The 288,358-nt window shown below is 38.2% G+C and overlaps 1 protein-coding gene and 1 long non-coding RNA gene across 7 annotated transcripts; both read left to right on the top strand.

Moving 5' to 3' along the window:
* The first annotated feature begins 80,490 nt into the window (after positions 1-80,490).
* Positions 80,491-127,762, top strand: LOC122453654. Its single transcript, XR_006273133.1, has 5 exons — positions 80,491-80,838; positions 81,574-81,717; positions 93,716-93,777; positions 122,304-122,426; positions 127,713-127,762. It is a non-coding gene; the product is annotated as an uncharacterized LOC122453654 (long non-coding RNA).
* A 13,753-nt stretch (positions 127,763-141,515) lies between these two features.
* Positions 141,516-277,640, top strand: SESTD1 (SEC14 and spectrin domain containing 1). 6 transcript variants are annotated; one of them, XM_043487737.1, is made up of 18 exons: positions 141,516-141,571; positions 189,736-189,827; positions 193,857-193,965; positions 205,754-205,844; positions 209,702-209,815; positions 227,421-227,534; positions 228,673-228,770; positions 233,256-233,311; positions 236,231-236,442; positions 250,147-250,269; positions 255,119-255,313; positions 255,834-255,948; positions 257,413-257,572; positions 262,382-262,463; positions 263,168-263,290; positions 264,085-264,276; positions 266,923-267,044; positions 269,696-277,640. In XM_043487737.1, exons 2-18 carry the CDS (start codon positions 189,773-189,775, stop codon positions 269,823-269,825), a joined length of 2,091 nt encoding a protein of 696 aa, XP_043343672.1. In that variant the 5' UTR covers positions 141,516-141,571; positions 189,736-189,772; the 3' UTR covers positions 269,826-277,640. The 6 variants fall into 6 exon arrangements, with proteins under 6 accessions (XP_043343672.1, XP_043343671.1, XP_043343674.1 ...); XM_043487736.1 differs by lacking the exon at positions 141,516-141,571 and adding an exon at positions 144,322-144,618; XM_043487739.1 differs by lacking the exon at positions 141,516-141,571 and adding an exon at positions 144,805-144,964.
* The last annotated feature ends 10,718 nt before the right edge of the window (positions 277,641-288,358 follow it).

Genomic DNA, 288,358 nt, shown 5'->3' with positions numbered 1-288,358 from the left:
TGGCCTCTCTGAGAAAATGCCAGTTTCTGGTGCCTTGGTGGGTTGAGGAGAAAATGTATATTGCAAGAGAAAAGTCCACAGGGGATGCTCATCTTTGCCTCCTTCCTTCCTCCAGGTAATTAGCTCCACAGGAGAATTCATCAGGGATATGATGCACGTTTTCAGCAGCTATGAAAAGGGACTGTCGGGAACTGCCCTGATTTCTTTGGCTAAAATTTCTAAAGCCAAAATGACAATATAATGTGTTCTTCTTCTCCTCACTAAATGCTCAGACTATATCAAACCTCAGGTTGTCAGATCAATCCCTTCTGTGGATGCAATGAAAATATCTTTATGTCACATTATTCATTTTAGAGAAGTCACTTATCTACAGATGATTGGACAAGCTTGTCATTAAGCATCTGTTTTTCATTTTTATTATAGTAGAAAAGTAAAATTAGACTAGAGGAGAATTAAAAAGAATAATACATATTCTGCACTCAAAAGACCTGAACTGAAGCTCTGGTCATTTCGTATACTCATTAGTTCTATGACCTTATGTCAGAAAATGATCTTATGTAATTTCTCAATGCTTCAGTGTTTCACATACATAAAACAGACATAATGATACCCAACTCACAGGGTAATTCTGAGAAGCAAATAAAATTAACATGTAAAAATGTTTCTGTAAATTACAGTTTCCTAAACAAGGTTTCATAGTAAGTAGATAAATTAATTTTTTCATTTTTAATTTCTAAATTTTAATTAAGATTTTCTCAAATTAGCCAATTTTTGAGTTTTTGGTGTTAACCTAGACTAAAGAGCCTCTTGATGAAAGTGAAAGAGGAGAGTGAAAAAGTTGACTTAAAGCTCAACATTCAGAAAACTAAGATTGTGGCATCCGGTCCTATCACTTCATGGCATATAGATGGGGAAACAGTGGAAACAGTGGCTGACTTTATTTTTCTGGGCTCCAAAATCACTGCAGATGGTGATTGCAACCATGAAATTAAAAGATGCTTAGTCCTTGGAAGGAAAGTTATGACCAACCTAGACAGCATATTAAAAAGCATGGCCGTTACTTTGCCAACAAAGGTCCCATCTAGTCAAGGCTATGGTTTTTCCAGTGGTCATGTATGGATGTGAGAGTTGGACTATAAAGAAAGCTGAGTGCCAAAGAATTGATGCTTTTGAACTGTGGTGTTGGAGAAGACTCTTGAGAGTCCCTTGGACTGCAAGGAGATCCAACCAGTCCATTCTAAGAGAGATCAGTCCTGGGTGTTCATTGGAAGGACTGATGTTGAAGCTGAAACTCCAATACTTTGGCCACCTGATGCGAAGAGCTGACTCATTTGAAAAGACCCTGATGCTGGGAAAGATTGAGGGCAGGAGGAGAAGGGGACGACAGAGGATGAGATGGTTGGATGGCATCATCGACTTGATGGACATGGGTTTGGGTGGACTCTGGGAGTTGGTGATGGACAGGAGGCCTGGCGTGCTGCAGTTCATGGGGTCGCAGAGTCGGGCCAGTCCAACTGAGTGACTGAACTAAACTGAACTGAAGACTCAAAAACACATCTGTAATGGAGAATAGCAAATCCATTCATTGTAAGTTGATGTTTTTATTCACAAGAGTATAATGCAAATAGAAATAGTACTAAAATAATAGAGCCAAAATAAATGCAAAGTGTTTATATATCACAGAGTTGTTTGAAGTTTATAAATCTTGTATTCTGTATAACAAAAACAGAATTTCAGATTGTAGAAAATCAAAATCTTTGTATTATTAAAAAATTATTACTGTTACAAAAATAAACTTCTTTCTGATATAGAAAATTAAAAGACACTATAAGGAGGATTTAAACATGCAAGACAAATTAAGAAAATATTAAATGTGACATATAATTTCATATCTTTATTATACAGAGAAGTCATAAAATGAAGTGAGGGAACTCTCTCAGAGAAGAAAGATGAGAAGTTCAATAGCAAACAGGCAAAGAGGTAGCCCAGAAAAGGCAAAATATATACCAATGCTTATTAAATATGAAGAGATATTTATCATCATTAAGAAATACAAATTAAATCAACATTTTTTTGATCTAGCATATTGACAAATTATAAATTCTCTAAACCTTATGTCAGTGAGAGTGGGGAAACAGATACATTCATGCAGTTTGTATTAATAAAAATTGCTTTGACTTTCCTAGAATTATATGTATCATTATGTCAATTACCCATAATCTTGGACCCAGGAATTCCATGTCCAAAGCTTTATTTTAGGACATTAACACTGTAAATTTAAGATTTGTTTTTAGTGTCTACAGTATTTCTTAATCGTTTGTTTATCAAGAGAAATTATTCCTTAGCCCAGATATTTATAGTTTCATAGTTCAGGAAAATGGGTAAGTTACAAACTTCAGTGAAACTCAACTCAAAGAATTTCTTTACATTCCAAAATCACTTTGCGCTCTGAAAGATACCAGCCTTCTTCATCTCCTCAAAATATCTGCCTCAATAATTTCACTCAGATGAAAAATAATGGGATAATGACAGTTTAAGTCTGGTTCAACACAAATTTACAAGTTTATTTATCAAGGCTGAAAATAGAAGGCTATTAAAAATAGCTGAAGAGATAGAATGTGTCATAATGCTTAATGTTACTGTAACTTGGTTAATGCTTACGTCTAAATCTGATGTAGAGTTTTTTGTGTTTTTTTTGTATAGGCATTTCCATTTACTCTGCCTTTTTTGTAACAGCCTTTCTGAGACTCAGTTTACTAATCTGATGCAGAGTTCTTAATAGCATTGAAATTCTTTTTTCAGCTACCTGATATATATAGAGTGGTACTATGAGTCTGGAAGTACGTTTCAAAATAGCAGGGGAAAAGTTCATTTATAGGGATGAGTAAATAAATTATGGAACTTACACAGTGGGAAATAGCACAATGACATAATTCTGTAATTATGAAAAGATGTTGATGATATGTGTCCTAGTGGGGGAAATAAAAGGTTAGAACAGCATGTTGAGTTTGATCACATTTGCATTAAAGTTTAAAACTATCTGTTTGTTTGTATGTATACTTGGAGAAGTGTCTGATAAAAGAGTTATCCAGACTGATAGACGTTACCCCTGAGTTGTAGATTTTCATGTGAATTTATATTTTATTCATAATTTTTGGTAAATTTTTGCATTTTTTTTTTACAAAGAACACATGTTGCTATTTCAGGACCATGTAAATATAATCAGTTACCCTGTTAAAACCAAAATAGATGACCTCCACTATATAATGACAGAGGGACAATTTTAAAAGACCCCAAGAAATTATAATTGGAAAATAAATGCCTAATAAATATCAAATAAAAACAATGATAAAAAGCAAAAAAGGAGTTTTACTGTTACTTCAGATTTCTCTTCTGCCTTGAGAAAGACTGTTTTGCTGACATATTGAGAAATTGTAATAAGATTACTTTAAAAAAGGAAACGCCCAATAATTTAAATAATGTAAATAGCCTCTTCAGATCTATGATTCTCCATGCCTCTTATATAGATTCTTCTCATCTGTCTCATGTTCTAAGTTCTGTTGTTCAACCAGTTCTGTGTCTTTTATTACTAAACACCAATCCTATGGCAATTGCATAACCAATGCCTAGATTCATACAACTCCATGACATTATTATAAGATCAAAATGAATTCACCTTTCACTGTTGACTGGAAGTGCATTTTTATTATAAAATACATAATCTGGTCACTAGGCCACCAACTGAAAGAAAAAGCAGTCTCCTTGTTCCTTCTCTGAGATGACAGCCATTTTAGGCATATCATCTGATGTTTCATCCTCTGTAATTTAGGCAGAGGGGAAGAATCAAATGCATAAAAAGCGCAAACTATGTAAGAACTAAGAGTGAAGAGCTAGTAAAATTTCTTTGAAGAGCAGCTGACAGCATTTAACCTACAGAACCCAGAAGTTTCAAATGATAAAAGGATAATGTAAAACACAAACTCTCCTTTCTATCAGGCAGTTGGAATCCCATGCTGGCACTTCCCTTAAGAGAATTCATTATTTGGATGCCAAAACCATTTCACTTTCCACTGCATATAAACTCATGGCACGTATGGGACTAAACGTTAAAATCAAAGCTTGCATGATAAATAGGAAAGCCATATAGTGAAGGAACACGTTGCACTTTGATTTCTGTCTTTCTAAGATAAAGATCAGTATGCTTCTCTGTGTAGCTCCAGGTAACAGGAGGCTCTCCTGAGAGGCGTTGTCATTACAGATAGCTCGTAGTCAAGTTCACACCTTTCAAACAGAAGGCTGGCTTTATTTCTCACTCACAATTCACAACATGGCTGAGGCCATTTTAAATCAATATACTGAGCAGTTAAGCGCTGAAATTGGCTTGAAGACAGAACACCAGGCAAGAGCAGAAAAGCAGCACAGGTCTCAAGCCAGAAAGCAGTGCTTTTGTAATAGGGTGGTTGCTTTGCTTTTGTTGTTGTTCAATCGCTCAGTCGTGTCCGACTCTGCAACTCCATGAACTGCAGCACGCCAGGCTTCCTGTCTTTCACCATCTCCCGGCGTTTGCTCACATCCATGTCCATTGAGTCGGTGATGTCATCCAACCATCTCATTCTCTGTCGTCCCCTTCTCCTCCTGCCTTCAATCTTTCCCAGCATCAGGGTCTTTTCCAGTGAGTCAGCTCTTTGCATCAGGTGGCCAAAGTATTGGAGCTTCAGCATCAGTTTTTCCAATGAATATTCAGGGTTGACTTCCTTTAGGACTGACTTGTTTGATCTCCTTGCAGTCCAAGGGACTCAAGAGTCTTCTCCAACACCACAGTTCAAAAGCATCAATTCGTCAGTGCTCAGTTTTCTTCATGGTCCAACTCTCACATCTGTACATGACTACTGGAAAGACTATAGCTTTGAATAGATGGACCTTTGCCAGCAAAGTGATGTCTCTGCTTTTTAATACACTGTCTAGGTTTGTCAAAGCTTTTCTACCAAAAAGCAAGTGTCTTTTAATATCATGGCCGCTTAGCTTTGTCTGTAGGAAAAAAATTTGAACTGACTGCTGAGTCTTTACTGAGGTGCAAAGGACCACCTGGATCATGGATCCTCAAATGGCAATATTAGAAGGATCATCTGGAAAGTTTGTTAAAATGCATATTCCTGGGCACCACACCCCTCCCACTAGAGATTATTATTCCAGAGGGCAGGAGTGATGCCCAATAATCTGCATCTTAACAGGTACCCACTCCCACCCTGCCCCCCACACCCAGTGTAAGATGGAGAAGATAGAAGAGAGACAGGTTCATAACACTGAAAAAAGCATTATTGGCCTCAGGATACATATGTGACTCATGGATCTAGGCAGTGTTGCATATCAAGTCCAGAAAAGTGAGTGTTATTAACTCGGTCTTGTCTGACTTTTTGCGACTCCTTGGACTTCAGCCCACCAGCCTCCTCTGTCCATGGAATTTCCCAGGCAGGAATACTGGAGTGGGTTGCTGTTTCCTTCTCCAGGGGATCTTCCTAACCCAGAGTTTGAACCTGGGTCTCCTGCATCACAGGTGAGTCTTTACCATCTGAGCCAGATGAAAGCAGTAAATATTTCCAAAGCTCACACTGAGCAGACCAGACCTGTGGCTTCCCTGGAGGCTCAGACAGTAAAGAATCTGCCTGCAATACAGGAGACCTGGATTCGATCCCTAGGTTGGAAGATAGCCTAGAGAAGGGAACAGCTACCCACTCCAGTATTGCCTGGAGAATCCCCTGGACCAGAGGAGCCTGGTGGGCTACAGCCCGTAGGGTTACAAAGAGCTGAACATGACTGAGTGACTAACACTTCCATGTCTTTTCAGACCAGACTTCAGATTAAGACTCCAAGAGGTCCATCTTCAAACAATCAAAGACTTTTAGTGAAACAAAGATTTTAAATGCCCTAGGAATCAATTCACCTGTTTTTCTCCTTGCAAACAAAAAAGCAGAACAAAACAGAAGTCATCTGCAATATGGAAGAGGACCTAGTGATTCAAGACAAATAAAGGAAACAAGTTACTTCTGATTTCAGAAGAGAAATAAGAGAAAAAAGGTTTTAGGTGTTTATGGAAGATTGTTCCTAGTTCTTCAGTAGCAATTCTAGAAAAGTAAGAGGATATTTTAAGGTGGCTTTTAAAGCAATATCTCTAAAATTTATCCATTATTGTCACGGACTGGGAAAATCATGGCTTTAAGCAAACATAGAGGAATACTCTAGGATACATCTCAAGGAAACTCTATCCTTTGATACTAAAATTTAGCTAATATAATGCCTGACTTATAAACCCGGGAATATGATGCCCAAATAAGTTTATTTTTCACATATGCAAATCTTAGTTCCTTTAGAACCACATTTTCTTGATTTTATTTGAACTTTTAGATAGAACCTTTTCTAAAAGTTATAATTTATTGTCCTGCCTTCTTAAACATGATATATTATCTGTAATATTTACTTGATGATTCAAGTTCATCATTAAAGCCATCATTTGTGGCACATATGCAGAAGATGTCATGTGGTTATGGAAAGAAAAATGGACAAAAATCAGAATCTCCAAATTCCAATCCCCAGAGCCTAACCTTGCTGGCACTTTATCTTAAGCAACTTTGAGACTCAGTAGCCTCATCTATAAAATGAGAATGACACTACTTGTCCTGCAAATATCAAAATGTATTGTGAAGACCTGATAAAAACGATACATAATAAATGCTCAATGAATTTTTAGCTAATATATTATTGGCATGATAAGCACTGCACACACCCAGGAAACAGATGAGGAAACAAAGCTCCAGAGATGAGGTAACTCACACATTCATCCCAGACAGCCTCCAAGACTGCTCACTACTTTCAGAGCTTTACTCTTCATCTAAATCCTGGGAACCATTTGTAGCAATGCTGGGCTTGTGAACTACTTACAGAAGTTCCTGCTGAGACGTGACATCTGAGTAATAAAAATGGGAAAATGGATGGGAAAGAGGTTTCAGTTTAATCTCCTGTAGCAGTCATTTATTGTTGATGTCAGACTCTGGAAAGACAGTGAAATTTTAAGAACAGTTCCTGATTTCAGGTTACTTAAAATGCTGGGAAGCCAGGGGATGGTAACGGGAGGAGTTGGTTTTGAAGACAACAGTCCTGAACATGATTTCAGTGCATAATAAAAGCACATGCAAGACATTGGTCCCAGTGGGTGGGGGTGGCACATATGTAGAGTGAGTAGATGTCAAGGAAGACTTTCTGGAGAACAGGATAGCTAAAGTGGGAAAAAGAAAAAGCTTTCCGAAAAGAAGGAACAGCATGAGCAAAGAGACAGAAGTATGAAATACAGCATATAGAGGAAAGTGTGAGCAGTTCATAGAACCTGAACATGGGAAACAGTATGGGTAATAGCTGGGAGACAGTTGTGGATCAGTCATGAAGAACTTCATGTAGAAGTCGTGTGGCCTGTGGTATCATCTTGACAAGTCGCTCAGTCGTGTCCGACTCTTTGCTACCATATGGACTGTAGCCTACCAGACTCCTCTGTTCATGGGATTTTCCAGGCAAGAGTACTGGAGTGGGTTGCCATTTCCTTCTCCAGGGGATCTTTCTGACCCAGGGGTTGAACCCAGGTCTTCCGCATTGTAGGCAGATGCTTTACAGTCTGAGCCACAGGATTTTAATTGGGAGTCATATGATCAGATTTACATTTAAAGAGATCTTTTTGGTAGAAATATAAAGTAGGGGTTAGAGAAGGCTACGTAGACCAGAGAGACAGTTACGTGGCCACAGAATGACCTGAACTATGGCCTGGTTTTGCTCTGGACAGCAAAAAATGCTATGTGAAAACTAAGCAGCAGCAGCTTGACACTACTGTATTTTAAGCAACTCAAGAGCAAGAATAATGAAACTGGAGCCAAGGTAAATACTCACTCCTACTCAATGAAAGGGTTCACCTATGTCGTCCCCATACACCCAGAATGGTACCTTGTACTCATGAATCCCAGTAAATAAATGAATGAGGGGCACAAGTCAGGGCTGCTGGAAATGTACAACTATTCGCCTTCACCTAAATAGTCCCCCAACTATCATATTCTCTGAATTTCACTGTTTCCTTTTGTGATGTGTCACTTTCCTTTGTCACTCCTCCAAGTTTCTGTGAATGGAAAACCAGAGAAGCAAGACCAGTAGAACTGTGTGTAAAGTAAGAACAGAGCTCCCCGAGCAGCCTGAAGGATGCTCCCAGGAATAAAGTGTATTAGAACCATGTTTGGTTTTTTGACATATGTTTTAACTGCTCAACTGAAGCATTTTTTTTCTTTTTTCCTTCTTTTTTTTACTTTCAGATGTTCCATAGTGTTTATAAGTTGAGGTTGTCAAGAAATGACTTCTGAAACATATAAATCACTATTGCACAATAGGAATAAATAACCATCTTCATTCTACAAGCCATGAGGTGCCAGACACTAGGGCTAAGAATACTAAAATAAAGAGACTCTCACCTGGCCCTAAAGGATTTTATTAAGAGCTTCAGGGAAAGTAAAAATTGGTTAGTAGATTCCTTTTCATGTGTGTCTATTTTTTTTAACTTGATTTATTCTGTTTCTGATAATACTGAAATGAATCAGGCTGAGGATCACCTGAGGAGCTTTCAAAAAATAGCAAAGCCATGATCTCAACATTACATCAACTGAAGCAGAATGTAGGTGATAAGCCCTGGGCACTGAGAGGAAGACAAACTGTCTAGGTGACCTGAATGAGAAGCCAGGTGTAGATACATTATTATTAATTACTTATTATTAGATACATTAATTGATTATCAATTATTTAAAGCTAAAGAGGGACCACACCTAAGACCGTGAGAGGAATTTAGTGTCCTGATCACTACTGAAGGCAAATATATTTTGTAAGTCTGAGGAACAACAACCAAAAAAACCAGCTTTCTAAGTGGGGGACGGAAGAATATTTGGTTAGGTGATGTATTTTTTTTTTCTCAGTCAAACCATCATCTAACCCACTTAGGTATGGACCTACGGAGCATTTGAGCTGTCATCTGGCACTATGCTCACGGAGATTTGGGGAGAAAAATGTCATCATTTACTGCTAAACTTCTGATGAAAAAGAATTAAGCTCTGGAAGTAAACTTCCTAAAATTACTTATCTAAATTAGAAATTCCTCAAGTGACACAGAATAATCTGTTAGACCGTTGATGCTAGAGTAAATAATATTAATTACTTAATTGCCCACAATCTACACAAATTCCTCTATGGTTAACTCCAAAATCCCATGTAGGATATTGGGCTATATCATGATGATAATGAGGGTGGGGAAAGATGATCCCACATACTTAATAAATAATAACAATAAATGATAGCTAGAGACATGAATGCTATGAAAAGTCAAGGATGCTTCTGAACCATGGCATATGTTGAACAGTGTTAAGAAGGTTATAAATGATCTTTATCTGCTATGAGCTTGAATTTTGCTGGCTTCTGTCTGCTGCTGTTAAATCGCTTCAGTAGTGTCCGACTCTGTGCGACCCCATAGACGGCAGCCCACCAGGCTCTTCCATGTGCTAATGTCATCTAATTTCCCCTCCAAGATCTCATATGTCATTATGATCAGAATCTGTAAACTGAGCCAGAGGGGGATCCTCACAGAGTCAAATGCTCCTGCTATAGCTGAAGACAGCAACAGAACCAGGATCATATTTTCCATGACAGAGAGAAAAGAAGGGAGGTGCTCCTGAATTTCTCTTTCCTCCTTTTGAATTTTGCCCCACTTTGCTAGCCAAGTACAAGTGGTGTGGCAAAGGGCTTTCTTATTTAGGGCTGCCATTGATGAATATTAGCATGTGCTCCAATCATGAACATCTCAGAGAAAAAAAAAAAAGGTGACTCCCTTTTCTGCATCTTTTACAACACTTAGCAGAGCAAAGCTGGAAAACTTCCATCACAGGCAGAAAAGCAATCGTGTTCACCAAATTTCCCATTGCGTAGCTCTGCCTCAATTAGCCCTTGAAGAGAGAAACTAGCAGGTAATGGAAGGCGTCCTGCACATGTTTTCACTGCTGCACACCTGGAAGCTAAGCCCTGCCATCTGTGATTGTGGAGGAGGGGAACCGGGTTTGCACAATAAGGTCAGTGGGTGTGACTAGCTGGGTGGAGCTGCAGCTCTGGGACTGACTTCCTGAGGCCTGAAGTAGTGGCCCATAGCCCTCGGCGCTTGGACTTTGATTCTCATGGCCTGCTTACCCGTTCTCAGCATCTCAGAAAGTAGGTAAAATGCTGCTTGTTACAAGCAAACAGAGTGAATGCAGCCAAGCTCTTAGGCAATGCGGAAACTTGACAGTTTAGAATGAGTCAAAACCCTTAAGGACATGAGCAATCTGGCATTTAGGGGGGCCAGAAGTGAAGTCTTGAGGAGCAAATGCTGCTTCAGCTGCAAGGGCTCCGAGGCCGGGACGCCTGCCCAGTCCACACAGCCCCATCTTCAGGACAGTTCTGTCAAGAAGGGAGCAGTCTGGAGTGACTGCAGACGTGCTCAGCTCCATTCACAAGTGCAGTGGAAAACCATGGCCCACCAAGAGCCCAGTGCAGTGCAGTTTTTAATTTCCTTCTCTGGGGAGCAGAGGGGAACCATGACAACAAACTGATGCAAAGGAAGAAGAAAGTCTGCAGTTTTGCTGCTCCCACAAGTAAGTGGGGAGCAGTTTCCTGCTATCCCCAAAGACACTTAGAAGAAGATGGAATGTTCTAGGACAGATATACAGGCCACTTGTTAATTAATTGAACCACTTTGGAGCAAAAAGAAAAAAAAAAAAGGAAAAGTATGGAATAAAGCATGAATCAACACAAGTTAAAGAAGTATGAGGCTCCCTTGGAGATAAAACCTCCTCCCAAATGTCCTACTGGCTACCCTGGTCCCTTCCCGCCACCATGCTTAAGCTGAGGGTACCCTCTCCTAGGTGAGGGCCATACCCTTGCTTTAAGCCAGTGCCCACAATCCCACTTGAGCTCAGTTTTAGGAGACCCAAGGTGCCTCTGAATGCTGGGACCTCCCCATCTCATTTGTATTCTTTGAACTGTGCCTTCCACAGCAGCTTCTGCAGTTTAGTAAATTCCCCCTGAATTTGACTGCAGGGATCATGAAAATGAAATGTTGCCATTTTATTTGGTTATTTTACCTGTTCCTGAGCAATACAGATAGGCGGTAAAATTAATTAAATTAACACTCTCCGTTACCACTCCTAGTATTTTCCCAGAATAAGTTGTCACTCTCTTTAAGAGGTTTTTTCACCCCCAAGGCTGTTTTAAAATGGTAATACAACCTCTACTACAAATGCAGGAGGACTGGCAATAAGATGCGCAAACTTACCTTTTCTAAATTTAATTAAACTCATGTAGCAAGGATGTCTTTCAGAACCATAGTCTTGAACATAGTCATATTTGAGCATGTTTAGAGAGTTTTGCAGGGGGTGAGGCGTGAGAAAAGTCTATTTGCAGAGCAGAGCAAACAGACTTCGCTCCCAGCAGCCTGCCTCAAGTGGAGGGGTCTGAAGGGTCCCCTGGGAGGCTCTATGACAATCTAGAAGGGTGGGATGGGGAGGGAGATGGGAGGAAAGTTCGGGAGGGAGGGGACATGGGTGTACCTATGGCTGATTCTTGTTGATGTATGACAGAAAACCACAAAATTCTGTAAAGCAATTATCCTTCAGTTAAAAAATTAAGAAAAAAAAAAAGAAAAGTCCTCTGGGAAAGAGGACAGAGCAATGGGGTAAGGAGTATAACCTCATAACAAAGTTTGGAGGAGGGAGATAGTTCTTAGTCTTTCAGCTTCTGGACCCCTTTGAGGATCTGCTGAAAGTATTGGACCCTCTCCATAGAAAAATTTCCATTTGCCCCTACAACACTCAATTTCTTACACAATTCCAGAGGCATTCTCAGAGTCCTGAAAACCTATCTATGATTTCACGGACTCAGGGAGGCATTCCTTAAACTTCCTGCTTCTCAAGAATTGACCAAGAATGGCACTGCACCCAATACCCTATGCACTGGATGCAGGCCTGCGCTTGAGCAGAGGAGGCTGCAGCTGCTGCTGCTAAGTCACTTCAGTCATGTTCGACTCTGTGCGACCCCATAGACGGCAGCCCACCAGGCTCCCCCGCCCCTGGGATTCTCCAGGCAAGAACACTGGAGTGGGTTGCCATTTCCTTCTCCAATGCGAGAAAGTGAAAAGTGAAAGTGAAGCCGTTCAGTCGTGTCCGACTCTTAGCGACCCCATGGACCGCAGCCTACCAGGCTCCTCCGTCCATGGGATTTTCCAGGCAAGAGTACTGGAGTGGGGTGCCATTGCCTTGCAGAGGAGGCTAACCATCCTCAATTCTATAACATGCTGGCCACCAAGTGACCCTGCTTTGACTTCCTGTGTCTGTATTTCATTCCAAGGGGAAGTGTTTCACCCACTTCACCCTAGGCACTTGAGGGACAGCCACGAGCACTGGACTCTGTGACCAGCAGAGCACAGATGCCATGTAAGTGCCACCCATGAGAGTGCCTACCAAAGTGTTATTGGCCCTCCCGAGTCCAGCCCTAACAGGGGTCCTCCTCCTCAGTGTCAGTGTCACTTGCATCAATAAAGTGAGATGCAGTTTGGTTCAGAAGCAAAGGACAGATTTACTCATCAATCAAAGAATAGAAAGGTATGATCACACGCTTTCTTGACAGGACATGGATAGGGCTGCTTTACAGGAATCTGGGCGGGAAGTGGGAAGAGTTCTCGCGGGGCTAGCAGAGTTCTCGCGAGGCTAGCAGAGTTCTCGTGAGGTGGCGGAGTTCTGGAGAGACAGGCACTGCTGTGCAATTGCCTCCAGGTCTCAGCCCAGGCCTGGCCACCGCCATCTTGACTTGAGGTGTAGTGGGTGTCTTTTTCACACTGGGAACTTTAGCCCAAAGTTCTTGGGGCAAGGCCTCTGCATGCAGCACCTCGTGAGCAACTGAAACTAAATTAAGCACAAAGGAAAAAAAGGTTAGTCTCTTATTTTATTACCCAGATTCTATTTTTATTCCCTGGGAATTGTTAATGCCGCTTTACTGGTTATCTCGTCCTGCTCCTGATTCTTGAGGGGCGCTGAGGGGCACATGTTCTTCTTCAGTAACTACTCCCTGCTGATTTGGGGGTAATAATAACCCCCGGGTAGAGGAGCAGAACTTCTCCCCAGCTTCTTTTAGATTTGTTTGATTGTCATCAGGCCTCAGCCCTAACTGTCCACATCTCTGAGCAGCCACCACTTGGAGTTTTATGGATTTTAAGCTTTTGGAGACCATTTAGCATGCATGGCCCAAATATTAGCAAGAGAATAATGGTCATTAAGGGGCCCAGGAAGAGTAAAGTGACACTAGGGAGGGCCTGTTTTGCCTCACTCCAGATTTATCCAGCCAGATTAGGCTGCTGGATTTCTGCTAGACAAGTGGCTTTTTCCAGTAGTCTGTCTGCACTTTATTTAATTAGGCCATGTAGGAAAGAGCAAATTAGCCAAGATGACAGTGGTCAGGCTCTCTGGGTCCCTGTCCTCTCAGCTCTTGACCCATGTTTTGTAAATAATGATTATGTAACAGCTGAGATCATTTGTAGCACTGCGCATAACCTATATAAGCACCACCTGAAAAGCTCTTGTAATCAAGTTTAGGCAAGTTGCCTTGAGTCCAGTTGCCTAATTGTTGTTTCTGCTCTGTCAGCCATTAGAGAGTAAAGCATGTCTGCCTTGCTGCTGTGAATAAAGAATATCTGCAGTTTCTATGTCTCCTCACATCTTCTTCCAGCTTCCACACTTTTGCCTTGCCTATCCTGGGTTCTGCCAACAGTGAGATACAGCAAAACAGGCCAGCTTCATCAAAGTACAAACAGCACTTCGTATTCGCTAATGTATAGACCCTTACCTGGTCAGCTAATCGAGGGCAATTTTGTTTTCTGGGACAATTCTGAACAGTGAGTCAACAGACTTTTATAACGGATTGAAATCAAGACCGGTCTAATCGGCCATTGTCTCTGTGGAGGCTGTTACCTTTTTATGGTGACAAGTGTTATATTTGTTTTCCTGGGCCAAAGTCACTGGCATGCCTGTGAGTATGATGATTCCTGAGAGCAGTGGTACTGCAGCTCTTTTGGAACGTTGTGGCTTCCCCTTTTTGTTAATGGTCTGATTGTAAACTTGAATCAGCCTCGGATCCGGCCCCACAGTTCCAGTGGTGATATAGCCCCTTTCCTTGGTATTGTCCAAGCATTGGGATACCCAGCCTCCTGTTGAGTTTGGGTGCTTACCTAAGAACATGTAACCTCCTTATAAACCCACCAACCCTGTGCCATTAACTTGAGTTCCTGAAGGACTGGTACCCTGGTATTCTAACTACATAGGTATATCTGTGGTCTTATTGGGACATCTAGATATCCTACTTAGCTGTGTTTTTCTCTTTTGGACTGTCTAAGTGTCATAGCTGGGACCAGTTTTGACATCAGTCTATTTACAGTTTGGAACTTAGACATGGTTTCCATTGCAGGTTGCAAGTTGTACTGTCCAGTTTGTAAGGGTAACATTGCCTATCAGGTAGGATTGACACCAGGGTATGCAACAATTGTTGAGTGGCTTTAAATAGGATTGACACCAGGGTATGCAACAATTGTTGAGTGGCTTTAAAGACCTGCAAATTTTTCCTAAAAATGGAGGTATCTAGGTCTTTTGCCTAATAGGCGAAAGCGTGCCCTGATGCTGAGTCTCACTGCCATGGTTCGGTTTATATTGGGATTGCCTGCTAGGAGGAGAGTGGTATTTAGTGCTTTATCTTCAGCTTTTGAGGTTCCTCTTAAATACAGTTCGACTAATGGTCCTTTCCTGTTTCAGGTTGGAAGTGATAGATCCAATAATCAGTGAAGTTCCATCCTTAAATATCCCTGGGCACACTTTTATTGGTTTTCTGCTTGGGACATGAGTCTACCATACATAAGTTTATATACACTTAACTTTTGATATTTTTTTTTTTTAGGAATCAAAACTTTATGCAAATTATTACTTGCATTCCCACATTGAGCAAGGCAGTATTTTACATGATTTTTAGAAGCTCAAATATGGGCCTAATGCATCTGTGTTACCCCCTACACTTTTAGCTTTTATAGTTTTTTCTTAATTTATTTATTTTTAATTGAAGGATAATTAGAATATTGTGTTGGTTTCTGCCATACATCAACATGGATGAGCCATAGGTATACATATGTCCCCCCTCTCTCGAGCCTCCCTCCCATCTCCTAGCTCATCCCACCACACTTAACTTTAACTTATCTCTTGGAGCTAACTACATGCAGAGTAGGGCAAATTGAGGGTAACTTAATTCAATTTTCTTGAGTCTCCTGGCATAGCCTGGCTAAGGTTCATTTTAAGGTCTGATCATATCTCTCTATTTTCCCTGAGGTTTGGGGTCGCTAGGCTAAGTGCAAGGTCCATTTTATGCCTAGGGCACTTGTTATCTCCTTGGTCAGTTGGGACACAATGCTGGGCCATTATCACTTTGTAGAGCTCCTAGGAGCCCACAGTTGGGATATGATCTCTTTTAGTAATGGCCTTAGCCACTTCGGCTGCAATTTCATTTCTAGGGGGAGTGTTTCTGCTCAATCTGTAAACATATGCATGGGCAGCATCTTTCTACCTGAAGCTGCCTGATGATCCAGGCATGACAGTGAAATCAGCCTATCTTCCCCAGTATATGTCCCTCTGGTACGATTGGGCCTTATCTGGGGGCTTCTGGGGGCCTGGTGTTAGGGTTATTCATTGTGTAGATGGGGACTGTCTCAACTTTCTGACTGATGATACTTTTCATGCCAGGAGTTACCATGACATCAACTAACCAATTATGTAGGGCTTCACTCCCTTAGTGAGTTCCTTGATGGGTTTTCCTGATGGCTTGATAAGCCACAGTTTGGGGAAAGAAACATGGCTCATGTTCACTAACTAGCCACACATGGCCTCCTAGATCTCTACTGCAGCCCCATTTGGGGACTTTGAACAACTGGATAGATCTAGCCTTCAAGGTATGAGGGGTAGTTGCCAGGTTAGTCATTCTAGGGCTTCCTTTTTGGCAGTTGTTTCCCTGTATTAACTCTGCCACCCCCCTTTTGGTGATGCCTACAATTAAACACTGCCACCTTTTTTGGAAGCTGTGCTGCTTCTAAGAACTTCAGTATGTTCAAGCCATTTTTCACCTGTTTATTTTCATAGTAAGCATACCTCTGTCCTTTCAAATAGTCCTGTGTATTTGTAGAATGGCATACCAGGAGTCTTTGTAAACATTTAAGATCTTCCCTGCAACCAGCTACAAGGCTTGGGTGAGGGCCATCAGCTTGGCCTTTTGAACAGAAGTCCCTGGGATTAGGTTGTGTGCTTCAATGACTTGGGTCTGGAAGGTGACTGTATATCTTGCCGGCCTTTTTTGCTCTCACAAAATTGCTCCCATCTGTGAATCATTCCTCTTCAGCATTTAGGAGAGGCTCATTTCTTAGGCTGGGGCAATTGGAATAGATCACGTCAATGGTTTCTATACAATCACACTCTTGGGGCCGCCATTTCTGTGGGCAGTGGGGTGGCAAGATTTATCTTGTGACAGGTGTTTATAGTAGCCTCTGGGTTGTCTAAAAGCATAACCTGAACTTGAATCAACCTCATGGAAAATAGCCATCCTACTCCTTTAGAACTCACTAAAGCCTGAACCTGGTGGGGAGTCCATATAGTGACTGGCTAACCAGATGTTAACTTTTCAGCCTCTTTTATCAGGGCTATAGTAGCAGCTACTTCCCATAGGCAAGGAGGCCATCCTTTAGCAGTTTGACCTAAGTGTTTAAAGAAATAAGCACCACTCAAGTAAGCCACCCCAATTTTTGAGCTGATACCTCAAGGGTGATTACCCTTCTCTCTCGAATATAAAGGTCAAAGGGTTTAGCTAAATCTGGGGAAACCAGGTCAGGGACCTGAAGTAATTGCTTTTTCAATTCTTAAAAGACTCCTCTGCATTCTGAATTCTATTCAAAAGGATCATCATCTTTCCTTTCAACTTTTCCTATAGAGGCCTAACTATTAGATCACAGCTACAGATCCAGATGCAGAAAAACCCGGCCACCCCCAGGGAACCCCTAAACTCTACACACAGTATGCCACCGCCATCTTGAATTGGTGCAGCCCTTCTGCACACGGTCCACTCAGCTCAAGTGTCAGACACAATCATTTCCCACTAAGAACTCTGGTCTGAAGTGTGCAGTGTGCATGGCCTCTGCACACAGCACCCAAGGAGCAAGTGAAACTAGACTAAGCAGAAAGGAAAAAAAGGTTAGAGTTTCTTCCTTGAATATTGTTAATAGACTTTTCTGGTGGCAAAAGCCTTAGGACCTGGGACTCAAGCACCACACCAGTGAAAAGTGGGTATAAACACTTCAGTGATCTCATTTGTTCCCACAGGCTGGTGAGGTTAGGAACATTCAAGTTATACCTAATAATTACATTCCTTAAATTATTATTTGGGGTTTGTTACTGGAAAATGTGAGTCTAAAAGACAGGAACATTTCTGGAGTAAAGAAGGGAAGCTCTCAAAACCCCACTTTATTGAACTAATTTATTTTTAGCACTTGCATATTTAATACTGTCAATATTATTAAAATAAGTATTGAAGGCAATCTTTGAAAGAGACATCTTTGAACGCAACTCTCAGGAAGGAGATCTGTGGTGAGATAGGTGAATGTTTTCAACTCCAGAATTCTGTGTGGGACTGGGCACATAGGTGAGTAAGTGGTGAAAGTTGAAAAAGGCAATCACTTACTATGCAGATGTTCATTCAAGTGTCAGGAAGTCATGGGGACTTGCTGAATCTTAGGAATCTGCCCCTAAAATAGCCTCAGTAATTGAGATGTTATTGTCTTTTTGCTATTATTTTAATTTATTTAACTCCCTACTCCAGTTTGCCATCATTTTCTTTTCTTTCAATGCACTGAGCTATCTTAAGATAGCATTGGCAAAAGCCAGAATTGCAACACAATTATTAGAATCCACACTGTCAGTGTAATGGAGGGGAGGGTGATGCAGGGTGCTGACTGTATTGATGTCTGAAATAGAGCAAATTTAGCTTCTGCTTGAGTTCACCTGTGAACTCGAACAGAGTAGTTAACCTGTCCTGTTCCCTAAAATGCAAGAGGAAGGGTTCTGGTAGATTATCTTAAATGAATCTTCTAACCATAGTCTTGACTATAATACTTTGAATTTTATATGGATCTTTGGTAATCACTTTCTCTCATTTAATGTAGCCTGCTCAATAAGAGCACAGGGGCTCTGGAATCAGACTGCCTTCTTGGGTTCAACTTTTGGCTGTACCTTTTACCAGCTGTGTGACCTAGGGCAAAGTAGTAACCTCTCTGTGCATCTTTCCTCATCTGTAAAATGGAAATGATAATTCTTCATATGATTGCTATGATGATTAAATGAGTTGTCACATATAATAACCTTAAAACCATATTTGTTTGGTATAGCATAACTGCTTAATGCATATAGTGTTAATTGTATTTATTTTAAAATTTAATCCATAACTGGGTCAGTGCCTCCTTTTAATTTTTCATTTTATTTCTTTCCTTTACTGTTTTATTATCCATCTCTTGAGGGCTCTATTTTATCACTTGTGTAATTATTTAATATGGCTAATAAATTTGAGTTTGTAATAGCCAGCTTAATTGCATCTTTAGCTAAGGGCTGAGAGATAATTTGAAGCTGATACTTATTGTGATATCATTTGCAACTGTTCTTTTATCCCATTTATACCACTCAAATGTCCATAATATCTTAAGTAGTTTATTTTGCTCATAAATAGAATCCAGCCAATAGATCAGCATATACATGGAACAAAGTCACTCTTCCATGAAAATGAAATTGCTGAGCACCTATAAAGTGACATTTGAGAGGTACTGAGTCCTACCTGAACATAACTAACCACCTATAACCTCTCACTACCTCATCCTCTCGCCACGGTTAGTGTTTCCTTCTGCATGGTCTGAAATACCTATTGTGGCTGTTTTGATGAACAAGGTATAAGTCACTCTTCGGAGCCATAAGAAGAGAACTGCTTCTAGAAGTTACAAATATCTCACACACACTGTTAAGTTTACTTTTCAAGGCATTTTAATATAAATGTTCTTATGTGTATCTCCTAATAAGCTTGAAGAACATGGTAGTATTATCACAGTGTTACAAAGGTGGAAACAGAGAGAGAAGCTAAAAAAGTTTGCCATCAATTTGCTGAGCAACCTATAAGTACCCAGGATGATCTCCAGAGGGACTTAAAATAGAAGACCTAAATTTAAAAGAGCTAACAACTCAGCTTTGCTTTCTTGGACGTTAGGAATTGCATTTAGAATTTCAAGATGTGTTACGTTAGTTACCTTGAAAAGTACAGAGAATCAACTATGGAGATCAGGAAACCAAAGCCAGGTGAGTTTCAGAGGGGAGCTCAGATGAAGGAGGGTATCAATACATAATTCTGATGGTGAAGATAGTCCACGGTGAAGGTCTTCAGTAACCCAGAGCTATGACAGAAGACGAGTCGAGGGAGGGTGGACCCTGACTTCAGGGTCAGATCCCCAGTGCATTCAAGATCGCAAAGCCAACAGCAGACAGTGTGTCTGGGCACCTGCCCTGTATCTCACATAGCCCATGAGGTTATGAAAGCAGGTTCTAGGTACGGATTTATACAGAAAATGAAATCTCTGCCCCCTTCTGACTAGAGGATCAGATATGGCTTATTAATCATCAGAAAAACTTCCCTGATACTGTCTGGTTGTCATTATTAGTCTTACATGTGGACTTGGCTAGATCACAGTACCCAGATACTTGATCAAACCTTCTGGATGTTTCGGTGAATGTGTTTTTTTGGACAACAGCAACATTTAAATTGGTGGATTTTGTTAAAGCAGATTACTCTCCCTAAAGTAGGTCAACCTCATCCGGTGAGTTGAAGGCCTTAATAGAACAAAGACTGACCTCTCTCACCAAGAAGGAATTCTGCCAAAACACTGCCTTTGGACTCAGATTGCAGCTTTTTCCTGGTCTCCAGCCTGCCAGATTAAAGATACGGGACTTAACAAAGACCAAAAGCCTCCACAATCATGTAAGCCAATTTCCTTAAAACCAATCTCTTTATATATATTTTTAATTTTGTATTAATATTTATAGATTTATAGTCATGCACATCCTGTTGGTTCTGTTTCTCTGCAGAACATCAGTTAATACACTGATACACAGCTTCATATATTTCAGAGCAAAGTGGTTGCTTTCTCTGAAACCACTAAGCTTTAATATGTTTAAAACACAAGACCTTCTGTTATGTTGATAGGCAATGTCATGCAAGGACATAGCACATGGGCTCTGGCTGGTTTGAATCCTGGTTCCATCATTTACTATAAATTGACAGCAATGACAACCTCTCTAGTCCTCAATAACATCTTCCACCTCATAGAATTTGTAAGGTGACGCATACATTCAAACTGATACATACAAAGCATTTAGTACAGAGTTGAGAACTTAAACTCTCAATAGTATTAGCTATGATGTTTCTTGCTCTCCATCTCTGGGGAATTCTTATTAAGTCAGGAATGAACAGGCCAAAGACTCAGAATCTGAAGAATTCCCTATTAAGCTGCTGTACAACATATTGTGTGATTTCCATGATGCCTCTGTTTCTCTGCTATAAAATGAAGTAAAACAGATGGGTTGTGAGTTAATGAGTATATAAAGCCCTGTGAAGTCCTTAGATAAAAGGTACCCCTGAGCATTGCTATCACATGGTAGGCAATTGAGTGTTATTATAGGGCAGGTTTTATATTTTTAATATATTTTAAATGGTTTTTTGGTCAACAGGAGTGAGGTAAACAAAGTGGTGTTAGAACAGAAACTCATAAACAGTGGTATAATCACTTCTTGGCTTGCCCTACCTCTTTATATGCAATTCACTGTCCAAAGAGTTTGAAAGATAAAAAATCTGATTTTTCTGGCATCTGACTCTGATAAACAAGGCCATGCCAAGTCTTCTTCTGTGACTTGGATAAGCTCAAGCATTTGTAAGTAAATCATAGAGTATCTATTCACAGCTATTCACTTTTTAATAAGCATCAAGCTAGAATCAGCATCTTTTTTCAACTGAGCCATTTTTAGAGTATTTCAGAATTCCATGGGCTTCCCTGGTGGCTCAGACAATAAAGAAACTGCCTGCAGTGCAGGAGACCTGAGTTCAGTCCCTGGGTTGTGAAGGTCCTTTGGAGAAAGGAGTGTCTAGTCACTCCAGTATTCTTGCCTAGAAAATCCCGTGGACAGATGAGCCTGGCAGGCTATAGTCTGTGGGGTCTCAAAGAGTCGGACACGACTGAGCAACTAACACTTTTACTTTCACTTTCCAGAATTCCATAATACTTCCAAGGATACCAAACCTAATCTGTGAATTGCAAAGATAACCTATCTGTAGTCACTAAAGGAAATAAAAATAACCATATTATGCCCAATGTGTAATAGATATTTCCAGAGGTAGCATGGTTTAGAACTATACCTGGATTTTAGTTCTGTTTCTAGCACTTATTAGGTATGTGACCTTTGCAAATCACTAACCTGTTTTTTGGTTTTTGTTTGTTTCTTGTAAAATATAGTAATATACAATTTATAAGCTACTATGTGAAAAGAATCTAACCCGATGCCTAGCACATATTAAATATTCTTCTCCTATGGCCCTGTGATGAAAATTCAGATAACTTTGATGTGATCCAAGAGTCCTCAGTTTTTCATATCATTTTCTTGAGGGTTAAACTGAGTTCACATAATATAAGGGAGTTATAATTTTGGTTGCTGCCCCCAAACATCCTAGCAGAATTAACAGGATTCTCTGAAACTGTTTTTTAACTCAAATTCCCCAGTTTGGAATTTTATGTAGTAATGAGAATCAATGGGACTGAAAGAGGAACCCAGATAGCCACTGAACCCACGGCCAAGGATTGCAGACCAGGGCCTGAGCCAAGCAAACCCACAGCCTTCTGGTGTTCCCTGGAGGCCGCCAGTAGCATACCTCTTCATGCGAGGACGTTTCATCTCTGAAGGGCTACAAAGGGAAACTCAGAGCCTTGCTCTTACTTCTGTTAGAGATATATATATATATGTCAAGTGTTCACTATCAGACACCAACATCCATTTTGCTTTTCTCATATAGAGGCATTATCTTTCTATGCTCATTAACTTTTTCTGTCTTGAGATGTCTGACTCCTTTAAAAGAATAATGATAAAAAGAAGGTCATAAAAGCCAACTACCAGGGAAATGCAAATCAGAATCACAAGATAACACTTCAGATTTTTAAGATGGCATGTGTGCATACTTAGTTACTCAGGCATGTCCAAGTCTTTGCAACTCTATGGGCTGTAGCCCACCAGGCTCCTCAGTCCATGAAATTATCCAGGCAGGAATACGGGAATTGGTTGCCATGCCCTCCTCCAGGGAATCCTCTCAACCTAGGGATCGAACCCAGGTCTCCCACATTACAGGCAGATTCTTTACCATTTGAGCCACCAGGGAAGCCCAAGAATTCTGGATTGGGTAGTCTACCCCTTCTCCAGGCGATCTTGCTGACCCAGGAATTGAACTGGGGTCTCCTGCATTGCAGGCAGATTCTTTACCAGCTGAGTTACCAGGGAGGCCCTTTAGGATGGCTACTATATTTAAAAAAAAATAAAAAAAGAATAACTAGTGTGGTAAGGATATGGAGAAAATGGAATCCTAGTGCATTGCTTGTAAGAATGTAAAAGGGTGCAGCCACTATGGAAAATGGTTTTTCTTTAAAAAAAAAAAAATGGCACATGTGATCCAGCAATTATACCTCTGGGTGTATACCCAGAGATCTTAAAGCAAGAACTTGAACAAATATCTGCACACCCATGTTTATATAGCAGCATTATTAACAATAGCCAAAAGGTCGAAACAACCCAAGTGTCCATCAATGAGTAAATTAGTAAACAAAATGTGGTATATAATATAATGGGTCATGGTGGAGAGGTCTGACAGAATGTGGTCCACTGGAGAAGGGAATGGCAAACCACTTCAGTATTCTTGCCTTGAGAACCCCATGAATAGTATGAAAAAGCAAAAAGATAAATACTGAAAGAAGAACTTCCCAGGTCAGTAGGTGCCCAATATGCTACTGGAGATCAGTGGAGAAACAACTCCAGAAAGAATGAAGGGATGGAGGCAAAGCAAAAACAATACCCAGTTGTGGATGTGACTGGTGATAGAAGCAAGGTCTGATGCTGTAAAGAGCAATATTGCAGAGGAACCTGGAATGGTAGGTGCATGAATCAAGGCAAATTGAAGGGGTCAAACAGGAGATGGCAAGAGTGAATGTCGACATTCTAGGAATCAGTGAACTAAAATGGACTGAAATGGGTGAATTTAACTCAGATGACCATTATATCTACTACTGTGGGCAGGAATCCCTTAGAAGAAATGGAGTAGCTATCATGGTCAACAAAAGAGTGCGAAATGCAGTACATGGATGCAATCTCAAAAACGACAGAATGATCTCTGTTCGTTTCCAAGGCAAACCATTCAACATCACGGTAATCCAAGCCTATGCCCCAACCAGTAATGCTGAAGAAGCTGAAGTTGAATGGCTCTGTGAAGACCTACAAGACCTTTTAGAACTAGCACCCAAAAAAGATGTCCTTTTCATTATAGGGGACTGGAATACAAAAGTAGGAAGTCAAGAAACACCTGGAGTAACAAGCAAATTTGGCCTTGGAGTACAGAATGAAGCAAGGCAAAGGCTAATAGAGTTCTGCCAAGAGAACGCACTGGTCATAGCAAACACCCCCTTCCAACAACACAAGAGAAGATTCTACACATGGACATCACCAGATGGTCAACACTGAAATCAGATTGATTATATTCTTTGCAGCCAAAGATGGAGAAGCTCTATACAGTCAGCAAAAACAAGACCGGGAGCTGACTGTGGCTCAGATCATGAACTCCTTATTGCCAAATTCAGACTTAAATTGAAGAAAGTAGGAAAAACCACTAGACCATTCAGGTATGACCTAAAGCAAATCCGTTATGATTATACAGTGGAAGTGAGAAATAGATTTAAGGGGCTAGATCTGATAGACAAAAGTGCCTCATGAACTATGGACGGAGGTTCATGACACTGTACAGGAGACAGGGATCAAGACCACCCCATGGAAAAGAAATGCAAAAAAGCAAAATGGCTGTCTGAGGAGGCCTTACATATAGCTGTGAGAAGAAGAGAAGTGAAAAGCAAAGAAAAGGAAAGGTATTCCCATTTGAATGCAGAGTTCCAAAGAATAGCAAGGAGAGATAAGAAAGCCTTCCTCAGTGATCAATGCAAAGAAATAGAGGAAAACAATAGAATGGGAAAGACTAGAGGTCTCTTCCAGAAAACTAAAGATACCAAGGGAACATTTCATGCAAAGATGGGTTTGATAAAGGACAGAAATGGTATGGACCTAACAGAAGCAGAAGATATTAAGAGGTGGCAAGAATACACAGAAGAACTGTACAAAAAAGATCTACATGACCCAGATAATCACGATGGTGTGATCACTCACTTAGAGCCAGACATCCTGGAATGTGAAGTCAAGTGGGCCTTAGAAAGCATCACTACAAATAAACTCGTGGAGGTGATGGAATTCCAGTTGAGCTATTTCAAATACTAAAATATGATGCTGTGAAAGTGCTGCACTCAATATGTCAGCAAATTTGGAAAAGTCAGCAGAGGCCACAGTACTGGAAAGGGTCAGTAATCATTCCAGTCCCAAAGAAAGGCAATGCCAAAGAATGCTCAAACTACTGCACAGTTGTACTCATCTCACACGCTAGTAAAGCAATGCTCAAAATTCTCCAAGACAGGCTTCAGCAATACATGAACCAAGAACATCCAGGTGTTCAGCCTGGTTTTAGAAAAGGCAGAGGAACCAGAGATCAAATTGCCAATATCCGCTGGCTCATCAAAAAAGCAAGAGAGTTCCAGTAAAACATCGATTTCTGTTTTATTGATTATGCCAAAGCCTTCAACTGAGTGGATCACAATAAACTGCAGAAAATTCTGAAGGAGATGGGAATACCAGACCACCTGATCTGCCTCCTGAGAAACCGATATGCAGATCAGGAAGCAACAGTTAGAACTGGCATGGAACAACAGACTGGTTCCAAATAGGAAAAGGAGTACGTCAAGGCTGTATATTGTCACCCTGCTTATCTAACTTATATGCAGAGTACATCATGAGACATGCTGGGCTGGAAGAAGCACAAGCTAGAATCAAGATTGCCAGGAGAAATCTCAATAACCTCAGATATGCAGATGACAGCACCCTTATGGCAGAAAATGAAGAGGAACTAAAAAGTCTCTTGATGAAAGTGAAAGAGGAGAGTGAAAAGGTTGGCTTAAAGCTCAATGTTCAGAAAACTAAGATCATGGCATCTGGTCCCATCACTTCATGGCAAAAAGATAGGGCAACAGTGGAAACAGTATCAGACCTTATTTTTTTGGCTCCAGAATCATTGCAGATGGTGATTGCAGCCATGAAATTAAAAGACACTTTCTCCTTGGAAGGAAAGTTATGACCAACCTAGACAGCATATTAAAAAGCAGAGACATTACTTTGTCAACAAAGGTCTGTCTAGTCAAGGCTGTGGGTTTTCCAGTAGTCATGTGTGGATGTGATAGTTGGACTATAAAGAAAGCTGAGCGCCGAAGAATTGATGCTTTTGAACTGTGGTGTTGGAGAAGACTCTTGAGAGTCCCTTGGACTGCAAGGAGATCCACCCGCCCATCCTAAAGGAGATCAATCCTGAATATTCATTGGAAGGACTGATGTTGAAGCTGAAACTCCAGTACTTTGGCCACCGGATATAAAGAGCTGACTCATTGGAAAAGACCCTGATGCTGGGAAAGATTGAGGGCAGGAGAAGGGGACAACAGAGGGTGAGACGGTTAGATGACATCACCAACTCAATGGACATGAGTTTTGGTAAACTCTGGGAGTTGGTGATGGACTGGGAGGCCTGGCCTGCTGCGGTTCATAGGCTCGCAAAGAGTCGGACACGACTGAGCGACTAACTGAACTGAACTCAATCGTCTAGTGGTTTTACCTACTTTCTTCAATTTTAAGTCTGAATTTAGCAATAAGGAGTTCATGATCTGAGCCAGTCACCTCCCAGTCTTGTTTTTGCTGACTGGATAGAGCTTCTTCATCTTTGGCTGCAGAAAATATATAATCAACCTGATTTCATTATTGACCATCTTGTGATGTCCATATGTAGAGTCATCTCCTGTGTTGTTGGAAGAGAGTGTTTGCTGTGACCAGTGCGTTCTCTTGGCACAGCTCTGTTAGCCTTTGCCCTGCCTTATTTTGTACTCCATGGCCAAACTTGGCCTGTTAACTCCAGGTATCTCCTGATTTCCTGCTTTTTCAAACCTGTCATAAAAGGACAAATACTGTATGATTTCTATGATTTTAATCATATAAATACTGTATGATTCTACTCATAAGGTATTTAGAGTAGTAAAATTCAGAGACAGAAATTGTAATAGTGGTTGGAAGGGTCTAGGAGAGAGAAAACCAGGAATCATTATATAAAGGGTACACAGTTTCAGTTCTACAAGATGAAAAAGGTTCTGGAAATGAATGATGTTGATGGTTGCACAATAAGGTGAATGTACTTAATGCCACCAAAGTGTACACTTAAAATGGAAAATTTTATGTTATATATTTTATCACAATTTCTTTAAAACATTAATTCATTTAAAATAATTTTTTGAAAAATTATCCTACCATGAACTATGAAAGAGTATAGGGAGTACTTTTTAACAAAATAGTAGATTTTAACCTCTAGGAGAAATTAATATTCTGTCCTTTGTTTGGACAGATGTGTGGGCATATACAGAGTGTGACAATATACATTGCCTTTCTGTTATTTTTCTGTTTTATTTTTATAAAAAGGACCAGACCAGTTTCTCAGCTTAATGGTAAGTGGGCAATGATCACTTTTAGTAGTTCCCTTTAGATCCTAAAATTTCCTCTGCCTCTTTTTTCCATTCAAAGAACCTCTCTGGAAAGATATAAAACCCATTCATACTAGGGGAAAATAACTCATCACAGCTTAATGTGAGTGACACTCTTCCCCTGGCAATAGAGGGGTAGATTTCAACTAGCCTGAAAGAACTTAGCTAAAGGAATAGCATACTTACATTGAAATCTGAGCCTCCAGCCAGAGGATGAGAACGAGTGCAAGGGGTTTAATTTCATAAGGCACTTGACATCACACCATGTCACTATTCAGTTATGGCTGGTCAGGCTCTGAGTCATGGAAAATTTCTTTTAATGCTGTATCAATTGTATACCCTTAGTAAATTGAGATTAGGAACAATGTGATTTACATGCTTTTCCAAATTAGACCACATTAGTTCACTCACCAATTATATGCCAACTATGTGACCAAAACTATAATAGGCTGTAGACATTCAAAAATGATGCAACATAGTAACTCGTCCAAAAAGAACAGGAAAATTAGTCTAACATGAGATTGTTGATAACTCTATATGTAAATAACCCCTTTCCCCTCCCTCCCAGGCCTGGCTTGGGTGAGCCTCATTGTATTATTGTACATGCTTTTATTATAGTATTTATTGACTCATATTTAAATTACATGTGCTCATGTCTGTCTTTTCCACTATACTATGGGGATGAAATGCATCAAGCATAATATGTTAGATTTGCATGTTAGAATGAGCCTTCACGTTTTCTGGTAAGTAGCTCTGTCTCATTATCCATTGTTTTGGAACAAATGACCTTAAAATTTAACAGCTTAAGGCAAGAATTTATTTTTCATGATCCTGTGAGTCAAAAATTTGGCATGGCTTAGCTGTTTTGTTCTGCCTCACATGATGTCAGTTAGGGTTACTAATGTACCTGCATTTAGCTGGGAACTGGGCCAGAGTTGGAACATCCAGAGATGCCCTCTCCCTCCCCAGGGCTTCTCTGACTGTGGTCACTAGTCATTCATTAGTCTAGCCTGGATGTCCTTGTAACATGGTGGCCAGACTCCAAGATAAAGAAAGTAGGAGTTGCCAGAACACTTAAGACCTTGGCTCAGAAGTTCCAGAATATTTTTCCTACAACATCCTACTGCTAAGATTCAAGAGAGGGAAAATAAACTCAGCTTCTTGTTGTAAGAAGCAGCATGAGCATACACGAATGGGAGGAATTGTAGTCTACTGTATTTGGAGGCAATGTACCACAATAACATTTAAAAACTCCCTTAATTACTATAGATATCTAGAAATACATAGTAATATATAAGACACATCTATTTAAATAATGATCTGAGCTCTCAACAAAGTATTGAAACCCTAGAGTCCAAAAATAAGGAAGGAACTGAAAAGTACTGTAATGATTCTAGTGCCATAGGGGAAAGGGAATAATCAGTCCTAGCAACATGGGGCTTGGATCTAATAACAATATGAATATAGGAGATAATGTTTGAGTTTCATCAAGGTAGGGAGTTGCAAGTGAGATCCCACATAAAGCTATGATTCCTGAAGGGCTTCACTCTCAGGATAGACTGGAAGATACCCATCCAAGAGGAAGGCAGAGTGGGTTTATTGTCTCTTCCTAGAATCTCCAAGGAATAAAATCTCTCCCAAGAGTTTTAACTTCAGGCCAGCCCTAATATGAATTTGGGGTTAAATACATATTCTCTGTAATGTTCAGACAACCAGACTAGGAGCTTGAAAAAAAGTGGTCCCTACCCAGTAACATCCTGAGAAATCTGGCATTAAAAATTATAAAACCTCTATAAAAGGAAAAGTAAATAAACCAAGTTATATAGAATTCTTGCAGTTAAGGTTTTGTGGTATAGATCCTGATCCAAATTTATAAACAGAGTAACAACAGACCCTGAGTGAGATTCAGCAAACAAATGTAAGGATAGCTAGAGACTTAAAAATAGACACCCTTAGAAAGGTAGACTTTTTGAATACAAAAAGCAGAAGAAAAGGAGTCAAAATAAGAGAAAACTGAATGGATAAGTTACATAACAAATTAGACACAGATGAATAAAAAACTAGTTAACTAGAAGATAGATTTCAGGACATTTCCTAGAACATAGTATAGAGATAGAAAGAATTCGAAAATGTGAAAGAACATTTATACTTGTGGAATAGGATGAAAAATGTCAACAAACATCTAAGAAGGGTTCCAAAGGAAAGCTGTGGGAGATAGGAAAAAAACAATATTTGAAGAGCTAAGGACAGAATTTGGAGAATTGATGAAAGGTTTGTCTTCAGATTGAAAAAGCCCAGCAAGTTCTGAATAAGACAAAGTAAATATGAAACCCACTTGATTACAGTTCTTAGAATGGCTAAAATTGAAAAGACTGACAATATCAAATATTGACAAGGATGTGGAGTAACTCAAAGCCTCAAACAAAATGAAGAGACAAGGACAGAAGATACTTGCAATGCATACACCTGACAAAATAAACATTACAAATTTCTACAAACCAATAAGTAAAAAACAAGCAATGCCACTGAACAGGTAGTTTAGAGACAATAACGCTTGAATGATCCATAAGCATAAGAAAAGGTATATATTTCTTCATAATCAGAGAAAATAATTAAAATGACAATAATATACACTTTGACAAAAAGAAGTGTAACTCGACAATTCTCCTTATAAACAGAAATGTTGAGGAAAGGAGTGAAAATTGCTAGAGAAAAATGTGTATCAGTGCAATTACTTTGGAGTGCAATTACTTTAGAGAGCAATTTGGCAACATGGGGTAAAGTAAAACATTTAGTTCCATTTTTAGGACTATACTTTAGAAAAATTCTTAAATTTGCACAAGAAAATACAGGTCAGAATATAAAACTGTCATATCACAAGTAAAAGTGAAAAATAACCTGAACATGACCATAAATTCTGGATAACCAAATTTTGGTACGTTCAGATAATGAAATACTAAGTGACAAAAATTGAAATTGAAATACTGAAATAAATGACTGAAAGGGAGGCTTTGACATGATTAAATTAAAAATACAATAGTCAATGAAATATGGAAGTTGAAGAATATGTACAGTATGATAACATCTATGTATCATTTTTTAAATTTATGTCAATATGTTTTGGCCACTTGATGCAAAGAGTCGACTCATTGGGAAAGACCTTGATTTTGGGAAGGAATGAGGGCAGCAGGAGAAGAAGGTGACAGGATGGGATGGTTGGCTGGCGTCATCGACTCAACGGACATAAGTTTGAGCAAGCTCCAAGAGATAGTGAAGGTGAGGGAAGCCTGGCATACTGTAGTCCATGGGGCCACATGGACTGTGGACACGGCTGAGCAACTGAACAACAACAATAATGTGTTATAGATAAAATCCATTTACAGTAAACATATGAAAAGCAAAACAGGAAGGATAAGCACCAAATGTAGTGATCATTGTGAGGGGTCAGGGCAGAAATGGGCAGGACTGGGGTAGAAGGAAGTATACAAGTGACAACTACCATATTTGCAAAGCTTTATTTCTATTTTAAAAATAGCAAATTTGACAAGTTAAGATTTAGCAAAGCTTGATGGGTATATAGGTTATACTATTAACTACTTTAGAATTCTTCAATGCTTGAACTAAATCATAAATTTTATATTTTTCAAGATAAATTCTTCTGGCAGTCTAGGGGATATTTGGAAGGGATGAGTCTGGAGGCAAGGAGAAAGCTAACGAAGAACTGAATTATGCTGGGGCATTGAAAATGGAGAGCGGATCCTGGATGCAAGAGGCAGTTAAAAGCTGGTTTCACCCAAATTGGAAAAGACACATGTATCCCATTGTTCATTGCAGCCCTATTTACAATAGCTAGAACATGGAAGCAACCTAGATGACCGTCAAGAGATGAATGGATAAAGAACCTGTGGTACATATACATAATGGAATATTACTCAGCCGTAAAAAGGAACTCATTCAAGTCAGTTCTAATGAGGTGGATGAACCCAGAACCTATTATACAGAGTGAAGTGAGTCAGAAAGAGAAAGCTAAATATCATATTCTAATGCATATATATGTAATTTAGAAAAATGGCAGTAAAGAATTTATTTACAGGGCAACAATGGAGAAACAGACATAAAGAATAGACTTATGGACCTGGGGAGAGGGGAGGAGAGGGTGAGATGTATGGAAAGAGTAACATGGAGACTTATACTACCATATTTAAAATAGATACCAACAGGAATTTGTTATATGGCTCAGGAAACTCAAACAGGGGCTCTGTATCAACCTAGAGGGGTGGGATGGGGAGGGAGATGGGGGGAGGTTCAAAAGGGAGGGGATATATGTATACCTATGGCTGATTCATGTTGAGGTTTGACAGAACACAACAAAATTCTGTAAAGCAATTATCCTTCAATTAAAAAAAATTTTTTTAAAGCTGGTTACAATATACTTGGTGACCAACTGAATATGAGTGCTATAAAGACAGAGGGGATACTAGGATTGTGTTCAGTTCAGTTCAGTCACTCAGTCGTGTCCAGCTCTTTGCGACCCCATGGACTGCAGCATGCTAGGCTTCCGTGTCCATCACTAACTCCCAGGGTTTACTCAAACCTCATGTCCATTGAGTTGGTGATGCCATCCAGCTATCTCATCCTCTGTCATCCCCTTCTCCTCCTGCCCTCAATCTTTCCCAGCATCAGGGTCTTTTCCAAAGAGTCAGTTCTTCGCATCAGGTGGCCAAAGTACTGGAGTTTCAGCTTCAACATCAGTCCTTCCAATGAACACTCAGGACTGATTTCCTTTAGGATGGACTGGTTGGATCTCCTTGCAGTCCAAGGGACTCTCAAGAGTCTTCTCCAACACCACAGTTCAAAAGCATCAATTCTTTGGCACTCAGCTTTCTTTATAGTCCAACTCTCACATCCATACATGATGATTGGAAAAACCATAGACGGACCCTTGTTGGCAAAGTAATGTCTCTGCTTTTTAATATGCTGTCTAGGTTGGTCATAACTTTTCTTCCAAGGAGTAAGCATTTTTTAATTTCATGGCTGCAGTCACCATCTGCAGTGATTTTGGAGCCAAAAAAAATAAAGTCTGCCACTGTTTCCACTGTTTCTCCATCTGGTATGGGTCGGCAGTGGTCTGCCACAGGGACAGGGGCTCTGGATGTGGGTATGGCATAAGTCCTCTTGGAGGAGGTTGCCATTAACCCCACCATAGAGCTACCAGAACTTACATAGGCCAGGAAAATAGACTCTTGGAGGGCACAACAGAACCTTGTGCACTAGGACCAAGGAGTAAGGAACAGTGACCCCACAGGAGACTTGCCTGTGGGTGTCTGGGAGTCTCCAGCGAAGGCGTGGGTCGGTGATGGCCTACTGCAGGGTTGGGGGCACGGTCTGTAGAAGTACATGCATGGGATCTTTTGAGGGAGGTCACCATTATTTTTATTACCTCACCTCCACCATAGCTTGGGATTGTGTAGCTGCTACCAAAATGGGAATTTCTGAAGAAGCAGCAGCAGAACATTTGGGGAATAGTGCAATAAATTGGGACTTCCCTAGTGGCTCAGACATATAGAATCTCCTACTAGTGCAGGAGATGTGGATCAGATCCCTGGTTCAGAAAGATCCCCTCCTGGTTCAGGAGAAGGAAATGACAACCACTCCAGTATTCTTGCCTGGGAAATCCCATGGACAGAGAAGCCTGGCAGGCTACAGTTCATGGGGTCATAAAGAGTCAGACACAACTTAGGGACTGAACATGTGTGCACACACACACTAAACTGAGTGGGATATTTTGAGTCTGAGGTGTCAGTGAAGCATTCCAATGGAGAGTCACATATGTGGTTAGAATTGTGGGTTTGAAGTTCAAAGAGAAAGTCCCTGGGCTTGAGATACAGAATTAGGAGTCATCATAAAAATGATAGTCAAGGTCATGAAAGGTCCAAATCTTCAGTGAGACTTGTATGATATTCCAGAAAAGTTCAGCTGTGTCTCATTGGCAGGCAGTTCCTAAGAAGTGGAGGACATCAATAGTGCACAGGGGACAATGGGTCATCTGCAAGACCTCTTCCATGTTTCAGACCTTTTTCTGGGCTGAGAGAAGCAAGACACCCTTAAGTGGAGCATCCCCCCAAATTCCAGACAGAATCTGGTCTATTGACTTTCTTCATCTGTGCTCACTCTAAGGACACCAATGACAAGAGCCAGGTCTGAAAGCAGCTTAACTTTTAGTAGCCAGTATACATAGGAACTTCCCAGATGGTGCAACAGGTAAGGAACCCACCTGCCAATGCAGGAGACATAAGAGACGTGGGTTGGAAACCTGGGAAGAGCCTCTGGAGCAGGAAATGGCAACCCATTCCAGTATTCTTGCCTGGAGAATTTCATGAATAGAGGAGCCTGGAGGGCTACAGTCCATAGAGTTGCAAATATTTAGACGTGACTGAAACGACTTAGCATGCATACAGAGTAACAGCCAGGATGGAATCTGTAGGCATCAAATAAGGAAAGGACGACATAGGGCCGGGATCTATAGCTTCCAGGGCCAGTTCACAGACATGCAACAAATGCAGTTACACAAAGCCCCACTCTCAGAAGTGCCCTGCGCTTGTTGAAAAGCTCTGAATTCTTAGCAATTTTATCTTGAACTTGTACTTTACAAGTGAAGTTCAAAGAGACAGTGGGGCAGAGGAGATAAACACAAGTGTGTCCACAGTACTTTGCCAATGTCCATATAGTATTAGTAATTGTTATTAAACTTTCACAACAGATTTAACATGTACTGACTTTGGGTTTCACTCAACTCCAGTGTATCTTAAGTCCACCTGAATTGTATGCTCGTTTTATCTTCATAATCCAAGACTGAATAAGTGGGTACCTTGACAGCCGCAAGAGTTCATGCTTTTCATTTGAACCAGAACTTGGTTCAGAGAAAGAAAGTAATGGGATTCTAGGAGACACAAATATATTTTTTAAAAAAAGGACCTATTACCTTCTTTCTTATTCATGCCACTTAACTAAAAGCTACAACATACAAGAAAAGAAAGCCTAGGACAACCCAGACTCCCTTTTCCTTTCAATTCTTCCTTACTAATTAGTGAACGAAAGACAGTGGGTATTGGTGCAATGTGTGGGTAACAAGAAATGAATAAAACAGTTTGTGATTTCAATTGTTCAGGAAAGAGCAAAATACATATGTAAGTGTGAACTATAAAATATTGATGATTCCACATATGAGTTTAAAACATAAAAACTGACACTGTACAATATAATGATGAATGATAAAATTCATGCTAATAAATAAAAATTTTTAGTTTTTACTTAGAATGATGATTATCCCTATTATGTCAAATAAGTAATAAAATACTTTTTAAAAGGGAAAGCTTTTATATCAGTACTTTCTTACAACACTTTTTTCCTCCTTTATGAACAACGGGATCTAGACTTTCATGTTGCACTAAGCCTTTTTTCCTTATTTATTTACTAATCCAGGGTTTTTTATCCTTCCACTATCACACAGTTTCAACTTGTTACCAAGGAACTGAAAAGATAGAAGGAATATTCATAATCAAGTGAAAGTGAAAGTCCCTCAGTCGTGTCCCACTCTTTGCGACCCCATGGACTATACAGTCCTTGGAATTCTCCAGGCCAGAATACTGGAGTAGACATTATAACACAAAATTAATGTCGAAATGCTAAAGTAATTGACATGTTTTAAAGAATGAGTTTGTTAAACACCTTCACATTTATATTGTAGGATTATTCTAACAAGAATATGAACAGACCCTTTGATCTTGTACCCACAGTACACTTGAAAAAGAAACAAAATACTTGGGGTGCTTCTGTTTCTGCCCTTTGGGGTGCTCCATCCCACCCCCATCTACAGGTGTGTCCTGCCTCACGCCTAGTTCGGGGATTAACAGAGAAACAACCTTCAGAACTCTCAGTCTAAAACTAACATCCGGTGAATTAAATACTGTGTCCCATTTAAGTTGTGGTTTTCAGAAAGGGACGTTCAACCTGTATGTTTGTGTTCCCTCTTTTTTCTTTCTCAGGTTTCTTGAATTCTTTCAGGATTCTTCTCCAGTACACCCCACCAACTCACAAACTTTGGAGCTGGGAGAAAAGGAGCTTCCCAGGAGGCGGTCATGAAGCTGCAATCCTGGTGCCCTGCAAGCCCTGTCTAGAAAGTTACTTGGTTGTTTCCTTATAGTTGCTGTGCTTCCTGGTGGCTCAGACTGTAGAGAATCTGCCTGCAATGTGACAGACCGTGGTTCAATCCCTGGGTCAGGAAGATCCCCTAGAGAAGGGAATGACTACCCAGTCCAGCATTCTTGCCTGGAGAATCCCATGGAGAGCGGAGCCTGGCGGGCTACAGTCCATGGGGTCACAAAGAGCTGGGCAGGACTGAGCGACTAACAGTGTCACTTGTAGTTGTGGGTCATGTTTCTCCTCACAGTTAAAACCAACGTGGGACTGTTTTCCCATCTCCAAAGTTCCGGGCAGCCTAAGGGTGATTAATGAATCTGTTCCACCCTTAGGAGGGTTTGAAAGATGCCCAGTGAGGAGTGGTGAAGAAATCTACGCTCCCCAGTGACCCACCCGGCCCCACTGTCGGCCTTATGAAGGCTGACACTGTTTTCTGGGAGCCCCACGTCCGGTGTTGCTGGTTTTCAGTCGCTCAGTCGTCCATGCACCGCAGCACGCCAGGCTTCCCCGTCATGTCAAGTGGCGGGAAGGAAAACCAGCCTTATTTGTGCTCCAGAGTGCCACTGTTGCTTGGATCCCAATTCCAGTTTTCCTCACAGGCATTCAGAAACTTCAGAACGCCAAACATCACACTATTGCCCCCTGGTGGATGACGATGTAACAGTTTCTCCTTGCTAACACCTAGGTGGAGTATTTCTCTGAGCTTGGATATTCATTTGATATATTAATCCCAGTAAATGACCACGGTAACATATACTCTCTCTAGCGTAGTAAAGTATTTTGCTGTAAATTGGGCAGTTTATACTCTCACTTAGCTGTCAATATATCTTAATCATCAGGGTTTTCCACCACCATGGTTTTTTTGCCATTTCTGTTGCCCACAGCAAGTCCAATTCTCTAGTCCCTGGCAAGCTACTTGCAAAAACCTTTGAGCAGCAGTTACTGGGGACAACAGCAACCACTGAGCGTCTAGAGGATCCAGTCCTCAGCAATGAGACTGGCCAGAGACTTCAAATTACAAGAGTTCAGTTGCTGACCTCCTTAACCCTTACAGGAACGACTCCCTTCTCTTAAGAACTAGATTGTGGTGTTTGGGTTAAAAAAAAAAAAAAAGAATATCCAAGTGTTTTGACTAAAGCCCACCCTCTACACCACTAGAATAAACCAGATAATAGAAAATTCTTATAAAAAAATTGTTCTCCCTTATCTGATACAGGGTATCTACCCAAAACTATAGCAATGTCATTCTTAATGGAGAAATTTTAGAAATTTTCATTTGAAAAATCAGCATTGGGAAAAAGATAACTATAACTACTTACATTCAATGTGGCACTTCTGTTCTTGCACATTGGTATACCCCATTCTAGCCCACATGTATTTTGTTTATCCCAGTCAGCAAGTAAAGGTAAAAATAAAAATTAAAAAGATAAGGACTGCAGAAGAAGAAACTTATTCACAGATGATATTAAAATATAAGGAGTTCTTAAATCACTCAAATTAATAAGAATATAGCAAAATGACTGGATATAGAATCGATTGTTTTTCTATATGCCACCAAAACCCAAAATTTTAGAAAGCATGCATTTTTAGAAGAGACTAATTTTTGTAGCAATTAGTCTTTCAAACATATTAGACCTTTAAGCAATTAAGTACCTAGTAATTAATAAAGTATGTTTAAAACTTTTATGGAGAAAATTATAAAACTTTATTACAAATCATTAAAGAACATCTAAATAAGTAAAGAGGATACTTTAGTAGATAGGAAAACTCAAATCCTAAAGTCCCAACAGTATCTAATTAATGTATAGAGTCCATGCATTACAATCAAATTTACCTAAGGATTTTTCTAGAAACTTTTCAAATCTTAAAATTTCTAGGGTAAGTCAAAGCCGGGGATCACCAGATGTTCTAAGGAAAGGAGATGAGGAGAAAGGGAGGCGGTAGAAGACTTGTCATTTCAAAATTTATCAGGAAGCCAAAGAATGATTCGCAAATTGACAATGTAACAGAGAAGAGCCCAGAAACAGACCTCTAACATATATTTGAAAATGATGTGACAGAGTTAGTACTGCATATGACGGGAAAGAATAAACCATTCAGTAAATGGTACTGGGGTGCCTGGATATCCACTTTAAAATAAAAGCAATTTTATCTTCACCTCACAGTGCACACAAAAATCCATTAAAATGAATTAAAGACTTGAATGTGAAAGGTAATTAAAATAGACACGGTGAAATTTTATTCTTGGTTTGGGATTCAATAATGATTTTAATCCAAAGGGCAGCCTAAGTCCAAAATCTCAGATGAGAGCTTTTAAAATGTAGTACAAATAAATCAAGGAGCCCAAGGAAAAGCAGTCAAGATGTAATGTTTCATTCAAGTAAATAGTTAGGAAATAAAAAGTAATTAAGCATACTAAATCATTAAATCTGTGAAAATTATACCAAAGTGAAGTGGCATTCCTAGGTCCACACAGTCTTCTTAGGTATCTTATAACTTCTTGAGAAAGTGTTCCTTTTATCATAAAAGAGTGACCTTCTTTTATGAATCTTAAACACACATACAAAATGAACACTATGTGAGGTGATAAATGTGCTAATTCATGGTAATCATTTCACATTGTATATGCATATTAAATCATCACATTTTATACCTATAAAAATAATATTGTACAACCAAATGCATAGATAAAATTATTTTTAGAAAAACTAATAACCCTATTAGCCCTAAAAAAAGATTTTGGTTTTAGTTTATGTAGTGTGACCCCATCACTTCACAGCAAAGAGATGGGAAAAAAGTGGAAACGGTGGCAGATTTTATTTTCTTAGGCTCCAAAATCACTGTGGACAGTGGCTGCAGAGATGGAATTAAAAGACACTTGCTCCTTGGAAGATAAGCTATGACAAACATAGCAAATAAAAAACAGAGACATCACTTTGCCAATAAAGGTCTATCTAGTCAAAGCTATGGTTTTTCCAGTAGTCATGTACGGATGTGACAGTTGGACCATAAAAAAGGCTGAGCATCGAAGAATTGATACATTTGAAGTGTGGTGCTAGAGAAGACTCTTGAAAGTCCTTTGGACAGCAAGGAGATAAACCCAGGCTAATCCTAAAAAAAATCAACCCTGACTAGTCACTGAAAGGACTGATGCTGAAGCTCCAATCCTTTGGCCACCTGATGTAAAGAGCTGACTCATTGGAAAAGACCCTGATGCTGGGAAAGATTGAAGGCAGGAGGAGAAGAGGGTGATAGAGGATGAGATGGTTGGATGACAACATCAATTCAATGGACATGAGCCTGGGTTAACTCCAGGAGACAGTGAAGGACAGGGAAGCGTGACGTGCCGCAGTCCATGGAGTGGCAAAGAGTCGGACGTGATTTAGCATCTGAACGACAAGAGTGTGATACTGATATCACTAGTGTCCTTTCCTTCTGAATTTATTTGGTGTATTTTTTTCCATCCGTTTACTTTCTACTTCCCTGTTTTATTTTGCCTCAGATATGTCTCTTATAAGAGCATAATTTTATAACTAAATAGCTCCAGCTTCTTAAAGGTTATGGTATACAGTTGTTGCATTAACAGATACATTTGAATTTACTTCTGCCATCTTATTTTTTCTGTTACTCATGTTTTTTGGGTTTTGGTGGTTTTCTTGTTTGTTTGTTTCTTCTGTCTTAAAACTTCTTTCTTGCAAAGGAAAGAAATACTGTCACAGTGATAACTGCCTCTCTGTTTTGTTGTTATCTAGTATTTTAGTCTAAATTATTCTTTTCATGATTGATTTCTAGTTGAAGATGTTTTAGAATTATTACTGTATTTGCTAACCATTGCTTCTTTATTCCACTCCTTTTTGAATTTAATTTCTTTCTCGAAACACATTTTCTATGTATTTATTTCTCTTGAATGGTAGTTTAGCTGAGTGTGGAATTCTAGGCTGACAGTTCTCCTCAGAACTTTGAAAGTATTGTTTCATCCTCTATCATTTTTTATTGCTGATGAGAACCTGCTGTCAACTTTTTATCTCTTTGTGAATAATCTATTTTCTCTCAGCTGAATTTTCTCTTTGTATTCTATAGCTTCAAGATGTGTTTAAATGAATTTGTTCTATTCTGCTCACAACCTGGGTATATTTAATCTTGGGATATCATGTTTTTTGTCACTTCAGAATAATTTTTATTATTCAATATGAAAATGAAAGTGAAAGTCACTCAGTCATGTCCATGGACTTCTCCAGGCCAGAATACTGGAGTGGGTAGCCTTTCCCTTCTCCAGGGGATTTTCCCAACCCAGGGATTGAACCCAGGTCTCCCACATTGCAAGCAGATCCTTTACCAGCTGAGCCACAAGGGAAGCCCAATTTTCAATATAATTGTACTTTATTCTATTCTCTATTTACTTTACTTTCCATTTAATATTTTCTCCCTTTCTGCTTCTATTTGAAAATATTCCTTATGTTTCATCTCCAGATTACCATTATCACTTCACTTGTGTCTAACTTGACATTTTATTCCATGTTTTGAGTTTTCCATTTATATGACTATATTTTTAATTTCTGGATGTCCTAATTGGTTCTTTTTTAAAATTACAACCTCTTCTCTTTTTCATGATATCCTTATTCATGATAGTTCCAATTCCTTTTTTTTTAAATCTCTTTATACAATTTGAATAATTCTATTTTAATTTTTTAGATTGTTCTATATTGTCTGCAATTCTCATTTGTTGATGTTTACTCAGGTTGTTTTCTGTGTGATGTGTATTTCTTATTGTGAATTAATTTCCAGAGAAATTGTTATTGTTATTTTGGAGTTTCTTTTGTCATGAAAGTGTCTTACAGAATAGTTTTATATCTGTTTCTCCTGAAATCCAATGGGTTTCAAAGATCCTAAGTACAATTTTATGGCATTTCTGTTTGTGAGTTCCTGAACCATGAGGTATTATAAATTTGTATTCCATGTCTGGGTGTGGTACAAGCTTAGAATTATAATTTCTCATGTATGCCTTTTCTTTTCCACTTGAGGTACTGGACAAATAGAAACATCTTCACTATTTCATCTCAGTCAGTGGGCAGCAGTTTGATCTTTTAACAAATGGATCCGTTTATGCAAGGTCCAAACTTTACCCAGTAGGCTCAGTTGCATTTTCTGTATGTTCTCAGAACTGAGGCCACTTGTGTTCCAACAGGTTATTAGAATCCCAGCTGACAGCTCCAGTTTAACTTCAGCCTTTGCTCATTGCTTTAAATTTTATTTTATTTTTTTCCCTTCATGTCTGGCACCTGAAGATTTCCTTTTCTTTATGTTGAGCTTGATTATATATTCACAAATCCTTAAAGTGTACCTTTTTGTAGTTATATTATGGTGACTTGTCTATGTTAACTTAGTCCACAAAGTTGTTAAAAGTATCACCGAAGAATTCCTTTTTTTTTCTTTTTTTCCTTTTTAATTCTCATTCAGTCTTATGGTGCTACTAGTTTATCTTTAATAATCCTTACCAAAAAAGTAATGAATACATAAAGGAAGAAAGACTGATACAACAAACCCAAATGTACCCACTCCTCATCTTAAGAAAAAACTACAAATAAAGCTGAAACTACCTGTGTACTTATCACTGATGGAATACCCTTCCTCCCTCCCAGAAGTAATCCCTTTCATGAATTCGTGCTGACTGTTCACATGCTTTTCTTTGTTCCTTTAAATTCAGTTCAGTTGCTCAGCTGTGTCCAACTCTTTGCGATCTCATGGACTGCAGCATGCCAGGCCTCCCTGTCCATCATCAACTCCCAGAGTTTGCTCAAACTCATGTCCATCAAGTCGGTGATGCCATCCAACCATCTCATCCTCTGTCATCCCCTTCTCCTCCTGTCTTCATCTTTCCCAGCATCAGGATCTTTTCAAATGAGTCAGGTCTTTGAATCAGGTGGCCAAGTTATTGGAGTTTCTGCTTCAGCATCAGTCCTTCCAATGAACACTCAGGACTGATTTCCTTTAGGATGGACTGGTTGGATCTCCTTGCAATCCAAAGGACTCTCAAGAGTCTTCTCCAACACCACAGTTCAAAAGCATCAGTTCTTCGGCACTCGGCTTTCTTTATAGTCCAACTCTCACTTCCATACATGACTACTGGAAAAACCATAGCTTTGACTAGATGGACCTTTGTTGGGAAAGTAATGCCTCTGCTTTTTAATATGCTGTCTAGATTGGTCATAGCTTTTCTTTCAAGGAGAAAGTGTCTTTTAATTTCATGGCGGCAGTCAGAATCTGAAGTGATTTTGGAGCCCAAGAAAATAAAGTCTTTCACTGTTTCCATTGTTTCCCCATTGTTTGTTTCTTTACTACATACTTAAGCGTCCCTAATGACATAGTTGTGTGAATTTTAAACTTAATGTATGTGTATATGTATATTAAGTTGCTTTGTTTTGCTCAGTTCTTTGTTTTCAGATTGTGTCATGTTAATATATATATATATAGTTCCATTTTATTAATTTTCACTGGTATGCAGTGTTCCTTTTTGTGACCATCACAATTTGATTTATGCTCCCTGATATTGATGGATATTTATCTTTCTACCTTTTTGCTGCTAATGACAATGCTACTCGAAACATTTTTCTGTGTATGTTCACAAGATTTCCATAGGAGTAGCTGTGCTAAGCTATAGAGTCTTTGTTGTTGAGTCATTCAGTCATGGCTGACTCTTTGTGACCCCATGGACTGTAGCCCACCAGGCTCCTCTGTCCATGGGATTTTCCAGGCAAGAGTACTGGATTCTCTAGGGGATCTCCCTGACCCAGGGACTTAACCCATGTCTCCTGTGTCTCCTGCATTGGCAAGTGGATTCTTTACTGCTGAACCACCAGGGAATTCTTAGAATCCTTACATTTTTAGAATTATGAAATGTTGAAAATTCTTTTCAAAGCCATATAAAATTGACAGGTAGTGCGTCCTTTATGCACAATGAACACCAATTCTCTCTCACCTTTGCTTCCCTCCCAGTAGTTTCCACGTGGACTGCAGAGTTTCACCAAATAATCTCTCCCACTCTCGAGCCCCAACCCCTAAATCTGCACACAGCCTTGTCACCATACTCCAAGTCTTCTACTTCTCCAGGCTGGAACAGTCTAGGGTAGAAGGGGCACTTGGTCAGCTCTGCTCCCTCCAATTTTCCCCTGACTCAATGGTGGAAAATGTCACAACCACCAAATAAATGTGGCTTTTCCTTTCCTCCTTTCTAGCTCTTTTTATTAGAGGGAATTCTCTTGTGAATAAAATTATTCAAATTTTTACATAAGTGACTTCCCAAGTAAAATAGGTATATTAATCTATGTGTCCTCTTTGGTCTGTTTTACATGTTCATTTCAACACATATTCTAAAGGAAATATCTATTTTTTTGGTTTTGTACATGCAAAAATTTAGTCTAATCCAAAGATTCTGGGCCTCAGAGCTGACTTTCAGAAATTATATATGCCATGTGTGTATATATGATGGCATCACTGACTCAGTGGACATGAGTTTGAGCAAGCTTCAGGAGTTTGTGATGGACAGGGTAGCCTGGCGTGCTGCAGTCCATGGGGTTGCAAAGAGTTGGAAACGACTGGGCAACTGAACTGAACTGATATGTATATATGCATATGTGTATTATACTAGATGGACTGTGATGTTCATTAGATTCTCAGAGAAGTCCATGACCCTTTAATAATCATATAACCAACTTTTTGCTTATGGGATAAATGTCAGGTTCATATGGATTAGGTCAGCTCCAGTGGAGCTGGATGGGCAGGAGAGGTTCCTTAATACCTCTCCCTCACAGCAGAGCCCCCTTGCATAGTCTGCATATATTTATTCAAGGAAACACTATAGAACAACTATAGAACATAAATGAAACATATTTCTGCTCTATAATTTTAAATTAAATTATAAATCAATAAATCTGCTTTTGTAAGTTTTCTGGTAAAAACCACAGATACATAAAGTATCTAATAAATGGACACTTCTATATGTTTCCTCTAGTCAATTGACATGATGATAAATGGTGAAAAATTAACTCCTTTAAATATAATATTCTGGAGATTTTTTTTTACTTTTTTAATTAATTTATTTTTTTGCTGCATCAGGTCTTAGTTGTGGCATGTGGGATCTTCATTGCTGCATACAGGATCTTCACTGTGGCATGTAAAATGACCAGAGATCAAACCCCTGCATTGGGAGTATAGAGTCTTAATCACTGGACCACCAGGGAAGTCCCCATAGAGTTTCTTTTTTAAATAATTTAATATATATATATATATGTCTATGGAATTTCAAAGAAATTATTTAGTATTATAGAAAAATAGTTTTTTTAAACTTCAGCTGATTACTAAGTGTATGCCTTTTAACTTACTAAAGAGAATGCATTTGTGGAGATCCAGCAAGCATATTCATGGAACATGATGCATGTAGCCACCCAAATTCATGGCTAAATCTCTCGATAGAGTAAATTGCTGACAACAGAAACATCTGTACTGGCCAAGCACTGTGGCTTGATTAAATTTGCTCTTTTATTTTATAAATCTGTTGTAAAGCCGTTAGAAGAGTTTTATTGCTCAAATTATGAGGCTGAGTCAGAGTGGCCTTTTAAATCTATAAATTAATTAGAACTCTATTTCCAGAGCACTGAAAATATTCACCCGTTTGTTTCAAAGAATATATTTCCTTTCTCTATTACAAATAAAGTGTGGTTTAGATCTCAATTCCCCAGGTGGCCATCATTCTTGTGTATGCCCCTTGGATAGACCAGCAAATAAAAATTCCCTTCACTATTCATTTCTTGGTAAAGGTGAGAGAAGCATCTTATAAAAGAAATTAACCTTAATTAAAGCATTGTCTACATTCAAAATATGGCCTAGACACAAGTCCAAGAAAGAATGACCTATCTTTACTCTCTACTCAAAATTCATTTTCCTTTCTTCATGAAAGGAACCTTCAGCATGAAAGTTCCATTGGCCCAGCATTTCTACTTTTTGCCATTGCTTTCTTCTTTCTGCTACTTTAACAACACTTTCTTTTTTGTTGTTGTTTAATTTTTATTTTGTATTGGAGTAGGGCTTCCAAGGTGACTCAGGGGTAAAAAGAATCCAACTGCCAGTGCAGGAGCCACAGGAGATGCAGTTTTGATCCCTGGGTCGGGAAGATCCCTGGGAGGAAGGCATGGCAACCCACTCCAGTATTGTTGCCTGGAGAATTCCATGAACAGAGAAACCTGGTGGACTACAGTCCATGGGGTCCAAAGAGTTGGCTATGACTAAGCAACTAAGCAGGCACACATGCGTAGTTGATTCACGGTGCTGTTAGTTTCAAGTTTACAGCAGAGTAATTCAGTTATAGATATATACGTATACACACACACCCATTCTTTTTCAGTCTTTTCCCTTGTAGGTTAATACAGAGTACTGAACAGAGTTCACTATTCTATACAGTAGGTCCTTGGTGATTATCTATTTTATATATAGTAGTGTGTCTGTGTTAGCCCAAATTCCTAAATTATCCCTCCTTCTCGCTTTTCCCCTTTGGTAAACATAAATTTGTTTCCTAAGTCTGTCAGTCTTTTTCTGTTTTGTAAATAAGTTCTTTCATATCATTTGCTTTAGATTTCACCAATCACATATATGTCTTTCTCCATAAGAGTTATTTCACTTAGTATGATATCTCTAGGTTCATGCATGTTGCTGAAAATGGCATTATGTCATTCTTTTTGTGGCTGGGTAATATTCCATTGTATATATGTACCACATCTTCCTTACCCATTCCTCTGTCAATGCACATTTAGGTTGCATCCATGTCTTGGCTATTGCAAATAATGCTGCAATAAACATTGGGGTACATGTATATTTTTGAATTATAGTTTTCTCTGAATATATGCCCAGGAGTAGGATTGCTGGATCATAGGGTAGTTCTATTTTTAGTTTTGTAAAGAAACTCCATGATGTTCTCTACTATGATTGTACCAATTTACATTACCATCAACAGCACAGAGGGTTCCCTTTTCTCCACACCCTCTCTAGCATTTATTGCTTGTACAATTTTTGATGATGGCCATTCTCACTGGTGTGAGGCAACCGTCACTGTAGTTTTGATTTGCATTTCTCTAGTAATTAGTGATGTTGAGTATCTTTTCATGTGCTTTTGGTATTCTATGTGTCTTCTTTGGATCCATGTCTATTTAGGTGTTTGGCCCATTTTTGATTGGATTGTTTGATTAAAAACCTGCCAAAAGATAATGCCCACAATTTTAGAATCTTTTAGTCAGATTTTGTAATGCTTCACTCTTAAATAGAAATGTAAACTAAAAGATAACCAGATGGTTAAGACATCTCCAAAGTGAAAAAAAAAAAAAGTTAAAGCATTTTTAAAATTGTATAAAGAAAACAGTATGCAGAGAACAACAACAACAAAAAAAACCCTGTAATTAGAATCTTCCAAAAGTAAGAAATGAAGACATGCATAAAACAACAAAGAATCATAAGAAAAAAAGACAAAAATCCTGGAAATTATAAATATTATCAAAATTTGAGGAAGAGAAAGATAAAGTAATTGAAAACTCTCAGAACCTTAAACAAGCAAAAACATTGAAAATATGTTAAAAAGAAGTAAATACAGTGGTTCAAGCTAGAGATGCCTATATCCGGCTGAGATGAATTCCTGAGAGATCAGAGGAAATTGTGAAAGAAATACTCTAAGAAACAATATAAGAATATTTCCTGCAATGAAAGGATATGAGTCTTCATTTTAAAGAGGTCACCAAATGCATGGCACATTAAATGGAAAATGACTCACAACCATGCACCAGGAATAGAGAAGATAGTAAAAGTTTTCAGTGTACAAACTTTGAGTCACATATAAAAGACTGGGGCTGATAGTGGCACTGACTTCTCAATAAATAGCATCCTAAGTTAAAAGACAATGGGCCAACACCTTCAGTGATGAAGCAAAATAATTTTCAGTCTCAAATTATCATTCAAAGATGAGAATAAGAATAAAGACAAATTCAGATATACAGAGGACAAGGCATTTTACCTTCCATTCTCTCTTTCAAAAATGAGTCACTGAAGAATGATATCCAGCCAAAAAGAGAGGGGGAGGGGGACAAAATGAAAAAGAAAAAAAATATGAAATATGAGGAGAAATGGAAACAATCAATAAAGCCTCAAAGAGGACTCCCAGGTAACTGACCCTGCAGCACATACTGGAATGAAAGAACAGAGACTTCAATCAGGTGTCTTCTGGAAAAAACTATTCAATAGCTTGGTTTTTACTCTGGAGCACTTTGATTTGGGGCAGATACATAGGTAGCAAGTGCTACAAGTGAAAAAATTTGACAGGGTAAAAAACTGCTGCAAAATGGGAAAATGAATCACAGCATATGTTTTAGCTCTACAGTAAATGGTATTTATAAGGTTATAATGATTTTACACTAAATATTGATTTAATTTAAAATAGTAGCTTGCAATAGAAGATGGGTAGGAGGAAGGTAGTATAACATCTGTCACAACAGGATGCCTAAAATTAATAACTTGAAGAAATAGTAGCATAAGTGTGTCATGTAGAAATATGGGCTTAAGGATAGAAGAAACAGCTTAAAAAGTCAAAAGATTATATTTGAGTAGCAAGTAATGAATGTTGGTCAGGGTCTTATTTTTCATTTTAAGTTTAATGGGACTTTTTTTATTTTTCAACCAACTGTATATATTATTGACTTTCTCAGTAAATATTTTTAAAATAACAAGGTTTTAAAGCAAAATGGTGCCCAGATCTTTTGATACTTATCTTGCTAACCTGAGCTTCATTTGTTTACTAGTGCTCTGAAGATGAGCCATGTTGTCAGACTCCTTTGGTTTATGGCTATGCAGGCAAAATACTAAGTATTTAAAGACAAGATGCTTCTGTTGATTCCATCAGTGTAATCTATTTATGCCTCACTTAATATCCTCTGGTCCTTTACTGAGTTTCTATGACAGGATTGTAATATAAGATTTGCACAGCTGCTGGCTCTGTTAGCAAAGCACTTGGTACCCCACAGTTACAAGGCCCCTGAGAATTTGTTAGCTCCTTGAAGTCTTGTGGGTTTTTAGACTCACAAATCCTAAATTTAAGAAATTGTCAAAGTAATCTCCCATAGACCAGGAATTTAGGTCAGAAAATACTCCAAATCCCTCAGACAGAAAAAGCTGTAAATCTTTTAGGTTTCTTTGGAGGGTCTGAAGAGAGGTGATGTATTTAAATCTGAGAATTACATGGCAAAAGTATATTAGCTTGACAAATTCCTGTCATGATGCTACCCTCCTGGGGAGAGCAAGTCCATCTATGATACATTATATCTTTGGGAAAACACAAAATTGCTGATTTCTTTCCATTACCCTGGCCCCTTTCAAGGCTCCTCCAAAGCCTCTGTAGAAATACCCTGTTGCCTTGGGTAGAAAAACCAGACCAAAAAGATTTAGCCAAAAAGGTTATGAGATTGAAACTTTTTATCTTTTTACCTTCAACTCTTTGGCTCTTTCTAACTGTTCCTACCCAGCAGCTCTCAGGAAGAGTCCGAAGTTTAGAAGTATAAACCCCTGCTTAACTAGCATTAGTGATGGGGTATACTCTACATTCCTCATGGGTAAATCATTCCCACCCTTCTGTGTACCCATCCTCTCTGCCCAAGGTCAGAAAAAGAGATCTTCTTATTTTTAAAAAAAACAAAAAGACACACTTTATCTGAGCAGTAGATTATTCCCATTAAATCTTAAGCACAACCCAGTTGTTAAACAGATAAACCAAAATATTTCTAAGGAGTAATCTGGCATCACTCAGGGAATCTGCCAGATTCTGCCTCTCTGCGCCCTAGCCCAGACGTTCTCAGGGCAGAAACTGGGTGGTCAAAGGGCTGGACCACCTTTGTCTTCTGTCTCAGGGATCACTGAGTTTCAATGCCTCATCTCTAACATCTTGAAAACTGAAATCTGTTTTTTATATATTGTTTGTCTGTTTTTCTTTGATTTTTTCTATCTTCCTTCTTTACTCCCCACCGCCCCCCCAACCCTTTTTTTTTTTTCAGTTGTTTCAGAGGATAAATCTGGCTGGAAGCAAAATTCCTTCTTTTGGTTTAGGCTGCCCTGGTAGCTCAGCTGGTAAAGAATCCACCTGCAATGCAGGAGAACCTGGTTTGATCCCTGGGTCAGGATGGTCCCCTGGAGAAGGGAAAGGCTACCCACTCCAGTATTCTTGGGCTTCCCTGGTGGCTCAGACGGTAAAGAATCCGCCTGCAATGCAGGAGACCTGGGTTTGATCCCTGGGTTGGGAAGAGCCCCTGGAAGAGGGCATGGCAACCCACTCCGGTACTCTTGCCTGGAAAATCCCCATGGACAGAGGAGCCTGGCAGGCTACAGTCCATGCGGTCGCAGAGTTGGACACAACTGAGCAACTTTCATTCACTAAATATCTTGTAGGAAATCTCATCAAAGTGAGATTAAATAGCATGGGAAAAGGACATGAAGGAGAAACACTGGTAGATTTCTGGTGAAACCTACCTGTTCTACATGAAATAAAAATTATGCATGTACTTAGGGCTTCCCTGGTGGTTCAGCTGGTAAAGAATCCACCCGCGGTGCGGAAGACCTGGGTTCGATCCCTGGGTTGGGAAGATCCCCTGGAGAAAGGAAAGGCTACCCACTCCAGTATTCTGGCCTGGAAAATTCCATGGACTGTATAGGCCATGGGATCGCAAAGAGTCAGATACAACTGAGCAACTTTCACTTTCACTCAATGTTTATTTAAAATAATCAAACTCTGAGACTTATTTTATGAAATTACATAATACATAATATAATCTGGGTCTGGGTGACAGACAAGGCCTATGTGACTTGAAGCTATTTACTCATTTATTCTTTAAACAACAATTCAATCAATAAGTATTTGTTGATCACCTAGCATATGCTGGGCTCTACTCAAGGTCCTGGGAATAAGACAAAAGAAAACAGGCTGTCAGATCTGTGTGTTCATGTAGTTGACAAAATAATGAGGAGACACGCAGAAAATGCTCACATAGGGAAACAAATAAATAAGATCACTGCAGATAGTGTTAAGTGCCATGAAGAAGATGAAACAGTGCAATGAGACAGAAAGTGACTGGTGGGAGGGACGAGAGGAAGTTCCACTTTGGCTGGCTCCTCAGGGAAGTTCTCTCTGAAAGGTTGGCATTTGAGTTTAGCCTTGAAATACCAAGGAAAAACCACGTGACAGTGTGGAATGGGTTAGAGAGAAGGGAGATATTCCAAACAAAGAGAAGAGCAAATGCAGAAACCCCAGGAGGGAATAGAGCCATGTGCAGTTGTGTGGTATAGAAAAGGCCAGTGTGGTTGGTGGCGGGGAAAGAGAGGAAGAGTGGTATGAGATGAGGTCTAAGAGCTAGCAAGGAGGCCTCTTTGGCCATGGCAAGGCACTGGAAAATTATTGTCATTCCAACAGGAAGCCAGTAGAAAGATGGGCATAATCAGATTTATGCTTCAAAAGTCAGCTCTGGCTGCTGTGTGGGACCGGCGGGGTCCAAGTGAGATATGATAGAGGCCTAGACCACAATCGTATCATTGGAATAGATGAGAAGTGATCATGGTTAGAATATATTTTATAGATAGAGCTTATAGTACTTGATAAAGGATGGGCTGTGAAACATGAAAGAAAACCAGGATTCAGAAATGTTTGTGGCCTGACATACTGGCATGATGGAGGTAGCATTTTCTGAGTGGGGAAAATCTGGTGGATGAGCAGCCTTTTAGAGGTTGCCCAATGCCCAAGTGAGTATATCAGTTTAGTAGTTGGATACACAAGTTTGGAGCTGATGAGAGAGGCCTCAGTTAGGGAGAGAGATTTAGGATAACCAGCATATTTGGAGATTGCCTACTGAAAAACTATATGAAAAGAAGAGAACTGAGGATAAGGCTTAAGTCACTCCACTTTTAGATGTCAAGAGGAGAAGAAGCTGGGCCAGCAAAAGACATTCAGAAACAGCAACAATTAAGGTGGAAGAAAAACTCCAAGAAAGAAGTGTCGTTCATCTGTGCTAAGAGCCACTGAGAGAGCGAATACATGAAATCAGAGAAACAACCACTGAAGATGGAAATTGTGATCTTCATATGAGTTACTTAGTGGAGTGGTGGGGAATTCAGTCCAAGAAGTTGGAATGGAATAGTAAGAAAGCAGAAACAGTAAGTGTAAAAATCCTATGTTTGCTCTGGCTTTCAGATCCCTATACTTGAAGATACAGACATATGTGCATTTTGTGTTTTAAGTAAATTGTGTCCACAAGAAAGTCAGAGTCAGCTTATGTCAGCCGTCTCCAATGATACCTTGTGCAACCTCTGTAGTAGGTATTAAACTAGAAAAGAGTCTTGTTTAGAGTTCAAATATATAGGGTTTGGAAATTGAATGGAATCATGTTTCTCTTATGAATGTCCTTTATTCAAAGTGCTGAAGTGTTTTTTCCGAATTTATTTCATTATTATTTTGTTTTTATTCAATACTTGATTCAATCAAAAGGTATATGTAATTGTATTATTTATATGTTATAATTTATAAAGAAAATAACTCACAAGCCTTCCACCCAGTTTAAGAACTACGTGGTTATTAATATTCTTGCATATATAATAACTGTGAGATCCCCCCTCTGTCATTATCCTGACTCACCCTCTCCCTACTGAGGATTACTATCCCAAATTTAATTTTTCCCTTGATTAAAAAAATAGTTTTATAATATACATACATATCCCTAAACAGCATATTATTTAATCTTTAGTCGATCTCTGTGGGATATGGGAGTGTTATAAGCCATTTTCCTTTGTAGAAATAGAAACTTAGGTGACTGTATGATTTACCCAAGGTCAAGAAAGCCAACTGAAACCAGAACCAAATACACTCTTTCTTGATTCAGAACATGTGTACACATATGCTCAGTCGCTTCAATCATGTCCAGCTCTTTGCAACCCTGTGGACCATAGTCCCTCAGGCTGCTCTGTCCAAGGGATTCTCCAGGCAAGAATACTGGAGTTTCCATGCCCTCCTCCAGTGGATCTTCCCAACCCAGGGATCAAAGCCGTGTTTCCTGTGTCTCCTGCATTGCAGGCAGATTCTTTAGCACTGAGCTACCGGAGAAACTCAATTCAGAACATGTCATGTTAATACTCACAAAAGCTAGTACTACAACAAAAAGTCACAGTGGAAGAGTCATTCTTTCCAGCTTAGTCCAAGCGCAACCTCAGAATCCTTTTACTCAATGCATCAGGCACTCACTACTAATTTCTTAGAGTTTTTAAAGAAATAGCTATATTTGATCAGAAAGTTGTGTTGAATAATAAGGAATACAATTATTCACCCCATTCCTAAGAGTGAGATTTCTAACTCATTTTAATATTGAAAATTATTTTTAATAACCTATTTATTTGATGTAAGTCAACTCATATTGCAAGACAAGAGTGATACCTTTCTCTAATTTGAAAATCAGTAATAATATTTCGCCTATGAGAATTTATATGCCATAGTTTGCTAATGAAAGTACTATTTCTATATTTTGTTGTAAAAGAATTATAAGTCTCAGTATTAAAAGTGAAAATATGCTACCCCTGCTCTGATAATAATCTTCTTTTCATGGATGAGATTGCCTGACTTCAATTAGACTTTACCACACCCAAGATTCTTTGACCTATCTTTTCTTAGTCCAAGAGATTTAGGCTTTAATTTAGTAGTTCAACTGATACATTCACCTTGAGGTAAATCTTTATGTTGTGTACTAGATGTAGTATTGGGTTTCTACATCATTCCCAAAATGAAGTGCCTGTTTTATCCCCCAACTCATGGGCATCCTAATCTTATACATGGTCTCATCTCTTTCTTCTGAGCATAGAACCTACTTTCCTATGGATAACCCATTTTATATGATTCGGGAAGCCACATGACTTGTCCTGGCCAATGAAAAAAACTCTTGCCCCAGGACAAAGTGATTGGATCAAAAATGATTAAGTGACCCAAGGCTGGTTAATCTAACCCAACATGAAGGCTTTTCTATTAATATAAATGCTACCAAAAAAAGATATTGTCTTTCTTTGAGAGGTTTTAAACTCACAAGATATGTGTTGTGAAGTAGTTAACAGCTAGGATATAAGTTTTCTAATGATGACAGATGTTCTGCCTGCCTTTGAGAGTCATTTGAGAAAAAATTTCCAAGAACTAAAAATACAGAACCTTTATATATCATTGAAATTTCCTATCTTATCATGCCTAAAATTATTCCTGTTTTGTGGACTTTTAGCTAAATAACCTAAAAGAATTTTTTCCTTCATTTGTTTGAGTGGAATTTCTTTTACTTTGAACTGAAACAGCCATGGCTAATACATAAATTTGTACATGAAAATGGAATGTGGCAGGCAATAGGCCTTAAATTGAGTTGACCGAGTCCAGGTGGAATGATACGTGGTCATGAAACAGTTGATTAAACTTGTGTGCATTTTGTTTAGGGATATAAATCATATGCTTACCCAGGCTGTAGCTTCAGGGACCTTTGTGAAAAAGATACCTGGGGACTTCTGTTTCTGGCCACAATGAAATACCATAGACTAGAATTGTCCTCTTGCCTCATATAAATGAAAAATAAGAACAAAAAGAAAAGAAACAATCCTTTTCATACATTGAACAGCAGGCAACACAGGATAGTAATTCCAAAAGAAAAAAAAACTCAGCAAAGTACATTGTAAGACTGCTGTGGCTTACTGCCTAGAGAGGGTTTCCAGGATGCACTATGGAGAGGAAGAAGAACCCAACATTCTCCTGAGTAAGAAACACAAAACGGGGTTCACAGAGGCCAAGGAAGCTAGAGTTTGGGCAGAGCATTGGAGATAAAGAGAACTGCAATTAAAAAAGAGCTCCCCCCATACCAAAACTTCACCTGAGTCCTGATCATTATATGTATATGAGGAAATTCCCTAATGTCCTGGAAAAAAAAAAAACCACCTGAAGGGAGCAGGTAGACCCCATCATCGGACCTTGCACCTAGAATACCTGATTCCTTCTCCAGTCAGAGTAGACAAATGACAAAACACATGGGGCATCACTCATAATACTCAAAAAAACACTGACCCACTTGTGGGAAAAAAATTAGCCTTAAATTAAATGCTAATCTGTTTCTGCCTAATAGAGTTTAAAAACAAGCCTCTGAAGATGACACTATTACAAAGTTCATCTATTAAAAATTAATCTGACCCAGTAAAATCAAGAATATTTTTAACTATATGAATATTCAGCAGCCAGCAAAGTAAAATTTTATTCACAGAAGCAGTAATAGGACCCTTGATAAATAGAAAATCAAGAAATCAATCAAAATGGAAGCAGAAAAGTCACAAATGAGAGAATTAGTAAACATGAACATGAAAATAGCTACCACATCTATGAGCTTCCCTGACGGCTCGGTGGATAAAGAATCCACCTGCAATGCAGGAGACACAAGAGACACAGGTTCAATTCCTGGGTTGGGAAGACACCCTGGAGAAGGAAATGGACAGAATTTCCACACCAGTATTCTTGCCTGGAAAATCCCATGGACAGAGGAGCCTTGTGGGCTACAGTCCAAAGGGTCACAAAGAGTCAGAGACAACTGATGACTAAGCAGAGCACATCACAGCTTTATTCCACTTGTTCACAGATGTAGTTCAGTTCAGTCACTCAGTCGTCTCTGACTCTGCAACCCCGTAAACCGCAGCACGCCAGGGCTCCCTGTCCATCACCAACTCCCAGAGTCCACCCAAATCCATGTCCATTGAGTTGGTGATGCCATCTAACTGTCTCATCCTCTGTCGTCCCCTTCTCCTCCTGCTCTCAATCTTTCCCAGCATCAGGGTCTTTTCAAATGAGTCAGCTCTTCACATCAGGTGGCCAAAGTATTGGAATTTCAGCTTCAACATCAGTCCTTCCAATGAACACCCAGAACTGATCTTCCTTAGGATGGACTGGTTGGATCTCCTTGCAGTCCAAGGGACTCTCAAGAGTCTTCTCCAACATCACAGTTCAAAAGCAGCAATTCTTCAGCACTCAGTTTTCTTTATAGTCCAACTCTCATATCCATACATGACCACTGGAAAAATCATAGCGTTGACTAGACAGGCCTTTGTTGACAAAGTAATGTCTCTGCTTTTAATATGCTGTTACGAATGTAGAGAAAACATAAATATGTTAGGGAAAAACATGAAAGATATTACAATGAGCCAAACTGATCTTTTAGTTATAAACAATACAGCGTCAGACATTAAACATACCTGAAAGAAACTGCCACCCAAAGTAATGTGACAAATAGTACCTTTATATGGAATCAGCTTCCACCATTATCCACATTAACTCCATTTCCTCATAGTGTGCTCATTAGTAGTATCCACTATATTGAGTGTTTTAAGGATTCAGTGAGCTAATAAATGCAACTCAAAGCAACCCTGCCCATCTAAAAATAACTCATTTATATTAGCTACTAATAATAGTGTAGGGGAGCAAAATTTGCCACCTCAAAGTGTTTCTCTCTGGCATGAGGATTAATTTAGACTGATTATTTTTAAAAAACAGAAGACTCAGGAAGTTTTTCTTGTTACCTCCCCCTTAACTGCCTAAAAGAATTTAAAGAGTCTTTTCTAGGAACAGAGCTATCATCAGAGAGAGCTACGAAAGATGTGGACTAGATGTGGTTGGGAGAAAAACTTGGCAAGGTCCACTCTGTGTCCCATTGTCTCTACATGGCATAGTGAACATTTGTTTACCAAACATTTGCTTTTCCATCTCCATGTGAATTACCTTCCTCACCTTTAAAGTCTTAAACCACTACCCCAACGTTTTTTGTCTTTAGCTGAAGATGGTCTTTAAGGTGAGGGCTTTGGCCATGTTGGCAAGTTTCTCAGTTTTCCTGGGTCTTTCCCATGTATACATATTATTAAACTTGTTTTTTTTTCCCTGTTAATCTGTCTCAGGTCAATTTAATTCTTCATCAATCTATAAGAAACTAGAAAGTTAGAGGAAAATTTCTTCCTCCCTGACAACATAATATATCTTATTTACATATTTCACCCAGTTGCTCTGCTGTGTTCCAACTCTCTTGATTTCTTAGCTACTATCTGCCTACTTAGACCAACCAATTACCTATCATCATTCTCACCAACACATCCAGCTTGATTGAACTTCGTCTTGTCATTTGCAGCTAGATATGATAATAATGCTTATCCTTCCCAAAGGCCAGTCTAGTTTCTGCTTTTTTCCCTACTTTGTTTAGTCTGTCCTGCTGTTTATCAAATTCACTGTTCTCTCTCTGACAACAGGGAACCTTAAAAGTCATCCAGTTCAATCACTGAAACTCCCACTGTGATAGGTATTATAAAGAGCTTATTTTATTTTTCTAAATTTAGAAGTTTATTTCAGGCAAGATATACTATACACAAGTCAGTTTTGCAGAAGTTTTTTTTTTACTGACATAATAAGTTTGACTAAATCCTGAAATATAAACTGCTCTATTTTAGTTTGTTATTTAATATTCATAATATATTATATATCAATAATATGTAAAAGAATAGTGTATTATATAATTTAACTTTGCATGGTATTAAGTATCCAACTTCTACCTTGGATTTATAAAAGTGCAAACTTTGCTAATGAAGAATAATGAGTTACTTACTCATTATTACTTACTCATAAGGTGTATACTCACAGCTATACTTTTTGAGCTAAAATTTTATGTGCCCAGAAAGATTTTTATATGCTATCTCATTTCATAATCACCACAACTCTGCATGTTACTTACTATTGATATCTCTGTTTTATAGATGAGAAAATTAAGGTTGAGAAAGGTTAAGTGAAATGAAAGTCACATATTCAGGAAGCTGGTGACCCTGGATTCCAATCTGTATCTTTCTGATGGAAAAACCTGAGTTCTTAAACACTCTGCTATATGGGACAAAAATGAGGTAAATACCTTGAACAGAACTAGTACTTTTTATTCCATTTTGAAAAATATGTTACTAAAGCACAAAATAGAAAGATATGTAAGATTAAGATTGAGAGAGTCCTGGAAATCTATAGATAGAAATAAATCCTGGAGAGAGAGGACAACTATCCTGTACCCTGAATCATCCATGAAGTCAAAACAAGTATGAGGGCTAACTGTAGTTAGAAATCAATTTTCTTTCCAGTTTTTCATAGTTTCTCTTTCCCCATACTTTAAAGTATCCTAATCTGCTTTCCTACTGTGACTTATTTCTGGTAATGTGCGGTGGGGATGACAGCATCCTCACACCTAGTGGGCTGTGTAGCTGTGCATGCTGGGACTAGTAAAGATCATGAGGAACTCTGGAGGTAGAATACAAGCCATCATCACTTCAAAACGAAGACATCAGCTCTGCTGATGGTGGGAACTGACCAAAGGCAATAGCATCAAAACCACAGGAGCACCTTCACATGTAAAAGCAAACTCAGTCAGTAGCAGACTAGCAGTGTACTTTGATAAGAAATAGTATGTTTCATTAAAGCAGCTTCTTCTGTTTGTTAAAATGTATGTCTTCAACCATAAAATACACACTAATTTGTTTAGCCTATAAACATGTACCTAGTATCTAGATAGGAACTATACTTTGTACAAGGATGCCTGTAAAGACATAGATAAAAGCCTCAGATCTTTAAGTCTTTAGAGTCTAGTATAAAGATCAAATATGTAAATGATCTTTACATTTACAACTATACTTTTTGAGCTAAAATTTTATGTGCCAAGAAAGATTTTTATATGATATTTCATTTCATAATCACAACTCTACACACAAAACACTACCAGGAATATACCTACATTTAAACAAAATGGGGTGTATTATTTACTGCAGCAAGGGTGATCTCAACCTCACACCATGGTAACAAAGGGGAGTCTTAGAGGATGTTAGGGAGACTTGATATAGGATGTTGGCCATGTTCATTGGGGGGAAGACTCAAGGAAGCAGGTGATTGTTCTGGATTGCATGCTGCCAAAAAAGGGAGCAAATCTATGGTTGGTTATCTTAATACTCTTTAGGTGCAGAGAGGAATGGAATGAGGTTAAACCTATAAGTGGTTAAGAAGCAGCAGCAAGTCACAGTAGCTGGGAAAGAGAGAGATGTGGCCATTTTTGTGGTTAACATGGTGTTGTTTTTGTTTGTGCTTAGATGTGCTTATGGAGGGTTCTTGTTTTTGTTTCAACCCATTAAGTGGATTTGCCACAAAATAACCTCAAACGATCTTGGTGTTCTGTGCAAAAGTTATGTTCAGCAGGAAAACACCATGGCCTGCTGGGGGATAAGGCTGCTTTTTCCTTTCTCATTACTAACTTAAACTATGCCTTGGTAAGTGCTAAATTTGAGAAGAATATACGGATGTGCGAGTTCAAGAGGCTGATAAATTCTGTTTGCAAATGGGTGTTCTTGAGAAAAGTGGTTAATGTGAACAGTGTCTTGAAGGATGCACAGGAATTTACTTGGCGAAAGCGAGGTCAAAGGTCACTCCCAAGCAGAAGCAAAATGTGCAGGCAGATGCGGTCACACACAACATGATGGGGAGCGTTGAGTACTGCAGTATGCTAGAATGAGCTGAGCTGGTGAAATTGAGGTTGTCAGATGGTAGCAGTCAAGTCATGAAGAAACCTGGACTATATGCAGCTGGTACTATGGACCCATCAGAAATTATTTGAATCAGTGAATACCATAATCAGATCTGAGTTTCAAAAGGGAGATTTTGGCAGCCATATGGAGAACAAACTAGTCTGAGGAAAGAAAAGGACAGAGACCAATTAGAACATCAGTTTCAGCAAGAGATGATGACTGCGTAAACTGAAACAGTAGCAATGAGAATGGAAGACATAAGGGACACAAGATGCGTGTCCAGTGTAGAACGACCAGACTCAGAGACTGTATCCTCCACTAAAATATGGAGGATGCACAAGGCGAGGAGTCGGGTGTAACTACCCACCACGGTACACCTAACACTAGTACAATATCTGGCATGTGCAACATCTCAATGAATGTTAGTTGAGTGAATAAACAAGTTGTGAGAAATGGGTTGGGGAGGATTTCAGTGAAGGAGAAGCAGATACTTCTAGGTCATGGTGTTGGCTAAATGGTGATTTAATAAACTGAGCTAAAGGAGCATATTTTTGGAGAAAGAAATTAATTTGATTTTGGACAAACACAAAAAACAAAATAATTACTGTTGGCTTTATAAAAATTCTTCAAGGAGTATTCTTAAAATGAAAATAACCTGAAGTGTGCTGATTAGCCAAATGAGAACCCAGAGTCCCAAAAGTATTACCGTATGTTAAAAGAAGTTAACAAGTTCCTTCCTTGCTGAGAACTATCCTGCAGTAGACAAAAGTTCCAGACTTATTTATTATATTTGGTTACTAAAGAGTCAGAACTGAAAAGTAATGGAAAATATAACTGGCATATGAATGAAAATTTTTCGTATCTTTGAAACAGATTTTTTGAGCTTTATTAAAGTATAATTGACATACAATAAATTGCACAAATTTAAAATTTACAATTTGATGTGTTTAGAGATATTTATACATCTGTAAAATTGTCACCACAAATAAGATGAGTATACTCATCTCCTCCAAAAGTTTCTTTGGTTCCTTTGAAATCCCTGCATCCCCCACTTCATCACTCCATCCCCCCAAACCCAGTCCCCAGGCAACCACTGATTTACTTTCTCTATATATAGCAACTTTTAGAATTCAGTGCAATTTTTAGAATTTTATGTAAATGAAATCCTACAGTATGTCTTCTCTCATGTCTGTCTTCTTTGACATTTACCCATGTTGCATGTATCAAAACTTCACTTATTTTTATTGCTGTGCAGTATTTTATTGTGATATACATTTCTTTATAGATTCTCTTATTGATGGACACTTAAGTTGTGTGGTGGTTTTAAAATATGTCCACAAATTCTTTGACACTGCTGTCTTCAAGACAGAGCCTAATTTCACTCTCCTTTCCAAGGTGAACTGAATTTAGTGACTCATTTCTATTTAATAGAATAAAGCAGAAGTGATGGCCTGTAACTTTTGAAACTGGGTTTTATAAGAATTTTGGACTTCCTCCTTCCTCTCTCTTGGATCACCTGCTCTGAGGGAAGCCAGCTGCCATGCTGTGAAGCAACTCAAGCAGCCCTATAGAGAAACCTATGTAATAAGAGACTAGTCTCCTGACAACAGCCATAAGTAAGCCATGTTGGAAGCTAATCCAGTTTCAGCCCAGACTTCAGATGACTGTAACCCCTTGACACTTTGACTGCCACCTCACGGGTGACCCAGAACCAGAACTACTTGGTAAAGCTGCTCCCAAATTCCTGATCCACAGAAACTGAGACAATAAATGTTTGTTGTTTGAAGTGACTAAAATGAAGGGTACTGTGTTACATAGCAACGGGAACCAATATATGTTGTTTCAGGCTTGGGGCTATTGCAGGTAAAGCTGCTCCTATTATTTGCATAGAAGCATTTGTGTGTGTGTACATGCATATGTGTGCCTGTGCTCCATCGTGTGCGACTCTTTGTGACCCCATAAACTATAGCCCTCGTGGCTCCTCTGTCCATGGGATTATCTGGGCAAGAATACTGAAGTAAGCTGCCATTTTCCTCCTCCAGATAGATATGTATTTTTTTCATTTCTTTTGGTTTACTATATATTTCACCACAATTTTTAATTTGTATTGTTTTCCATTCCAGTGTCAAGTTGACATGACAAGGTGATAAGCTCCAGGTATTTATTTAATATTCTACACCATGCTCAGACCCATGCTAATTGGCTAGTAAATGATCAATATTTTGAACTGAGATAAATTGAGAACAATAATAACTACTCAAATGACTTTCAGTAAGCACCTGAGAGAAGGGAGAAGGTGATTCAATGTTGTCAGCAGACATACTGACTGACCTCCCTTATTTTCACCTTGTGAAAAAACGAATTGATCTGCTTTAGGTCTGGGAAAAGGATGCAGTGTGGAGTCCATAAAAAAAAAATTCAGTCCCAGGTGATGTGCCTTCTAGTTTGAATGATACACATTAAATGGGAAGAATGAATCTAACTTCATCCTGGTGAAAATCTGAGGTGACACCTTTCTGAAAATAGAAATAAAATGTACTTTATCACTTTGCCAGAGAGTTTCTTTTCTCTTTCAACTGCTTTTCAACCAGTCCAAGCTGTGCTTAAGGAAACTTACCATGGCATTGAGAATTTAGGTAAGATTTATCTTCCAGCTCTCAGATATAGCAGGAGAGAGCACGTATATAGAATGCCTTTGTAATGCTTAATTAGTTTCTACAAGTTGAGTTCCTTTATGTGGCATGGAAGACACTGAGATTTTTTAAAGGGTAGAAATGTAAGATTTGAAATAGCCAACTGCCAAAAAAAAAAAAGTATAGGGAGTGCTACCAAATTTAACCATGATGTACTGAATGACTCTGTTACTAGGAAGTGGGATTCACTCCATTGCAATTCTTGAGAGCTAGTAATAATGGGAACTTACAAAAATTATTCATGAGATTTTCTGTTTTGCATTTTCTTGTCCTAATCTTGCTTCCATTCTGCCAAAAATTCGCCTAGGGGAGATTTAGAATTGTTAAAACAGAAATGGAAAGAGGAAAAAATAGTGTTACTATTCAGTTTTTGACACCAAAATTCAGCAAGTTTTTTTAGCGCAAACAGTCTCTACACTGCTTTATCTCTCCCTTTAGAAAGCCGAGATTGATGATCCTAGTCATGGTGTTTTGTATAATGGAGTTGCCATCAACACAAGGAGAAGAAGATGGAGAAAACAAATCCATTCTAGGCCTGGCTGATTAGAAGTACTGAAGACAGTAGGAAGAAGTAGAGAGAGCAAGAGAAGCATCAAGTCTGATGCCCTCCCTGCCTCACAGACTCCTAGATTAGAAGAAAAGGACTTTATTAATCACAGCAATAGCATTAACCAAAATGTCAGTATTTGCATAAACACCTCAAGCCTGAAGGCCCACAGTGTGACAAGAATGGCCACCATACTCCGGCAATGGAGTTGCCTGCCCTTCCAAGCTTAGGAAATCTGAATCCTTTATAATGGACAGTGGACCTGTCTGACCTTCACCCAGGAGATAAGCATTGTCTTACTATCCCAGATGTACAAAGATGTACAAAAACATGGAACCCATAGAGGTCTCTGGACCGATAATCAGTACTTGATTAAAAAACAAACAAACCTTCAAGATAGGCACATTTCATTCACTTTCCAGAGAATTAAAATCAGGGTCAAAGAAGCTAAGGAATTCGCACTAGGCCCCACAGTGGTACAGCTGGAGTTTATACCTAGATCTGAGTCCTTCCATGCCTTCTCCCCATCACACCACCCCCAAGACCCATGCCTGTTTATGGCCAATGTTTATGACAAGCCAAAAATCATGATTGAATTCTTTCAGAGGAAAATTTCTATCGGCTTACCATATTCCCCAGGATGATAAACATTATTTCCTGAAAGATACCTCAGAAGAACTAAACCAAAACTTTATAAATTAATTTAGCATGCCTCCCCTAAGTGAGATGTCTCTACAGTAGGACCCCAAATTTTACTTGTCAACAAAAGGCAGAGGGAAAGGAAAGAGCCGTTGCCCAAAGTGAAGGAATATCCTAGGAATCCAAATGGCGCATTTGTCTTTTCACAAAATTGAATTGCCACAAACCTGAGAAGAGTAGAAAAACATATCCTGGAAGGATGGAAAAGAAGAAAGAGCATTTTGCTTTAACCTGGGCAGGTTTTGTAAACTTGTTTCTAAGATGGCTGCCATCAATTTCTTCCCTCCCTGTATATGTATCTCACTGCTCTCAAGAGAAGTAGTGTCTATTCCTCTTTTTCTACCCTCCTCCTTGAGTCTGAGCTGAACTTACTGAATTCTTTTATAGAAAAATGCAACAGGGATCTCCCTGGTGTCCAGTGGCTAAGACTCTGGACTCCCAAAGCAGGGGGACGAGGTTTAATCCCAGGTCAGGAAACTAGATCCCGAATACTTCACCTAAGACCTAACACAGCCAAATAAATAAATAATTGTGTATGTATGGCTGAGTCCCTTTGCTATTCACTTGAAATTTTACAACATTGTTAATCAGCTATACCCCAATACAAAATAAGAAGTTTTTAAATATAAAAGAAGAAAAATGCTGCAAAAGTGACATTCCAATACTTCTAAGACTAGGTCATAATAAGTGTTAGAGCTTCTGTTCAGGTCTCTTGAAATACCTGCTCTGGGGAAAATGTAAAAAGTCTGGCTACACCAAGATTCTCATGCTGTAAGGAAGCACAAACTGGCCTCATGGAGAGACAGATGTCCAGCCATCTACCCACTTCCAGCCGTACCAGCCCATGAAGTATTAGTTGCTCAGTCGTGTCCGACTCTTTGCAACCCCATGGACTGGGGCTTACCAGGCTCTTCTGTCCATGGGATTCTCCAGACAAGAATACTGGAGTGGGTTGCCATTTTCTTCTCCATACCAGCCCATACACCAGTTGTATAAGCTAAGGAACCATTGTTTACATTGTGAGTTGGAAGTTTAAAGGGGCAATTAAAACTTAAAATGAATATTTTGCAGAATTAATAGGATTATAGGGTTACATTTCTAATAATATTTGAAGTCTCTGAAGTTGGTAAACTTATCATTCTAGGGTGGTACATCTCAACTAAGGGCCATTTTGTCCTCCAGAGGACATTTGGCCATGTCTAGAGATATGTTTAATTGTCACAACTGGGCTTAGGGGTGCTATTGGTTTCTAGTGGGTAGAGGCTAGGGATGCTACTAAACATCTTAAGATGCCCAGGACCAGTCCCCCATAACACAGAATTATCCAGCCCAAATTGTCAATAGTCCCAGAGCTGAAGAACTGTGTTCTAAGGTACCACAGGCGATTGCAATTGAAAAAGTGGTTGGCAACACATATATAACTCAGGTAAATATAACTTCTTACATTTGAAGAGAAATGTTTCTTGTCCAAAATAAAAGTTAAAATGTTTATGTCAGTTGGAATGGATTTGAGTCTGATTCATTAAGATACATTTTTTTTCATGTATTTATTTGGCATTTTATATGCAATAGGCAATGCCCTAGGCACTGGGGATTTCAAAGTAAGTTCACTGCCTTCTCCGAGCTACTATCTAACTTGGAGATAGACTGGTCAACAATCACATTACCATAGGATAATTGTAGGACTAGATACTGGAAAACAGGACAAGGAACACCGAAGTCAGCAAAGAATTTAAAATTCAGTCACAGGAGAGAATTTAAAAGATAAGAGCTCTGCGATGAAACTGTATGGCTAAGTAGAAATATTTTAGACTGGATGCTGGAGAGTAACAGACTTCATAGCAGGGACACCATGAAAAAGCATAGTTGGTGTACAAATCTAATTAGTTTTGGAAAATAAATTGTGATTTCCTTTAATAGTATATGGAACAATTAGGATTTAAATCATATCTGAAGTCATTACAGGCTTCTGAAATTTTGTTTGGGAAAAGTATGGCTGATAATATAAATCTCCAAGGAGAAAATCAAGGAAAAGAGGTTCAGAATCGAACTTTCTTCCTGGTCTAGAGAAATAAAAAGCATGAAAACAATTTTGGATATGCCTAAGAAGAGATTTAAAGCATTGCATTAAAAAGCTTTAAATCTTTTTGAGGACCCCAAGCCAGCATTAAATGTAAGGGTAAAGAATAAAGGAGCATTGCAACCAGCATGTAGGAAGCATTAGATGTAAAAGCACAGGTTTAACTCTGGAAACTAAGTTTGCCTTTGTTGTTGTTAAATTCTTTTTCAGGTTGGAACAATCATTTTTAAAATTCCACTTAGAACCCAGGGGATCTTTATGATAAACAACCTGAAGTCTCTTATGCTATCACATGCCTTCAATTTTCTCACATTTTCCCTTTAGAGACACAAAAAAACCCCTGTGGACTTCAGAATATCTTAAGGACTTTAGCCATACAATATTCAATTTGAAGTGGTATCACTAGTATGTTTTTATGATTCAAAAATCATATGGTATGACATTTTTAAATAGGCCCAAAGACTATCATCACATTTTTATAAGCATTTGCTGCAATGATGTATTCTAACACCCAAGAAAATGTGCTTGATTTCAAAAGACACATTTCCGTTGGCAAAACACCTGTTTCAAAGTGGAACAAAGCTTCTTTCTTCACAGCATATTCTGAAAGCATGGACTATCACTGAAGTGGTATATGATAAAGGGTTGTGGACTAACACAAAACCAACACCAGAAACCCACTGCACCAGGTTGGCCTGGTTGTGCTTACCTCGTCGGATCCAGGATCTCTCCCTAGGCACCAAGAAACCCTGTTTTTGAAAAATCAGTTGCTATATGATGATTTCAAAGTAGGTAAGTGGGACTTAGGCAACTAAAACTAGTACGTGAGTGTCCCAAATACAAAGTGCGTGATGTGATGATCTCTGCAGAAAGCGGAAACCAGATCATGCTCAAAAGAGTTCATCTAGATGGTTTCTCATCCAGGCACACCAGTTTCCTCAAAAATGTTTCTCAAAGTGTGGTTCTCAGACCACTTGCACCCATAAAATCTGGGTGCAAGACTTTATTAAAAGTTTCTTTTTTGCTGTCTCAGACCTAGTGGATAGGTATCTTTAAGTTGATTCTTATGCATGCTAGAGTTTAAGATCCATATCTCAATGTCAAAAGTCCAGCAAAAAGTTGCATAAGGAAGTTACTTATTTTGCATTGAATTCACTCAATATATATAAAATAATACTGAAAATATGAATATTTGCTTCTTTAATTAATGGTATTAGACCCCTGCAGCACACCACTCCCACCCCGACCACCCCACCCTTGTACAAAGGCCCTTTGTGTCCCCTGTCTCTTGTTTGTAGAAAATGTAAAGTCTCCCAGGCCTCCTGAGTCACAAAAGAGTAGACTCAAGCAATTAATAATTAGGCCAACAGAGTCACAGACTCGGTATCTGATGCCCATTCCTGAGTTGCTTTACGGATATTGTAACTGATGACCAGACTACAGCCAAGACATCAGCTGCTCCATCTTGAGCTGTACTGAGTCTCCAGCTAGAACAGTTCCAGGAACTGGGTTTTACAGAATGAGATTAATACTACTGCCCATGATAATTTCTGTCTTTGTTGAGCATCAAAATAATTCTAAGTTGTTCTGCCTATATATGTGAACAGGCAACTAAAACTGCCAGCAAAGAGATGTTACAGACCCATATCACAGCACCTTCCTCTCTAAGAGCATGGCACCATACGTCAGCATGAAGAAATTACGGAAGATGGATCTTTGCCCATAGCCCCATAGTAATGGAATGGTGCTGACAAGTGGGGATTTGCTAGCAGTGTGCGTGCACTTTCTGAGTTGTGTCCGACTCTTTGCAACCCCATGGACTGTAGCCTGACAGACTCCTCTGTCCATGTGATTTTCCAGGCAAGAATACTGGAGGAGTGGGCTCCCATTTCTTACTCCAGGGGACCTTCCCAACCCAGGGATCAAACCTGAGTCTCTTATGTCTCTTGCATTAGCAGGCAGATTCTTCACCACTAGCGCCACCTGGGAAGCCCCTTGTAATCAGCATTTAGCAGGAAAGAGCTCCTTATGGGAAAGAGTTCTCTGCAGGAGAACCATTTGTTTTGTGACTTTAACAAAGCTGTACTGTAACTAACCTTCAGCTTAGTTACAGGCACCCCCACGTTTCACTCATCTCTGACCCAAGCTCATCTTCCAAATCCTTCGATCATACAATACCTTGCCTGACCTTTCATTGATCAAAGAAGTAGAAACAAAGAATAAGTAATTAACAGATAATCAGATGTCTTCCCTAGCTTCCCCTTCATTTACCTCACAAATTGTGTGAACAAGATAGCAGCTAAAGAAACATAAGAGACTGACAAGCTCGCATGCAGTAAAGGATGGTGATGACTCTGATCCCTTGTTGCAATGATTAACTCAGATTACTTTTTTCTCTTTAAAAACTTTCATGACTGAGCAGGTTATCTGGAGTTAGTTTTGAGGAACACTGAGTTCCTCCTTCTCTGGAACACCTTCTTTCCAGACTGCTGGCTTTATGATTAAGAGCAGTGTTTTCCATTTTCACTAGCACATGCCTCTGGGATATTGAGTTTTGAGCAACAAATAGTCAGACCTCGGTTTGGTAACAGTATTGAGTGTTATTAGTTATGTTTACATGATGGAACATCAGCATTTGGCAGAGGGAAACAACTACTGGTTCTTTGCTTAAGAAATAAAATATTTCATTATAACATTTGTCAAAGCCAGGGAGCCATCATGGTGGGTTTTAATACTATTTCCTCAGTTCCCTCTAGAAGAGTTTGGTGGGGGTATGCTTCTCTAGATAGAGAAATCTGATTCACAAATATGGTTCCTCTGAAGAACATTTTTTTCCTTTTAAAGTAGGAATGTGTCCTGACCCAGGAGAGGATTCTTGATTTAACTTGAGATCCAAAACAACCTGGGGAAACATCATTAAAAAGAGTAAAGTATGATGTACTGACAGGATATTTTTCCAGACATGTGAGGTATCATATAAAAACACCAATCTTAAAAATCATGCTCCCCTATAGGTCTTTTCATCACGCCCCATGACTCCTAGCAAGATGTTATTAATTCTGTGGGCAGCAGGGGTGCGTAATAAAAGGAATTTATATATTCATGACTAAATGAAGTAGATTTCTCCTCCCTCCCAAAATCATTGTTACTGAAGTGGACTCCCAGAAGTGTTGATCCATTGGTTAGCCAAAAATCTCTGGCTTCATGGATATACATAAGCTTGAACAGATTGTACTTACTGCCAATTTGGGGGTCACAAGAAAAATGAGTGAGCAGAGGAAACTGCAATGAGAAAAACTAAGTGAGCAGAGGAAACTGCAATGAGAAAGAGCCCCAAGAGAGCGGACATGGGATAGAGACAGAGAAGAGACCGCAAAGCCTCTGAAAGACTTAGGTTGATTTTCTATTCTAGTTGACATGAGACCTAGCTGAATGCCGGTAGGTGTTCTTGTATTCCATGAGACCTCTGAGAACCTAGATTAGCCCCATTCCCCTTTTGTTCCTTTGATATGAGCTATTTATTGGGCCTCTGTTCTTACAACCTGGAAAAGAAAAGTAGGGTCCCTTACAGAATATGATGAATAATTGTGTTACAAACTATTTACAATGGGATCTGCCGCTTTACTCTGTTTCATGAATAGCTTGGCCTCTCTGACCTATCTTCTGGGCCTTTTATCCACATTTTGTTACTTTTCTTGTGGATAAGAATTACACAGAGAAGAAGGTATTTGAACTCAAATCATACTTTTAACTTGAGCAAATATTGACTTTAATCAGTTGAACTCCCTTTAAGGAATGGAAACTAACATTTAAGTACAATTGTATGTGCAAAGATCTTAACATCATTAGTTCTTTAGTCCTCACAACTTTGTAAGGTTCAGACTCAGGGAGGTCCATTGGCTTGTTCAATGATCCAAGTTAGAAAATGTTAATGTTTGCATGTAATCTACATCTCTATGTCTTAGTTCAAAACTTTTTCAGCTAGACGAGTGACTCACAAAATATAGTAAGTTGATTAAATATATGCTATCCAAGATTATTCTAAATATATTATGAAGAAATATTTTATAAAGTTATACATTTATTTTAATATATTAGAAAAATAATTAGAATCAGATCTTAATGAATATATATATATACACACATGTATATAGTGAATAATAGTACAAATGGCATGTAGATATGACAAAAATCTTAAAGAGATGATTGAAATTTCAAACTCTCATCAAGTTCATATCAAGTTCCTGTGAAATTATAAACATCTTGAAAATCTGTTCAAAAGTGATCCAGTGGCCATATTAAATTCAGATTTGGGTGTAAACTAAATATGCTAGGAAAGAGTAAGGTCTATAGAAGTCTGTCTCTATATTATGTTGAAATGGTTCATGTATAGAAAGCATTGTTGCATTTTTTCTAAGTTTCACTAGTGTCATTGCTATTAAAGATATTAAAATATAAAAATACAGTATTTCTCTGCATTTAATACATGTGCATCAAAATTTTTCAGTAATAATATAAGCAAACACTATAAACTTTTAAAGTTTTAGCAAATATTAAAAAGACATAAGCACACACTCAACAACTTTGAACATTTTGAGAATGGTTTCCAGGTAAATGATAAGACAGGGTGATGTTATACTGAAGGTCACGGGCCTTCAACTTCTAAAGAAATATAATAATCCTTCAGTGATATGCCTGGTGTGTCATACTCAAATGATGAAATGGATCTGGGAAACTAAAATGACCAAGAAATCAAAATGGTTGGTTACTGGACACTCTGAACACAAACCACAGGAACATTCTTACCCAAATAGAATATCCTTCTCCTGTTAAGTCTGACTATCCTTCAGACTGAAATGTGCCATTAAGGGGATTTCTGACACTGAATATTTACAGATGCATGGGGGCCAGAGTATAGTGGCAATAGGACCGGACTAAGAAGGAGTCCTGATTCTATTCTCCTAGTTCCATCCTCTATTGAGAGTCTTTGGGTAAGGCTTTCATCATCTGAAGTCTCCGTTTCATTGTATCAGAAGCCGTGAATAAAAATATCTACATGCTTAGGCCAAAAGATTATTGTTAAGGTTCATTTTACATTGTGATGTGCTACCTGCTAAGCAATGTTATGCTTAGAAAAATAGTTTAAAAGAAGGCTTACATTTTCTTCATTATAATGAGATTTACTTGCCTTGCTTTCTCCTATTAGTGTATTTCTTTTAAGAAGGGCAATTATTCTGGAACACAGAATAGCACTCAAAATTTGAAAGTTGGGAGAGAGTAGCATTGAAACTTATACCTTACCATATGTAAAGTAGGCAAAAGCTTTTGACTGTGTGGATCATAACAAACTGTGGAACATTGTTAAAGTTATGGGAATACCACACCACCTTACATGTCTCCTAAAGCTGAGCGCTGAAGAATTGATGCTTTTGAACTGTGGTGTTGGAGAAGACTCTTGAGAGTCCCTTGAACTGCAAGGAGATCCAACCATTCCATCCTAAAGGATATTAGTCCTGAATATTCATTGGAAGGACTGGTGCTGAAGCTGAAACTCCAGTACTTTGGCCAGCGAAGAACTGACTTGTTGGAAAAGACCCTGATGCTGGAAAAGATTGAAGGCAGGAGGAGAAGGGGACAATAGAGGATGAGATGGCTGGATGGCATCGCCGACATGATGGACATGAGTTTAAGTAAGCTCCAGGAGTTGGTGATGGACAGGGAGGCCTGGTGTGCTGCAGTCCATGGGCTCACAAAGAGTTGGACACTGAATGAGTGACTGAACTGAACTGAACTGAGAACCCTGTATGTGGGTCAAACAGCAACAGAACCAGACATGGAACAGCGGACTGGTTCAAAATTGGGAGAGAAGTAAGACAAGGCTGTTTATCGTCACCCTGTTGATTTAACTTACATGCAGAGTCCATCATGTGAAATGCCGGACTGGATGAATTACAAGCTGGAATCAAGATTGCCAGGAAAAATATCAACAGCCTCAGAGATGCAGATGATACCACTTTAGTGGCAGAAAGCAAAGAGGATCTAAAGAGCCTCTTGATGAGGGTGAAAGAGGAGAGTGAAAAAGCTGGTTTAAAACTCAACATTCAAAAAACTAAGATCATGGCATCTGGTCCCATCATGTCATGGAAAAGCAAAAGGGGAAAAAGAAGAAACAGAGACAGATTTTATTTACTTGGTTTCCAAAATCACTGCTGCGGTGACTGCAGCCATGAAATTAAAAGATGGTTGCTCCTTGGAAAGAAAACTATGACAAACCTAGACAGTGCATTAAAAAAGCAAAGACATCACTTTACTGACAAAGGTCCATGTAGTCAAAGCTATGGTTTTTCCAGTAGTCATGTATGGATGTGAGAGTTGGACCATAAAGAAGGCTAAGCACTGAGGAATTGATGCTTTTGAATTGTGGTGCTGGAGAAGACTTGAGAGTCCCTTGGACTGCAAAGAAATCAAAACAGTCAATCCTAAAGGAAATCAGTCCTGAATACTTATTGGAAGGACTGATGCTGAAGCTCCAAAACTTTGGCCACCTGATGGGAAAAGCTGACTCATTAGAAAGGATCCTGTTGCTGGGAAGGATTGAGGGCATGAGGAGAAGGGGACAACAGAGGATAAGATGGTTGGATGGCATCACCAATTCAATGGACATGAATTTGAGTAAACCTCAGGAGATATTGAAGGGAAAAGAAGCCTGGCATGCTGCAGTCCACGGGGTTGCAAAGAGTTGTACATGACTTAGCAACTAAACAACAACAACAAAATAGATAGCTAGTGGGGAATTTGTAATAGCCTGATGGGGTGGGGTGGGGTGAGAGGTGGCGGGAGGTTCAAGAGGGAGGAAATATATGTATTATGGCTGATACTCGTTGTTGTATGGAAGAAGCCAACACAATATTGTAAAACAATTATCCTCCAGTTAAAAATAAATTTGTAAAAAATCTAAGGTTGGAAACATGTTTACAATGGGAGATAAGGAAATCCTATATTAAAGAAGGATTGTTTTTTCAAAGACCCATTACAGCAGATTAGGTGGTTTACTGGATGAGATGGTTCAACTTTAAAAACTGCACTTGGAATTCTAAGGAGGAATGTGTTTATCTTTCACAACATAGGCTCCACTAGCCTGGTGAACTATTTGAAGTAAGGAATTCATGCTCTGCATCTGGCTCATGCCAGTCATCACTAGCTAGTTTGAAAATGCTGCCTCTCCTTTCTTTTATTGACAACATGGATCTTGTTGAGGTTCTGAAAGTCTGTGTAATTGTTTTGTTTTCTAAGTCCTCATAGAGTATCTTTTCAAGGTAATATCATTCTAGAAGAAGCTTTAATCAACAGGCTTGCCAAGTGAGATGGATGCTCAATTACATATAAATATAAAAGGTCTTTTTTTTTCCTGTTTAATTGCCTTAGAAATAGTTCTGTATGCCTTAATAAACTGATTTCACTTTTACCTAAGATAAACACTGCCCCTGAAAATCACTTGATACCTTTTGCCCTTGGTTAGATGTCAAAGCTGATGAACATTTCTAAAAGCCATTTCTCTTCCAAATGACCTATGGAGGTTGCTTCCAGTACTGAGATTCTAAATTGCCTTTTATTTCTCAGTAATATTCTTCTGCTCCACTATATGGAAGAAAGGTTGCTTATTATACCCTCTAGTGGTGATTGTGACATTCTTAAAAATATTTTTATTGCATTCTTTGGCCTTTTCCTATAAACTTACCCTGTATTTACTTTAAAATATATGTATATCATTCTTTGACTCTATGTTGTAAATTTTATAGTATAAAAGAAATTTTTCAATCTATAACAAGATACAAAAAATGTAAATCATTTGCATTACACTTAGTGTTTATAAATACATCAAAAATAGGTTTATAGGAGATTGATCCATTTTCCTCACATTTCATATACTCCAATTTTATTCCACTTTAAAAAAATGTCTTATTCTTCTTTCTTCCATTTGAATTATTGTCAGTAAGCAGTTATTCGCACCACTGGAGGAAGTATATATAGACTTCTACATATCCCAAAATGTCATTATATTTTGGTTTAGAGTCCCTCTTTACTCATACTTAGTCATGAGTACATCTCATTTCCTAAGAATTCACATTTGAAATAAAATAAGGAAGCCACCCATGGAACTTCTGATTTTACAGGAACTAGGAATTTGTCACTCCTTCCTTTTTTACTCTGCCTTCTCCACCCCAAGAAGGACAAGGGAACATTTTTTAAATTGAGGAGAAATACACATTTTGAAAGAACATCTGCCAAGATTGTTGTTATGTCTCTGTCTACATTCTTCTCAGGTAAAAATTTAATTAGGTATTTTCTTCTAAACTTCTTGCTTTCAAATTCCTAATCAGTTACAGTTTCTATATAGATGATAAGAATAAAGACAGTTAAGAAAAACAAAGGAGACAATCAAGCAGAACAGGTGGTTCTCAACAAAAACTTGAAATTAAGAGTTGTCTGCAACTGAGAGTAATCAAGAGATAATCATAAATTAAAATGACTTTAATAAATACATAAAAATGTCTTGTTTCTGGATATAAAAGACTCAGTATTTTGAGATATCAGTTTTCCTAGATTAATCCATAAATTCATTGACAACCCAGTAGAATGTTAATATACTTTGATCAAAGTATATTTTGACCAAAGTATTCATGTATGTTTCTAAAGTTTATCTGAAAGAATATGCAAATGAAAATAGCCAAGAAGAGCAAAATTAAAATAAAGATACTAGAGGGAAGGACTAGATTTAATGTGTTTGAACATGATATGAAGCTGTAATAAAAAATAGCGTGTTATGAGCCTGCTAAAAGAGATGTATATCAGTGGACTAGGAAAACAGTGATGTTTTAGTAAATGCTAATACTGACATTTTGAATTGATGGACAAAGAAGGATTAAAACTATTTAGAGAAAAACTACAAAATCTTCCTCCTTTTCTCTTCACATCAAAATATATTCCAGTTAGATCTATGAATTAAATTTTGAAAGACAAAATACTAGAAATAAATAAGAATTAGTATTTTAGTAAATCTTGGAGTTAGGAAGGCATTTATGAGCATGTGAAACCCAGAGACCGTAAAGAAAAATATCTGTAAATATACTACTGCATATATTTAAACATTGGAATTATTCATAAAAATATTTCATAATTATGGTCAGAAGTCCAAAACTGGACAAACTTTCATGTTTGTGAAGACAAAGTGCTAATTTTCTAATTTACAAAGAGCTTTCTTTTCTAAGAGAAAGGAAAACCAATAGAAAAATTGCCAAAGTATATAAGTTGGAAAACCACAGATGAACAAATATAAATGAACAGAAAGCAATGAAAAATCTTGCATCACCTCAATAATGAATACAGAAACACAAATCTAAATAAGCTTAAAAATCTCATCTGATCAACTTGGAAAAGATGAAAAGAGTTGATAATACAGAATTTGTAATGTAGTGAATTTCAGCACTGTAGGTAGGAATGTAAATTAATATAATATTTTGGGGGGTAAAGTTGGCAATATTTATTAAAATGCTTCTGACTCAGTTATTTTACTTCTATGATTTTAGGACTTTATTCTACAGAAATACTTCCCATGAATGTTCAGAGATATATGTATAAAGCTGTCTTTATATTATTAAAAATGACCCAAATACCACTGTGGAAGAAAGTATGGCATGTCCTCCTAAACATAAATAAATAAATAAACATAGTAACTTAATATTACATGGTAATTTCACATGATCTAGCAATTCCACTTCTGGGCATATACCCAAAAAAAACATGAAAGCAGGGACTCAGATACTTGTACACCCATGTTCAAGTCTTATTCACAAATGCCAAAGGTAAAAACAACCCAAGTGCCCATCTGTGAATGGATAAATAAAATATATTACAATTTGACCCTGAACAACACAGATTTGAACTGCCTGGGTCCATTTGTACATGAATTTTTTTCAGTAGTAAATACTGCAGTACTGCATGATCTATGGTTGGTTAGATCTGTGGATGTGAAGTGGCAATATGGAGGAAACTTGGATATGGAGGGCCAAATATAACTTACACATGGACTTTTGACTGCATAGAGTGTTGATACTTGGAATGATGTACAAAATGCACTGTGAGCTGAAATGAAGAAATGGAAGTGGAAATTATATTATAGTTGTTTTATATATTTCTTTTATAAAAATAATGTTACATCCAGTTAACCAAGGGTAAGTCTATCTAACCTATATGATAGAAAAATCACCTTTGTGATTGTCTTCTTGGAAATACAGAGTCAGATCTCACTCTTATACCTATGAGTTGGGTTTCCTGTAAGCAATGAATATTCTCTGCTGTCAATCATACTAGGAAAAGATTGATTCATCCAGGGACAGAAAATGGGGAAATAGTGAGCAAGAATTAATTAGACTGAGATAAGGGAAAGATTTTCCTCCTTTCTCTGGGCTTGAGAATTGTCAGACTAGGAGCCCTGCCTTGTGCTCTATCATATGGAGACAATTTGATGACAAGTTAGGAAGGTGTCTTCTCTGGTGCCTCAGAGGGTAAGGCATCTGCCTGCAATGTGGGAGACCTGGGTTCGATCTCTGGGTCAGGAAGATCCCCTGGAGAAGGAAATGGCAACCCACTCCAGTATTCCTGCCTGGAAAATCCCATGGATGGAGGAGCCTGGTAGGCTGCAGTCCATGGGGTCACAAAGAGTTGGACACAACTGAGCAACTTCACTTCACTTCACTTAGGAAGGTGGTTCAACCCATAGAGGACCCGAAGTAGGCTGGATATGAGCTGTAGCAGCCATTTATTTTTCATATCGGACTTACCTTCATTTGTCCCCGTCCTTCTGTAAGGTCAGCAGGCTGAAGAAAAATTATTGGAGAGGCTGTGTCCATGCTAGTGGACAGTGGTAAGTACCAAAGAGCTCCCGTGTCCTGTGGAGTAAAGATGGTGAGTTTCATCTCCAGAGCAAAGAGGGGCAGTTTAACAGGAAGAGAGGACCAGAAGGGAAGAACCTCAGGGACATGTTCCTTAGCAGATGATAGGTACCGAAAACCATTAGAAGCACATGAGAGACATTCTTTGCAGGAGATTCTTCATCATTGAGAAGCTTTGGGGAGAGGTCCCACCATCATGTTTTGGATTAGAATAATTTTAATCCAGATATTATCTTGGGTCTTTCTGACCTTTAAAGATGGTTCAACACCCAGCTTCGATGTCAGGTCTGGTCGATTTCAAAACTTTCCCAAGGGTTCTGTGAAGTCAAGGGGATAAGGCAGCAAAGAAGGGACTTAACAACTCATGGCTCCCTCTAGTGTGGGCTCCCTCTACCCAGCCTCCACGTGGCTTTGACACTCAGCCCCAGGACCTATTCTCACAAGGAGAGCTGATTCACACCAAGCATTCTGTGGATCTAACAATCCTTACTACACCACTGGGGGTCACGGAAGAGGTGGCGTCACCACTGCGTACAAATGACGTGAAGCCGCCATGAGAGACCCTGGTCGCTGTGCTTCTTGGTACCTCAGCACCGTGGATTCTCTTACTCCTCCTCGTACATTCTCACAGTCCCCTTTCTCCTCCCTCTCTTTTACTTCCCTCCTGATTGTTTCTTCTCAACCCTTCCCTCTGCCAATGTTTAAATGAAAAAAAACTCCTCTCCTTGTCTCACACAGAGCAGTTCCTCCCTATTCTCTGTGCATCGCATCTTGGCCAATAACTTTAAGGGTTCACCTTTCAACTCAGTCATTAGTTAAGGTCTTAGGCATCTTTTCATGTGATTTTTGGCCATCTATATGTCTTCTCTGGAGAAATGTTTATTTAGCTCTTGTATCCATTTGTTGATTGTTTGCTTTTTTGAAGCTGCATGAGCTGTTTGTGTATATTAGAGATTAATCCCTTGTCAATTGCCTCGTTTGCAAGTATTTTTTCCCATCCTGTGGGTTATACTTTTGTTTAGTTTATGATTTCCTTTGCCCTGTAAAAGCTTCTAAGTTTAATTAGGTCCCATTTGTTTATTTTTGCTTTTATTTTCGTTACACTAGGAGGCGGATTCAAAAAATATTGCTGCAATTAATGTCAAAGAGTCTGCTGCTCCTGTTGTTCTCTAATGGCTTTATGGTGTCTAGTCTTACATTTAGGCCTTTGATCCATTTTGAGTTTATTTTTGTGCATGGTGTCAGAGAATGTTCAGATTTCATTCTGTTACAAGTGGTTATCCAGGTTTTCCAGCACCACTTGTTCAAAGTGTTAGTCGCTCAGTCTCGTCCGACTCTTTTTGACCCTATGGATTGTATTGCCCGCCAGGCTCCTCTGTCCATGGAATTCTCCAGGCAAGAATACTGGAGTGGGTAGCCATCCCCTCCTCCAGAGGTCTTCCTGACCCAGGGATCACACCCGGGTCTTGTGCGTTGCAGGCGGATTCTTTACCGACTGAGCCAGAGGCTGTTTTTTTTCCGTTGTATATCTTCACCTCCTTTGTCATAGATTAACTGATGGTGAGTGTGTGGGTTTACTTCCAGGCTTTCTGTCCTGTTCTTGAATTTTCACAAAAAAAGGATATATTTCTTTCCTCTGGAACTTCAGAAATCTACCTCTTGCCCTTGGGGCGCTCACAGTGCACAGAACCAAGGTGTGAGCCCCCGTGTGGTACAACTGATCAGTAGAGCTTGTTTCACTAGCAATCCCAAAACTAAGATGTCTCACTGCATTATCTGTACTTGTCGAATTAATTTTATATGGCTGTGAAGTATTTTCTCAGTGACAATAGACCTACTTTCTGTCTCCCTAGAACCATAAGTTGCCAGAAGTTCCTAGTTTTGATGGATCTCCCTAATGGGATCCTTCTAATAAAACTGGCATTTGATTTTCTCTGTCATTGATGCTGCAGTTTGTTTTTTGTTAGGTTTTAACTGAAAACATCCACATATTTCCCCTGGAGCTATAATGCCAAGGAGCCAGTTATAGCATTAGGCATACTTTCCTGCTCATCCTGATAAGAAAGCCAGGGAATTTTAATTCTCCCGTTTTCCCCCCGTAGATTTAGAACATAAATTCTTTCTACATATTTATGAAACGAGACAAGTGATAGCAAGAGCAGTACTCAGTAATTGGAAAGTCAGTTACCTTTTATCTCTTGGTTAAAAAGAAGAAGTAGGTCAGTTCTTTGTTAATATTATTAGCAAATACTATTTATAGGATGATACAAATTACTAGGGGAAAGACATTGTAAAGTTGATTTTCAAGCAAGAGGCAATAGCTAACTTATTCTTTTTCTTAAATATATTAAGAATGCAGTGACCAATTTTTTAGTAATCAAAGTCTGAATTTTTTTTTGTTCAAACTAATTTTTTTAATTAGTTTTCTTTTTTTTTTTGATCCCTTACCAAAAAAACTAACAAAAACTAAACTCAGCAAGCCATTTTCACTACTCATATCAAGCACCTGCTAGAAGTGTTTGTTCAGATGCATTTGTTGCTATTCAGTTGCTAAGTCGTGTCCATGCATCTGAACATATTTCAGCCATATACCACAAGTATATGTGATGGAGGAAGAAATATAAATGTGAGAATAAAATATTTATGGCATGGAATTACTCATGCCCATTTGTTTATATAGCCTTCTGTGTGTGTTTCTACCACAGATATGAAACTAAAATTTGAGTAGATCCCTCTGCATTTGAGTCTTCTGGTGAGGAAATTTAAATTGCCCATCTACTAATTTTTTTGCATTTGAGATAAATCGTGAGGTATTTATAAATATCATTTCAAAGGCTAGGAGGTGATGTCTGTGTATTTGGCTTATTACTAAACCAAGAAGAAGTTTGTTTTAGAAGCAATATGATTCTCCAACAGCCTCCATGTTTGCGTACATCAGAATTGATGGCAGTTTGGAAGCCAAATACAGAAGCAAACATTTCTCAGGAAGAACTACAATTTGCTGCCATCCATTGCTATCAAACTCTGGGTGAAACGTTACCGAAAGCCTACTTCTCAGCCTTGATCCTAAATGACTTAGAAGGCTGGTGACCTCATCCTTTGATGTTTAAAAAAGGAGGAAACTGTATTTCAACTAAAGAGGCTAGAAGACATTAAAACTGCTCAAACTGGAAATTTCCACAACATCTGACAACACACCAAAAGCCGCTGAGACAAACATGCTTTCAAGTGCTGTCCTGCTTCCAGTTTCCTGTGCTTTCTGCAAGTACTTCAGTTTTTCAGTCTGCTTCTGGAGAACGTTGGCCACTGTTTCAGGGAAAATGCTTCCGCGAGTATTGCTCCATGCTGAATCTTGCCCAGACCAGAGAGATCGTAGACGCTAGCCTGTGGACAACTGCTGCAAGTGAAGTCAGGAATCTGATCTGCAGAAGCAGCTTTTAGGTCTGTCATTGTCCCAGAGTCCATGAGCTTTTAGACTGAGAATTAAAGCAAAAACCAAGAACGCTAGAGGTTGAGTGCCTAACTCCTATCTGAAACTTAGAACCATCTTCAACTCTGACTTAGCACTTTTTCAGTAGTTCTTTGCTTGCTGTTTCCACAATTAATGAATGCCCTTCAGATTCTGCAGTTCTGTAAATCCATAGATGATTTAACCTGAATCATGACTCTATTACTTGGTAGTTAAGAATGACTACGAATGGGATAGACTCAGTAAAGTTGAGCCTCCCAAGGGTATTTGTCGGTTATTGCTGATCCATTGGACTTCCATGGCCCTCAATCCTCAGTTCTTTATATTCCTGAAACATTTGATTCCTTTATGTGATATCTTTTCAGAATAGATCAGCCAACTTAATTTGTAGTTACATTAGTTACACTGCAACCTGAACTTAGATTTTTGATGTCGCAACTCTTGGTAGACTCCTCTAGAAGATGATCGTAATAATAACTAGCCTTCAGTGAGCTCTTCCTGTGTGGCAGCTCTTTTACAGACATCATCCGTCACAGAAATTCTGGGAGACAGGCACTAATATTAGCCCTACTATACAGATGAGTAAACAGAATCAGAGGGATTAAGTTACTACCCCAAGGTCACACAGTGGTTGAACTGAGACCTGAACCCAAGCAGTGTAACTGCAAAAACTGTATCTCTGTAAAAGTCCAGTAAGGTGTAATCCCCTGACCAGAATGTCTGGGAAAAAAATTAAATGCTCCAAGTAGTAGGATGACTGAATAAATTATGTTTTACCCATGCCATGAAATATCAGGTAATAATAAAACAAAATAATGGTTTTATGAATATGTAATGATATGATAAAATGTTAAAATGTAAAATTAAATGAAAAAGTGCTGCACAGTAAAATCTCAATTTTGTACTTAAAAATAGATAATAGAATGCCAATGTTGATTATCTCTAGAAATTGGATGAAAAGTGATTTTAGTTTTTTCTTTATGCTTCTGTGTATCTTCTAAATTTTTGGAAGTGACCATCATCAGGAAAGTGAGTCATGTCTGACTCTTTGCAACCCCATGGACTATACAGTCCTTGGAATTCTCCAGACCAGAAACTGGAGTGGGTAGCCACTCCCTTCTCCGGGGGATCTTCCCAACCCTGTGGAAGTAGCCATATATTACCTTAAATTCAAAAAATTAAGGTATAGTGAAACGTAAAAATGTTTAAAATTAGCTTTTCCTAATTTCTAGCATTGAAGAAAAAGGAGTCTGTTTCTGTTTTGTCTGAGACAGTGATGTCCACCTCTACCCAGAGGTATGTGGCCTCTTATCCAGAACTTTGTCTGGATTAGACTCCTTAATTTTCATAAGAAAATGTCAATTCTACCACCAGCTCAGCTGACACTGATAGATGTGTCCTTCATTGTCCTCATAGATTATCTATACTCGAGCATCTCTCCACAGAGGATAACCTTGAACTCTGCTGTCCCAAACAGATAAAGAGCTTGATTACTTTATATATGTTTATATATTATATTCATGTGTATTATTATATCTGAATATATACTATATATTCAGATAAAATTCCCAGATGGCCATATAGTTTATTTCTCTGGGACTTAACATTTTATCATTGATCCTTACATCTGTATCCTACAACCACCTTGCGGAGCTCCTCACAAAATTACATTTGCTGAGCTGAGTTTAGCCCCGAAACTATGAGCTTGCAGTGAAGAATCTTATAAGTAAGAGCCCTATTGCATTAAATGTAGAAGAACTGTTGAAACAGTTGTTCACTATATCATTACACTATAAAAGGGAATTTTTCCCAAGTGAAAAGTCATCATGATCTTTCTAAGCAATGGGTTTGTTTTAATCTTATGGATATTATAATTTGTATCATCAATTTAAAAATTAAGAGACCACAAATAACCCTCTGTCTTAGCTGCTGTAAAGCCCTAGGCCAAATACATGGTGTTCCTCCAACAAATGTCCAGATGCTTGTTTGTTGAACTGATCTCTGATTTTCTTCTGGCATTGACTTTCTCCTTTTTTTCTATTTTCATTTTTATGTGCTCCTTCAAAGCATATGAGGAAGGGGAGAGAATAAATAAGTGGATAGATAAATGCATAAAAGCAAATTTGTGTTAGGAACTTACGGCTATGATTTCAAATCAACACAATGAACATGAGAGTTTTCTACCTTCATCTGTTTTTCTGGAACAATTTACAGAGATTCAAGAGTTGGTGACATGATGACGGCATGACAAATGGAAGCTTTTCCCCACCACTCTTTGTTTTAAAGAAAAATGACAAGAGTCCAAGTCCCGGGTTCATGTGCTGCTCTGACAAGATCCATTGTGACACTGGGAACACCCTAACATGAACTGTTTTCTCAGGAAACAGGCCAACTGCTTTGATCTCAAGTGGACAAATCAGAAAGGCAGGTAGGAGTGACTTTTGTTTCTCTGTAATTTTACAAGCTCAAATTCTACATTGCATCAAGTTGTTTCACAAGCTCCTATACTTACAAACTTTCAACTTCAGAAAAGTGAACACAAAGTCCAAAATTAGAACAAAGGCGTGCAGACTCTGCCTTCCCTGCAACAACAGTTTCTGATCACTTGAGCAGAGCCCTCTTGCTCCTGGTACCAATAAATGTACCTGCTCATACTTGAGAGAGCTTCTGCAGTTGCTTTCCCCATTACCGTGTCCTCGCAGGATTTCCATCATCTGTTGTTTTTCCATTGAGTCTTTAAGTAAGGTGTTTCACTTTCTCCTGGAGGCAGCACTTGATCTTTCTTTCCTGTAGACAGCAGTGTGGCCTGTCTTAACATTCTTTCCAGAACAATTTTTCTCTGTAAAATGCTGAGTCACTGAAGGGAGCAGGGAGACATTCTGTGGGCCGCAGTAGTCAACTGAGAAAACAGAATCATTTCCCAGGACTTAAAAGGGTATTTTCAAGAGTGAGCAAGTTCGAAAAGTGGGCAAGAAGTCCGTCCAGGGTGAAAGGCACAGACTCCTTTTCACACAGTCTGTAGAAGATCCTATTTCATAAATGAAAAAGGTGCGAGTGGAAAACTCCTTTATTTTGCAACAGCGGAATAGTGCATCAGCCCTGGGCTGGGATTGCAGAGAGTTCTCTTGAGTTCTTACCTTTCTTTCTGGCCTCTGCCTTTCAGTTTTTCACCAGTTCAATGGGAAGATGACCTCTGCTCCTACCATGAGAGGATATCGACAGAATGAGTGTATGGGAGTTCTGAGCTTTTGGACACCTGGATTTGACGGTTGATCTTCAAATATCCACTGCTTCAAAATCAGTCTAGGTACATTTGAACTTTTTATTTTGTATCTCTCAAAGGCTACTGAATTAAACTTTTTAGATAAAGAATGAAGTGGGCAGGATATACAGGAAAATTCTAGCACTATAAACTTTTAAAATGGAGATTGATGGCAACTTCTTGTGAATTAAATATATCGCAAAATAAAAACAGTTTAAAAATGATTATTAGCCCTACCCAAACTCAGGGTGGCTTCCCATACAGTAATGTGAGTAATATTTCAACAGCCTCCTTTTCAAGCCCTTCCCGTATCCAAATCATCACACAGCTACCGTTTGAGTAGCGTGGTCTCATTATATTATCTTACCCATCCTGGTTAGACCCATACGAGGTAGGTATAATTATCCCATATTTCCAATAAGAAAACTGAGGCTTACAAAAGTTAGGTAACTAAAAAAAAAAAAAAAAGTTAGGTAACTTATCTAAAATTATGAGACAATAGAAACGGATGTCTGGCCTAGCTGAACTCAAAGCCACTCTATTTCCACTGTTTGGCTGGCTAATCCGCTACACTGATCTCTATCTAACTTTCTACTTGCAGTCATTCTATGGAAAACGTGTAAAGTTTGGAGCTGTATTCTTTAATCATTCACTGTATAACTGGCGATGGTACACAGCTGTCCAGGCTTTAATTTCCTCTGGTCTAAAATATGGATAACAATGCCTACCTAATGTTAAAACCATTAAATGAGATAATATATTTAAAACATGGGCCAGTGTTTGGCTCATACTAGTTGCTTAATAAGTATCAGAATATGGCCATGTCATCTTTTACTTATAATAAAACGCTCCGGTATTGAAATTCTTTATATGTGTTCTAGTTCCCCCACCCAAAAAAAAAAAAAAAATATATGGCTCATATTCCTTTGTACCTCCTTGTGTCAGCATGCTATTGATTACATGTTCTGGAAACTAAATGTATAAACAGGAATGTTTAAATGTTTAATTAAACAGTTAAACAGGAAGGAAATCAATTACCTCACATAGGAGGATGGTCAGGGCAGGCTTGAGGGGTGGCTGATTGAACAGTTGACAATGTCATTAAGGAGCTAGAATCTTTCCGCTCCACGATGGACAGAATCTGCTTCACCCTAAGATTTGTTACTCTCCCTAGTGAAAAGGGCTATGGTTGCCTACAGTACCCAGAAGTAATCACATTTCATTTCTATCTGAGAGGAAAGAAAGGCTATCTCACTGTGGTTCTACAGCCGTCAACCAGCTAGTCTTTCCTTGCCGAACCATTCACTGCTAAAGGGAGGTGAGTTTTCAGGATTGATTTGATTCATCATCTAAAGGGAAGTAGAATTTGTCCACTACCCTCCCCAAAGTTTTATACTGTAAATCTCAATGAGTGAAAGAACAAGCTTATTTATGAGTACAGGTGGAAACTCTAGTAATATCCAGAAAAGAGATGGTGAATTGTCACAGAAATAAACTTAAGTCTATTTGATTTCAGAGCCCCAAATGCCTCCATGCCATTGGTTATGCAGAAAGGAGTGGTAAGAGTAAGCCCTTTACCACATTTTCGCTTTAGATCAATTCTGCTGTGACACTGATTAACTTAGATCTCTAAATACACTTCTCAAGGACGGATGACACTGCACACAGAAGAAAAACTATACCCTTAACACATTATCTATAGCTGGTTCCCCACAAGATGATTTAGGTGGTACACGTTTACCGCCTTAAATGACATTGAATTACAGAGGCCTGAATCCTTCTGATACTATCAGAGCAAAAGCCAGTGTAATGCTCTGAGTCTGTAACACTTTCTAACAGGTGTAAATCTCCCTTTAATAAAGACAGGCTTAGAGCTTTAAAGGACATCACCTGGACTTTTAAACATTGTTTTGTCTTCCCTGCAAATAGTTTTTCAGTTACTTTTTATTTGTGATAAACAGTATTGGTCCTGGGGCTTCCCTGGTGACTCAGTGGTAAAGAAACCACCTGCCAATACAGGAGACAGGGGTTCATTCCCGATCGGGGCTTCATTCAAGATCCCACATGCCATGAAGCAACTAAACCCATGAGCCACAGCTATTGAACTTGTGCTCTAGAGTCTGGGAGTCGCAACTACTGAGGCCACGTGCTGCGATCACTGAAGTCCTGAAGTCTGTGCGCTGCAACAAGAGGCGCCTCTGCAATGAGAAGCCCATGCGCGCGCTGAAACTGGAGAGTAGACGCTGCTTTCAATAACTAAAGAAGAGCCTGGGCAGCAGTGGAGACCCAGAACAGCCAACAATGAATTAATTGGCTTTTTAAAAATTGGTCTTTCCATTTGAGGTAATGATAATTAGGAAATAATATGAAATTTCCTTTGAAAGCAAATCTATTTAAGGAAAACAAAATCAAGTAAAAGAGTAATTAGTTTGGAGAAAGGGTTATGCATGGATGTTAAAAATTATGAGGCAATATGTAGTGGTATATGAATAAGGAAAAATATGAAAGTGTTTTGAGAAGACTAAAGCTTGCAAAGCATTTACCTGGAGAAACTAGAGAATGATTGCAAGAATAATTTAATTTCAAGACTAAAGAAATTGCTAGCGCAGAGGGTAATTACTTCAGGAGCCACAAGAGGGCAGTGGATCAGTGGCTGTAAAGCCAGTTTGGTCGGTATGTCTTCCTCACCAAGCCCTTGTTCCTTAAAGTGTGGTCCACACAGCAGCATAAACGTCATCTGAGAGCTTATTGGAAAGGTTGTGTCTCTGGCCTCATCCCTGGACTACTGAATCAGATATGCGTTCTAATGAGGCTCCTACTTAATTCTTACGCACATTCAGTTCAGTTCAGTTGCTCTGTTGTGTCCAACTCTGTGACCCCATGGACCGCAGCACGCCAGACTTCCCTGTCCATCACCAACTCCTGGAGCTTGTTCAAATTCATGTCCCTCAAATTGGTGATGCCATCCAACCATCTCTTCCTCTGTCATCCCCCTCTTCTGCCTTCAGTCTTTCCCAGCATCAGGATCTTTTCCAGTGAGTCAGCTCTTTGCATCAAGTGGCCAAAGTATTGGAGCTTAAGCTTCGACATCAGTCCTTCCAATGAATATTCAGGGTTGATTTCCTTTAGAATTGACTTGTTTGATCTCCTTGCAGTCCAAGGGACTCTCATGAGTCTTCTCCAACACCACAGTTCAAAAGCAGTTCTTTGGCGCTCAGCCTTCTTTATGCACATTTGAGTTTGAAAAGTACTGACTTTGGCTCAGAGTTTTGGGTCCCTTCTGGCTACTCTTCCTGCTGTGGAACAGGGCTGACATGGTGATAATTTTGAAGAAGTACATTTGCCACAGAGTCTACTATGATATTGTCAGATTACTTATGTTTGAATCTCAGTTCCTCCTCTCACAGTAGCACTTGGGTGAAAAACTGCATTTCCAGTACTTATAACATTTCTTTAACGAACAGATGCTCAACAAATGGATGGATAAATGAATAAACCATTCAGACACAGAGAAATCATCTTTCCTAACAGTGTTTCTGTGTTCCTGCCGTCCTTTATTTTGTTAGTTTGATGGAAGATGAGGGTTTATTTGTGTCTTTTAGTATCAACTGCTTTAAATCTTTTTGTAACAAGACAGGAAGTAAATGTTCCCACATGTACACATATCTGTTCAAATGTTTCTGGCACATTCAGGTGAGCTTTCCCAGGGCTTTTCTCCATATTCTGATATCTGCTCCTACTAATATAAGACCCTGGGTGTGCAAGCCATGTACAGATTGAGACAAGTAGAGTTTGAAAGAAAGGGTTCACATTCTGACCATTTTATAGGTTTCAGACCATCTGGGCCTTAGGGAAATTGAAGTAAAAGAATAAAACCTACTTGTGTTTCCTTGCCTAAAAATCAATAGGTTATTCCAGGAAAATATTAAAAATGACTTGTATACTTGGGGGAGTAGAGCTTTTAGTAAAATATTAAAAGAATACTTTCAGTATTTTCCCTTTTAATAGGTACAAGTGCAGGATATTGAAAAAGCAGTAGAATGCTTCAAAAAGTCTAAAATATAAGGCTCTTGCCTCTGTAGGCTTTGTGTGTTTTCCAATCATTCACCCACTACAAATCAATTTACAGTTGAATGGTTTCTCCATTAGTTCTGGTGCCAGAATATATTGAGAGGAAAGAGAAGTCTAATTGATGGGGTTATTCCTGGGCTGAGGTGAATCTCCCAGGCTCCATCCTTGAAGCTTTACAGAGTAACTGGCCAGCAGCTTGAGAAGGAGGTTTTCATAACCCCAACCATAAAACCAGTTCATAAAACTCTCCCTACGATTAAAACCTAAGTAATGAGATACCCCTTCCTCCTTTCTAAAGCTGCAACCCTGTGATTTTTCTTTCATTTCATTTTTGCATTCATCCACTCAACAAATATTTTTGAGTACCTGCTAAATGCTAGGGATATAGAACAAAAAAGACAAAGTCTCTGCTCTGGGGAAACTGACATCTAGAATGTGAAAGAGGAGAGAGATGACAGCCAAAGAAACAAAGATTAATTCTATTAGTTATAGAAGAAGGAAAAGCTGGGTAATGTGATTGTGCATGTGGAACATGTACAAACTTAGAATGAACCAACAGGCAAAGACTCCGAGAATGTGATATTTGCTCCAAGACTCGAATGGGAGTTAGCAGAGCAAGCCTTGCTGGAAGAGTCTTCTAGTAGAGATCAGCTACAAAAAAATCCCCAAGGCAGGATCATGTTCAGCATTTTTGAGGAACAAAAAGAATATCAAACTGTGTCTGTATCAAATTGATTAAGGTCAAGTGTGGTATGTATAAAAATATACTCATGAAAGTTCATGAGTGTAGTGGAGGGTGTAGGAAATGTCGAGATGACTTGATAGCACAGTGTAATGAGCCCAGAAGGCCCAGGCTCTGCTGTGATTCTACTTGTTCATACTACCTGTGATTAATTAGTGGTTTAGTGGTTGTAGGGAAAGAAAGACGCTTTGCATTATTGGGGCTGGGTTGAGTTAAGTTTTGTTGATGCTCAGAAGTGAACCTATTGGAATGGTGTTCATCATGAGCCGCATTGGTGTCTTATCCTATCAATTCATGTTGTTACTTTGCGCACTGAGTTATTTCGGAAGCTGCTCAATCATGGTGGCACTTAGAGAGAAAATTGCAACATAAAATTCCAACCCAACCATGAAAAGTTTTAGATATTAAATTTTTGAGACCTATCAGTAACTGTTATAATTAGCTCCTGCTGAAAATTTGTATTTTTTCAGAGCATCATTACTCTTCATAATTAGTTCTATAATTTCCCCATAGAATATGATCCATTTTATTTGAAGTGCTAAAATCAAACACAAGTAGTTGATCACTGTCTATCTGTAATTTGCATTGCGCTTTATCCAAGAAAATATTAGTTTTTGTTAGCCAGATAGAGATCTATTATGAATGTCAATGTAACTTAATTAAAGCATAATATTAATCATAAGACTATCTTCCAGACTCAAATACTTCCTCAATGATGTTTACTTGTCTAGAACTTAGCTGATGAAATGCAAAAATAAAATTGGATAAAGGCATTTTGGTGAGTAGGGAGATTTAACAAAAGCCTTTCTTAATGAAAAAATAAAGTAATAGAAAGCACAGAAAGAATTGTACCTACTAAATTATGTTCAAAAGCATATCACAGTAAAATAAGTTGTTTTGCTCATTTTATATCTAAGCATTAAATAATATTTATTAAATTTCTGCATTTCATTGAACTGTTCTGTAATTTAGTCAACAAGACATAGCTCATACCCTCTATTAGTTTTTGCAAATTTTATTCATTTTAATATAAAATGCCTGAGCAGTTTTAGGCATTAGAAAACGTTCTGCCGTAATCACTACTTTTTGCATCATTTTAATGTATGTAATAGCGTAAAAAACTGAAGTGTATTCTATATTAATGAGGGTGAGTGCAACTTCTTTGGGGAAAATTGTCCATTTCTTTAGAGAAATATTTTAATGGATCTCTGGTTAAGCAAGATAAGGCCCAAAACTTGTGCTAATGTGGTACTTTTGAGGTCGTGGGCGCATTCAGGTAATGAGGTATTACGGAGAGACAGTAATTCTCTGTGTAATTAAATAAAAGGCTGTCTTCCACAAATGTAAAGATTGTTATAGTAACTAATTTGGAACTTCCTGGCTGGGGCTGTAGTTGTCCTAGAAACAGCGTTGTCATCCTGAAACTAAAGAGGGAAAGAGAAAACTTAGATAATGAGAGGGGCCCCAGCCATGAGAGAGACAGTGATGAGAGAACACCCCACAAAAGAACCATTTCCTAGCCATCCTCAGAGCATTTGGAAACCACACGGCACTCCTAGCAGTCTCCAGGATGAGGGCTGGAATTACAGTATTAAAGGGAAGAATGACTCCAGAAGGTAGGAGAAGTTTGTGTGCGCTCGGATTGCACCTTAAATTGTGCCAGCTGAAATGCTTTTGGATGGAGACAGCAAAAAACTCAACCCAAATTGAATTAACCAGTAAATGGGAATTTGGGGCTCAAAAGGCTAAATCTTCATCCAGAGATTTTGTGGGGATTGAGACAAGATTCGGGGTACAGGAACCTTTGAGAGATGGTTCTTCAAGTTCCTGCCTTCCCTCAGGCTGGCTATCAGCCTCAGACGCTGCTCCTCATTCACACCCAAGGTAAGGGAAGAGGCAGGCTTCCCCAGCCACTTCACAAGAAAAAGGTCTTGTGCTGATCGCCTAGGCCTGAGTTACCTGAACTAATAAAGGTGTCAAGGGAACAGGTTTACTCTGATTTAGCTGTATCAGGTCTAAGCCCTGTACCGGGAAATGGAGTCAAGCCTGAAGAAGAAAACTGTAAGTCGCTCAACTGTATCTGACTCTTTGCGAGCCCATGGACTGTAGCCTGCCAGGCTCTTCTGTCCATGGAATTCTCCAGGCAGGAATACTGGAGTGGGTAGCCATCCCCTTTTTCCAGGGGATCTTCCTGACCCAGGGATTGAACCTGGTCTCTTGCATTGTAAGCAGATTCTTTACCATCTGAGCCATCAGGGAAACCCAGCAGTCAAGCTTCCTGAGACAGAATAGTATTAAGGGAGCCAGGGCGGATGTTTGGAAGACAACTTTGGTTTTCTTTATAAGATCTAACAAGCTTCCTGAGCTTTGGCTTCTGGAAGAGTTTCAGGAATGAATTTTAGGTCCACTCAAATTTCAGTGACTAGTCAAGAAAATTTAGTTTTACTTCTCTTTCCATAGCTGGTATATAATAAGATCATCTTAAATTTAACAATTCCATTTTCTCAGAGTTAAATAATACCCATTTAAACTACAGTATTTTTTTTTTTTTTTTGGAGTGAAACTTACCATACTTAGAACTAAGTGTTAATGAGCAATTTGAAAGCATTTAAGAAGCAGTAAACTCAAGAATTCTCATGAAGAGGGCAGGTGGGTACTGAAGAGTTTGCCAGACAGCACTGGGGGCTGGCTTCTCATCCCCCCAGACAGAAGCTAAGGTACACTGCCCACATACCAGCTGGACAGCCTGAAAAGGGAGCCCAGCTGGGGAGCACCGCAGGATTTTCCAGGACTCCCTCTGGGCATCCTTGCACCCATACTTGGGGTTCTCCCAATGAAATAGCCAAAGTCTGAGCATCAGGAGCCTGCCAGCAGTGCACAGTTGGAGTGATGCTTCAAGCAGCAAGCAGTATTTTCCAGATGTAGAGATTCAGTGTGCTTAGAGATTTGCATGGGAACTATAGAGTAGCTGTCTGTTGCTGCTGACTAAAGAGCATACATATGTGGCTGGAGCCCTTCTAGACATGAATGAGAGAATTTGGTTTGTATTTGCTTTAGCACAGTGAAGAAAACTAAAGAATAATAAAGGTGAAGTTTTTAAGACTCAGGAGACCCTGGACTCGATAACAGGGGGAGATGGAGATTATTTCACTTTCATGAAAGATCTCCTTTTGACTTACACTGAAATCTGTCTGACCAATGCTCTCCTTCTAAAGTCTTCCGTGAACTACACTTGGTAGAAATTCATTGTCTATTTAACAAGATCTCCAAAGATTAAAGACATGAGTTTTTGCATTTTAAAGAATAACTCCCTTCATTATGAACTCAGTCAGAAAAACAGGACAAAGTTGGGTAGCAAATGCATTATGTATGTGAGTTTGTTTTTAATTGATTTTTGAATAATCTTCATCATGCTGGTTCAGATTGACAGATAGCTCATGCTATTCTGTAGCTGCTGCTTTAGACTGTATTAGCCTTTTCTGAAAGAAGTCAGTTTTTCACCTGACTCCCTGACTTTGACAGAATAGACTGGACTGTAAACTCATCTCAGCTGTTGCAGAGATTTTCTACTTAAAAAATGCCTGCCTCACAGGTGCTAAAATCACTACCCCTATACCTCACAGCTTAGAAGAATTAATTTTCTTTTGAGAAAATAAAGGCAACTTCTAGGAGTTGCCTTCTAAAATGTAAATATTACTGGCAAAATTCTTGTATTTAGCCAACTCACGTCTGGTTTATATAGAATGTCTCGAGTTTTAATTTTTTATCTTGCACATTCTATCTGGGGGTGGTACCTAAGGGGTTTTTTTTTTCCCCATTCTATCTGAATTCTTTATATTTGAGTTGCTCCTCCTTGCTATGGGCTTCCCTTGTGGCTCAGCTGGTAAAGAATCTCCCTGCAATATGGGAGACCTGGGTTCATTCCCTGGGTTGGGAAGATCCCCTGGAGGAGGGCATGGCAACCCACTCCAGTATTCTGGCCTGGAGAATTCCATGGACTGTATAGTCCATGGGGTTGCAAATAGTCAGACATGACTGAGCAACTTTCACTTTCACTCCTTCCTATGGACTTGACTGTAAAATTTTAACACACACACATTCACACACACCTGTTCATGCAACTAATCCCCTGAGGTGTGTGCCACAAAGCACCACTTTATATTGATGTAATTATAAACTCATTGACAATAGTCATGTATTTTAGCCCTCCTGAGATCAGTGTCACATCCTATTCTTGCTATTCTGTATTGCCATTTTATAACAAGAATAACAAAATGTTACTCTGTTGCTAGGTAACCTTGGCAATTTTGTAGTAGCCCTCTACTTTCATCATTCCTCTGTGGTCAAAATATAATTGCTTTTCTTCTGAAACTTTTTTCCCATTCATGGCTGCCATTGTCATCGGATAACTATCATCCTATTATTCTCACTATTGAATTCAGTGATGAGAAAGAAGCCACAATTTGCTCATCCTTCCACAGAATAGAAAATTGACATGTTCTTATGATGCATCTGGGTGCTTTCAGAGAAAGAGTTCCTCTCTTAGAGGTCACGTTCCAAAAGAAGGCTTTCAGCACTTGGCAACCCTTCCTCTCTAATTTGCCTCCTCTTTACAACCCCTATCATAATCCCTTTCTTTCATGAAGTAGGTTTGTGGCTAGAGTATGGTCATGTTTTGTGTACAATGATTACCTTCTGACAGAAAGTGAAGTTATTTTGTAGATGCTTCGCCATGAATGATGCTCAGTCTGTGAATTGACATACATCAGCAACTTAATAAAAGCAACAATAACTGTGACTTTAGCTGTGGGCCTATTGTGTGCCAGGCACTGCTCAGTGACATACATTATCTGAGAAATCTCCATAAACTCTGTGAGATACTGTCACTCCCATTGTGTAGATAAGGAAGCTGAGATGAGACTCGGAGATCCCAGATCATACGCTTAGTGGGTAGCAGAACCAAGGTTTCTTCATCGATGATGTCATTGATTATGAGAAGTAGCATCAACTTAATAACAGCTTAAATGTAAATGATAACTAGAAGATGAGTCTTGAATTCAGAAATATTAAATTGGAAAAACATGCACACTAGAACCAAGAAAATACTACACATGTGTGTACTTAGTCGCTCAGTTGTGTCTGACTCTTTGAGACCCCATGGACTGTAGCCCACCAGGCTCCTCTGTCCATGGGGATTCTCCAGGCAAGAATACTGGAGTGGATTGCCATGCCCTCTTCCAGGGGATCTTCGTAACTCAGGGGTAGAACCCAGGTCCCTCACATTGCAGGCAGATTCTTCACTGTCTGAGCCACCAGGAAAGCCAAATATATATATGAGTATATATATCCTTGGAGTAGGAAATGGAAACCCACTCCAGTATTCTTGCCTGGAGAATTCCATGGACGGAGGAGCCTGGCGGGCTGCTGTCCACAGGGTCGCAGAGCCAGACACTACTGAAGCCACTTAGCACACATAGTAAATATACACACGTGTATGATGTGCTACCATTCTCTTGCTTACAAACTGGAATTTTCCCCCCTAATTATTGTTCCATGTAAATCACATAACAGTGTCATCTAATTTCATTGTTTCCCTCCCCCACACCCCAACTCCCATCTCCCTGCTACCATTTTAGTGGGGTTCTTTCCAGTACATGCATGTCTGATGAATATTTTTTAAGTTGTGAAGAGGTACCATTGCAATTATTAAATCTGGAGTCAACACCCACCTCTACCACTCGCCAAATAAATCATCTTAAGGAAGATAATTCTCTGACCTTATGTCTCTGGGTATATTTTGTTTATCCTTATCAAATTTTTGATAGAGATAGATAAATCTATGTGAACGGTTAAGTCTCCCACTAGCCATGACTTCTTTGATAACAAAGTCTTTCTTTTATTTATCCAGGTATGTCGCTATAGTATCTTGCACATATTGAAGTAGGTGTTCAATAAATATTTATTTAATCACATTTGTTAATACACTTCTTTTCCCCAAATGGCTAATCACAGCATGCTGGTATTATGAGAACTAATCAAGTAATTTGGGGAGAACTTTCCATTTCTTCTGTAAGAATTATCATCTCAGAGCTGTGTTTTCACTTGTCCCTTGAAGATTTGCTTTAAGAGGCAAAGACCCTGCCCTTTCTGAAACAAACCTGCCTTCTCAAAAGTTGGATTCATGTTTCATGTCAATGTATGGCAAAAACCACTACAATATTGTAAAGTAATTAGCCTCCAACTAATAAAAATAAATGGAAAAAAAGAAAAAAAAGTTGGATTTCTACCTTCTTCCTTAAAGAAGAGAGAAGGCACAAATCAATGATGTAGGGAAAGGTTGAGCACACAGTTAATTTTATTAAGCTTGACTCTTTAGTAAATTGACTTTTTAAAAAGTTTCATGGAATGAAAAGAACAAATTATGTCTGAATTCTAGAAAAGATTTGAAATTTTATTTATCAAAGATGGTGCATTAAAACTTTTATAATCTCCCCATTTTAAGAAAATAGCCAGTTCAAATGCATAAATTAAGCCATATAAAATGTGGTAGGAGACATCTATTTCCTAGATGCTTCTACTTAGCCAGCAGTGAAACAAACAGAATAGCTTAATTGTGGCATTATTGTTTTGGAAAGAAGCCAGCCAACTAGAAGGAAAGAGATAGGAGATAAGCCTCTAATTTAAATAGGTGATTAGTTATTTAATTTCCTTTGTCTTTTCTTTGTTTTCTATTACATTTCATCTCAGAGTTGTATATAAAATAAACCTAATTAAATTGAAAGGGGAAGTAGAGAGATAGCCTGATTGACAAGTTGGGAGAAAAACTCTACTTTGAATCAGCATTAAAATAAATACAAACTAGAAGAAAAGCCTGAACATCAAATATTTGTTTAAACTTTGGGCTTATATTATATTTCATTCACAGTTTTGAATGTTAGGTTTAGTGGAACAAATCAGTGATGCTTAGGTAATGCATCTCTGGTTGATAGTAATGTGCATTTTCTTTGTTTTGATACCTAGATTCTCTGTTCCTTATTTGATAATTTACCCCCTATATCATGCTATTTCAACAATATCAATGTTCACAAATTCCAGCCATTACTAAGATGTAGAATTTCCTTCAAGGGCTATTAATTATCTCTTCCCATGGCAGACATTGTCTTTTATCTAATCAATGTTTTACCCATTTTGTGGGGGTTGTAAAATTAGTGTTTTTCCTTTCATTTTCAGGAATCTTGTTTACCTCACAAGCGCCAGACTCCCTTTCAGCATGACGATGCCCTTAAACTCAGGTTGGTAAATACATGGGTGGGTGCTATCGATCTCCACCTCCACACCCAAAGCAAGCATCACTCATTGATCCTTCCTGTTCAGCCTGTTTTTAAACTTGGAATTCAATGCCACAAACCAGACATCTGCTACTAAAGCAATCTCAGCATAAATCTTTTTGCCAGTCTATGCTAGACATTAATCTATCCCCTTCCTTTTGTTTAATTTTTCTAAGTACTGTCTTCTTAACTAAATTGTTTTCGTAGTCCTTCTCTATCTGATCAAATGTCTCCTGCCTTAATATATTTTCTCCTGAATTACAAAGTAATATTCATTCACTAGGACAAAAAGGATTCCTTCTTGTGGTTTGTTTTGCACTTTGAAAGGAATGGGCAGAAGTTTAATCTAAGAATTTTGTAAGTGAAAACATGGAATCAGAAGTACAAGGTAAACATGCAGTCTTAGATCTTCGTATCTTTTGTATGTACCTGATTCATGCATTCTTAGAACATTTTGAAATCAATCGAATCACTGTCCCTCTGATGTTCTTATAATGTACTCATTTGCTCAGGTCAGAATATGGAAACTTCTTCAGAGTTCATTTAGCAACGATGCAAACCATGTCAATTTTCACTCATAACAAATTGTGGTGGGAAAAGGACAAATATTTCCAGCACTTAATTTGGAGTTTTATATGTGTTCTTTTCCTCTACATCAATTTTATCAAAGTTCCAACTAGTTTTATTAGTTTTGGCAAAGTCCAGCAGATCCTACTGGAATTGTTGCAGATTCTTTTCTTCCCTTCTTTCCTCCTTTCTTCCTTTCTTTCTGTCTTATTTTTATTAGGGTATAGTTGATTTATAATATTATATAAGTTTCAAGTGTACAACATAGTGATTCACAATTTTTAAAGGTTATACTTCATGTATAGTTATGTACTATATGTTGGCTATATTCTCTGTGTTGTATAATATATCCTGTAGCTTATTTAAGTAGAAGACATATTTCCAGGCAAATCTCAGTAAGATGTGGTCAAAATAGTGCTTTGAGTGGCCAATCACCATGTGATAAGCAGACCTGTCCTATAACTGTGTGGTTGGAAATCTAAATATGAAGTTCAGATAGAAATATGAGAGCTGAAAATGTAGCTTGATCACCTTCACATCCCTATAGGAGATATAGACCATACCTATAAGTATTATGCAAAGATATAGAATGAGTAAGATTTAAGAGAGAGAGAGAGTGTGTATGTTAAACATTAGAAAATGGCCACATCATTATCTGAGTGAAACATTTTCATCAGTAGATTAGCTCAGAGAAAGAGTCTGAGAAGTGGTCTGAGAGGTAAGAAGATAAGTAGTAGGTAATGGAGAAAGGGAACTCAAGGGAAAAAGAATTCCAAGAAGGAGAAAGGGACTTACCCTATAAAAACATCTTTTTAATAGAAAACTTAATGTATAACAGGTTCAAATTGAGACTACAAAGAAAGGAAGTACCAAAGAAAATAAAGAGACACTTACAGTTAGAATTGTGGGAAGCTGAGAAGTTATTTATTCCAGTGCTTCCATTTTCATGAGAAATTGAAGGTAAAGTCATTTAATAAATATTCTTGGGGTGAATTATGAAAGTTTGGGACAGCTGCAATGCAGATGGAAAAAAAAGAGATGAGTAGGAATAAACAGAAATATTTTAGAGAGCTTTGAAACCCAGGTAAGGCTAGAGGCAAGTTGCAGTGGCACCAAATTATGTTGCTATACTAGTTTCTCTAACAGCTCCGGTGCACACAACAGCAGGGAAAGATTAGAATGAATTCATCCTTACTTATAACACACTGACTTTAAAAAATGGATTGAAGGGGCTTCCCTGCTGGCCCAGTGGTAAAGAATCTGCCTGCCAGTGTAGGAGACACGGGTTCAATCCCTAGTCTGGGAAGATCCCACACGCCACAGAACAGCTAAGCCCATGCTCCATAACTATAGAGCCTGTGCTCTAGAGCCCAGGAACCACAACTACTGAAGCCCGTGTGCCCTAGAGTGCGCGGTCCACAGCAAGAGAAACCACGGCAATGAGAGAAGCCCATCCACCACGCTGAGGAGTAGTTCCTATTCCTGCAGCAACAAAACCCCAGCACAGCCAAAGTAAATAAAAAATAATTTCTGAAAAATGGATTGGAAACCAGTAACAGCCAAAGTCAAAACTAAAATTCTATTCAAAAATATCAAAGAAGTATGGAGTATACTTTAAACTATAAATCAAATAGCCTGGATTCTATCTCTGACTCTGCCACTAACTAGCTATGTGACTAGGTTAAGTGATTAGCTTGCCTGCCCTTCACATTTCTGGAACTTAACCCATCTATAATATGAGGAAGTAGAAATGATTAAAGTGTCTTAAAACTCTAAAGTCTGAGGTCTAGGAGTCTGTGTGATACTCATTTATTTATTTCAGTTCAGTTCATCTCTGTCACTCAGTCGTGTCCGACTATTTGCAACCCCATGAATCGCAGCACGCCAGGCCTCCCTGTCCATCACAAACTCCCCGAGTTTACTCAAACTCATGCCTATTGAGTCAGTGATGCCATCCAGCCATCTCATCTTCTGTTGTCCCCTTCTCCTCCTGCCCCCAATCCCTCCCAGCATCAGGGTCTTTTCCAATGAGTCAACTCTTCACATGAGGTGGCCAATGTATTGGAGTTTCAGCATCAGCATCAGTCCTTCCAATGAATACCCAGGACTTATCTCCTTTAGGATGGACTGGTTGGATCTCCTTGCAGTCCAAGAGACTCTCAAGAGTCTTCTCCAACACCACAGTTCAAAAGCATCCATTCTTTGGCACTCAGCTTTCTTCACCATCCAATTCTCACATCCATACATGACCACTGGAAAAACCATAGCCTTGACTAGACGGACCTTTGTTGGCAAAGTAATGTCTCTGCTTTTTTTTTTTTTTTTTGGTCTCTGCTTTTAAATATGCTGTCTAGGTTGGTCGTAACTTTCCTTCCAAGGAGTAAGCGTCTTTTAATTTCATGGTTGAAGTCACCATCTGCAGTGATTTTGGAGCCCCCCAAAATAAAGTCTGACGCTGTTTCCACTGTTTCCCCATCTATTTCCCATGAAGTGATGGGACCAGATGGCATGATCTTAGTTTTCTGAATGTTGAGCTTTAAGCCAACTTTTTCACTCTCCTCTTTCACTTTCATCAAGAGACTTTTTAGTTCCTCTTCACTTTCTGCCATAAGGGTGGTGTCCTTTGCATTTCTGAGGTTATTGATATTTCTTCCGGAAATCTTGATTCTAGCTTGTGCTTCTTCTAGCCCAGCGTTTCTCGTGATGTACTCTGCATATAAGTTAAATAAGTAGGGTGACAATATATAGCCTTGATGTACTCTTTTTCCTATTTGGAACCCATCTGTTGTTCCATGTCCAGTTCTAACTGTTGCTTCCTGATCTGCATACAGGTTTCTCAAGAGACAGGTCAGATGGTCTGATATTCCCGTCTCTTTCATAATTTTCCACAGTTTATTGTGATCCACACAGTCAAAGGCTTTGGCATAGCCAATAAAGCAGAAATAGATGTTTTTCTGGAACTCTCTTGCTTTTTCGATGATCCAGCAGATGTTGGCAGTTTGATCTCCAGTTCCTCTGCCTTTTCTAAAACCAGCTTGAACATCTAGAAGTTCACGGTTCACGTATTGCTGAAGCCTGGCTTGGAGAACTTTGAGCATTACTTTACCTGCGTGTGAGATGAGTGCAATTGTGTGGTAGTTCAAGCATTCTTTGGGATTGCCTTTCTTTGGGATTGGAATGAAAACTGACCTTTTCCAGTCCTGTGGCCACTGCTGAGTTTTCCAAATTTGCTGATATATTGAGTGCAGCACTTTCACAGCATCATCTTTCAGGATTTGAAATAGCTCAACTGGAATTCCATCACCTCCACTAGCCTTGTTCGTAGTGATGCTAAGGCCCACTTGACTTCACATTCCAGGATATCTGGCTCTAGGTGAGTGATCACACCATCATGATTATTTACTTAACAACTATTAATTATCACTTTGTGCCAAACACTGTTTAAGATATGGATTATAATAATGAACAAGTTGTTGAGTTACATTCTAGAAGGAGAAATCAACAATAAACAAGTAAATATATATAATTGAAAATAGTAACAGGTAAGATGAAAGGAAAAGAAGAACAAAATACAGTTGACCCTTGAACAACCTGTGGGTTAGCGGCGCTGGCCCTCCACACAGTTGAAAATCTGCATATAACTTATAGTTGGCCCTCTGGATCCATAGTTCCTTTGTATCCTGGGTTACTCTGCATCTGCAGATTCAACCAACCAGGGCTTGAGTGGTACTGTTCTATTTACTATTGAAAAAAACCTCTGTGTAAGTGAGAACTCACAATTTAAACCCCTGTTGTTCAGTGTCAACTGCAAGGTGAATGGAAGGTGATCTGAGAGAAATAAGGGATAAACTATACAGGTAATGACATTTGAGCAGTTATATCAATGACAAGCAAGAGTCAGCCATACAAAAACTTAAGGGAATAAACACTCTAGGCTGAAGAAGCAGCTAGTACGTAAGCCTGGAGTAGAACTGAGCTTGGTATATTTGGAGAATAAGACCAAGTGTGCTTCACTTCTGTGATATCCTTCCTCCAAATTCCTGTAATTCCAGTCTAATCATGAGAAAATATGAAACACTCAAATTGAGGGGCATGGGACATTTCACCAAACACCTGACTCAGTTCAGTTGCTCAGTCATGTCTGACTCTTTGCAACCCCATGGACTATAGCACACCAGGCTTCTCTGTCCATCCCCAACTCCCAGAGTTTACTCAAACTCATGTCCATTGAGTTGGTGATGCCATCCAACCATCTCATCCTCTGTCGTCCCCTTCTCCTCCTGCCTTCAATCTTTCCCAGCATCAGGGTCTTTTCAAATGAGTCAGTTCTTCACATCAGGTGGCCAATGTATTGGAATTTCAGCTTCAGCATCAGTCCTTCCAATGAACACCCAGAACTGATCTCCTTTAGGATGGACTGGTTGGATCTCCTTGCAGTCCAAAGGACTCCCAAGAGTCTTCTCCAACACCACAGTTCAAAGGCATCAATTCTTCAGTGCTCAGTTTTCTTTATGGTCCAACTCTCACATCCATACGTGACTACTAGAAAACCCATAGCTTTGACTAGACGGACTTTGTTGACAAAGCAATGTCTCTGCTTATTAATATGCTGTCTAGGTTGGTCACAACTTTTCTTCCAAGGAGCAAGCGCCTTTTAATTTCATGGCTGCAGTCACCATCTGCAGTGATTTTGGAGCCCCCAAAATAAAGTCTGACACTGTTTCCACTGTCTCCCCATCTATTTGCCATGAAGTGATGGGATCAGATGCTGTGATCTTAGTTTTCTGAATCTTGAATTTTAAGCCAACTTTTTCACTCTCCTCTTTCACTTTCATCAAGAGGCTCTTTAGTTCTTCGCTTTCTGCCATAAGGGTGGTGTCATCTGCATATCTGAGGTTATTGTTATTTCTCCCAGCAATCTTGATTCCAGCTTGTGCTTCATCCAGTCCAGTGTTTCTCATGATGTGCTCTGCATATAAGTTAAACAAGCGGGGGACAATATACAGCCTTGATGTACTCCTTTCCCAATTTGGAACCAGTCTGTTGTTCCATGTCCAGTTCTAACTGTTGCTTCCTGACCTGCATACAGATTTCTCAGCAGCCAGGTCAGATGGCCTGGTATTCCCATCTCTTTAGAATTCTCCACAGTTTGTTGTGATCCACACAGTCAAAAGTTTTGGCATAGTCAATAAAGCAGAAGTAGATGTTTTCCTGGAACTCTCTTGCTTTTCCAATGATCCAACACCTGACTAGCATTCTTCAAAAGTGTCAAAGTTATTAAAAATAAGACACGACTGTGAAAATATGTCTCAGAAATATGTCAGAGATGATTTGAGGAGACTGAGGTGATGTGGGGACTAAATACAAGGTGATATTCTGGATAGGAACTTGGAATAGAAACTGGTGAAATGCAAGTCAAGTCTGTAGTTTAGTAAAAGAGTCTTGCATCAAGGTTAATTTCTCAGTTTCAGTAAATGTATTAGGGTTCTGTACCAGATGCTGACATTAGGTAACGCTGAGTGAAGAGTATAGAGGAAGTCCATCTACTCTTTTTTGCAACTCATCTGTAAATAAAAAAGTGTTTCAAAATTAATTTTTAAAGTTGACACATTAATAACTTGTTCCTTGGCAATAAGACATGGAGGAATTAAAATATGTTGAGTATGACCCACAGTTCAAGAAACTAATAAAAATCTGAACTTTTCATTGAAAAAACAATTACTTAGATTGATAAGTATAGAAGCAGGAAGACTAGTTGGGTTATTCCTTATCCCATGTGAAAGATGAGTTGGCTTGAACATTGATAGTATGGTCATTGTGAAAATGAAGGGACATCCATGAGTTTGGGATGTATTTTGGAGGTAGAACTGACAAGACTAGATGAAAGATTAGACAGGAAGGGATTATATAGTCAAGAGTTTGGTTTGGTTAAGATGCATGTGCTACAAACACAGCTCAAGCATTGTGCAGCCAGGTTGCTGTGGACTGTTCTTTGTCTTCTGTCTGGCTTCTAATTCTTGGCAGCAAATGCTCTATGCCGTTTCCTTTCTTTCTGCTTATCATAGTTCTTTGATTATTTTAACCCTAGAACTCATTGTTATTCAGTTCATATCAGGCAGGTGAATAAACCAACTTCTTCCCATTTTAAAATTCCTGAATTAAATTCTAGAGAGAAATTTCAAAGATTGAATCCAATTATTTTGTTTATAGATGAGGACACTGAAGCACCAAGAGCCCAAGTAGAATGCTTCAGTGATGGATCCAGAAACAAAAACCAATGTTTTTATCGTCAGGCAAGACATATATTTCTCCTCCTTGAATTTACCTCAATACATCTAAACAGTTTTCTAGTCCCAGGTGCAGTAACTGGCACATCTGAACGCAGTAAAGCATCTTACCCTTAACCACTGAGACTGGAAAGTTGTCATTTTATACCACACCCAAAGCAACTGCTATGGACACTTGATATTTTTTTGTTAGTATAGTTAAGAAACCTTTTGAAGCTTTGAATTGGGCAATAAGAAGTATTTCATTACACATGGTAGGAGATGCCTTGTCCTTACAGATTAGGAGCTCCTGTTCAGTCCTGAGTCCATGAAGGGCAACATGTGACTCTGAATTTCCAGTGCCTTGCTTGTGGTACATGTCCAAGAAATCCTTATTTCTTGATGGAAAGAATGAATAGAATAGTTGCTGTTCAGTTTACTACTTAGAAAGACACACTGCAATTAGGACTCACAATTCTAGTTCTTGCCTGCCTTTCATCGGTTTAGTCTTTAGATTAACATTAATATTTTAGGTCGTGTTGTTCATCTCCGTGTTTCTTTGGTTAGTTCTACTTAACAACAGTTTCCTCTCTTCCCTAAGTTTTGTAAATTTAGGTATCTGTGTATCACCTTCTCTTATCCTTGATCTAGTAAGAGACTTAATATCTAATCATTTTTTGAATCTGGATATATTTGAATATTAATACTAGTGCTAATTTATGAATTAAAAATTGAGAACTTTGTCTTTTTTACAGGCATTAGAGATACATACAGATGTATTTAAGGAAACTATTTTACTGTGTACATCATTTTCTATATTCTTTACAGGACTATATGGTTCAGTGATCTAAGCTTTGAGTATAAGAACTGACTTTTAAGTCTGTTTCTGAAGCTCATGCTGTAGAATTAACTTCATCTGAAAAATGAAAAGTGACTCCTGTTGAATAGTTGATGAAATGGTGAACATTTCCAAAACCATCTGAAATATCATTTTAAATAGAAGATAAGAGGAAAATAGTCAAATTGCAATTGAGGAAACTATACTTAAGAGGATATCCTTTAAGGTAAAAGATGAAAATTTAGTATAAAACTTCAAAGAGGAAAAAACTTTCTACTATTTCTAACAGTGTTTTTGAAATGTTCTGTAATGTCCAGAGAGATTAGACTCAGCCTTAAGGAAAATCTATTTAACTTAACAATAATTTAAAGTGATTTTTAAAATCTAAATGGGGAAAAACTCAAAGGAATAAGCAAAATATTTGAATTCAAGGAACTTATGTTTCCCTGACTACTTTTAGGAAAGTTACTTTATTTTTCTGTGATACATTGCACATCTGTAAAATTATTTGCCAGTAAGGACTTTAATAAAGGTAAGCTTCAGTGTCCGATAGAGTGTTTTGTGGAAAACTATGGAAATCTGGAATTTTAAAATCTAATTTTCTTTAGAAATGAAATTAATATCCCACTGGAGACTAGATCAGTTTTTTATTGGCATGATCCTAGTCATAGCTAAGCCAGGAATGAAGAGAATTGAAACAATTAGACTCAACAAAGCAAATACAAAATATCTAATTGGAAGCATGCAAGGAAATTTATGATGTTTGAGATTTTTCCGCTAGAATTAAACTCAAGATTTGTGGCAGGGTTTGACTCCAAAACCACCAAGTCACACCTAATGGCTCCTTTACCGCATAGGAACGTGTGGAGCCCAGCCCAAATTAGGACTAGTCACTTTCTACTCACACTTGATATGTATGGGAGTTTCCACTTTACAGTTCATGGTAGAATCATAAAAGAAGAGCCAAGATTTTGGCGCCACTGAGAAAGCATCTAGTTCTTAGCAGGCACCCATGTGTGGTGTGTAGAGGCCACTGCAAACCTCATGTTCCCAATGGCAAAGGGAGCAAATAAATCATCCGTGGTTTGTAGTTCAAACCATGTTCAAGAGGTTTTTGAGTTAAACAGTGGCTGAAGCAGAGTACAGAAGCGAGGAAAGGCTGATCAAGAAGACAGATGCCAGAGTAATGACTTAAAGGGTTGTTTTCTAGCATTTTGAAATTTTCTAAATTTGAAAATTCAACATACAATTGAGCCTTGAATGACACGGTTTGATCTGCATGGGTCCACTTATATGAGGGTTCTTTTTTCCATCAGTAGGTACTACAGTATTATATAATTCACAGTTGACTGAATCCACAGATAAGGAGGGCAGACTATAAATTGCACTCGGATTTTCGAGTGGGCGGAGAGTCTGCACCCCTAACCCCTATGCCGTTGAGAGGTCAGCTCTGCTTCATGTATACCAGTGGCTCCTCTGACGCTTGGAGACATGTCTTTGTAAGGGGACAGCTAGAGGCCTTTTGGGGTTCCACTGGTGGTTTTGAAGGGAGAACCGGCTGATAATATTTTTTTAGTCTTCAACTTGTGCTTTTCAGGGTGCATGGTCGGGAGTGGGTGGATGAAGATTTTATAGCTGCTTTTGTATCATCTTACAGTTCTTCATTTTATGTGATAAACTGTGGGAAAGCTGTGTGCAAACCAAATTATATTTTAAATGCACTCACTGAGCGTGTTGACCAAAGAGATCCAGTAAAGTCAGCAATCACCCTGCGGTCTCCTTTGTGGGAATCTAGACGTTCCTAATTGGGTTTGATTAAAGCTAGGTCCGTGTGCCTTATTAAATTCTGCATTTGTGTAGAAATTTTACTTCTTTGATGGAAAATCACTAATTACTTCTTCCAGTTCTCCTCTGAGGTTGAGATAGAAGCATTATTAATCCAATTTTGTTTCTATATGTGATTAACATAAACCACTTTGACTCAAATGAAAGAGAGTTATTTTCTCCCTATCATCCTGATACACAGTGTTGGAATATATAAATAGCTGAATTAAAAACTGTCAAAAGCTTGCCTGTGAAGTGAGATTTCTGTCTGCTAACACTGTAAAGTTCATTCTTTTCCAATAGAAATGAATAGAAACACTATGTTGAAAATATTTAGAGTATATATGTATGTCATAGTATTAATACATGAGTTGTCAAAACTATGGCCCACTGGTCAAATCCAGCCCATCATTTGTTTTTGTATGGCTCACAAATGTGTCCATACACTTTTTAATGCTTGAGAAAATTTGACAGAAGAGTAATATTTTGTCACACATAAAAATTATATGAAATTTAAATTTAATTGTCCATAAAAATGTTTTATTGGCATATAGCCATAGTCCTTGTTTATATAATGTTTCCATGGCTGCTTTTATGCTACAAAAGTAGAAATGAATAATTTTGACACAAACTGTATGACTCGTAAAACCAAAAATATTTACCAGCTGACTGTTTACCAAAAAAGTTTGCTGAAACCTTATGTATGAGGTGATTTGCATCCCAACAGTAAATAGCCCAACAATGAAAAACAGTGTTCATGTTTGATTAAAATAAAACCTAAAATATAATAAAGTTGTCTGAGATTGAAATATGTTTAAATTATGTAGACATAGAAAATCTAATATTCTAAAGTGAAAAGATACATGTTGAGATAGTAGGTGATTTAAAATGAAGTTCATTCACCTTTTAGTAAAATAAAGTTTATAAATAGATGTGGATTGAATCTATACATCATTTTCATTTGGGGGCACTTTAATTTATGATACAAATTTCTTTTAGCTGTAACTCAAGCAAAGGACAGAAAAAAAATCAGCAAAGAAATAACTCCAAAATATGGAGAGAGAAATGATAATACAATCAGAAACCCAATTGAGTGAGTTACAGTAGAGGAAGCATATTTAGTTAAGTTATTAAATGCCTCCCTAATTTCATTCATCTAGTTTTTCATTGTTTGGTTCTATTTTGGAAGTGTTGGCATTCTTTCTGATGATTATAGACTAAAGAAATAATTTTGTATTCTGCTAAGTGTAGTAGGCATTTTACAGTGCTACCTAGATAATCAGTGTGATTCCTTAGCCTTTTTAGTGAGACTGACATTAGGCTGAGGCCACACTTGGGCTTCTGAGGTAGAGCAGTGTTCTGAGATAGGAGAGTTTAGAATTATATGTATTTTAATGCAAGGAAGGTTAGTGAATCAGGAGGGGAAATAAGATCACTTCTTGTTCATTGACTATACTTACTTGAAAATAAATGTCAGTATTTTGTCAATCACACCCTAACTGATCCTTTAATTCTAAATGTCTTGTGCGTGTTCTGGTCTTTTGTTGTTGTTCAGTGGCTAAGTCGTGTCTGACTCTTTGCCACCCAACAGACTGTGGCATGCCAGGCTTCCCTGGCCTCTACTGTCTCCTGGAGTTGGCTCAAGTTCATGTCCATTGAGCCAAAGAGGCTATCTAACTATCTCATCCTCTGCCACCCTCTTCTCCTTTTGCCTTCAATCTTTCCCAGTGTCAGGGTCTTTTCCAGTGAGTCAGCTCTTTGCATCAGGTAGCCAAAGGATTGGAGCTTCAGCTTCAGCATTAGTCCTTCCAATGAATATTCAGGGTTGATTTCCTTTAGGATTGACTGGTTTGATCTCCTTGCAACCCAAGGGTCTCTCAAGAGTTCTCCAGCACAGTTCAAGAACATCAATTCTTTGGTGCTCAGCTTTCTTTATGGTCCAACTCTCACATCCATACATGACTACTGGCAAAACCACACCTTTGACTATATAGACCTTTGTCAGACAAGTGATATCTCTGCTTTTTAATATGCTGTCTAGGTTTGTCATAGCTTTCCATCCAAGGAGCAAACATCTTTTAATTTCATGGCTGCAGTCATCATCTGCAATGATCTTGGAGCCCAAGAAAATAAAATCTGTCACTGTTTGAACTCTTTCCCCCTTCTATATGCTATTAAGTGATGGGGCCAGATGCCATGAACTTAGTTTTTTGAATGTCGAGTTTTAAGCCAGCCTATTCACTCTCCTCTTTTACCCTCATCAAGAGGCTCTTTAGTTTCCCTTTGCTTTCTGCTATTACAGTGGTACCATCTGCATATCTGAAGTTGTTAATATTTCTCCCGGCAAGCTTGATTCTGGCTTGTGACTCATCCAACCTGGTATTTTGCATGATGTACTCTTCATATACTTTAAATAAACAGGGTGACAGTATATAGCCTTGATGTATTCCTTTTCCAATTTAGAACCAGTCTGTTATTCCATGTAATGTTCAAACTGTTACTTTTTGACCCGCATGCAGCTTTCTCAGGAAGGTAATGTGGTCTGATATTTCTGTCTCTTTAAGAATTTTCCACAGATTGCTGTGATCCACACAGTCAAAGGCTTTCCTGTAGTCAATGAAGCAGAAGTAGACATTTTTCTGGATCTCCCTTGCTTTCTGTGTAATCCAACAAATGTTGGCAATTTGGTCTCTGGTTCCTTTGCCTTTTCTAAACCCAGCCTGTACATCTGGAAGTTCTTGGAATACATACTGCTGAAACCTAGCTTGAAGGATTTTAAGCATAAGCTCACTGGCATGGGAAATGAGAGCACCTGTCTGGTAGTTTGAACGTTCTTTGACACTGCCCTTCTCTGGGATTGAAATGAAAACGGACCTTTTCTGTTTCTGAGTATGTCTTCAGACATACTCAGATTACCTCCAATAATTTACAGTAAGGTAACATATGGCAATAAAGGGAACAGGATTCTCACTGAAGGAAGAAGAGCGGCATCACAGGAGGGCGTCGAGGAGACAAGAGAGGCTTGGCTGACCAGAACACCCACAGTAACTAATATACTAATAAACAACAAATATACTAATATATAAATAAATATAACATGCAAATATTTACTAACAGGCAAATATATAATATGTAAGTATATAAAATATCAATATACATAAAATATATATTAATATGTAAATATATTAAGCATGTGAAAATAATCTCTACCTGATTATATAATAAAAAAGACATTAAAATTAAGCAAAAACAAATGTCAAAGTAATTTTGAAAATTAAAATAGAATTATATAAATATCTAACATTTGAAATTATTATTCTTAAAACTTCAAAGTGCACCTAGAATTAATTGCCTGCTCAATGTAGAAATTTTTCATTTACTTTACATTGCTGTTGTCAAATTGCTCAAAGTGTGTTCAAAAGTGTCCTCAAATTGGGTACTTCTGTTTCATGAAATTTGTTTAATGGTGAAAATATTTTATCTTCTTGCCTTGGTTTTGGCTTTGCTGTTGAAATCAATATTGCTTTTGATAATTCAGACCTTAGATCTTTTTCTGATTTCATATACTAGTATTCCACAACATATGCATCTTTTTCTCACTGTATTTTTCTATTATAGAATTTGCAAAGATCTGTGAAAGTTGCTCAGTCGTGTCTGACTCTTTGAGACCCCATGGACTGTATAGTCCAAGGAATTCTCCAGGCCAGAATACTGGAGTGGGTAGCCTTTCCCTCCTCCAGGGGATCTTTCCAATCCAGGGATTGAACCCAGGTCTCCCACATTGCAGGTGGATTCTTTGCCAGCTGAACCACCAGGGTAGCCCAAGAATACTGGAGTGGGCAGCCTATCCTTTCTCCAGTGGATCTTCCCAACCCAGATATCAAACTGGGGTCTCTAGCATTACGGGTGAATTATTTACCAACTGAGCTACTAGGGAAGCCTCTATAGCTTATGGTAAATATTCCAACACCAATGAGCAAATAATTTGAGGCTTCCCGATGGCTCAATGGTAAAAGAATCTGCCTATAATGCAGGAGACATGGGAGATTCAATTTTGATCCCTGGGTCGGGAAGATCCCCTGGAGGAGGAAACGCAACCCACTCCAGTATTCTGGCCTGGAAAATCCCATGGACAGAGGAGCCTGGTGGACTACAGTCCAAAGGGTCCCTAGAGTCGGATATGACTGAGCGACTGAGCACAATAGCACATTTAAATAATTTAGCATTCAGATCTCATAGCAAAGTTCATCACACTTCATTGGATTATGCATGAAAATTGCCAATTTAAGGACTCATTTTGCTTCCAAAACTTATTTTTTGGAACTCTATTCACAGAATTTTTATTAAGTGTACTATACACATAAACTTCTTAATTTCTTTCAATTTGCAATAATAACTCATCATGAACAAGAAACCAGGGTCACAGAAATACACTTACAACATAGCCACAGCAGCAAGCAGAAGTGACTGGATGGATTGTAACCATGCCACTTCTGTATGTTCCTGTCCTATTCTAATGTTAACCTAAACCTTTGTTTCCGCATGTCAGCATTTCCTGTTCCTTCTTATTCACCCTGACCTCAGTGGCTTGTATGCATCCAAAGATGTTTCCAGGTTGATTTCTCTGCTTTAATTCTCACAGCATAATTGTAGTGCCTGTCCCTGTTTTCTCAGCTTCTCAGGTGATCTTTCTTGGGATTCAACATTAAGAAAAATACAGATTTCCTCAGAAATGCTGAGTGGGAATTTCCACATGGAAATATGAAACCAGTCAATCTTACTCTTTCCATTGATGCATCTTTATTGGACCTCATAACTTCTTTACTTAGGGCTTTCTGCTTGCCTTCAGAATGTTTTCCAACTGGCCCAGCTGACATTATTATCTCCAGGCTGTTCTTAGATCAGATGCTTATCTCTGGTCCAACTGGTTGCGACTTGGAGGAAATGGGGTCCAAGACCTGTAAACTGCTGCCTCAGCTCTAGGTGAGCAGTAGGACAGTTTTCCTCAAACAGAGTTTGTAGGTAAACTGGGCACAGTGATTGATGGGTGTCATACCATCCCTGGGACTTGCTATAGCTTCCTTTTAGGGAAAATACTGTCTAGACTGAAATAACAAAATACCGTTGCCTTGTGAAGACAATTACATGAATTCCCTTGTGAATTCCCTTACCCTCTAGCTCTTTTTGTTGTTCAGCTCCTGTATACTTACTGAAGGCCAAACCCAAGGCAGAGCTTAACTTCTGTGCCAAATAGAGGAGAAGGCACACAGGATTTGAGTATTTGGAGAGGGAAACCCAGAAGTCAGGAGCTAGAGAAGATAAAGACAATGTGAAGAGAAGGATCCAGGAAAGAGGAACTCCTCTTGGCAGTACAACCAAGGAAGGAACTTCAAAATCAACAAACAAAAAAAGCAAAAGTAGGAATTGAGTGTCTTGTTTTTTTCAGTGACATACTCTCTTCTATTGGTTCATTTCCTTCCATTCTTTTCACTCTGCTTTTGTACATTTTTTAAGATGGTGTTAAAATGTAGGCTTTTTGTTGCCCTCCAAAATCTCTTTTCTTTCTTCTATGGTGATAGAGCCCCTGACTTTTGGCTACACACATGGCCATCTAGATTAGAAACAACACTTTCCAGCCTTCCTTGCAGTGACGAGGGGTCACTTGAGGGAGAGTTCAGGACAGAGGGATCTAAGCAGGAGGAAGAGTCATGTGACAACTTCTGGGAATCATGCCTCAGAGACAGCATGAGTGCCCTTTGCTTTTTTCTCCCTTCATTTCTTTCTTCATCCTACTGCCTGAGATAGAGACATTTCCACCTTCAGTTTTGAGGTTGAGTCCATGCATAGTGGAACATCAGCAGTAATATCCATGTGGTCTTATATATTATGTACTAAAATATTATATATTATGCCATACCAGCCTTAGACAGCCAAATAGACTTTCATTTAACAGAAAAATTGGCTTCTACTTACTTTAACCCATGGTATTTAGAAGTTTCTTCACACACATTTGTACTTAAATAATGTAGTTGCATAGATTTTTGCTATAATCCACCCTTTTCACTTAACAATGTATCATACATTTTTATTGCCAATATTGTTTGTAACTGCTATAGACTGAGTGGCTGTGTCCCCCACAACTCATATGCTGAAATCCTAACCCCAGAGTGATGCATTAAAAGGTGGGGCTTTGGGGATGTGATTAGGTCACAAGGAATTGTCATGAATGGGATTAGTGCCATTATAAAAGGGACCCCAGAGAGTGCCTTCAGCCCTTCCATCATTAACCTTGGTAGCACCTGGAATTGTGAGAAATTTCTGATGTTAATAACCATTCAATCTATAGTATTTTGTTATAGCAGCCCGAACAGATTAAGATAGTAATCATAATTTTTGATGGCTGTTTATAATTTAATCTCATAAATGTGCCACAGTTTATATAAGCAATTCCCCCTTATTAAATGTTTAAGTTGGCATTAATTAATTTATATATTTAGCTGTTAAAACTCCCTAGTTTTAATTCAATCATCCATACTAGAAACAAGAGTATATAGTACAAGTTAAGGACAATTAATTTTGTGGCTGTCCAGTAACCATGATACTAATTATTCAATTTCTTTCCCATCCCATTTAGATTTGTGCTGCTGCTGGTATCTGATATTAAATTCTCATATCAAAACATTTCTGTTTTATTTATTCTGCTCCGTTAATCTATATATCCTTAGGCCAATGCTCTATGTTAACTATCATACCTATAAAGCAACCTAACTACAAATAATATGTTAAAATACTTATGACTTTCTTTTCTCACTTGGGTCAGTCTATTTTTACCCATGTGTCTTATAACCATGATATCCTTTTCAGAGCTGAGTCTGTTATTCAAAAACAATACTACTAATAGTGATACCTTGCTTTGAAACAGTATTTATTTCTCAGCTCCTTCAAATGTATTGTTTCAGTTGAGTTCTAAATAGAACTATTATGACATTCATTATTCAGATTAGTCACATTCAACTACTCTATCTCCAAAAATTTGAAACCAGAGGATTTTTAAAAAGCGGTTACAATCAGGCTCTCTGAAATTGTTCTGAAACGCTCCTAAGGAGACAGCTGCCAACTGCTTTGGCTGCAGCCCGCAGTGTTTGCTGCAGATTATTGATGGCGTTCTGCAGTCAGGTCAGAGCCTGTTAGCCTCTTGCTAACTTTGGTTGCAGCTGTCTGCAGTCACGCTGAGCATGTGAGGTCCAGCAGCACAGACCATCAAAAAGCTGTTCTCCGCCTGCTTTAAAAATAAATCCCTATAAAGTAGAACAAGTAATTGATGTTTTGCAATTTTTCTACTTGGGGACTCGAATCTGATCTTAAGTTGATGAAGCATTAGTAGATCTGCTTAGAAAAGAAGTGAAAAGCTGTTGTTTGAATAATAAAACACGAGGGAGATGTTTTAAAAGATTTTCAGTCTGTACTGCTGACATCAGGATGATATACCATACTCAGAGTTCAGTGGACTTCTCAGAATAGCATCTGTTATGTGCAAAGAGATATGGAAAGAATATATTCCGTACTTTAAGTGCTTTAACTACCAATAAGATATGGTTCAAGTGTGATAAGGCAAGAAATTCAAGCAATTTCTAAGATCTTGTATTTTTTAGAAAAGCTTAAGTGCCAACTAGATTAGCTTGGAAATGTTCCATAACTATACATCTATAAAAATGTGTTTTAAAATGTTGTAAAGTTATAGCGACTCTAATCAGTAGCAAGAAAGTAAAACGGAAGACTTAAGAAGTGTTGTGTAGCTAACTTTAAGAAATTCCATAGAAATTAACTTTTACATTGAGGCAGCCCCAAACAGAAAAATGGATTATGTGAGGATAACGATCAGATTGGAAAGGATCGTCAAGGGCATTCTTTGAGCCATGAAATAGTTGTAGCTTAAGTCAAGCTGCTTAATATACTTAATGTCAATATATTTATGCATATTGTATATGCTTAGTCCTGTGATTATATTATAAAGTCACAGGAACTTTATGGAAAAAAAGCAAAAATAAGCAGTAGAAAGGTTGCTCTAAGTCAGTTTCCCAAGTTGGTTCCATCAGAACAAATTTCCACAGGATATGAGCATATGTGCCATGAAAAAAGTGTTTCATGCTAAGATATCTAGAGAAATGCTAAAGTGAAAGAAAGTGAAGTTGCTCAGTCATGTCCGACTCTTTGCGACCCCATGGACTGTAATCTACCAACCTCCTCTGTCCATGGGATTTTCCAGGCAAGAGTGCTGGAGTGGGTTGCCATTTCCTTCTGCAGGGGATCTTCCTGACTCAGGAATTGAACCCAAGTCTCCCACATTGCAGGCAGACACTTTACCGTCTGAGCCACCAGAGAAGTCCTAAGTGCCTATTTATGTTGCTAAGCACATATCTATATTTCAGGACTCCTCTGAGCCTTCAATAGACCATGATAGGTTGTGCACCTCTAAAAGGGTTTTAGGAGGCAACAATTTCCCAAACTTGATCTCTACTGAGGTGACCTATTTCAATCTCCTGGAACACTGTTTTGGAGAATGCATCTAAAAAGAAATATGTAGTCATTCAGACATTTTTCCCCAAAAAGTCAAGTATGCCAAGAGAACAAATGAAAACTTTCTTTGATACCTTGCAGACAGAAATTTTGGGACCCTGGTTCTAGGAAATTGTGGAATAACTTTTTAATATCCAAAGAGCATATAAAAATTAAAACAGAAGAAGGGAACTCAGGTTTCCATTATAAAGTAGTTCCTTTTTTCCATTTGTAAAATTGAATTTTAAACCTCAGAAAGATCTTAAAATAACACCTCCTTTAGCCAATCCTCTGATTTTACAGATGAGGACATTGAGGCCCAGATCAGTAAAGTGGTTTGTCCAGGATTATTCAGTTAGTTAGAACTCTGGTGTGGGATGAGAGCTTGGTTCTGATTGCACTCATTTCATGTTCTCTTCGTCTGATAACTCCCACACAACAGGTCAGTTTTTTTTTTTTTTAATTAAAACATATAAAGAGAAAAATTAAAATTCTTCCTTTTAGTTCAGGTCAGTTCAGTCACTCAATCATGTCTGACTTTTTGCGACCCCATGGACTGCAGCACGCCAGGCTTCCCTGTCTATCACCAACTCCCAAAGTTTGCTCAATCTCATGTCCACTGAGTCAGTGATGCCATCCAAACATCTCATCCTCTGTCATCCACTTCTCTTGCCTTCAATCTTTCCCAGCATCAGGGTCTTTTCCAAGGAGTCAGTTCTTTGCATAAGGTGGCCAAAGTATTGGAGTTTCAGCTTGAGCATCAGTCCTTCCAAAGAATATTCAGGACTGATTTCCTTTGGGATTGACTGGTCAGATCTCCTTGCAGTCCAAGGGACTCTCAAGAGTCTTCTCCAACACCACAGTTCAAAAGCATAAATTCTTTGGCGCTCAGCTTTCTTTATGGTCCAACTCTCACATCCATACGTGACTACTAGAAAAAGCAAAACTTTGACAGACCTTTGTTGGCAAAGTAATGTCTCTGCTTTTTAATATGCTGTCTAGGTTGGTCATAGTTTTTCTTCCAAGGAGCATCTTTTAATTTCATGGCTGTAGTCACCATCTGCAGTGATTTGGGAGCTCAAGAAAATAAAATCTGTCACTGTTTCCGTTATTTCCCCATCTCTTTACCATGAAGTGATGGGACCAGATGCCATGATCTTAGTTTTTTGAATGTTAAGTTTTAAACTAGCTTTTTCACTCTCCTCTTTCCCTTTCATCAAAAATGCTTTCTTTACTCAGTCCTTTATTCCACAGCTCTCTCCAGAGTGAATAATTTTGTTGCCTTTTTATTTTGTGCCCAGGTATCTGTCCTTCTATAATTTATTGAAAACTGTATTATTCGTCTGTGAATTTATTCAGTAAACATTCAGTGAGCACATACTCTATTCCAGCCATACACAGTTGAAGTTTCTGCTCTCAGATTGCTCAGTCTGGTATGAGAGATTGAACATTCTATGATAAGCGCCATGACAGAAGCTAGGTAAAAACTTAAGGGCCACATTTCCTAAATTGTGCGAAGTAAAGAGAGATTTTCTAGAAGGGACGAAACCTTAACTGAATCTCTTTGGGGGCAGATCGGTGTAGGGTAAATAATGTGGATGGTTGTTCTGAGAGCAGCACAGCTAAAGCAGGGGAAGTGTGTAGTGTGTCTGCTGATAGGAGTGTAGCAGGGAAATAAGTTTGGACACATAGAGAAACACCAGATCATGGAAGGCCTTGTATCCAATGCTAATGATCTGGATCTCACATGTTAAAAAGATCCAGCTGGCAGCAATGAAGAGAAAGGATTAGAGTGAAAGAAGGCAAGAGGCTATGGCAGTGGTCCAAGGAAAAAGTGATGAGGGCCTGAAATATGACATGCAAGTAAGAATAGAAACAGAGAGCCTCTCCTCTCAAGAGAATGAGTGTGGCCTGGAACTAGGAGATGAAAATGCAAATGTAGAGTGGATTGGTGTGGAACTTGTTTTGGAGATAATATCCCAGGATTGCTATTGGACTAGATGATGTGGGTGTGGACCCAGAGAAGCGGGAGTTGAAGATAACTTACAGTGCTGGCTTAAACATCTAAGTAGAATGGCCCTGATCTGAGTTACAGAAATAGGAGACAAGCAGGATTAGGAGAACATGTTTTGGACATGTTAAGTAAGACATTTAAGAGTGTGGCAAGTTGACAACTGGATATATGTGTGTTGGATGCAGAGGAGAGGTTTGGCCTAGAGATATTAATCTGGAAATCCTAAGTATATAGTGTAGGTACTGTGTTTAAAATTATTAAATGGATGAGATTCTTTCCAGGGAACATGCACAGAAAAAAGAGTAGGTTAAAGATACAGAATATGGAGGGCAGGAAAAGAAGAAGGCCCCAACTGAGGAGACCTAAGAATGATCCAAGAGATGACAGTGATGTAGGAGGAGAGCTGAAAGGTCTGTGGATGTATAAACTAAAAGCTCTGCAATTGAGGTATAAACAGGTGAAGAAAACAGAGATTTAGGAAGTGCAGGAGAAAGGTACAGTTCTGGAGTTGGCTGGGAAATAGGGAAAGATTGAAAGAGGTAGGGTCACACATAAAGTTGACTTGAGAGGACAGGAAATTGAGGAATTCTTCCCCCTGAAAATTGTATTTTTTTCTCTATAAAATAGAAGCAAGTTTATTTTCTGAAACAAAGAGGGGGTATTGTACTTGAGAGGATTTAACTAGACTAGGGAACAAATAAATGTTGTGGGGAATGAATGAGGGAGTCATCCACAGTGGTCTCGTGGAATGATTGGCGTGCACCATTAATGGTCCAGCTAAAATGGAACTCCAAGATGCTGAGGGGACACTGATTCATTCTTTTTATTTCTTTATTTAGCTGTAGGGTCTTGTTGCAGCACATGGGATCCTCCCTGGGGCTCATGGGTTTCTCTGCAGTTGTGGCACACAGGCTCGGTTGCCCTATAGCATATGGGATCTGCCCAGACCAGGGATTGGACCTGTGTCCCCTGCATTGAAAGGTGGATTCTTATTGGTTCATTCTTTTTAAATGTATAAGAGACAAGCATTGGCATTTAAGAAAAGAGCTCATTTTTATAGAGAACTGATGAGCTTCTGGACTAGTCTTCCTTTTGGTTAATTACCCACACCCTGGACAATAGAGTCAAGCAATCATAACTCAGAGCAGCACTATTCACTTGATACTCCTGTTACCTGAACTGTGGTCTGAGTGCAGAGCAGGAAGTATGTAGACTAAATCCTGTGAACTTGGAGATCAAAGGTAGCCAAGGGTCATAATCTCAGGATAATATATTTCATTGGATTGTGACATTATCTGATCAGATGGTTGATATTTTTACCTTCCTTGTTGAATACTATAAACCTAAAAGTTAATCATGTGAAAATTCTTCTCTGATAAGAAGGCTTGTTTTATTTTTTTAGCTGTAACTAGACTCCAAAGCATAAAATGGAAACATTAAAGAATGTATTAATGCTTTTAGACATGATTACATTTGTGGGGGAATTAAAGCAATAAAGAATAAGAAAGTCCACTTAAGGGGGAAACTTGAGACTAAATGAAAGGAATTTTCAAATAAGGCATTAATTATACTCCCATTGAAATCAGAATCTATTGTTTATTATTATAGATAGGTATACTTCCTACTGCAACTTCAGGGATCTTAAAAAAGTTGAGATGAGAGGCCAGTTGCTTATGGGGCTGTAACACAGTGGCTTGAAAATCAATATTTGTCTAAAAGACTGTATAAGATAGCAGTTATAAGAACAGACTGTGGGGTCAGATTGCCTGGGTTCACATTCTATTCATCATTTCTAAAACAAGAACCTTGAACAAGTTATTTAATTTCTTAGTCATTTTGTTTTCTAGTCTGTAAAATGTAATTTAAATAGCATATATCTCATTGGGTTTTATGGAAAGTAAATAAGATAATCCATGATACTTTGTAAGGACTCGATAAATGCTAGAATAAACTTTTGAATTTTTTTCCAATTTCTGGACTAAACTATACAGATATTCTTATGGGATAGGAGATACATTTTCAAACATAAAATTTTAGAACATACATTGTTTATAAAAAAAATACTGTCAGCTATCAATGAGAGGCAAAAATCCTGTTTTATTTAGTCATTCAATATTCAACAAATATTTATTAACTATCTATTATGAATCAAACATATTCCAAATGTTTGGCACAGAGGATAAATCAGAGAATAACAACAACAAAAACAAAAAAACCCTCCAAATTCCCCTGTTGTTGTGGAGCTTAAATTCTATCAGGGAGAGATAGTAAATAAAAAATAAACACAGTAAATGAGGAATTTTAGAGTGTGTTGGAAAGTGATTAATATTATTAAAACAAAAAAAAAGTAGGGTGTAGGGGATTATGGGTGGGAATTGAAAGGTTGAGAATGGACGGGGAACAAAGGAAAGTTGTAATTTCAAGTAGGATCATCATGATTGAAAAATGGACAAAGGAACTGGATATTTTTCCAAAGAAGACACACAAACAGCAAGCAGACATGAAAAGTTGCTCAGCATCACTTATCATCAAGGAAATGCAAATTAAGACCACAGTAAGATACTGCCTCACACTTGTCAGAATGACTGTCATCAAAAAGACAGGAGATATATGTTGAAAGGATGTGGAGAAAAGGAAAGCTTCGCACAGTATTGGTGGGGTTGTAAGTTAATGCATCCACCATATGGAAAACAGTGTGACGGTTCCCCAAAAGATTAAAAATAGAACTGCAATATGATCTAGCAATTTCACTTCTGGGTATTTACCCCCCAAAGCACCCAAAACACTGATACTAAAAGATACTTGCACTCTAGCACATATATGTAGCATTGCAATAGCCAACCTAAGTGTCCATCTGTAGGTGAATGCATAGAGAATATGTGGAGCACGCTTGCGTGTGCGTGCACACACATACACACACACAGGAATATTACTCAGCTATAAAAAATGAAATTTGCTGTTTGGGACAATACCAATGGATCTAGAGGGTATTAGCTTAAGGAAAGTAAGTCAGATAGAGAAAGACAAATAATTGCATGATCTCACTTCTAAGTGGAATCTAAAAACAAAACAGATAAACCAAAATGAAAATAGACTCATAGATACAGAGAACAAATTGGTTGCCAGAAGAGAGGGGAATAGGAGGGCGGGCAAAGTAGGTCAAGGAGATTAAGGTGTACAAACTTCCAGTTACATAATACATACTCATGGGGATGTAATATAGACATAAGTAACGTGTATGGTCTAAACTTACTGCAGTGATCATTTCATAACGGGTATGTGCATTCTCAGTGACTTCAGTCGTGTCTGGCTCTTTGCGATCGCATGGACTGTAGCCCTTCTCTGTCCATGGAATTTCCCAGGCAAGAATACTGGAGTGGGTTGCCATTTCCTTCTCCAGAGGGTCTTCCTGACCCAGGGATTAAATCTGGCTCTCCTGCGGCTCCTGCATTGGCAGGCAGATTCTTTACCACTGAGCCACCTAGGAAACTCCATTTCATAATGATTGCATGCAAATCAAACCATATGGAGTATACCTGAAACTAAATAATATTGACTATCCACTTTATTCAATTCTTAAGATACCAAAAACTAAGCTCTATATAGCTTTTAAAAAATTAAGTAATCAAGAGTATGTCTTATTGAAAAGGTAACATGAAAAAACAAAACAAAACAAGAGAAAGTGACCCTTGGGGGATTGTGTAGGTTGCTAGCAGCACCATAACAAAGCACCACAGACTGAGCCACTTAAGCTACAGAAATTTATTTTCTCACAATTCAGGAGGTTAGAAGCCCAAGATCAAAGTGTCTGCAGAGTAGATTTTTTCTGGGCCTCTCTTCCTGGTTTATAGATGGCCGTGTTCTCCCCATGCTCTCACGTAGCCTTCAAACTGCATGTCTGTGTCCAAACTTCCTCTCATAGGTGGATTAAGGTCCACCTTATATGCCTCGTTTTAACTTAGTCACGTCTTTAAAGAGCCTATCTCCAGTCACATTTTGAGGTACTTTAGGGGGCTGGGAGGCTTCCCAGGTGGCTAGTAGTAAAGAACCTCTTGCCAATGCAGGAGACGTAAGAGAGGTGGGTTCAATCCCTGGGCTGGGAAGATCCCCTGGAGGAGGGCGTGGAAACCCACTGTTCTTGCCTGGAGAATCCCTCGGGCAGACGAGCCTGAGGGCTGCAGTCCAGAGGGTCGCGCCAAGTCGGACGTGACTGAAGCGGCTTAGCATGCACACGTGCACAGGGGCTTAGAACCTAACACGTGAGTTTGAGAGACACACATTCAGTCCATAGGAGGGACGTTTCACAAAGGAAGCAGCTAGTTCAAAGGCTCTAAAGTGGGGATTCACAAGAGGCACTCGAGGAAGAGCAGGACAGGCATGGCGTGGAAGGGGTGGGGATTGAGGGAAAGGCAGTTTGCGGGGAGGGGGGCGCGTTGCACACCATTTAAGATCTTGGTGTGATACTGTGAGTGAGATGGAAAATCGTGACTGCACTTTCAGTGGGATAGTGACACATTTACTTTATTTTTTTAATTAATTTCTTTTTTAATTGAAGGATAATTGCTTTTCAGAATTTTGTTGTTTTCTGTCAAACCTCAACATGAATCAGCCATAGCTATACATATATCCCCTCCCTTTTGAGTCTCCCTCCCATCTCCCTCCCCACCCCACCCCTCTAGGTTGATACAGAGCCGCTGTTTGAGTTTCCTGAGCCAGACAGCAAATTCCCATTGGTTATCTATTTTATATACGGTAATGTGAGTTTCCATGTTACTCTTCCCATAAATCTCACCCTCTCCTCCCCTCTCCCCATGTCCATAAGCCTATTCTCTATGTCCGTTTGACACATTTACTTTATATTCCAAGTCACTGCTGTGTTGAAAACAGACCATAGGAATAAGAGGAGAAGGGTGACCAGCTGAAGGCCCCCATCATGAGCCAGAAGAGAGATGATGAGGCTCAGAGCAGGGGTACCGCAGTACGGATGGTGGAGAGTGTCAGGATGCATTTTGATCTCTGTATATTCATTTATCAAGCACGCATTGAGGGTCTTCTATTTGTCATGGCTGCTAATGGGGCAGAAATGGTCAGAAATGTATCTAGAAAGAGTCACAGAAAAAAATGAGGTATGAAAGGAAAAACTGAATTTCCTTCCTCAAAGAGAAGAAAATAAGAGACAGAAATGCTTATAAAGATAGTAAAATGTAAGATCATTAGTGGTTATTAAAAAGGTCTTTTAATTAAATGTCTACTCTATTCAAATATCAAGAAATTTGTGTATAAGATGATGAAGAATGCCATCCCAGTTCATTTAAGAGCTCTGGTACCATCTATTTCCCCTTACCTTTCAGCCTGTCTCTACATTCCATGTAAAATAAAACTTGACATTTCCCCTTTTCATAATCCAGACATCTGGTTGCAGCATGTGGGGCATTTTTAAGGCATGAAAAGGGGAAGCGCTGATGTGAAACAAAGGGCAAGATGAAAAGGAGGGAAGAATGGGTGGGAGGAAAGAAACAAGGGATGCTTGGTGAAGGGGATGGGCAAAGAAAATTCATCCAGCCCTCACGCCAGGGTCCACAAACAAGCAAACAAACACTAACTGCAAATTGCATTTCATCAGGAACAAAATGGAAAGGGACGTAGCTGTTACAATCAGGGTTAACAACTACCACACTTTGAAAGGATGATGTATTAATTTGCTAGGACAGCTGTTATAAAGTACCACAGACAATATGGTTAAACAAGAGAAATTTATTTTCTCAAGTTCTGGAGGCTGGAAGTCTTAAGATCAAGATGTGGGCCAGGCCGACTTCCGGGCTTTGCTGTTGGGCTTGCAAGTGACTGTCCGACTGTGTCCTCACACGGTGTTTCGTTTGACTCACGCATCTTTCGTGTCCTGTGTGTCAAAACTGCCTCTTCTTATGAAGACACAATTCAATCCATGACAGTACTTATGCAATTTCATTGAACATTTTAAAAATTCTTCATATATTCCTTTAATCCGTGTTGGAGTTTAAAAAGAATGCAGAGAATGAGATGGTTAGATAACATCACCGACCCAGTGGACATGAATTTGAACAAACTCCCAGAGAGAGTGAAGGACAGGGGAGCCTAGCGTGCTGCAGTCCATGGGGTTGCAAAGAGCTGGACACAACAGCGACTGAAAACACCAGCAAAGCTTATTAATGAAATATACAGTCAAATACTTTAGTCTTTAGTAGAGTTGCAACAAATATACAATAAACATTATTTGAACTTACTACCTTTTCATCGTTAGGAAACAGAAGTTTGATTAGCAAAATGAGCCTGTTCAGGCCATGTGTTATAACCATAGGTTTTTCAAGTAAAGTACTTAGGTTAATCAATGCCTTCTATTGTTCTGTAAACAGAACAAAGATACAGAATATACTTTAAATCTACAATATTATATGTGAATACATGTATAAATCATGGGAAACTAAATGCATAAATAATTCCTACCATGATACAATGCATTCAGTTAGATCTCATTTATTACATTGTCTTAAGATAAAATGTTTCAGAAATAAAATTAAAGGAGAATTTTCTACATATTTGGTTTTAAAAATTCTTCACAGACTGAGAATAATAATTATGTCTATATCAAAGATAGGCTGAGAAACTAATTTGGAAGGATCTTAATTCTTTACTAAAACCAAAAGTAAAAAAAAAGCTCATTTAAAATACCATGTGAAACCAGTTCATATTTCTTATCATATTTCACTTTTTTGTGGAGCAGAGGGAACTATAATTTGGGCTAAGTTCTTAGGAATAGAAGTCAAAACACTTATTACATTTTATGGAAATGGAAATGTGTGTTTGAGTATCTATTATATTTTCTAAAATTTTTTCTTTCAAGTACAAATAAATATTTATCTCTCCAAAAGGTACTGTTAATTTTGTGCTTCTCTTTAAAGAAACCTATGGCTCACTAAAAATCTGATGCTTTGACTTTACAGCTGTTGGAATTTCAGTCTCATAGCTATCCTGTGTGCCTGTTTAAACACTTGTTTATAAAGATGTGCTAAAGAAATGGCTGCTACCATGTGTTAACTTCACAGTGGGCAAAGCTGTCAGTCAATTAGACTGCCCTATTTTTTTCCAGTCTATTTTTTCAAGTTGCAAATTCTAAATAAGTAGTCTGTTAAATTATTTCACATAATTTAAAAATAGCATGTCATTACCATCAACCACCAAGTAGAATGATTTAATTTTAAATCCCTTCTCCATTCACTTACTGAAGAAATGATTCTGTGATCAATTTGACCTTTCACCAGCATAATTGCCAAGTAATTAACAATGATAAATGATTACCATCTGAAAATTTTAACTAATCATTAAAGGATGGCATACACTTGGTACAAGCCAGGAACTGTTTTATACGAAATATTAGAAACACTTATTTCACCCATTCAGTGCATACTTTTGAAATGTCTATTATGTGCCAAAATTGTCCTCAAGTTTATTTTCCTAAGCTAAATGAAACAAATTAAGTGATATATTAGAAGGTATTAAGTGGTACAGAAAATAATGAAAGTAGGAAAGGGAACTGGGAATATGTGTGTGAGATTTAGAGGGTGCAGTTATAAGTAGGATGTTCAGAAAAGATGAGGGAGACGTGTGGGCTTCTGGAGGAGGTACAACTGACCTACCATCCTGACTTGTGTGGGACTAACGGTTTCCCAGGATGCGTCCTGTTGCTAAAACCAGGGCAGTCCCAGCCTAGGCAAACCAGACAACTGACCACCTGAGGTGTGTTCCAGATAGAGGAAGAAGAAGACAAAGGTCCTGAGAGGAGAGCGTGTCTGGCAGTTTCAGCAACCAGTAAGGAGGCCAGTGTGACTAGAGGAGATGAGTTCTGTCATGCAAAGGGGTCTCATCATTCAGGGCCTGATCCTGGATGCCATGCCGCCTGAGCCCACTCCTCAGCCTTGATGCAGTCAACCCCAGATGCTGCTGACAGGCTTGCCCATGTTCTTTCCAGGGTCTTGCCGTCAGCTGTAGAGACTTGCCTCCTCCAAGTTGGTGTTTCTTTGAGGGAGCAGCCCATGACTAATGACTGGTTAAAATGGGCCTACAGTGGCCTGGCCCCCTGTCCTCAACCTAGCTCAACTCAGCCTAGACCTGCCCCTAAAATTGATTGAAGCCTCATCTGTAACCAACTGCAATTCAGATTTTCCCTTCGCCTCAGTTCCTTACCCTGGTGCCTCAGATGGTAAAGAATCTGTCTACAGTGCAGGAGATGCATGTTCGATCCCTGGGTTTGGAAGATGCCCTGGAGAGGAAAATGGCTACCCCTCCAGTATTCTTGCTTGGGGAATCCCATGAATAGAGGAGTCTGGTGGGCCACAGTCCATGGGATCACAGAGTCGGACACAACTAACAATTTCACTTTTCTTTTCAGTTCCTTACAGGTGGGTTTCCTGAGAGCATTCCTCAGTAAGCTTTCCAGCTGCATCTCCATTGTAGTATCCGTGTCGAACAAACCCAAGCCAAAACAGGACTTGAAAGTGATTTTGAGAGACAGGTAAAACCTCTGAAGGCTTTTGAAATAAACTGAAACCAGAAGTAGTTTCTCTTCTCTCTCTCTCCTTAGTCATAAAAGAGTACAGAACTTTCTTAGTTGCCTATTTCAGATTATTCTTCTGCACTTTGTTGTAGTTATTGCAGAGGGTGGGAGAACTGGGCTATAACCCAACTGGAAACTGTAGATTTGCTGAATGGTTGGCATTTCCCCCTTTGTTTCGACATGTGAGCAGTGGCAGGACCAACTCCTCAGCTGATGCAGAGAACCCATATACTCCTAGATGGGTTACATCATACATTGAATTCCATTGTGTTATTGGGACTGTGGTGGTTGTTTTAAATAAAGTAGGTACACCAAAGTGAAACAAGAAAAAGGGAAATCTTTGCCCTCAAGGATTTTATTCTACTCCCTCTGATCCACTTTCTTGAAAATGTTCAATAATAAATGGCTTACTCCAGCATACCTCAGGAGCTTAATTTCCTGTGGAGCCAGCAGTAGTAGGCAGTGGTTGGGGAGATGAGGAAATATCAAATGGGAAAACAATGATCTCCTTTCTAGTCACACACCCCACTTAAATGTCCAGCTACCCAGGACATGTATTAGGTGTATTTATTATGGCCAGCATTTTCATATTTCAGGCTTCACTGTAGAGTTTCTAGGCCAACAATAGGCTCCAAATTCATATTACTTAGGAAAACAATGACTAGGAAAATATTAAGTAGGTGGTAACTCCATTCTTCATCTTGTGTATGAAGAGGCCCTTTGTCCTACAGTTCAAATGTTGTTTTTAACAAACTTGCTCAGTGTAAAAGTCTCCCTGACATATGAATTTTTCCTGAGGATGTGTGAATTTTCTATATGACTAAAATTTTTTAGAGATGGACTATGGTTAATTGTGTTTATGGTCTGTGTGTACAGTCTTAGCTATTCAGATTCAGAAATGAAAATAAAAAGGATGTTTTGCTTGATAAAATATTTATAAAGCTGTGAAAAGTACAGTTCTTTGAAAGTAGATCTAAAGTTATTCCTGACTCTAAAACTGATTCAGGTGTGACAGACCTTAGAGGGGAGAGGTCCTGTAACACAATGAGGTTCTAAAAAAACAAGCAGATATTGAATGAATCTTTCACATGAATTTTTAAAAAATAATTGTATTTATTTGTTTTTGACCGTGATGCATTTTCATTGTTGTGCAAGCTTTCCTCTAGTTTGGGCAAGTGAGGGCCACTCTCTTGGGGTGCATGGACTTCTCACTATGGGGTTTTTCTTGTTGCAGAGTGGGAGCTTTAGGGCGCATGGGTTTCATTAGTTATGGCTCTGGGACTTAGTTGCTCTGCAGCAATTGGGAGCCTCCTGGATGAGGGATTGAACTTGTGTCTCCTGCATTGGTAGACAGACTCTTTACCACTGAGTGACCAGGGAATCCCCTCTTCCACATGAATTGAATTTAAAAAGTGGACGGTGGTGGGGACCCCACTGTGGATTCTGGGGCTCACTAAACAGATCTACAGCTTCTAGTAAATCCCTTAATCCTTCAGAGCCTTGGCTACCTTACCAATTTAATAGGACTGATTCCTATTCTGTCTATCTCTAAGAGAGAAACCTAAAAGATGCAGGTTCGATCCCTGGGTCAGGAAGATCCCCTGGAGGAGGGCATGGCTCCCCACTCCAGTATTCTTGCCTGGAGAACCCCATGTACCGAGGAGCCTGGTGGGCTACAGTCGACAGGGTCGCAAAGAGTCAGATACGACTGAAGCGACTTAGCATGTATGCCTGCTGTCTATCTCAGAACTGGGTACACATCTATTCATAGATGTGAGCATGACTTGAAATCATTCTTATTCCCATTACTTGCCTGATTAACCAACTACTTCAGCTGAAAATGATGATGTAGAAGGAAAGGCGAAGATAGGGTAATCCATAGTTCCCTTCCTTTTTACTCCTTCGTTACATATCAGTATGCCCAAAGTACACAGTGGGGGTAGGATGCATGAGTATCAAGAAGTGAAATAAAAACAGTTGAATTAGTTTTGTGCAGTATTTCTACTGTTCTGTTAAGAACAAAATGTGCAAATTGTGTCATTTCTGTGATTCTGCATACATTAAATGCTCTATTTCTGTTTGAAACTGACATTGAACAACATAAAGATGAATGGTAAAATTCACACTAATTATTAAAAGTTTTGATTTTTCCTTCTGTTGGATGATGTTAAATGTCAAACAAAAACATACCAATTAAAAGAGAGAGCAGGGAAAAGAAGGAAAAACTTTATTTTAGCAACTTAAATAGTACTTTTTTCCTGCTTTCCAACAGAGAGTCCTTCATTTTTATTTGCACTAGGCCCCACAAATTATGTAGCTGGCTTTCAGTATGTGTGTGTCTGTATGACAAAGAGAAAGAGAAGTAGGGAAAGATAAAGAGGGGAACCACACCTCCAAGTGTGTCCACTCAGAAGCTGTATATAAACCTACTATGTGCCAGGCATGTGCTCCTGTGTTAGGCTCTGATGCAGATATGAAGAACACAGGCTACATTTGGCTGCTGGAGAGTGATGAACCAAATTTGACACTTGTTGAGTTTGAAATAACAGGAGAACCTTCAAGTGAAAACAGTCTAAAAAACAGCTGGCCATGTATGGGTGGTGTTTTTAAAAGACATAAAGGTAAACATATCAATTTGAAAGTCATTTGCATAGAAGCAACAGATGTTATAATAACAGTGAAAAGATGAAGTATATAAGAATAAACTTTAAAATAACTGTGTACCATTTACATGAAAAACACTACTGAAAGATACAAAAGAAGACTTTAAATCAAAAACATTCTATGTTCTTGATGGAAATAATCAGCATGATAAAAATGTCAAATCTTCCTAAATTAAGCTGTAAATTAAATCTGATCCCAATCTGTATGACAATAAGAATGTTTCCATTTTAGAACTAGATAAGCTGGTTCTAAAGTTTATATGTAAAAATACATAAGCAAGAATAACAAGGAAAATTTCAGAAAGCAAGGAAAATGAGAGAGGACTCCCTATTATATAAAAGTACTCCCTGTTTAAAAGTACAATAATTAAACTAGGTTGGAGCATGTTCATCAGTAAAACACAATAGAATGTCCAGAAATAGACCAAAAAATGCAAGGAAGTGATTAAAAAAAAACAAACAAACACACACAGCATTTCAAATTAAGGAGGAAAGTAAAATTATTCAACAAATGGTTTTGCAGTGAGTGGATAGCAGCCGGGGAAAAAATAAAACTTGGATTCCTACCTTACACTTTGCATGTAAATGAGTTCCAAATAGATCAAAGATCTAGACATAAAAATAAACCCATAAAAGTACAAATGTAAAACTTGGGAAATTTTGCTTTAAATATCAGCATGGGAAAGGTTTTACAAGTATAACACAAACACAGAAGCCATAAAGTGATGATTGGTGAATTTGTTTCCATAATAATCAGAAATTTTATGGGAAACAAAACACAACATAACTAACACAAACTAAAATTTGAGAATATATACAACACGTATTAGAAGCAAATTCCTATAATTCATAGGAAAAAAGGCCAACTATTCATACAAAATAGGAGTAAAGGGGGAGAAGAAATGAAAAAGTAGTTTATTAAGAAGGAAATACAAATTGCTCTTAAATGTATAGAAAAGATACCAATCCTCACCTAGTTATATACTACATTAGAAGCTACATTTCACTTATCAGACTGGCAAAAATTTAAAAAAAAATTATGATAGAGTTACCAAGCATTGCTGGAGGGGCTGTAATTGGAATAACCTCAATAAAAGGCAATTTCACAGGAGTCGGTCAAAATAACAAATGCATATACTCTTATTCTTCATAGAGAAAGCAAGGGAATTCCAGAAAATCCTCTACTTTGGCTTCATTAACTACACTAAAGCCTTTGACTGTATGGATCACAATAAACTGTGGAAAATTCAAAGAGAAATACCAGACCACCTTACCTGTCTCCTGAGAAACCTGTATGCAGGTCATGAGGCAACTGTTAGAACTGGACATGGAACAGTGGACTGGTTCAAAATTGGGGAAATCAAGGCTGTATATTGTCACCTTGCTTATTTAACTTATATTCAGAGTACATCATGCAAAATGCCAGGCTGGATGAATCCTAAGCTGGAATCTAGATTCCTAGGAGAAATATCAATAACCTCAGATATGCAGATGATACCACTGTAATGGCAGAAAGCAAAGAGAAACTAAAGAGCCTCTTGATGAGGATGAAAGAGGAGAGTGAAAAAGCTGGTTTAAAACTCCACACTCAAAAAACTAAGATCATGGCATCTGGTCCCATCACTTCTGGCAAATAGAAGAGGGGAAAGTAGAAACAGTGACAGATTTTATTTTCTTGGGTTCCAAAATCATTGCAGATGGTGACTGCAGCCATGAAATTAAAAGACATTTGCTTTTTGGAAGGAAAGCTGTGACAAACCTAAACAGCATATTAAAAAGCAAAGACATTACTTTGCCAACAAAGGTCTGTCTACTCAAAGTTTGGGTTTTTCTAATAGTCATGTACAGATGTGAGAGTTGGACCATAAAGAAGGCTGAGCACCGAAGAATCAATGTTTTTGAATTGTGGTGCTGGAAAAGACTCTTGAGAGTCCCTTGGACTGCAAGGAGATCAAACCAGTCAGACCTAAAGGAAATCATCCCTGAATATTCATTGAAAGGACTTATGCTAAAACTTCAGCTTCAATACTTTGGCCATCTGATGGGGAAGGGGTTACTCATTGGGAAAGACCTTGATGCTGGGAAAGATTGAAGGCAGGAGGAGAGGGGGTGACAGAGGATGAGATGGTTGGATGGCATCACTGATACAATGGACATGGATTTGAGCAAACTCAGGGAGACAGTGAAAGCCAGAAAAGTCGCGTGCTGCAGTCTGTGTGGTCCCAAAGAGTTGGACACAACTGAGCGACTGAACAGCAATATCCTTAGCAGTTCTAGTCCTAAGTACTTATTCTGTAAGTACAAAATGATGTTTATAAAAGACTGTAGTATACTTGAAGCAGACTAAATGTTTAGCATTAGAAGACTGGTTTAAAAAATACATATTTAATTAATGAAATTCAATGTGTTTCATGTGTACTGGTAAAAGATCTCCAAAATCTATTAAGTGCAAAAAGTAATGTATAGAACAGGGTACACAGCATACTAATATGTGGGGGGGGGGGCGGAATTATATGTATTATATATATATATATATATATATATATATATATATATGTAATTATATATATTATAATTACAGTCTTCCCTGGTGGCTCATCAGTAAAATATCTGCCTGCAAAGGAGATGCAGGAGACACAGGTTTGATCCCTGGGTCAGGAAGATTCCCTGGAGGAGGAAATGGAAACCCATTCCAGTATTCTTGCCTGGAGAATCCCATGGAGAGAGGAGCCTGGTGGGCTGTAGTCCATATGGTGACAACACACACAGCCTATTCTTAGAAGGTTCTGCAAGAGACTATAATCGTGGTTGCCTCCTAGGAGATAAATTGGATGAATATGGGTCAAGGAGAAAAATAGATTTTTTTCACTTATAATTACTTTGTACTTTTGAATTTAATACTATGTACATTACTCAGAAAAAAAAATTTTAGATTAAGAGGGTCAATATTTAAAACCAGTGAAAGATTTGAAATAGGTTAGATCTCTGAGTGTAACGACATTAACATAAGAAAGTGAAAGGCCGTGACAAGTGTCTACTTGAAGAAGGGAGACGTATCAGCTAGACATTATACCAAAATGGACTAAGAAATAGAAAACGATAAAATAGTGTCACAGACAATGAAAGAAAAGTGCTTGAAAAGGAAAAGATCTATATATTTAGCTATAGAATAGCTATAATACTTTGTATATTAATATATGCAACAAAGGATGACGTATTAGAAAAGATCAGTATACTTAACATAAATCAAGGAAAAAAATTCTAATAAAAAAATGATCAAAGAACACGAATGGATAATTCCCAAAACAAGAAAATACAAATTTCCAGTAAATGTATTAACTTGTAATTCTGGAAATGCAAATTAATCATAGAGGAAATGTTTGACTGTACACTTAGAAAATTTTTCTTAAATTTAATGCAATTCTCAGTGCTAATGGAAACATCAACTGAAACAGTTATTTGGAAAGCAGTTTGTCAATATGTATCAAGCGACTGTAATTGTTAACAAATTTGATACTGCAATTTCTACTTCCAGGAATTTCTACCAAGGAAATAATCACAGTGATATAACGCTAATGTTATTTTACAACATTATATCTGATGGCAAAACAGAAGTTAATCTCAGTGTTCATCAGCGTGTCAGTGTTCTCAATGTCTCCTTCCTCCAGTTTTAGAGCCTTCCAGTTAAGCCTCCTTCTTCCTGCTAGGGTGTTATTTCTAAATTATAAACATAGTAAAAAGAAGAAAAAAGGAGGAGGAGAATCCCTTCAGCACTTTGTTGAATGCTGATAATAGTCCAGACTCCTTGGAAAGTTTAAAGTCTTCTGTGATTTTGTATTGCTTTTCATTCTGGCCTTAATGGTCAACTTGTGTCTTCTGTCCCATGCAAACTGACCTGTTTTCAGTACCCTCGACTCACTTGGGTGTTTAATGCTCATGTGTTTACTCTGCCTTGAATGATGCCTGAGTCTGCACACATTCACCTAATCAACACACAGTGTCTTTCAAAAACTCAAGCGTAAAGTCTTTCCTGATTTCCCTTCTCCTACCTCCAACTCCACCCCCACCAGATAGAAGTGATCACTCCCTCATTAGTGCTTTATTTCATTTTGTTGTGCACATATCTTCTCTGATAAGTAAACTGTAAACCACTTGATGTCAGAGAATTCTCTTTTTATTTTCAGGACCTAGTTTAGAGACTAGCAAAATTTTAATAAATATTTGTAGATTTTAAAAAAAGAAGGGAATGAGTTATCAAATACCACATAGAGGGAAAAGAGGAAGAAATTTCGTTGAATATGATAAGCAGTCATTGTTAACTTTGAAAGAACTGTTTCAGTTGATTAGCTGGGAGGCAGCAAGTAGTGAATGAATAGAGAACAAATAATCATTTCAAGTCTAAGATGATTTCATTTTTTCCCAAGAAATTTATTATTGAATGGAAGGGAAAAGAAAGATAATAACTTAAAAGAATTATTTGAATTTTTTTTTTTGTGAATTTTGTTTTTTATAAATAAATAGAAACTTAAGTATATTTGCAGGCAAAGAAGAAGAAACTACACCCAAGTGAAAATTCTGATGTCACATGGGAAGATTATTCTGATATTAAAATACGAATATAGTGAGTGCCTCCATAGTTTATGCATCACATTTACTACTGGTAACTAGGATGAGGAACTTTTGTTGGCTCTGTCATTTTCCCAACCCTTTTCCCAGCCTCCCCCAAAGGAAGAAATACTAATCCGATCAGTCTAACATTTGATGGTACCAGTCAGGTTCAGAGTCAGTGATTATGAACCCTGTGGGTTTTATGTATCTTCTTACCTACTTGGTGCTAGGTATGTGGAACAAACAAGCTTTCTCTTCCTTTCTTCCTAGCAACATCATATGACTATTTCTATATCTGTTAACCTTTTCTATTTTCCATCTGCTTATCTTCTGTGAACTTTCTTCAGATCTGTCCTTTAAATTTACCAATATTTTTATTCCACTGTGCATAATATGTGTTTTAACTAATCAATTGAGACTTTTTTAACGGTTGTATTTTTTTTTTAATTTTTATTGGAAAATAGCTGAATTATTATGTTGTGTTAGTTTCTGCTGTAGAGCAAAGTGAATCAGTCGTATGTACACATGTACCCACTCTTTTCCTTAGATTCTTTTCCCATATAGGTTATTACAGAGTATTGAGTAGACTTCTATTTCTATTTCATAAAGTTTTGTCTGTTTTTTCCCCCCAAATGTTTCTGGTTTTAGACGTGAAGCCTCTTATTACTTACTCATCTTATTTATCATTTTTTAAATTTTTCAACATTTTATAGTAAGTTTTTTGTTTGTTTGTTCGGGAACATGAATATTTGAAACTTTTGGGAGACTAGATCTGATGTTTGCTGCTTGTGATTCTCTCATTCATTTGTTTGCTTATATATTTTTTATACTGATTGATTTAGTTGATATTAATTTGTGGGATTCTCAAAGTTTTAAACAAAAGATGTGTTTCTCCAAAAATCCTTTTCTGTGTGAAACCACATGTACCGCTGACCTGGGACCACTGGAACTTCTTTTCAGGTCTCCAGCTTCAGGAGAGAGCTGATCTCTAGTCCCTGTCTTGTCCCTAGGTTGCCTCTCTGGGTGCTGCCAACCAGCACCAGGTCAGTCTGCCTTGGTGGCTTAACACTGCTCTGTTTTCTTTTCCCCACGTCCAATGAACCCAGAAGTACGTGACATTCCTCCTCCTGTTTTCTTTCCAATCAAGCTATCTCCCATCATTCTATCAAACCCACTCTTCCTTGGGTTGCCAATTACAACTATTACACCTGCCATTTCTCAGCCTCATCTTTGTTGCTGTGACAATTTTATGTGTCGCCTTGGCTGGGTCATAGTACCCAGATATTTGGTCAGAAATTTATTTAGATGTTTTGGTGAAAGTGTTTTGGGAAAAGATTTACATTTAAATTGGTGAACTTTGAGTAAAGCAGATTGCCCTCCATAATGTGGGTGGGCTTCATCCATTCAACTGAACTCCTGAGCAGAACAAAAGACTGACATTTCCCCCAACAAGAGGGATTCCATAGCAGAAGGCCCTGGGACTTGAACTGCAGCATCAATGCTGCTTGGGTCTCTAAATTACCAGTTCCCTCTGCAAATTTTGGACTTGTCAAATTCTGTAATTGTATAAGCCAATTTTTTAAAAACAAACATAATACATACATCTATCCTACCTATTGGTTCTCTTTCTCTGAAAACCCCGACTAATACACTCACCCTATTAGTATTATTAGACTGAACTGGTCATTCTTCTCTTTTAAAAATATTTCTTTACTTGCTTTCCATAATAATACATGCTCCTGATATATACATATATATATATATATATATATATATATTTTTTTTTTTTTTTTTTTTTTACAGCCTCATGGTGGTTAAGTTTCCTTTGTTGATTCTGGCTCATCTTCCCAGTCTCTAAATGTTGTATGCTCCAGAATGGACAGCAGAGGCTTTAGATCTCTTCTCTACACTTGTTCTCATTAATCTCCCCAAGTCTCATAGTTGTGACATTACCTTTACACTGATATACCAACATATTCCAAATGTACGTTTCTAGTCCAGACCTCTTAACTCATATTTCCAGGTGCTTTATTCTAAATTTATGCTTATTATCTGATATGTATCTCAAAGTTAACATTTTCAAAACCAAATTATTAAGCACACCTCCCTTTCCGTTCCCCTCAAGCCAAACTGCTCCTCCCTATGATTTCCACATAGTAAATATAGAATATTACTGTTCTAATTGCACAGGCCCCAAACCCATGAGTTATTGCTGGATTCTTTTCTTGCTAAACCCCTACATCTAATCTGTTGTGGAATCCTGGTGCCCTGCTTTTATCTTATAACCAGAATCTAACCACTACTTACCACCTGCTTTCCCCACACTGTGACAAGCCACTGTCATATCAGTCCCGAGTATCGGGTCGGCCAAAAAAGTTCGCTTGGGTTTTTCCATCAGATATTACCAAAAAATCCAAAGGAACTCTTTTTTTTTTTTTTTTTTCTTTTTTAAGATTTATTTATTTGTATTTATTTTTTGGCTGCGCTGGATCTCTGTTGCTGCGGGATTTCCGTAGTTTCAGTGAGCAGGGGCTACTTTTGGTTGCTGTGTGCAGGCTTCTCATTGCGATGACTCTCTTGTTGCAGAGCGTGGACTCTAGGTGCAGGCTTCAGTCGTTGTGGCACACAGCCTTGATCGCCCCACAGCATGCGGGATCTTCCCAGACCAGGGATGGAACCCATGTCCCCAGCATTAGCAGGTAGAGTCTTAACCACTGGGCCACCAGGGAAGCCAGAAAATCAACTGTTTAACAACATACCACAAAAAAACTCCCCAGCAAAGAAATACCTTCTAGCTTGATACATTATATCTTTCCTTTCCTCTCCTCCCCTCTCCCCCACAAAGGAACTTTTTGACCAGCCCAGTGGTTCTCATCCCTCAGCTGTTCTCTGTGCCCTTCCCTTCAAGGCACCCTGCACTCAGCAGCCAGAATGAGTCTTTAAAAGTACAAACCCCGCCTATCATTCCTCTGCTCAAAACTGAAGCTTTTTCAGTTTGCTCAGAGGAAGAGCTGCAATCAATTCCCTAAAAGACCCAGCACAATATCTTTCCCTCTCACATTATTCCCTTCCCTCTCTGCCCAGGAAGGTGCTTTGTTGTTTCTGCTGCTTGAAACGCGTTTCCCGCAGATTTCTGCAGTGCCTTCTTTCAACTTTTCCAGTCTTCCTTTCATGGCTACCTCTTTGGTGACACACCTTCCTGGTTATGTATCTAAAATCCAACGTATATCCCATCCTCTATTTGCCATCCTTCCTTTATTGTTCTCCATAGCATTCATCTAACAACTATACGTTATACATTTTGTCTCTCTGCCCTTCAACTAGAGTATCAGTTCAATGAGGATAAGAATTTTGCTTTATTCACTGCTGTATCCTCAGTTTCTAAATACCATCCCTCATAATAGGAGGCACTCAATAAATATTTGTTGAATGAATGAAAAATATTGCTGTAAATATCCATTCTTGGCAAAGGTATGGGGAAGGATGCAATCTGTCACATTTGGGGAGGTAAGTATAATTTGGTGCCATAATTTTAGAGGTTTTTCGTTCTGCAGTGAGCCATTCGGTCACGGTGAATACATTTGCACCTAGACCTGCTCAGCTTCTATCATTTTCATTACCTGCCTGGCCTGTGCAGTTGTTGAATTTTCCACCCTTGGCCCACAATAGTTTCTCATTTCCGTCTTCCCTGAATTGACCCTCTCTCTGCTCATGTAGCCACAGTAGGGATACTCAGAATTCTTCAAGTAGCATGTCTTTAATGCCTCTTAGCCACTGTATATGGGGCTTCCTCAGTGGCTCAGTGGTAAAGAACCCACCTGCAGTGCAGGAGACACAGGTTTGATCCCTGGGTCCGGAAGATCCTCTGGAGAAGGAAGTGGCAGCCCACTCCAGTATTCTTGCCTGGGAAATCTCATGGACAGAGGAGCTGGCGGGTTACAGTCAGCTTTTGCAACCTTTTAGGGTTGCAAAAAATCAGACAGAACTGAGCATGAGTCACTGAATTTGTTGTTTCTTCTGCTTTTTCTTCTGTTTCCAGCCTAGACACTGCCCACTCTTCCTTCTAGACTTAGTTCAGGAGTCAAAGCCTCCGGAAGCGTTCACTAGACACCTTGGCAGCGGCTCTTTTCTGGATCCGTATAACGTTTGTGTAGAATTTAATGATAACTTCAGCATGTGTTGCATTGCATTGAGTGTTTGGTTGGGTTCCTGTCTCCCCATGAGACTGAGCACACACTTATAATACCTTCAGCCTTGTCTCCAGGCCTCTAAAGCAGGGTTGTTGCTGTTGTTCAATGGCTAAGTCTTGTCTGCCTTTCTGCAACTCCCTGGGACACAGCAAGCCAGGCTTCCCTGTCCTTCCCTGGGGTTGGCACTGCTGATTTGGTTGCCTGCAGAAACATCATTGAATGTCTTTTCCCATGTTTCTGTTCATGCCCATCTTTTTTCCACCTAAAATGCTTGAAAGTTGCTCGTATGACACTAAAATGACCATGGAAGCATCTAAGCATAATTTCAATACAGATCAGGTACCTAGGGTTGTTTCTCAGAAGGGTAAGCTGAGCGCCAGCAACAGCCCTTGTGCCAGATTTGCTGCCATACTTTAACTGAAAAAGTGTAAACTGTAATTGTTTTCATCTTAAGAATAGTGAAAAGATACTGATAAGATAATAAGAGTAATAAGATTTATTGGCTTATTTGCATATTTTTATATAAAAAGTTACAGTTTCAGAATAAAATGGTCAACTAGAATTATGTGGCTCCCTTTCTTCAAGTCCCCAAAGGGAAATATGCCTTTTATTCTTTTCTTCTAAATCTAAGATAATGTCAATGAGGCACAAACCTAGATTGTGTAACATGTTTTGAGCACTGATCCACAGTGCCGGAATCAAGTAACTCCACACCCTAAGAAGTGGCTGTAACCCAGGATGACACAATCTGTATTTGTCAACTTGCCAATTAAAAAAAAAAAAGAAATTGTTTAAAGGCCCTTTGTTATATAATAATGTTTTATTCAGAAGGAGAGCCAGAAAGAGAGGAAAAGTTGGACTGATACAAAAGGCAATTCTTTCCATTTCCCACTTTATCCCACAAGCAAATCAATCCTTTGCTTTAGTATTGCTAGTGCCTCCTCCAACTTTATGCAATGGGCCTTCTCCCAAGCTGCCATTCAGCTGCTAAAGTCCTGCCGAGTTTCTCCACCTCTCCAGACCAACTGGACAGTGACAGAGTGGAAGGATCCTGGACAATGGCTGGAGGTGACTTTTAAATGTGGTTTGTCCCTATTTTGTTCAAGAAGACAGAATTAACATACACACACACACACACACACACACACAAGAAGCAAACACAGAGGCAAGAGAGCCTTTTCTGATCATGGAAGAACTGAAGCCAGGAGGGAACACTCTGGTCTCTGGCCTCAGATTTTGAGAGTCCAGAGCAAAACACATTACTTGATTGTTGAGGTAAATGTTGACGTTTGTAGTCAGGCTGATGCCTGGAACACACTGAAAAACAAAAGTAAACCTTATGACTTGGACCAAGCTTGTTTTTAACATTCTTTTCTGTCTTACTAATAAGTAGGACCTAGCCCCATGCTGAAATACCATGTAACAGAAACCAAAGAACTTTCTCCATAACTTAAATAATAATGCCTTCTAAATGAGACCTGATTCTTTCACTATGCAGATTATACTTGACAATCAAGTGCTTTTACCTCTCCAGCTTTGAATAAAATATTTTTAGATGTAAATTTTTTAGACCTTATAATGCACATAATAAGTAAAAATATTCTGATCAAGCAAAATTGTATTTTTCTATCCTAATCATGAATAATCATGAATCCTAAACATTAAAAAAACTAAGATCATGGCCTCCGGTCCCATCACTTCATGGCAAATAGATGGGGAAACAGTGGACACAGCGACAGGCTTTCTTTTCTTGGGCTCCAAAATCACTGCAGATGGTGATTGCAGCCATGAAACTAAAAGACGCTTGCTCCTTGAAAGAAAAGCTATGGCCAAACTAGATAGCATATTAAAAAGCAGGGATATTACTTTGCCAACAAAGGTCCACCTAGTTAAAGCTGTGGTTTTTCCAGTAGTCATGTATGGTTGTGAGAGTTGGACCATAAAGAAAGCTGAGCACTGAAGAACTGATGCTTCTTCTTTCTTTTCTTTCTTTGCTTTCTTTCTTTTAAACTGTGGTGCTGGAGAAGACTCTTGAGAGTCCCTTGGACTAAATTAGCCAATCCTAAAGGAAATCAGTCCTGAATATTCATTGGAAGGATTAATGCTGAAGCTCCAATACTTTGGCCACCTGGCTAATACTTTGGCCATGTGAAGAACTGATTCATTGAAAAAGACCCCAATGCTGGGGAAGAGTGAAGGCAGGAGGAGAAGGGGACAACAGAGGATGAGATGGTTGGATGGCATCACTGACTTGATGGACATGAGTTTGAGCAAGCTCTGGGAGTTGGTGATGGACAGGGAAGCCGGCATGCTGCAGTCCATGCGGTTGCAAAGAGTCAGACATGACTGAGCAACTGAACTGAACTGAATCATGAATAAACTGAAGAATTATTGCAGGGTAGGGTTTTAAAGGTGAATCAACAAACCAGAAAATAAGGTACTTGAATGTGTGTTTTTAATATACAGTGATGACACTAGAAGTAATTAGCATTATAATTTTAGTATTTGGGTGGGTAATAACATATTTCACAAAAACTGCCCTTTTAGTCTGAGGTTTAGAGAAGCATAATCCTGCAGTGATTATTCTTTGTGTCAGCCTGGTTCCCTACTCTCCCCTTTAACTGGTAATGCCTCATCTTTTTTTGAAGGAGACTTCCTCCCATGATGGGAGCTGCCAGTCCTCCACCCTCTAGGAGGTTGTCCTACTGTTCAGTGTTGGACCATTCATACGACCCAAAATTTTCACCCCCAATATTATCCTACATGAACGCTCCATCAGATGAAGGATACCCACTCAGTGCAAACAGTAGCTCTTCTCCTGGTAACCTAAAACAAACTAGTTTGAAGCTGTACAGACTGAAGACAGGCCAGAAAGAAACTGGGTTGGGAGAAGGGACTCTGAGAAAGATACTGACTTTGATTTCGTTTCTGGTTCTGGCTCAGAAGTCCTCAGAAATGCTGTTCTTCTGTCCGTGCCCTTAAGCTGTGGCAGTGTCGTTCCAGAAAATCCATCATGCCTCCACCCCAATCCAGTTCAGATTGGCTCTGACACTTGCAACCAAAGAGTTCTGACACCTATTGGAGCATATTCTGTACTGACATTTAATGGTACTGATTGGAAGAAAATTTATTGGACAGAACTATAAAAATTTCATAGCCAGTTTACTGTACTCTATTATGGAATGTATTGTATACTGCCAGAAGCATTTAAAACAATTTGCCTTTAACTTGACCTCCTTTGTTAATCTCTATTACAAAGTTTATATTAATTAGGATTGACAGTAAATTGATTGCTATAGTTAGGGACTTTTCCTTAGTCTGAAATTTTATTTCATTTTCTATTACTCAGAATACTTTTAAAGCACTATTGATGTTCAAGAAATAAACTTGTACCATGCCTAAATTATGCACCACATCTATATACACACATACAGATGGTACTGCAAATATTCATACACTTTTAGCTTACAGCAGCTAGTAGTCCAGAGGCCTGGACTCTAGACGGTTTCATTAACTAAGTCTAGAATTAGGTATGTTGCTTAATTTGTCTAGGTCACAGGAAAATGAGGATGCTGGGACAGATGGGGCGGAGGGAGAGGGGGGTGTCTTCCAGCTTTAAAACCCTAAGATTTCACTAGAAGAAGAAGCAGTCCTACTAGAAAGAAAAAACCTGCTGATTTCATAAAAAAATCAAACATTACTTTTTACTCTTTCCCTTGGCCTGTTTACTAAAAGCACTGTATGAAAGTGTCATTGGGGGAAAAAAATCCTACCTGAAAGAAATGAATACAAACTATGCTGGCCTTGGAAAAAGTTCTGTTGTCTAAAGGATTTGAAATACATTGGCCTAGATGATGGACTAACAGGTGGCAAAACAAAACAAAGCAACAAACCAAAACAAACAAACAACAACAAAAAACAACTCCACTCTTTAAAGTGTTATTTTTATAATTTCAGAAACATGAAAGTACATTTTTCAAAAACCATATCTTTTTAACTTCCTTGGTAAAAGACAGAAGTCTTGCGCTTGGAATTAAACTGTCAAAAACTGATGAAATAAGTACTCATAGTAATTTTTAAAGAAAATTATTAAAGATCTTTCCTAAAAGTTCACTAATGTATTAAATGTGCATTATTAAAAATAAATGTTATATTCCTTTAGATTTAAAAATACAATACCTTGATAATTTTTCAAGTATTGATTTTGAAATGCTAAACACTCCCAAAGGCAAGAGTTGCGGAATGAATACCGGCTCAGTGCTGCAGCTTTGGCACCATCTCACAGCTTTGTGACTGTGGTTTGTTAGGCAATTCTACTTGCAAGATATGGAAACTCAAACATGTGACCTCAGGGAATAGGGTTCTTGTCTGTTGGGTTTGTGAAGAATACATATGTTAATCAGAAAAACTGAAATGTCAGCCATGCTATCAGCTTTCCTTCCTAGGAATAACGGGAAGGTTCAACAACAAAGCCTCTTAGGAGGAGAGGGGTGCAGATGGAGTTGAGCTTTTTGGAACACAGAATTTGAAGGAGATTCAGACCCCAGTGTATCAGTAGGAATTTTGTGGATTTTAAGAGCCAGAGTTCTCATCCTGCTGGAACATCCCAATCACCTGAGGACTGTTTTAAAAATACAGATTTAGAGGCCCCCTCTGCCAAGATCTGGTCCAATACACCTGGGAAAGTGCTGGGAATGTTTGTTTTTAAAAAGACTCCAGCTAGAAATAGCTGAGAGAGGAAGAGAAGCAAAGGAGAAAAGGAAAGATATATCCAATTGAATGCATTGTTCCAGACAATAGCAAGGAGAGATAAGAAGGCCTTCCTAAGTAAACAGTGCAAAGAAACAGAGGAAAACAATAGAACAGGAAAAACTAGAGATCTCTTTAAGAAAACTGACAATATCAAGGGAAGATTTCATGCAAGGATGGGCCTAATAAAGGACAGAAATGGAAAGGACCTAATAAAAACAGAAGATATTAAGAGGAGGTAGCAAGAATACACAGAACTGTACAAGAAAGGTCTTAATGACCTGGATAACCACAATGGTGTGATCACTCATCTAGAGCCAGACATCCTGGAGTGTGAAGTCAAGTGGGCCTTAGGAAGCATTACTAACTCAGTGTTGGCCACAGGACTGGAAAAAGGTCAGTTTTCATTCCAGTCCCAAAGGAAGGCATTTCCAAAGAACGTTCAAACTACTGTACAGTTGCGCTCATCTCACATGCTAGCAAGGTTATGCTCAAAATCCTTCAAGTTAGGCTTCAACAGAATGTGAACCAAGAACTTCCAGATGTACAAGCTGGATTTAGAAATGGCAGAGGAACCATAGATCAAATTGCCAACATAGAAAAAGCAAAGGAATTGCAGAAAAACATCTGCTTCATTGACTACACTAAAGCCTTTGACTGTGTGGATCACAACAAACTGTGGAAAATTCTTAAGAGATGGGAATACCAGACCACTTTACCTGTCTCGTGAGAAAACTGTATGCAGGTCAAGAAGGAACAGTTAGAACTAGACATGGAACAATGGAGTGATTCAAAATTGGGAAAGAAATATGTCAAGACTGCATATTGTCACCCTGCTTATTAACTCATATGCAGAGTACATCATGTGAAATGCCAGGCTAGGTGAAGCTGAAATCTGGAAGCTGGAATCAAGATAGCCAGGAGAAATATCAACAATTTCAGAATGCAGATGATACCACTGAAATGGCAGAAAGTGAAGAGGAACTAAAGAACCTTTTGATGAAGGTGAAAGAGGAGAGTGAAAAAGCTGGCTTAAAACTCAGCACTCAAAAAACTAAGATGATGACATCCAGTCCTGTCACTTCATGGCAAATAGATGGGGAAAAAGTGGAAACTGTGACAGATTGTATTTTCTTGGGATCCAGAATCACTGTGGATCTTGACTGCAGCCATGAAATTAAGACTCTTGCTCCTTGGAAGGAAAGCTATGGCAAACCTAGGCAGTGCATTAAAAAGGAGAGACATCACTTTGCCCACAAAGGTCCATATAGTCAAAGCTATGGTTTTTCCAGTAGTCATGTATGTGAGTTGGACCATAAAGAATGCTGACTGAGAAAGAATTAATGCTTTTGATTGTGGTGCTGGAGAAGACTCTTGAGAGTCCCTTGGACAGCAGTCTATCCTAAAGGAAATCAACCCTGAATATTCATTGTAAGGTTGTTCATTGAATATTCATTGTATGCTGAAGCTCCAATACTTTGACCAATTGACACGAAGAGCAGACTCAATGGAAAAGACCATGATGCTGAGAAAGACTGACAGCAGGAGGAGGAGGGGGCAACAGACGAGATGGTTGGATGGCCTCACAGACTCAATGGACATGAGTTTGAGCAAGCTCTGGGAGTTATTGAAGGACAGGGAAGCCTGGCCTGCTGTAGTCCACGGGGTCGCAAAGAGTCAAACATGACTTAGTGACAGAACAACAAGAAGATTTTGAATGCCCTGCTCTGTGGCTTGCCTAGTTTTGCCCTGCACTTGGTGTGTGCTTCCTGATCAGCACACTACCTGTTGACTCCCCCAGCTTCTTTACTAAGGACTCAGCGCCTCACTTCCTTCAAGCCTTAGCTCCAAGGTAACCTTCCACTGGGACTTTCTCTATTCCTGTGATAGAAAGTTGCACCCCAGCCTCTGGCACTTTCTAGTTCTTTCCCCTGCATAATGTTTATCCAACATTTACCACCTTCTAATACAGTTTGGTATATTAATTTTTTTTATTGCTTGTCCCATCCACCAAAATGCATGATCCTTGCAGAATTTTTGTGTATTTTCTCCCTACATACAGTATTCCCAGCACCTAAAATAGGAAACTCTTGATAAGTATTCTTTGTGCAAATGAGTGAATGGATGTGCGAATGGATGTTTTCTGCTTAGTCATTGGCTGATGTTGTCTTCTGTTCACTGGAGATGTGTCAGTGCCCTCCTCACATGTGGCCACCCTCTCTGCCTCTTTTTGGACCCAGCTTCCCCAGTTGATTGTCTGATTGGACTGGTTTTTTGGATTGAGTTTTTTCCCAGGTCATTTTGAATGAGTGTGCATTGACTGTTTACAGGTCAGGTACCCTCCCAGGGGTAATCCGCGGTGATTCAGGGATTACAGGGCAGGAAAGAGTACTGCCTGGGGCCACCCCTTCAGCAGGGCCTGTGGGTGGAGCAGTTTCTCCAAGAAGCCTATTTTGGTGCCGTGAGTGTTCAGCAAATTACCTGACTCAGCTGAGCTTCAGTGTAGGTCTGCCTTATCTCAGGGCGTTCTTCAGGAGTTCCAGAGAATGATGTTTGGGAAACATGTGCACATAAAATACTAGCTTATAATGAAGCGAAATGAATGTGAGAAGTTATATAATTTTAGGGGAGAATTATATATTTATAATTAAGTTGTAGGGGAGAAATTAGGAATTTAGGAGCAAGTTGCTTAAAGTGCTTTGGGGATCCTCCCTGCCCCCCGACTCCTGAATGCCTTTCAAATGTTATTCTTATTCACATTATTCTCTGTTTGGCAGGGGATCCTGATACATAACTTCCAAAGTGATATTGAAGATGAATACATGCAAAAGTGAACACTCAGTCTCCAAAAACAAATTGCACAAATTCAGTTTGGAGGAGTATGCTTAAATAGGTATGTATGTGTTCAAGTCCTAGAAAAGGTTTGAGTTTTTGTTTTTAGTTGGCCAAAAAGAACACCATATTTATGAATAGTGCAGGTTGGTAGAAAAATATAAATGTGATATCAAGCTGAATTTTGAAACATCACCACAAGAATGCATAAAATTGTATTTCTCTCTTTTCTCTTTATACCTGGAAGGCTGGACTCAGTTCTAGATGCCACATTTTAAGAGGCACTAGGGTATGTTTAGAGGTGAGTGTGTGGAGGAGATGCATAGGGCCTGTGTGTGGAGGCTGTGTGAGGAGGCACACACCCTGTCTGCTGACTTCGGCGGTGTAAAAGGCTATGTATGGAAGGGGAATTGGACTCTTCTGTACTCAGTACATCTAAGTACTATATTAACATTCACTGGATGCTTTAATTCAATTGTATTCCTATTAGTGTTAATGATTTAACATATTATTTTCCTCTTTTAAGTCAAGCAAACTAATACTTGGAGCTATTTTTGTGCTTGTCCAAGGTCACATAGACAGAAGTTATAGAACTAGGACGTGACCACACTACTTTGGTGTTTAAATCCAATGGTGTTCTCTACTAACACCATTGCTACCTACCCAGTTTACAGGGAGACACATTTCAGTGCAAAGTAGGGACTAGCAGGGCTGTTCAAAGATGAACACTATTGTGAGACAGGAATGGTTCCCCATCACTCAGAGTTCAAGCATATGCTGGACAGCTGCTTTGCAAGGATCTGGCTGTCCCTTCACTTCATAGATATATAAAGAAGGATATGTTTACCTTATTAACAAAATACTAAAAATGAATAGAGCGGAAGGAACTCCAGAGGTGAGGCCTAATGGATTTAAGTGATTAAGCTATGTCCAATCCGTTGTCATTGGAAAATACAGCACCCAAACACCAGCATTTATAGTCTAATGTGTTTCCTGTTGCAGTAGTTGTCCTTTATCTAATAACTGGGTCCTCACTGTTGTGGAACTAGTGGGTATGGAAAGAGGAAGGGCAGGGATGTTCGGTGAGTTACTATAATAGATTGTTTGCATGATCTTGCTTTATTAAAACAAGCAAAGAATGTGAGTGGTAGGAGAAGAAGGTTTAAAATGATAAACCGAGAATGCCATATGGTAAAGGAAAGAATACTGTGGAAGGCTAAGTAAGGAAGGCAGGGACTGTGGATTGCACTGTATTTCCCTCTTGTTGAGTAGATGCTCAACATGTATTTATTGGAATGAATAGTGACATCAGTACTTGAACAAATATTTAAAGAGAACCTTCCTAGTGCCGAGTATTGCGCTATGTCCAAGAGCCAAAAATGAACTAGACAAAAATCTCTACCCTTTTAAGGAATTCCCAGTCTAGTAAGAAAAGACCACCAATCAAAGCAGTAGGAAAAAAGAAAGCGCTAAGGATTATTGTAGAGAATAGATCGAAATTTCCATGAAAGCAGAAAGGAAAGAGTAATTCAGTGTAAGTGTGTTGGCTGAGGATGTGGTTGTGGAAAAAGGACAGGATGTCAGGGAAGATTCTAAGAGGAAAAGATGCACTATCTTTATTATCTTGAAGGACAGTAGACCTTCACCTGGTTAAATGAGGGATGCATTTCAGATGGAGGAAAGCATACAAAGGCACAGAAGCAGAGCCTGAACGTGTGAGGTAGTGGGAATTAAAGCTGGAGTTGAAAAGGTCTGGGGATCAGATCATAAATGACCTTGGATATCACGGTAATTGCTTGAACCTGATTATCCACGTGAAAAGCCTTTGAAAGACTTTAAAGCGGGAAGTTCTGTGTTTTTGAAGCATTCCTAGTAGTTGATAGGAACAGAAGCAGAAACAAAGTTAACAAGGCTTGACCTAAAGGGTGGCAAAGAGGCCAAAGTCATGGAGACAGATTATCAGTCACAGAAGTAAGAGGAAATATTAATCCATGGGACTTTCAATCAGAGAACTTCAGTAGAGAGATTTAGTTGCCTAGTTGTTGGAATGGTAATTTTTTTTTCAGTGGAATTAGGTGATACTGAAGTGAGTGGCACAGTGAGTAATAAGTAAGGCCTGAGACTGGGACCACATGGCTGCCTGGAGCTTGTATTAGCTGATGACTCTTTTGAACTGAATTCAGGAAATGACATAAAAACAATTTGCGCAAGAAAACTGGAAGAACAAGGACTCTGAAGTCATTACATTTGGAGGAAAATAACTAGGGGTGGTGAAGATGGGCAAGTAGCCATTATCAGAGGGTCATTTGTGGATAAATTCTGGACTGCCAAATGGAAAGCTCCCCAAAGAAAAACAAATATCCTGAATCCAGCCCTTTCTCACTACAACCCATTCCCCTCCAACTGCCTTATCCTTCAGCTACATCACACACCTCTGTGTGGGGGCCTGGCAGTGGGTACTTGGAGCTAAAGGAATCCCAACAAACCTAGGATGACAGTGTCAGAATTCTGAAAATCCTGGATACCATATACATATTTCCGTATGAGGGCAGAGACAACAAATGACTTGCGAGGCGTCAAGTGGCCGTGGGGGTGTCCTTCCTTAAGCCCAGGCTTCCCGACTCTAGGCCCAGTCCTCCTCCCACCACCCCACGGTGCCTGTGGGCTTGGGAGGCGGGAGCTCCGCGCCTGGTAAGGATCACCGGGTGGGCCTGGTGGCGTCGGAGGCCCCCTCCTCGCCCAGCCCCAGCCCCCGGCCCCCGGCCCCCCGGCCCCCAGCCCCAGCGGGACTTCCAGCCCCGCCCCCTTCCCGTGCCGGGCGGGGTCGCCGCGCCGCCGCTACCCGGGCGCGCGCTGGGCAGCGCGGACTCGGGTCGGGCCGAGGGTTCCGGGAGGGCTCGCCAGGCCCCCCGCGCCGCAGCCCCTGGCCTGACGCACGGAGGGGCCGGGACGCAATCTGCCACGGGTGACCGGAGCCACCGCCGCCCAGGCCCGCTCCGCCCCCAGCCCGCCTTCCTCCCGCCTCGCCCTCCGCCTCCGCCCGCGCCTCACTCGCGTCCCCGCGTCCTTCCCACCGCCCCGGAGCCGCCGGCCCCCAGCGCCAGCCAGGTGAGTGTGGCCGCCGCGCGGCCCGGGCTGCCCGGGTGGGGAGGACCGCGCAGGCCCCGGGGCCAGGCGGGGAGCGCGGGCGGGTGGAGGCGGCGGTGGGCCCAGCTTTCTCACCCCCGCGCGGGCCGCGCGACTGCGGGAGGGGGGGCCCCCGCCCCGTCGCCCCCGCCGCAGCCCCCGCCGCCACCGCAGACAAAGCCCCCGAGGTGGGCGTCCCGCGGGCAGCCCTTGCCTCCGCGCCGCCTGCCGGGTGCGGCCGCGGCCCGCCGAGCCTGGGCGGCCCGCGTCTCGCCTCCCGGGCGCCCTTGTTCATTTCTGGGTGAAAGGGACCCGAAACGTGCAACAGGTACGGGCGTTAATCATTATTTTGCGGCGGGTCCGGTCCGCCCGGCGTGCGGGGACCAGATGTGGCGGCCGGCTCCGGGGCGAGTCCCCGCGTCCAGCGCCCGCGGCTGGCTCCTTTGTGTGGCCGGTGACCGGCCCTGGCCGGCGGGTGGGGGACGCCGGCCAGAGACCCCCGGGCTGCAGGAGCCTTCTGGACGGCTCCCTTGGGGCGTGGGGGCTTGGCTTACCCCGGTATGCGGGCCGGTAACATCCCTCCAGCCTTTGCAGGAGTCACAAAGGGAAGGGAGAGCGGGTTGGCAGGGGTATCTGGATGTGTATTTATTTTTATATCTGAGGTAGACTTGTATTGGAGAGGAACCGCAGTCTGGCAGGCTGAGGGTTTCTGTGGCATTTCACCCCGCGATGCACCATTTGGACATGGCAGCTGCTGCGACTCCCCGGTGGTTCTCCTCTTGGTGCTTTGACATCTTTCTTAAACAGACATCACCTGAGAAGTTGGAAATGCTGTTGAGTGAGTAACTCGATGCAGCTGTTTGACAGGTCTTCCGTCTCTTCACGTTTTGTCTGTGCCAAGGAAACCCACCGTGTATGCTAGCATAGGTTGGCAAACCCTCAAATTAAGATCACCGCTCAAAAATACCCTCATGTTGGGAAATATTAATCCGTATGGTTTACTTTGGCTTGATGAACCTTATTTTCTTAGCTGTGAGAAACTTTTTTTTTTTAACCCCCAAAGAAAGAATACAAAATAAAGAACAATTTATCTTTGTTTACGTACCTTGGGTCGTGCTGTTACCTAGCTGGTTTCATTGGTATGCTATTTTAGTATAACAATACTAAATGGAAGGAAAATATCTTCCTTTTGCTTTGAGCAATAAAGTACTTCTTTGTTCTAGAACCAGGAAGCTTTTATACATAATACTTTGTGGGGCCAAAAGTTAGTGACTGTCTTTACCCCGTGACCAAATTCATGAAAAAATACTCAAAGGACTTAGAAAGCATTTCCCAGCTTTATAGATTGTTTTTATATTCCAAATTCCAGGATATCATTTTGTTGTATATTTATTCAAACAAGCTAGACTAAATTTAACCTTAAAAATTGGGCCTACTCTGTAAATTCCCCAGCATTAGGGAATGAATTGACTGCATTTAAAGAATTTACCAAGCATTTTGATCTCTGTGTATAATAGTTGGCAGGAGCTGGTGATGGTCTTAGAAATGTGACAGCAGAATGCAGAACATGGAAACAGGTAGATCCAGCTTGCGAAGTTCCATCTACTTGGGTTTTAGTTAATTGATGGGTATATCTGAAAACTAAATGTCCACTAATTTAAAAACAAAATGCTACATTTTGACCTATTTTTAAAAATGTACTCTATAAAGATTCCTTGACACTGTCTCTACTCCCTAAAAACAAATGATACTAATAAGGACTTTTCTTTTGAAGAAATAAACTAATACCAAATTAATCTGATCTGTAGAAAGTTTTTCTGACATAATTGGTAGTTTCACTTTACTAAAAATACCATTCATCTGTGTAACATCTAATTTCAAAGAGCTTTCATAGCTGTTACAAGCAACAGGAATAACCTCCTGAAAAAAGTAATGTCTTTACTATTAAAAAGTAGGAGAAACTTAAATTTCTACAATAGTTTTATTAAAATATAATTCATATACTGTAGAATTCACTCTTTTAACATGTACAATTCAGTGAAAGTGAAGTCGCTCAGTTGTGTCCAGCTCTTTGGAGCCTACCAGGCTCCTCTGTCCATGGGATTTTCCAGGCAGGAGTACTGGAGTGGAGTGGTTTTTGTTTATTACACAAGGTACTGCAGACATCATCACTAATTCAAGGAGCATTTTCCACATCCTAAAAGGAAACCCTCATACCATTAACTGCCACTCCCATTCTCCCTCATTGACACTTGGCAGGCACCAGTCTATTTTCTGTCTCTCTGGATTTGCTGATTTAGGACATTTCCTATAAACACAATCATACAATATGTGGCCTTTCGTGTCTGTCTTTCACTAAGTGTAGTGTTTCCAGAGTTCATGCATATTATGCATGTATTAAGATACTTCCTTTTTATGGCTGAATAATATTCCACTGTATGGATATGCCACGTTTTGTTTATCTGTTCATCACTGATGGAAATTTAGGTTGTTTCCACTTTTTGGCTATTATGAGGAATGCTGCTATGACGGTTCATTTTCAGGTTTTTTGTGGACTTAGTTTTCAGTGATCTTGATTATATACTTAGATGTGGAGTTGCTTGGTCCTAAGGTAACTCTAACTATTTGAGGAACTGCCAAATTATTTTCTGTAGTGACTACATTTTACATTCCCATCATTAGAGTATGAGGGTTACACTTTCTCCAGCCTCGTTAAAGTTGTCTTTTTGATGATAGCCATTCCAGTGTGTGTGAGGTGGTATCTTACCACTGGTTTTCGTCTGCATTTCTGTAATGGCTAATGATGTTGAGCATCTTTAAGTTCTTATTGGCCATTTATATATCTTTTTTGGAAAAAAATGTTTGATTTACAATTTTTCAGTTTATGTTTTCACATGTGTTTTTCTCATATAGTCTTTGAAATAACCCAGTTAAATAGGTTTACTCCTATTTTGCTGCTAGGACACTGAGGTTTAAAGAGGTTAAATAATTTGTTCAATTTTTAACCTTATGGAGTTAATAAGAGTCAAGGTCTGAATGTAAACTCAGATCTTCTGACTCTGCTTCCTGCATTCTTTCCACTTTATGAGGCATACAGAAGTTAAATTGTGTTTGCAGCTTTGCTTGGTTAATCATCGACAGAGTAGGGGGAAAATAAATAAAAGAATGAAACCAAACAACAACAAAAAGCAGGTGTTGTGTCCACACTGCCTCATGTTCTCCAGATTTTGTTATGCTTTTTCAAATAAATTCTTTGATTTCTCCTATCCTAATAAGGTAGACATCATTTCCATATTTTCTTTGGGGAAACAAACCTAAAAACAGCTTCTTAGTGGCAGTGCTAATCCTAGAACTTGTTCACTGAGACATTGCACTTTCTGTTCCCCTGGAGCTTCCATGTTCTCTATTTTCCCACTAATTTATACCCTTTAACCATAGAGTAATTGAATAATTTCACAGTTTTCATAAACATTAAGTTATTTCTAGGTTACACTGAAATTAATTTTTATTTTTGAACAGGGCAGTTTGCCAGATTCACTTTGAAGTGTAGGATTACTAAGGTGTGTATTTCAGTTTTTATGTGTTACTTACTCTGAAATTCTTGTCTCTCTAGAGGGTACATAGAGGCCATGTGTTATTTATTTGTCTTTGCTTTCCCATTGTCTGCCATTGTGCCCAGATATGTAAGAAGGACTCTAATCTTTTTTGGGCGAATGAATACAAATATATTTTTTCCATTCCCCACCCCCCAAAAAAAAATCCAATAAAAGTCATTCTTAGAATAAAGGCAGTACAAATTCTAGACAAAGAATTTCTTATCCCTCACGTATGACCTGAAAAATAATAAATGATAATTAAAACTTGACTTAAAATAGCATTATCTGATGGAAGAAAGGAAATGTTCAATGCTGGGCTTAAAAAAATTTAAGGTATCTGGACGCCTTAAGGTAAGGTGTAATTACCTTACCTTACCTTAAGGATAATTTAAGGTATCAGGTATCTGGAGACTGGCACAAAAACCCTGTGTATGTGCTCCATGCCCACACATAGGGTTATACCTTGAGTGTGTGTTAGATAAATGAATGCCCAATGAGTGAATAACTAGCTTTGACTGTGATAGCTAGAGGAGAGACATCAAATGGCTATCAGGTCCTGTTTTTCATTTGTATATTTTAATTGTCAAGTATGATACATGTTAATTATAAAAAATTCAAATAATATAGAGGAGTATATAGTAAAGGCCTTTCCTGGCGGCTCAGATGGTAAAGAATCCACTGCAGTGTGGGAGACCTGGGTTCAATTCCTGGATGGGGATGATCCCCTGGAGGTGATCTTGCCTGGAGAATCCTCATGGACAGAGGAGCCTGGCGAACTATAGTCAGTGCAAGCAGTCAGAGTCGGACATGACTGAGTATCTAAGCACATGTAGAGTAAAAGGCAAAAATGTCACTTCACGGTTTGTCCCCATCCCTTCCTTCCCCCCCCAAGACTGCTCCTGTCCCAGGTCACCTTGTTAGCAGTTTGGGGTTTATATTTCCAAATGTACATCTTTGCATTTATGTGTATATGTATGTGCAAACACACATTTACATAGCCAGCCATACTTAGTACATACATGTATATTCAATGGTTTTTCTTATACACAAGAGCTCATACTACACTTATTTGTTTTTCACTCAACCTGTTAAAGACTTTTGCATATGTGATCACAAAAGATAAACATAATATTTATGTTTCACTTTTAGTTTGCTTTTCTTGACTCGTTTGGTGTCAAGATTAAGTTAGTCTCTTGAGAATGAATTGGGAAACTTTTTTTTCCTCTGTGCTCTGGAGTATTTGAAACTGCCCTATAAACATTTATTGACAATCACCTAACAATCTTGCAGTGAGGGAAGAGAGCTCTAGGACAATCTTTCTGTGATTTTTTTCTGTTTTTATTGTTTTATCAGGTTTTGGCCCTTATTTTCTGTTCCATTTTTGGTTAAAGAAGTCCTCCCCCCAGCTCTGATGAGTAAATTGACAAAAGCAAAAGCAAATGATTACATGAATCAGCGCGTGCAGGAGCATGTGTGGTTTTTTTTAGAAGGATCCAAAGTAGAGTCCTGCTGTTAGTAATTGTATAACCTAATAAGCAAGTTACTTACCTTTTTAAAACTTGTTTCTTTATCTGTAAAATGGTGATAATTCCTGTATCACAGAAATCTGAAAAGTATTAAATGAGATGTGAGCTAATATGTGAAAAATCTCAGTGGTTGGATCCAATAAGAATGAAAAAATTTATAATACTAACTGTAGCATGCTATACAAATGTAAATTTGTCACTGTGGTTATTATAAATTGTTTTGGCCTAATACAGATATATTTAAGGAGAATAGATGGTGGTTCTAGAGACAATTTCCACTAACACATTGGAAGGATCTGTAAGAATTTCCAGGCCATTTAGAATTTAAATTTGGTAGACAGTTATTTCTCAACACTTGTATGCTTTTGAGGCAGGACAGTAGGAGAAAGTAGTAGACTAAATAGACCTGGATTAATTTTGTATTATCACATGTGACTTTGATAAATTAATTTCTTTCAGTAAAATTGGATGAATGTACCTACTTTGCAGGGTAGTCATGAAGAAAGAGGTTAAGATCGTGCTTAGCATCTAATAGATGTACAACTGGTTGGTTTTTTCTTTGCATGTAATGAGTGCCCAACAGTGATGAACATGAGGTGTTGGGTTCTGCTATTTTAAGACTGCTTGATGTAGCGGCAAGAACCTTGGTCCTTGAATTAGAGCCTTGGTCCCTAAATGTAGCCACTGACCTTGGACAAGGCGCCTGCTAAGCTTCTGTTTCCTTACCTATAAGAGAAGAACAAGAAAACTGACACTTATTGAGGATCTGTTTTACATACAGTTCACTAAAGTGAAAGTCGCTCCGTCGTGTCCGACTCTTTGCAACCCCATGGACTGTACAGTCCGTGGAATCCTCCAAGCCAGAATACTGGAGTGGGTAGCCTTTCGCTTTTCCAGGAGATTTTCCCAGCCCAGGGATCGAACCCAGGTCTCCCGCATTGCAGGCGGACTCTTTACCCTCTGAGCCACAAGGGCTTACAGTTTACTAAGTAGTTTACAAATCTTATTTAATCCTCCCAATAATCTTACAGAAATTATTGTCACTTCTCAAGCTTTATAGGTGAAGAAACAAAGGCACAGGAATTAGACTTTCTGAAGTCCACTTGGTGGACTCCCCAACCCTTAACCACCCCCCTCCCTCCTGTCCACGCTCTTTCACTCATTACAACTATTTCCTCCTGGGGTGGTAGGGTGTTCCCCTGCATACAGGGAATACCAAGTGAGGAGCATTCTGCAAACTGAAATACTAGATGTATTAAAGAGCTAGGCCAATGTAGGATGAAACTACTTATTTATTAATGATTTCCATTAATAAAATACAAACAGAATTGTTAATGTGTCCTAATGCCTCTGCTTAAGAATAGTAATTTAAGTTTTATAATACTTATGTTGCTCATAATCGCTTTACCTAAATAATTTATTAGGCTTCATTCATTTCCAATTTGACCAGGTGAAGAAGAGGGGGTAGGGAGTAGTTGTAAAGGAAAAGATCAGCTTTATTCCGCTGTTTGGTAGTGGTGTGTGTGTCTGTATTTATGTATGGAAGAATTGGGAAGTACAATTCCCTGGCAGTTTGGCATTTACAGAAACTACAGGTTCTTGGAAAGAAGTAGCGGAAATCTGCATTATAATTCATTGTCTGCTAGAGGACTTGCAGAGTCATTTAAAATATGAACCTGCCTTTCTCAGCTGGTTTGTAAAGAGCTATTGATTATATTCTTGAAAGATAGTAATGTCTTTCCTTTTATAGGAGTTGCCATTTTATTTGATAGATTCAGTGATATTGATTTGGCATTTCCGCAAGCCTTGTGCCAGGGATATGCAAAACAAAAATTGCTGTTAGAACATCACAAATAAATTGTGATTCAGTAATAGTATAGAAGGTTTAGAGATTATCTCTTGAGGCTTCAGATATCATTTTTATTCTGTTTGGTAGGAGTGGGAATTCCTATGTTTAGATTAGAGAATTTTGCAGAGTAGGCTCGAATTGCTCTTGGTGAATCTCACTGTTACTGAATGCTTGCTATTTTGCAGAATACAAAGCATTGTGGGCTGTGTAAGAGTTACAGAACATGGTTCTTGTCTTCAAAGAGTTTATATTTAGTCAGGGAGGCAATGAAGGAGGAAACCAAGTAAAAGGACACAGAGTTCTTAAAGCTTGTATCTGCTCCTTGTGAAATCAGTTTTGCTGCGGTGAACTTTGGTGAGACGTCATAGATTCTCCTAATGGATACTGTAAGAAACACCCCAACCCTTGAAAACTGATAGTTGTCTATCTTGTTCTTTCTCTGTATAGTGTTCTTTGCTTTGTAAAAATTACTGTTTGATCTTCGTACCAGGAATAGTTCCCCTTCTGAGTACTTCTCTGTTTATCTCCTGAACGGCGGACTGGATTTTCCCTTAGGTGTTGGCTGTTAGAAAGCCAGACCAGATTTCTAGCCTACCCCAGAGCAGGCTTATAGATTTTATGCTGTACATTTTTTCAGCTTTTTCCTTGGCATCATTTTTGGTATTTTCCTTATTCTTTTCTATTATCTTATATCTGTTAATTTTTTGTAGTTCATGTATTCCTGTAAGTTTCATTAATCCTTTCAGAACAAAGTAGCAGTAAATGTAAATAAATATATGTGAAATTCATGGAGGAACTTATCAAGGCAAACAAATCAATATGACAAATAGGTTTTATTTCACAGGCCTGCTGAGATTGATAATGAAGGCTGCTTGGAGCACTGCAGTAAGAAGTATCAATAGCTGGAGCCTGTTTTGTAAATAAGTGCATTTGTATCATTTCTTTTTAGATTCCTCACATCAGCGATATTTCTCTTTCTCTGACTTCACTGAGTATCACAATCTCTAGGTCATCAGTGTTGCTGCAGGTGGCATTATTTCATTGTTTTTAACGGCTGAGTAATAAACCATGGTATATGTGTACCACATACTCTATCGTCATCTGCTGATGGTCATTTAGGTTGATTCCATGTCCTGATTACTGTCACCAGTGCTGCAGTGAACACTGGGGTGCATGTATCCTTTCAGACAATGTTTTTCTTTGGCTATATGCCTAGGGATTGCAGAACTATATGGTAGCTCTAGTTTTAGTTTTTTTTTTTTTTTTTTTTAAAGAATCTCCATACTGTTCTCCATAGTGGCTGTACCAATTTACATTCCCACCAACAGTGTGGGAGGGTTGCCTTATCTCTACATGCTCTCCAGCATTTATTATTTGCAGATTTTTGATGATGGTCATCCTGAAGGTGTGAGATGATAACTCCTTGTAGTTCTGATTTGCGTTTCTTTAATAATTAGATTTGGGAATTCCTAGGTGGCGCAGTGCTAAAGAATCCTTCTGTCAATGCAGGAGACGCAAGAGGTGCTGGCTTGTTTCCTGAGTCTGGAAGATCCCCTGTACCCCCACTCCAGTATTCTTGCCTGGGAAATTCCATAGGCGGAGGAGCCTGGCAGGCTGGAGTCTGACACGACTGAGCAACTGAGCACTCAGTACTCAGAGAACCAACTTAGTGGGTGCGAGGTGGGGGAGGGGAAGATGAGGAGTCTGGGACTGACTTGCTCAGATTGCTATGTTTAAAAACAGATAATCAACTATACGTACTGTACAGCATAGAAACTGCTGAAATATTACATAACAACTTAAATGGGAAAATAATTTGAAAAAAAAAAATAGTTACAAGTGTAACTGAATCAGTTTTCTGTATACCCAACACTAACATGACATTGTTAATCAACGATACTCCAGTATAAAGTTAGTGAGTAAGCCCCGAACAAACAAAACGCATTTGCAAACGCAACAAAAAATTTTAAATACTTAGAATATGAAGTACGTTCATGATCTTACAATCAAAATTTTAAAAGAGAGGTAGTTGGGGGCAGCGTGAATTTAGTGGGAAAGGCTACTGTGGTCGCAGAGCAGTGTTGTCCGCGGTGTAGGGGTGGTGATGGCGTGAGCGCCCGTGTTTGCATCTCTGCTACAAAGTGTACGGGATACTGAGTAGCTCACTAGGTGGCTGGCTTTGAAGTTCATAGCTCAGTTTTGCTGGGAGGGATGCGAAATTGGGGAAGAAGCTGATTTGTTGGGGTTGGTTTGGTTAGAATAAAATGTTTGCACTGCATAAAGGAGAAACGAGGCTGGTGGGGAAAGTGAGGTCGGTGATGTGTGGGAAGCTTTAACTGATAGATGGATGAGATTAGATTTTTAAAAAATCTTGTAAAATTCTAATTATCCCCTTATGTTATTTCCAGGGCTTTGCCTGAGTTCAGGTCCATGTCATACTTGTAATTTTAAAAGTTAATTGAAAAAAAAAAGTTAATTGAGTAGGTAATTCACTCGTTTCAAAATTTAAAAAGTGTAAGAGAACACAGTAAAAAGTCTTTTATTTAAAAAAAAAAAAAGTCTTTTATTTCTGTTCCTCAGCTACTGAGTTCTCTCTACAGAGTCAACCATTGTTATTAGATTCTTATGTATCCTTCCAGAAATATTTTTTGTATGTATGTATGCTTTCCCAACTGTTTTACACAAATGATATTTCTGTACCTATGCATATACTGCTTCTTCCATACTAGACACTATTCTTTACCTTAATCTTTCACTTCTTAGAGGGTTTTTTTTTTTCATAGCAGTGCACAAAGAGCTTTCTTCCTTCTTTAAAAATTTTTTTTATTTTTATCGTTTTGGCCCCACTCAGCGTGCGGGATCTTGGTTGCCTGCCCGGGGGTGGGATTTGTGCCCCCTGCTGTGGATGTGCAGAGTCTTAACCACTAGACTGCGGGGGAAGGCCGTCCTTCCTTTTCTGTTTTAGATAAACTTTTTACTTTGGAATAATTTTAGATTTACAGAAAAATTGCAAAAGAAGTTTCCATATACACCTCACCCAGTTTCATTTCCCTTTAATGTTGTCATCTTACTGTGGGACACCGTCAGAACTAAGAAACTGATGGTTTGTTACTGTTAACAGAGTTTTTTAGATAGCACCAGTTTTTCCGTTCTTTTTCTGTTCCATGAGCCCAGCCAGAATACTATAATCCCATTTAGTTGTCATCTCTCCTTAGTCTCCTCTGACAGTTTTTCAAGGCTTTTTATGACGTTGGCAGTTTTTGGGAGTACTGGTGTATAGACTGTCTCTCAACATGGGTTTGTCTGATGTTTTCCTCATTAGCATGCGGCTGTGGGCTTTTGGAAGTACTGCGGAGTTGAGTTGTCTTAGTCATATCTCCATGAGGGAGTGCTGCATGATGTTTACAAGACATCATGGGTGGTGTTTACCTTAGATCCTTTGGTTATGGTAGTGTTCGCCAGGTCTCTGCACTGTACAGTTGCTGTTTTTCCCCTTCCGTACTTTATTTTTATAGGTGACTTACTAAGTTTCGCCTACCCTCAAAGTGGGAGGGGAAATTAAAGGAGCTTTTAAAAAAAAAAAAAGTAATATTCCTTTAGATGTGTTGGGAGAGTGTGTAATTTCCTCGGAACTGTCTTGCTGCAACAAATATTTGAAATGGCAGACCAGTGTTACAGCAACGTTAGAGCTCAGTTTTATTCAGTAAATAAAGGATAGTATATAATATACCCTTGAGGTGTGAGGGCAGGCCGACCCCAAAGGAGAGGCCCTAACTCATTTTGGCTCCCTCTTTTTTTTGCGTTTTGTCTCCTCCCCCCCCCCACCCCAGCCTGTCCTGTGCAAATTAGGGCTAGCCAGGAAGGGGGTGTGTGTGTGTTTCAACTGAGGTTTCTCACTCAGATCTACAGATTTTTCCTTTGTTCCCTTTTCTGGGCTTTTCCCTTTGTCTTTTAGCCAATGCCGTTTGGGACTCCTTTTTCTTACTCTTTTTCCCTAACTGCCTAACAGATGGATGTATCCTATAGTCAGCTATTCTCCTTGTTGATGTTTTAGGTTGGCCAAAAAGTATTTTTGGGTTTTCCCATAACATCTTATGGGACAATGAGAACAAACTGATTGCCCAACCGAGTATTCAGATGCTTTAGTATATTGTGATAGTTAAAAGATGGTGACTGCAGCCATGAAATTAGAAGACGCTTATCCTGGGAAGGAAAGTTAGGACCAACCTAGACAGCATATTAAAAAGCAGAGACATTACTTTGCCAACAAAGGTCCGTCTGGTCAAGGCTATGGTTTTTCCAGTGGTCATGTATGGATGTGAGAGTTGGACTGTGAAGAAAGCTGAGCGCCGAAAAATTGATGCTTTTGAACTGTGGTGTTGGAGAAGACTCTTGAGAGTCCCTTGGACTGCAAGGAGATCCAACCAGTCCATCCTAAAGGAGATCAATCCTGGGTGTTCATTGGAAGGACTGATGCTGAAGCTGAAACTACAATACTTTGGCCACCTGATGAGAAGAGCTGACTCATTTGAAAAGACCCTGATGCTGGGAGGGATTGGGGGCAGGAGGAGAAGGGGACGACAGAGGATGAGATGGTTGGATGGCATCACCGACTCAATGGACTTGAGTTTGGGTAGACTCCGGCAGTTTGTGATGGACAGGGAGGCCTGGTGTGCTGCGATTCATGGGGTCGCAAAGAGTCCGACAGGACTGAGTGACTGGACTGAACTGATCTGAATAGTTAAAAGAGAACAGGCTCTGGAGCTACACTGCCTAGGGTCAAGCCTTGGCTCACACTAGCTATGCGGTCTTGGGCAGCTTTTATTTGGCTTCTTAGTTTTTCCATCTGTACAGTATGAATGTTAATAGCACCTGCCTCAGGATTGTTCAGAAGATTAAATGAGGGTATGTGTTAAGTGCTTGGAACAGTGTTTGGTACTGTACTAAGTGCTAGATAATTTTTTGCTTTCATCATTATTAATTTTTTTTGTCCTTATATTAATACTGCAGTGAGTAACTTGTTATTTCAATGCATTGGTGGGACAGGCAAGTATACTATAAGATGCATTCCTAGAAATGAGTATTCCTATTTGCAATTTTGATAGATATTGCCAAATTTCTCTCCATAGAGGTTGTACCATTCTGCACATCCACCCAGAATATATGAAAACATCTGTTTCTATCTCCCTTTTACCAAATTATTTGGTCTTTGCCAGTCCATTTACATCACATATTATGAACTCATTTGACCATCTTTTTGTTGTGAAACAACTTGTGCTCCATTGACTAGGAAGTGATAAAAGCTGTTTGGAGGAAATAATTATAGTAACTAGAAAAGGAATAGTTTGGCCCTGGGAAAGACTGGAGGAAGTACTGCTGTTGAAAGATGGACAGTCTGTGAAGTAGAATACCAAATTGCTGGCCTGTCTTCTGGTGTGACAGCATGGTGTCTTGGTAATTGTTGTTGAAGGAATCACCATCTGATGTTTGTAGCCAGTAATGAATGAAGGTGCACGGGTGGAAGTTGGAAGGAAAGACTGTAGTTGCACTAAAATAAAATTGAAAGTTAATCTGACATGTTGTTTTATGATATGCTGCTTATTGTGTAATGATCAGGCAGAAATTAAAAGCAGGTCACACATATAATTGTAACTAACGTCATGTTTTAGAGGCTTTTCTTTCTCAGTCTTTCAGTGTGTTGTCATTGCTTGTTGGTAGTTTTTTCCTAGTATCATGTATTGTGTACTCTTGTTGTTGTTATTAAAATGCTTCCCCTTCCCCCTCAACTGCCGTGTAAAAAACAAAAGTGCTAAATCTTACTTTACATGAGCTGGATGTGCTGTGCTGTGCTTAGTCACTCAGTTGTGTCCGATTCTTTGCAACCCCATGGGGTGTAGCCTGCCAGGCTCCTCTGGCCACGGGATTGTCCAGGCAGGAATACTGGATTGGGTTGCCAAGCCCTCCTCCAGGGGATCTTCCCAACCCAGGGATCGAACCCAGGTCTCCCGCGTTGCAGGCGGATTCTTTACCCTCTGAGCCACCAGGGAAGCCCTTACATGAGCCGGATAGGGGATGGTGGTGCCGTGATGGTCCTTTGCTGTTTTCCTTAGTTTAAGTTTCCTGTTTTGGAGTTCATCAGCCCAGCTTACCCACTCCAGATTAGTAATTTCTTTACCTCTTATGCCCTGGAGGCTGCTAGAACTCTGGGGTGTGAGAGCAGCTTGCTGGGAGGTGGAGGGCAGGAGAAAATGACCACCATTCTGAAAGAAAGAAGGGATATTAAACCAGAAGGGTGCAGTGGACACCTTGAAAATGGAATCTGAATCCTTGGAATTTGAGATTCTTGGACTCTGAATAATTAAGGTTAATAGAGTGAGCAGGGTGAAGGAGAGCTCAAGTGACCTGTTAACTCTTTTGACCCGGTTCCCCCAGGCATGGTATCAGCCTTGGTACCATGATATCAGTCATGAAGACTCAAGCAGTCTTCTAGTGGCCTCTGCAAAATAAAAGCTCTTCGGCCCTCAGTCAGACCAGGTCAACCGAAAGGTGAACCTTCCTCCTGGCTGCCTTAAACTACAAACAAGGCTCTTGAAAGCCTGAGTTCAGTGCTTGCTTAAGTCCTTCACCGTCTTGGGGCAGCTGGAAGAGGATGGCCTCTGGAAGGAAGGATACCCTGGGAACGTAGAGAACTTAGAAGGCAGGGGGAAAGAACACTGAGAGGCAGCTGTGAAGACAGACATGGATTTTTACAAGTTTCACTGGTCCTGGATTATCTTGACTCAAAGACAAATACTAGCTGTTACAAATATTTTCTCCTTCTAGGCCAAGTGCCCAGCAGACAGGCATCTTAAGTTGTGGTGAGATGGAAAGTATTACTACTACTAAGAATTTGTATCCGGTTAACCTCCAGAATCCCTAAAAACTCCATGATTAGGATGGGGAGTGATGCTTTAGGGCATCTGAATTAAACAGATGACAACACTTCCACAGTTTAATTCTGTCTTAAACGTACAGTTTTTGTTAAAATCCCATTTGAGTTAACCTTGTTTTGTACCTTGTGATGATACTTAAATCTATCAGTTACTTATACCTTAAGTGTGAAACATTTAAGCAGATGATGATTGCTTATCTCATTAATACTTGACTGAGATCAGATAGAAAATAAGAGTGTTGGTAGGAGAGGTAATTTTATAATTTACATCTTTTGTGCAGGATCTTGCCGGACATTGCAGTTGTTATCTTTGGGTGACATTTAACAGCTGAGTGTAGCTTGATGAAGTCAAGCACAGTGCTGGAGCCAGCCTAAGTCTGAATTAGCACAGAGCCTGGCACTCTTTAATCATTCCACATATGGTAACTAATATCTCCCCATCCAACCCATTTGATTGTTGTTGTCTAATTTATTTTAGAGCAGAGCATTCAGATACCAGAAAGTGGAAAAAGGTTCAGTGAAGTTTCTTACCCATCTGTAGCAAGACGTAAAGAGTTCCCTTTTGTAGCCATACCTACTACTTCCTTCCCACCTACCCCCTTACTCCTTAACACCCGGCAACCATTAATCCTGTCTCCATTTCTATAATTTTATCATTTCAAGAGTGTTGTATAAATGGAATCTACCAGTATGTAACCTTTTGGGATTGACTTTTTTTTTCATTCAGCATAATTTTGTGGATAGTCATTTGCATTATTCCATATTTAAATAGTTTGTTTTTAATTGCTGAGTAGTAGTCCATAATATGGATGTACCACAGTTTGTTTAAACATTCACCCGTTGAAGAACATCTAGGTTGTTTCCTAGTGTTGGTTGCTCTGGCTAAAGCTGCTGTAAACATCTGTGGATAGGTTTTTTTTTGTGAACACAAGTCTTCATTTTTCTGAGAAAAATGTAATTGCTGGGTTGCTTACTTTTTAAAATAAATTTCCAGAATGTTTTCCAGAGTGGTGGTGCTATTTTACGTTCCCAGTAGAATGCTGAGCATTATGGGCTGAATTTTGTGCCCCCCTCAATTCATAGGTTGAAGGGCTAACTCCCAAACACATCACAAGGTGACTGTATTTGGAGGTACGCCTTTAAAGAGGTGATTAAGAGGTCTTTAGAGAAGGTCCTAGTCCAGTTTGACTGATGTCCTTATAAGAAAGAGAAATTTTGGTTTTGGACTTCGAGCCTCCAAACTATGAGAAAACAAATTTCTATTCTTTTATTATGGCCCAAGCAGACTAATACAGTGAGTGATCTAGGTTTTTTTTTTTACAGCCTTGTCAGCATTTGTTTTTTGAATTTTAATTGTTCTACAGTGATGCTTCACTGTGGTTTTAATTTGCATTTTCCTAATGGCCCACGATCCTGACAGTTTTACATGTACTAACTCATCATCTGTAGGTCCTTTTTGATGAAATGTCTGTTCATGTTTTTTGTTCAGTTTCTGTTTGGATTGTCTGTTGTTGCTGTCATTTTACTGTTGAATTTCAAGCATTCTTTCATATATTTTATACACAAGTCCTTTGTCAGATATGTGGTTTTGGCATGAAATCTAGCCTACCTCTAGATCTTGAAAATTGATTCCTAAAGTTTTAGAAAACTTTTGGAAGAGAAAAGTTTTACAATTTTCTATTTATGTAAGTCCATGATCCATTTTTTGTTGATTTTTGTATAAGGTGTGATCAAGGTACTTTTACCTATGCATACTCAGTTGTTCCAGCATCATTTGTGGGAAAGGCAGTCTTCATTGAATTGTTTTTGAACCTTTGTCAACAACCAGTTGAGCATATTTGTATTGTATTTCTAGGTTCTGTGTTCTGTTCATTGAGCTATGTGTTTATCCCTCTGCCAAGATCGCAGAATGGTTGCCATAGGTGTATAATAAGTCTTGAAATCTGGTAGATTGATTCTTCCTGTTTTATTCTTTCTAAAATTATTTTAGCTATTCTAAATTTGTTTGCCTTTCTATATAAATTTTAGAATAATCTCTGTATCTACAAAGAATCTTAATGGGAAGGATTTTGTTAGAAAGTGTGAAACTCAGTATCAATTGACTTCCCCCATGGCTCAGCTGGTAAAGAATCCGCCTGCTAATGCAGAAGACACAAAAGAGGCTGGTTTGATTCCTGGGTCGGGAAGATCCCCTGGAGAAGGAAATGGCAACCACTCCAGTATTCTTGTCTGGAAAGTTCCATGGACAGAGGAGCCTGGCAGGCTATAGTCCATGAGGTCACAAAGAGTTGGACATGACTGAGCATGCACAGGCACAGTATCAATTTGGGGAGATTTGATATCTTTATTGGGCTTCCCTTGTGGCTCAGCTGGTAAAGAATCTGCCTGCAATACAGTTTGATCCCTGGGTTGGGAAGATCCCCTGGAGAAGGGAAAGGATAAAGGGATATCTTTATTATATTGAGTTGTCCAGTCCATGAACAGTGCTAAGTTTCTCCATGTTTTATAGATCTTCTTTGATTTCTTTCATCAGTATTCAGCATGGAAATATTATATGTGATTTTTTAGATTTATACCTAAGTATTCCATTTTGGGGGGTGATTATAAATGGTGGTGTTTTTCAGTGTTCACATGTTATTGCTAGTATATAGAATATAGTTGGGTTTTGTGTGTTAATCTTGTACCCCACAACCTTGCTGGATTCATTTATTAGTTCTAGGAATTTTCAGTAGATTCCTTGGAATTTCCTACATAGATATCATGTGCAGAGGCAGCAGTCTTTTTTCCTTTTTGATCTGTATGCTTTATCTTTCCTTGTCTTGCACTGATTAGAGCTTTTAGTGCAATATTGAATAAGATTGGTGAGAGTAGGAATATTTGCCTTCTTCCTTATCTTAGGGAAGAACTTATTCATTCTTTCTCCATAAGTATGTTAGCTGTAAGTTTTTTTTGTATAAGCTCTTTATCAGGTTGAGTGTGTTCCACTCTTTTCATAGTTTTTAAAGAGTTTTATCTTGTATTGGTATTGAAGTTTTCCAGTTGTGTTTCTTGCAACAGTTGGTATGATTATGTGATATGTTCATGGTATTCCCTTATTCTTCTTTTTGTTCTCTACAGTCTATAGTGATATCCCTGATTCACTCCTGATACTGGTAATTTGTGTTTTTTCTTTTTTTGCTCATTTTTACTGTTTTTTTTTTTTTAAGATTTTTGCTCTTCTTTTGAGATGTGGGAGCTTAGATTGTTGATCTGAGATTTTTCCTCTTCTAATTTATGCATTTAATAGTTTTCCCTTCACTTCGTTAGTGGTGGTCTGCACTTTTGATACATTGTATTTTTGTTTTCATTTAGTTCAGTGTATTTTTTTTTTTATTTCCCTTGAGACTTCCTATTGACCCCATGGTTTATTTAGAAATGTGTAATTTCCAAGTGGTCAAGAGTTTTCCTTTTATCTGTTATTTCTAGTTTGATGTCTGTTGTGATCAGAGAAGATACTAGGTTGTTAAAAAAAGTAATTGCAGTTTCGACCTGTGAATTTTAAATCCTTTTAATTAGGCACAAGCACATCTTTATTAATCGAAGTAGGAGCCATTATAATCAACACATTTTTGCCAATGAGAAATAAGTTTGTTTATTCTTATAGCATAAAAATATGTGCTTCAGGATTCGACAAACTCTTGGAAAGTATTTTCTGCCTCCTGCTGGCTGTGGAAACATTTTTCCTGCAAAAGTTGTTGAGATGCTTGAAGAAGCGGTAGTCGGTTGGCCAGAGGTCAGGTTAATATGGCGAATGATGCAAAACTTCCTAGCTAAATTTGTTCAAATTTTGAAGCATCGGTTGTGTGATGTGCTGTTGGACGTTCTTGTTGAGAAGAATTGGGTGCATTCTCTTGACCAATATTGGCTGCAGGTGTTGCAGTTTTTGGTGCCTCTCATCGGTTTGCTGAGCATACTTCTCAGATGTAGTGGTTTTGCTGGGATTGAGAAAGCTGTAGTGGATCAGAGTGGCACCAGACCACCAAACAGTAACCATGATCTCTTTTTGGTGCAAGTTAGGCTTCAGGAAGTGCTTTGGAACTTCTTGGTCCAGCCACCGAGCTTATTGTCCATGATTGTTGTATAAAATCCACTTTTCATCTCAGGTCACAATCTGATCGAGAAATGGTTCATTATTACATAGAATAAGATAAGACAACTCTTCAAAACGATTTTTTTTGATTTGCAGTCAGCTCATTAGGCACCAAATTTTCAAGCCTTCTCGCTTTTCCAGTCTGCTTCACATGCTGAACGTTGGTAGAACGGTCAGTGTTGAGTTCTTTGGCGGCTTCTCATGTAGTTGTAAGAGGACCAGCTTTGATGGTCCTCTCGGTTGTTGTCAACTTCCTAAGGCTGACCACCGTGCTCCTTACCTTCAGGCCTCTCGCCGTCTTTGTAAAACTTCTTGAACCAACACTGCACTATATGTTCGTTAGCAATTCCTGGACCAGATGTGTTATCGATGTTGTAAGTTGTCTCTGCTGCTTTACAACCCATTTTGAACTTGAATAAGAAAATTGCTCGAATTTGCTTTTTGTTAGCATCGTTTCCCTAGTCTAAAATAAATATAAAATAGACATCAAGTAGTAAGTCATTAGCAAAAAAGCATAAAGCGAGAAATGCACATTAAAATGATGTATGACATAACCACATTTATTTAAGAATGTATTCGAATCAAACAGCAAAATTCAACAATGCCAAATTGCAGTTACTTTTGCACCAACCTAATACTGTGTGTGATTTCAGTTACTTTTTAATTTGTTGGGATGTGTTCTATGACCCAGGATCTACATTAATACGGTTTATCTTAGTACATATTCCCTGAGGTTTTGGAAAGAAATACGTATTCTGTTGTTTGGTGGAGTGTTCTGTACATGTTACTGAGTCCTGTTGGTTGATAGTGCTGTTGAGTTCTGTAGCCTTGCAGATTTCTCTCTAGTTCTACCAGTTGTTGAGAGAAGGATGTTAGTCTCCAACTAAGATGGTAGAGATATCTGTCTTTTCAGTTCTTTCAGTTTTTCCTTCACATATTTTTTAATTCTGTCATTTGGTACATTAAGGATTGCTGTGTCTTCTTGATAGATTGACTCTTTTGTCATTGAATAACATGCTTGTCCTTCTCTGATAATTTTCTTTGCTCCAGAGTCTACTTTGTCTGATGCTAATATTAGCAATTCCTGTTTTCCTTTGATTACTGTTTATATGATTTATCTTTTTCAATCCTTTTACTTTCAGTCTGCCTTTATAGTTATATTTGAAGTGAGTTTCCTATAGACATACATAGTTCCTTGTAGACATTATATAGTTGGATCATATTTTTAAATTCACTTTGCTAAAATGTCTTAATATATTTAGGCTTTTATTTTTAATGTAGCTTTAGATTTGTTAGGACTTACATGTGCCATTTTATTTTTTGTTTTCTCTTTATCTCCATATTTTTCCTTTCTCTGTTTTATTCTCTTTCTGTGGGTTACTTGGCCATATTTTAGAATTCCATTTTGATTTATCTGTTGTGTTTTGGATTTATCTCTTTATATATTGGATGTTTGGTGTTTGTTGTAGGTATTATATATGCATAACTTATTACATTCTGCTGTTGTCATTTTACCAGTGAAGTATTAAACCCTTACATTCCTTTGCATCCCTGTACACTCTCCCTTTTATTATATACTTAAAGTGTTTACTGTATGTTTATTTAGAACAACATCAGACAATTATAACTTTTCTTTCAACCATCAAGCGTAATTAGGAAACCCAAGAGGATAAGGAAAGCCTATTGTATCTACCCACATATACATATACGTGTGTGTGTGTTTGCCCTGCTGCATGGCATGTGGGATCTCACTGACTAGGGATCAAACCTTTGCCTCCTGCATGGAAGCGTAGAGTCTTAACAACTGGACTGCCAGGGACGTCCACTACCATATTTTTGCTTACTGTTTTCCCTTTCCTAATATTTGGAAGTTCCTTCTTTTATTATTTTCTTCTCTTCAGGGAACTTACTGTAGTTATTATTTTAGGGTTCATTTGTGGGGGATGATTGGCTTAGTTTTTTCATATCAAAAGGTGTTGATTTCTTCCTCATGACTAAAGAACTTGTGACTTGGTGTATATTTCTTAAGGTTTACCCACCTTAGGGTTCACTCAGCTTCTGGAACCTGTAGGTTTCTGTCTCTTGCCATATTTCTTCAAAGATTGGTTAGGCCAAAATTTTGTTTGAGTTTTTCCATATCTTTCCATAATCTTCCATTAAGATTTCTATAAATTTCCATAAGATTATGGAAAAACCCAAACATACTTTTGGAAAAAGTACTTTTAAAAAAAAAAGGTGCTTTATGTAAAAGTACTTCTAGACTTTATGGAAAAACCCGAACATACTTTTTGGGCACCCAATACTATTTCAGTCACCTCTTGTCCCTTTTTTCCTTTACTTCTGGGATTCCAGTGACACAAATATCTTTTGTTGTAGTCCCACGTATCCCTGAGGATCCCTTCATTTATTTTACACTCTGTTTTATTCCTATTGTTAAGATTGGGTCATTTCTACTCTCTTCTAGTTTATTGATTTTTCCTTCTGTCCCCACCATTCTGCTTTGAGTCCATCTACTTAGCTTTTTTATTCAGTTATTGTACTTTTCTGTTCTAAAATTTCTGTTCAGTTCTTTATATCTTCTATTTCTTTGCTGAGCTTTTCTGTTTCTTTTTTTGAGGCTTTCTGTTTTTCCATTACTTTTGTGCACAGTTGCTTATTGAAGCCTTTTCATCATGGCTGCTTTAAGATCTTTGTCAGATAATTCTAGCAGCTTTCAAGTGGCCTTCACTGACAACAGCAAGGATGGAGGGGTACTGGAATATGGGGGCTCATTATCAGATGAAAGTCTTGAATCCCTCCTTGACCTTCCATGACACTCGTGCTGAATGTGCCTCATTACAGCCTGGTGAGTGTGGGAACCTAGGCTTCCCATTCAGCCTTTGCTGGCATGAGTGGGGATGGGGTCTTGGGTTTTTGCGTAGTGGTTAGCTGGAGAAGTAGTGTTATTGCCTAAAAGTTTTCTGTCTTACTAGACTCTCCCTACCTGGTTTTGGCTAAAGAGAACAAGCTTTTTTGGGTTTCTTTTTGTCTTTGCCTGTTGATGTTTCTAAATTGTCAGATTTTTAGCTGTGAGTCTAAGATACATGAGGCAAAAAGAAAACTCAGGGATCTCACCATATGACTTGTTCCTCAGGTCTTGAGGTTCCTAGGCAGTCTTCCTTCTTCTCTCTACCTTTTACAAATTTCTAATATTAGTTTTATATGTAATGTTTGTAATGTCTAGGGCTTTCAATTGCCCTAGAAGAACAGGGGAAAGTACTTTATTCCATCTTCTTGGAAGTGAAACATCCTGTCATTTCTTTTTAAAAACTTCCAATGACTCCATTGCCTTTTAGACGAATATCTGTTTCTTAATTGGTCAGAGACCTTTCCAGTTCTTGCACAATCATAGCTTCTTTTTCCATTTCCAACCACTCCTGTTTGTCTCCAGCACACCATCATATTCAGTTCTCCCCTGTGTTATAAACAGATTCTGCACCTACTGTCTTTATGCCAGGAAAGTGAAAGTGTTAGTCACTCAGTGCTGTCTCAACACTCTTGGACTGTAGCCAGGCTCCTCTGTCCATGGAATTTTCCAGGCAACAATACTGGAGTGAGTAGCCATTCCCTTCTCCAGGAGATCTTCCTGACCCAGGGGTCAAACCACGGTCTCCAGCTTTGCAGGCAGATTCTTTATCATCTGAGCCACCAGCAATGGCTTATACCGTGGTCTTCACCAAGTTCTTCTTCCGCCTGAAATGCCCCAATCCTTCATCTCATGGCTACTTTGTAACTTGCAAACTGCTAGGTGGTTTAATGCATCATCAGTTCTTTCAGTGGATTTGAAGTTGGAATTATTATAACACATTATATGTTCTATGTTATACTAATTATGTATTCCTTCTAAAGTAAGGTAATTGTTATAATTTTAATTGTTAAAATATCTGCATTACCAGCAAATGATTGTGAGAGACTTACTCTTTGTTGAATAATGGACTTAAACTTTGGTTTATTTTGAATGATGTTTCTTTTAAAATACAATGTTATTACTGCTAAATAATACTTTAGTATTTTAGTCTGTGTTAATAATTATAAAGACCTGGCCAATGGTTTTGAATCCTAGCTGCATATTATGGTCAGCTGGGGAGGTTCGAAACCTTTTTCCTATGACCAAAGTCTAGAGATTCTGATTCAGTTAGCTTGGAGTGGATATTTTTTAAAAGGTCCCATAGTGGTCCTAATACATAGCTGTGTTGAGAACCACTGGTCTGGTCTAGAATTAGATTATCAAAAAATATAAGTGGACATCAGTGATTTCAGTCACTGTTAAGATTTCGTCCTGGGATGTTTCCAGCTGTGTAGCTTCGAACTTTGTCTTTCAGTGTTTTTACCTTCGCAGAGTTTTAAAAAGCATGCTGTACATCCTGCAAATGACTCATGCATGTGATTGTGGTATAAAACATTAAATGAAATATGATCTAGTTTGCAAAGAGAAGATGGCACTGGTGAAAATATTTCTTTAGGCACTTAGAATTACTAGGTCTAAGATGTTTTTGAAGATTTAATTCACTTTTTTAAAAAAAAACAACAAAGGATTGTTTTAAGAACAGTGAGATAACATAGCATCCTGTTATACAGTCCATTTAAACTAGAGTTGTTTGTTAAATTAATAGTAGTAATCTGACTTTTGAGTTTTTGGTTTTTTGGGGGGAGGGGTCAAACTAAGATACATAGAAAGAATATAGTATCTTAGCCTGATTGTAAACAAGGGATTTGTACTAGAACTGACAAATCAGACTTTGGTAGTGATTGTGAAGTATAGCACTCTTGAATGTCCTATGTTAAAATTGATGTAGACAGTTGACATTTAGGTAGGTAGTATGCTTGACTAAAATGGTTAACAGGGCTTTTAATTTCAATAATAAAAGCAGTTACAACTAAGGAAAAGAAAAGCAACTCGAAAGAAAAAAAAAGAGGTCAGTTAATAGAGAATGCAGAGAAAACAAAAATAGGATCAAAGACAAGACAATTAACTTTTGTGACAACAAAGCCTTTTCTCTGAGGAAGAAGAAATTAGGTGCTCTAGTTCATTCTTTATTTTAAGGACACTTACTCAGTTTGGCTTATTATGTATGACCTCTATAAGAAGAATATAGAAAGAATTATAAAATAACACTGATTTTTCTCCTACAGTTAGTAATTTATTAAGTAATAAGTTTGCAGTTTCATACAGGAGCTGGTGTGACTGAGGGGACTACTGCAAAAGAACTGATACTTTATATTAAGTTAATTTTAATGAATGATGGTGACAAGGTTATTGGTTCATTTTCAAATTAGTACTTGTCTGTTTTTCTAAATGTAGTTTATTCTGTAAATGTAATGTCTTATTTAATGTATATTTTAATGGAACCTAAGAATTTTGAAGGAAAATAAGGATTCTAGGATATCTAAGGGAAAAATCAAGAGAAGATACTAGTTTTTTCATTATGCCAACAGTTTTCTAAAGGCTTGTTAATATCATTATACATATAGATTCATTTCAAAATCTATTTATCATGGTTATATCTTGGTTCTTTCTGGTAGGAAATAAAGATGCCAACTCCCATGGACACTTTTGTTTGGTGAGCAGGCCTAGGGGACATCTCTGTACTCCCAAACCCTGGGGGAGATTGAGGATTTATTCCTTATAGCCCGTTTCCTTTTTGGTATATGTGTCTGATTCCCAGAGCTTGTTATCCTTCCAGACTAACTCAGCCACTTGTCTTACATTTACTGAGTTCCTTTGTGCTCTAGATGCCGTACTTGGCACTTGTAGGAAAGGGGTGGTTGCATAATAGAAAGTTAAACTGCCTCAGTCCCTGACATTCTGGAATATAAACTTTTAGTAGATGTTAAATTTTATATTTGGAAATGCAGGCTATGATAGAAACATGTAGGAATGGCAAGGCAAACAAAGGTTGGTCACATGCTAGGTCTCCAAGACAGTCTAAGACAAAGTGATCATTAGAAAGCTATTAGAAAAACCAGGAGGGTGAGGTATTGAAGACATCAGTAATGGTCATGATTTTGCTTATTTGTACATGATAGTGTTTTCTTCATGGAAGCTTTCACATGTATTGTTATGTGATTAGGGATCCATTTCTTAAGAAAATAATTTTATTTATCCCTGTAATGTTTATATTGGAAAGGAGGATGAATGAACCAATCTTTTGTAATATTTTCCTTTAAACTTTCTGATAGAAAATTATGTAATTGGCTTAGTTTCATATCAGGAAAAGTAAGATTAAGCAGTGATTAGATTTTTTTATAGAATTCAGTTTAAATCAGAAACTACTGCATTTAAAGCACTTTGACCAAAACGATGTTTCTTGTACTTAAGTATTATAAAGTAAAACTATTTTTGGTTTTGTACTATTTCATATCTATACCTTTATTTTAGTCACAGTTCATTACTTAAGAGGCTATGAACAAGAACATGTTCTTTATCATCAAACTACAGAAAATAAAAATTGGAAAATTGTGTCAGATTGTTTTCCAGAGATGACTGCAAAAAAGTTAAGTCTAGGGCTTGTTCTAACTTATATAACAAGCAAAAGCATATGTCATCTCCATGTGAAAGGTATATTAGTCTTAAAATTTCATTTTCATCTTTTTTAGCTTTTATGTTTCAACATGTAGATAGAGACTTTCTTAACATTTCCTAGTTAGGAGGACCTAGTCTAGTCTAAGTAGTTCAGCAAATAAATATGAATTGGTCCTTCTGTCAGTGAATCCCCACTCACCTTAGAATGGGAGTTGTACTGTGTGGTAAGCGTAATAGAGATGTGTTGTTGTTCAGTCATAAGTAGTGTCCAGTTCTTTGCAGACCCCACAGACTTCAGCACACCAGACTGCTCTGTCCTCCACTGTCTCCTGGATTTGCTCAGATTCATGTCCATTGAGTCGGTGATTCTATCTAATCATCTCATCCTCTGCTGCCCCCTTTTCCTTTTGCCTTCAGTATTTCCCAGCATCAGGATCTTTTCCAGTGAGTCAGCTCTTAACATCAAGTGGCCAAAGGATTGAAACTTCAGCTTCAGCATTGTCCTTCTGATGAATATTCAGGGTTTATTTCCTCTAGGATGGACTGGTTTGATCTTGCAGTCCAAGGGACTCTCAGGAGTCTTCTCCAACACCACAGTTCAAAAACATCAAGTCTTTGGTGTTCAGTCTTTTTTGTGGTCCAATTCTCACATCCATATATGACTACTGGAAGAATCATAGTTTTGACTGTATGCATGTTTGTCAGCAAAGTGATGTCTCTGCTTTTTAATATGCTTTCTAGGTTTGTCATAGCTTTCTTTCCAAGGAGCAAGCAAATGTCTTTGAATTTCATGGCTGCAATCACCCTCCACAGGGATTCTGGAGCCCAGTAAGATGAATTCTCAGTGGAGCTATTAGTAATAGAGATATTATAGTATAAGATAAAATATTAGCACTAAGGAACCAGAGAGTGGTCACTTATCTTCACACTTTGTGTATTGTGTCAGGGAAGGTTTCACAGAGAAGTGAAGCTAAGATATGGTTTAAAGAATAAATAGGGATTTCTTTGATTGGATAGATAAGGATATTTCAGCATAGATAACATATACCAAAGCACGAACAGTGCAAGTGGTTTGCAGGTTCAAAGAACTGCATTTGCTTTCTTCCAGGTGAGACGGGCACAAAATAGAGAGGCAAGGGCATGTTCTGGAGAAAACTTAAGTCTATGTAGAAGGGTTGCCATGGAGACCATTTCAGATTTTAAAGTAGAGTAGTGAGGTGGTTTATTTTGCAAGTGTGTGAAAGTGGAGAGTGCAGAGTCAGGAAATCATTTAGAGGTTATATGATAATTCAATCAATAGTGTTGTTGAAAAGAAGAGGAGATTCAGCAGATTATGTGGCCATTTGGATAGAGATTATAAGAAGAGAAAAATCTCTCAGGTTTTTGGCTTTGGCTTTAATATGTGTGTGTGGGTGCATACATATGGCTGGCTGCTGCTGCTGAGTCGCCTCAGACATGTCCGACTCTATGTGACCCCATAGGCAGCCAACCAGCCTCCCCCGTCCCTGGTATTCTCCAGGCAAGAACCTTGGGGTGGGTTGCCATTTCCTTCTCCAGTGCATGAAAGTGAAAAGTGAAAGTAAAGTCGCTCAGTTGTGTCTGACTCTTAGCAACTGCATGGACTGCAGCCTACCAGGCTCCTCCATCCATGGGATTTTCCAGCATTTTTATCAAATACTACTGTATTTTTACCCAAATAAAAATGTTTAGGTAATTTTGAACTTGGAGAAACGTTGCAAAAATAATTCAAAGAATTGCCGTGTACTCTTTCTTCACCATAGATTCCCCAAGTGTTAACTTTTTGACACAGTTGCTTTTCATAAAGCAATAAATAGTTTTTTTTTCCTGAACCATTTGAGAGCAATTTGCTAACTTTATGGCCCTTTGCCCCCAAATCCTTCAGTTTACACTTTACAAAAAACAAGGATATTTTCTTATATAATCACAGTACCATCATCAAAATTGGGAAATTGACGTTGATATAACACTGTGTCAGTTTTAGTAAAATTTTTCTGAATTTCCTAATTTCTTTTTGATTAAAAAGAAAAAAACTTGTTTTCTGGGTAAATGGTTCAGTCTAGGATCATTTGTTGCTTTTAATTACCATACCCCTTTAAACTCCTTTAATCTAGAACACTTCCTTGGTCTTTATGTTTCTTGATAAAAAATTTTTGAAGAATCCAGTTTAATTATTTTGTAAAAATATTCCACCATTTGGATTTGTCTGATGTCTCCTCCTCACTAGATTTAGGCTGTGCATTTTTGACTGGAATGCTACACAAGTGAGGGCCTCGCGGGTGGCTCCTTGGTGAAGAATTCGCCTGCTAATGCGGGAGATGCAGATTTGATCTCCAGTTGAGAAGATCCCCTGGAGTAGGAAATGGTAACCCGTTGGAGTATTCTTGCCTGGAAAATTCCATATACAGAGGAGCCTGGTGGGCTACAGTCCACGGGGTTGCAAAGAGTCAGACACAGCTGGGCAGTGGAGCATGTGCTACACAAGTGTATCAGCGTACAGTATCTGAAGGTCCATACATGCTTCATTACTGGTGATGTAAATTTTTATCACCTGGTATAGTGTCCTCCAGGTTTTTCCACTAAATCAATTTTTTTCTTTGTAATTAATAGGCATCTTTTGGGGAGATACTTTGAGACTATGTAAATACCCTGTGTCTCATAAAATCTTGCCTAATAATTTTAACAGATGACAATATTTTTTACTTGAATCATCCTGTGTCCTTCTGATGTGTACTCATAAATCAAGATGTTTCAGGGTTCTTTTGTACTCTGTACAGATTCTTGCCTTGGAATTTGCCATTTTTCAAAGAGGCGTGATTCTTTATAGTAGCAGTAATAAATAGAAATCATAATCTAGACATTTGTGCACATTGCTACTGAGAGGTCATAGATTTTAGGCCCCTGTATTAGGATTTTGCAGAGGAACAGAACTCATAGGAAAGAGGTATAAGGAGATTTATCACAAGGAATTGGGTCATGTGATTAAATTGGCAAATCTAATCTGTAGGGTGAACTGGCAGGCTGAGAGACCCAGGGAGAACTAATGTTTGCTGGTCCATTGAACTAATGTTCCAAGGCCATTAGGCAAGAAGAGATGATGTTGCAGGTTAGGTCCAAAGGCAGTCTAATTGGAGAATTCTTTCATTTTAGGAGAGAGTCAGTCTCTTTGTTCTGTTCAGGCCTTCAGCTGGTTGTATGAGGCCCACTGGTTGTATGAAGGGCAGTCCACTTTACACTATTGATTGAAATGTTAATCACATCTAAAAACATCCTTGCAGAAACAGAATAATGTTCCATCAAACATCTGGCCACTCTGGGCCAATTGACACATAAAGTCAACTGTCAGAGCCTTCTCAGTGGGTAGGGCTAGGGGACACACACACACATTCACCTATATTAAGTGAAACCATGAGTACACACTACTTTTTTCCAGCCGTCATTATGGGGTTCATTGTAATCCCCTCCCTAGTTTCCATATTTGTAACTCCCTTCTTTGACAGTGAAAACTCTAGCTCCTGTTATCCACAATTTACCTACTTATTTGTTCCATCCTGGAATGCACATAAAGCAATTCAGAATTGTTAATCTTTTTTTTAAATATTCATTTGGCTGTGTTAGGTTTAAGGTTAGGGTTAGTTATTGGGTCTCAGTTGCAGCACACAGGATCTTCATTGCATCTTGTGGGATTTTTTGTTGCGGCCCATGGACTTTCTAGTTGTGGAGCAAGGGCTTAGTTGCTTGGAGGCATGTGGTAGTTCTCTGACCAGGGAGTGAACCACATCCTTTGCACTGCAAGGCAGATCCTTAACCACTGGACCACCAGGGAAGTCCCCAGAATTGCTTATCTTTAACACAGTGAAAAAACATTGATTGGAATTCAGTGTCCATTTAGGTTTTCTGTTTGTTTTCTTTATAACCTGAGAGTGTTTAGTGTTCCAGTTACTTGGATTAGTTCTCCCCTCCCCCTTTCCTCTTTAGTGTAATGTTTGTCATTTCAAATGCCATTAGAGACATTGCTTTCTGTTCAGTTTCTCTTTTAGGGTTTTTTTTTTTTTTTTCTGTCACTGTTATTAATTTTGTTATTTGAGTATGCAAATTTAGAACTTATACGCATTTAGAACTATACAGAAAGGGAAGTGTTAGTTTTCCCTCCATTCTCTTCTGCTCCTTTTCCAATGCCCCATCCTTTCTACTCATTCTCCCTTCCTTCCCATAGGCAGTTAGTCTAAGTTTGTGTTTGCACAAGATGAGCATTTACATGTATATATTCTTCTTTTCTCTTTGTACAAAAAGTAGCACACTGCAGTTGTTCTTTTGCACTTTGATTTTTCCACTTATACTGGGTATCTGTATTATTTCATAGGGGTCTCCATTCATTTTTAAGTGTGACTGTTGTGTGGCTTTACCAACTGTTTACTCAGGTGTTCTTACACTGTGGAAGTTCATGTTATTTCTAACTGTATTTTCTCATAACAAGTAATACTGAAATGAAAAATCTTGCAAAACGTGTTGAAAGTGTATCATTCCAGTTATTTTGTATATTTATGTTTTTTCCTTTTTCCCCCTGTATTTACTCTGTTTCCTTAATTTAAAGAAGTCTAAGGTTTTGATTTATTTAGAAATTACCTCATTCTTTTTTAATCTTTATTATTTCCATCCTTGTGTTTTGCTTTAGTTTATTGTTCTTATTGAATTAGGAATTTATTTTTATTATTGTGAATGTTTATTTTAAATGTAATAGATTTTCCTCTTTTCAGTGAATTAAATGTATCATTTTTTAGAAAATTGTAATTTTGGTTTGTACTTTCCTGTGTCACTCAAAGGTTTTAATAGTAGATAATTAAAATTTTTTGGAGTGGAATGACCTTTTGTTTTTCGATTCTGTAAGTAATGTTTGATTTTATTAGACTTGTGATCTGCCTTTGCATTATTTCTTCCTCATTTCTTTAAGAAGAGTATATGATTCCCTCCCCCTCTTTTTTTGGTCATTATTCAGATCCTCCTGAGGATGAGTTTATTATCAAGGTATAAAGTTTGATGGGCTTTCCTGGTGGCTCAGTGGTAAAGAATCTACCTGCCAATGCAGGAGACATGGGTTCCATCCCTGGATTGGGAAGATCCCCTGGAGAAGGAAATGGTAACCCACTGCAGTATTCTTGGCTTGGGAAATCCCAGGGACAGAGGAGCCTGCAGGTCTATACAGTCCATGGAGTTGCAAAGAGTCAGAAATGGCTTAGCAACTAAACAACAACAACAACAAAGTGTAGTATATAAGATTTATCTTTTTATGTTATGTCAGATGTTTGTATTCTCAGCTAAATTCATGAGTGTTAGTTTTACATATTACTCAAGTTGTTTTTCTGAGTTTTATTGCATTACTTGTAGTTTTTGCCTTTGAAGGTAGTTGCTGTGGTATTTGATGCATAAGCATTCTTAATTTTGTATTTTAATTGTATAATATGGCTGCTAACATTAGATGTTTCTTTTTTCATGTTTCAGCTGCTTTTTTGACTTGAATTCTTCAGTGTCAGGATCACTACTTTTGCTTTTTTTTTTCTTTCTTTTTTTTCTTTTTTTTTTTTTTTTTTGATATGCCGTGGCCTCTCTCTTTAATTTTTAGTCTTTTTGATTTACTTTGTTTTAGGTTATCTTTTTTTTTTTTAATTGAGGTATAGTTTAGTACAATATTATGTAAATTTTAGATATAGAACAGTGATTCACAATTTTTAAAGGTTATATTCCATTTATGGTTCTTAAGCAATAATGGTATAGTCTCTGTGCTATACAGTATATCCTTGTAGCTTATTTTATACATAGTAGTTTGTACCTTTTAATCCTCCACCCTTATTTTATCCCACCTTTCTTAGGTTATCTCTTGCTTACAGCATTAGTTCCTTTCTAGGAGCTGTATTAAACAATTATTTAATGTTAATGATTGTTGAATTCGATCTCAGTTTTGTCATTGCGTGTTATGTACTACTGTATGCATTGAGCCTGGCAGGCTACACTCCATGGGGTCACAAAGACTCATACACCACTGAGCGCGTTTCACATGCATTGTTGTATTTTCTTTGTTTCTTTGTGATGTGCTTTACTTGCATTTCCGTTTTAAAAATTTCTTTGGACATTTTGGATTTTTTTGTTTTTGTTATAGTAGCTACTTGTGTACTGACACCTTTTAAAAATAGCCTCTTCCTTGTTTTCATGTTTAACTTTCTACTGTCCTTTATTTTAGTTTTTAATGGTGTGCTTTGATCCTTACCTTACTGCTGTTTCAATAATCAATGAGTTTATTCTGTGCTTTTCTTTTTTTCCTCTTGTCCCATGTTTTTAGTTGAATCATACCTACTTTGCTTTCAAACCTAACTGCAGATTTGTTTTTGCACTTAGGTTTACAGTTAAATTTGTTAAATCCTCACTATCAGTCTTTGAAGTTTCCCACTCACCTACTGGTTAGATCTGCCTCAATTTTTAGTAGATTTTTAAAGAAGAGCTTGTGAACACAATTTCCCTGAGTTCTTACATATTTAAAGTTGTTTTTCTGTAGCCTTGATCCTGGAAGGACAGCTTGGTTCCCACTTTGTTTCCTTGCTTACAAATGTGGCCTTGTTCTTTATGTCATTTTTTTTAGAAATCTGATACCAGGCTTAATTTTCTTGCAGTTATAAGTCATTTGATCCTTTTGTTTGAAATTCCTGGTTTCATTTTCCCTTTTATTTTTACAGATAATAGTTTCATTGTGATTGAAGTCTTGGAGTTTGTTGTAGCAGGTCAGTCTTCTACCTGCTGGATTCTTTTAATATATATAGTTGGGCCTTTTGTTTCTGAGACACTTTCATTTGGATTGTAGTTTTAAATATTCTAATGTTTTGTTTTTCTTCTATTGGTACTCTAGTTACACATAATTATATCTTGTCTATCTTTCACTTCAAAAGCGTTCTATTTTTTACTTCATCATGTCATTTTCATCCTCTTGCTGCTTTTACTGTTTTCTTCAATGCCTTTTATAGGTTTTATTTGTATTTATTCTTGAGCACCTTGTAATTTGATCTTCAATTCTGATAGAATTTTATCTTCTTCACCTTTTTTTTTCATTTCTGTTAGCTTTTGTTCATTCTGTTTTTCAGCTTTAAATTTATGATCCAAACTGGGTTTTGTTGTTGTTGTTGTATATCAAATTCGTGTTTAAGGAGATACAGTTGAGCCTGGAGTGTTTATTAATGTTTTTTGCTTTGTTATTGATTTGGAGATGTATTTTTCATCAGCATAATTGTTCTGATTTAGTTTTATATTGATGAAGATTCCTCATGGTCTGCATTTCTGTGAGCAAGGCTGATGTCTTAGGGACTTATGAGAACACTGATTTAAGAATACTCCCTCTGTTACTGTCGCAAAGCGCACTTTCCCCCTCTGTCTTTATCTCCTCTTGTAGGGGAAGGATTGTCTGTCCCTCCGTTTGCCTCGGTGTTCGATCGATGGATGTCAAGGGAGATTCCTGGGAGTGGGGAGGCTCTTAGGAGGAGTTCAGGAGGGTGATTGTCTTAGTTTTAGTCCCTGTAGTTTAAGGATTGAAGCCATTGTAATGAATGTAAGCTGTAAAGGCATTTATTGAAAGAATGGTGGGGTTTCGCCCTACCCAGAATGGCAGCTGGGCCCTCTCGAGGTCTGAAGCCAGGGTGAGTGGTGGAGCCACCTGCTGAAGGTCACACAGCTGGTAAGGAGCAGAGGTAGGATTTGATCCCAGCTCGGTCTGACGCTAGTTCTTCCTCACGATACCCTGCTGCCTCCGCTTGTTTTCAGGGCCCCCACACACACAGTGCAGAAGTCATTAAAAATGGGAAGTGGCTGCCTTGTTGCCTCCTACCTAACTTTGTGCTAGAAGCAGGGGCCAGTTCAAGAAAGCCCTTTTAAACTTACATCTTTTTTCTGTAAAGTAAATAATTGATATAGCTTCTCACTTTAGAAAATTTAATTTTGTATGTTGTGTGTCCCAACAGAAAAATAGTATTCTTTCTAATTGCTGTTGCCATTATCTCCCTTCCAGAATATAGTATTAGTTGATGGCAAAGATGATATTGTTTCAATTATTAGAAATACTTGCTGTCAAAAGCTTCTTTTTTGGCTATCCAGAGGAGTCTGAAGTTTCTTCTGGGGTTGTTTCGTGGGTTCTACAGATCAGATGATCTGCCAGGTGAGATGTGGGTGCCGAGTCAGGAGCCATTTAAATATTGCAAGAACTAGGAACTGGGAAGTATTTTATAGATGTTAAAGGGAGAAAGTGAGGTGGAGGAGGGCTGATGATGAATGCTGTAATTAAAGTGGAGATACTACTTCCGAAAATGAAAAAGTGCTCATGTTAAATAGTGGCTTTTCCCAAGTGTTGAAAATAGATAATGAAAACTCACTTGGACTATAAATGTAGTAAAGTTAAACAAGCCATTTCTAAAAGCCAAAATTAAGGGTTGGCTCAGCATAAAGAAGGCTTTATAAAATGCCTCTCTTCATTCATGATCCCGATGGGCCAGGCCCCAAGATGTTTCAGTAAAGGTCCCTGAACTATGTAATTTAATATTCTCTACAGAGTAAATGCGTGCTCTGTTCATAGTGCTTTGTCAGATAAAATTATTAAAACTTGTTTTTCCCTTGCTTCTTCTCCTTCTTCCTAATTATTCTGCCCAGTGACACCTAAATGAGAAAGCTGGCAGGATTATAAGAAGGGAGTTTATTCAACGAATATTTATTGTGCATTGGTCATGTGCCAGGCTTTGTCCTGGGCAAACAAGTAGACACATTCAAACGACTGAGCTAACACCTACTTGAGATTTCAGAGTAAGTTTTTTGGCTCTACTGGCTGTATAGGTAAAACAAGTTGTTATTAAATTTGAAACATGCTCTTATGTGTTAATGTGTTGTATGCAAAACCTTTGGACTCTCATTCTTTTCTGAGTCAAGCAACATGGTACTTAATTGAGTCTCCACCTAAGAGCTCTTCCTGTCTTCTGAGCCGTTCTGTTCATCCATCACAGTGAATGCCTATTGTGGACATAAATTTTGCTTTTCTTAATAATTTAATTAATTATAAAAGAGTATGATACAGTGAGAGGAAGACTTCTGAAAAAATGCTTCCAGTCACAAAGTGAGACGGATGTAAAGGGGCAGGAAAGAAGTCTGCAGTGCCGACACAGTGCTGAAAGTAGGCATCTGCCTGCCTGCCTTCTTCTTTTTATCTTCTGGTTATTGCATGTGTCAGAATTGGTCTCTTCCTCCTCAACAGTCTTAGTTGGAGACCAAATACTCAGATCTTTCTACATAAAGAACTTTAGGATATGATGGTGAATATGTGAAAAATTTTAAAAATTATGGGTAGCCTGTTTCCTGTCTCTTGGTTTTGAAATAAGGAAAATATTGCTAAATGTAAAAATGTTGTTAAGGATTGTGACTTCCTCTTTTACAGTATTGGTATGTTTAAAGACTTAGTTTTGTTAATTTTATCTTGGACATTTTCAAAGATGCAAGAGCAGAGCGAGTAGTAAAATGAACCACTGTCTACCCGTTATCTGTTGACTATCAACAGTTATCAATGTGACCAATCCTACTCCATGTATATTCCCCCTCCCCATCATGGATGCAAATCCCAGACATATTTTGTTTGTAAGTGTTAAAGTGTCATCAACAAAAGATAAGGTACTGTTTCTAATAAACATAAACTCACTGTCATTACATCTAAAAAAAATGAGCAGTTCTATTTGAGACATGTTGAAGACCCTCCTTATTCATATCGTAATATAGGTCACTGTGTTAAACAAGAGCATGAGAAGTAATGGCACTTAGGCCTTGGATTCAGCGTTAGGTTTAAATGCCAGTTTTGCTGCTTTTCAACTGCATGAGCTTGGGCTGGTTAAGCTCTCTTCATCTCACTTAGCCTTAGTTTCCTTAGCTGTTAAGTGGAAATAACAGTAATCCTAGTCTCAGAGTTGTGAGTTATAAATGAAGCAGTGAAGATGAAGTGACTAGAATATTGTTTTATTATTACATATAGAACATTTTTCAATAATGCTAGTCATTGTTATTTTATTTGGAGGTATAAGGAAATGTACCTTACATACCTAGGCTTCCCAGGTGGCTCAGTGGTAAAGAATCTGCCTGCCAGTGAAGGAGATGCAGGAGTTACGGGTTCAATCCCTGGGTTGGGAAGATCCCCTGGAGTAGTAATGGCAACCCACGCCAGTATTTTTGCCTGTAGAGCCCCATGGACAGAGGAACCTGGCAGACTGCAGTCCATGGGGTTGCAGAGAGTTGGACATGACAGAGCATGCATAAGGAAATATACAGATAACTAATTTCACATTCCACCTTTCAAGTGCAGGTTATGTTTTAAGGTGATTTTCATTCAGCGATCCTCTAAGCCTCTGATTTTTATGGGATGCTGAAAAGTCTTAGTATTATTTTAATTCAGAGGCATATTTTACGCTTTTCTCAAAAGCAGATGATTTGTTTTAGGACATATGATACTGTTGAAAGAAACAAGTATTTAATCTTTACTCAAATCTTGGATGTTTTTATGTATATTTGTATGAAAGCTTTGAGATACCCCAAGAGACCATTCTTTATTTTTAAAATTTTGTTTATTTGTTTATTTTGATTACACTACATCTTCATTGCTTTCTCCAGTAGCGGTGAACAGGCGCTACTGTTCATTGCAGTGCTCAGGCTTCTCACTGCTGCGGCTTCTCGTGTTGCAGAGCGGAGGCTGTAGGCGCACGGGCTCCGGTACTTGCAGCATCGTGGCTCGTGGGCTGGTGAGCACAGGCTCGGTAGTTGTGGCAGAGGGACTCGGTTGCTTCGTAGTGTGAGGGATCCTCCCGGACCAGGGATTGAACCTGTGTTCCCTGCACTGGCAGGCGGATTCTTATCCACTGCGCCGCCAGGGAAGTCCAAGAGACCATTATTTATGAATCTCCCCGTAGGTTAAAAGTAAAAAGCCGATCTGAATGACCTTTCGTAGTGCCAGTTTACTTACGGTGGTAGTTGGGGCACCTGTAAAGCAAAAGTGGTATCAGTATTATTGCTTACACTCTCCTTTCTTCCCTCTATTTAATCCATTTAATCTTTTCTTCTTATTTTACACCATCCAGAATGTACAGTGTTGAAAGAAATTTGTCTTTGTAGCTGAAGTTCTTTCATAGCAGGGTATTCTAATTACAGTGTAAGTTGGGGATAAATTGTTCAGCATAAACAGTTCAGTTTATAGACTTCCTGGAACAAATTGCTTACATATTTTTAGTTTTTATTTTTTAATAGTTGAAGTGCACATCACTTTCATCCAGATTTTCCTGATTTATAAAATGTTCAGTTCTGTTTTTTAAATTATTTTTTGATAGCTTTATTAAAGTAAAATTTATGGTCCCAAAATTCACCCATTCTAAGGCTGCAATTCAGTGATTCTTTAACACATTTTTGGCTAGGGGATTTTTGCAGAAACTAATGCCTGCGGCTGGTGATTTGTTATGAAAGTGAATATTGAAATGTCTGTGGTCAATAACGTTTGGGTAACAAAAGATGTAGTAATACATTTCTGGTCAGTAATACGTTAATAGTTATAGAATCATCACTGCAATTTGATTTCACATTTCCATCACCCCAAAAAAGAATCCTTTGCCCATTACCAATCATTCCCCATACCTAACCCAGATCCAGGCAGCCATTAATTTGCTTTGTTTCTATGGATTTGCTTATTTTGGGTTTTTCATAAAAATGGAATCATGCAGTTTGTGACCTTTTGTGTCTGGCTTCTTTGACTTAGCATAATTTTTTTTTTTAGCATAATGTTTTATGGTTCATCCATGTTGTATCATGTATCTATGTTTCGATCCTTTTTTAATTGCTGACTAATGTTCTATAGTATGGATGTACCATATTTTATTCATTCAGAATTGATGGACATTTGAGTTGTTTTCATGTCTTTAGTGTTATGAATAATACTGCTGTGAACATTTGTGAGTAAGTTTTTGTGGGGACATTTATTTTAAGAAACTATTCACATATGTAGAAATAGTGGTTCTCTGTCAATTCATGTGTTTTCAATTTTGATTTTATTATGTGACAGTATAGTGGAGAGAAGCTCTGTGCAGGGTTTTAGGAGTTTGGGTTTCATGTTATTACTCAACATGCTGTTCAGTGTTAGAACAGTAAATCTGTGTTTATAGATCTCAGTTTCTGCTCTAGATTGAATCTTTGTATCCTCCCCAAAATTCATATGTTGAAAACTAATTGCCAGTGTGATAGTATTTGGGTGGGCCTTAGGAGGTGATTAGTACACTTCTAAGAGAAACCCCAGGGAGCTCCCTTGCCCTCCTACCAAGTAAGGACGTAGAGGATGGCCCCCCAAGAACCAGGAAGGGGCCCTCATCAGACACTGGATCTGTCTGTGCCTTGATCTTGGACTTCTCAGACTCCAGAACCATGGGAGATAAATTTATTTATAAGCACCCACTTTATGCTATTTTTGTTTTAGCAGCCTGAACGAAACTGAAAAATATATTTCTGTTGTTTATAAGCCATTGAATCTATGCTATTTCTATTATGACAGCCCGCATGCACTAAGACAGTTTCCGTATCAGTAAGGTGAAAAAGTTGAAGTAGATGTCCTCTGTGGTTCTAATCACTGGTTTTGAATCTATTAGTGTTTGTCTGACCTTGGACAAATTACTTAATTTCTCTGTGCCTCAGTCTTCTCATCAGAAAAAATGGGGATAGTAATGTAATTATGGCTTCCCTGGTGGCTCAGATGGTAAAGAATCTACCTGCAGTGCATACAGTTATGTTGTTTTGAGAGGGAAATTATATTCTTGAAACTTGAAAAAAAATGCCAAGATGTATTAAGCTACTTGTGATATGTTTGTGCCCGTTTTAGTGTGTTGTACCAAGAAGGCCTCAGTGGGAATGCTTTGACTGTGGCCTCTGTAGAGAATCAGTGGTAGAAAGCTGAATAGTAGCTGATGGAGGAAGGAAAATTGAACTGTTAAAAATAGATGCCATTGAGTGCTTACCATTCTAGAGTATACTAAACACTGCACTTGTATTAGCTCACCTAATCCTGGGTCTGGTGAGTTAGATTCAGTGACTGTGCCCATAAAAGAAAAGTAAAGTAATTGTCCAAACCACCTAGCTAGTAAGTGGCTGCCTCCTAGTCAAGGAGGCCTAGGCCATGATGTTTACCGCTGCACCAAACTGCCTTTCTGGGAGAACAGCTCCCCAGGACAGAGCCCCATGGCAGAAGGGTGTGCAGTGGGGAGGACTTTGCTTGGGAAAGATACCTAGTGTTGCTAGCAGGCCTTCTGAGGGAAAAAGAGGTGCTCATATTGTACATAGTTTTCCGTATGTCTTGTATTGGCTGCATGTATAATTGTGATGTGACTGTTTAGTTACTGAACACGTTAAGGGATTTACAGTATGTTCAGTATTGTTTTTGTGTTTTTGCCTCAAAAATACATTGTAACATACATTGTTGTTTTTTTTTAATGGACTTTTTGTCTGATGGAAAATAACTTTCATATATTCCATTGGCTTCTTTCTACTTGGGTAATGCCATAATAATTTCCATTTTGTGAACAGTTTTCCATATCTTTAGTTAACTTACATTTTTTTAACTTTTCTTTTGTACTATTATACATTTTTAACTTTTTTCCAGTGTGCTGTTTGATATGTACCAAATGTTTTCCATTATATAAACAAAAATTAGGAACCTAATGATACTTTTGTTCAATCGGTTAGACGATTATATGTCTGAATTAGATTTAGCCTGAGATTATCGCAATGAAAGGTGGTATGTATGTCTTTGCTGAATATAGAGTAGGAACACTTCTTTCTAGGATAAAGGTCAGTAGAGAACAGATTTAGTGATGATCCAGAGAAATTTTGAGATAAAGAGGAAAGGAGGAGACACCTACAGCAGATAAAGAGAGGTTGGGATCTAGAAATAAGATCATGAGTCTGTTAGCACATGCTTCCCCTGATGACTGAGACAGCCCTGTTCCGCAGCAGTGAACCCAGCGGACACACCCGTTGCCCTGGGGAAGGAAGCGGCCCAGGCTTCTTGGAGCTCAGTGTGATACTCAGGTTCAAAAGCTGTGGTGAAGAGAGTTCACTTCAGAGAGCCGAGACTCTCTAGCCATGGGGTAGAGCTGGGGATGCCAGAAATGTCTTTACTGGAATTCCATCAGCCTCATTCACTTCTCTAAAGCAGTATTCCTTTTGCTGCCCCAGTTTTGGCGAGGAAGGATTTACTTATGAATTAACACAGATAGGAAAAGCCAAAAATTTGAAAAAGTCATACAATAAAGGACTTTCTGAAGTTGAACCTTCAAAAAATGAAGGTTTACAGTAAGGACTTGGTAGACTAGCTCAAGAGGTGAGGAAGTCCTTAATGAACTGAGTTCCCTTTGTGCATACTCGCGTCTGACTCCTGAGGAGAAGGGGCAGCAAGGGTGATATAGGGGTACTTGCTTGTATTGTTTTTGAAAAGAGTTTTTAAGTGGCAGGCTATCGTTACCATTAGCTTTAAAATTTTTGACATTTAAATACAGTGTAGGACTTTTCAAGTCCCATTGGACCTTTACTGTAGAGTTTTCTTATCTTTCAAAGTAGGTTATGTTTTCATAGAAAACCTGGAACTTTCTCTCTTTCCTTCATCCCTTTCTTCTTTTCTCCCTCCCTCACAGAATAAACTAAGTCCTGACCCTTCTGTAAAAATGCTGTCAAACGAGGATACTTCAGGTTTCAGTTTTATTTAGAAGAATTACTGTTTTGGATAGATCTGTATTGTTGTGAAAGTTAAGCATTTTATCATTTTCATTTGAAGTCTATCTAAAAGGCTTGGGTTTTTTTTTTTTTTTCAGAATTGTCAATGTTATTGTAAACCCAGATTAATAATCATACATTGGCACCTACAGTAACAAAAATGACATGTGTTTTTAACTGTTGATCTGCTTTATTGATATATTTTTGCAAAGTTGAGTAATGTTTTTTTCTGCATAATTTTTCATATGGATATGTAGGGTGATGTGCCCAGCTAGGTAATACTTAGTACCTCTATGGTGTGCTTATTTGTTCTCATCTAAGGTTGCTCTTGCTTTGTAACAATAGTTGAAAGTATTTGTAATCTGAATTTAAGGACAACTGTAGTATTTCCTCTGGAAATAGAAGGCTAAGGGAGCGAGCCTGCATTCTGATTTTGTTCATTGCCATTATGTGTCTACATGATGTAGACTCATTAGAGAAGATTTAGTTAGCCTTCGGCTATCCTAATGGGTTTTCAGTGGTTGTTAAAAATGCTCTTCGAAGAATAACTAAATTTTCCAAATAAACTGGTTGATTTATACTCAGTGAAAGAGGAGTTCCAGTGCACCCATTCATATCATCAATTACAGTCTTATGAAGTGTAATTTGCACAGTCTTGATTAAAAGCCCCGAAATTCTCTTTTCCTGCTGCTTTACACATCCTCTGCTGCCCTCTAACGGCTGCCCATTGGTAGAACCCATTGTGGTCCCCCTTACCATCATCATAGACCTGCCTTTCTCCAGCATCTGGTGGTTATGTAGCTGCTGGATCCCTGGGAAACGGTCCCAGTAGAAGAAGCTGGAAGGAGCTGCTTTGAAGGAGAAGTATGCACATGTGATCTGTGATCATACCACGAGGTGTTGATGGTCAAGTAGTTGTGATGATGTTAGGACTCCTAGGGTGTGTGTTTCACTTTACTGTTCGTAAATTTACTGTTTGTAAATTACTGTTTGTTCTTTTGTTCGTTGATTTATCCATGCATCAATGAAATATATTATGAATGCCAAGGATATCCAGAGCATCTTGCTTTGATTCAATCTAGTAGATGCTTATTGTAGATTTGTTAAGTGAGTGAATGAATGAGTAAATAAATATAAAGATAAATGGGACTTGGTCTCTTCTTGGGGAGGCAAAATATCAGTTTAACTACTTAGTTGCCCCAGCTTTCCTATTTTTTTTTTTAACCTCTTCAAGATTTTAAGATGTTCAAACTAGAAGACAGATACAAATTTCCATTGAAACCTAGTCTCTCTATATTTTTCAGAATTTCTCAGAATTTCTCATCTCTAACTGTAGACGGGCTCTGTTTTCAGATAGGATTTATTTTGCACCCAGGAATGAGAATTTACTTCAATGTTTCTTGCTTTTGGTTGGTGGCAGCATGCAGTCATGGTTGCACATTTTCCTATATATTCACCAGTCTCCAAGGCATCTCACCTGCTATAAACTGGCTTTCTGCTTATTTTATGAATAATAAATTGTGACTTAATTTATCTGGATTGTTTTAAATACCATATATGAAATATGACATGTTTGTGTTAAGCACGTTGTGAATTGTTGAATTTTCTGCTATTTTTTTTAGCCTGCTTCACTTGGCAAGTTATTTTTAAAAATTTATTTTCCTTGCCACTTTCCATTAACTCATATCGGGTATATGCCTGTCATTGACTTCATTCCTTGTTCAAGAAATATTTCACTCAGGTATGTTTAGGTTCAATAAGTTTCTAGTGAAAAATCAGTGATCTGGATCTACCTACTGGAGAAAAGTATGAGCAGATACCCCATATTTAACACTTATTGTGATGATAGCAGTAGATAGTGAAATTTTGCAGGATTTTCTCTTTATTTTGTTTTGTGTTGCGTTGGCTGTGAAGATGTCTTGCGGAATAACCTGAACGATCTTTTTGGCCAACTCAATACGTTAACTATTATATGAACTATATATAAGATAACTATAAATAGGCAGATTTGTTTTTTGTTTGTTTGTTTCTGATGACTGTGCTTGATGGACTTGAAAAATCTTAAATGACTTCTGTAAAACTAGATTTAACTGGAACTAGTAGTACAGTAATCATGACTTTTCATTACCCACCTCTTTTATGATAACAATGAAAGAGATTGGTGGAAAGGAGACTCGAGAAGGGAGGAAAATGTAAAAAGTAAACGTTACCGCTTTCATCTCTGACTGCTTCACATTTTATTCATCAGTTTGATCTTGGCCCACACATCCAAAACCCACATTTCTCATTACTTTAGATTACTTTTTTATCACTTTCAAGATGTTCTTTAAAGAAAAAGGCTTTTGGATTAAACAAAAATCAGTATTTTGCCATGCTGAGGTGGTTTTGTGAAGTCATGGAAAGTTTGGATACAGCATCTATGTCTCAGGAGAGTGATGAAATGTACTATTGCTTCTGGATATTATAGTTTTCCAAGATAAATCTATACCAGAGATTGAACCATCTCCCTTTTGTGCTTTAAGTATGTGGAGAACACAGTGGTGAAAAATTTGGCACTTGTTGGCATAAAATTGATAACCTGACTTGCAAAGCTCACATAACACAGATGTTACTCAAAGGGTCACCTTCAGCTATTATTTCTTATGCCTGAAGAATTCCAGCTTTTCTTTTTTTTTAAGGCACTGATTAGTTGTTGTTTTTAGGGTGCATTTATTTATTATGGCTGTGCTGGGTCTCTGTTGCTGTGTGTGGGCGTTCTCCAGTTGGGGTGAGTGGGGCCCCCTCTCTAGTTGTTGCAGGCGGGCTTCCCAGTGCAGTGGTTTTGCTTGTTGTGGAAAACAGACTTTAGGCATGTGGGCTCAGTAGTTGTGGCTCATGGGTTCTGGAATGCTGGCTCCTGAGCTGTGGGGCACGGGCGTAGTTGTCCCATGGCATGTGGGGTCTTCCTGGACCAAGTATTGAGCCCGTGTCCCCTGCATTGACAGGCAGATTCTTTTCCACTGAGCCACCAGGGAAGCCCTGATTTGTTGGGCTTTATTGTGACAACATTCAGAAAACTAAGATCATGGCATCTGGTCCCATCACCTCATGGGAAATAGATGGGGAGACAGTGGAAACAGTGTCTAAAGTCTCCAAAATCACTGCAGATGGTGATTGCAGCCATGAAATTAAAAGACGCTCACTCCTTGCAAGGAAAGTTATGACCAACCTAGATAGCATATTAAAAAGCACACACATTACTTTGTCGACAAAGGTCTGTCTAGTCAAGGCTATGGTTTTTCCAGTGGTCATGTATGGATGTGAGAGTTGGACTCTGAAGAAAGCTGAGCGCCGAAAAATTGATGCTTTTGAGCTATGGTGTTGGAGAAGACTCTTGAGAGTCCCTTGGACTGCAAGGAGATCCAACCAGTCCATCCTAAAAGAGATCAGTCCTGGGTGTTCATTGGAAGGACTGATGCTGAAACTGAAACTCCAATACTTTGGCCAGCTCATGCGAGCAGTTGACTCATTGGAAAAGACCCTGATGCTGGGAGGGATTGGGGGCAGGAGGAGAAGGGGACGACAGAGGATGAGGTGGCTGGATGGCATCACTGACTCGATGGGCATGGGTTTGGGTAGACTCCGGGAGTTGGTGATGGACAGGGAGGCCTGGCGTGCTGCAGTCCATGGGGTTGCAAAGAGTCGGACATGACTGAGCGACTGAACTGAGCTGATTGTGACAAGGCTTAAAACGTCAGTGTTCATTCAGAATAAGTAACAGCAGAATGGCGGGGGGGGGGCGCCCACAAAGAGCAGTCAGTGGCATTGAGTGATTGCATATATGACCTACCAGACTCTGAATTGCAGTTTTGCTTCCTGTACTGGTCAGGTTTCTCCATTGACTAAAAGAGAAGTCTGCTCTGGTAACTTAAGCAGAAATGGATTCATTAGGAGAATGTTGTATAACTCACAGAATTTATGAGGCTCAGAAAAGTAGGAAGGACCCAAAGGAAGTTGAGAAGTTGTCTGTGCTTATACCATAGGAAAAGTCTGGTTAGGAAGCCAGTTCTATTGATACTTCTATGACTGAGTTGCTCCTGCATCTTCATTACTCCCTCATGTTTGAAATTCCTTTGTGGGAGCATCCCTCTGACAGCCTCGATCAGCAGTTCTCTTTTTTCCTAGGTTTCATGGTGTCTGTGAGTTCAATATTATTTTAATGATAGTTTTTAGTGTGTCTTAATAATGCCCTTTCACCATGTTGACATTTTCACTGATGATACAAAAGTTGGACTCCCATCTTGTTCACTTGGCCGAGTGTCACTGGGTGTTTTCAGGCCTGTTTGATTGGTAAGCTGATGGTGTGATATGGGAACAGTGTTATGGGAACCAGATTCCCAGGGTGTAAGTCCTAACATCTCAACTTACTAGGTTTGAGATGGTGGGCCACGTTTAACTTCTCTCAACTCCAGTTTACTTTTCTGTAAAATGGGATTAATAATAGTACTTACTTTATGGAAATGTTGTGAGGAATAATCAAGTTAACACAAGTAAATCAGAACAGTGTGTGCCTTGTAATAATCGCTTGCTAAATGTTAGCATTCATAATCATTGTTATCCAATGTTCACATCTGATCTTTGACAAGCTGATCACAAGAGAAAGGAGCTTAGACATGAGCCTGAGCTGTCTGCTTCTTGTAGAGCTGAAGAAAAGACTCATCAGATCAAGATACTGATCTAGAAACATGAAGTGCTGCTATTTTAGGTTAAAAATGTAAAACATCAACTTTCCCCTCATTCTTTCTACTGTTTGTATGTTAGCCTGAGCTGATGTAGAACAAAAATGAATGACCAAATTGCAAACAAATATTCAAGGGTAAAACTTGAAGAGAACATATCATGTTTCTTTGACAACATGTTTTCTTTTGTGGGCAGGTGCCAATAGTAGTGATTTTTTGTTTGTTTGTTTAGTTGTATATGCAAAAACTGTAAAATAATACACTTCTTTTAAGTAGTCATGCTTAAATAGTCATTATCTGACAAGTGTTAAGACTACATTTCTTTCTCCAAATAATCTCGGATTTCTTTTCAAAAGACTACTTTTTTTAGGATAAGGCTGTGACTTGAGTTTTTTGCTTTAGCTGAAAGCACAGAGCTTGAAATGGAATAGGTTTATAGCAAGTATTTGCTGAGTAAGTAATGTTTTGGTTTTCCGGTACTTATAAAAGTTACCTTTACGCAATATTATAGTCTGTGAAGTGTGCAGTAACATGTCCAGAAAAACAATTGTACCTTAATTAAAAATATTTTATTGCTGAAAACGGCTGAACATCATCCGAGCCTTCAGTGAATTGTAATATTTCTGGTGTGATACCATCAAAGATCACTGATCACAGACCACCATTATAAATTAGTAATAGTGAGAAATAATAGTAATAGCGAGAAACTTTAGTAATAGTGAGCAACTTTGAAATGTTGCAGGAATTACCAAAATGTGACACAGCAATCAGGAAATATGCAAATACTTGTGAAAAAATGGCATCAATAGACTTGCTTAATACAGGGTTACCACAAGCCTTCAATTTGTAAAAAAAAAAAAAAAAAAAAAAAAAAGTACAATAAAGTGAAGCATAATAAAAATGTATGCCTGGATATATTTCATGGAGTAATTAATACTATGCAGTTGACATTTAACTTTCTGTGTTTTCAGAGAGGAAAATTTACTGGAGGAAGTTTACTGGAGTAAAATGGAGGCCTCAGTAATATTACCCATTTTGAAGAAAAAACTAGCCTTTCTTTCAGGTATGTTTCTTCTTAAAATTGGAAGTATTTGATGTATAAACTTATGTAATCTTTTTTCTTTGATAAAGCAGAAATCCATTTCCTTTTTCTATGAAAGTTCTGTTTTAAAGGTATTTCTGAGACACCTTTTACTCAGAATGGATAGCAGTGAAAGCCAACTATGTCACTTTTGGTGCTTGGCAGGCCAGTTTTTATTCTCTTCTGTAATTTGATTAAAATGACCTCTCTAAGGTAGATATCATGATGTCTCACTTCTCGTATGAAAAATGAAATAATTAATACAGGCTGAGAATAATTGACTACCCAGCATCTAACTTACTGTTTCTGAAATATAGAGTAATTTATTTTTGTGATATCCTCTGTCCTAGCTTTTGTCTTCCATCTTTCTAGGAAGAAGAGTTATGAAATATAAGTTACATGGTTTTCTGTTTTTACTACTTGAACTTGGTTTATACAGGCTTGAATTTACCTTCAGTTATTAACCCAAAGGCTGCATCAACTAAGAAGAGACAAAGAGAAGCGTTGAGATGTTTTACTAGTGCGAAAGCAGTGGTAACGCTGGGTGTAGCAACTTTATGGAATTTTGGATCATTGAGTAAATTTGCACCTGCTTTAGAATAGGCACTGTGGCCCACCTGTTGAAGATCAGTTAAATTATTTTATTTTGTTTTTTCTGTCTTATTCTCTTTAGGTTCTATCAGAATTGTCTTGATATTGAGACTACTGTGTCCTTTTTCAATGTATATTGTATCTCTGTGATTGGCATGTTTTTCTAATGTACGTTATAAAGGACAAAGATTTTGAATTTCATTAGTAATATTGCTTCTCTAATATGTGTTTCTTTTTTTTTTTTTTAATTTTTTTATTAGTTGGAGGCTAATTACTTCACAACATTTCAGTGGGTTTTGTCATACATTGATATGAATCAGCCATAGATTTACACTTATTCCCCATCCCGATCCCCCCTCCCACCTCCCTCTCCACCCGATTCCTCTGGGTCTTCCCAGTGTACCAGGCCAAGGTTGTTTCTTTTTTTTAAAAAAAATAAACTTTCTCCCTTATCAGTTGACACTTAAATGTTTTCTCTATTTTTTTATGAGATGAGTGGTGGTATAGGAAGCATTCTTAACAGTTTGTGAGTCTTGTGCAAGATCAGCAGTATGAATTCCTCCTAATGGAAGTGTTAAAGAGAATTTACATTTAAATTTGTGTTACATCTTGTCAGATTGCCCTTTAAGAATATTGTTTCAATTGTTATTTCTTTTCTCTCATCAGTGTATGAAAATAGAATAGACCCACAGATGTAAAAATAGACCCACAGATGTAAAAAACAAATTTGCAGTTACCAAAAGGGAAAGGGGAAGGATAAGTTTGACATTTGGAATTAAGAGATACACACTACTATATATGAAATACATAAACCACAAGCTCCTCCTGTGTAGCCCAAAGAACTATATTCAATATTTTAAAATAACCTATAAGGGAAAATAATCTGAAAGAGAATAGATATATATGTGTATAACTAAATCACTTGGCTGTGTGTCTAAAACACTGTACATCAACTATACTTCAATTTAAAAAAATGCTTATTTGCCCATATTGTTGCAGAAAAAAAAAAACTTTATCAGTGATATTTTTGCATTCTTATTACATTTGTCTCTGCAGCATTTGACCCTGGTTACCATACCCAACTTGAAAGGATTTTTCTTCTTGGCATGTGCCTTCTTTTGCATTTACACTGGTGATTATTTTATTGTCCTGTAGTGAAAGCTGAGGGCATAAGGTTAAATGTAGTGCTAAATGTTAGACCTGTCGTCTGCAGGCAATTTCACAGTGGTTTAGAGTGCTACACTTCAGATATGAACCTTTTTGTAGATTTGGTTTAATGTAAGGATAAAGCTTAGTGGTTTTTGAGGAGCAGATGAAACTTTTCTGAACCCAATCCCTCTTGACTTTCTCTCACTCACTCACTCACTTCAGTTGCTCAGTTGTGTCCGACTCTTTGTGACCCCATGAACAGCAGCACGCCAGGCCTCCCTGTCCATCACCAACTCCCGGAGCCCACTCACACTCATGTCCATCGAGTCGGTGATGCCATCCAGCCATCTCATCCTCTGTCCCCTTCTCCTCCTGTCCCCAATCCCTCCCAGCATCAGGGTCTTTTCCAATGAGTCAACTGCTCGCATGAGCTGGCCAAAGTATTGGAGTTTCAGCTTCAGCATCAGTCCTTCCAATGAACACCCAGGACTGATCTCCTTCAGGATGGACTGGTTGGATCTCCTTGCAGTCCAAGGGACTCTCGAGAGTCTTCTCCAACACCACAGTTCAAAAGCATCAATTCTTCAGTGCTCAGCTTTCTTCACTGTCCAACTCACATCCATACATGACCACTGGAAAAACCATAGCCTTGACAAGATGGACCTTTGTTGGTAAAATAATGTCTGTGCTTTTTAATATGCTATCCAGGTTGGTCATAACTTTCCTTCCAAGGAGTAAATGTCTTTTAATTTCATGACTGCAGTCACCATCTGCAGTTATTTTGGAGCCCCCAAAAATAAAGTCTGACACTGTTTCCACTGTTTCCCATGAAGTGACTTTCTCTACTGACTGTTAATTATTTCGGTCAGTAATATTCAAGCTTTTTGAATAATAGAGAAAAAATTTTCAAACCAACTTAGTCCTTCAGAGAATAGTTTGAAAACTATGGGTGCAGTTCTTTAAAAAAAAAAAAGAAAAAAAAAACTTGTAAACAAAAAACATTTGCAGTAAGGCACTACTGATTATCTACTAAGTTAACCGTTTGAAATTGCCATTTATTGAGATTAAACAAAGTGCTTGAATATCAGTAATTTATATGGTTAACCTGATAAAAGATCATTTATGCTTTTACTTCGTAAATTGTATCCATGTTATTCATAGGATGGAGAAGGAAATGGCAGCCCACTCCAGTATTCTTGCTGGAGAATGCCATGGTCAGAGGAGCCTGGCAGACTACAGCTCACGGGGTTACAAAGAGTCAGACATGACTGAGTGACTAACACTACACTTTATTCATAGGAATCATTATTTTTTTTCATTTCACTTCTTTCAGTTTTTAGTGAAAGAGATCATATAAAATTGTTTCCTTTAGTATTTACTGGTTTTTACATTTCTAAAATTGCTATAAATGTCGGTTGGGTTAAAAGATGGACTTCAGTGTGAAAACCAGTCATGTGGGGAGCTTTGAAGGAAGCTGTGTGTATATAAAGTACTAGTTATATTTCCGTGTTTATGGAAAATCAATGAGGACTTGAATGTCTGTGAAATGCACATACACTCCACTTCCTGGCTTTCAGGCTTCTATATGCAGGTCCTATACACTCCTCTCAGCTGGACAGCGCTTTCCCTTTATTGCCTCATGAACAGAGAATCCTATGTGACCTTTGTGAGTTACCTCAGATCATTCCTGTCACAGAATGCTCTTTTGGCTAGGTCTATAAATTCTATCCATTTTTCTTAAGTTTTTAACTTTTCTATGAACCATTATACATTTATTACGGCTTTTGTGTTCTCCAATTTCTAAATCCCTATTTATAATATTTTATATTTTGTACAGCACAGCCTAGCAAGCTGTCATATTTCATACTATTATTTCTTATGACTTAAAATTTTTCTTCCTAGGTTGATTAGAAATTTATTTTGTCTTACTTGTAAATACTTACTGTGCTGGGCACACAACAGGTGTTTGATGAATTGATTACAATCATGAGTAGATTGAATGGAAGAAATTAAGCAAAACGGTAATTGCTATGTTTAAGTGAAGACTTCATGGGTGCATTTTTTTCCTCTCATTTTTTTCTAAAGTTTGTATAATTTTACTGCACTACTATAAACATTTATAATATATAAAATAAACAGCCATTATATAGTTTTTTACTTATGTCTTAACCTTGAAATTGTTTTTGTAACTTTGAACTCAAGTATATATTATTCATTTAGTGCTTCAGTATCTCTTACATGTTAAATTTACATATTTTTTTTCTTTAATAGGAGGAAAGGACAGACGAAGTGGCCTCATTCTGACAATTCCATTATGCCTAGAACAGACAAATATGGATGAGCTGAGTGTCACCTTAGACTACCTACTCAGCATTCCAAGGTGACTCTAAAGGTGTCTTTTCTTAAATTTCAGTATGTTTTCATTTATTTACTAATGATTCCTGCCATTGTTAAACTATAGTTTGTTGTCTTATTTGCTTTTATTATCAGTGAAATTATAGTCAAAACACGAGAATCAATAGTATGTAATGCCATAGCAGATGAAATAAAGACATTTTATGTTTCTGATACCCTGAATGATAACAGATTTCTAAAATGTGTGTGCTGTCACCTTTTAAGGAATCCAGAGATTGAGCGTCTGTCTATGTACCATGTAATTTGAGAAAACTTAGAAAAGTGAATCTTGTATTTAGGAAACCATTTAGATATAGCTGAGCCTCTGGTGGCTCAGACAATAAAGAGTCTGCCTGCAGTGTGGGAGACCTGGGTTCGATCCCTGTGTCGGGAAGGAAATGGCAACCCACTCCAGGATTTTTACCTGGAGAATCCCATGGACATGGGGTTGCAAAGAGTCAGACACGACTGAGCGACTTCACTTTCACTTTCTTTAGATGTAACTATATAGATATAAATATATCTGTGTTTTTAATATATTGGATGAAGGCTGTTTGGAGTTAAAAACATTTTTAAAAATGCAGAAATGTTTATATTTTAATCCAAAGAGGTTGGATTTTTAATTTTTGTATTTCTTGGGTGAAGACAAACCTTAACCCTTTGTATATGCTTGAGCCTACCCATCACTACAACAGCAACAGACAAACCCCTCCCCCTTCCCTTCCCACATGTGATATTTGGGGGCTGAAGTCGGACTGCACATTAGACTCATCTGGAGATTTTTTTCAAAATTTTTATGCCTGAGCATCCACCTCCAGAGAGTCTGCTTCAGTTGTTCCTGGGAATCCTGCTTATCAGAAAAAAAATTCTTTTAAGTTTCCCAGACAATTCTTATATGCAGTCAGAGTTGCAAACCATTGCAGTAATGAGGGCAGATTTTTTATGTGTGTTTGTAGAATGTAGAGGTGGTAAAAGGAATAGTTATCTCTTAAATAATGCTGATAAGCTTCAGATAGTGCATTTTAAACATTTTAGTCAGAGCAGACAATTCTTTATATCTTTTTCCTGTACTTGAATTATTGACATAATAAATTATTTAATTTTAAACCACTTTGCAGAATACAGGGTTAAAATGGTGTTTTAGAACAGCTGACTTTAATCCCATCTGCTTCCAATATTGGTCTATAATGTAATGATTCTGTTGCTGAATGTTTTTCCAATATTAGGGTAATAGAGGTCTCCAGGTAAAAATTTTCAACTTTTTTGTTTTTGCTTTCTGGAAAGGAAAGTTATCAGACCTCACAATGGAAGTACTAAATAACCTTGCTAATTCTCTGAGCTGCTGACTGCTAATTTGTATTATTCCCCATTAGATTGCGAACTGCTTTTTAGGTAAACAACACTGGGTAAATATATAACTGGCAAATTATCAAAAAAATATTCATGGTTTCATAGGTGGTTAAAAGTGCTGAGGGAACTTAGAGACCATCTGAACCAACTGCCTTATTTTCTAATTGAGGGAATTGAGACTCAGAAGTTAGTCACTTGCCCAGGATTACACAGTCAATTAACAGTAGAGCTGGGGTTAGAATCCACAGTTCCTGACAGCAAGCCAGAGCTCTTCATAGTTCAAATGAATAGAATAGTGTGTAGTTGCATCTCACCCGAGGTGAGATTCTAAAGTATGGAATGTAATGCAAAAATTACTGATAGTCAAAATTATCCTTGAAAAATGCCTAAGTAAGAATTAGAGACTTAGATGAACTATTTTTTTTGTAACATGCTAGGTTTTCATCCAGAATTAGAACATGTCATGGAGACTAAGTTCCAGAAGACACAGTTGGCTTGTGGTTAGGTCTGTGATAAGAAAGTGCACACCGGTATATACTAGGGTCACACTCAGCCTCCCAGGATGTTCATACTATACGAGGCACTGGGTAACGGAGGCTAAGGGACCAGCGGTTTCACTCATGTCTCCTGTGTTTTCACTCTGGGTGTGCAAACAAGTACAGTAGAGGGCAAAATAGCCTACACTATTTAAACGTTCTCTTTCTCTCTTTCATTTTTGTATAGGTATGGTGGCTCAGCGGTCAGGAATCCACCTGCCAGTGCAAGATACCCAGGTTTGATCCCGGGGTCGGGAAGATCCCCTGGAGAAGGAAATAGCAACCCATTCCTGTATTCTTGCCTGGGAAATCCCATAGACGGCGGAGCCTGGTGGGCTACCATTCATGGGGTCACAAAGAGTCGGACGTGACTTTGCAACTAAACAACAACAATACATATAATACTGTGCATGCTGAGTCCCTTTAGTTGTGTCCAACTCTTTGTGACCCTGTAGATCGTAGCCTGCCAGGCTTCTCTGTCCATGTGATTCTCCAGGCAAGAATATTGGAGTGGGTTTCTGTGCCCTTCTCCAGGGCATCTTTCCGACCCAGGGATCAAACCTGGGTCTTAGTCTCTTAGTCTGTTAGTGTCTCTTAGTCTCCTGAATTGGCAGGTGGGTTCTTTACTACTAGCTCTACCTGGGAAGCCCACATATAATACTATTTCAGTGTAAATTATGAATCAGTTTCTGCATACATACACATACCTACCTGCCAGCTAATAGAGAAAATATAAGTTGAAATAAGGTGAAAGAATTTAATTTAGCAAGACAAAATAGAGATATGGGTACTTTATTTTTGATCATTGTTCTGCTAAATTTTGACTTCAAATATTTGCAAATGCTCTGAATTTTTAGCCTTCTGCTTTTTTGGACCAACCTCCTATAACTTTGGCTTTTAAAAACAGTTGACAACTTTAATCAGTACTTGGCTATTTTATTATGAGCTCAAGTGTTTTTGAGCCCTTCTTTGCAAGCCGGAAGAGTAATTTATTAGGTATAATCTTAAAAAGTGGCTTTTCTCCTTCAGAATGCCTACCATTCAAAACTACTTTTAAATTGTGTTTTGAGAAGTTTCAAATATACAGAAGAGTTGAAGGAACTGTGCAGTAAACATCATTATGCCCATCACTTAGAAGCCTGCACCCAGTGTTGTAATACTTTATCATGTAGCTATGTGTTTATCCACGCCTCTTTCCATCCCAGAACTGTTTTTAAGTGTACCCTATCAGATCGGGCTCAGCCTAGGTCTAGAAGGATTTTCCTTTATTTAGTATATCTGCATTTTTATGTGTGTGACTTGCTTGTTTCTCCAAGCCCCTGCTGTTAAAGTTTAGCTCCTTTCAATTGCTGATGTCTCTGGGCAGCTTCAGCAATGTAACTAGCTAATGTGGCCTCTTCTTTATAGGGGATGTCGAAAAGGAGTCTGTCTTTGCAGTGAAAATGTTAGCATTTTGAATATTACTAAAAGTTATTTAAAAATGGAAAGGAGCTATTCGGTTTCTTATCTATGAAAGTTAAAGTCGCTCAGTTGTGTCCGTCTCCTTGTGACCCCATGGACTCTACAGTCCATGGAATTCTCTAGGCCAGAATACTGGAGTGGGTAGCCTTTCCTTCTCCAGGGGATCTTCCCAAGCCAGGGATTGAACCCAGGTTTCCTGCATTGCAGGCGGATTCTTTACCAGCAGAGCCACAAGGGAAGCCCTTCTTATCCGTATTTTATGCTTGTTTTAACGACCAGGGGCCGGGTGTGATACATACCTATTTCAAATGGGTAACCCAGCACCATTGAAAATGAGAACATTTCCTGATTCTTCGTCACACACAGTTAGCCCCTAAGCTGTTTTTTTTTTTTGTTCCAGACTCTTGATCAGAGGGGCTGAGAAGAAAGGAGAGGTTCAGGTTAATCATTGACTTCCCAGATGGCGCAGTGATAAAGAATCTGCCTGCCAATGTAGGAGACACAGGAGATGTGGATTGATCCCTGGGTTGGGAAGATCCCCTGGAGGAGGTCATGGCAACCTACTCTAGTGTTCCTCCCTGGAAAATTCTTTGGATAGAGGAGCCTGTTAGGCTTCAGTCCATAGGCTTGCAAAGAGTTGAACAAAGCCGAGCAACTGAGCATACAGTCATGACCTGAATACTAAGTTTATGTTCAGGTCTGTGTGAAGTTCAAGACTGACCATTACTGCCCCATTTTCTATAAAGGATTTTTAATAAAAAATAATATAGACTGAAACAGTTGGACCAACCTGAGTGCTAAGTTTTAGGAGAGGTAAATGGAGTTTTTCATTTGTTTTTCCAGCAATTGCTGTACATTTTAAAAATAAACAACATGATCAGAAATTGAATCCATGATTCAGAAAGCAGAATCAAATTCAAGGTTCCCTTAGGGAGGTAAAGACAAGACATATAAATTAATTTGCAAATCTTTTCAGTAAAAAAGTAAATACTGAGGTTAGCTTTATCTCATTTCTTTTTATATTTCAAAATTTTACATCAGAAGCATGTTTACTTTCAAAGTATAAAATGAAATTTGTTTCAGTACTGTTACACAAAGTATGATAATAGATAACTGAGACTGCCTGCTTTTTAAAAGGGTTTCCCAGGTGACTTAGTGTTAAACACTAAGGTCTCCTGCAATACAGGAGACCTAGGTTCAACCCCTGGCTGGGAAAGATACCCTGGAGAAGGAAATGGGAACCCACCCCAATATTCTTGCCTAGAAAATGTCATAGACAGAGGAGCCTGGAGGGCTACAATCCATGGGGTCCCAGAGTCAGACATGAGATAGCCACTGAGCACACATGCACACGTTTTAGAAACATATGACAAAACATATATATCAGTGTTTCTCAACCATTTTTTGTTATTGTTGTCTTTGTGAGGAGCCCTTTTAGACACTTTTTCCTATTCACTTCTGCTTGATATAGAGTTCACTGTTTAATCAGTCAGTTATTAGATTGCAGAGTTATGTTTTCTTTATCCCCATGTCCACAATGCCAATAAAATGATTTGGATACCTTAAGTGTTTCTTATATGGATACTGAAGGAACCAACCAGAATGAAGTCATGGAAGCTCCCCAAAATACATCATGAAAGGAGCTATAACAGCTGTGTAGTTCTTACTTAGAATAGTGAAATTATAATTTGAATCCCATATAGGTAGTTTCATAATTGCCAGAATTCTATGGGGTATATATTCTATGCATTCAGAATGAAAAAATATCTTTGGGCATTTTTATTCAAAGAAGATCTTACAGACAATCTAAATTTATAAGAGTTAGAAGTCGAGACTCCCAACCTTTTCTGCTCATCGTTGCCTTCTCAGATTCCACTTCTACTGCAGTGGCCCCTCTACAGAGCACTTAGAAGATAATTTGAATATGTATGGAACACTGATTGGTCACTGGTTTGTCTTAGACTTTAGAAAGCTCAGTATAGTCTGCGAGTGTGCCTTGGATGGCTCTTTTCTATTTTTTGTTTTTTATGGGGCATGCTTCTAAGAAAGTTTGAGCCAATGCCTTCCTTTCTTCCTTAGCAAAAAAGCACTTCAGGCAAATGAAGTATAATTGTGTTGACCTACTGTAGTTAAGTGCTCTGGACATACTTTATGCTATTGATGACTGCTTTTTTAATATTAATTTCATTCATTCAGTGAATATGTATTGAAAACTTAGATTGTCCCATTTTAAAATGTGACAGCTAGGTTAGTATTTCCTTTCTTTGCCATGAATTTTTAAATTTGTTGTCTTCTCTGTTCCCTTATGCTTACGTTCACATCGAGGGATGGCTTGGTGGTCAGGCTGGACTAGTACAGCGGTATCCAGGCTAATTTCTCTATCTCCAGTCTCTCCCCAGTTTGTACACAAGAACAAAATTAATTTTGCCAAAACAACAGTTCTGTCATCCTTCTCAGTTTTCTAGACCTCCTCTTTTCACACAATGAACTTTAATTCAATAGTCTGTTTATTTTGTTGATACAAAGTGCAGACATTGTTCACCATGCTTTGTGAAGACAAAAAAGACTAGGTCTGCACTCTAGATGAGGGTCTTTCAGTCTTCTCAACTGCTTTGCCAAGACTGTGTGTGGTTTAACCCACCCTTTCAGTTCCTGTTTCTTGAGTGCTTATTTATCATGCAAGACACTTTCATATCACTTGCATTAACTCAATCTTCAAAATAATAATATTATCACTGTTTCATACATGAAAAAATTGAGGGCAGAGAAATTAAGAAATTTCCCCAAATTGATGAGGTCCCTTTGCTTATATTCCTCTTGCTTGTTTCCTTTTATGTTAATTTGTGTTAGCTGCTTATATAGGTATTTCCCAGAATCTGCCAGCATTTCTTCAGACTTACAGCACTTGCCATTTCTGACTTTAGGCATTTAGTCATAATGTCTTTAGTGATAATTCTTGAAATTTTCCACTTATTATTTGTCTTACATTTTAAAAAATTTCAAAGATGCATGTTGCTTCCCTTGTAACATTAAAAAGGTAATGTCAGTGAATAGAGAGTGGATGCTAACTAAAATACTTTGCTCCCCACCTTTTCACCTTTCTAAATGATCTTAAGCTTAATGGGAGAAACTGTCTTATAATGTGTATTTTTCACAGCCCTGTGCGGCCCCTCGTAGTTAGTGATCCGTAGCCAGTGGCCGTGGGTTTCTGCTCTTGTCTGACTACTTCACTTTCTTAGGAGCTCTGTGTACTCGGGCTGACAGAGCATTCTCACAGCATCTTACATTTCAAACACGTAGAAGTTGCAGCTCAGTAGAAGCCATTTTGATGGAAACAACTCTGTCTAGGCTTGTCTTGCTTTCCTTTGAGAACACTATATTTGAAATGGACCTGAGAATTGACTTATGGATGATAAAGTACATTAGTTTACTTATGGATGATTGGGATGCATACGTGAAAAGAATATTCCGTACTTAAAGAAATAATAGGTAACAGTAAGTCATTTAATTCTCATAACAGCCCTGTGAGACAATCACTGTTATCCTTGGCTGCCCTGTCTTACAGATAGGGAACTGAGGCTTAGAAAGTGTGTGGAATTTAAGTATCTTGATCAAGAACCTGTGGCAAGTTAGGATGTGGACCTGGTGGCCTAACTAAAGCCTGTGTTTCTAGTCACGTACTCACCTCTGTTACAATCACAATGCCATTGTGATTGAAAACTCTAGTAATCATTTACATTTAACCTGCATCTATCACAACTGAGAATTGACATATAAAGGTAACTGTGGTGAACATAGTTGAACATAATGGAAATCTTTCAGATCTTTTTGTTTTAACATTTTCTTTCAACCGTGTATTCAAGGTACATTTAAAATCATAGCATTTTTCTAGCTCACAGGGAAATTGTTGATCATCCGGTTATAGAATCATGGAATGTCAGGATTGGAACGTACCTAAACTAATCTAGACCAACATCTTCTATAATCTAGACTAACACTTTAGCCATACTTAAATCCTCTTTATGGAAATGCTGCCAAGTAATTGCCCAGGTTAATCTAATTCTGTAGAGTCACCATTTATAGAAGTTACCTTTCTGTTTCTCTCAAGTTTTGTTTTTGTTTTTTTTTTTTTTTTTGAAATTGAATTTTGGGTCTATTCTTCCTAATTGTAGAAAAACTCATTTGTATTACAGAAAAAAGCTTCATCATACAAGGGTTTAATGAATGACTTGTCAAGAGTCACACAGAAATTAAGCTCACAAGTCTTCACTCACTCAGTAAATACGTGAGATCCTGCAAGGAGTCTCATCTTTCTAGATGCTGAGGTAATGGGTGAACAAAGGCCCAGTCCTTGCGTTTATGGGCCTTATATGCTAATGATGAAATGAATATTAGACACAGTACGTTGGATGTCCACGAGTCCTGTAGAACAGAGCATGAAAGGAGTTGAGGGAGGGATGGAGTGGGAAGGAGTGTGTGGCAATATTGTACAAAATGATAAGATAACATTTTACCAGAGATGAGTGAAGTGAGGGCCAGGCTATGTAGATAGCTGGTAAAAGCGCATTTAAGAGAGAGTATTGTAGACAGAAGGAGCAGTAAGTGGAAAGGAAGGCCCTGAGGCAGCAGCAGGCTCGGTGTGTTGTGGGCTCAGTCAGGAGGGTGGTGTGGGGGAGCAGTTTGAGGTGGGGGACAGAGTTTGGGGACAGCGTCCAGAGGGGCTGGAGTCAGACCTTAGAGGGCCTGAATGAGAAAGAAAGCCATTGTTGTGTTCTGACCAAGGGGTGATGTGATGTGTGTTTTCTAACATTTTTAGGGGCCCTCTGTTTTTAAAGCATTGTGCTGGAAGCTTCCCAGATGCCAGTAAGACAATAATATCCTTGCTTTCTGGAAGCATGTTATCTAATGAAGATGAATTATAAACAAGCAATTATAAAAAAGTGTAAGCGAAATTAGTGCCATCATGGAAGTATAAGCAGAGCTCTCTGAGTGGGAAAAAAAGGAGCCCTTAGTTGTAATCAAAGAAATTAGTAAAGAGCTACAGAATACTGAACCCAGAAAATCCACTAATAGTCTCTTTCTTGCCAAAGTGAATGAGCTAGTTAAGGAGCCACTTCTCTTTTAAAAGCTGTCTTAATTCAGCCACCAGCCCCTTGAAAGGCTCTAATGGAGCATCAACAAGGTAGGGTCTTAATAGATTTTTTTTTTTTTTGTATATTGGTCTTAAAACTATGAACATGTTAATAGTAGTATAGGAATTTACTAATACAGCACTTCAGCTACTCCAGTACACCATTTGTAAGGGACATAATGAGGGCAGGAGGAGAAGGGGACGACAGAGGATGAGATGGCTGGATGGCATCACCGACTCGATGGACATGGGTTTGGGTGAACTCTGGGAGTTGGTGATGGGCAGGGAGGCCTGGCGTGCTGCGATTCATGGGGTCGCAAAGAGTCAGACACGACTGAGTGACTGAACTGAACTGAAGGGACATAATGTGCTTCTAAATCTAAGTATATTCTCATTAAACACAGTTTAAACTATGAGTCCACTTGTAGGATTGAAATTTAAAAAAAAAATTCCTTTCAAGTAGTTTGTACTATCAGTTGGTCTTGCAGTTTTCAAATATGTAGTATCTTTGCATTGTGTATTTTCTTTATCTATCTTAGTAAAATGTGAGAAAATTATGATTAAGGCTGTTTTTAAGTACTCTAAAAGATAAATTTAGAGTATTTTATGCCCTTAAGTTCATACAGATGGTATTTGCAAGCCTCATTACTTTCTTTGTCTTAGTATACAGATTAATTTATTGTGCTTTGAAATATAAATGTGTTTGTATAAAACTTGCTTGTTCAACAAATTGGTTGTGCAACCTGTGCCTCAGAGATACAGATGCCAGTGACAAGAAAGTGCCAAATTATGGGGATGACACATTTTTCTTGGCTCCAGTCCCAACCAGGGAAGGCCCTTCACTGGGAAGCTCCACATGTCTTAGCTCCCCTTCCTGCAAACTTCCATTCTGCACTGGTAGAGTCCCTGCCACTCCTCTGGTGACCCCTCACTGACAGTTGCTCTGTTAGGCTGGTCCTTCTAACGCTTGTATCCCCCCCTCAGTCACCGTGGTCTTTCTTCCTACCTGGTCCCACACCTAGCAATTAGATAATCAGATTTGCTTCCCCAGCAAGTCTTTATGTTGCCGATATGAAAGTGATCTTTGTATTCCCTTACCCTCACCCTTCAAGAGTGGTTTGTGGATCTTTTATTTTATAATGCAAAATCCAAGTCACATATCCACCACTTTTTTAAAGTGTTTATTTCAGTGGTTTTTCAGTATTTTCACAAGATTGCATAACCATCACTTAACTAGAACATTGCCATCAACCCCAAAAGAAAACCTGTACCCATTGGCAGTCACTCCTCATCCCGTTCTCCCCTCCTCCCAGCCCTTGGTACCCACTAATCTGCTTTCTGCCTCTATGGATTTACCCATTCTGGAAATTTCATATAAATGGAATCATCCAATATATGGACTTTTGATCTGGCTTTTTTTTCACTTAGCATGTTTTCAAGGTTTATCCATGTTGTAGTACGTATCAGCACTTCATTTCTTTTTATGATTGAATAATACTCTATTGAATGGTTTACCACATTTCATTTTTCCATTCATCAGTTTTTGAAAATTTAAGTTGTTTCAGATTTTGGCTCTTATGAATTGTGCTGCTATGAACATTTGTGGGCAAGTGTTTTGTATGGACATGTGTTTCCATTTGCCTCACCTCTTGAACATTTCTCTCTTCTCTTTGAAAGCTCAGCTTCTGTCCCCGCTTACTGAAGCACCTGTTCTTCTTCAGGTCTTTAGCAATACTGTTCTCATTCTTGTGACCTTACTGTTTCTCAGTAGAATTGGATATCACTTCTCCAGTAATCCTCTGGAGGTTAGTATGAGTGCTTGGAGAGAGTAAGGGAGAATTAGTAAAATTCCCTGGACTGTTAGATTTAAATCTCAGGAGAGGCCTCCTATTAACCTTTCCTATAATGTAGGCAATTGGGATAACTTTGAGTGGGGAGAATTTTCACTACCAAATCCTTGCTCTGTTAGGCAAATCTGAAGATTCTTGCACTATATTAGAGGGAGGGCAGTTGAGACCCTTGCATTAAGTTGGTTTTATAGTAAAACAAGTAGTAATAATAATAAAGCTAGGTAGTTTTTGACTTATGATAGAGTTTTTCCATGTAGTTGTTGGATTTTACTAGGGCAGGCTTCTGGGAGGTGTTTAGCTGGTACTTGAATAATTGAATATAATATATAGCAATAACACATTTTCCAGCACTCAGGATTTTCTGGTCAACGACTAAGGGCAAAAGCGAGAACAGAGGTAGGTCCGACACGGTGCATCCGAGCTTGGAATTGTTATATGCACCAAATTTCACCTCTTTAACTTTCTCCCAGAGAACACAAGGACTTCATTTCCAGTGGTTTAGTAATCAGTTCAGTTCAGTAGCTCAGTCATGTCTGACTCTTTGCAACTCTATGGACTGCAGCACGCCAGGCTTCCCTGTTCTTCAGCAATTCCCAGGGCTTGCTCAAACTCGTGTCCATCAAGTCGGTGATGCCATCCAGCCATCTCATCCGCTGTCATCCCCTTCTCCTCCTGCCTTCAGTCTTTCTCAGCATCAGGTCTTTTCCAATGAGTCAGTTCTTTGCATCAGGTGGCCAAAGTATTGGAGCTTTAGCATTGGTCCTTTCAATGAATATTTGGGGTTGATTTCCTTTAGGATTGACTGGTTTGATGATCTTGCAGTCTGAGAGACTCTCAAGAGTCTTTTGCAACACCACAGTTCAAAAGCATCAATTCTTTGGCACTCAGCTTTGGCTTATGGTCCAACTCTCACATCCATACATGACTCCTGGAAAAACTATAGCTTTGACTAGACAGACCTTTGTTGGCAAAGTAATGTTTCTGCTTTTTAAAGGTTTAATAATAGCTTGCTTTATTTTCTACCTGGTTTTGAAGTATCACTTCACAACCTTATACTCTTGGCAGGAAGGAGAGATAAGAAGTATACCTATACTTGGCAGTCATTACTATGATCCCATTTTACAGATGAGGAGGTTGAGGGGCTAATGAGGCTCTTTGAATGTTGGTTTGATTTTTTTCTTATATTAAGAAGTTGAATTTACATGCTTTTAGAGTAATTTTCTCACCAAATTAGCTTATAAATTGTCGATGTTTCCTTAAGTGAGAAAAGTAAATTGCTTGAGAAAACTGAAAGGACACCCTGAAGAATTTTGTTGACAGTGCAAACCAAATCAAGTGAAATTAATGCTGTGCCATATATGATTCAGCTGTAAATTTTATTTCGGATTTTGAAGACTAAAATAGGAAGCTTATTTTAATATACTCTGTAATTTTGTTTTGTTTCAGTGAGAAGTGTAAGGCTAGAGGATTTACCGTGATTGTGGATGGCAGAAAATCCCAATGGAATGTGGTGAAAACAGTAGTCTTAATGCTACAGGTAACTTTATTTTTGGCTATCAGGAAGCGGTTTTATTTTACAGCAACAGATTAGATGATGGTGGCAAATGTATTTCATTTATTGCACTGTGCCCAAGCTTCTAACAGTGACTGAGTTCTGAAATGCACAGATCAGTGTTAAATTTTTCAGGTTCAATCTTTATAGGTTTTACTTGAGTAGTAAAATAAATTTCGGCCCTATTCTAAAGGTATGTAAATAACCAAAAATAATATGTCATGTTTAAGTAATCTAAGCATTGAAGCCAGTGAGTCTCAAAATGTGAGGGCAGAGGTTCTCAGACTCATCTGGGCGCTCTCAAACGCTGTAGTATTTGCATCATCCCACCTCACGGAGGGAGTAGGACTGGGCAACTCTAAGCTGAGAATTCTGATGGGTTTCTCCCTTCTGTTTTCCTCTTTCCTCCAAAAATCATCAGAATTTGTGATAGTCATGTCTGTTTCTAATTTAGAAGAAATGTAATCAACTTTAGCCGTGTCACTGGGGACTTCAGCAGCTCCCAGACAAGCATTTCATAAACAGCTGTGGCTACAGCATCCCTTATCTGGGTCCTAGTCTTATATTTCCTTGTGTTCCTCACAGAATGTTTCTGTAATCCCTTGCGTGTAGTAGGTACCTAGTAGATATTTGTTGATTTATTATGGGAGTATTGAGGATATTGGGAAAAATACAACAATTGAGTGGTTGAAAGGGGACAGATTGCTCTCATGTACCTGAGTTTCTTTAAAAGGGCTTGTGTAGAAAGTTAAAGTCAAGTGAGTTAAAGAGATTATCCAATTTAAAATAAAGAAAGTGAAAAGGGCATTCCTGGCTGATTTAGTGATAGCTCAGAAATTAAATGAATACAATAAAAGAAGCTGATGGCAGGCTAGTTTGGGGAAGGTATGTTGACTGTTACATGGAAGGTGAACATCCAATTAAGTAAGTATTAGTGATATTGAAAGAAAGATCAAGAATTTTAAATGACCTGGGAAATAATCAGTAGTTACTTTAGGATTCTATGGAAAGGAATATAATTTAAAATTTTAAATGACAACTAGGCAGAATGATTATTAATGGATTATTTTTTGTTTATGATGATTAGAAAAAGAATCTCAAGGAATGGGTAATCATAATTTCAGTTTTAGTGCTTAGTATGGTTCAGGTACTATGTAGTAAGCTTGTTATATATAAATGATCTCATTTAATTTCATCCTCACAAACTTGGGAAACAAATTCTGTTATCCTCAAAAGTCTTCCAAGGATTTTAAATAACTTACCTATGTTCTTGTGGTGAACATGGGAGAAAGTCACAGTTGGAACCTGAAACAGCCTAAGCCTTTTAAAACTGTATATTTAGCAATGGGATGTATCTGCGATGGTTCCCAAATTTTCTGCCCATTACCTTATTCTTGATTGGTTGGCCTAAACCTTCATCATTAGACTCCCTCCTTTGGATTGGAAAGGACATAGGCTCCAGTGGATCAGTTTTTAAGGGAACACAGATTGGTGTCCCATTAGTAACTCTTTCTGTTAAATATGTTCCCAGCACTTTTATATTCTAAACCCTGAAGATTCTCTCTTCTCTGTGCAAATTGTTAAAATAACTATTAGGTGAGAAATCCGTTAATTATGACCTTGTGTTCTTCCATTCAGCTGTGTCACCAGTGAGCTGTTTGGGACTTGCTGTGTGAACTGGACTTTGATCAGTGGCAGTTTTGAAGAACAATCAACGGATGATTTAATCCCCTCTTGTGATTTCTATTCTGATATGTGTTTTAACAACTTGTGGATTTTATTAATAGTTACATTTTCAGAAATTGCAGTGGCCTGTTGTTTACTCCTCGGCAAATAATTTCTGCATACAAAGTTAGTTATGTTGCTTTTATTTCAGAAGGTGCCGGAAGCAGCCGTTTGGGAGCCCAGAGCTTAGTGCTAGCTCTGCCTGTACAGATATTCTCTGAAATGACTGGCTTGTTTTCTTTTGTTCCTAACAGCTCTAATACTCAATGATTTTGAATATTTGATTTCCATAATCGTTATATAAATAAACCTCATTCTACCCTAAATTTCCCACCCCCTCTGATAAAAGTTTTGATAACATTGAGTTTTTTTTTTTTAACTTTATTCATAACCCAGTCATTGCAGGGGACACTAGATTTGTGACATGGCCAGTGAGATATTTAAATTGAAATATTTTTTTTCTGTTTTCTGTTTTCCCCTGATCAACAATAATAACACTTATTATCCTATAGGATTATTTTTATTCAGTAGTGCTGTTATGGTCTAGAACAGTGGTTGACCTCTAGAGTTTGTAAACAGAGTTTTGTTTACATATTGTTTATGGCAGCTTTCACACCATGTGGACAGAATAAAAATAGTTGCAACAGAGACTAAAATATTTTTTATCTGGACCTAGAGAAAGAATTTACTGACCCCCAGTCTAGAATGTTTGGAATGTTATGGTAAAACTTGACAGTCAGACTGACCTGGTTTTTGTTCTAGTACTATTCCTTCAAACTCTGTTCCTTTAGACAAGTTATTTTAGTTCTCTCAAGCTCAGTTTATGCTTCTGTAAATTGGAAGGATGAGATCCACTTGTTACTGTGAATTCATTTATTCAGCAGAGATTCATGGAGCATCTTCTGTATGCCAGGCACTGTCATAGGCCCTGGAGATACAGGAGTGCCATGATGGATGAGGTACCTGCCATTGGGAAGCCTGTGTTCCGTCTGAGGAGTCAGACTGTAAGCAGTTAGGCAAATTACCAAGTAATGTAACATCATATACTGATAAATTCTATTTAGAAAAATGGTGAAAGGAGACCGAGTCAAATGTTGCTGCTTTACATAGGGTGGTCAGAGAAAGTCTCTCTGAAGAGGAGGGACTGTTTGAGTAGAATCCTAAATAAACTGAGAAAGTGCTCCTAGGTATAAGGCAAAGAACATTCCAGGCAGAGGAAACATCAAGGGCAGTGTCTTGAGCTGGGAACAGATTTGTCACATTCCAGGAGCAGCAAGGAGGTCAGCGTGGCTGTGGCAGAGGACGGAGCTAAGAGGGGAGAGCTGTGTGATGAGGTCTGAGGTCATGGGGCCTTGAGCTGGGAGGGCTTCTTGGCTTTGCTAAGGGGTTTGGATTTTATTCTGACTATGAAAAAATGCAAAACTGGGAGGTCTGCTAAGAGGGTTTCAAAAAGCTGACTTGTTTGGGGATATTAGCAGTGTAGGTGGTAGAAATGGGTAGGTTTAATTAAGATATATTTTAAAATTAGACTCGCTGATAAGATATATATGGAATGTATACTAGCTCAGTAAATGTTAATTTCCATTCTTTAGTTGATGATGTGAATAACTGTATCTAGCAAATGTGAAATTGTATTTGTGGAGTTTTAGCTTTGTCCTCTTCTTCGAGTTAATAATCATGTAGAATCTTCTTTGTATAATGGTATAAGAAGCTTATTTTGCTAGAAAATTGATTTACATTATTGGAAGAAATTCTCTAAGATGATTGTGTTAGAAAAATTTTTTTTCATATCATAGAAAAGTCAAATTTAATAATTTCTCAACTAAAAATTATCTTGCAGTTTAAATATATTTTTATTAGAGATTCAGTAAAACACAAAAATAATTCACATGTGCTGTCTTTAAACATTGTTTTCTGAATCAGCTTGTCTTTCAAATATTTCTTTATTGCCGTGTATGTTTTGCAGTTTGCAGCATTTTCTTGTATTTTATCACTTTAATTATTTTCCAGAGATCTCTTAATTGCTCAGCTCAGTCATGAATACCTAATAATTTACAACTTCAGCAAATTACTCACTTTACATGTATGATTTTTTCTTTTTTTTTTGTATTTTATAGAATGTTGTTCCAGCTGAAGTGTCCCTTGTTTGTGTAGTGAAGCCAGATGAATTCTGGGATAAGAAAGTAACACATTTTTGTTTTTGGAAAGAAAAGGACAGACTTGGCTTTGAGGTAAATATACTCTCTGAAAAAACAGAAGTGTGCTATATCTTTAAAAGCAGCATTTTGCTGGTATTATTTAGTTTGTTCAGTATTGGATACTACGCAGTGCTTACACAATGCTCAGTCAGTGCCTAAGTAATGATTAATATTTAGTCAGCATTCTTGTTGAATGAATTATTCTTTGTCAAGGCCACAAATGCTTTCTTGTTTTCATTTTTATTAATCTTTGTGAATTCTTTTGAATAAATAGAACCTTTCCATTAAAAACATTTTTGGGGACTTTCCTGTTGATCCAGTGGTTAAGACTGTGCTTTTTGATCCCTGGTTGGGGAACTGAGATCCCATAGGCTTGTGCAACATGGCAAAAAATATATATATATATTACATTACCAAGAAGGCTAATACTAGCTAATTCCTAGCTAATGCTAGGAAATCCTAGACATTTAGAAATTGAAGTCAGAGCCTATTTGGTATGATGTCATAATTATTTCTTAGTATCTGGTCTGGTTTTGACATATAAAAAGTTATTCATCCTTTCCTGTTTACAGTATGCTCTCCCTCTTACTTTTCTTGTGTGAAACTTCAGTTGACCCTTGAACAACATAGGTTTGAACTGCACAGGTCTGTTCACAAGTGGAGTTTTTCAATAAGTATACGTCAGCCCTCTGTATTTTCAGGTTTAACGTGCACAGATAGAGAGGGCCATTCATTGTGCTTTGCCATTTTGTGTAAGGGACTTGAGCACCGCGGATTTTGGTGTCAATGGAGTGAGTGTCCTCGAACCAGTCCCCTGTGGACATTGAGGGAAGGCTTACATATTATTATTGTGGGTCAAAAAGAAGTCTTAAGGTAGAATGCAAATTTAAACAATTCTGTCACATTTCCCTTCCACAGCCTGTTAATCCCACCTTCCTAGTTGGAGAGTTCATAGATATTAACCTTTACATTAGCTAAATAAAGTGTGGAAGCCTGAAGGGTGCAAAGCCTAACCCAACCCTGTAAAATCTAGAGCCTTGGAATGTTTACAGAAGTCAGGCAACAAAGACATATTGTGGACTTTGCCATACTACAATAGTCATTTTTATTTTCAATAAAATCAGTGTATTTTTGGTATGGAGGAAGTCTCCAAGGTGTCTAAGATTTAATAAAGTCTAGTTAAAATTTTTTTAAAATGAGGTAGCATGAAATATCTTAAAAATGTATAACATTTTTCCTGTACTCTAAAGTATAAGATTCATCCATTTTAGTGTACAGTTCTGAGAGTTCTGGTAAACGTAAACTGGTCTGTAACTATCATCACAGTCAAGAAATACAGGGAATATTACGTCACTCCAAAAATTCTATCTTGTTCTTTAGTCAACTCCTTCTTCCATCTTTAGTCCCCTGACAACCACCGATCTGTTTTATGTTCTGTGTTTTTTGCCTTTTTCAGAATCCCATATAAGTAAAATGACAAAGTATGTAGCATTTTAAATTTACTTCTTTTACATACATATTTGCATTTGGGATTCATCTGTGTTGTTGGGTGTATTGATGGTTCCTTTCTTATTGGTAGGTAGTAATCCACTATGTAGATGTACCACAGTCTGTTTATTCATTCCCTGATTGAAGGACATTTGGGATTGTTTTCAGGTTTTAGTGATTACAAATAAAGTCACTGTAAATATTCGTGTGTAGCTTTTGTGTGAAATATTTCTAAGAGATAAAATATCTAGAAGTGGGATTGTTGGGTCATATGTAAGTGTATGTTTATTTACTTTATAAGAAACTTCCAAACCAACAGTTTCAAGGTGGCTGTATCATCTTGCATTCCCATAAATTGTGTGAAGTCCCAGTTGCATCTTGGCAGTGCTTAGTATTATCAGATTTTGTTTTTAAATTATAGCTACTGTAGTAGGTATGTAGATGTTTATCAGTATTGTTTTGCTTTGCATTTCTCTAATGGTTAATGATGCGAGTATATTTTTAAGTACGTGTAAGCCATCCATATACTTTCTTTCATGATGTCTGTTCACCTCTACTCATTTTTTAAAAAAATAATTAAGGCTTTTGAGAATTATTTATGAGTTTTGGATAGAAATCCTTTATCAGATACGCCATATGCAAAAATTGCATCTCAATTTGTTGTTTGCTTTTTCATTCTCTTAACAGCGTTTTTAAAGAAGATTTTTAATTCTGATGAAATCTGGATTTTACATTTTTTCTTTTATGAATCACAGGCTTTTGGTATCATAGCTGAGAGATCTTTGCCTCAGCCAAGGTCACGAAGGTTTTATGTTTTGTTTTAGATGTTGTATAATTTTAGGTTTTATATTTAGATCTGTGATCTATTTTGAGTTAATACTTGTGTAAATTATTGTCTGACAATATATATTTAATGACTTCAATTATTTTACGTTTGTTAAGATTTGGTTTTTGAGCCAGTATGTGCTCTACTTGCTGATTTCCTTGTGTGCGTGTATTCTCCGTGTACGGTGCATGTGCATTCTGCTTCTGTGCGTGGTGTGATCTGCAGCCACCAAGACTGTTCGTGGTGCTCTTCAGGTCTTCTGTGGGCTCTGTGGTGTTTGTCTGCTCATTCTACCAGTTACTGAAAGAGGGATGTTACACGCTCCAACTGTAATTGTGTGTTTATTTGTCCTCTCGTTTCTGTTGGTTTTTGCTTTATGTATTTTAAAGTTCTTACTGAGGTGACTAGTTAAGATTTCATTAAATGTCCTTTTGTTATCCACGATGATACGCCTGGTTCTGAGGTACACATTGTCTGATGCTACCGATACTGCTGTAGCTGTCCAGGCTCCTCTTCATTTACGTTTACAGTGGTGTTTCTAATAGATTTGGTTATTTGGGTCTTGTTTTCATATCCAATCTGACAGTCTCTGTCTTTGTAGTGGTTTGTAAGACCATTTATATTTAATTAATTGTTAATATGTTTGGATTAAAATCTTCTATCTTGCTAGATCTTATGTAGTTTTTCTTTTTCTGCCTTCTTTTGGATTATTTTTATAATTACATTTTATCTTCATTATTGACTGGAAGTTTATATCTCTTAATTTTTTCCAGTGGTTGCCCTGGGTTTATTGTATACATCTTTAATTAGTGGAGTCTTATCTTCAAATAATATGCCATTTAACACTGGTAATCCCTTAGTACAGTTTATCTCTAATACTTCCCTCCATTGTTTTCATACATTTTACTTTCACTATACTAAAGCACACAATATACTGCTACTATTTTTGCTATAATATCTTTATAGCAATTAAAATAAAAAATTAATTTCATATCTGTCTTCACTTATTGTATTTCCAGAATTACTCATTTCAGCTTTTTGGTTGGCGTAGTCCTTCTGCCTAAAGAGCTTCCTTTAAACATATCTAGCATTGCAGGTCTGTTGGCTTTGAATTTTCTTAGATTTTGTTTGCCTGAAAAAAATGTTTATTTCTGTTTCAGGTTTAAAAGTTATTTTCAGTTGGTATAGTTTTGTTTTTTTTTTTTTCATTATTTGATTTTTTTTTCTTTTAGCATGTTAACTATATCACACCTTCTATATCATTGCCTTCTCATTTCCTTGGTTTCTGAGAACTCTGCTGTTACTTGTATCTTTGGTCTTCTATAGGTTATATATCTTTTTTTTAAATCTCCTTGGCCACCTTTAAGATTTTTGCTTCATTTTTTATTTTCAGCAGTTTTATTTTAAATGTTTTATTTGGTGTTAATTCTGTTAGTGTTTGCTGCATTTCTTGGATCTCTGGTTTGCCTTCTGCCATCAATTTTGGAAAATTCTTAAGACATTTTCTTTTCAAATATATCCTCTGCCTCATTTTATTTTTCTACTCTTTATAGAACTCCTATTGCATGTATGTTAGACAATATGAAAATTTCTCAACATTCTAGGTTGGTGTTCTATTTTATCCCCCCCCCCTTTTTTTTTTCTTTTTGTGTTTCAGTTTGGATAGTTTCTGTTGATCTGTTTTCAAGTTCACTGCCTGCTTCCTTGGCTGTGTTGAGTCTGTTGATGAGCCATTTGTAAATGGACTTTATCTCCTTTATCGTGTTTTTGGTTTGTAGCATTTCTTCTGGATTCTTTCTGGTGGTTTCTGTCTCTTTGCTGTAATCCCTGTCTGTTTTGCCTGTTGTCTTGCAGATCTTCCTTGAGAACTTCAAGCACAAATAATAGTTATCTTAATTCCTTAGCTAATAGTTCCAATATCTGGGTCTCTCTTACTCTAGTTATATTATTTGGTTTTTGTTCTTGACAGTGTGTTGTTTTCATTCTTTCTGTATGTTGGACATCTTGTTTAGGACAGTAAAGATTTGAGATAAATTGTATTTGTACCTGCACACGAGCCCATCTTGTTTTTGCTGGGCTCTTGGTGGGACAGGGGAGGGCTTGATTTAGTCTAGACAGGAGTTGAACTGGCTTTGGCTTTGGCTATTGCTCTTCTTTTCCTCAGGGCATTACAGGCTCAGACTCCTCTATAGTTAGTGTTTGTTTCACCCTCAGCTGTAGATCTTTCCTTTGTGCCTGTGTCTCAGAAAAGATTTCTCTTTGCACGACCCTCAGCAATAGACTACTGTTACTTGTTACTCAGTGTTTGTCCATGGTTCATTTTTTTCTTGTTCTGACTCGGCTTCGGTTTTAGGAACGCTTTGGGACCCAGGGTCTAGAGGGTCTAGGACCCGCTTTCCCAGCTTTAGGAAGACTGTAGCAGTCTGGGTTCATAATATTTTCCTGCCTCCACTTGGATAGAGGGCCTTTCTTTCCCCTTCCTCTAGCTGCAGTGGGGTTTTATTTGTGTTCTAAGGGCATTCCAGGTGGCTCAGTGGTAAAGATCTTGCCTGGAAAATTCCATGGACAGAGGAGCCTGGTAGGCTGCAGTCCATGGGATCGCTAAGAGTTGGACACAACTGAATGACTTGACTTTCACTTTTCACTTTCATGTATTGGAGAAGGAAATGGCAACCCACTCCAGTGTTCTTGCCTGGAGAATCCCAGGGACGGGTGAGCCTGGTGGGCTGCCGTCTATGGGGTCGCACAGAGTCAGACACGACTGAAGTGACTTAGCGGCAGCAGCAGCAGTGGTAAAGAATCCACCTGCCAAGGAGGAGAGGTGGGTTTGATCCCTGGATTGGAAAGGTCCCCTGAAGAAGGTAATGGCAACCCAGTCCAGTGTTCTTGCCTGGGAAATCCCATGAACAGAGGAGCCTAGCAGGCTGTGGTCTATGGGGTTGCAGAGAATCTGACACAGTTGAGTGATTAAAAAACAAAACAGCAAAGGTCATCCTGAATCACTGGCTTCCCTCAGCACCTGAAAGTTCCTGTTCCCTAGGGATGACAAAGTTGAGGAATCTGGGCTGTGCTTCAGCTTCCTGCCTTTCCGTTGGTGGTTGCTGTCCCCTTCCCCCAGGTCTTTTTGTAATTTCTTACCTACCTACCCACAGTCTTTCTCGTGAGTCTCTGAGAGGTCTGTGGAGAAGCATCTGCAGGTGCGTTTGAATTCTTGTGTCTCTGTTTCCAGCAGGCTCAGTACCTTTATACCAAACCATATTTGGCCTTTAGCATTCTTTGGGAAATTTGGCTGAGTTCTTAACCTGACTTGTATCATACCTGGTGTTTTCCTGGGTAAGCAAGTGTTCCCCCTCCATTTGTCCTTGAAGGATGGTCTTTATTGGTTTTCCTGTGGACTTTATGATGTGTTAAAAAGTTGTCATTTTTCAGATTAATTTGCGTTATTTTGTTTTTCTTGTAAGGATTGGAGCAGTGCTCTTTCCATCTTTCTACATGTCCTAAGCATAACACAGATGTTTTGATTTTCAGTATTATCTGGCAAACTTTTGTCATGGGTTGATTTGACTGTGATGTAGACTTACTGGAAACTGTTGGCCAGCAGTGTGAGGGAAGGCAGCCCTGGCTGTTGGATTCTGTTAGGAAAGGGGTTAGCCTAATTGCTGGATGGAAAACTGCATCCCATGGAGGACAGTCAGAAGTGTACTGAGGGAGGAGAGTCAGAAGTGTACTGAGGGAGGAGGGTCAGAAGTGTACTGAGGGAGGAGGGTCAGAAGTGTACTGAGGGAGGAGGGTCAGAAGTGTACTGAGGGAGGAGGGTCAGAAGTGTACTGAGGGAGGACGGTCAGAAGTGTACTGAGGGAGGAGGGTCAGAAGTGTACTGAGGGAGGAGGGTCAGAAGTGTACTGAGGGAGGAGGGTCAGAAGTGTACTGAGGGAGGACGGTCAGAAGTGTACTGAGGGAGGAGGGTCAGAAGTGTACTGAGGGAGGACGGTCAGAAGTGTACTGAGGGAGGAGGGTCAGAAGTGTACTGAGGGAGGAGGGTCAGAAGTGTACTGAGGGAGGAGGGTCAGAAGTGTACTGAGGGAGGAGGGTCAGAAGTGAGGGAGGAGGGTCAGACTGAGGGAGGAGGGTATGAGGGAGGAGGGTCAGAGTGTACTGGGAGGAGGTCAGTACTGAGGGAGGAGGGTCAGTGTACTGAGTGTACTGAGGGAGGACGGTCAGAAGTGTACTGACTGAGGGAGGAGGGTCAGAAGTGTACTGAGGGAGGAGGGTCAGAAGTGTACTGAGGGAGGACGGTCAGTCAGAAGTGTACTGAGGGAGGAGGGTCAGAAGTGTACTGCGGGAGGAGGGTCAGAAGTGTACTGAGGGAGGAGGGTCAGAAGTGTACTGAGGGAGGGTAGTCAGAAGTGTACTGCGGGAGGAGGGTCAGAAGTGTACTGCGGGAGGAGGGTCAGAAGTGTACTGCGGGAGGAGGGTCAGAAGTGTACTGAGGGAGGAGGGTCAGAAGTGTACTGAGGGAGGAGGGTCAGAAGTGTACTGAGGGAGGAGGGTCAGAAGTGTACTGAGGGAGGAGGGTCAGAAGTGTACTGCGGGAGGAGGGTCAGAAGTGTACTGAGGGAGGACTGGGGAGGACGGTCAGAAGTGTACTGAGGGAGGGTAGTCAGAAGTGTACTGAGGGGGGACAGTCAGAAGTGTACTGAGGGAGGATAGCAAAAGCTGAATGCAGGAGGCCTGCATGTAGCCACGGTGAGCGAGTATTTCATTCAGGCAAGGAAGTCTGCTTTTTATGCCAGGGTCATGCAGGAAATGTTGCTCTGATGGAATGCAGAGTGGACATAGGCCAGTAGTTCAGAAGCTAAAGCTGTGAACACCAAGTAGGAGCAGAGATCCCTTTCGTGAGGAACTTGTCACATCCTGCTTAAGTGTAGGCATCTGCTCAGAAATGCTGTGCCTAGTTGGGTTTCATGCTATATGAATTTGTAATGGCTAAATACCTTGCATCTTGGAGGGTAAAATGGAAGGCAGAGTTCCTATCTGCCTTGAACTGATATCATAGATAGTTTAATTTTAACTTAGTCTTAAAACTGTGGTTTTACAGCTTTTTGTATCAGTCTATTTCTTTCAGATATTGAAGAGATCCAGCTATTTTTCTAGCTGGATAAGTAAATAAGCACTAGACACTTATTTAAAAGCCTGATGTCCTAATGAGATGAGAGTAATTTCAAATGCTGGCTAATAGACCACCAAACATAATCTACTTTAAGGGGCAATTCAAAACCAGTCATTAAATGATACTTAGAACTACATATAATTAAATTCATTATAGACGTTTGATTAACAGTTACTTTTCTTGATGTTATTTTGGATCATTTGAGTTGTCATAATTGAGCTTATATTTTTGTATATATTCCAAATATTTTTAAAAGAATAACTGTTATGACTGCTGGCATTCCTATAAGCAAAAGTTTATGTTTTACCTTATTGAATTATTCATCACAAAGATTTATTACCAGCTGTCCACAATATTCATCAAATAAATATCCAGTTGTCATTTTAATGACAGCTTGTTCCCATGATTTCATATTTTCCTGCCTATTATCCTTTCCATTTCTTTTCCCTCTGGATGACCTTCCTCTTGTTCAGTTTCCTAGTGTTTTTCATCAGCCGTTGAATATTCCTCATCTCAGGACATCTCATGGGTCATCTAAATATTTCTCTATATATCCTTCCTGTCTCTGAAACAGATACATACCTGTTCATTTTCCTTTTTAGCAGCTCAGATATTCCAGTGCTTTCTGACCTTCAGTAACATTATACCTGGTGCTTTGGTACCTTTTGCTGGTTAGTTCATAGTATCTATACAGTCTGTCTAATGACAAGGTAAAATTGAAGTAGTGCTGGCATTAATTTTAAATTGAGAAACTCATAATCAAAAGGATCTTATTTTCTCATTCTTTATTGTCATTCATGAAGGTCAAAAATTTTTTTTTCTTTTTACTGGTAATGTTAACCAGTAAGAGCAGTAATGTTAACCACCATTCTAAGTTGTTTTGTTGTCTTATTTTTTCTTTTACTGCATCTGATCCTTTTCTCTTTTTGAGGCCATACTAGTGTTAGGATCCAGGACCAGACTTCCTTCATGTTTCTGTCAAGAATACCTCTGGTACCATCACTTCTGACTTCTTTCTAGTTTTTGCAGAAAATTATTTTCTTTAGAGAGAAAACTATTCCCCAGCTAACAGATACAACTAAATATACACATTGAAAAGGTATAACAGATAACATACACGTGAATCTGTATTAAGCACTCAGAGACACACTTTCATTTTAGATCTTGCACACACATTGTTATCATGAATAAAATTTAAAAAGTAAAAGCATCTGAGTGTCAGCCTTCAGAGTGAAAGGTTCAGTGCTAGATTCTTTGAGAATATTTTATTAGGGAAAGGTAAGTATTTTAGTTACAGATGAAAGAGTTAGGAGTAAAGGAGAAATAAGTTTTGGGTCTTTCTGTAAATTAGATTCCAGAAAACCTTCATAAATGTTTGATTAAAAACCATATGATAAATACCTTTCTCCTCAAACTTGTTGAACAATGGTATGTGCTAGTTAGTAAAAATATTGTGGTTTAGTTGTTTAATCTGTCTTGTCTTAACCTCTCTCTAACATATGTAAAATAAAGGAAAAATATTATTTATGTAGGACATTACTATTTTAAAAATGTTATGTTTTTATTTCCTTTGAAAGGACTTGGCAAAAGTTTGGAAAACTCACGTAGGTAGTATTTTTTCCTCCATCTTGTAGTTCTTCCATTTTACTCTGGTTCACTTTGCACTTGTTACCAGGTGTCAGATTTCCCCGGAGATATATCTAAAGTTTAAATTTCTGCTTATTAAAGTGATAACTACTTTAAATATAACCAATAATCCTTTTCTTTAAGATTTTAATTATATCCATACATACTAAGATATTCATGGAGATGACTATTTGAGGATAATTAACATTGCTTGTGCGTACTCAATCTCTCAGTCATGCCCACCTCTTTGCAACCCCATGGACTGTAGTCCTCCAGGCCCCTCTGTTCATGGGATTCTCCTGGCAGGAATACTGTAGTGGGTTTCCATTTCCTCCTCCAGGGGATCTTAAAAATTAGGATATGATCCCCACCACATCCCTGAATAGATAAGATAAAGCATATGCTAAAGAGTGATTTTCATAAGGCTAAAATCATGACACCCATGTAACTATAAAATAAGCATAAGTCAAACACATCATGCAACTCATTAACTAATGAAGTTACCAGTAATTTGTGAGGTGTGGTTCAAAGAGCACTTGAGGAATTTAGGATAGATTGCCAAAGTAGACACAATACTAGCTAATGTCCTAATCCATAAATCCTAAACTTTGAGATTTTGTTACCCTACTGAACAGAAATTTATACTATTGAAATAGTATGTGTATAACATATAGCATCCACATGAATTTGTACTAAGCACACAGAGACACATTTTCATTTTAGATCTTGCACACATAAATAAAATTATTTTAGTGTAAATAAAATTTTTAAAAATCCACTGATCATACATTATTTGCATTTCTCTTGAATAAAATGTAAAATTTACCCCTTGCCCCTACCGAAGTTGGTATCTATTGATTAGTCCATAGAAAGTCGGTTAAAGTCACGAGTCTAGCTCTGCATGAACGAACACCCAAGAATATCTTTTGCCCATTCCCTAAGATTTAGATAGTGTTTCTGATACGTGAAGTATATTTTTAATATAATTATATTTTGTAAAATTTGAATTTGAACATTAGTGACATCAGTTCAGTTCAGTCGCTCAGTCATGTCCGACTCTTTGCAACCCCATGAACCGCAGCACACCAGGCCTCTCTGTCCATTACCAACTCCCGGAGTCCACCCAAACCCATGTCCATTGAGTCGGTGATGCCATCCAGCCGTCTCATCCTCTGTCGTCCCCTTCTTCTCCTGTCCTCAATCATTCCCAGCATCAGGGTCTCTTCCAGTGAGTCAGCTCTTCGCATCAGGTGGCCAAAGTATTGGAGTTTCAGCTTCAACATCAGTCCTTCCAATGAACACCCAGGCCTGATCTGCTTTAGGATGGACTGGTTGGATCTCCTTGCAGTCCAAGGGACTCTCAAGAGTCTTGAACATTCAAATCATTGCATGCAGAATAATAGAAGCTACTTTCTTAAATTTGATACTACTGATTTTAATATCAATCTCTCTTTAAGCTTTGTGTTCCTAACCAAGACTAGTGGTTTTCTTTTAATGTTTTCCCATATTATTTCCAAATTATTAAATGCTTAAAGGAAGAATTCACTTTTAAAAATTTCCCCTTTTCAAAACTATAAGCAATTTCTTTTCCATTTAAAATGCTGTTGTTCAGTTGCTCATTTGTATATGACTCTTTGCAACCCCATGAACGGCAGCACTCCAGGCTTCCCTGTTCTTCACTATCTCCCTGAGTTTGTTCAAACTCACCTCCATTGAGTTGGTGATGCCATCCAACCGTCTCATCCTCTGTCACTCCCTTCTTCTCCTGCCCTCATTCTTTCCCAGCAACAAGGTCTTCTCCAGTGAGTCAGCTCTTCGCATCAGGTGGCCAAAATATTGGAGCTTCAGCTTTAACATTCCATCCTTCCAGTGAACATTCAGGGTTAATTTCCTTTAGGATGACTGGCTTGATCTCTTTTGCTGTCCAAGACTCTCAAGAGTCTTCTTCAGCATCATAGTTCGAGAGCACCAATTCTACGGTGCTCAGCCTTCTTTATGGACAACTCTCACATCTGTACCTGACTACTGGAAAACCATATGGACCTCTGTCGGCAAAGCGATGTCTCTGCTTTGTAATACATTAACTTTTTTTTTTCTTTATACCTTTTGATCCCCTTAACCCATTTCTTCACACCCCACCCCACCTAACAGTTCTCTGTATTTATGAGCTTGTTTTTGTTTGCCAACTTTCAGGATTCCCCATATGAGATGCTATTTATCTTTCTCCTCCTGACTTAGCCAGAAGGTAAAGAGGTTTTGGAGAAACTTCCATGCTGTTTTTATTTAGATTTTAAAAAAATTTTTTGTTGTGTTGGTTTTTGCCATACAGTAACGCAAATCAGCCATAATTACACATACGTTCCCTCCATTTCCTCTCCTCCCCTCCCTCCAGGTCATCACAGAGCTTCAGACTGGGCTCCCTGTGCCTCACAGCAACTTCTCACTAGCTGTCCATCTTATACCCAATAGTATATGTATATTGATGCTACTTTCTCCATTCGTCCCACTCTCTTCCTCCCCTACTGTGTCCATCATGAGTCTATTCTCTACTTGGGCATCTCCTTTCCTTCCCTGAAAATAGGTTCATCAATATCATTTTTCTAGATTACACATATATATGTTAATATAGTATATTTGTTTTTCTCTTTCTGACTTACTATGATAACAGGCTCTAAGGTTCATCCACCTCACTAGAACTGACTCAGATCCGTTCGTTTTTATAGTTGAGTAACATTTCATTGTATATATGTACCAGATCTTCTTTATCCGTTCATCAGTTGATGAACATCTAGGTTGCTTCCATGTCCTGGCTACTGTAAAGAGTGCAGCTATGAACACTGGAATACATGTGTCTTCTTTGTTTACGGCTTTCTCAGAGTATATGCACAGTAGCGCAGTTGCTGGGTCATATGGCAGATTTATTCCTCATTTTTTAAGGAATCTCCATACTGTTCTCCATAATGGCTGTATCAGTTTACGTTCCCACCAGCAGAGTAGGAGGGTTCCCTTTTCTCCATCTCCTCTCCAGCATTTATTGTTTGTAGATTTTTTGATGACGGCCATTCTGACTGATTTCAGAGAAGGCACTGGCAGCCCACTCCAACACTCTTGCCTGGAAAACCCCATGGACAGAGGAGCCTGGTAGGCTGCTGTCCGTGGGGTGCGAAGAGTTGGACATGACTGAGCGATTCACTTTCACTTTTCACTTTCATGCATTGGAGAAGGAAATGGCAACCCACTCCAGTGTTCTTGCCTGGAGAATCCCAGGGACGGGGGAGCCTGGTGGGCTGCCGTCTGGGGGGTTGCACAGAGTCGGACGCGACTGAAGTGACTTAGCAGCAGCAGCAACAGCATGTTGACTGGTGTGAGGTGATACCTCACTGTTTTGGTTTGCATTTCTCTAATAATCAGTGGTGTTGAACACATTTTCGTGTGTTTGCTGTCTGCCCATTTTTAAACTGGACGTTTGTTTTTTGCTGTTGAGTTCTGAGTTCTTTATACATTTTTGGATATTAGCTCCTTACCAGATATATGAGTTTGTTGCCTTTTCATTTTGTTGATGGTTCCTTTTGCTGTGCGGAAGCTTTTTAGTATGATGTAGTCCTACTTATTTATTTTTACTTTTATTGCTTTTACTTTTGGTGTCACATTAAAAGAAATAAATGCCAAGACCTCTGTCAAGGAGCTTACAGCCTGAATTTTCTTCTAGGAGTTTTAAGGTTCCAGATCTTAACGCTCAAATCTTTGAGCTATTTGAGTTAACTGAAGCTTAATTGACTTCAGCTTAATTGAGTTTAAAATCTTTCTAATATTATCAGTTGACTAGTTAGGTGAAAATCTATCAATCATTTGGAAATCTATCAGTCATTTAAGATTTATTACTAAGCTGGAAATTATAAATGATATGGTGGTTTTACTTAAAAGAAACACTTGTCAATAACAGAAACCATAAGATTCACTGCTAGTTGTTACATATAACAACTAAATAAGGAGCATAAGAGTGGTAATAATCCTAAAAATTTGACTCAGAGCAATTACCCTGATGAATAAATTGTACTCATTTCACCAAAATTATTATTTCTTTATCATAATGTCTTTAGTACTCTAAAAATTATGGTAAAAAAGATAGTATATAATGTGATTAGATCAAATTTGGATCTTCATTATGGGGACTGAAAGACTTTCTACACAAAGAGTTGTCTACCAGGCTCGGCTTACAAACCTGTACTCATATAATTGCTTAAAAGGAAATATAAAAAAGTATAAAAGTAAACCAACTGAATTTTTTTTTTTAGTGTAAAAGTAAAATTTCAAAGATCAGGTTATAAAAATAATTTTCCCCCTCTGTTTGTGATGGCATAATACCACTTTTCATTCTAATTTATATGTAATTTTGTCCAACATGAAAGTAGATAATTTAAAAAAAAAGAAAGTAGATAATTTTAAAGATGATTTATGATTCATTCTGTGTCTTACATAACTATTTTAAAATTAAAGATTATGAATTCCATTTGTAGATGAGAAAAGTCAAAATTGGTCTTTTTACTTTGGTATATGTTAAGATAGTATTATGAAGTTCACTTTGATGCAGTATTTTATAATAGTAATAGTTTAGTGAATTCCCTTTTTAAACTTAAAACAAACTCATTGCATATTATCTCTACATTATATTCTGGACAAAGCAATAAAATTGCTGTACAATGATACAGGATTTTTGTAACTGGGAAGTGCTGCTTCAGAGTGATACAGTGGGTTATTTTCTGGAATGTTCCACTCCTCTGAAAATGGTATTAAGTATTTTTTGAAAAATGAAATGTCAGATTCATGGTTCCATCTTCTCCACAAGTAGGCATTGTTGATTTTTAAGAAAATTTGCTTTTGAGCTAGCAAAATGGGTCTTTTTATTAATTAACCATTTTAGAGTAGATGGAAAGGTCAATAGATATGGAAGTTTTATAGTAGATAATAAAGAACTGATGATAGTATGTTTAAATCAGTGTTCTAATACTATTATGCACTTGTATCTTTTTGTGCTAGTCACTCAGTCGTGTCTGACTTTTTTGCGACCCCATGGCCTATCAACCTGCCAGGCTCCTCTGTGCATGGGATTATCCAGGCAGGAATACTGGAGTGGGTAGCCTTCCCTTCTCCTTCCTGACTCAGGGGCTGAACCCACGTCTCCTGCATTGCAAGTGCATTCTTTATTATCTGAGCCCCTGGGAAAGTCTGTGTCTTTTTGTGTCTTTTGTACTTTGTATTAGAATTTTCAGCAGTTGTGTCATTATTTCTGTCTTTTCATATTTAGAATCTTAGGGTAAAAAGAGGTCACACATAATACATGTGACCTCAATATGTTTTGAACTCTTATTTTCTAGTTTTCTTTTTAATTTCGGTGATCATTGCTTTGGAGGACTGAGTTTTTATTTAATTATTCTTATTTTCCTCTTTGCCAGGTAATAAAACATGTCCCATAAGATAAAATGACTCCCTGATTTGCATTGTTATATATTTTAACTTTTGTGCAGGTTTGGCATATTAGTGATTTCTTTAAGAATTGTAAGAAAAGGGAATATAGGAAATTTTCCTAGTATAAATTTTTGTAATTTAAGAAGCTGCAATGAATGGTTTTAGAGAAAATAACCTAGCGTGGGAATCCAAATTTGTTTTACCACATTGACTTGGAAATGTGTTAGTTTTTTTTTTTTTTTAATATATAGATTATTTACTTTCTAATCTGTTTCTATAATTTACTAATGTCCAGAAATCTTTCTCTAAACAATTTCCTTTAAAATTAGGGTTAGGGTTAAAACTAGTATTCTAATTTCACTTCAGACCTAAAGCCTCACTTCACTATGCTCAGCTCTGAAAAATGTAGTATCATATTTTTGCTTGTGTATTTGAAATTATGTTTGTGAAATCACATTCCTCTGTGATGGTTGCTATCGCTTAGAGTTCATTTTGCTGTCTGTCAAAAGGTGATTTGTCCTCTTGGAAGCAGTTGTCTGTATGGTTCATATGTCGCATTCTGGCAAGTGGTGTCATTTTCCAAAGGCAGTTGAAAACAACGCCAGCTGTATGCTGAGAGGAAGGCGTCTCCTTCCTCCTTAGGATGCCACTCCTGACTCCCTTGAAAAGATGATTCTTAGATACAACCATTTTCATACAGTAAGATTCTTTCCTAGTGTTGCAGACTTGTCCTAAAATGTTTCCCTCATTCTTTTTGAAACGTATATTATGCAATAAAATAGAAACAGTTATGGCTGTTTCGCCAGCCTCCTCTGCACTTTCTCCTCACTCTCACCATCTCAATAAAAAGATTATTGCAGCGGAAATGAAGATGTTTCACCACGGTAGATAGTTGTCTAAATTGTTAATTTGAAGTGATGGTGGTTTTGAGTCAGATCACCTGACTTTAAGCTTTTGTTTTTTTTTCTTGACTTTGTTTAGCTTTGAGATGCCTTTGCTGTTGATACAATTTGGTATAGCTACATAGCAGATGGACTGTTTTCACTTTGAACAGCCATCAATGAATTTTATAAGAATATGGATTCTATAAACATTTTTGTAGTGATGGAGAAAATTTGTTTTATGCAGATTTCCATAATTACATGTTCCTTTGTTTATATTTGTTTTGCATAAATAAAAATATCATAATAGCTTTAATCTTAGCCAACTATTTAAAAAATTATATTTAGTAAGAAATAGTATATTCTCAAATGTATTTTACATCATGAAAGAAAATGAATCTGTACTAATAATATTTAAATCGATTTTTAGGAAAAACAAATATTCAGAACTTATAAATTCGCAGAAAATAACTGCAAATTTTCCCTTTGGCTTTTGTTGTTGTTAATTGCTAAGTTGTGTCCCACTCTTTGCCACACCATGGACTGTAGCCCACTAGGCTCCTCTCTCCATGGGATTTCCCAGACAAGAATATTGGAGTGGGTTGCTATTTCCTTCTCCAGGGAATCTTCCTGACCCAGGGGTCAAACCCGCATTTCCTGCATCAGCAGGCGGATGCTTTACCACTCAGCCACCAAGGAAGTCCCTCCCTTTGGCTTATTAAACTTGAAATCTGTTGCTAATGAACTTTAAGGTATTTAGGAACTGCAAAGGATCTTAATGTATTTAGGTGTATATAGTGAGATTAACCAAAGTGGATAGAAGATGACAACTGCTGTCTTCACTGGGCAAGATAGGTTATTTATTAGAGAAAATGGCCCAAATTAAATGTATAGGATGACAACTCATTAGAATTATGACCTCTTAGAGCTTAAAGAGACATCATAGATAATTTAATGCAGCTGCCTCCTTTGGCACATGGATAAGCCTGGAGTGAATTCCTTTAGGTTATCTTCTACAAGTGAGTGAATTTGTGGCAGAGCTAGGACAGAAACCTGGAATAATTGGCTTCTGGCTTAGTATCCTTCCAATTATCATATAATAATGTTTAACCTAGTAAAGGGACTTGAAATCATTTGGGATATCCTGGTAAAGCTTTTGGCCCTCTGTGCTACCATGACCAAAGAGAAAACAGTTAGATTTAGTTATTTTCAGTAAAGGTTTTAGAAACAAACTGGAAAACTTTAATCTACTTCTTTAACCTATGGCTGACTCATGTTGAGGTTTGACAGAAAGCAACAAAATTCTGTAAAGCAATTATCCTTCAATAAAAAACAAATTTAAAAAAAGCAAAAAAAAAAAAAAATTCATTTACTTTGTAGAAGCATCTTCTTCATCCATATATTCCCAGCTCTAGAACACGTCACTTCTAATAATACTTCTAATAAATAAATGTAGTGTCCACTATGGAGAAGGAAATGGCAACCCACTCCAATATTCTTGCCTAGAAAATCCCGTGGACGGGAGGAGCCTGGCAGGCTACAGTCCATGGGGTCGCAGAGTCAAACACAAAACAGTGAATGTTGAACAAATGAATAACATATCATTAAAATGTTAAGTTATAAGGGATATATGATACCAATTTCTCAGGAGATATGTTTTCACTGTTTGAATATTGTGCCACATAAGGGCAGATTGAGGGCAGGAGGAGAAGGGGTAACAGAGGATGCAGGATGAGATGGTTGGACGGCATCACCGACTCAGTGGACATGAGTCTGAGCAAACTCTGGGAGGTGATGAAGGACAGGGAAGCCCGGTGTGGTGCAGTTCATGGAGTCACAAAGAGTCGGACACAGCTTGGTGACTGAACAACAACAACTAAAGGGATTGATTTTTATACTGAGAAATTACTCATATTGATAAGATTTTTGAAAATATTTAATCTGAGCTGCTAGTCTCTTTTTTTAAAATGAGATTTTAGATATGGATTATGGTAGCTCATTTCTTAACAGATATTAACAGTTTATTTAATTGCTTTTAAATGCTGTTGTATTATTAAATATTTATATAATATTTAATCATGTTGGAAACAATATTGGATATTACCTCCTCATCACTTTTCTTGACATTAATAGTGGCTCATTAAGTGGTTTTTTTCTTTTGTTTTTTTTTTACCTTTATAGGTTATTTTAGTATCTGCCAATAAATTGACTCGTTATATAGAACCATGCCAGTTAACGGAAGATTTTGGTGGGAGTCTCACCTATGATCACATGGATTGGTTAAATAAGAGGCTGGTTGGTATATTACAATGAGATAACATGTTATTACATATAAATAAGACATATTTTGATAGCTATTTCATTTTAATCCACTAAAATGTAGATTGTTTTCCATTGTACATAACCAAAGAAATATAACATGTGCCACGTGATAGCATTATGCTTGAAAGCAGGTACCCTGGAGACAGACTCACAAGTGTTAACTATTACTGTTGTCATTAGTAGCAGTATTAAAGTTGTAAATCTTTTGAGTTGAATAATAGTAGCATAATTTCCTGAGAGATAATCTAGTTGATACACGGTTTTCAGAGAAATATTTAGACATCAATTTGAGTTGAAAAGCAAGGTTAAGGTATTTATTTCTGAAAATGTATCTTCTTTCTCAGGACAGACTTTGGAAATCTGCTATTCTGTACACAAATACATTATTGTTTAATTGAACAGCTGGGGGCTAAAGGAAAAAATTTAAGTTAACTCAGTTTAGATTATATGCTAATATTTTGGAGAACAATGAGTTAATGGATATTTCAGAATGGATAACCAGTTCTTTTTTCACCGTATTTTGAATAATGATATTAGACAAATAAGTGTCTATTTTGTTATACACAGACTTGCCCAAATCCCTTTTTAGAAATATTTTAAGAAATCATGTTAAGATTATAACTATTTTATTCTTCTGCTACATGCTTGTATATAAAACATTTAAACTAATTACATACAGTCAGAATGATTAATAGAATAACATAAAGAAATATTCTCTTAACTGGAATTAGAGGCTTAGAACTGGTCTAAATAATGTTCATATAGTGAAAATGATTGTTGGTGCAGATGTTTCTTAAGGAAACAGGAATAAATATAAACTGATCTGATTGAGGAATAAAATAATTTCTTAGTGTATTTAAATTATAAAAATCCCTTATCCATTAAGACTACTCACTGTTTTAGGAAGCAGTTTTGTCGTCTTAGTTGCAAGAAGCAGGTGGTTTTTGTCTTTTACACTGCTGGGCTCTGGTGATTAACTTGTGGACTCAGATACCCAGAGCTGGAACCAGAATCCCGCCTGGCTAATTATGTTGCTCTTTGTTGGAAATCCTTCTGTTCATATCAACTTTTAAGGTCATTCTTAATATGTTAATAAAATCTCATACTGTAGGTTTTTGAGAAGTTTACAAAGGAATCTACATCATTATTAGATGAACTTGCATTGATTAACAATGGAAGTGATAAAGGAAATCAGCAAGAGAAAGAAAGGTAAGTGGCTTGTTGTTGTTCAGTCACTAAGCTTTTGTTTTTGTTTGTTTGTTTTTTAGTCACTGAGTCTTGTCTGACTCTTTGTGACCCCATGAACTGCAGCACGCCAGGCTTTCCGTCCTTCAGGATCTCCCGGGGTTTGCTCAAACTCATGTCCATTGAGTCAGTGATGCCACCCAACAATCTCATCCTCTGTCGTCCCCTTCTCCTCCTGCCCTCAATCTTTCCCAGCATCAGGGTCTTTTCCAGTGAGTCAGCCCTTTGCATCAGGAGGCCAAAGTATTGGAGCTTCAGCTTCAGTCCTTCCAATGAATATCCAAGGTTGATTTCCTTTAGGATTGACAGGGTTGATCTCTTTGCTGTCCAAGGGACTCTCAAGAGTCTTCTTCAGCACCACTATTCGAAAGCATCAATTCTTCGGCACTCAGCCTTCATTATCGTCCAGCTCTTACACCTGTACGTGGCTACTGGAAAAAGCATGGCTCTGACTATTCGGGCCTTTGTCGGCAAAGTGATGTCTCAGCTTTTTAATACCCTGTCTAGATTTATCATAGCTTCTCTTCCACGGAGCTAACATCTTTTAATTTCATGGCTGCAGTCACCATCTGCAGTGATTTTGGAACCCAAGAATATAAAATCTGTCACTTGTTTCCACTTTTCACTCATCTATTTGCCATGAAGTGATGGAACTGGATGACATGAACTTAATTTTTTTGAATGTTGGGTTTTACACGAGCTTTTTCACTTTGTTCTTTCACCCTCATCAAGAGGCTCTTTAGTTCCTCTTCACTTTCTGCCATTAGAGTGGTATCATCTGTATATCTGAGGTTATTGATATTTCTCCTGGAAATCTTAGTTCCAGCTTGTGCTTCATCCAGTCTGCATTTCATATGATGTAGTCTGCATATAAGTTAAATAAGCAGGGTGACAGTATAGAGCCTTGACATATTCCTTTCTCAGCTTTGAACCAGTCCATTGTTCCATGTCCATTTGTAACTATTGCCTCTTGTCCTGCATACAGGTTTCTCAGGAGAGATAGGTAAGGTGGTTCTGGCATTCCCATCTCTTTGAGAATTTTCCACAGTTTGTTGTGATCCACATAGTCAAAGCTTTGCCATAGTCAAGGAAGCAAAACTAAGTGTTTTTCTGGAATTGCTTGGCTTTTTCTGTTATCCAGTAGATGTTGGCAATTTGATCTCTGATTTCCTCTGCCTTTTCTAAATCCAGCTTGTACATCTGGAAGCTCTTGGTTCATGTATTGTTGAAGCTTAGCTTGAAGGATTTTGAGCATTACCTTGCTAGCATGTGAAATGAGCTCGATTATACGGTAGTTTGAACATTCTTTGACATTGCCTTTCTTTGGGATTGAAATGAAAACTGACCTTGACCTTTTCTAGTCCTGTAGCCACTGCGGATTTTTACAAATGTTTTGACATATTGAGTGCAGCTCTGTAACTGTATAATCTCTTAGGATTTGAAATAGCTCAGCTAGAATTCCATCACCTCCACTAGCTTTGTTTGTAGTAATGCCTCCTAAGGCCCACTTGACTTCACACTCCAGGATGTCTGGCTCAAGATGAGTGACCAGAATATTATGGCTACCTGGGTCATTTAGACTTTTTAGTATAGTTCTCTGTATTCTTGCCACTCTTCTTAATCTCTTTTGCTTCTGTTAGGTGCATACCATTTCTGTCCTTTATTGTGCCTATCTTTGCATGAAATGTTCCCTTGATATTTTCAGTTTTTTTAAAGAGAACTCTAGTCTTTCTCATTCTACTGTTTTCTTCTGTTTCTTTGCACTGTTCACTAAGAAGGATTTCTTATCTCTTCTTGCTATTCTCTGGTATTCTGCATTCAGTTCGGTATATCTTTCCTTTCTCCTTTGCCTTTCATGTCTCTTCTTTTCTCAGCTATTTGTAAGGTCTCTGCAGACAACCACTTTGCCTTCTTGTATTTCTTTTTTGGGGGGAAGGTTTTGGTCACCACACCTCCTGTATAGTGTTACAAACCTCCGTGCATAGTTCTTCAGTCACTCTGTCTGTCAGATCAAATCCCTTGAATCTATTCATGCAATTACTTTACTTTCGCAAAGCTATAAGTTATCTGTTAAAAGATAACCTCTGTTAATACAAGCCGAGAGAACTAAGGTAAGCACATCTCTTATCAATCAAACTTAGCATACAAAAGTTATATTAAATTTATTTTTTAATTCTTGAGAATTTGATTCCATGTAAAGTTTATTGATTTGAATCCAGGTTTCTTTACAAAAGAGTTTTTTGTTGAATAGAAATATATTTACTTTTTTCTGACCCTGTGTAAAATATTTTGCAAGAAATATTTTCAAGCTGAAAGACCTACCTTCCTTTTTAGAGTTTTACTTTGCTTGTAAAGAGTACAGAAAAGCTTGCAGCTTGAAATAAAATCATTATAACCTTATTTAAATACATTAGCACTTAAATGCCTATCTTGTAGAACTCCTGTGTCCTCGTAAAATATGTGATATTCATGAGTTCAGCTTGGGGAATTTATAGTGTTTTATGACACTGGATGAAGTAATTGTTCATTTGTATTATCTAAATGTAACTACCTAGATGTATCATTTTAAGAGATTTCCATTGAACTTTTCAGCCTTAACAATTTGTAGATCAATTTCCTTTCCCCAGGTGAAAAGCACTGTAGGAAGCAAATTAATCCTCAGTAATAAAGTAGCACTAGGCAGTAATTTTTCATTAGGAAATTTGAAAGGATCAACACTTACCTTGTCTGTCTCTCTTGAATTCTGACCTTAAAAATACAATGAAACTTTGACAAAATGCACTGTTACTCTGTTAATCCAGAATAGTCACAGACCAGTTCAGTGAGATAAGGTAGGACAGCTATCAGAAGGTCATAGTTTAATGCCAAATCTTGATCTAAAACAAGTGGTTTGAATATAAGTCTAAAGTTAGAACTCATGTTTAGTAACATTCCTATCTTAGAGACCATATAAAAATGTAAGTGTAAAAATTTTACATATATGTAAACATGTGAGTATGTGTATAGATATCACACACACACACACACACACACACACACACGCTATGTAATTAAAAATATCATGCAAGTTACTTGACAAAGATTTGCCAAACCTCTTTATTTCTGAATAGTCTAACAATAAGTCTGGTGTTTCTCGGAAACATGTTCTTCAGGTAAGACATCCTAAGAGGGTACTGGTAGAAAAAGATTTCATAGTCATAGAGTTTAATGCTGTTTTCTGTTTCCCTCTCTGGGAATCACTGTGAATATTCACAGAATACAGGCTTCCCAGGTAGCGCTAGTGGTGAAGAACCAGTAAAGGAGATGTGAGAGGCATGGTTTCGATCCCTGGGTTGGAAAGATCCCCTGGAGAAGGGAATGGCAACCTACTCCAGTACTCTTGCCTGAAAAATTCCATGGACGGAGGAGCCTGGCAGGCTATAGTCCATGGAGTCAAAAGAGTAGCACACAGCTGAGACAACTTAGCATGCACGCATGGGTCCTGAGAAAGTGTTGCAGTAAAGAAACCTGTTTAATTGCTTTCTTAAAATTTCCTGTTCTTACATGCCACTGGAACCCTGTTTTTTTCTGCCTAATAGTAATCTCATTCAGTGTTTTGGGAAACACTAGGAAACCATGGCTTGTGACTGCAGGAAGTGTCAGGGGAACCTGTATTTGCCAGTCTCTTCCCAAGGAACTCAAGTATTATTACATAGTCTCTCTTAAACTCCATACAACAAAACCCCTCTTGGAAATTTTCATCACTTGTTTATGTCAGTCCTTAGGAAGCACCTGGGCTATACAAGAGGGGAAGTCCTAGATCAGCTGGCAAAAGTGAAAGGTATGGAGCTAGACCTGTTACAGTAGCTAGGCCCCAGGCTTTGATTTGTCACGTCTTTCCTTTATCGTCTCCACTTACCGTATATGTTTAAGAAAATGAAGGCCGTAGTTCAGCTGCAAGTGAAATGTGACTAATACAGGGAAGAGAGCGCATCTGCTTGGGGACACACGTCCGATAGTCAGAGACTGTTTGCAGCTCTCAGGGATTGCTGTAGCTCAGAAACTTTCGATTGGAGGATGGCTGCGTGCATGTTTTTAATGTTAACATTCTTGGGTTACTGTATAGTGACAGATTTCAGTTTAAAGCACGTATCCAGTGGAAAATAACAAAATGGATTCTTCTGATATACTTGAAATAATACTGTAGTTAATAGCAATAAATTGTAGTTTCCAAGTATTGTATTTTATGATTTATCACATAGATGTTTCTGTGACTGCTAGTGTTTAATTATCTCTAATGGGCTTCCTGATGGTTAAGAGAAATTAGCCTGGTAGGCCAATATACTTCAGATTTTCATACTTACATGTCCCTGTTTTGGTAAGTATATATATAAAGGATTTCCTTAAGTTATATATTAACAAATAGAAATGCATGTAGTTTTAAAAAATTACTCTTTTGGTGCTTGCCAGGTCTGTGGATTTAAACTTTCTTCCATCAGTTGATCCTGAAACTGTTCTTCAGACAGGTAAGATGAAACAACGTGGTCATTACTGATAATCATAATCCATTAAACCAGCCACATATCAATAAGATAAACATGAATTGAGTACATATTATGTTGTAGAAATTCAAATTTTTCAAACTACTTTTACTTTAACCTAACAGTATATTAATATACTGTATATAATATTAAAAAATTTTTAACAGTGATCGATTATCTTGAAATATTTGAATTCCTTTATCTGTGACTTGAAGATGAAAACTTCTGTTTCATTGTGTTGCTATGAGGATTATTGAATATGGATTATGTCACTAACATTGTATTTTTATACATTTTCATATTTCATTCCCATAACAACTCCTAGAAAAACTAAGTATCATTTTCTCTATTTGTATTTGAGGAAGCCAGGGCTTACAGATATTAAAAAACTTGTTCAAGATGAAATGATTATTAAGTTCCATCACCATAACACTAAAAACAAGGCATGAATCCAAAGCCACTTGTGCTATACACTCATCTCTGTGAAAACATGTAGCGCCTTGCACGTAATGTGTGTGCACTTGCCCATAGCCGCGTGATTTGTATATTCCAGTCCAAATAGTAGTTTCACAAATTCTGGAACACATTGGAATTTTTTCAAATGAAAATTCCTTAATTTTATTTATAATGTATTTTTCTAGTAATAGGGCATAATTCTAGTCCACCTGCATAGCAGGTAATGTTTTAAGCACTTTAAGCACACTAACTCATTTATCCTTCCCCACAGCCCAGTGAAGTAGGTACTCTTGTCATCCCAGTGTTAAGATGGGGAAACTGAGGCAATAGGATCAGTTACTTATGCAGATTACACAACTGATAATGCTAAATTTGGTGCTCGAACCAAGGCAGTTTGGTTTCTAACTGTGGTCTTTGAAATCATTATCTAGTGCTGCTTCTGCAGTGGGAATGATATCCACAGGGAAAACATTAAAGGTAGCAGTCATCAAAATAGAAAATATCATATGTATTCTGAACTTAATGACTTTTATGGATATATATATGTAAAGAATGTGTGTGTGTGTATATATATATATAGAAAGACTTTGTGTAAGTCTTTAAAACAAGTGTTTTTCCAATTATAAAGTTAAAGAGTAAAGAAAGAAATTCTGAATATCGTTATTGTATACATTCAGTTTTCCTGAATTTTTTTAGTATGATTCGGGTCTTACTTACCTGAAAGAACAAAGAAATAATTGTAATCTGAGTAACTGCATGTTTAGATGGTAAAATAGACTGTCAGTAAAAGTATTACTTTAGATTAAAAATACCTAATATGATGTTTATGTTTAACATTTTAAAAGTTGCTTAAGCCATTGAATTAAGAAACTTGTTACATTTGTATTTTAGAATTATCTTTATATGTCACTGAATCCTTTTTGTTTGTTATTGGCTTGTAAAGCAAAGATAGAAAATATAAAAGGGAGACTTTAAAACAATCTTGGATATTTTTCAGAAGTTGGAAATACCTCTAACTCATAAGAAAAAATGTTGTATTATTTAAATTTAGGACACTTTCTTTAATAAAATTGAAGAGGAAAGAATTTAAGTTTCTGTATTTTGGGCTCCTTAGTAATAATTATAGTTGTATTATCCTAGAAAAATAATTTACAGTTTATTCACTTTTAAAATTGTTAATATTATACATATAGCTTTAGATGTTGCACATTCTATAATTTTAATTTGTTTTGCATGAGTTATTTTTCTCCATGAGGTTGCTGTAATCAAAGAACATTGAATGCAATTTTTACATTAGTATAGCCCCTCATGATTCACAGTTAATATGTAGAGATTTATATAGAGATTATTTGAATATTATTTTGTACCAGTAATGAAGACTTTGTCCCTTTAATCATTCGTTACACACCAACATTTCTCTAAGGTGCTATGATTAAGGGTATGAATTAATACTGAAATCCTACAGCATATTGCTTAGTACTGTTTAGTACCATCGGACAAACATGCTAATTGGTACCATCAGACAGGAAGTCCCAGGTTGTAATTGTGCTCTGAAGGGAGAGTGTTGGATGGCACACTATCCTGAGCAGTGAATCCAATAATAACAAGAACGTGATAGGAAAGATAGTTAGATCTAGAAAACATATGTGCTGCATGTATACTATATACTTACTATGTAGTATGATGTATATGGTATGTATGTATGTATGACACTGGTCTTCCCTGACTTACAACGTGGTGGCATCCTGATAAACCCATCATAAGTTGAAATATGTCAAAATGCATTTAATACACCTAAAGTACCAAGTGTCATAGCTTAGTCTAGCCTACCTTAAACATGTTCAGAACACTTAATTACCCTACAGTTGGGTGGAATCATCTAAAGCAAAGCCTGTTGTATAATATAGTGTTTAATATCTCATGTAATTTATTGAATAATGTACTGAAAGTGAGAAACAGAATAGTTATGCAATTATAGAGTGGTTGTCAGTATACCAGTTGTTTACCCTCATGATTGTGTAGCTGACTGTAATCTGTGGCTCACTGCTGCCACCCAGCATCACAGAAGTATTATACTGCATGTTGCTAGCCCAGAAAAAGAAAAATTCAAAATTCGAAATATGGATTCAACTGAATGCAACATTATAAAGTCAGAAAATTGTAAGTCAACCATCACTAAGTCAAGGACTGTCTGTATATGATACAGTTGTGATATAGAACATAGTGTATAGATAAACTAAATAGTGTATATCCATATGTGTCTGTATACTTGCAGTTTTCCTATTTATTTCTAAATAAATTGAAAAATTGCATTTTAGTACTTACAGACCTGTTAGGTAAACATAGGCAGGTATGTTCTAAAAATAAGGGACTAAAATTGAGAAGACTGAGAAATAAGATTTGTATTTCTTTATGGGTATTAATTGTAAGTATCTTTCATTTGTAAAGGGCATGAATTGTTATCCGAATTACAGCAGCGTCGATTTAATGGCTCAGATGGAGGGGTCTCGTGGTCTCCTATGGATGATGAACTGCTTGCACAGCCACAGGTTATGAAATTATTAGATTCACTGCGAGAGCAATATACCCGCTACCAGGAAGTGTGTCGGCAACGAAGTAAGCGTACACAGTTAGAAGAGATTCAGCAGAAGGTGATGCAGGTAGGTGTCTGTTTGAATATCTTAAATTTTTAAAATCTAAATTTTTTTTTTGTAATTTCTTCTCCATACCTGATTTTACACTAAGCCATATTTACACTGTATAGAGAACTTTAGATACGTCAAACCAGACATTCAACTATTTTTACAATTAGTTCAGTTTAATTCAGTTCAATCACTCAGTCATGTCTGACTCTTTGCGACCCCATGGACTGTAGCACTCCAGGCCTCCCTGTCCATTGCCAACTCCCAGAGTTTACTGAAACTCATGTCCAACCAGCCATCTCATCCTCTATCATCCTCTTCTCCTCCCGCCTTCAGTCTTTCTCAGCATCAGGGTCTTTTCCAATGAGTCAGTTCTTCACATCAGGTGGCCAAAGTATTGGAGTTTCAGCTTCAGCATCAGTCCTTCCAATGAATATTCAGGACTCATTTTCTTTAGGATGGACTGGTTGGATCTCATTGCAGTCCAAGGGACTCTCAAGAGTCTTCTCCAACAACACAGTTCAGAAGCATCAGTTCTTCGGCACTCAGCTTTCTTTATAGTCCAACTCTCACATCCATATATGACTACTGGAAAAACCATAGCCTTGACTAGATGGACCTTTGTTGGCAAAGTAATGTCTCTGCTTTTTTAATATGCTGTCTAGATTGGTCATAGCTTTTCTTGCAGGGAGCAATCGTCTTTTAATTTCAGGGCTTCGTTCACCGTCTGCAGTGATTTGGGAGTCCAAAAAAATTAAAAAGTAAATTAAAAAAAATAATAAAGTCCAAAAAAAGCCTGTTGCTGTTTCCACTGTTTCCCCATCTATCTGCCATGAAGTGATGGGATCAGATGCCATGACCTTAGTTTTCTGAATGTTGAGTTTTAAGCCAGCTTTTTCACTCTCCTCTTTCACTTTCATCAAGAGGCTCTTTAGTTCCTCTTCACTTTCTGCCATAAGGGTGGTTACATCTGCATATCTGAGGTTATTGATATTTCTCCCAGCAGTCTTCATTCCAGCTTGTGCTTCCTCCAGCCCAGCGTTTCTCATGATGTACTCTGCATATAAGTTAAATAAGCAGGGTGACAATATACAGCCTTGATGTAGTCCTTTCCCTATTTGGAACCAGGTTGTTGCTCCATGTCCAGTTCTAACTGTTGCTTGCAGATTTCTCAAGAGGCAGGTCAGATGGTCTGGTATTTCCATCTCTTTAAGAATTTTCCATAGTTTGTTGTGATCCACACAGTCAAAGACTTTGGCATAGTCAAAGCAGAAATAGATGTTTTTCTAGAACTCTCTTGCTTTTTCAATGGTCCAACAGATGTTGGCAATTTGATCTCTGATTCCTCTTCCTTTTCCAAATTCAGCTTGAACATCTGGAAGTTCATGGTTCCATACTGTTGAAGACTGACTTGGAGAATTTTGAGCATTACTTAGCTAGCGTGTGAGATGAGTGCAATTGTGTGGTAGTTTGAGCATTCTTTGGCATTGCCTTTCTTTGGGATTGGAATGAAAACTGACCTTTTCCAGTCCTGTGGCCACTGCTGCGTTTCCCAAATTTCCTGGCATATTGAATTCAGCACTTTCACAGCATCATCTTTTAGGATTTGAAATAGCTCAACTGGAACTCCATCACCTCCACTAGCTTTGTTCATAGTGATGCTTCCTAAGGCCCACTTGACTTCACATTCCAGGATGTCTGGCTCTGGGTTGGTGATCACACCATCGTGATTATCTGGGTCATGAAGATCTTTTTTGTACAGTTCTTATGTGTATTCTTGCTACCTCTTCTTAATATCTTCTGCTTGTGTTAGGCCCATACCATTCCTGTCCTTTATTGAGCCCATCTTTGCATGAAAAGTTCCCTTGGTATCTCTGATTTTCTTGAAGAGCTCTCTAGACTTTCCCATTCTGTTGTTTTCCTCTTATTTCTTTGCACTGATCACTGAGGAATGCTTTGTTATCTCTCCTTGCTATTCTTTGGAACTCTGCATTCAAATGGGTATATCTTTCCTTTTCTTCTTTGCCTTTCACTTGTTTTCTATTCACTGCTATTTGTAAGGCCTCCTCGGACAACCATTTTGCCTTTTTACATTTCTTTTCCTTGGGGATGGTCTTGATCCCTGCCTCCTGTACAATGTCATGAACTTCCATCCATAGTTCTTCAGGCACTCTGTCTATCAGATCTAATCCCTTGAATCTATTTGTCACTTCCACTGTATAATCATAAGGTCATGGTCTAGTGGTTTTCCCCACTTTCTTCAATTTAAGTCTGAATTTGGCAATAAGGAGTTCATGGTCTGTGCCACCGTCAGCACCTGGTCTTGTTTTTGCTGACTGTATAGAGCTTCTCCATCTTTGGCTGCAAAGAATATAAGCAATCTGATTTTGGTATTGACCATCTGGTCAATTAGTATTGACATTTAAATTATATTGTTTCTACAGTGATGTTGAGCACTCAGCTTAGTGTATCAGAATGAGCTTCAAAAATAACTAGTTATCGGGAACATCTGCTGTGCTCTCTGTAGTCTTGTAATAAGTAACATTTTATTGTTCACCATGAATTTATTTTAAACTTCTAATAACATTGCTTTTTTGTTATTAATGTAGGCGTTATGAAGAGATTTTCTATACTGGAGATATGATGACGTGTGATATGTTAACTGTAATATCATTTCGTTGCTTGTATGGTACTGATAGAAAACATGAAATATATTTAATACTTTAGAAAGTCTTATTTCATTTTAAAACTGACTTTTGTAAGTAGACTGAAAACACTAAAAATCAGTACTTAGGAAGGTATTTCTGTATTTAGGCTACATTTTGTATTTTCATCTGCTGAATTATTAAGAAGTAAATCTTAAATTTTTTACTTTGAAAATCCAGATTAGAAGTGTCCCCATGTTTTTAATATAGATTCATTCATTAGATAAGAATTTGTTAAGTGTTTATTATATAAAACATAGTGCTTTTTCTGAAGGATATAAATTTGCGTTTTGCTATACTAGGCTTAAGAGGGGAGACAGTGTTAGGTGTCCCGAGGGAACGACTGCAGTGCTGTGGGCATTCATAGGGTGGATCATTCCTCTGCTGGCAGGTGATGTGGTTAGACTTAGTGGAAAAAGGCAGTGCGTGAGCTTATCCCCAAGAATGGGTAACATCTACTTTAGGTTTCAAAGGAGAATTGGCATCCCGTGGAGGAGAAAGGATCGGATTAGTAAATAGTAACAGCATTAAGTCCCAGGATCTACTGAAGACAAAGGCAGCCATAGGTACCAGGAAGTGTTTGGCCCGTAATTGTGAAGCATGGTCCGTGGGCATGAGCTGAACCCCTGTTCCTCCATGTATTTGCTGTGTGATCCTGGTCACGTTTTTACCACCTGAACCTCAATTTCACTTCCTTCTTTCTTTTTCCCCTTCCTCTCTTTCTTTCTCTTCCTTCTTTCTTTCACATATAAAACAGGGATAATAGGACCTCTTTTGAAAGGTTTGTTGAAAGAACCCAGCAGTCAGCTAATGGTGCCTATTTTATTTATTCCCAGTGAACTAGATTCTAGTCTAGGATTCTCATTCAGCTGTTGGAAAACTTGTTCTGTGAAGGGCCAAATGGTAAATGTTTACGCTCTTTGGTTCATACGGTTTTCTTGCAGCTTGGCTATTTAACTGCTGTTGTGATGCATAGTCATTATGTAAACAAATGTGTTTGGCTGTGCTCCAGTAAAACTTCATAAGAGCAAGTGGGGACTTCCTTGACAGTCCAGTGGTTAAGACTCCAGGCTTCTAGTGCCCAGGGCACCAGTTTGATCCCTGGTCGAGGAAGTAAGATCCTGCATGTCATGGGTGCGGCTAAAATTCAAGGAACTAAGATCCTACATATCATGGATGTGGCCAAAATAAAAAATAAAGAGTAAAATTAGATTATTAAAAAGTAAAAAGAAGTGGCAGGCTAGAATTGTCCTGCAGGCAGTAGTTTGCTGACCCCTGACTAGAGCATTAGGGAATCACGGGGAAGAAGGCTTGAAAGGAAGGAAGGAATTGGATCATGGAAGATCTTGAATTCCAGGCAAAATGATTCAGGCTTTATCTCATGATAACTACATACAAACTGAAGCTTCCTGAGCATGTGTTAATTACATATAACTTTTTCTATGTAGTATATTCAAAAATTAAAGATAGCTTTTATTAAAGTCAGATGAACTTTAGCTAAGTAGCTTGAGAGTAGCTTTGAAAACCATAAAGATGGAATAGCATAGTGGTATAAAGTGCCCTGGTCACCTGTGTCCACACCTTCTTCTGCCACATCCAAGTTGTTTGATCTTGGGAAGGAAGTCTCACTGCCCTAGCCTCCTCCTCAGTAAACTGAGGAAAACAACATCAGTAATAATAATACCTAGTTAATAGGGCTGTTAAAAGAGATTAAGAAGATTTAATTTAATAAGTGTTTAGTGCCTGGCACATAGTGAGTTTTTATTAATAATAGCATTTTCTCACCTATTAAAAGAAAATGAGTATCTATTATACAATACTGTGACATTGTGCCTGGTGGAATGCAATGGTGAGTAAAAACAGGCAAGGTCCCACTCTTTGGTACATGGTTACATAATTACAGAAATAGCTGTAAAATTGCAACCATGCCAAGTCCCAAGGACAGTGAAGGGAGGGAGTTTGAGAAATAAGACAGTATCAGAGATGAAGCATTTCTGACTTGCAAGACTTATTGGATGGTGGTGGTCTCTAGTTAGGGAACTTTGGACAGGGCTTGGGTTTGTGTGCAGATGGGAAAGGGGTGGAAAATCATGAGTTTGACTTTAGACATGTTTAGACATTTCAGGGGACTTTGAGACAGCTAAGAAAAGATATATAAAGGTAGTCCCAAACAGGTCCAGAAATGAGAATTCTGGGCTTGTGTATCATCTGTGTATGAATAGTAATTAAAACATTCATGGGGTGAGTTGCCCAGGAAAGGAGCTGAGAGTAGGTGAGAGGAGGGCTTTTTACCTGAGCTTTGAGGAACTCCAGCATTCAGTGACAAGACAGAGGAGCATATTCCTGAAGGCAGTGAAGGATTGGCCAGAGATGGAGAAGAAAAGTATAAAGAGCTGTGTATTGTGAAAACCCAAAGAAGGAAACATGTCAGGGAAGGAGTTGGGAACCCTCTCAAATGCTGCTGAAAGGCGGAATAAGAGGAAGACTGAACGCATCCACTGAGAATCCATAAGATCCCGGTTGTTGGCGATGGCAGGGCAGGCAGTGGCAGGGCCAGGAGCACGTTGGAGTGAACTCAGGTTTGAGAGTGGAGTGTGGTCGAGGAGACGCTGAGTGTAGAGAACTCATTGAGAATGTTGTCTCCGAAGGAAAGATGAGAAATAGAGCAATGACTAGAAGTGGGAGTGTGTTAATTTGCTAGGTGTGCTGTAATGAAATATTACAAGATAGCGGACTTAACAGAAATTTGTTTTCTCTTTGTTCTAGAGGCTAAAAACCCAAGATCAGGGAGTTAGTAGGGTTGATTCCACCTGAGGACAGGGAGGGAATGATCTGTGCCAGGCCTGTCTCCTTGGCACGTTGTAGCCTTCTTCTCCCGGTTTCCTCACATCATCTTCCCTCTGTACCTGTCTGTGTTTGAACTTTGTCTCCTTTTAAGAACACCAGTCAGATTAGGGCCCACTTTAATAACCTCATTTTAATTTAACCGCCTCTTTAAAGAACCCTGTCTTCAAATAAATATTCGTGATTACATCCTGAAGTACTGGGGCTTAGGACTTCAACTCATTGGTGGAGGGCTCGAGGGCACAGTTCAGCCCCCAGCTGGAATCAAGTGTAGTTTGTTTGTTTGTCTGTTTTTGTAATATGGAAAACTAAGAGGCTTAGTTTGGAGGAGGAAAGTTTCTGTTTGGAGGGAGGAGTTGAATATGCTAGAGAGAAAGAATAATTAATACTCTCAAGTTTGTGACAAGGTGGAAGTGAATGGACTCCAAAGCAGAACTGAAAGGATTAGCTTTAGAATGGAAGAGAGACAACTCTATTGTAACAGCAGGGAAGTGGGTGGGATGAATTCAGAGTTACTTCTGTGTATGTCAGGCATTAAAAAGATGACTGAGTTCCTGAGTGATGAGGTGTTTTTTGTAAGGTAAGAGAAAACGCGATCTACTTTGTGGTAGAGGTTTGGAGGCAGGGCAGGGGTGGAAAGAACAGTGGTTAAAGATGATTAGAGGTTTAAATGGAGTGGGAATAATTCAGATTTTTTTTTTTTTGAGATTGTAAGAGTGAAATTACCATGCATGTATAGATGTGTTTTTAGATAGTGTTGGCCTTAATTTTAGGGTGGAAACTTTCTGGCCTATTCCTGTCTGTTAACATGCAGGCACCGGAGGATGTGGGTGATGGGATTCCTCCAGCATTTGTGCTTTGCTCTGTGGGATCAGGAGTAAAGGTGTTAGTGCATTTTTAAAATAATGGGCCAACTCAAATGGATACAGAGTAAAACTAGAGAAAAGAGATGAGGATTCTTAAAATGATGGTGATGATGGCAATGAGTTTATCGTTAAAAACAACCTCGTTTCAATTCCATTTTCTTTATGAGAATTACATGTAAATTCGAAAATTAATATTCACCACGGGATGTTTTCTATACTTTGTTTTTCACAGGTCACATTTTAGGGAAAGATCTATTTTTCTTACCAAAATGATTACTTAAGTTTAGCTATTTAGTAACATATCATGTCAGCACACACAGTATAAACTACCATCTTCAACCTTGCAAATTTGGGGGAAATGAAATTTCTTGCTTATGTAAAACTAATCATAAAGTTGACTACCTCTGCTTATGTAGAATTAATGAAAGTGAAAATTTTCCAGATTTCTTTTTTCAGTGACTTATCAATGAAAACAGAACATAATGAAAAAGAAACCAACAGCTCTAATAGATGAACTATATGATAAGTAGTAACCATTGCAGTTATCCATCACTTATTCTCCACAGTTCAGATTGGTAGCATTAGGCTTCATATGGAATGCAGAAGTACTCTGTGTTGCTGCCACTACATTTTAAAATAAGATTTCACATGCTTCTGGATAAGAGGTGATACCACATCACTGAAATAAGCTATTGTTATTCTGATTGTTTATTATGGCAGTAATTTTGACTAGCATTGCAGATATTTCTAGAATCATCTGTGTGATTTTCTTCCTTTGTAAAAAGGAACCGTAGATGCAAATAGGATGCACTCTCAGTTGCATAAGTATGCAGCTGGAGGCTGTGATCCCAGTTCTCCATATTCTTTCTTCTGGCCAGATGCTTCACATTTGCTTGCTATGCTCTCCTGCCTGGTTTGACCTCATATACGTCTAGAAATTCTCTCATGTAGTTTTTGGAAGTCAGCCTGGCCGGGAATAAATGTTAGATAGTCACATACATTTTTGGCCTCTTCAGATCCTATCATGGTGGATTTTAAGAGCACATCTCCAAGGTTATACTTTGCATATAAACGTAACCATTTGAGAGGTCACATTGATAAGGATTATGCATGAAACTGTGTTTGCTTTAATATTCGTATGGACTGAGCAATAAGTCCTGATTGAAATTAAGTTTTATAACCCATTTTGGCAAACCACCATCATTAATGCATTTACATACACTTGTTTACTGGGGCATCAACCTCAATTTGCATCATTTTTATTAGAAATAGTCATACATTTGTGGTGTGCCTGTTACTGATGGTGCATTCTAAGGGAAATTACTTTCAGCATACGTTAAAACTATATGCACATGTGACTGTATAACTGAGTTTGTGTGTGTGTGCATGCCAAAGAGATGTCTTTGCTGTTCTTAAAGTTTATTTTTAAATTTATGGCCCTTTGAAAGTTCTCTGCTAATGAGTTGTTTTTCTCCAGTTACCATGATTTGTAATAACCGCTTCTTTTGTTTCTAGAGTTTACATGTTTTCTACAGTCTTAAAGTTTAAATGTTTAAATAATATTGTCTTAGGTTTTTAAAAATAATGTACATTTTAACATTAGTTAAAATTTTTGAGTTATTTTCATTCCATCCTTATTTTTAGAATTTAGACATTTTCAGTGAAATAATTTCTCACTTGTTTAAAATACTTAAATGCTACTATATAGCTTTTATATTCATAATACATCGTAATAAATGAGAAGCAGATGAATCCCCCCCCAGGTGAATGGAAACTTGTTTCAAAGTGTTTACATGCACTTACTTAAAACACTTAAATGCTCCTACTTAAAACTGTCTCTCTCTTAGATTGATTTGTTTAGGGGGAGGGTCTGTGGAGAGTCTTCACTGCTGCACTCCATCTCCCTCTTGTTGCAGGGACGACAGCTGCTCTTGGTTGTCGTGTGTGAGCTTCTCATCGCAGTGGCTTCTCTTGGTGCAGGGTCCAAGGTCTGGTGCACTGGCTTCAGGAGTTGCAGTGTGTGAGCTCAGCAGGTGCGGCTCACAGGCTCTAGAGTGTGGCGTTAGCAGTTGTGGTGCTCAGGCTTAGTAGTTTTGCGGCATGTGGAGTCTTCCCGCACCAGGGATCGAACTGGTGTCCCTTGCGTTGCAAGGCAGATTTTTAACCCCTGAACCACCAAGGAAGCCCAAAACTCTCTTCTTCTTTCCATTTTTTAAAAGCATAGAATAAAACAGTTAGTTCAGGGATTTGCTTAAGAAATACATGGATTTTATTGTAAAAATGTAGATATGAGACAAAGTTTATAAAGAGTGATAAACAGAAGGAGCTTTTTCCTTCAGAACAAGTGAGAAAAGCAAAGAGACTAACAACTGTCCATACCATCCTCTGTGCCCAAATATCTGACATAGTGACTATAATCGTGACAACAGTTTGTGCAGTAGGAAGCATTGACGCATCTTAAATGTGATGGAGCAGAGTCTTTGGCCGCCTCCAGGCAGAGCCAGAATTCAGATTTCAGAGTCATGTTAGTGCTTTCTCTAGACCGAACTGCTTATCTGTCTCTTGTGAAAGAGTGATACTTTGCACAGGCTGGTGGACACAAACAGGAGCCTAGTACCCTGCCCCTTCAAAAACAGCTCATACAAAAGAATAAAGCAGAAAATGTGGAGATGTTGAGGAACATTGTATTCTAAAGAGCATCTGCTGCTAGGGGTTTGCAGATGAATTTAGGACTCTGAAAGCATGAATTTAACAAAGAAAATCATAGCAGTGAGGTTACTCCAGTGAGTCGAAAATAATACTTAAACTTTTTTTGTTTTTGCTCCCTAGTAGTAAAACCTTGTAGAAAAGGTAGAAGCTACGAATATATTAATATTTAAGATACTAGGACAAAAAAGGGGACAAAAAAGATAAATCCCGAAAGAATGGCATATTATTCGTAAGCAAACATTCACTATTTATTTATTCTAATATTTAGAAACATACCTGAAGAGATTTCTGTTTTAAACTTGGTAGAAGTATTTTAAAAGCAGTAGTCAGCTATGTAGAGTGCAAAACCAGAAACAGAAAGCCTGGTTGGGAGGCTACCACAGGGATCTCTGTAAGGCCTGAAGCAGGCTTAGATGCAGTTTTATTTTGAAAGTCAAAACAACAGGATTCTAAGGGTATCAGATATGCAGGACGTAAGAGAAAAAAAAAAGGAGCCAAAAATGACTCTGAGGGATTTTGGCTTGAGAATATTGCTCCAAATTATAACTTTAAAATGTGTAATTTGTAATAATGCTTTTTAAAGTATTCTTATTATGTAGGAAGTTTCAAAATTAAAAAGAAATAACAATAGTAATCACAAGAATGTTGTTTTTATTTGGATCAACAGTGTAAGTTCAGACAAATCAGAAGCATCCAGGCCCTTGGAAATGAAAAACAACTCTATTTAAAAAATAGATCAAAAGAAAAATAAACAGTTCAGTAGAAAACGTAAGACCAAAATCATCAGCATGAGATGAATCTTGAAAGGTGAAAAAGAAGTCAGGAAGAGAAGGGGCTGAGAGATTTCAGGCAGCAGGACAGCCCATATTAAAGCAAGGCTAGTGAGAGAGCGTGGCAGCCTTGAGGAGCCCTGAATGTACAGGGTGGGCTCGGTTAAGGAGGAAATGGTGATGCATAGACCAGGGCCCGCTATCCACGGCATCATATGACGTCGTATGCCACGCCAGCTAGCCACACTGCATCCCAAATGCCGCACAGAACCACACCGGGGGAGAGATTTCACCAAAGATGAGCATTCAGTCTACATGGAAAGGTTTTTATTTAGTATGTTCTGCTTTTCCCCTCTGGTTATTAACAAACAGTAAGTCTTACTCTTTTTTTTTTTTTTTTCTTTTTAGCCAATCTATGTTAGAAAATATAAAATCAAAAAGTAAATCACATCTGCTTTGTTTCCAGAAAACTTTCCCCTAATTTCAGTCAACTTTGTATCATACACCTAGGAACTCACCAACATTCTTATGCTCTAACTAGTTTTTTTCTTAGTTACTGTCTCTAACCCACTTTTGTAATAAACATAAATGATTTCAAATTAAATGTAATCATTGCTACATTGTTTTGCTTGACTATTTACCCATCTCATCTCTTCCATTAAGGTTGAAGTAGGCTGAGGGCAAGAACCCCATTACAAGAGTTTTTTGGAAATGACAAAAAATATGTTGGTTGTCAGATACTATTTCTCCCAGAGCTCCTGTGTAGGTGTTTCTCAATAAATTGCACTAAGACTCTCAGAAAATAAAAATTATAAACAAATTAAAGCAATAATATACATATGTTGTGAAGGTTTATTTTCAGTTGACTTTCATGACTTGAATGTCTCACACAGAAAGAAGTGTTTTAGAGAGTAATTTTATAACATATATTAGCCATTAACATTACAAGATCATTGGACCCAGGATGTCATTGAAAACGTTTTCTAAGAAAACAATAGAGGATTGGAGAAAAATTCTATTGCATAACTGATGTATAATAATCATGTTTAAATTACTCAGATGCTCAACAATAGGGAACCGGAGCTGTGAAAACAGGTATAATAGTTACTTGACGTAGGACGTTACCTACTTAGCTTTTAGTGGTGTTGGTTTATTGGATGGTTTGGTTGGACAGATGAGAGAGCAAGAGGGTGAGGCAGGCAAGGAGGTTGGCCTTCTTAAGAGGTTTAGAACCACTGAAAATTATAACAACTATAGCCACGTGGAAAGTGAAAAGCCCAAGAGAGAAATTACTTGTATTCTGTGAGAATCGACTATAGCACTTAAATCTGGAGTAACATATGAAAATTAAATGCATGTGAAAAATTAATGAAGGGAAATACACATGATTATTCCTTAGGTTGGGGTTATTGTTATTGTTAAGTCACTCAGTCGTGTCTGACTCTTTGCAATCCCATGGACTGCAGCACACCAGGCTTCCCTGTCCTTCACTATATTCTGGAGTTTGTGAAAACTCATGTCCATTGAGTTGGTGATGCCATCCGACCATCTCATCCTCTTCTCTTCCTGCCTTCAATCTTTCCCAGCATCAGGGTCTTTTCCAGTGAGTCAACTCTTCACATCAGGTGGCCACAGTATTGGAGCTTCAGCATCAGTCCTTCCAATGAATATTCAGGACTAATTTCCTTTAGGATTGACTGGTTTGATCTCCATGCTGTCCAGGGGACTCTCAAGAGTCTTCTCCAGGACCACAGTTCAAAAGCATTAATTCTTCGGCACTCGGCCTTCTTTATGGTCCAACTCTCACATCTGACTGCTGGAAAAAGCATAGCTTTAACTGTATGGGCCTTTGTGGGCAAAGTGATGTCTCTGTCTAGGTGTGTCACAGCTTTTCTTGCAAGGAACAAATGTCTTTTAATTTCATGGCTTCAGTCACCATCCTCAATGATTTTGGAGTCCCAAGAAAATAGTCTGTTACTGTTTCCATTTTTCTCCATCTGTTTATCATGAAGCGATGGTACCAGATGCCATGATCATAGTTCTCTGAATGTTGAGTTTTAAGCCAGCTTTTTCACTCTCCTCTTTCACCTTCATCAAGAGTCTCTTTAGTTCCTCTTCGTGTTCTGCCGCAAGGGTGGTGTCATCTGCATATCTGAGGTTATTGATATTTCTCCCAGCAATCTTGATTTCAACTTGAACTTCATCTAGCCTGGCATTTCACATGGTGTACTCTGCATGTAAGTTAAATAAGTAGGGTGACAATATACAGCCTTGACGTAATCCTTTCCCAATTTTGAACCAGTCCGTTGTTCCATGTCTGGTTCTGACTGTTGCTTCTTGACCTGTATACAGGTTTCTCAGGAGGCAGGTATGATGCGGTGGTTTTATATAATTATTAAAACTACATAAATTCTTAGATTTTAAAGTGAATATATATTAACCTGGTAGTAGCTATGGAATGCACTATGGGTCTGTGATAAGATGAGCCTGTCTCACTGAATCTCTAGTATTACTTTGCTGTGTGTGTGTGAGTGTGTATGTGCGTGCATGTGTGCATGCCTGCTTAGTCTCTTAAGCATGTTTGACTCTTTGCAGAGACATCCTTATTCATTTCTGGGGAGCTATGCTAAGTTAAGATTTAGGGCATAACCATATATCTGTCGTTGAATTTCTGTTTTGAATTTAGCCTACTAAGTAATGATTCAGCTTGGTCCAGCTGGGTACTATTTTTTTCTGTTAGAATTACTTCACTGTGTCTATGTAGTTTTAGAGTATATATGTTTGTGGGTGGAGTAAGCAAACCCATTTTTCTTCTGCATGTGAATTTTATCTTCTTCTGAGTGAGATTTTGATCTTTAACTGCCTAGCTCTATTGTCTTGAAAATGTGATGAAAATTACAATGTCAGCTGTGTTATTATGCCAGCAACACTGATTGTAATAAAAATTATTCTGGCTCTGGATTGGAAGAACTGTTAATAACTTGGTGGAAGGCATGACTTTGCACATCTTTGAGCTCAGTGACTTTTACAGTGGGCATGACACTTGTGTGGTGTGAGGTTTTAATAGAGTGTCTCCCATATCTATACCATTTGGATCCCATCTCCTGAACTGATGGACTGCTTCAGGGACTTAGCAAAAGAGAAACACCCAATGCTGCTCTTTTGGCAAACTGTAGTCCCCTCCCTACATCTTTCTGAGTAGACCTGGTGCCAATGCGCCTTCAGATGGTCTTTCAGACCCCTCGAGCGTATTGCAACAGTATAATTCTAATGTTTTTAATTTTCAAAGTGAGAGAAATAATATTTTATCTCTATATCAGTTAATTCACTCTGTTTTTTCGATACTTTGGAAAGAACTCTAGATGATGAGTCAAGACATGTGACTCTTAGTTACTAAATAAGGAGTTCTGTTACCTTGAACAAGTCACTTAATCTTTCTGAAACTCAGTTTTCTTGTTAGATAAAAAAATTTCACAAATGTCATTTTTGATGCCCTTTCCAATTTTAAATCCTGTAGTTCTCTGATTTTCTTATCATCGTAAGTTAGTTTTTAATCCTATCTTATGGGAGCATCCCAGATTTTTTTTTTAACCTAGCAGATAATCAGATAGCTGAAAGCCTAAGATGTTCTAGTGTATATTTTATCAAATTTAAGTTTGGGAAAGTTGTCATATTATAGCTGTATAGTTCCAAAAGAAGCATTTACTATATACAATAAAATACAATGTTCAATAAAATAGAATTTAAAGAATTTAAAGTAAAAACACCTGAGGAACCTTGGAAAAGTTTTTGATTATTTTAAAATTTCGTCTTAACTTCCATTCATAGGTTGTGAACTGGCTTGAAGGGCCTGGATCAGAGCAGCTGAGAGCCCAGTGGGGAATTGGAGACTCCATCCGGGCGTCCCAGGCCCTGCAGCAGAAGCATGAAGAGATCGAGAGCCAGCACAGTGTGAGTGGCTCTTCCCTCTGCGAGTCGCAGCGCCGTCGTCAATGATAATTTATAGCATGTGTGGTTCCGAGTGACAGGTTGCTATAGACTGTCGTACAGTACAGTGTGGTTATCAAGTACATTGATAGCACTTGACCACTCTGTACATATTCGTCACATGTTTGGTTTTGGTTTTCAGTTTAGAAACACAATTCATGTGAAATTTTAAAAACTACAGTAACAGAAGAAAGAGTGATAGTACATAAATAGAACCTTCATCTGTAGTCTTGAATTTTAAAAGTATTATCTCAGGAACAGGAGCTGTAAGTTAAATACGAATCATTGAACATTTTTTTCATCAGAATAAAAGGAAAAAGATCATGTTGGAACCTATGAAATGCATAAAATAGTTCCATTCAGTTCAGTCACTCAGTCGTGTCCGACTCTTTGCGACCCCATGAACCGCAGCACGCCAGGCCTCACTGTCCATCACCAACTCCCGGAGTTCACCCAAACCCATGTCCATCGAGTTGGTGATGCCATCCAGCCATCTCATCCTCTGTTGTCCCCTTCTCCTCTTGCCCTCCATCTTTCCCAGCATCAGGGTCTTTTCAAATGAGTCAACTCCTCGCATGAGGTGGCCAAAGTATTGGAGTTTCATCTTCAGCATCAGTCCTTCCAGTGAATATTCAGGACTCATTTTCTTTAGGATTGACTGGTTGGATTGACTGATTGACTCCTTGCAGTCCAAGGGACTCTCAAGAGTCTTCTCCAACACCACAGTTCAAAAGCATCAATTCTTCGGCGCTCAGCTTTCTTTATAGTCCAACTCTCACATCCATATTTGACCACTGGAAAAACCATAGCCTTGACTGGACGGATCTTTGTTGACAAAGTAATGTCTCTGCTTTTTAATATGCTGTGTAGGTTGGTCATAGCTTTCCTTCCAAGGAGTAAGCGTCTTTTAACTGGCTGCAGTCACCATCTGCAGTGATTTTGGAGCCCCCCAAAAATAAAGTCAGCCACTGTTTTCAGTTTCCCCATCTATTTGCCATGAAGTGATGGGACCGGATGCCATGATCTTAGTTTCCTGAATGCTGAGTTTTAAGTCAACTTTTTCACTCTCCTCTTTCACTTTCATCAAGAGGCTCTTTAGTTCTTCACTTTCTGCCATAAGAGTGGTGTCATCTGCAAATATTTAGATTTTTCAATTATAGAATTTTATTTTTAGGTCACTTTCATGTACTAACTAGGAACATTGCAAAGACAATATATATACTGTGGGCCTTTCCATATCCACAGGTTCCACATACATCTAAGGAGTCAACCAACCAGAGATTGAAAATACTAAGGAAAAAAAAAAACCTTAGTTATAAAAAGCAACACTTGAATTGCAGTGTTTTAACCAATAGGTGGCACTGCGTTGTCACCTTGAGAACAGGTTGTCTGATGCAAGATGCAACATTAGCTTATGATGCTTAAGATGTTCTAGTATTAAAATTTTTCTTTTCTTTTGGTAAATAAAAGTCAACACTTTAAAACACATATTGGAATTGTTCAGGTCTTATGAAACTGACAGATTTCTAGTATCTTGATTACTTAATACAGGTAGAATTTGGAGAAACTTTTAATATGCCATTTTGGGTTAAAGCAATCTGTTAAATACTAAATTTTAGATTCTTTATAAAAGCATAATTCAGAAATAAAGCTAAAACAATCCCAAATCAATAAGGATTTTCAATACTAATATATGGAAAATTAAAGTCCTACTAATATGTAGTTCTTTATCAAGGAGTGTCAATAAGAAGTTTTCTTGATTTTTGAATACTAGGTAAGCACGACAGAAAATATTGAAGTGTATGGAAATGAGTGTATGATAATAAGGATGCAAAATAAAGTTTAAAGTATTTTAGTCCAATCATAAACCTTATTTTAGCTTTTAATCCTGGTGATTGCCTCTCTTCTAGTATGTGAAAACCCAGGATGTTTCTTACCTACTGTCTTAATCCAAATCCCATATCTTGGTGGTGGTGTGTTTTTGTTTTTGTTTCACATATGTATGTGTTTGGGGGTGGAAGGGCTATGAAATAATCATTTTCTATGCAGGTAAATGTTTTTGAAAGGTAGACCATAGAATGACCATAACTGAACTGAATATAGCCTGTTCACCTAAGGTTCTATAAATTTTACATTCCCTTATTTTCTAGGAAGGAGCATTTTGAATAAAATATATGTGTGTGACACACACACACACACACACATATATATATTTATATGTGTGTTTATATATATGTATACATAGTTATTTCTCTGTATCCATGGGTGCTACATTCTCAGATATGGAGAGCCAAGTATGAGACTTAAGCATCCATAGATTTTGGAATCCCTGCACCAATCCCCCACAGATACAAGGGACAGCAGTATGGAGCAGGTTTTCTCAATGTTGGCATTATTGATTTATTTATTGATAAATCTTTGTTGCTTTGCCCTTCCTGCCAAAATAATGAAGGAACTATGCCTGATTCTAAGACCAACCACTCCACTATACTCTATAGACTGTGTTACCTGTGCAAGGCTTTGCTATTGCAATTATCTTCTCTCTTTTCAACTGGATTATTTCCACCGGTGTACAAATACTGTATTTTACATTAAAAACAAAATATATGCTCAAGATATGTGCATTTTAATATAAATTTATATATATAATAAATAATATATAAATTAATATAAATTGGCTATACTCTATCTTCTCATTTCCTCTTCTTTTTTTAATTGACTCTGATCAGGGTTTATGTCCTTCCCACTCTTATCAGAATTTCAGTCCTTATCTTATTGGACCTTTCAGTAAATTTTAATAAAGGTGACCACTTCTCCCTCGTTTTTTACTTCATTCCTGAAACACACAGGTCCTTTTTGGCCTCTTCTGCTCAATCTCTTTCCTCTCATTGCCCTCTGAATTTAGGAGTGACCCAGGATTCAGCTTTCCAAAGGCTCTTTTCTTCTAAACCAATACTCTTTGTGTTTGGATAATTTCATCTAGTCCCATGCCTTTAAATCACATCCGTTAGCTAATACTTTGCAAATTAGTATCTTCAGCCTTGACCTATACCCAACTGCTAACAGTTTCATATCTTGAAACTTTACCAAATTCTTTGATGAGCTCTAGTAGTTTTCTGATGGTGTCTTTAGGATATTCTGTGTTGAGTATCATGTCATCTGCAAAACATGACACTTTTACTACTTCTTTTCCAATTTGGATTCCTTTTATTTATTTTTCTTCTCTGATTGCTATGGCTAGGACTTCCAAAATTTTGCTGAATAAGAGCAGTGAGAATGAGCATCCTTGTCTTGTCCTTGATCTTAGAGGAAATGCTTTAAGCTTTTCACCATTGAATATGATGTTAACTCTTTGATTTTCCTTTGTGGTCTTTATTATGTTGAGGTTTGTCCCCTCTATGCCTAGTTCCTGGAAAGGCTTTTTTTTTTTTTTTATCATAAATGGATATTGAATTTTGTCAAAAGAATTTTCTGCATCGAGATGATCATATGGTTTTTATTTTGTAATTTGTTGATGTGATGTATCAAACTGTTTGAATTGTGGATACTGAAAAATCCTTGCATCCCTGGGATAAATGCCACTTGATCACAGTGTACAGTCTGCTTAAAGTATTGGATTTGGCTTGCTAGTAATTTGTTGAGGGTTTTCTGTTTTTTGGGGTTTTTTTTTTTTTTTTGCTTTCAAAAGTAGAAGGTCTTTAAAATTTTTTTTATTGTACTTGATTTACAATGTTGTGTTCGTTTCTGCTGTAAAACAAATTGAATCAGTTACACATATACATATATCTACACTTTTTAAGTTTATTTTCCCATATAGGCCATTATAGAGTGTTGAGTAGAGTTTCTGGAAAATTTTTCTCATAAATGGATGCTGAATTTTATCAAAAGGTTTTTCTGCATCTGTTCTTCATTTTTGACAGGTGAATCTGATGGAGGAAACAGAGTGTGGCATGAGCATAGGTTGTGCCCTGGGAGGTGTTATAGCCTCTGACAAAGTGTAGAAGTGAGGACATGAGGCTCTTGAGTGCTAGACAGTAGAATATGCTGAGGTCGGTGGATTGGTGAACCTCACAGGGCTGCAGGAGCCGGCGTACCAAAGGATGTGAACTGGAGAGTCAGTAACTGGGGGTCAGAGAGTGGGATTCCTGAAGTTAAGATATGGGGGCTGTACAGTAGTACATGATATTAATAACAGATTTTGTGTCTGTTGGAGTAGGTAGCTGAGGTGTAGGTGAGGGCAGGATAGATGGCAGTGAGGGAGGGAGCCGAGGAACTGAGTTGAGTGTTGGCCGGATGTCTGCACAGTGGGAGTCAGGAAGAAGGCTGACACGGAGGGGAAGGCCGAGTAGTCTACCAGCTGAGATGAGGGCACGCAGCAGGAAAGGTTGGCAGGATGGAGTCCAACAACACGCACTTCACAGGAGATGTGCTTTGAGAGAAGGATGGAAGAAATGGTTTGGAAATCAGAGTGAGGAGTGAGGCAGCCCTCTCCCTCACCTCCAGGCTTGTGGTCGGTCACCTGGACGCAGCAGCAGCAGAGCAGCAGGCTCACTGCTCTCTCTGAGGGTGATGGGTTTCACAGAGAACAGGAAAGAGAGGGGAACATTTAGAGGCCAGCCATGAGGAGATAGACTTTGCTGTTGGCAGGAGTTACTCCAGGGATCTCAGTGAAAGGATTTGAACCCTGGGACTTTTTGTCCTCAAATTATTTTGGTTTAAAAAAAATCTCATGTATGTTACTTAGTATATCTGGAGATACTGTAAAATGTAGTGTGTTCTTCAGGAGCTAATTTGGTCCTTGTCTCTATTACAGGAATGGTTTGCAGTTTATGTGGAGCTTAATCAGCAGATTGCAGCACTCTTAAATGCTGGGGATGAAGAAGATCTTGTGGAACTGAAGTCGCTTCAGCAACAACTTAGTGATGTTTGTTATCGACAGGCCAGTCAGCTGGAATTTAGGCAGAATCTGCTACAAGCAGCTCTTGAATTTCATGGTGTTGCCCAAGATGTAAGTGACTACTCTGATTGCTTTTCTTTGCTTCAGATTATCTGAGTACTTATCTGCACATCATTTTTGCAGGTTTGCATGTCTCTTAACTATTTTTCTGGAACAGTAAAATTTACTGGTGGGGGAAACAAGATAGATTTTTTAATTTTTTTTTTAATTTTATGTTACATTATTCTGCATGCAGCTAAACTTTTTTTTGTCTAAATAGTGTCCCAGTGTAATTGATAGATTTCGTTTGGATAGTTTTTCAATGTTCATGTTTTATAACATAGATTGAAATGAAAGTTTCAATACTTTTCTGCATTCTGCTGACCTGGACATACTGTCTTCCTGGTGCATGCATCTCTGTGTTCTGTCTTTCAGATAACGTGTATTCTAATTATGTGTCCTTGTCTTTTAACAGCAGAGTCTTTTTCGAGTATAATCGTGGTAACTTCATTAGATATAAGCCTCATTAATCATTAAACACTGTAGATGCTGATTATATCAGGGTTATCTCTTTGGTGTCCCTCTGCTTTAGTTGTCTCAGCAGTTGGATGGCTTATTAGGGATGTTGTGCGTAGATGTAGCACCAGCTGATGGAGCATCGATTCAGCAAACTTTAAAACTGCTTGAAGAGAAGCTGAAAAGTGTTGGTAAGCAGATTTTAAAAATGCTGAAACATAAGGGTTCTTTTTTTAAAAATATCATTACCATGGTTAGACTAGTCAACTTCTACTGATCTAATTATAATCATTTACAGGGAACACAGGAAAAATTAGTGTAAAAAGTTTTTACGCCCTTACAGGGTGTAGCTTATGCTACAGATCTTACCTTTCATTGGTGGTCCGTCACCCTTCTTCACAAGGCCTTCGGCCTTTCCTGTTTTCCCAGCGGAATCTACAAGTGCCATGCCTCGCATACTCTCTGAACAGTTATCTGTGGTGCATGCGTAACCCGGAGTTAGCTGTGCACTGTTCTGTGGTAAACCCTGTGTGCCCCACACTGTGTTTTATGCAATGATTTTTGTTGTTGCTATATCCTAACCTTGTGAAAAGAAGAGTTGGTTTGGTTCTGTGCATTTGTTTCTCCAAACTGGGAATGTTGCCAAGGTTACCTACTCTCCAAGGAGAGGATGGTTCAGTTTTATTAAGCTAGTACCCTTACTTGACACCATAGCCTTTTGACTTTTACTACAAGTAGAAAATACAGAAAGTTTTCCTAGGTCATGACCAGGAGAAGTGAATAGTGGCTGTGAACATGGGGATGGAGGGTGTGTGTACCGAGTGGGACATTGGGCAAAGGAAAATGGAGGAGAGGAAGCAGAAACTTGAGGCAGTGATTTAGTGGAAAATGGTGACATGTGATTGAACCAATTTAATCAATTTTGAAAAGGACTTGAGGGAATGGGTTTGAAAAATCATGTTTGTATTGGCATTTTACTTGCTTATAGTCTTTGTTATTTTAATGGATGATGTAACTAATTACATGTTTAGTATCTAATTTGCCAAATGAAATTTATTTCAAAAATGTCAAGTTTTCTGAGCGATATTTTTCCTTTAATAATGCTAAAGGAATTCCAATATACATACCTAATTTAAAGTCTTATAAATACATCCTAAGTGTTGCTTCTTACTGAGTATAAGCTGACAGCACCTATATTCAAAATGCTGTGTCTTTTCACAGTGAGAACACAGTGCTTGACTGTCTTAATGTCTTGTGGCTCTAATATATTTTTTGAACAAAGCATTTGCCTTCTCCTGTGTTCTCAAAATTGAACTATGTAAAAACAGAAGGGAAAAAAATTGAAAATCTTACTCATCAAGAGAGGAATTCTCACACTTTCTACTTGCAGTTTTGAAAAGTGATTAGTTATCTACAGAAGTTCACCTTTTAGAAATTCTCTTTAGGGAGAATTTGAATGAGAGGGAGCTCCAATTTGAGCCACATTTAAATAGGTTTTATTGATTGAAATATTCGGAGGGCTCCAGACCAAAGTAGTTTTAATGTACAAAGCTGTTATCCTTGCAATCCAAGTACAATATCTGCTGAGAAGATTTAATTAAGGGAGGGAAAGCTTCTCTTGTTTAAGAGATTAAATCTGGCAACTTTTGTTTTAGATGTAGGATTGCAAGGTTTGCGTGAAAAAGGTCAAGGTCTTCTGGATCAGATCTCCAATCAGGCATCCTGGGCCTATGGAAAGGATGTAACCATTGAAAACAAGGAAAATGTGGACCACATACAAGGAGTGATGGAAGACATGCAGCTTAGGAAACAAAGGCAAAGTTTGACTGTTCTTGTTAATTTTTGCTGAGACAACATAATATTAATTAAAATGAAAAGTGATTATTTTCCATACAAAGTAGAAATTCTTACCTGTTACATAGTAGGCATGTAGTAAGTTTTTGGTAAATGTAGTGATTATCGTGTATAATTGTACTAACAAGTAATGGCAATTCGTTCATATAATGTGTACCTTTTGCCTTTTTACTCAGTGATAAAAATTTCATTTCCATTTAAGTGGACCATATTCTTTATCCCCAGTATAGCCTGTGACTCATCTGTCTTTTAGGACCCTGGAGAATCTGACATTTCCATTTCATTTAGTTTAGAGTTGCTATTAAATTTATCATACGTTGATCTGTTTCTTCATCTAAACCTCACACAAATTGTCACTCATCCATTGTTCTCATATTTGCTGTAGAAGGATTAGATAGTAAATTCTGGGTAATGTTTAGTTTCATTTGTTATATGGCAGAACTAGAAATTTAAAGAGTTCTTTGAAAACTCAACTTGCAATAGCAATTGCAGAATATTGCAAAATAAAGGATTAAATTAATAGATGCTAGTACATACAGGCTAGCATGGTTGTATGAAATTTTTGTACACTTAGAAATTTCAAGGGCATCAATAAAACCTCACAGAAACTTCCCTCTGCATCACAGACAAAACAGTCATTAGATAGAAATTCCTTCTATCCTCGTATCTGCAAACTTATCCATTTCATTATTTTCATCAGAAGGATGAAAAAGCTTTGCTCTTATCGAAACTGTGTATCCCCATGTCTCCTCACTCAGTCAGTTCCTGCTCTCTCCTCTAATCCCTGCCTTTCATTCAGATACTTTGTTATTGTTCAGTCCCCAGTCATCTCCAACTCTGCAACCCCATGGACTGCAGCATGCCAGGCTTCCCTGTCCTTCACCATCTCCCAGAGCTTGCTCAAACTCATGTCCATTGAATTGGTGATGCCATCCAACCATCTTGTCCTCTGTCATCCCCTTCTCCTTCTATCTTTCCCAGCATCAGGGTCTTTTCCGGTGAGTTGGCTCTTAGAGTCAGGTGGCCAAAGTATTGGAGTTTCAGCTTCAACATCAGTCCTTCAATGAATATTCATGATTGAGTTCCTTTTAAGATTGACTGGTTTGATCTCCTTGCTTTGTCCAAGGGACTCTGAAGAGACTACTCCAACAGCATCAATTCTTGGGCACTCAGCTTTCCTTATGGTCCAACTCTCACATTCATACATGACTAGTGGAAACACCAGAGCTTTGACTATATGGACCTTTGTGGGCAAAGTCATGTCTCTGCTTTTTAATATAATGTCTAGGTTTGTCATAGCTTTTCTTCCAAGGAGCAAGTATCTTTTGATTTCATGGCTAGTCTACGGCCATACCACCCTGAACGCGCCCGATCTCGTCTGATTTCATGGCTACAGTCACCATCTAGAGTGATTTTGGAGCCCAAGAAAATAAAGTCTGCAACTGTTTCCATTGTTTCTCCATCTTTTTGCCATGAAGTGATGGGACCAGATGCCATGACCTTCATTTTTTGAATGTTGAGTTTTAAGCCAGCTTTTTAACTCCTTTTTTACCTTCATCAAGAGGCTCTTTGGTTTCTCTTTGCTTTCTGCCACAAGGGTGGTGCCATCTGCATATTTGAGGTTATTAATATTTATCCCGGCAATCTGGATTCCAGCTTGTGCTTCATCCAGCCTGACATTTTGCATGATGTACTCTGCATATAAATTAAGTAATCAGGGTGACAGTATACAGCCTTGACACACTCCTTTTCCAATTTTAAACCAGTCCGTTGTTCGGTATTTGGCTCTAATTGTTGCTTCTTGACCTGCATACAGGTTTCTCAGGAGACAGGTAAGGTGGTCTGGCACTCACTCTAAGAATTTTCCACAGTTTGTTGTGATGCACACAGTAAAGGCTGTAGCGTAGTCAGTGAAGCAGAAGATTTTTTTCTATTGCTTTTTCTATGATCCAGTGGATGTTGGCAGTTTGATCTCTGATTCCTCTGCCTTTTCTAAATCCAGCTTGTACATCTGAAAGTTCTTGGTTCATGTACTGTTGAAGTTTTGCTTGGAGGGCTTTGAGCATGACCTTGCTCGCATGTGAAATGAGTGCAATTGTGTGGTAGTTTGAACATTCTTTGGCATTGCCCTTCTTTGGGATTTGAATGAAAACTGACCTCTTCCAATCCTGTGGCCACTGCTGAGTTTTCCAAATTTGCTGGCATATTGAGTGCAGCAATTTTGTAGCATCATCTTTTAGGATTTGGAATAGTTCAGCTGGAATTCCATCACTTCTGCTAGCTTTGTTCATAGTGATGCTTGCTAAGACCCATTTGACTTCACACTCCAGGATGCCTGGCTCTAGGTGAGTGATCACACCATTGTCTTTATCTGGGTCATAAAGATCTTTTTTGTATAGTTCTTCTGTGTATTCTGGCCACCGCTTCTTAATACCTCTGCTTAGTTAGGTCCGTATCGTTTCTGTCCTTTCTGGTGCTCATCTTTGTGTGAAATTACCACCTCCTCTTCAAACCTTTCTTTCTCTCCCTTGAGCTCTCCTTCTTGACAGCTGTCATTGAAGATCTAATCTGCATTCATACTTCCTCACTGTCTCCAGTTTACTTTTCAGCTCTTCTTTGTCTGACCTCTCTCCTCACCATTTCACTGAACTTGCTCTTACTGATGTCATCAGTGACATGTAAATAAACCCTTCATCTTGCTGAAAATCCAGGGAATACTTTTGGTTCTGACATTGCTTGACCACTCTGAACAGCATTAGGGACAGCTGACATTTTTTTTTTTTTTTTCTTTTTGAAACCCCCTGACAACTTTATTTACTTTAAAAACACCTTTATGGTTCTCCTGGGCACTCTGTTTCTTTTGGTTTTCCGCACTGATTTCTTGTCCTCTAGCTAATTTCACTGCTTTCAGGGTTTGTTCTGAGGCCAAATCCTCTTCTCACTCATTGTTTTCTCCCTGGATAGTCTCACTACTTTAACGACTTTCTTCAGTTTGACCGTGATTGAGTAGTTATGGCTCTGACCCAGATCCCTCCCCTGTACTTTGGACCTGTAATTCCTCTTATCTACTGAACATCTCCTCCTGGGTGCCCATACGGTACTTAAAAGTCACTTGTATGGATTGGAATCATTTTCCTCCAAAACTGGCTCTTCTCCTTTAGTTTCCTGTCCCAGTTAAAAACACCATCAGCTACCCAACTTGTGATTTATCCAAAGGCTTTATCAAAATCATTACTCTTTCTCGTCTCTTACAGCCTCATCAAATGCCCAAGTTTTGCTGTCTCTGAATTTTCATGATCTTAGCTCATACCTGCTTCCTTCCTTGCTTCTCTACAGTCTGTTGTGCATGAGCACTGTCTTTGTAAAGCGTGCATACAATTACCTAGCTTCTCGGTGACTTCCTGTTTCCTCAGATGAAGTTCAGTCTCCTTGGAATAGTGTAGGAGACCCTTGATAATCCAGTCCTGTATAATCTTACCTCCTTTAACTTTCCTACAAAACCACACACTTATTTCACTTTGCTGAATGCATCATGCGGTTTCAAGCATCCAGAGTACTTAGAATACTTCTCCCCTCATTTTCTGCGTAGTGTATTCCTACTTATTATTCAACACTCTGGGGTACTTATCTTTGGGAGTTTTTTTAGATTTCTTAGGCAAGTTTTTACTTATTCCTCCCTATTCTCATATAGCTCCACAGTAGTATTTATCACATTATTTTTTTAAAAGTCCATCTTCCCAAATGGGACCATCTTAATAAGTAGAAACCATGTCTTATATTTTCAAGCACACTGTTCAGTACCTGAAAATATATGTTGAATATGATACTTTCATATTTCAGACATGTCTTCATCATTGACGTGTCTTACCTTGTCTTTTAGCTTCAGATTTTAAAAATACATATAGTCACTTCTCTTCAGTCCCTTGTAAGATTATTTAACCAAATTGCCCTTTAAAAATATGTTATAGATTGTGTTGAGGGCATTCTTGGGAAAAAAAAAAAAGCCTGTGACAATGACTTAGCTATTGTCATCAAGCTCCCTTGAGAATATCAACTCTAGTGGAGCCCAGTGCCTCCTGGGTGGCCTGTTAGTGGTATTCAGTACTGCCGTGAGATTCTCTCCTTCCCATCTGAAGTACACGGAATCGCATGGAAATGAAGGGAATGGATCAGAGCTTCATTGATCAAGTCAGCTTAAAATTTTAATCTGTATGTTATCCAGGGAGACCACATTAAAATCTAAAAATACTCTGAATTGTGTTTTTTTCTGTCCAGAGAATTTTTTTTCTTTCTTAGGAGCATAGATGGGAGGTTTTTTTTTTTAATTCAAAATTAGATATTACTCTGGTAATATAATATAATGAAAAGCTTTAATTTTTTTTTATTTTCTTGGAGCATCATTCTCCAAACTAGTATTTTAGAAACTTTATGTTTTTGTCTTTGCAGTTTGTTTAATACTAATTGACAGTTAATATTTCTTTAGGCTTTAGTGCACTACTGTGTTTATGCTTTGCTTCAGTATTTTGCACAATCCATACAATACTCAAGAGGGTTTTGTGATTTAGTATCTTTCAGGTATTTTGAGGTTTTAATGGAACAGAGATACAGATATCCTTAAAATTCTTGCAAACCAATACAAAATAGTTACAGTCTCTATAGTGTAAGACTAAGTATTTTAATATACTGTAAAATATGTGTGCAGATGGTGGTGTTATACTAGTTATCCACAAAACTGAAATGTTTTCCTAAATTTATGTTTGGATTTATTAGATGTGAAGACATGGTAGATGTGCGAAGATTAAAGATGCTTCAGATGGTACAGTTGTTTAAATGTGAAGAAGATGCTGCCCAGGTAAAGATCAATCAAGCATATTATGTACTTGTCTTTACTTAGAAAATTGATTTCACCTAACTGTAAACAGAAGTGTTCTTTTCATGGTCCTAAGTAAATTCATTAAATTAGATTCTCATTTATCCTGTTGAAGTAATAAAGTTTTATATTTCCAGTAATCTTACTGGTCTCATTTGACTTACTTCTCAATGAAATGCTCTATTGAGCTAGATATTGGAATTATTTATTATTGTGATTTGCTTGTCAGTTACATCCCAGGATGAAGGCTGGTGTTGTTTAACCCACAAGAGGGTTTTGTAGCTAGATAAACAGTTTGCTGTTTTGTGTAGTAAATATCAAAAAACATAGTTACAACTTAACATGGAAGAAAATTAGGATTTTTAAGTTGTAACATTAAGTCTGTAATGTGATTCCAGTAAGATTTATATTACATAAATGCATGGTTTTTTATTAGTATAAATCATGTGATGTTAATTTTAAATAAGTACTTCTCTTTAATAGGTCTTGTCTTTAGATTTTAAAGATTTTGAGGAAGAGGAGAGATTAACTCATGTAGTTTGGCACTGATTGAAATAAGCTATTACGGTTATAACAAATGGGTTAATTAATCACATGATAGTAATCTTTTTTTTTTTAATGCAGTGTTTTGCTATTCAAGGTAAAAAGTTATGACTCCAGGTTGACTGTGACTTATTTTCATTCAGGCAGTAGAATGGCTCAGTGAACTTCTGGATGCTCTTCTTAAGACACACACCAGATTGGGGGATGATGCTCAGGAAACGAAAGTTCTGCTGGAGAAGCATAGAAAATTTGTTGATGTTGCACAGGTGCAGAACTGGTTATCTTCCTTTTCTACAAGCTCAGTGTTAGAATAGTTTTCTACATGATTGTAATGTAACTTAGCCCTCCAAGTCCAAGAAGGTTAGTTATATTAATCCAGAAATATAAAACTAAGAAAATGTCAGCTGATGAATGAAAACTAGCCTGTATACATTTGAGAGGGTTTAAGGTTTCCTGAATACAGGTTCTGTAGCTCCCTCTGATTTATGATACATTAATACATTATGGTAATGTTAAGGCAGTAGTCATTCATTTGTAAAAGTTACTATGAAGTATAAGTTAATATCAGTAAATTAGAAACCCTAGTTTCTGCATCTCACCAGTGTCAGCGTTATAACACCATGGATTTTTTTTCATGTGAATAGTATCTTAATTTATTTTGCCTAATTACTGAGTTCATGTTATTAACTGTGTGGTTCCCCATGTAGAATATAAAGTGCCCCTTTCCGCCCATTTGTTTTGATTAATGGGTGAACAGATTTTTTTAATTGATTTTTTTTTTTCTTTTTTGGGCTGGTGAAATTGAACAGACTGAGAGGAAAGCAGAGTAAGAGAGGAAAGCCTAACAAGAAATAAACTTAATAAAAATTAACTGGAAGTATTGCTTCCCCTTAATTATTTATGCATGCAGACAACTTGTAGTAGTAAATGCCAGTGGAATCATTCATTATTGATTTCTAGTAGTGTTACTTAATTGCAGCTACAGTCCTCCCGTTCACTTTCCTGTCCCTTTTTTTTAGAATTCTGTTGTTATAACTGTGTGTTTGCTTTTCTTCTTTAGAGCACTTATGACTACGGAAGACAGTTGCTGCAGGCCACAGTTGTGCTGTGCCAGTCTTTGCGCTGCACCTCTCGATCATCTGGGGATACACTTCCTCGACTGAACAGAGTGTGGAAACAGTTTACAATCGCCTCTGAAGAGAGGGTGCATAGGCTGGAAATGGCTATTGCCTTTCACTCAAATGCTGAAAAGGTTCGCTTTTTTAAAAATGTAGTTTCAGTCGTGTGTGCTATGTATGTTTAAAATGTGTTTACCTTGTAATTTTCTGATTAGTCTGTTCTTTAAAAATTTATATGAATTCCATTGTTTAGAGTTTGTTTAGGTATAACGTATTTTCTTAGAAGGCTCAAATCAGATTCTTGGTAAGCCATACCAGGGTTGGAGTACTCTGGTTAGAAGAATTGAAACCGTCCAGTAGTCTTTGCTCAGCAGCATGTCTCTCCTCACCAGACCTGATGTCCAGAATGTACTGTGTTCTTTCAGGTGTCATGACTCCCACTGTTTCATTATGCCAAGAAAGGAAACTGTGCTTTCCCAAATACTAATTGTCATAAATTTTTTAAAAGGTTACTTTGTGATTTTTATAATGTTTGAGACTCTCCAGCTAAAATTACAAGGATAAAAATAAAACCTTTTTTTTTCATGTGTTATCTTTAAAGAATCATTCTAGATTTTATTATTTAATGAATTCATTAATCCCAGAAACTAAAAGTCAATATGCGGTGTTTTATTGGGACAAATTTTCAATAGAACCTTTTTCTCAACTACACAGTGAAAATTTATAGCATCCAAGTCTTATATTTCCATTCCAAAGAGGAGCCTTACTAAGTAGTTAACTTTGTTTTGATGAAAGTTTATATGTAGGGTATATTCAATGCAGGTTAAGATATGAGAAACCTAAGATAGCCTTGGTCTATAGAACAGAAGAGATACTGCCAGGAGCCTTAGGAATTAAGGAGTTTCTGTCTGTGTTATGCAATACATCTGTTGGGAAATGTCCACATTAACTCTTACTGAGCCGGTTACTGAACTCTACAGGTCTTTTTTTAGTGTAAGATGGGCCGACTGATGATGAATGAAAGTATCCAAATGGCTTGACTTATTTATCTATTGATTGTTTTAGTGAAAACTTTTTATTGAAATATACTACTAACATAGAAAAATGTGCAGCTCAGATGTTCTACTCACTGAATTTTCAGAGTGAGTATGCCTGTGTAATCAGCTCACTATTCAAATAACAGAACGTTATCAGCACCCCAGAGGTTGTTCCCCATCCTCTTTTAATCACACTGCTTCTGCTGCTCATCCCAGTGTGACCACTGGCCCGAGCTCTTAACACCACTGATAATTTTTTAGGATGCTACTCTTAAAATGTATCTGCAAAGACATTTAAAAATCTAGATCTCTTTAAGAAGTTATGTAAGAATGAATATATATTAGTTGTTCAGTTGTGTCCAAGTCTTTGTGACCCCATGGACTGTAGCCTGCCAGGCTCCTCTGTCCATGGAATTATCCAGGCAAGAATACCAGAGTGGGTAGCCAATCCTTTCTCTAGGGAGTCTTCCCAACCCAGGGATTGAACCTGGGTCTCCCACATTGCAGGCGGACTGTTTACCATCTAAGTCACCAGGGAAGCCCAAGAATGAATATGGTTGAAAATTTTTACATAGAATATTAATATTCCTGTTTTTTCTGGTACGTGGCCTTTATCATGCTTACAATAAACTCTGCTCAAGGTTATTTTATTATGTCAACCTATGTAAAACCTTTTGTTATTAGTTGTTATCTTTCTCTTGGGTGGGTTCTATTTCAAACCAGCAAGCCACAACTATAAGCAAACTGCATAGCAAATTATAGTGATTAGGAAAATATTTAAATTAAGTCTGGAATTTTATAATATGAAAATATCCTTTATGAGTAATGCCAAAATAAACATAATTGGATTCATAAAAGTATGCAAAGTTGCAAAAATAAATTATTTTTATTCTGCCTTAAATTTTGCAGATTTTTTCTTGTAGGTAAATTTTTAAAATTAGTATTATTGTTTTAAATCTGAAGTGTATCTTAGACTGATAGCATATCTGCATTTGAAACTAGACACACTTCAAGAGCTCACTAACCATATGTACCTAGTGGCTGCTATGTGGGTCTATACTTACAGCTTTAACTATTACAAATCACAGCAATTTTTTCTTTCCTCTCTTTTGTACCATTTAAATTTAAATAGTGATTATTAAGGAAAAAAATAATATTAAGGACTGTAGAAATTCCAAATTTGAATTAAAACCATATCTGTTTATATTTTGTTTTTTAGTTTATATCATGCAACTAAAGTCAGCAGATCTGTTTTTAAAATAACTGTAAAGTTTCTAGCTAGGGAATCACATTGTTATGCGTTTGTACTCTGAGTATATGTTGTTATGTATTTATATATATTTTTTCATTTGTGAAGTTTGTAAGTTCATTGAGGTCAAAATCTGTTTCTCATTCATATCCCAAGCCACTACATAAACATAAAGTAAGTATTCAATAAATAGTTACTTGATGTATGAAAGAATACTACTTCTTAAGCACAGTTTCAGTTTAATTCCAAATAATAGTCTAGTATTTTTTTTTGGAAATCACTATAGAACTCTTCTTATTCCAATTACAATATTATTAGTGTGGGTTATGTGTTTGATTTTAATTTTTTGAGTCAGCTTTGTCAGTAATCAGCCTTCTATAACACACATGAAGATTCTAGGAACAGAACAGAAACACCTTCAATCTACTAAATTTTAATGAACTTGGTTTCCTTTCTGTGTCTCTTGATTGATGTTCCACTTTTATTTGTTGCAGATTTTACAAGACTGTCCAGAAGAGCCTGAAGCTATTAATGATGAGGAGCAGTTTGATGAAGTTGAAGCAGTTGGGAAATCACTTTTAGATAGACTGACTGTTCCTGTAGTTTATCCTGATGGGTATGCTGCACGTTCTTTAATTTGTGTTTTTATCAGTAAGGTCTTAAAGTAATAGCAAGAGAAGAAAATATGTTTCTAAAAAGTCCTAGTAAATTAGCTTCGGTTCACATCTTCAGTATCTGTAATAAATTAGTTTAAAATGAAAAGAAATCCCCACTGGGTTTTTAACAGTGGTAGCAGTTGGTACTTGCTGCTATCAAATGTATTGCCCTCGATAGCTTGTTGTAGAAGAAAGATCATTGACTAGGTTGACATACTGGGTTCTAGCCTTGACTGTGATCACAAGGAGTCTGGTGACTTTGAACTTCATTCAGGGAATGGATGGGGAGGGGACTGTTTAGTAAGCTCAAAATATATACATTATATACCCAGCGCAAAGCTAAACATTTCACCTTTAGGCTTTTGACCAAACAGTGCTAGGCTGATATGATTATTGTGCTTTACAGATGAAGAAACCAAAGCTCAGAAAGATTAAGTAAGTTGTCAGGATATCACAGCTTCTAAGTGAAATTAGAACATAGTTTCAGGTCTGTCTGGCACTAAATCCATTCTCTTTTTCACTGTGCTATGTAGTCCTAATTTCTTCTTTTGTAAAATGATGGGGTCTTGATTTCCACATTCCTTTCCATTTCAAATAGTTGATAATAAAAATAAGAGTTAACCTCTTGGAAATAAATGGTCCAGTAAATGAATCATAGTAGCTTTATCCCCAGGGAGCTAGATCTTCTCAATGAAAACAATTTGGTGGTAATTCAGAAGATATGTAATTCAAACAATAGAGAAACCAAACCATTGAATATAAGTATCCTTACATTGTAATACAGGGCTTTCCTGGTAGTTCAGTGGTAAAGAATCCGCCTGCCAGTGCAGGAGACGTGGGTTCAGTCCCTGGGTCGGGAAGATCCCCTGGAGAAGGAAGTGGCAACCCACTTCAGTATTCTTGCCTGGGAAATCCCATGGACAGAGGAGCCTGGTGGGCTAGTCCATGGGGTCACAAAGAGTCGGACACGCCTGAGCAACTAAACAAAAACATCAACACTGTAATATAGTGAGTAGGTTTGATTGTGGACTCTGGAACCAGATTCCTTGGGTTTAAATCTCAGCCCCACCACTTACTAGCTGTGACATCTTGGGCAAGCCACTTAACCTTTTCTATGCCTCAGTGCCCTCATCTAAAAATAGGAATATATTTTCCATACTTCCTCGGGTTGAGTGAGGGAGTTAAATGAGCTACATGTATATAAACTACTTAAAACGATTATCTCACACATGATAAGTGCCACCGCTAATATGTCATGAGCTTCAAAGGATTATTTGGAATTGATACTGAGAAGATACAACGTTTTTCATAGTCTGTACCTAGATAATCGCTGTCATTTCCAACTCTTTGTGACCCCATGGACTGTAGTCTACCAGACTCCTCCGTCCATGGGATTTTCCAGGCAAGAATACTGGAGTGGGTTGCCATTTCCTTCTCCAAGATAATCTCTAGTCATACCTAAACTTGAATAATCAGAAGTAGCCTTTAAAGTCATGTATATCTCCAGTGTATAAAAGAGAATAAAATCTAAAAGTTTGTAGATCCGGCTGGTAACAGTGTTAGGAGGGTGCTTCTGGTTGGTCCGTTCCCGCATGTCCCTCCCCCAAAACCTCAGTTCTGTGATTCACAGCCAGTTGTCACAAAGTCAGCCCCATTCTACTCAAGTCCTCCCAGGAGCGTCTCCCCCTGGTACTTTTGCATGGGCTGCTTCTCCCATGTTCTACAAATAGTTCATGTGTCACTTTCGTTTTTAAAATGGAAGAGTCACTTAGTGCTATATATTCAAATTTCACAACTTTAATATTTGCAATTTTTATTCCATTCCCTTTTATATGGTAATTTGTTTATACTGTGTAAAATTTGACAGTGAGCTTAGTCACATTTATCTTTTGTACCGTTCTCCTAGAACAATAAAAGAAGTCAGGTGGTCTCTCTGAATTTCCTGCTTGAAGACCCACGTTGATTCTGTTTTTCCCACTGTGTGATTGTAGTCCAGTCATCTGTTTCTCTGGGTCTTAGTTTTCTGATCTGAAAAGACAAAGAGCTAAACCAGATTATTTCCAGGAACTCTTTGAGCTCTAAAAGATTCTATGACTCTGAATGCTGTATCTTTGCAAATAGGATAAAATTAAATGATTTTACCTATTAATGTCCCAAATGATGGCTTAACATTAAATGGATATTTTACTTGCCAGCTATGTTAGACATCTGATGACCATAGTCCTTAGCATGAAGCGCTCATACAGATTTTATATTTGTGTATGCGGTAGCTCCCAAGCTGGAAGCAGAACCTTGCTACTGTTGCACTGTTTGTTGCATTGTTTGGTTTATTGAGATTATCATAAGTATACGTGATAGGATATTTATACCATTAATATATTTTTTCAATTTTAAAAAATGTTTTATGCCATTTTAAAAAAAGATTTTATGCTATTTTAAAAAATGTTTCTCCTACCGAATTGCTACTCAAAGATAACAGTATGGTCTGCAAATGAACTAACGGCATACCACGTAGGTAATTTTTATGGTAATTTTTGCTTCCTTTTGCATTCACTGCACAGTCAATGGGTTTGTATTAATCTGATTGGGCTTTTTCTGTTTTGATTTTTAGAACTGAACAATATTTTGGGAGCCCAAGTGACATGGCTTCTACTGCAGAACACATCAGAGACAGGATGAAACTAGTTAGTCTCAAAAGGCAGCAGCTGAGACATCCAGAAATGATGACTACAGAGAGCTAATAGCTGCCTTCTTCCCAGAGACCTGCTGTTCATAATCCCGCATGTCGTCAGCATACTCCAGCATTAGCTACAATACGTTAAGATGCATTTCACAGCCAGGATAAGCCTCATTTCTTTCCATTACACATTTCTCTCCACATGTTAACACCTTGCAATTACCAAGGCAGAATTGTTTAACATGCTTTGAGATCATAGACTCCAAGTATCTCAAAAGAAGGAACTGTAAACATTGCACTGAAAACTTGCTTTAAAGCTTTACCTGACCTGTCAGTTTGTAGATGAACAACTGATAATAAGCTTTGAATGGTGCTAATATGAGTGTAGAAATTCTCTCTATAAAAAATGGTTGCCCTTCCTCCCCAGGTGACGTAGTAAATTTAGACTGTAGCTCAACTGTTATTAGTAGACAGTGGTGTCCTCAAAATTTTGCTTTGTAATTCTCCTTCAAATTTGATTATTTTTATTGTGTCAGTATGAAGAAAAACCTTCAGATTTTTGATATATCATATTCATTAAAATACATTTTCCTATTTGTATTGATAATGTATTAAAAGTTGTTTGTGCTTAATAAAAGGCTTCTTTTAAACACCTTATTTAATTTGGTGGTTATATCCTATTTCCAAACATGAGTGCCTTAATTAAAAGGGCATTCTTAGGCTTGTGAGGATGGTTTAATATTTGTTTTCTCATGTTGGTTGCATGTATTTTAGCCAGGAAATTCATATGTAAGCATGTATATATAATAAATAAGCATGTTTTATCAAAAATATTGTGAAGAAAAGTTTAGATCTTAGTGAACACTCTCATTTTTCTCTTCTTCAACTTGAAAAATGTTATCTAAATTACTGTACTGAAAATATTTTGTCTTTGGGAGAGGAGGGAAAGGCATACATAGTTACTTAAATGTCATCTTCTATATTAGAGTAATCTTTCAGGAACTAAAATAGCAATTGTTAATAACATTTAATTTCTCCTGATAGACTAGAAGCAAGATTCTGGTGTAGTATAATAAAAATTGTACACATCTTTTAGAAATTAAATTTATAAAATGTTAATGCTTTTAAGTTTATATTAAGTTTAAATGGTAAAATACATATAATTTTGTATTCATTTTTGTTTCAGAAAATGTTTTTGAGAAAGATTAAAACCAAGTTTATAGTCTGTGATCAATACAAAATTATGCAAAGTATGCTCTTTTCTTTCCATTGTCTACTGAAATGTCCATGTATCTTCCAGTGGAAAAAGCTCCTTCTGAGCCTGCTGGTTTTTCCAGCCTTCTTCACTGCCAGACTTCTTGGAGAAACCCATGTCCATTGCCCTGCATCCTCAGCGCCTTGCAGTCTGGCTTTCAGAGCCCTGCAGTGCAGTGGTTTGCAGTGGGCTCCAGTTACTGAACTGAGTGATTTTTTTTTTCCCCCAGTTTGCGTTCCTCTCCTTCTCTGCTTCTGCAGCGTTTCTACCATGGAGCAACCTCTCCTGCAGTGTTTCCTCCCTTGACGATGTCATCTTCTGTTGTAACTCAGTCTAGTCACATAACTGTTATTTAAGATGCATCTACTAAAATGTGCTCTCTCAGATTCTGTCTTCAGAATGATTCTGTATATATCCTATCCTTAGGGTATCTTATTTTATCCCGGTGTCCTGTGTTATGTATCTGGTCCGAAATTCTCAACCTGTACTTTCAGCTGCCTACTTGACATTTTCAACTTGGGTGAAGTTATTTACCATATTTTTTTCACCTTTCTCAGAGTAATTTTGGTTTGAGATATAGTCTCTTTTAATGGACATACCAGAAAATCTGGGGGCTACATTCAGCTGCTCCCTTTTATGCTGCCACTGCTTCGGAGATCATCCAGAAAGGCTTTTTCTTTATTTGTTAACCCTTAGTCTTTTAGGGTTTAACTTCTATAAGTATGAATGTTTGTGATTCTTCATTCAGTCTTCTTGACGGTGCTAACCACATGCTATAGTTGTTTATGTCTACCTACTACACTATGAGCTCTTTTGAGGGAAGGAAACTTGTGGGCCTGACTTCTCCCATTCCCAGCATTTTGCGCATTTTGCTCATGGCATAATAGTTACTCTGGAAAAGACCCTGATGCTGGGAAAGATGGAGGGCAGGAGGAGAACGTGACAGAGGATTAGATGGTTGGATGGCATCACTAACTCAATGGACATGAGTTTGAGCAAACTCTGGGAGATGATGAAGGACGGGGAAGCCTGGCATGCTGCAGTCTGGGGGGTCACAAAGAATCGGACATGACGTAGCAACTGAACAACAATAGTTGCGCAGTTCCCCTGTCTATCTGTTGTAAGGGTTAGTATTAATTCCTCTTGTATTGTAGTCCGAAGTATGTTTTAAACAGATTTCCTAAAGTTAGAATTGACTGAGTGAATCTGCTCATCAGGAAGTCATTTGATAGTTTTAGATACTTAGGTAATTGAGGTAGTTAGTTGTACCCAATATCTATTTCTCATACTGAATTTCACATAATTTTTTTATTTTTTATTAAGACTTTGCCAGAAAGGAACTGGATTCTAAGTAAAGAGACTCCCTTAATTCTACCGTCAACTCCCCTACCTACTGTCAAATGAGTTAATTTTATGTGCCTTAATCTGTCCTGCCTATAGCAAGAGTGAATTAAGGCACATCTGGAAATATTTGTGGTTTGAGTATTTCAAGTGAAGATGATTATGCTTTTAACACATAGTAAATATTGTTGCTTTTCATTTGTAACTTTGCTCCTGCTTTCTGTATGTGTATCCAGATAACCGTAGACATAGTTATGAATGAAAACCAACAATGCCCTAATGTGATTTTTCTTCATGGGATCATAGTTCACTAGAATACCTGTGAAGGAAGTGACTTCAGTCTGTTTGAAAAGACAAGTTCTTTGTAAATCATGAATTAACATTGGCCTGCAAATAGAGAAAGAACCATCATTTTTACTTGGTACAATATAGGCTACAACTTGGACTTCCCCAATGGCTCAGCAATAAAGAATCTGCCTGCTATACAAGAACCACAGGAGACAATGGGTTTGATCCCTGGGCCAGGAAGATCGCCTGGAGGAGGGCATGGCAACCCACTCCAGTATTTTTGCCTGGAGAATCCCATGGACAAAGGAGCCTGGTGGGCTACAGTCCATAGGTCGCAAAGAGGTAGACACGACTGAAACGACTTAGCACGCATGCTACAACTTCCACATTATGTTAACTCATCTCAGGGAGTTACTGAATGTTAATTAGGCTAGCTTAATTTTTTGTTTTGCTTTGAGTTTTTCTTTTGTCTTCATGTCATAAATTTGCTCCTGTGTAAGCTAAGTATCCAAGGACAGTTTAGACATGTATTCACACATGTCTAACCCATCAGCATTGTGATGTGAAGATGATAACTTCCTTTCAAATAAAATTGACTGTATTCCCAGACTTCATTGTTGGTCACCTTATTCTACCATGGTAACTCGTTGGTGATAAAATTACTCAGTCTGCCAGCTAAGATGTCGGCAGCTCTAGGCTTCCTTGCTGTGTAGAGGATTGGATACCTCTCTCATGTTATAGGTCTTTAAATTGGCCAGTGCTCCGAAGCATTACCTAGTATTAACGTGTTTCACTATCAGATGATGTGTGGGGTGTGCTATTTAGAGTATTATTGTTAGTGCATGCTCCTTAATGTGAACATGGCAGTTACTTTTCCGATAGTGCTGAGTAAATCATACATAAACCCATTGTGACAAATGGCGTGATTGTGAGTTAAGTTGAACCTGTCTCTACTGGCTTTGTTTGAAGAAAGACTTCATAATTCTCTACTACATTTTAAGTTCCTTGCCAGAAAGATTGGAAATTACTATGTACTTTTCCTACCCCAACAGGACCATGGTAAAATACTGTGGTTACTAAAAACTGAACATGACTGTAGTTGTTAAAATCGTCCCCATCTTGAGTCTATTGAAAATGCTATAGGAAATTAACATTGGTAAATATCAGTGACAAGAGATATATGTTTGGGATATATTTGTTTAAACCTCAAAAGGAAAAATTATCTAGGGTTAAGAAGGTGGACTAGAATATAGCTGACCAGTTAACCTAATTAGCAAAACTAAGCTAGAGTTAACTTTCAGTTGAAAAAAGAAAGAGCTCCAGTTGGGTGTGGAAAATTTCGCTCCTGGTATAGAGGGGCAACAGTCCCCTTGATGAGGGAACAGGAAGTGCGGGTTTAACACCTGACATTAGTTGACTTAGGTGTGTGCTGCAGAAAATCTAGATTTAGCCACGAAAAATAATGACAAGAATAGTACAGGAAAGGTTGTAAACTAAGGCTAAAATAAGATCTCTAGTGAATATAATGAAAAGAGGTGGAGTTTGAATACTTAAGAATCCGGCTTTGGCATTTACTCACCTGGGTGAAAAATCATTAAACTTCTCTGAACCTGTAAAACAGAAATCATATCAAGTAATTTTAAGAATGAAGTATAATTACGTTAAAAATCTGTTGAAAAATAAAATGTTATTCAAAATGGAAGGATGATTATTATTATCTTTCCAGAGTAGAATGGGGAGCATTCTTTAATCATGCTCTTGTCCCAGATGGCAAGCATGGGATCTTGGGGAAAAGGGAACCTTGTCTGCTCACCTCCCAAGACTCCCATTTCCCGTCCACTCGATATACTGAAAATGCTGAGGGTGGGGACAGTGAGCTCTGCAGTAAATAACAGGACTTCTAAACCTGACAGATTGACTCTCTTGCGGCAGGATGATAGACCAGCCAGATGGAGGGCAAGGGAGGAGTATCATCTACTTTGAGGTTAGCAGGACATGATACAATTCCACTGAAAAGTAAGAAAGTAAGTAAAAGTCATACTGATGATCTTAATGAGTCAGCACCAACCTATAGAAACAAGAGCGTGAATCTGACCACCACTGGTGCTGTTATGGTTAGAGAAGGGCAATCCTGGTAAGCTTGGGCAGTGATAATAAGAGAGAAAGGCTGGTCCTATAACAGGCTGATAGAACTATGGTGCTTCATGAAATAGCATAAATACATGGGAATGTTTAATACTGAAAAAGGCTTATAGATATGATGCTGAGTAACGTGACTGTAATATTTTAAAGCAAACTTGAAAACATGACAAAACTAGTCCGTGTGCTTCAGGAAAAAGCAGAGCCTGTACTAGAACATGAAGAACTTAGAGATCACAGGAAAAGCCAGAACTACAACTATATACTGTGAAAGCAGTAAGTAAAATTATAAAGGAATCAAGATTATTTTTGTTAGAAAATTTTTAGGAGGCAACACACATAATACCATATGTAATTATACAGAAATTCTTGTGCTGTGTACTCAGTCATGAAGTCATGTCCAACTCTTTGTGACCCTTTGGACTGTAGGCTGCCAGGCTCCTCTGTCCATGGAATTTCCCAGGCAAGAAGACTGGAATGGGTTACCATTTCCTTTCCCAGGGAATCTTCCCGACCAGGGATCAAACCCACGACTCCTATTTCTCCTGCATTGGCAGGCGGATTCTTTACCACTGAGTCACCATAACTAAAAATAGTTACCAGCTTTCAATATTAGAGTAGCATTTTTATGAATCTTAAGTCAGGCTTGTGGAATACTAAATATTTCTGACAAAAGGCTGTAGAAATCTGAAGCCATTCTTAGTGATCCTCACAGTGTCCCCTTAGAAGTATTTACAAGTCAGATGCCATCTCTACATGGTGTCTCCAAATGTGTCATTCCTGGAAAGACAGGAGGATGACTCATGTCCTTCCATTGACTAGCGGGGACCTGTTCACTATGATCAAGCCTTACATGGTGTTTTGGGTCTACACATCTTTTCTGTTATAATTAACTCTGGTTCTTTTTTAGTTTTAAAAATCAGTAAAAATGTGCTTGATTTTTCCCTTTAGAATGTTTTTTCGTCTTAACTCTGCTAGTCTATACAACCAACAAATTTGCTCAGAATAACCATCAATGCATGTATTATTTTCATTAAAGTGTGAGGAGATGAAAAATCACCTTGACAATTTTAAGTCAGCATAGATCCGAGAACTGATTGCTTAACTCACACAGGAATATCCTTGCACAAGCTCTTAAGTTTCTAAGTAGACACTGTTGGGAAGAATTTCTGATTATGAAATCAGTAATGAAATTCTCAGCAGCATTATTTTGTATGCATTGTGCCCTGAATTTTTTCCCTAACATTTTATTATAAAAATTTTCAAACATATAAAAAAGTTAAAATTTTATAGTGTACTCACCACCCAGATGCTAGTTAGCATTAACTGTGCTTTGTCACATGTCTGTCCATCCATCAGTTCACCAATTCAGATTGTTTCTGATGCATTTTAAGTTGCAGAAATCTACACACTTCCTACTGAATACTTCAGTCATTAGCTAGAATTCAGTATTCGCTTACAATTTTACTTTTATTTAAAATTAGCATACAATGAATGCCTAAGTCTTAAGTGTGTATCTGCTGAGTTTTGGTAAATGCATACAGTGCTGTCAAAATATAAAATACTATAAAAAAATTGCCATTTCCAGTCAGTCCTCTACTCACCCACATCCTCCTCCACAGGCAGCCACTCTTTGTTCTACCTTAGATCTTGTGTTCTAGATCTTTGTGTAAATAGAGCCACACAGCACGTATCTTTCTTGAAGGCTTCTTCACTTGCCATGTTTTGGAGACTTATCCACGTGGTTGTGTGTATTAATAGTTAATTCCTTTTTTATTGCTGAGTAGTATTCCATTGTATGACTGTATTACAGTTTATTTATTCATTTTCCTATTTATAAATACCTGGTCTGTTTCCAGTACTGGCGATTGTAAGTGAAGCTGCTATGGTTATTCTTAACATAAGTCTTATGTGGACATAGGCTTTCATTTCTCTTGGGTGAACACCTAGGATTAGAGTTTCTGAGTCAGGGCAGTTCTGAAAGAAACGTCCGTATCTTTTTTTCAATGTGGTTGTGCTGTGCCCTGGATTTTCACTATATTTTGAATGTGTGGAAAACTGTAAACTATTTTTATGACCCATAATCTGAAGTATTAGAAGTGGATTTGGAATAGAAATGGTATTCTTCACAGTTGACAGTGTTGAAGGACACAAATGTCTGTCTGCCCAAAACAGCTCCCCAGATGGGACCTATCCCTGAAATTTTAGTGTAACTCCTTGAATGATTAAAGTACTTAGCCAAGCATGGTGATAATATTCGCTAGAAAAAACAGCGTTGGTTTGTTATATCACTAACTTTTGCCACCTGTTTTCAGTAGACAGAATAAGACTGATAACAGAGAAGATTCATTCTGTCAATAGGGGTGGAAGGGGTGTTAAAGAACATGTCGTACTAGTTAGTCCCAGGTACAGCAGCGTGAAAAAGAAGCATCTGGACTGAAAATCCCCCAAACGGTGGTCAAGAAACCAGAAAACGGGGTGGGGAGAATTCTACCTCACAATTGTGCTTAGGAAGTAGCTATGTTTTTGCAGGACATTTTAGCCTTTACAAATCAAATCATATTTTCAATATTGTCTTTTTATTCAGTACCACCCAGCTACAGTTATTTCACACCCCTAGTGACTTTTATCCACTTTGTCTTACCCTTCTCACTTGTTCTGTTACATATAGCAGTTACCTGTATAAGCCTGTAAAATTATAATCATATGTATGTTTCCAGTGCTTGTGTTCAAAGATATTTATGTATGGTTCATTCAGTCTTATTTGATTTTTAAGGGCTGGGATATTTGGCTTCTACTGTAAATCCTTATAATGTTCCAAACACATTGTAAATGCAATAAAGATGTTAAAAACTACTTAATGCAACAGATTTGATATGTATTTCTTTGATATGTTATCACTTTGGACAATAAATTTGGTTTCTGTTACTAATGATCTTTCATGACATCCGGGGAGAATTAAGTCATACTGGTCTCTATAAGATAATCTGATGAATTCTGCGTTTTTTAATCATTCAAATTAGATTTTTTTTTACATTACTTTTTTTTCCTATCCATATGCTGTAAAATATTTTATTAAGACAAACTTCAACTCCTTTGTTCTGAACTTATCTGGAGTCTTAGAGACTAAACACACTTGACTTGTGTGCCTCTTTCCCTTGTCAAAGCTCCCATCCTGCCTTCCCACAGGCTTAGCACAGAAACTCAGGACTTTCTGTAAGTCCCACGTCAGAAAGTGTTAGGTTCTCATCACAGTTTTAGTGGTTACATTTCCTTTGTTCTTACCAGTAAGTCCCTTTTTAAGACTGGGAAGGAGAGTGTATTTGGGGTTGGGGAATGCATGTTAGAAGAAAGTTAGCTGTACTTCATATGACACATTCATATTATGCTGTACATAGTAGCAGCTCCAGAATGGCTACCAGGAATTTCAGAGGTGCCAGAATTTGGAAGTTGGCAAGCCTTGTTGGATGAAGTTAAGTATACTTGAGTGATAGTTCAACATACGAGCAAGATATATATATATGAAAAAGTTCATTTTCCCAACTAGTGTCCACCCCGTCTCTAGATTTCCCTTTAAACACAGTGAATTCACAAAGTTGTTCCACATTCTGCATAAAATCTACACAAAGGTATTCTCATAAACAAACTCTTATGTGAAAGTTAAAATGAGAGTAAGAAATACCCAGTTTTTCCTGGGACTAGAGAAGAGATAGTGCTAACAACAGCAACAGCAAAAAAGGTGGAAAAACTGAAAACGAAGTGAACAATAAGCAAAAAGCTAGTTCGTGACCATGATTAAAATATAATGGTTAGCAAACCATACTCCCACATTAAATAGCCTTGTACTGCACCAAACTGTAACTTACCCGAAAGTTTAACTTCCACTTAAAGTGTCTAATCTCAAAAAGACTTAATTATAAATATGTTTATGAGTAAAAAACGGACGACAACCCAAAGATTTGAATAAATTTATCCTATAAGTTTAGAATATTATGTTGTTACAGAAGTATGTTTTTTGAAATTAAAATATTGGAAAGGTATTTATGGTATATTATTGAGTGGGAAAAGTTCCAAAACGTATAGAAATGTTATAATCCATTTAAAAATAAAAATAACTATAGAACTTAAATAAATTATCTGAAATGTGGAATTGATAGATCATCATAATTTTCTTATGTTTGTTACTTTTCTGATTTTTCTGTTCAAATGGGTATTTTTAAAGATCTAAATATAAAATGCCTAGCAAGTATATTCTGAAGTATCTGTTGCAACAAGGTGAAGTAGGCAAAAATAGATACGAAAATTGGGGAATGGAATCTTTAAACTCAGTATACTCTTATTTATTTTCAAATGCTACAAAAAGTGCATCTCATTGAAGTCTTAGTATCGGAGGTATGTAGAAGATAACATCATGGATTTGAAAACCTTAAGAATATGTGCGTTAAAGTCTGCTTACATCCCTCTCTTCAGGTCTGTTTCAAGCAAATTATTTTGTATAGGACAATGCTCCATTTTAAGAATGGACAAGCAAAGAAAATACTCTGAAGATTTCAGTAATAACTCTGTTGCTGCAAGTTGATACTAATGAAGCCATTCCTGTATTGGAAGGGTCCTGTTCCTCTATCCCAGGATGATGAGTTACTCAAATCCCTCAAGATAAGTATCTATTCCTAGTCAAAATAAAGACTGGAAGAGAACAGGAATGAGTCAACAGCAGACTTTCCTGTCTTTCTAACCCATTTTATTCTTTATCTAGAACACTCTCAGAATAGGACTGTTAGCTGTACCCACTTGTCTACACGGTTGAGTCTACAGGGAAGTCATATAGTGATGACAGAGCCAGGCTTTCCTTAGACTATTCTGTTAGAACTGGGGACACATTTTCCCATAAGAATGATTAAGTCTTCTTCAACTACATTGTGGGTTAAGCAGGCTACTCAGTTGGATGACCTAGAAATTTAGTTAGTATTAATTTTGTTTGTTGCAAGTTGTGAACAACTGACCTACAATAGATTTTTAGAACATATTTATTATTTGGAAACTGATTGTGGTTAACTGTCCTTTTTTGCTTTATTCCTTAAAATTCTGTTAAATATCAGAATAAAGTAACATGGAAGCAACCTAGATGCCCATCAGCAGATGAATGGATAAGGAAGCTGTGGTACATATACACCATGGAATGTTACTCAGCCATTAACAAGAATTCATTTGAATCAGTTCTAATGAGATGGATGAAACTGGAGCCCATTATGCAGAGTGAAGTAGGCCAGAAAGATAAAGACCAATACAGTATACTAAAGCATATATATGGAATTTAGAAAGATGGTAATGATAACCCTATATGCAAAACAGAAAAAGAGACACAGATGTAGCTATTGTTTTTAAATAGTATCTTAGGAAATAAGAAAAATATTAAAAGTAAACCTGCCCATAATTTATCAATGCAAAAAATATGCCCTTCCTTAACCTAACAATATTATATACCATTACTCAACTTTTATTTTCTGCTCTTTATAGTCATTGTAACATAAAAATTTCCCTTTATTAATTTTTCCCAGTGCTAGTCAATAGCTGTGTAATATTCAATAAAAAATAGATACCATAACTATTATTACTATTAGGTAAAATGTTTTATTTCATTCCTTTTTTCTCTTAATGCTTTGATAAATAATGCTATAGTGAACATTCTTGTACTTAATTGTAATTGTGTCTATCCTTGAGATTGATTCCTTAAAGTAAAAGTATTGGATTAGAATGTATCCATATTTTAAGATTTTTGATAGCTGTGACTAAATTGCTTTCCAGAAGCAAATTTATGCTTTGCATCAAGTGTCCATTTTATGGCTTTCCTTCTAGAATGAAGTGTTATTTAAAAAGTCTTTGCAAATTTTTGAAAAAAAAAAAGAAATTTATTTTGCATTTCTTTAACTACCAGTGATGTTGAAAATAATTTAATAATTTGGTGTTATTCATTGTATTTCCCCTTGATGACTTGCATGTGTTTATTTTTTTTGTATTTTTCCTCTGGAGTTTTAGCCTTTTTTCTTATTTGTTTATAGAAAATTTTTACATAGCAAGGATAATAATTCTTTATCATATTGGAGCAGTATTGATCCTAGTTTATCATTTTTTAAATCTTTATGAATTTTGATGATGTTAGTATGTTTATTTTTATGGTGAAATCTACTAACCAATCTTTTTGATTTCTTACATAGCCTCAAATCATAGAAAAATCCTCTCCTTCAGCTTAAATTTTGTTCCTCTGGTGAAGTTTTATTTTTCACTTTTAAATCCAAAAGCAATTTTGATGCACTATATGAGATAATGATCTAATATGATAGATTTTTCCAAACATCAACTGTTGTCACCATTACTTATTGAATAACCTGTCCCTCCCAATGATTTCTGATACTTCTGTGAAAATATATTGAGTTCTTAAGTTTCCTGGGTCTGCTTCTGGGCTTGCTCTTCTGTTCCATTGATTGGTATGTCTGTCTTTTGCCCATCCCACACTGCCTCTAAGACTGCTTTCAAAACAAAACCCAAAAAAAAAAAAAAAAAAAACAAAACCCAGAAGTTCCTTGTAGGAGCATTACAAAAATTAGCTTTTCCTACTGAAAGAATATTTTTGTGACATAAGTTAAGAAAAAAAATCCCTGGCTGAGTATAGGTGTAGGTGTCAGCAGATTTAGGGGGGTGAAGATGAAGGGCTATATGCTTAAAGATGATGAAGACTAAAGGAGGAGGTAAGTGAAAAGCAGTAGCTGAAAAGTGTATTTATTACTTGCATGGGCACAGTATGCAACATGGAGGGAGAAAACGGGATGCAGAATTCAGAGAATAAAAAGTATAAGATAAGAAGTACAAAACAGCCGGAAAATAGTGAAAATGGAAGGGTAGGAGAAAATGGAGAAACAAGATGAAGTTCTGCAAGAAGAGAATAATGGCTGTAGTATTATAGTATAAATATATGAAGTATGTTTGCAATAGTATGTTTCTATATAAAATGTAAAATACAAAACAAGGCCCAATCCATGGGGTAAAAAGAGATGTACAGAACAGCATGTTGTATCAACATTGATGACGGATGAATCAGACTGAGACAAGAACCCAAGTCCTTAGACTGTCCTTAGAGAGCCGATTCTCTCATGTGATCAGATTAATGGTAAAAAGAATTTGCAAGTGTGGAGCTTACCTGGATACCCTTGAAATACTTGAAATTATTAATTTACAGTTGACCCTTGGAAAACATGGGGGTTAGGGGCACCAGCCTTTTGCTGCAGTTAAAATTCCACATATAATTTTACAGTCAAACCTCCATATCCATAGTTTCACCTCTGTGGATTCAACTAAGTGCTGACTTTGTCATATTATAGTACATATTTCTTGAAAAATCCACATGTAAGTGGACTCATGCAGTTCAAACCCATGTTGTTTATGGGTTAACTATAATTTTTCAATTTGTAAGTTTGCTGTGGAGTTATATAAGCTTTGACTCTACAGTTTAAAGCCCGTGGTTAGCAGTCTTGTTTTTGGTGTTGGATTGGCATTAGTTAAACCTCATAAACCTTATAATTTTGGATATTTAGTGTATCTAGGTCAATTTCCTTAATAAAATGAGATTAGTAATAGAAAATACCTGAAAATGTTTCTCTGGCAGTTACATGAGATCATAAATTCTTTAAGAGGTAAGTTGACATATAAGCAGTGCCCTATATTGAAAATTTTATCTGTAAACTTCCTAACTGCAAACTTCTTGAGGGCAGATACGCCACCTCCTTCCCTGATGTTTTGCTGTGCCAACATTAGTTTTTAACACATTTGATCCTTTAGAGGGCTTTTCCCTAAGGGATACAAGTATGATGATAGGAAAAGAGAGGGTACAACCAAAGATTTGCTTTCTGCAGGCCCACTCTCTGAATGTAAAAATGCCATCTCTTCTTGTCAAGAGTCTCCTGTGAATGCAACTTCATCAAGAGCGGGCTGTCGTTTAAGTTAGCATCAACTGACACATTAGGATAAGAGCCCTCTGATGTGGACTAATAACCAGGTAAGGGCAGGAGTGGGTAGCATAGAGGCTAGGGGCCCATTGCAGGTGGTGGGCAAAGGAGACTAGAAAGGAACAGAGACTGTGAGGGTACAAAAATGAACCTGTATCTTTCAATTCCCCATGAGCTACTCTTATCTATTTTATTCTGCAAAATTTTCACATCCAAATGTAGAATTCTGTGGAGAGGGTCTAAATAAAATGCATCCTACATATTCTTCTGGAGCATACTTTCTGAACCACAAAGCCTCCTTCCAATTCCTTAATCTCAAAATTTTGTTTTTAAAGAAATGAGTTTGAATTCATGCTTGATTTGATTAAAATGTGCCTTTGCTTCAGTTTTGTTACTTACACAGGCCTCCTGGCCATGAAAGAGGAATTTAAGGAAACTATTCAAATATTGTATAACTTGGATGTCTTCACGCCTAACCACTCTGTGGATGCTAATGGCAAGAGGAGTGTCACATTGCATTGAGTGGGTGAGTGAAAGTCATTCAGTCATGTCCGACTCTTCATGACCCGGAATTCTCTAGGCCAAAGTTCTGGAGTGAGTAGCCTTTCCATTCTCCAGGGAATCTTCCCAACCCAGGGATCAAACCCAGATCCTCCCACGTTGCAGGTGGCTTCTTTACCAGCTGACCCACAAGGGAAGCCCAAGAATACTGGAGTGGGTAGCCTATCCCTTCTCCAGGGGATCTTCCCGACCCAGGAATCGAACCAGGGTTTCCTGCATTGCAGGCAGATTCTTCACCAGCTGAGCTACCAAGGAAGCCCTGTCCAATCTCTTATTTCCCTGAAAATAGGGAGGGGGCAGGCTGGTGCAGCAGAACCTCTAAATTCTGTGTAGGAGAAATGAGCCCCCCCAAATAACTTTGGATTTGAAAGTCAATAGGGACTATGTTCAGGAAAACTGTCAAACTACAGGGAATGGAAAACTCATTCTTAAATGACATACCTGCAGACTCACTCAACCTGAAAACCAGCAAAAACCCATCAGGTGGAAGAGTACATAGATCATAGATAAAAGGGATTCACTTACTGATCTTGAAGCATCTGCCAGAGAGGAAAGAACCAGTTGGGATGCTCCCTTTGGACTGAGACACTGGTGGGAGCCATTTTTTGTGACCCCGGGTTATGTAATGTCAGCACTGGCTGGCAAAATATTAAAGTTCTCTCTCTAACCTGTTAGTGCCAGAGGGCATACCGCACTGAGGGCACCACCCACCCCTGCACCTCAGCTGGGCCTCGCAGCCAGCCAGACAGTAGCCTTGCCCACCATCGTGTGCAGGAGCAATGGCTGGACCCTGCAGCTTGTCTGAGGTCCAGCCTCACTCACCAGGGCCTCACACCAGTAGCTGTGTCTTCACGACAACAGGAAGGCACATAGAGCCCACATAGAGGATGCCCTGCACCTGGCTCTGGTGTAAGTAGGATTGCACCTCTAAACCCTCAGGACATCTTCTAGATTAAGCCACTCCTTCAAGACTGGGAGAGATTGCTGATTTACCTAAATCCAAGGAGCAAACACACATTTAGGTAAAATGAAAATACAGAGGAATATTATCCAATAGAAAGAACAAGACAAAAGCTCAGATAAAGACCTAAATGAAATGGAAATAAGCAATCTACCTGATAAAAGAGTCAAAGTAATGGTCATAAAGAGACTCCCTGAACTCAAGAGAAGAGTGGATGAACACAGAACTACAACATAGATAGAGAATATTGTTGTTCAGTTGCTTAATCATGTCTGACTCTGCGACTCTATGGACTGCAGCGCGCCATGCTCCTGTGTCCTCCACTATCTCCTGGAATTTGCTCAAATTCATGTCCATTGGGTTGGTGGTGCTATCTAATCTCATTCTCTGCTGCCCCCTTCTCTTTTTGCATTCAGTCTTTCCCAGCTTCAGAGTCTTTTGCAGTGAGTTGGCTCTTCACATCAGGTGGTCAAAGTTTTGAAGCTTCAGCTTCAACACCAGTCCTTCCAGTGACTATTCAGGGTTGATTTTCTTTAGGATTGACTAGTCCTTGCAGTGCAAGGGATGCTCAAGAGTCAGAAAATACAGAACAGAAGTTACAACTATCAGAAAGAGAAATAGTTCCATTTACAGTTGCATCAAAAAGAATAAAATACTTAAGAATACATTTAACCAAGGAGCTGAAAGACCTGAACACTGAAAACAATACAACATTGATAACAGAAATTGAAGAAGACCAAAATAAATGGAGAGATTTCATGTTCCTGGATTGAACGAATTGATATTATTAAAATGTACATTCTACTCAAAGTAAATCTGTAAATTAAATACAATCCCTATCAAAATTCCAAGAACATATTTCACAGAACTAGAATAAATAATTCTAAAATTTGTATGGAACAACAAAAGATGCCAAATGGCCAAAAAATCTTGAGAAAGAATAACACTAGGTATTATGCTCCCTGATTTCAAATTTTACTATTTAGCTATAGTAATCAAAATAGTGTGGTACTGGCACAAAAACAGACAGCTCAATGGAGCAGAATTGAGAACCCCAAAGAAACACATATATGCATAGTTTATGACAAAGGAGCAAAGAGCATATGATGAAGAAAGTTCGGTCTTTTCAACAAATAGTTTTGGGAAACTGGACAGCTACATGCAAAAGAATAAAAACTAGAAGCCTGTCTTACACCATATACAAAAGTTAAAGTGGATTAAAGATTTGAATGTAGTACTTAAATCATTAAATTCCTAGAAGAAAAACTTAGACGATAACCTCATTGACATCAGGCTTAGTGATGTTTTGTGGCTCTGACTCCAAAGACAAGAGAAACAGAAATAAACAAATGGTACTATATTAAAGTAAAAATTTCTACACAGAGAAGGAAACCATCATCCTAATTAAATAAGGCAGCCTACTGAATAGGAGAAGGGGTTAATATCGACAATATGTAAAGAATTCATAGAACTCAACAACAACAACAAAAAAAAACCTGATTAAAAAATGGATAGAGGATCTGAATAGACACTTTTTTTTTCAAAGAAGGCATACAGATAGCAAGCATCACTAATTATTAGGGAAAGGCAAATCAAAACCACGATGAGATATCACTTCACATCTTAGGGTAGCTATAAGAAATAACAAATGTTGGAGAGGATGTGAAGAAGAGAATCCTCATACACTGTTTTCCATGGAAAATAGTATGGAGATCCTTTAAAAAAATTAATAATAGAACTATCATATGGTCCACTTATTCCACCGCTGGGCATTTATCTGAAGAACATGAAGACACTGATTTGAAAAGATATATACACCACTATGTTCATTGCAAGAAGCAAAAGTTAGAACTGGACATAAAAAAACATACTGGGGGAAAAAAAACATACTGGTTCCAAATCGGGAAAGCAGTACGTCAAGGCTGTATATTGTCACCCTGCTTATTTAACTTATATGCAGAGTCCATCATGCGAAATGCTGGGCTGGATAAAGCACAAGCTGGAATCAAGATTGCCAGGAGAAATATCAATAACCTCAGATACGCAGATGACACCACCCTTATGCCAGAAAGTGAAGAACTAAAGAGCCTCTTGATGAGGGTAAAAGAGGAGAGTGAAAAAGTTGGCTTAAAAACTCAACATTCAGAAAACAAAGATCATGGAATCCAATCTCATCACTTCATGGCAACTAGATGGGGAAATGGTAGAAACAGTGACAGACTTTATTTTTTTGAACTCCAAAATCACTGCAGATGGTGACTGCAGCCATGAAATTAAAAGACGCTTTCTTCTTGAAAGGAAAGCTATGACCAACCTAGACAGCATATTAAAAAGCAGAGACATTACTTTACCAACAGAGGTCTGTCTAGTCAAAGCTATGGTTTACCCAGTAGTCGTGTATGGATGTAAGCCAACTTTCTTTATAAGCCAACTCTTACACCACTACAGCATGCCAGGCTTTCCTGTCCGTCCCCAACTCCCAGAGCCTACTCAAACTCATATCCACTGCATTGGTGATGCCTTCCGACTATCTCATCCTCTGTTGTCCCCTTCTCCTCCCGCCTTCAGTCTTTCCCCAAATCAGGGTCTTTTCCAGTGAGTTGGTTCTTCTCATCTGGTGTCCAAAGTATTGGAGTTCGGCTTCAGCATCAGTCCTTCCAATGAATATTCAGGACTGATTTCCTTTAGGATGGACTGGTTGGATCTCCTTGCAGTCCAAGAAACTGTCAGAGTCTTCTCCAACACCACAGTTCAAAAGCATCAATTCTCCAGCACTCAGCTTTCTTTATGGTCCAATTCTAACATCCATACTTAACAAATGGAAGAAGCATAGCTTTGACTATACGGAACTTGTTGACAAAGGTCTTTAATATGCTTTTTAATATGCTGTCTAGGTTTGTCATAGCTTTTCTTCCAAGGAGCAAGCATCTTTCAATTTCATGGCTGCAGTCACCATCTGCAGTGATTTTGGAGCCCCAAAAAATAAAGTCTGCCACTGTTTCCCCGTTTATTTGCCATGAAGTGATGAGACCAGATGCCATGATCTTTGTTTTTTGAATGTTGAATTTTAAGGCAGCTTTTTCACTCTCCTCTTTTACTTTCATCAAGAGGCTCTTTAGTTCCTCTTTGCTTTCTGCCATAAGGATGGTGTCATCTGCATATCTGAGGTTATTGATATTTCTCCCAGCAATCTTGATTCCAGCTTGTGCTTCATCCAGCCCAGCATGAAGTATAAAAAGTGTAAGTATAAGTGAAAAATTTCTCAATAAAATATTGACAAACTGAATTCAAGAGCACATTAAAAGGATCATATATCATGATCAAGCAGGGTTTATCTCTGGAATGCAAACATCTCAACTTACGCAAATCAGTAAATGCAATACACCACATTGATAAAATGAAATATAAAAATCATATGATTTCTCAATAGATGCATAAAAAGCATTTGACAAAATACAACATCCTTTCATGATAAAAACTTTTAGGAACTTGACTATAGATGGAATATACCTCAACATAATAAAGACCATATATAACAATCCCACAGCTAACATAATCTGTAATTGGTAAGCAGATTCTTCACCACTGGCACCACTTGGGGAACACAGCATGATACTCCGTGATGAAATATTGAAAACTTCTCTCTTAAGTTCAAAATCAAGGCCAGAGTGCCGAGTCTCACCGCTTTTATTCAACAGTACTGGAAGTCTAACCACAGCAATCAGGCAAGATGATGGAAAAAGAAAAAAGATTTCAATTGGAAAGGAAGAAGTAATGTCTCTGTTGCAGATGACATGATTTCATGCACAGAAAGTTACAATAACTCCACAAAAAAAATTTAGAAATAACAAATTTAGTAAATTTGCGTGATATAAAATTGGCATACAGAAACCCATTTCTATACATGAACAACAAAACATATGAAAAAATAATTCCATTTACAATTACATCAAAAATAATAGTAAATTTAACCAAAGTGAAAGATTTTGGTTACACTGAAAACGTAAGACTGAATGAAATTGAGATACAAACAAGCGGAAATATATCTTGTG

Source organism: Cervus canadensis, chromosome 15, assembly GCF_019320065.1.
Source record: "Cervus canadensis isolate Bull #8, Minnesota chromosome 15, ASM1932006v1, whole genome shotgun sequence".
NCBI classification, from domain to species: Eukaryota; Metazoa; Chordata; class Mammalia; order Artiodactyla; family Cervidae; genus Cervus; species Cervus canadensis.
The sequence above is the reverse complement of the archived record's forward strand: the minus strand, read 5'-3'. Positions and strand labels throughout refer to the sequence as shown.

Coding starts and splice junctions, on each gene's coding strand:
- SESTD1 (XM_043487737.1), top strand. CDS start 189,773: ATGGAGGCCTCAGTAATATTACCCATTTTGAAGAAAAAACTAGCCTTT. Junction 227,535..228,672: donor ATTGGTTAAATAAGAGGCTG/GTTGGTATATTA, acceptor CTCATACTGTAG/GTTTTTGAGAAGTTTACAAA. Junction 250,270..255,118: donor AGATCGAGAGCCAGCACAGT/GTGAGTGGCTCT, acceptor TCTCTATTACAG/GAATGGTTTGCAGTTTATGT.